The sequence below is a fragment of the Tamandua tetradactyla genome, chromosome 10 (assembly GCF_023851605.1).
Source record: "Tamandua tetradactyla isolate mTamTet1 chromosome 10, mTamTet1.pri, whole genome shotgun sequence".
Classification (NCBI taxonomy): Eukaryota; Metazoa; Chordata; class Mammalia; order Pilosa; family Myrmecophagidae; genus Tamandua; species Tamandua tetradactyla.
Window position 1 is genome coordinate 9,282,345 of NC_135336.1, and position 288,358 is coordinate 9,570,702.

The 288,358-nt window shown below is 38.2% G+C and overlaps 1 protein-coding gene across 1 annotated transcript; it reads right to left on the minus strand.

Annotated features, from left to right (window-relative positions):
• Positions 1 to 25,045: 25,045 nt before the first annotated feature.
• Positions 25,046 to 208,805, minus strand: P3H2 (prolyl 3-hydroxylase 2). The gene is made up of 15 exons (XM_077117874.1): positions 208,178 to 208,805; positions 74,880 to 75,032; positions 73,860 to 74,049; positions 69,151 to 69,282; positions 66,914 to 67,056; positions 66,487 to 66,576; positions 64,757 to 64,797; positions 64,022 to 64,116; positions 43,057 to 43,184; positions 42,392 to 42,487; positions 41,696 to 41,846; positions 40,732 to 40,849; positions 38,936 to 39,011; positions 34,674 to 34,814; positions 25,046 to 26,021 (listed from the first exon to the last, which is right to left on the minus strand). The coding sequence occupies exons 1-15, from the start codon at positions 208,655 to 208,657 to the stop codon at positions 25,929 to 25,931; spliced, it is 2,127 nt and encodes a 708-aa protein (XP_076973989.1). The 5' UTR covers positions 208,658 to 208,805; the 3' UTR covers positions 25,046 to 25,928.
• Positions 208,806 to 288,358: the final 79,553 nt, after the last annotated feature.

Here is a 288,358-nt window from a genome sequence, read left to right on the forward strand (position 1 = left end):
TCTTTGATTTTAGCTTACTATTCTTTCTTGTTGTAAGCATTTTTGGCTGTGAATTTCCTCCTCAGGGCTACCTTTACTGTGTCCCATAAGTTTTGATACCTTGTGCTCTCATTTTTATCTGTCTCAATACATTTACTGATTTCCCTTGCAATTTCTTCTTTTACACAATGATTGTCTGGAAGTGTGTTATTTAACTTTCATGTATTTGTGGATTTTCCAGCTCTCCATCTATTATTGATTTGCAGCTTTATTCTTTTATGATCAGAGAGGATCCTTTGTATGTTTTCATTCCTTTAAAATTCTTTGAAAATCTGATTGGACTTGTTTTATGACCCAACATATTCCAGGAGAATGATCCATGGGCACTTGAGAAGAATGTTTGTCCTTCTGTTTTGCACCACAATGTTCTATGTATGTCTGTTAGGTCTAGTTAATTTATCACATTATGCAAGTTCTTTGTTTCCTTATTGACCTTCCATCTAGAGGTTCTATCTGTTGATGGTGTTTTTTTGTTTTGTTTTTTTTAATTTTATTACATGGGCAGGCACCGGGAATCGAACCCTCCTCTGGCATGGCAGGCGAGCATTCTTGCCTGCTGAGCCACCATGGCCCACGCTATTGATGGTGTTTTGAAGCCTCCTACTATTATTGTACAGGTGTCCATTTCACTCTTCAGTTTTAGCAGTGTCTGCTTCATGTATTTTGTGGCACTATGGTTAAGTGCATAAATATTTATGATTATAATTTCTTCTTGGTGGATTGCCTCTTTTTATTCATATGTAATGTCCTTCTTTGGCTCTTATAACAACTTTTGACTTAAAGTCTATTTTGTCTAATATTAGCATAGCTACTCTGTTTGTTTGGTTTTTTTTGGTTAATATTTGCATGGCATATCTTTTTCCAGCCTTTAATTTTCAACATATTTGCATCTTTGGGTCTAAGATGAATCTCTTATAAACAGTATATAGTTGGATATTACTTTTTTTAACATCTATTTTGCCAATCTGTATCTTTTGCTTGGGGAATTTAATTCATTAACATTCAATGTTATTATTGTAAAAGCAGTATTTATTTCAGGCACTTTATTCTTTGGTTTTGTGTCATCTTTTTTTTTTGGTCTCTCTTTTCCTTTACTGCAACCTCTTTTTCTGTTTAGTTGACCTCTTGTGATGTATCTGTCTGTATTAGTTAGGGTTCTTTAGAGAAACAGAATCAACAGGGAACACTCACAAATACAAAATTTATAAAAATGTCTCACGTGATCGTGGGAATGCAGAGTCCAAAATCCGCAGGGCAGGCTGTGAAGCCAGTGATTCTGATGGAGGGTCTGGATGAACTCCACAGGAGAGACTCACTGGCTGAAGCAGGAAGAGAACCTGTCTCTTCTGAATCCTCCTTAAAAGGCTTCCTGTGATTAGATTAACCATCACTCATTACAGAAGACACTCCCCTTGGCTGATTACAAATAGAATCAGCTGTGGATGTAGCTGACGTGATCATGATTTAATTCTATGAAATGTCCTCATTGCAACAGACAGGCCAGCATCTGCCCAGCCAAACAGGCACCACCACTTGGCCAAGTTTACACATGAACCTGACCATGACACTGTCTGATCCCTTTCATTTCTCCTGTTTCTCTATATTTTTAATCTACTTTCTTTATGGTTACTCCAGGGTAACAATACCCTGCAATAACCATATAACCATATTATATTGCACAACCTACTTCTGTGACTTACTAATTTGAAAACATACCATCTTAGCTATAGTCAAATACATATTCTATGATTCTTCATTTCTTCACACCACTCCAAGTCACTATCTCCTGTCTTTTCCTTTCAATTTTCAGAGCTTCCTTTAGTAATTCTTGTAAGGCATACCTATTGTTGACAAACTCAGTTTCTGTTTATTTGTGAATATTTTAAACTCTCCCTCATTTTGAAGGACAGTTTTTCCAGATAATGAATTAATGGCTGGCAGTTTTTCTCTTTCAGTAGTTTAAATATGTCAAGTCTCTGCCTTCTCACTTCCATGTTTTCTTATGAAAAACTGACCCTTATCCTTATTGAGGATCCATTGTATATGATGGATCACTTTTCTCAGAATTCTCTTTATCCTTGGCATTTGACCTTATGATTTATTCTGTTTGGAATATATTGTGCTTTATATATATATGTGTGTGTCTTTCACAAGAGTTGGGAAATTTTCATCCATTAATTCCTCAAATATTCTTTCTGCCCCTTTTTCCTGCTTCTTCTGGAACACTGATGACATGCACAACTGTGTGATTCATGCTGTTACTCAAACCCCGAGACACTCCTCAATTTCTTCTGTTCTTTTCTCTATCTGTTCTTCTGACTGTACAATTTTGAGTGCCTGTCTTCTAGGTCACTGATTCTTTCTACTGCCTATTCAAATCTGCTGCTGTATGCCTTTAGTGTATTTTCAATCTTTACTATTGTGTCTTTCATCCTCATACTTTCTACTATGCTTCTTTTTGTATTTTCAAATTCTGCTTTATATTCCCACATTGGCCTCTTAGTGTCTTTTTTTTTTCTTTATGCATATTTACCTTCATCTCCTTGAATTGATTTTGGAAATTTGCTTAAACTTCTTTGACTGGTTGTTCCAAATTCTGTGTCTTCTCTGCATTTTGAATCTGTTCCCTTGACTAAGTCATATCTTCCTTTTTCTTAGTACTGTTTTAATTTTTTGCAGATATTTAGGCATCTGATTATCTTGATAAGTTAATTCTGAAGTTCAGTTTCTCTTTTCTAGGATTTTATTGTTGATTGGCTTTGTGTTAAAGCTCTTCTTTGATACTTGATACAACTTATTTTGGATCTTTAGAATAGCCTGTCTTTAATTGATCAGATTTTCTCAGCTCTTCATTTGATTCTTGTCCTGGATCTGCAGTACAAATTTTTTAAATTGCTAGTTTTTGTAATTCTTTCACCTCTAGGAGGAATATTCTTTTTCTCTGTTCCTCCTCTGGGATTCTTGATCTGTTCAGCTTGTTTTGGGTAGCATTATCTCCCTAGTTCCTATGATTTGTTTAAATTCTCTGTCTTTCTCTCTCTCTCTCTCTGTATCCCATTTTCCTTACACTTTTCAGCCCTGGAACCCTCCCATCTTACAGCAGTTCAGTTTACCTTCCTCCTTTTTTTGCCTCTCTTTGAGGCTTTTCTACCTCCAATTTATTTCTAGTTAGGGTATCCTGCTCCAAGGAGCCAGATGGGTATCAATTCAGAAAGGTGGGTCACTCCAGAAAAATTCATTTTGCATTTATGGAATCAAGTTAACAGTAATTGGATTAAGTGAGTGCATGATATGATCCCTACAATTTTGTTGTTGCTTCTCTTGCCTCCCCCACCTCCGGGGGGCACTTATGTATGCAGCACTCCTCAGTGGCTTGTGTTCTGCCCTGGATCTCTGCGAACTTGAGTCCCTGTGGATTGTGGAGTTCTAACTCACTGCGTGTTCCACTATAGTTTGTGCCTGTATTGGGAGAAACCAGGGCCTCTGCCTCTGGAGAAATCCCAAGCTATGCAAGACCTAGTGAGGGAGGGAGGATGACTGGATGGTCGTGGAAGGGAATTTCCTGCCTGATATTTTTCTCTTTCTTTCACTCAGCATTTGTGGAGTCCTTTTCCAGTCTCTGCCACCCTCCAGAATTCTGAGTAAGTGGAATTTTCAAATTTAATTTTATTGTTGTCTCCACAATCACCCACTTCATGGCTAACACTTGACCTTCATAGTAAACAATGAAATGGACACCTAGAGTATGAGTAAAGAACTAGTATAAAGTGCAGTAACAAAGGTGAGAAGGATGGTGTTATTTGCTTTCCTATTCAAGGCCAACACAGAATTTTGTCACAAAAATATGAATAGGGATAGAAAGTAATTATGTAAGAATTGAAAGGAAGTAGGGTGGGGTTTGTTGCCTATAAAAATATCCTTTCATTCATTATGTCATTCATTCAACAAATGTTTACCTAGTTCTTATTAGGTACAGAGCCCTATGCTAATTTTTTTCATAGATGCATACCATGCATGGTCTCTGAGCCTTCAAAGTACAAACTGTCAACAGAAAATACTATGCACATAGATAATTCTAGCACAGTAGCTAACATATTTAAATGCTCAATAAATACTCATTAAAATTTAGAATAATTAATTAATTCAATGATTATTTATAAAGCATCCAAGCCCTTGCCAGGCATTGATCTATCTATTTTGGATAAAGCATTGGATCAATCATTTAGGAGTATGATTTCAAGATCCCTAGCATGGCAAGTGCCCATGCTTAGAATAGTGCTTTAATAAGAAGACTCAGGCTTTCAACTCATGTCTCTGTCCAGGAAAAGAGGAAGGCATTCTGGCCCTGCAATTGTTTAGCTCCTTATCATCTCAGAAGTTGTTCCTGTACCTTTCTCCTTGCTTTTGACTAAAACATTAAGAATGAAGTAGAGAGGAGGAACAGAAGATACTGGAACTCGCGTAGGGTGGTTATTCTTAAAAGAGAGAGAGAAATTGTGAACGTCACAATGTGAACATCAGAGGAATGGAGGCAGTCCAGACAAGGTAGTGACAAACACATAACTGTCTCCCAAAGATGTTAAACAGGAAAGTTTAGTCTTAAAACACCCAAGGCCAGAGGAGATTAGGAAATAAGAAAATAAAAAAAAAAAAACAATGAAAGATAAAACATCAGAAAATAACATTTAAAAATCCATACACACAGATGGCTTAGGGGTGGTTCCCAGCCATCCGAGTATAAAAGCATATCAAATAATTAAGTTTGCAGTTGGAGTGGAAGAATCACACAGTCAGTGTGGGTTGGGCCTCTGACTGCTTCTACAACAGAGCAGTCAAGAATCTGAGAGTGAAAAGATGTGGGCTTTAATCGAGATGGCTTTACTTTATACCAACTCCTACATTTCCCCCATTCTTTCTTTTTTAATTTGCCAGCCTACTTTGTAGGCTTGAAACTTTGTAGAGCATTGAAACTTTCATGATAACGTTAAGGAATGATATGATCAAGAGCTATTGAAGACTAGGAAACAAAAGTAACTTTCAGAAGCTACATTTTTTACTCTGCCTTGTGTTCCTATTTACTTACGTATATAAATGCTATCTTTCTAGCTGGTATGCTTTTCACCGGCTGGAAAACTCCTACTCATTCTTTAAGACCCAACGCAGATTTAACTCCCCTGTGACATCCTCACTGACCCTCTCAGTCTAAGTTACTCTTGAATTTGTAATTCCATGATTTTTTGTGTAGACTTCATATACAATTATTTTTATAATGCATTGAATTTTTTAAGGTCTGTCTTTCTCACTAGACCTAGGGTCTAGGCTATCTGATTCATCTTTGTTTTCCCCATAACAAATAACATAACCCTTTACACATTAGGGGCAGATGATATATAGAGAGGCAGATGATATATACTAATAAAATGGACAAATGAATAAATGGATTTGTCGGCCTCTTCCCTTATCTTCTTGACACCATGGGTGTAACTGGTACTTTCTTAAGCACTCTGGGGATCTGCCATACCCACGCCCTATCCTTGTGACTGGCTCCGTGGGAATCTGCCTGGCCTTTACCATGTAGGTCATATCTTTTCTTGACTGGAGAGTGATCAGGACTGGGTGTTGGGAGTCAGCTCCACCACTGAGTCACAGTGCCTTAGGGCACCGTGGTTCCACTCTGTGTGAAAGGTCTCTCTGCAGCATTCCTGCATGGTGAGTTTTCTAATGAGCTTTCCTTTATCAGTTGCCAGAGGGGATGGTTGGTCAGCATTGGGACCCACGGATGGGGAAATAGAGGGCAAGACACTTTGCCTAAGGCTATAAGGGTGGGCTGGAGGCTTACAGTTAACATCTGGAAAGGATTTAACGACTCAGTGTTCTATTCTCTACCCTGGTTTTCCTCACCCATCAGCTTCTTCATTCTGCCAGGCCTGGAACTCAAGTGCATGAAATAGAGGGAAGTGACTCTGTGTTACTGGCCATATTTTGCAAAGGAAAGCACAGGCTGAAGTGACTTTGCCTTTAAATGGCTAGAAAAACACAGGACACTTCTCCAAGTACCCGTTGAAGGTTGGAGTCTTTGTTTGGGACTACTACTTAGGCAAAAGGTTTGGCAAAACCTAAGAATTTACCAAGTGGTGGAGACATTGAATAATAACTGAAAAACAATGTAGTTTATTTGTGTGGTTATGCCTTATGCCTTTTCAACGATCTAAAGCACTTTTACATATCACTGCAGAAAGTTTTATGATATATACTTTTTAAAAATATTTCTCTTTAGAATAAAATTAATAAATTGTTCAGCGTTAAAACGGAAATTATAGAAGTAAAAACAACAAAAAAAGTTTATTCATAATCTCACCATCTAGAAATAACCACTCTTGACATTTAGTTATTTCTTTTTTTATATTTTAACATAGTTCCTCATACCATGAGAAAGGGATAATTATGATCTCAATTTTATGGGTGAGAAACCAAGACTCCAAAGATGAGTGCAAGAATAGTTCAGGAATTGTGATATTTAGTAGTTCTGTTCACTTACTCTGTGATCTTGGCTAAATCTTAATATTTCTCCTGGTTCTTAATGTCCCTACCCAAAGAACATAAGAGAATTCTGAGCCAATGTAAATACAAGCCAAAGACCTGAGCTGAAAGTTGATCTTTCAAGTCCAAGCATTAGTGTGATGACTAGTTCATGCACAGTTAATGGGCAAAGGCACAAGCTAAATTAACCTTTAACCTCAGACATGCTGCCAAGATTCCTATGAATTAAGGCCTTTCTTACGAATTAATTTTTTACCTGACCTATATCATTTTTCATTTTGCCCATCTTTTCAGGTTGCTAAGGTCAACAAAGGAAAAAGAATGAGGTAGCTTAGAAGAGAATGAATCCAGGAGATCTGCTGTCATTTTGATTCAGGAAAGAGTCAATGAGTGACTCATAGCATAACATCAACAAGCTCTGTACTAGAAGCTAGCTGTAGTTTAAAGGGTAGTTTTCTGCATTCAAAACATCTCATGTCTTATGAATTGAACATATATATTCTGTGGGCCTCATACTTTTTCCTTGGATATGCAGACATCATTAAAAGGGGACTCTGCCTAAAATAGGAAAAGATTGGAAGAGATGGAAAACTGCCCCTCCAGAGAAAATAGCACCTGCCTTCAGTACATACATCTTTTATTACAACATAGGAGGGCTATGTGGTAATAAAAGAAAGTGATGTCTGGGTTTGTTTTTTGCTTGCTTTTTGTTTGTTTGTTTGTTTGTTTGCATTGCTGACCGGTGGCCTCTTGAGATCTTCTTATTCTCTCTTTATTTTGCCTGGAATTTTCCTTATACTTAGAAGAGAACTTTGATGAAGACCAGGGTAGGGTTTTGGAAAAGGGAGCAAGAGCATAAAATATTGGCTTAGTCCTGGGCTCAGGGAGATAGATGATCTTTCTATACACTTCTCGGTTGTATAAACCCAGTATAGAGTGGAAAGGAAGATGCTCTCAGTATAGAAGGCCCATATAGGAACAAAGACCAGTCAATGGCTGACCATCCCTTGTATTGTATCATATTGCAGAATTGCATTAGAAGTGAAAGAGCACCTCAGGTATTTATTTAGCTTACCAAAATGACCAAATATTGTTATTTAAACCAAACTCTGTTCAGTAATTATGATGATGATGATGAAGATAATCATAATAACCCCTATTCATTAATTGATTATGTTCTATGTAACAGGCACATGGGACATAGCATCCATCATTCTATGACCTATTGAGTTAGGCATTATTTATTCCATTGTAGAGATGAGGAAGATATTGTTCATGAAGAAGGTAGATGACTCTTCCAAGAACATTCAACTTGTTAGTAATTGGGCCAGAAATTGGGGTTTCCACAGCCTGTGTTATTACTTTCATATTGACTGTCTCTAGTTTTGTGTAGAGCCTTGGACTTGGTCCGTTCCCACTGATGCAGTCCCTCAGCAGAGAATGCAGATCGCAGAGAATGGACACTCCTACCCCTGAAGTGTCTGGGCTACTGATCTGAGAAGTCTGCTCAAGCAGCTCTAACCTCATTGGGTTTTTGAGCTAGAAGGCATTTTGCGGCAAGTGCTGTAGGCCTAAAAGGAACAATCAGCAGCCATTACTTGCATATTATTTCCTATGTTACTTACTAAGAGAAGAAAGTCAGTGCTGGGTCTCAGGCTGATGGGGAGAAAGGGCTGCAGTAGGGCATAGGGTAAAAGCAGACGGTCTAGCTATTTCCTGGGTCTGTCCGGGCAGGTCACAGCTCACAGATCTTCCCTTAACCCCAAACAAGTATTTTTTTTAAAGAGATTATCTGTAGACAAAAGTGGCACCACTTCATCCTGATTGAAAGCAAGATGAAGATAAAATGATTTTTCTATCCCTCATGGGCTGCTAAGCCGACACCTCCTAGGGAAATGGCCCACTCCCAGCGGCTGCCCAGCTCTCTACCTTTGAAGCTGACTCTAAACCTGTTTGCTTTCAGACCTCCAGTAGGATTTGTGCTTGCTGCCACAGGCTAACCCAGCGAGGCTGCTCATGCTGACACCATGGCTGGCTTCCCAGGTGAACAACCGGGACAGTTAATTACATCAACCCAATTAGCAGCAGCACCCACCTTGTGCAAGCACGGCTCACCTGCAGTCTTACCCATGTCTGGAAAGGGGCCCCCAGGCCCTGGTGGGGAGCTGGTAAATTGGGAGGCTAAACTGGGAGGCATTGACCTCTTCTCAGTACCCTCTTGTCTTGGAGATAAGTGAAGGAACTGGAAAAAGGCCAATCTCTTATGGCATAGTCTGGTAAACAGCCTGCAGATGATAATGGTTTTCAGATTATTCCATTGGGTAGGAACAGAGTCTTCCCTCAGCACTTACTGAGTGATCAGAGGTGGAGTTTTATCAGATTTTGAATGCATTAATGAGGCTGTGTTTGCCCTGGCTCTGTACGGACTAAAGACAGAACCCTCTTTTTGGAAGGCAGGAGGTAGGTAAGAGAATGTGGAAACTGTTTTTCTTGGCTCCAGACACCTTTCCACCTTCACAGGGAATCAGAAGTGCTAGGTTCAAAGGAAAAAATCTAACCACCTATTAGCTGCTTGTTTTAGACAATTTGCTTGAATTGGTTGAGCTCTCATTTCTTTATTTGTAAAAAATGTTTTAAAATTTTGTTAAAATTATGCAAAATTACATAAGGAATGAAAACAAATCAGTGACTACCAGATTGTCGGATGTGAAGGAACCGTTCTGTATCATGTGGCCACAAGTCTATGCATTTGCCAAAACTTATAGACTTGTACACTGACAAGAGTGAATTTCATTGCACTTAAGCTAAAAGAAAAACATTTTAAAAGTGTGACTGTAATGTAAGTTTTCAAAGCTCAGTTATAAGCATAAAAGTGATGAGATATTTGATACTATCCAGCACAGTGAATGCTCCATTACATATCCTAAATATATATCAGCTTTTTCTGCTGTTTCTCTCCAAGCTTGTTTCATACATAAAATGGAAATTAGAATATTACTTGTAATAAGTATAAAAAATAGTATCTTCTTCACAAGCATGGTGTAAGGATTACAGAATATTATGAATGTAAATACTTTATAAGTAGCCAAAGCAGTAATTCATCCATTCCTTCCTGCATTCACAGTTTTTAATGTCCTTGTGGAGTAAGGCACTGGGTTAGGTGCAGGGAAAGCATGACAGTCAGTCCCTCCTCTCACGTAGTTCATAGACTAATGAGGGAGACAGAGTTGAAAACACTGGCGTAATAAATACTACATGTATGAAGGTTCTAAGGGCTGTAGAAGCATTTCGAAGAGGTGTCACATGCAAAGTTGGAGGATCAGAGAAGACTCGTGGAAAGGAATATTATCTAAAATGAGAACTAGAAGACAAACAGGTAATAGGGTCAAAGGAGAAGCAAGGAAGAGGTAGGGAACTGCAGGCAAAGGAAATAACAAATAGACCTAGAAGTGAAAGGAGACCAAGGCTTAGCTGGGAATGGAGCATCTTTCAGTCTGGCTGGGGTTCTGGGTGATGGATTTTGAAGGTTCAAGTCTCAGAGGGGGACTGAACCATGTGACCACCAAGGGAGCCTTCCGTGATGATTCTTGGCTTCCTCTTTTTATCCACTTGTGGTTGACTAGGGCCTCAGCTGTGCACTGCCCCTTTCACTATCTGAATCAGAGAGTAGGAGAAGTTACCTCCCTTGAGGAGTATGACCTTTCAGTTCTCTTGGATTGGCTTTTGGATAATCACCCAGCTCCCAACCTGGGATTCTCACTGCCAGATGAGAGATGACAGGAGTGATGGAAGGGATTCAAACCCTTTAAGGTTGCTAGATGATGTCAACCCAATTACCAGAGACAGCACTGCCTGTGCCGCGATTCCTCTCAGGAGCAGTCTGTACCCCGCGTGGAACTGGGTAAAATTCCTTGATGAGATGCGTGGCTGGCAGAAATTCTGATCTTCCCAGTCTCTTCTTTCTCCTCTTGAAAAGGAAGCAGCATCAGCAGTGGGGTGAGCCCCAGTGACCTTAAAAGAGGCTCAGCAATGACAAGGAGTCCCTGGTACAGCCTGGCTATTCCAGCTATTAAGTAACTCCAGGCCAACGTACCCAGCCCCGTACCTGGCTGACTCCATTCCCCCAGCCCAGGCCATCTCATTCCCTCCTCCAGAGGTAACTGAAGGGGTAAGACCTGACAGGACAGGGCCGCACTGCTTTATTGTTCTGACCGGCTGGGATTTATTGGTTGTTGCATACTGTAAATATCATCTCTTTGCACGACAGAGGATAACTGATGGAGTGGAAGATGGTTGATTAGCTGACTTCCCTGAGCAAAACATGTCTTTTCTTAGGTCCTTCATCACTCAGTACAAATGAAAAAGATCGTCATTTATTAGGCACGTGGAGTTATTGTACTAGTTTATCTCTAAGGTCTCTTTCACCCTCAACATTCTACAATGCTGTGAACTATGAAGAAGTTAAGATGCCCATATCTGAGGTCTGATCAGTTTCAGAGCTGGTCCGGAGGAAGGAATGGATAGTATGCATCTGGATATGACTAGGGATTTCTCAGAATCATAGATCCAAGGCATTTTAGAGTGGGGGAGCAACTTAGAGCTCAGCCAGCAGGCCATTTTGAATGTGTTCCCCAGAGTTCTACAAAAACAACAGTGGAAAATGGAAAGGGACAAGTGAACAGGGCTCCAATTCTTGTCTTCTGCTTCAACCCAAGCAACCCCTGATTTTCCCTGTTTTATACAGTAGTATTCTGCAGAAGATTTTGTCTGAATAAATGTTCCTGTGCCTGGAGAAAATGATTCTAGCTCTATGCTTCTTTAACAGATAAAGAAACTGAGAAGCAGAAAGGTAAATCTCCAAGAACACTCAGCTATGCAGTTGCAGAAAGATATAGGGCTAGAGCTCAGTTTCCAGTCTTGTCATCTATCTTTCTTTCACTTCAAGATGAGGCAGCAGTAAAATAGGAACAGCACTGGACTCAGAGCCAGACATGGCCTTAAATCCTGACTTGGAAGCTCGCTCTTAGGAGGGCCCTGAGTCATGTTATTTAACCTCTGTGAGACTCAGCTTTCTTATTAGTAAAATGGAAGCAAAGATTCTAGATCAGAAGGTTGGACAGCAGCACAAAGCATACAATAGAATATCTGGCAAGAGCTAGGAGTCTGATATATTTTAGTTGACTATATATCCAATCCATGGCTACTTCCTTGAGGTGGAAACCAAGTTCCCAGACCTGCTCTGTAAAGACTGGCACGCACACACACATACACACACACAGACATCAGACGCTGCCAAGAGGATATTTCAATGGCAACAATGACACTTGCAACACTTGCCATTGCTGTGTTACCAAACAAGGTCACAACAGCAAAATCCTATTCAGCCACAACAGCACAGGGAGATCAGCCTGATAATCACCGCAACACCACGGCTTTAGTTACTACTGCAGAGTAGCTCACTGACCTCGCTGGGCTCAAGTTCGCATCCACACAGTAGCTATGCAGGTCAAGTGGAATAACCGGTCTGGTCCCTCATGCTCAGGGTGTGGCAGCTGGGGCACTTGATGTGTGCCTTTGAATGGACTCATCCAGCCCCCTCCACCTTTTCTCCACGGACCCTCTCTGAGATGGCGGCTGGCTGGTTCTTCCCAAGTGAGCCAGCATAGCGGTGGGCACAAAGCTGTGTGTGTGGAGAATGACTTTCTTTTCCTGAAGGTAGGATACTTCTTCAAATGGAACAGCCTGGAACTTACATCACTTTTTGGTTAAATCCTCTGTTCTCATATGACTAATTTGAGGATCCACCCTCTTTGGGGCCAGTAGACAGTGTGAAGAAAGGTTTCCAGGTAGCATTCTAATCACGAAATGTATCAGTACAGGGTTCTGTTATCAGATGGAGATTGGCCCTCCCATGATATCACCGTCCAGGCTGCTAGGGCCATTTATCCCTGGGTTGAGATTCAATCCTAAACCTGCCTTCTTTGTATTTCCTCATATATGGAATTCTCAGGTCTCTTGTTCATACTTTTTTTTCCCCTCAATTTGGACTTGCACAATGATTCTCTTTCCTTTGTTAATGCTTTCTTGCATTTGAACCCTGTTAATTGAAAAATCTGGATTCTGGTTCTTATCTGTCATTGACTCTTGTACTTTCAGAAGACCAGGACTAAAAGCATCCCTAAAGAATATTTAGTCCAACCTTTTCATTTTTCACTTCGAGAAAATAAGAAGTAGGGAAAGGAAGCAATTTTCTTTAAATAAACCAAAGCCTCAATAGCTGAGCTAAAACTTATAACTCAGTTAAACACCGTTTCCACTGTGTTTGTTCACTCCCTCTTTTAATCATGTTTTACATGCATTCATTTACTCATTCAATAACTATTTCTGTGCCAGATGCTATTTTTGACTCTAGAACTATAGCAGTGAGTACAAGAGATAACATTCCTGCCCTAGGGACTATCTTCTAGGTGAAAGTAGACATTCAAAAAGCAAAACAAAGTAAAGCATAGGTAGTATGTTGGGTGGTGATAAAAGTTGTGAAAAAATAACGCTGCGTTGGGACACTGAGTGTGACGGCTGCAGAGTTCAATTGTAATGGAGATGTCAGGGAAAGCACCCTAGGTGAGCTTTCACCCTGACTTGATAGAGATGAGAGATGAGCCATGCGAACATCCAGTGTGGAGGATGATTCAGGCAGAAACAACAGTAAGTGTAAAAACCCTGAGGCAGGAGCACGTACAGTGTGTTCTAGCAACAGGAAGGAGACGAGTGAGACTGGAGCAGACAGAGAAAGAGGGTGGAAAATAGGAGAAAGGAGTGGAGAGGCAACTGGCTCAGATCTTGTGAGCCATCGTCATGACTTGGGAAGTAAGATGGAAGACTGTTGAAAGAGTTTGAGCAGAGGAATCACGTGATCTGTCAGGATACTCTGACTTTTTTTTGTTGCGAACACACTGAAAGGGATGAAATCGCAAGTAAAGAGAGAAGTTTGGAGACTGCTGCAAAAACTCAGCAGGGAGATGATGGTGGCTTGGGCCAGGGATGTTGGAAGAAAGTGATATAAGTGCAGCTACTATGGATAGCAGGAAAGAAGGACATTAACATACTGATTATGAGTGTGGGAGAAGAGTCAGGAAAAAGGGATGAAGGACGTGGCCAGACTCCTAGCAAATATCTAAATTGGTCCAGGGCTCCAGGGGATCAGGAAAGGCTTCCTGGAGGAAGAAATATTCAAGCCTAAAGCTGTGCACATGATATAGCAGTGAACAACTGTCCCGGTTTTAACACCTGTAAGTCCCAGAGAAACTGGCATGGTTAGCCATCCTGCTGGTGAGAAAGAGTTGCGCTCCCGTGAAGCTGCAGTGGTGGTGGGAAGATACGAATGTTCTATGCAGACAGAATTTATCACAAACATCTGAGAGGTGACAGAAGCACTGCTAGGGGGTAGATGGTAGAGGGAAGGAAAGTAGCAAGAAGTGGGTAAAAGGGCTCAAATGTTTAAGTCATAAGAATGCTGGGATTTATTTTGATATCAGTGGAAGGTTTTTAAACATGGAATGGTAAGACTAAAAACTTAGAAGTTATGTTCCTTACTTCTGTTTCTTTACTTGTAAAAGAGCTATTAAAAAGTAAGTTTATTAGCTTCAGGCAAAGAGAAGAGTGAACAGCGACACATCAACCAAGTAGGAAAAACCTTTGCATCCATACAGATGACAATTCTGTTGTTACCTGGAAGTCCTTTTGTTCAATAAGGTCATTTCCCTATGAAAATGGTTTATTTTTCCCCCTCATTTCCCTATTTGCATCAATGGCATTATTTTCCTAGACTCAAAACCTCACTCACTGTTGCCTATTTTTTTCATTTATTTTCCCTTCTTCGGTGATTCTGTCAGTTACCAAGTTTTTAGTTCTTTTTCTTTAAAATGTTTGTCCATCATAATCCCCAGGGGTGTAAACCCTCCCTGGCAACATAGGACAGAAATCCTAGAATGAGCTGGGACCCAGCATCAAGGGGTTGAGAAAAGGAGGAAGAGAGAAATGAGACAAAATAAAGAGTCAGTGGTTGAGAGATTTCAAATGGAGTCAAGTGGTTATCCTGGAGGTTATTCTTATGCATTATATAGATATCCCCTTTTTAATTTAAGGTATATTAGAGAGGCTAGAGGGATGTGCCTGAAACTGTAGAGCTGTGTTCCAGTAGCCATGTTTCTTGAAGGTGATTGTATAATAATATAGCTTTCACAATGTGACTGTGTGATTGTGAAAATCTTGTGTCTGATGCTCCTTTTATTTATGGCATGGACAGATGAGTAAAGCATATGGATTAAAAATAAACAAATAATAGGGGAAACAAAGGTTAAAACAAATTGAGTAGATTGAAATACTAGAGATCAATGAAAGGAAGTGGTAAGGGGTATAGAAAAGAAAATGGGGGAATAAAGGATAAAATATATTAGGTAGATGGAAATACTAGCAGTCAATGAGGGTGGGGGTGGCGGGCATGGAATGTATGAGATGTATAAGTTTCTCCTTTTTTCTTTTTATTTCTTTCTCTGGAGTGATGCAAATGTTCTAAAAAATGATCATGGTGATGAATATACTATTTTGTAATGATATTGTGAGACATTGATTGTAATCTTGCATGGAATGTTTGCATGTTAAGAATGTTTGGGTGCAAGGGTAGTTTACTGGTTAGAATGCTCGCCTTTCATGTGGGAGACCCGGGTTTGGTTTCTGGACCATGCACCCCCCCTCGAAAAAAAAAAAAAAAAGAAAAAGAATGTTCGTGTTTGTATGCTGTTTTGGTTTGTCAATTAAAAAAATTATAATTACAAAAAATTTTTGGGCATAGTCTTTGATGATCAAGAGTGACCCAGTCTGATCGAGGCCATCTTCATTTTGTGCCTTGACATCTTGACCGGTGTTAGAGTAGGGGGCCCACCCCCAACCTCCACTGCTGTAACACTTCCATTACTGGCCTCCAGGACCCCTGTCCTTTTCCCTCCAGCCCTTTATATACCCACTTTGCTAATATACCAGCTCCAGCATATAATCACCCCCTCTCTAGATTTCCCAGAGCTCCATATACCCCCTGAGATTTACAGATCAAGCCCCCATATCTCAGTCTAGCGGTCAAGCCCTCAGTAACCTGAAGCCATACCTAACAGGTGGAACAGACTCTATTCCTCTTCCTGGCAAACTCCCTCTTCTGTGAGAGGCTGTGTCCCAACGTACAGGGTTTCCTGCTGCATTAGCGAGGAAGAAAAGTGATTTAGAATCCCAGCGCTACTTGAGACTGTTTGAGTGACCTTCAGCAAGTCACTTTTCCTCTAAGGGCTTCCTTCAATTTTCTCATTAGTCAAATTGGAATAATAACACCTGTAGAGCTGAAGTCACAAGATTGCAATAAGGGCCAAATGAGATCATGGTTATGAAAGCGTCCACCTACGTGAGGGATGATGATGATTACGAGCCATGGAGGGTGATACTTGTCATAGTGGTTGTCACGGGGTTGTGTTCATGTTCATGGGAATGCATGACTGTGCTTTTACTGCTGTTGTCCTTTTTACCCTTTCATCTTCGCCACTCCGTATCCTACCCATCATTTAAGGAACAGTCCTGGAACAACTCCGTCAGGAATTCCTCTTGTGCTACTTAAGCCTGCTTTTCAAAAACCTCCCCAACACACGGCCTTCTGCATTTAGGCAGGTATCACACATAAGTCCAGTCTCTATCATGCATAGTCTTCCCAGCTGGACTATAAGTGCCACAATTTATGTTTCTTCAACATCCATCTAAATGCTGAACACAATAATGCTAGCTCAAGCCTTGCAAAAGTGAATGAATGAATCAATGAATGCGCAGAGGCACTTTTTTTTTTTTAACCCCTCAAAGCAAAACATGCTAAGAGTGCCCTCTGCTGCTGAGCAGAGATTTTATGTCTCCCACAAAGTGGAAAATCAAGTGAGAGAATGCTTAGTAAAAAGAATAGATTAAAAGTGTTGTGCCTTTCTATGACAGCACTAAAGCGTTATGGTGCAGATGAGGCTAGAAAATCAGAAGGGCCAGATGTAGTGGTGACAGGAAAGCCGGGGTCTTCCCCTAAAAAGGCTGCGGACTGACAAACAGCATGGACTTTAAATATTCTCTCAATTTTTACAACAAATTGCTCTTTGCCTGTGCTGCTGTCCCAGCCATGTGTTATTTATAGCCAGAGACTATTTTTAAATGTAATTGTACAAAAATTAACTTTGAACATTTCAAGACACTTCGCGGGGTAACATTAAAAAAAAAAACAACTCATGAGACTAGGAAAGGCATTGCCACAGGAATCTTAGTTCTAGTTACCGTTCTTCTTCTTAGGTGTTCTGATAAAACAAAAATAATAATTGCTGTATAATTATTGCCTACTACATGCTCTGTACTTTCCTTACATTACTGCAATTAAATCTTAAATCTCATGTACTCGTGAGATAGTTATTACTAGCTCTTTCTTTACAAATGAAGACATTGAAAATGAGATAGTAAGAAATGCGCTTATTATTGGAAATCTCCAAAAGGCATCAAGGGGTTTCAAGTCTGTGTGACATAAAGCCTGGACTTTTCCCAGCTGTTCTGCGCTGATTTCAGTGACAGGGTCTAGACTACAAGTGAGGCAACCTGGGTTTGAGTCTATATTCTACCATAACTTCTGTAGGAAAGTGCACTTCCTCCTCTGAGTCTCAGTTTCCCCAACTCTAAAATAAAGGCTGTAGGTTTGTGCTTTCTAAGTCCCCTTACAACTAGGAGTCTATTAATTAGAGTGGTCTTTTTTTTTTTTTCTGATCTATAAATACAAAGCCTTTTTGTGACTATGATTCTCCGTTGGAATCTCTGCCATGGTTTACTCAGTCTAACCAGCTCTAGGAAGTTAAATGTCAAGCTCAGATAAACCATGACCAAAGTCCTCTGCGCTGAGCTTGGATGTCCATGCAAATATCTTCAGCTTCATTTGCAAATCCCTTTGTGTGTGAATAATATATTTTTTCCATAGTGTCCAAAGCATGATGATATATTCTACACTGATTCTGAAGGCTGCATGGTTTTCAGTTTTCAGGATGCCAATTCATTGTATCTGACATATTTTGCAACCAAGTCTTTAGCTGGGAGATGCCTTGGCAGGCAACGTGTCCCGCCCAGGTTGACAGGCACACCTTGATGGAGCGGAGCCCCCCAGGAATGGCATCTCTGTCTGGTGCTGAGCCTTTGACATGGCTTCACTGGTGCTTCAAAGCAAGTTCATGGTATAAGGAGCAACATCTGATGTACTTTTATTACTCTTAGAGGCAAAAAAAGCATTACTCAGAAGCCAAATGTCTGGAAGAAAAATCTGTTCCCTTTGCTCAGCCCTGCAGCCTCGAAGTTCAGAGAAGGCTCAGAGTTCTCCTCATGAGGAAACCAGGGCATGTTTGAACAGAGCTTTAATCATAACTGGCAGACTCAGGGAAGTGGTGGCAACCGTCTTGTTGGAAACAGTTGTCTCCTTCTGGATTTCCAAGAGAGCGTGGGGTTGTGGATGAGACCTGGAGTCCGGTAAGCTCACAACAGCTCCTCCTGCCTCCTAGCTCTTTAAAGAATAGAAAATGGTTTAGAAGTGCAAAATCTCCTTAGATGCTGCAGCCACTATTTTTGACTTGGAGAAACCAGCATCACAGTGACTTTGTCCTGAAGGAAATTATTCCCTTAAGATGGTTTCCTTCTCCCTGCACATGAATGATGAGCCAGTCTGCTGGGATGTCGTGAAAAGCTCAGCGACCATTATGTTAAATGATGAAGGAGAAAACCGGAACATTTGCTCCAGAGTCCTCACTCTGTCCAGTCAAGAAGGGTTCCAGCAGTGCCTACTAAGTAGCTTAACGTAGAATAAGCTGCAAATTAAGATTACTCAGACTGAAAACAATAAAAAATATAAAATAAAATAAAAAAGATGACTCAGACTGATGATGGTACAGTAGTCCAGGACAAACTCTGGGATCTGTCCTGTTAAGTACTTGTTGAAGAGTGCTTTGAAAACCACTGCTTTTTTCTTTCTTTGCTTTGTATGTATGTTATATTATACAACTAAAAAAATTAGACTCATTTGTGCCAAAACAGTGCTTTTATACCTTTATCTTGGATATGGAGGGGGGAAAACTCTAACTTGTCTTTATTTAATTATCAACAGTAACTTCAGTGAAGTACAATTCCAGCTCATATTACCTTATGAGAAATGCATGCTCTGAAACGATGAACTTCAAATATAATAAAAATGCCGGTGTGCTCAGTAAATGATACTGAACACTAGACTATCATGAAGGATCAGCATATCACTCTGGTGACCTGAAGCCCCGAAACTTGCTGCTAAGCATTAGGGACTTGATACTTTATTCTAAATCTAGGCAGTCCTGATGGGCAAAGTCTGACAAACCAAAAACGGCTACAGAGAATAAACATAAGTGTGATTTGATCCTTATTTCATGACATGCCGCTGGGCACTTTGATTGTAAAGGAGGCTTATTCGCCCCATTCGCTCCAGTTAGAGATGGTTTATTTTCAGGGCTTTTCAAGGTTTCTGAAGCCCTATTCCGTTTGACGTTGGAAGATTGGAATTAACATTCCGACTAAAGCATGTACCTGGATTTCTGGTTTCACTGAAAAGGTTGACTGGTTTTGCACCTTGCTTTAGGCTTTCTAGACAACAGACCTGTGGAATGGCCCATCCTCATTATTCCCATTTCTCAGATAAGCGTGTAAGAATTTGAGCTACGAAACTCACTGCAGGGCACGTAGGGTAACAAGGCTGCTAGCCTTGGGGAGGGGAAATGCTGCTGGGTAGAGGTCACTGACTTTAGTCTGAAAGGTGGGTTCAGCTTTCCCTACACTAGTTGCTCTTTTGATTTTCAGCAAGAAATGTGTTCCTTGAGGACTTTGCCCCACCTGTTTAAATAATACTTCCCTCGGAGGGAATAAAATAAATCTTCTACTTTACTGGTGTTTATTTGGGCTTTCATAGCAATCAGTGAAGTGCTTTCCCAGGGCAACGTGAAATAAAGATCTCAGGCTGCACCACCCTCAATGCCAACTTTGAAATGAACTCTCCCAAGTTCTCTGAAGGCTAGATATTCTAGAACCCCAAATTCATCCAGTTCAAATTCAATACTTTTTCAGTTGAGGGCACTACAGCTCCTTTTATGTGGCTCACTTCAGTTTATTGGTAGCAGGATGGGCAATCGATACCCAGCTAAATTGTCATGTTTTCTGGAAAGCTTTCCCTATCCCCATCCTGTCCCTTCTCTGAACTCACATAAGCTTTTTACAAGCCTTTAAGGTAACCTTTATACCATCGTACTTACCTGATTTTATATTTTTCATTTGTTTACATCTATTTTTTTTCTGCTTTATTTTGAGTTCTTCAAAGAAAGGATGGATTCTTATTCATCTTTGAATACTTCCTTAACCCACCACCAAGGAGGCACTCAAAAACTCTCTGTGGAACAAATTCTCGAATGACCGGAGCTTTACTAAACCAATTTCCCCACAACTGTTCATTTTCCCCACTGACAAAGTGAAGATTGGACCGATGTGTCTCTTAAGATAATTATGACGTTACATGATCTCCAAGTGCTTCGAGAGCATGAAAAAGCTTTATAAATGTCAACATTTACATTCCCTTGCAACAATGCAATTTACGATTTATAAGTGGAAAAAGGTAAGACACCCAGGTAATGCACCTTACTCAATTCCCATTTCCATCTCCCATCTACGACCAGACAGTAACTCAGAGGTAATAAATTCAGGAGGAGAGAGGATTTGGGCCTCTGTCAGATTTCCTGGGCCTGTGTCACCACACTGCCATCATGAGGGAAGGCACCCAAAACTGACAAGAGGGGCCCAGGGCAAGAGTTCCCAGACAGAGAGGTGACACCCAGTTCCCTCTTGAAATGGAGACAGATGAAGAAGTTTCTTGACTTTATCCATACAGTGTTGGTAGACTTTTTTAGAGAAGACTATGCGAGAACATGAGGGAGGCTGTTAAGGCAAGAAGACTGTCAAACTCTAGCCTCAACCTTCTCTGTGGCTGGCTTACCAAAGAAAGGGAGGGCGGGGTGTGTCTTGTTCACCTCTGTTTTTCCCTTACCCCAAGGCAGGTGACATAAAGTGGCCAGAAAAGGTGAGCTATGTGTTGAATAAACAGAGAGTTCAGACTTTCCTTCCTAGCAATGTGTCAGGAAAAGAGAGGGCAGGAACATCGTGTTTAGTTATTTTGATTCAGGGACAGTTAAGTTTTGAAGGTAGAAGTGACTCACTAGCACAACTTTTCACATGGCTGAAAGCAAGGACGGTGATCAGATTGTTCCAGGCTGGACGTCATACGACCTTAGAGGTCAGTAGCGGACACCGATGACATGGTGATTTACTGGGAGGAAGAGGTAAGGGAGGAGCTCTGATAGAATGAGTCTGCAGCTTTTTCCTAGCAGCGAGTTCAAAGAATGGTTGTTGTTCCTTCTCCAGATGTGTCTGAAGAAATTAACCATGACCAAAACAGAATGGGCCCTTACGGCTCACGTTGGAAACATCAAATTATCTGGGGGTGGAGGATTTGCAGGTGGGGGGGCTGCTGGGACTGTGTGGGGAGGTCACTTCCCATCACAGGTTCTTTGGCAGGAAGAAAAGATGGCGCATAGCTCGGTGCCCAATCTAGATTGCGGTTTGGAGTTTTTGCCAGATGGCTCCCGTTGCACTGAAGAGCTCTGGATGTGGGAACAGTTCAGCTTTTCACCACTTCTCAGCCATAAGCATTGTCAGTCCCTTCAGAATGTTAAACGCTTTGGCATAAATAAGTGGTGAGGTGGACCCCACCACCTCCTCTCTTGACGTCAGTGAGGGAGTTGTCCCTTGTGGCTCTCTTCTGTGAAGTAATTCAAATTTGTACTTCAATTAAAATTCACAGGTATATATTATTCAATGGTACTGACTCATCCCATGGCTTCGCCTCAGCTGAATAAGTGCCAGAAAATGTTATGTACGCCTTAACGTGAAGAGTGCATTAGACTTAAGATTTTTCCTTGTCAAACATTTGCATTCAGGGCTCTTGTCTACCTTTAAGAAAGTACCTCATACATCCAGGAATACCACTTCAGCCCGTGTCACTCTTTTCTAAAGAAGAAATGTAATTTCAAGATTCTTTCTCTTTTGAAGGAGAGAAAACTCACACCTGAAGAACCCTTCCCACTCTGTGAGCCCTGTAAAAGCAATTCCTGGCACACTGTGTCAAAAATGGTACTGAAACAAACTGACTTATGGAGCCCATGGTCAGTATATCTCAGAAGAGAAAAGGGGAAGATGCCTGCACCCATCACGCAGCGGGAAAATAAAAGAGAAAATAATGTTTGTGATTTTATAAAAAAAATACGAATTTATTATTTTGTATTTAGTAAGTCTGGAAGCATAGAAGAGAGAGCACGAACCCTGATGGCTTTTACCGTCTGTGGTTGAAAAGATTGTGTTTCAAGTTCAGAAATGGACACTGAACTGGGTAATCTCTTCACCTTACTGCTCTCCATTTCCTTGTCCACAAAAGGGCATTGCCTCAGTTGCCTTCTGGGCTTCCCAATGTGTGATCATGCTTCATAAACTGCAGTGGGAGAGAGACTCTTGTAACTGCTCCCTCCACTTCTCCTGTGGTCAGGGAGGGGAAGAAGCCTTTGGGTTCTGAGGGCATTTCAATGAATGAATCTCATCGTGTCAGGGAGGACCACCTCACCTGCTTTGCCTCTCTCTTTTCCAGTCCCTACCATCCCTGAAGTGGTTGTGAGAACATGAGGGAAAGTCTCTAGATTTATTTCAGAGTGGTGGATTGTTAAAGCTACGGCATTCTTTGGTGCAACCTCCCCACATCTCATCTCCCCAGCTCCCTTCTACAACTGAGGAAACAGAAGAGTAGGTTTTCCAATTCAGCACACAGTTATGGCAAGAAGGGAACGGCACACAATCCAGGGAGAACTAACAGCAGAGAGCACTATCATAAGGTAGGAAAATGCTAGAGAGAAACAAAGTTCCTGGGCTGGTTCTTTCTGTGTGATCTGTGGCAAGTTACTTCACATTTGGAGTCTCAGTTTCCCAGTGTGTAATGTGGCACTAAATACGAGGCCAAAAGGAGTGGGGAGGATATACAGATATGGAAAAGTATGGGGGATTGTGATATGCTTTCCGGATATGAAAGAATATAGTCATATTTTATGGTCATTGAAGACCTGAACACTTCCTCTCCCTGGTCTATAGCTCCCTTATAAATAAAATGGAATCAAGAAAACTTTCGAAGCAGGGTTTACACGTAACCAAAAGAAAAAATTTTAAAATCAAGAAGTGTCGTTTGAAGACAGAATACAGTCCATATGTATATCTAGAAAGAGCTGCACATATATGTAAAGTTTTGTTTCATCTAAGTTCCTGACATGAGCCAGCCCCTAAATAAGTGTGTAGGGATTCAAGGTATTGAGCAGGTAGGTAAAGCTGCCAGCTGGTGGCTTTGGAGAAATCATGTAGCCACAATGAGCCTCTGTTTCCTCTTCTGTGTATCAGCAATAATACCAATCTCAAAAAAATAATAATAATAATAAAGTGTTATAGGCATTTAAAAATAAAAGCTTTGTGACCTGTAGGCTTTTTTTTTTGCACAAGGGAAGGATAGTCATCAAGAAAATATGGCAGTCCCCCAGGTAATATAGATGAGCTAGAGTTGAAGGAAGTCATAAAAATGGCCTTTAGCCTGGGCTGCCTCAACCTCATATAGCATCTCCGTGTGAATCAGAAAAAGGCGCCCCTTCGGGACAGACGTGGCCTCGCAGGTGCACAGACCCGTGGGCAAGTGGCAACCTTGCCTAGATAAAGAAGGCGCTTCCTTCTCCGCGGGATTCCAGCCACCCCAACCCGCTCCAACACATACACAACACATTGCGAGTGGTAACTTCTGAACAACCAAATGTAGCACCCTGGACTTTTGAGCCCTGACTGTGCTCAGATTCTGTAACCATGGGGTAAGCGTTTCCCAACTCTGAGCCTCAATTTCCATTCATCTAGAAAGGTGGAATTTGTGATTCCCATGGCTTCCTTCAGCTCAGAAAACCACCAAAATGCTAATGGGCTTTTCAATCCTCCTGCCCAAGGGACACTATGGTATATGGGCTGCAATTTCTGAGCTTGACTATTTTTTTTTAAATCATGTGATGGCAATCTATAAATACATGAATGAAATTATGCATGTTTGATGTGGAGCAGATTAAAAAATAAATGCTTTAGCATATACATGATGCTGCAGATGTAAATCAACATGGTTAACCTGCAAAACAGGAATGACTACCCGATGTTGTCACAAATGGTACAAGACGTGAACCTAACACAGCTGCCTCTGTTGAGGCTTTCCCTACCTTCTATGGAGCTAAACAGCAGAATCGGGGCTGAAGCTCCTCCCCTCTCAGAGCGCCCATCGCACCCAGGAAGCAAGACTGCAAAGAGTCAAGGACTGTTTTCTTTGTTGATTCCTTGTTGTCAGAAAACAGAAATTAGATCCTTCCTCAGATAGCAGATCTGAGAGCCAGCAAAAACTTCACAGGGGAAAGGAAACAAATAGCACTCTACCTTTTCAAAGCTCAGGAACTTTTGCCCTAAATTTGGGTTTGAGATTTTAAAATCACATACACACAAGACACACCCATACACAATTCACAAAACATTGGCAGAAAAAAAAATCTGGTTGTATTCATGAATATTTCTGAGATCAACCTTATTTTCTGTTTGTTTTGTTTTGTATTTAGAGCAAGAGGGAAGGCTTTTGGAAAGAATTACACTCAATTAAGTCACCTTCAGAGAAGGAAACCAAAGCCCAGAGAGGGAAAGAGATCAGCCCCATGTCACACAGCAGGCCATATTTGGCAGGGCTGGAATTGTAATCTAATGCTCATTCCACTGTTCTATGATGAAAATGCAACCAGAAGATTGGGTGGAAAACGGATGGCCCACATATCACCATAACACAGTTTTTTGGCCTCAAATGATGGAAGATCTTATCACTAATCAAAATCTTAAATATATCTGAGTTTTAGAAAATGTTTTCATTCTTAGTTCCCTTTAGGGTTATCCCTGCCACTGCTCATCAAGAAATCCAGGCTGTCGCACTAGTTGGTATTGACGGGCTCCCCGTGCCGGCACAAACTCCCTTTGCAGCACTCTTTTGGACGTGGAGCCAAGGACCAAACATTCTCAGGATTAGCAGTTGGATTCGCCAACTATCTCTGCGTCTTCAGAGACAGCACCCCTCACCTTCCTTCAGTCCCCACACCAGAAAAACCAGTGAGGGCCCAACACTGGGCCCGAAAGCTCCTGTGGGGCCACAAAACCAGTATCTAAAGATGAATCACATCTTCGGGAGGATAAAGACAAATTCCAGATATTAAAATAAAAAGGCTCCATTTATTAAATGAATCAGACACAAGCAGGAATCCATGTGTTGGATAACAGCAAAGAGGAGGGACTGCCAAAATATATACAGACGAAGGCCGAAATCAATCAGGAAAAGCGCAACCAGCACCCTTTTTCATCCGTGCACCCCACCCTCCGCCAACCTGGCAACGGCACACTGATCGAGGTGGGGCTACAGATTTCTTTTCAAAGTCAACAGGGTGAGGAGCCCTTGTATTACAGCCTCTATCTGACTTTTGACCTTCTTAAAAGCAACAACTCAGAGGGCAGGCCTTCCCATAGCACTGCGGTGGGTAAATTGAAGCTTCCAGTGTAAGTCTGTGCTCTGGTGAAAATACCAGAGCCCTAAACTCCACCACGGCCCTGGAAAGGCTTTCTCTCATGGGGTACTGATCAGAGCAGTTCCTTCTCAGAGATGGATGACACTTATGCCAGTGATTCCTGAGGCCCTGTGGACGCTCCCAGAGGCTCCTCAGATTCGAGGCGAGCAGAAGTCTGGCCCATCAGCATTGAGATGTGGCTTAAGGGCTCAGAGCCAGAAAGGTCTTCTGAGACCAAGTTCCACTCTGCTTTTGGAATCGGAGCACACGAGAATGAACTTACTCTTCCTGTTTGAGCTTTGATATCCACAGCAAATGAACTGGGGACTGAAGAAGGGGATGACTGGGCTTTGAGAGATGAAGGGTGAAAAATCAAGAAAGATGAGTGAGGCAAAGCAAGCATCCTTAGGAACAGAAGGGAGATCTGATGACTCGTATTAACCTGTTCATTTATACCACGGCTCTGTACAAAAATAAAAAGGTTCTGATAAGATTAACAATTTAAATAAATATTTGATAGAACATTCCTTCTCTCTATAGCTCATCTCTGGGGTTGATATTCAGTTTATGTTTTCCTTGCTGTTCTTGATCCAGGATTGCTATCACTTCATCAGCCTGTATTCGCTCCTGCAAAAAAAGACATTTACACATTTCTGTTACATGCATAATAATCAGCCCTGGGGACAGCTGCTTCCCAAACACTTCGAGGCATCCATCTGTACATGGGTTGGTACTGAATCCAGTTAAGGATTAAACCTCCTCTTCATATCTAGACTGACGCCTTCTCCTGACTTCCATGTGTTTGTCCTAAGCAGTTACTTTCCAAAATTCCTTTCTTTGGAGAAGTTTTGTATATTCAGCTGCTTACTGGCCTTTTCACAGACACCTCCAACTCAATTCAATGTTCAAAACTAAATTAGCCATTTTCCTCCCAGACCTTTTCTGTTCTTCATATATTCCCTTTTTCAGTAAAACCACCCCTGTCCACCCATCTGCTCTGTCTAAAAGCTGGTCCATGGTTTCTTGCATCTAATAAGTCACCTACTTCTCTCTATTTCTGTTCCTTTCTCTTCAGTGCACATCACTGTGGCCTTAGTTCACCTCAGGTCTCCTCACTACTGACATTTTGGAACAGATAATTTCTTGTTGTTTACTGTGCAATAATTGTAGGACGTTTAGCAACAGCTCTGACCTCTACCCACAAGATACAAGTAGCTCCTCCTACCTCCAAACCAAAATGTCACCAGACATTGTCAAAGGTCCCCGAGGGCAAAATTACTTCTGCTTGAGAACTATTGATTTAGGCCCTCATCATCTCTCTCTCTTTTTAAATGTTTTAAAATTTTTTTTGTGGTTACATACATACAACTCAAAATTTCCCATTTTAATTTCTTTCAAGTGTACAATTTAGCAGTATTAATTACAGTCACAATTTTGTGCCACCACCACCAACAACCATTACTGAAACTTTTTTTCATCACCCCATACAGAAACTCTGTACGCACTCAGCTATAACTTCCCATTTCCATCCCTTGCAACCTGTAATCTCCTTTATGCCTATGAATTTACATATTCTAGGTATTTCATATAAGTGGAATCATATAAACTTTATCCTTTTGTATCAGGCTTATTTCATCCAATGTGATGTTTTCAAGGTTCGTCCATGTCGTAGCATGTGTCAGAACTGTATTCCTTTTTATAGGTGAACAATATCCCATTGTATGTATATACCACGCTTTGTTTAGCCATTTATCTGTTGGTGGACACTTGGGTTGCTTCCACCTTTTGGCAATTGTGAATAATGTTGTTACGGACATTGATGTACAAATATCTGAGTCCCTTTTTTCAATTCATTAGGTTATATACCTAGAGGAGGAACTGCTGAGTTGTATGGTAATTCTATGTTAAACCTTCTGGGGAACTGCCAAACTGTTTTTCACAGTGGCTGCACCATTTAAAATTCCCGCTACCAATAAATACACAAGGGTTCTTATTTCTCTGCATCTGAGCCAACATTTGTTATTTCCCTCCCTCCCTCCCTCCCTCCCTCCCTCCCTCCCTTCCTCTCTCTTCTCCCTCCCCCCTCTCTCCCTCTTTCTTTTTTTTTTTTTTTTTTTAATATAATAGCCATTCCATTCGGTGAGATGCAGTATCTCATTTGTGGTTTTGATTTGCATTGTCCTCATGGCTAATAATGTTGAGCATCTTTTCATGTGCTTGTTGGTCAATTGTTTAACCACTTGGCAAAATGTCTATTTAAGTCCCTTGCTCATTTTTTAATTGGGTTGTTTGTCTTTTTTTTTGTTGGCCTGTAGCAGTTCCACATATATTCTGGATATCAAACCCGTATCATATATATGCTGTGTTACATATTTTCTTCCATTCTGTAGGCTGTCTTTTCAATTTCTTGATAATGTCTTTTGGTGTACAAAAGCTTTTAATTTTGATGAAGTTTATTTTATACATATTTTTCTTTGTGTTTGTGCTTTTGACAAATACAGGGCCATGAAGGTTTTACCCTATGTCTTCTGCTAAGAGTTTTATGGCTTTAGCTCTTGTGTTTAGGTTCTTGATCCATTTTCAGTTAATTTTTGTAAACAGTGTGAAGTATGAGTCTAATTTCATTATTTTGCATGTGGGTATCCAGTATTCCTATGTTGAAGAGACTATACCTTCCCCATTAAATACACTTGGGACTTTAATGGAAAATAGGTTGGCCATAGATGTGCGGGTTCATTTCTGGACTCTCAATTCTATCCCATTGGTTTATACATCTATTTTTCACTCCAGTAACATGCTGTTTTGATTACTGCAGCTTTGGAGTAAGTGTGGAAACCAAGTAGTGCCTCCTCATCTCTTAACACAAACTGATCTATTTCATGCCGCACCCCACATGCTTCTAAAGTGTCCTCACTTAAAACTAACCATATCACTTCCTTGCTCACTGCTCATAGCTCATTAATGGGCCCCCATCGCTTAAAGCTCTTCTTGGCATGTTTATTAGGAGTTGCTTTGTTCAGACCTTTCTCTCTTCCTCAGCCTTATCTTGCTTTTCACTCTCCCCTCACTTTGCACTTCATTTTCCTAATTTATGCTAAAATCTCTGAATAGATCACTCTCAGAAGACTTAATTCTAGTCTGGGTTAAATGTCCCTCTGCATGCTCCCATTACACCAGATGCATTTTCTTACCCTCACATCATTTCATCATCAAGTCTGGTCAGTCTCAAACCTTCTGTCTTTTCATTTTCCCTATTATGACCGTAGAATAAGCCCACATGTTAGTTCAGGTAGTCTTTCACATCCCGGAATTCCCTGGGGATAAAGGAGAGGCTGCCACAGTGATTTTCTACCATAGTTAAAATATAATTCACATTTCTCTCTAGTGGGTCTAGAAGTAATATTACCATATTAAAGATGAACAAGATTAAAAGGGTTGTATAGAACTACATGTCAAACTGATTCACACTAGAAATATGAATGAGTTCTCATAGGAATTACTTCAAAGATATGATTCTTGTATAAAGAGTGTTTAAGTCCAGGATACAGGGGGAAAACTGCTATCGCATGCTATGAGCTATGTTCAAAAGGAAACCATCAGCACTACCACAGCAACAGCAGAAGTAAATAATGGGGTGAGGGACAAGAGTTAAGAGGTTTAGATTTCCTATTTGGTGAGGGTATGTTTATTGGTTTTCTGTCTCTTGGGAACAAATGAAATTATCTAAAATTGAGAATGTTGATAGACTGTGGACTTGGGCCCTCTCCATGATGCCCGATGAATGCAGGTGGCTGAAGGATGCACTGATGGAGAAGAAGAAGTAGATTAGTGAACGATGGTGTATACTTATGAATGAAGGTTGTGCTGCTACAAAAAGGAACAATGTTGTGAGGCATGTAATGATGAGAATGAACATGTGGGACATTTGGTGACACACAAAAAAGCCAGAAACAAAAAAACAACAATGGTGAGGTCACCTTTAGAAAATGCTTATAAAAAAACAGGGGCCTAGATTGTAGGCTTTTAGAGAAGACACATTGAGTCTGGAGTGGTGATTATTATTTCTGGATTTTGAGAGGCTGTTTTATATAAATAACCTGATACTTAGAGATAAGAACGAAGCCAAACAGGTTGGGGTTAAAGTAATTCAGAACACAGGGGTAAGGAAGACAGTGTGTATATTTTAGAACCACATATACTCTTTGAGACCAATGGAAGAAAGGTTTATTTGATCTGGAACTGAAATTTTCTGTAGTGTATAATCTAATACAACCTATCTGTATAGCTCATTTGAACAACTGAAACACAGAGAGCACAGAATAAGAAAGAGGTTCTTTAATCCTGAATAGATTATTGTAATGCCTGGAAACATCCTAGAGTATATTAAGCAGATAATCAGAAAATATTGGCAAAGTCGCCTGACGGAGGGGAGAAAGACTATGGAACTATTAAACCTTACCATTAGGGAATCCCCTGATACTGTGTCAAACTTTAGGGATACCCAAATCAACAGGCCATGCCAACGATCGTGAGACTTACTCTTGTGAAGCTTATGTAGGTAGCAGAGAAGCTTAGACTACCTACAGGCATGCCTAAGAGTTACTTCTGGAGGATGTCTGCTGTTGCTCAGATGTGGCCTTAGACTCTCTAAGCTCAATTTTGCAAGTGTATCACTGCACTCCCCCCAACATGGGACAGACATGACATCCAGGGGTGAAAGTCTCCCTGGTGACGTGGGAGAGGACTCCTAGGGATGAATCCAGACCTGGCACCGTGGGATCAACAAATACATCCGAACAAAAGGGGGAGAAGAAGTGTAACAAAGTATCAGTGGCAGAGACAGTTCAAATAGAGTTGAGAGGCTACTTTGGAGGTTGCTCTTACGCAAGCTTCAGGTAGACATTGCTACCTATCATAACCTGCCAAACCCCAACCAGGACCATTCCAGCCAATCCTAAAGAACACCTACGGCAATATGTAAGAATTCACAAGGGTTCCAGGCACTAGAGCAACTTTCCAGAAACCTACAACCCCTAGATAGGTCCCTGGTCCAGATAAGTCCTGAAACTTAGCCCAGCCTCTTCAGAACATCAGATAGTTCCATCTACCTACCCCATATTAGTAACAGACCCTTCCAATATAAAAAATTTACAACTGCCATGGCCTAAACACCCCTAAAGAGAAGTATGGAATGATTAAAGGTGATGGTGGAATTATACATAGAAGATAGGCCTTAACAAACGAATATGAATGCTGAATCATTAAATTGATATCTCTTTTAGTTTCCACTATTTTAGAGCAGCTAGAAGTAAAAACCTAAAATTGTGTAATTGTAACCCATGTTGAAGTCTGAAATATGTTCTACAACCAACTGTGGTGCTGTGCTTTGAAATTTATAGCTTTTTTGCATATATGTTATTGTTCACAAAAAAAGAAGGAAAAAAAGTCGATTGTGATGATAAAAAAGCATTTAAACCCTCTAGCCTCTTATATTCTGGAGCAGCTAGGAGGAAAAATATGAGAGGATCATATGGTAGCTCATGACAAACTCTGGGATCTGTCCTGTAATCATTTTGTGAAGAGTATTTTGAAACTATTGCTTTTTTATTTCTTTGTATATATGTTATACTATACAATAAAAAAAGTTAAAAAAAATGTTATTCACATTTCTTAACTGGCCTGTAAAATCTGGCCATTGCCTAGTGTGTCCTCTTTAAATACCACGCTCCCTCTTACATGCCGCTTTCTAGCCACTTCAGCCTTCATTCTGTTTTTGAACACGCCAAGCTTCCATCTGTCTCTGGGCCTCTACAACTTGCTCTTTTCCTAGAATTTGCCTTCCTGACAAGAGGGCTTCTTGTCACAAAAGTTGCATCTCACATGTTACTTCTTTGGAGAGCCCTCACAGTTTGCCACTCCCCCTCCTCCCAAGCAGTTATCTTGTTCCATTTTTCTCACAGCATTTCTTAATATCTGAAAATCAGTCAATTACTTATTGTTATGTTTTGCTGTTAAGTAAGCTTCAGGATAGCTGGGAACCTTGTCTTTTCAGTCACTGCAATATTTCCAGTGGTTAGAAGAGCTAATGACATTTGGTACACACTATATACATGTAATGATTAATTCCATGTGTTAGCTTGGCTAGATTATGGTATGCAGTTGTTGGTCAAGCGGGTCTGATTGTTACTGTGAAGGTATTTTGTAGATGGATTTGTATCTATAGCTAGCTGATTGCATCTACAGCCAACAAAGGAGATTGCCCTCAAAATGAGGGGAGTCTCCTCATCCTAGCAGCTGGAGGTCTTCAAGCCAGAAATGAGGATTTCAGAAGTCAGACGGAGTTTCTGCTTCTACTTCAGTCATCCATCTAGGGAAAATTCAACTTCACCTTCACTGGAGTTTCCAAGTTGCTGCCTACCCTAAAGAATTCCAACTCGCCAATCTTCATGGTCATGTTAGCTACTCCCTATAATTAATTTTTTAATGAAACCACATATATATATATTTAAAATCTCCTGTCAGTTCTATTTCTCTGGAGAACACTGACTATTAACACAATATGTTAACGGATGAAGGGCTCTGTCTGTCTTCAGGAAATGCCTCTGATAAAGGAACCATTACTCATCTTTTAAGGCTAATTTCAAATGCCATCTCCTCAATGAAGGCTTTCCTTATTGCTTCTTTATAGTGCATAAATACCACATATATGCCTCTAATGAAGCTCATCAAATGTTGCCTTGTATTTTAATTATTCAGGCTACTGTATTATCTTTTCAATTCAACCTTAAACTCCTTGAATATCAGAGCTATGTCTTACCTAATTTGAAACCCATATTAGTAGTTCCAGGTACAATGCCTTGCACATTGAGTAAGGTATAAAAATAACTAATTTATGGCTTGAAAGCAGAGTTCCTTTCATTCAAGCACTTGTAACTGAAAAGGATGTTGATATAAAGCAATTAAAAGGATCAAAGGTACTAAATAACAGAAACTACACTGCTTTCATGATGTCTAAATAAAATGCCTAAGTAATATTTTATGAATATATGAGAAGAACAATTTTGATGCTTAAACTGACACACAAATAAAACTATCAGATCCGATGGTCACAAAAACTTGCAATTAGGTCTCATATACAAAGAACTGAAGTTTCTAACATCCTTGCATCCATAAGAGCATCTTGGGAGAAGAATTGCTTTTATAGCAGTCTGCTACAAGCACGGAAATCTGCCAGCTCTAATGACTTGTTTGTCGGCAAACTTTTCTTGCTCAGGTATTAAATCCAGGACAAAGCACCCAGACAAGCAAATTCCAAACTTTGCTGCACATTAGAATCAGCTGGAGAGCTTTAAAAACTCTCACGCCCAGGCCACACCCCACGCCAATTAAACCAGAATTTCTGAGGGCGGGTGTCAGATGACAGTATTTTTTTAAAGGACCCCAGGTGATTCCAGTGCTTAGCAAAGTATGGGAACCACTGCAAAGGCTACATTTTCTGTTAATTGCTGATTAGGGTCTGGTCATTCCCCACTGCAGCCACTAGATGCCGCTACTGCCTGAAGACTGGAGAAAGCATCTTAGTACTTTTCCATCCAGGAGAGGCCATTATGTTTTCTCATCAGGAAGGTGGAAAGAGAATTTGTGTTATCTTATTTTGATACAATAGTACCTTGGAAGAGAGGTTTAGGATAGTGAATAAATAAATGGATTAAATGTCTGTTGAACTGAATATTAATGAAGGATGAGAGTAAAGCAGTTTCCCAATATTTCATCATCTTCAGCGTCAATTCATTTGCCTAGGTTTCATAGTAGTGAAGGGCTCTGTTAGGGAAACCCTGGCATTTTGAGGCTAAGAAGCACAAAGGAAAAAGGAACGCTAGGTGAAGGAGATTGTTCAGAGCCACCTGAAATTTCCAGAACTCAGTGTGTTCTGTTTCCCCTGCTGGGATCGTTCTTTCCTCTGGCAATTACAGTCTCCTCTTCTAGGTCTGAGCTGATAGATGTCTTCCTTGATGGCCTTCCTACAAAACACATATTGATATTCTGGCATTGTCTATTTACTTGCCAATCTCTCCAGGCGCTTTGTGGTCAGGGGCTATGTTCTGTTCACTCTTGTATCCCTAAGGCCTACCAGGCAGAGGTTCCCAGACACACAGTAGGGCATCGGTAATATTTCTTAGATGTATGACAGAATACTTTCTGGGAATGTGGACTAAAAGCCATGTGCATCAGGCCTGATAGAGAAATGTATATAACAAAGGAGGATTTATTTTTAAAGTTTCTGGCCCAGCTGGATTTAAATATCTGTAGGAATCTAAAGAGAAAATTGGATAGGATGCCATTTTGAAGACTAGAATTTCATGGCTTCATCAATACTCAGGGCTGAGAGAGACTCTGAAGTCATCCAGTCCAATCTCTGCTCCGGCGTTTCAGTTTCAGCTTCAGCATTCCAGGCCAAGTGGTTTTCTAGTCTTTGGAGCCATCAGATGACAATGAACTCACCACCTTCAAAGCAATTACATCCAACAGTGGTGACTATTTGACAAGTAATTATCTGTGAGCTGTGAGTATTTGAAAGTTATTCCTTATGTTGAGTCCAAATTTTCCTCCCAGGGGCTTCTAAGATCCCACTGATCTTAATTCATGGCTCTGCAACTTCACGGTCAGAGATTATAACTTCTGCTGAAGGACAACTTTTCAGATAAGAAGGATGAGATCATGGTCCCCTCATCCAGGCTCAGTGTCATCAGTGAATTCAAATATCCTTCATATAATGATAAACTTTCTGGTTCTCTCATCCTCTTCCACATATGTTTCATAAAAACCAGACAGTGTACCTTTTAATGGTTTGTCAAGATAAAATAGCAGTCTTCTAGTGACGAGTAGACAGAGATTCCTCTCTCCCGATGCTGCAGTTTGTTAATACAGCTCAAGACTGATTAGCAATTGGCAGACGTCACTGTCATATCCACTTCTCCAAACACATTCACTCTTTAGAACCTGTCTGATTAACAATGGCCTCCAGAAGCCTTCTTCTCTCCCGCAAACTCACACTACAAAAGTTAGATGTGCAATGGCTAGGTCATGGATCTGAGCAGGGAAACTTACTCTTCGTTAGAAAACAGTGGCAGTGTCAGATATCCAAACAGAAGGGATTCTATCAAAGTTTTTTTCATTATTTCCAAGGTCCTGTGATGGGTCATGGAACAGCTTAGAGGTCTTTCAGACAAACCAGTGCTTGAGGCCCAAGTGGCTTTCTATGTGGGCCAGAGAACTCACCAATTCTCTATAAAGGGGATCCAAGGTAAACCACAGAGCCACGGCACAACGCTGCCCCTTGGTGACTGCCTTCACTCCGTGCGGATTCTCTCCTCCAGAGGAGAAGCTGATCATACGGCCACACTTCGGCTTTATAGAGGCCTGTGAAAGAAATCAGCAATCAGACTTCTGATTCTTACATGGCGAACAATTTCATAGCCACCTATCTCTAACCTCCTGTAAGATATTTGCATTTGACTCTGAATCAAAGAATAATGGAATTCTGAGGCTCAAGAAGATGTAAAAAAGTCTCAATTTCCCCATCTTATCTACCTCATAAAATATAACTCAGTAAAAATAATTGGCACAGCCCATGACGCACAGCAATTGCTCAAAGCACTATTTTGATCGCCTGTAAACCCCACAAAGGCAAAGGCTCCCTCTCTGAATTCACTTCACTAGCTTCAGCACTAGTACGGCATCTAGCATACAATAGATGTGCATTTAATATCTGTTGAATGAAAAACAAATCCAAGAGACATACAGAGTGCTAGAAAGTTCTATCATTGACCCAGGCAGGTAACACACTTTCAAATTCCTCAATTGTACAACTACGGTTTATGTACTTTTTGTAATATAAATATTTTTAAAAATCAAGTCTAATCCCATATAATACTTTAATTCCCTTAACACTATTTCTGACCAGTGGGCACTCAGTCAATGCTTTTATACCTCAAGAGATGAGAACACACTATTCCTTGGGGAGATCTATTCCATGGCCTCCAGGGGACTCTGAGATGATTGACACAATTTCCAGGCTTGTGCACTGCTGAGGTGGAGTAATCTGCTAATGTTTAGGTAGAAAAGTATGATGAGGGGAAAAGAGATACTGCTGAGGGCACCAAGCCAGGGTATTAGATTGAATAAGCAGACTCTTCCTAGTAATGAGCTTAAGCAACTGAACAGTAGGGGCCATGCTTCTGTGTTTAAAGAAAACATTTTAGTGTCTGATATGAGTAGACTTCAATTTTCTTCCTTGGGAAACGGAGAAAATTTACTCATTCCCTATTAGGTCTTGGAAAAGAAATGTGGAAAAAAAAAAGTCATTCTATTTGATAAGATGAGCCTTCCTAAATTGGTATTTTTTGAATTGACTTGAGTTGATATATGCCCATGAGAAGAACCTTTGGTTTCCTTCTACACAAAATGGGAGAACTATGTTCTTTCACCACTTGCTTTCAGGAGGAATATTTGGGAAATGTCCTTATATCTTTCGCTGCTATATACAACACAGGAACTCCTAGACTGTGTGACTACAGGAGCCAAACAGTATGAGATCCAGGGCTGTGTGTGTGTGTGTGTGTGTGTGTGTGTGTGTGTGAGAGAGAGAGAGAGAGAGAGAGAGAGAGAGAGAGAGGGAAGGAGGAGGAGTGAGGGTGGAAGAAGAGAATTACAGGGAAGAAGAAAAAAATGCAATCATTTCTGATTACTCTCCTATACACAATAATCAAAGAGTGAATTGCCTTTGCCAGACAGAGCTGCTTTTCTCAAGCAGCTTTACCAAGGTGACTTTCCTGATGTAAGCCTAAAAAAGTTCACTAGTAACTGATATTCCCAGAATCAATCTGATTTCTTTCTATCTGGAAAAGGAGCTTACGTTCCATTTCTATGCAGAAATAACAGAATAAATAGGGGATGGATTTGATAAAGGATAAGAAATCTTTCCTAGTATGTGGCCTCAGGATCAGGAGTTTTGCATTTTCTGGGCTGCTAGTTCCCTGTTGCTGGTTACGATTCATTTCACCGTAGAGGGTCGCCATGGCTTTTACATGATAACTGAGTCTCCGTGACAATATCATATGACGCATCAGGTTCTGAAGAAAGGGTTTATGGAGATTTTAAAGTTTTCTCTGATGGGACAGAAAGAATTGAGAGTATTTTAAAGCATCGCCTTCGGAAAAGTTTAGAAGCAGCAGCTACCAACTGCCTGAGGCACATTAGATTAGGAATGGGCTATGGGCGTCAGGGTTCTCATTGTCTCTAGGAACAATCTAATCAGATGAGCAGCATCACCTGTTACTTACCAGGCACATGGAGGAATAAACAAGCTGAGCTGCTCCCATTTATGATGCGTTTTTATAGGAAAATGGGTTCTGAAATTTGGATAAATTATTGTAAGCACCCTTTTGGAACACAGCCCCATTAATGCAGGGTTTAATTTTTCATGAAGCAAATAGAACTCATTAAAAACCTTTGCATTGAGAAACCGAAATCTCTAAATTCCCACATCTCGCAAAGAAGAGCTGCTGTTGAAAAGAATTCAAGTATTAGTCCTCATGATTTAAAAATCCATCTAATGATGACTGTCAGAGAAGTCTTTTCTATTCTGTACTTGTAAATAAATGTAAATCTCCAACCAAGATTCAATCAACTATAATTTCTAGATTTTTCCAAAAGCAAAAACTTAGAAGACTTTACTTCCTCATATGGCCCCAGAGCTGGATAAGGGAAATCTATGAAATATAAAACCTTCCATTTCTCTTTGTTATTGGGACTGGCATAAATTGCCTGTGAGATGGAGGTAAGAATTAGCTCATCTGAGATTTAAATTATTTAGAATGCCCTAAAAAAAACCCATTATGTGCATTTACCTGAAGTAAAATTGATTTGAAAAATAAATATACTGTCAAGTTGTAGCTTTAGAAATAAAAAAAAGTTGAAATCCATTTTTCTTTCACTTTTTTTTTTTTTTTTTTAGGATGGGGAGAAATTTCATGATTGTGGTTTTTTTAAAATAGACATTTTATTAAAGTTTTAAGTGACCAAAAGGGGAATGTTATCTGCTTTGAAATATTAAAAAAAACTGAATTCCAGTTAACTTACAGTCAACAATTAATGAATTACCAATTCGTACAAAGCATTCTAGGTATTATTTTCCTTCAAATAGTCGCCATTTCCAAATCTGGCCACTAGAGGGAGTAGAAGCAAAGAAATCTTTCAACCATACCTAATTTTCTTTCCAACTATGAGAGATACAAGCATATTTGTACCTCATTTTCAGGGCTAGCAGAGCTCAGAAATCAAATGTTCTCTGCACATCCCCCCTTCAAAAAGTGAAAATCTTATATAATGTAGTTTTAAACTACAACCTAGTTCAGAAAACTTGATTTAGTTTCCCAGATCATGAAGCATCCCAAAGTTCCATATTAATATTTAACTATTCACCAAAAATATGGTATAGCAGCACACTTTTAGCATGTCATTCTATTAAGCTACATGAATTAACTTTTAATCATCACAATGTTTCTGAACAATTTTAGTCAGAATCTCCCTTGTGTTCATCTTGAAACTCAGCAATATATAGGTTCTGCTATCACCTTTTAGAGACAGTAGTATGTCATGGATGATATATGAGTGTTCCACTATTGAGAAAACAGTGCAAAATATGAGGTGAAATTATAAAACTCAGAGAAAGTTATGGAAATAGTTTACATAATGTCAAAGCCTTAAAGTCTATCACATATATGCCCCAACTATTTATATTTTTAATAGAGGAAAGATATTTCATAATCTACGAAATACATATAGTTAATACACAATTAAATTGTATTCTCAGTTGGAAAACTGTCTTTCTACAATGGTATGTGCTTTTTGGCTTAGAGACTAAAGGATGCTAGCTGTATAGTCAATAAATGCTAAGCAGACTGGCTTCCCAAAGGCATCGATTTGCTGAGGAAGATGGTGGTTGAATTTAATATCTGATTTTTCCTGTGAAGTTGTGTTTAGAATCTCATCAGAACCTATACATGTAAATACACACACACACACACACACACACACACACATGTAAAATATTGGTAACTAGGGGTTAGGATGTCAATGCTCAATACAAATCTGCAGGACACCAGGTTACTTGAGAGCCATTCTGTTAAGTCATTTGACTTGGTGCCTTAGGAACTGGTACTTTTATGTTTCCATCAGGCCATTCACCAAAGCATCAGAAGACTACTTCTAACTCTAATATTAACAGGTGATATGATCATGAGAAGTTCCTTAACATCTCTATTCTTTAATTTACCCATCTGTATAATGGATTAGAACATTTTTTACGGCAGTTTCCATTTCTAATGTTTAATGGCCTGTAAATTCATTGTGACTTTCTCTACCTTTGGAATTCTTGAACTGAGAAGCATTTGAAATTTGGACGTCAGGGAGTCCTAGGGAAATGACAAGACTGAGATTTTTTAAGTGCCAAATACATGTACAGGAATAGGGTTACTTACAGTCACAGTCTTAGCATCCATCTCAGTGAATATAAATTCTCCTCCTTCAAAGTCGTCATTCATATAGAGAAGGGCACTAGAAGCAGAGAGGGAAAGTGGTCAGTGAGGTCACTTGCCATGACCATGACAATGAACACTAAATTCCAAGGGCACTTCCCATTACATTTGTCTAATTAGCTACGCACTAGAATCGATAGCGCTGCTGAGCTCAAGAGTCAACAGTGAAACCTGAATTACGATACATACACCTTCCTACATCCATGAGGCACAATCTTGCTGGAAGAGGGGAAGTCAGCAATACCCTCAGCAACATCCGTGTGTCTTTATTTATACCAGAAGGCCTAAATAAGCGCCTAGTTTATGCCAGGTACTGGTAACGGCTGAGAGTTGGGTTGTGGTGGAAAGGAAAATAATACAGAGGTAAGTAAAATGTCAGACTGGTTATCTGGAGGTGGTACAGGGTGAAGGAAATTAATAACAGCTAACATTTATCGAACACTTTAAAGGCAGCAGGAACTTTTCATAACGAAGGACATAAATGGTCACTAACTTGCCTAGATTTGAGCGAGGATTCAAACCTAGACTCCAAAACCTACTAGGGTTCAAAGCCCAGTTTATTACTTACTAGCTATACAGACCTGGTCAAATTATTTCTTCACTAAGCCTCAATTTCTTCACCTGCAATATGAGGACAAAAGTCCCTTCTTTATAAGGGTGCTTGAGGATGAAATCACATGATGCCCATAAGTCATATAATTTTATGCCAGAGTTGAATAACTGACAGTCATTTTATTATTATTTGCTTACCTCAACAATAGCATCATAGAATACTGAAGATTGGAGAGGAATAGACCGGCCTGATTACTAGGTTTCTTTTGAACTTGACACTGAAATAACTGACTTCCTTACCCTCCAAGATAAGAGCAGATCTAGCTTGGATCCTGAAGCAATTATTTAATCCACTTCTGCTTACATATTAATCATATTTCAAAGCTCATGTCATATTTCACCTCCTCTAAAGAAAACCTAACCGGATTTAATCCAGGCCTCTGAACCTGCCCATACTACTTACAATTCTCTTCGCTTAAATGATTGTATCTCTAAAGGATGAATTATTTTCCTAACTTACTCAAGAGCTCCATGTGGGCTAGCTTAGCCCTGCTTTTGTATAGAGCACAGGGTAGTGATACACTATTATGCACATGGCAATAACAAGTCCTGAGTTTTTACACACTAAAATATATCTTTCATTAAGAGAAAACATCTTTTCTTCTGGGTTTCCATTTTCCTATTTATAAAACATGGACACAGTTCTTTGCGTACGTAAAAGATGTGTAATGTGATGAGATGTGTGTCAAGACACCATGCCCTTGTGATCTCAGACACCAAAGCATGTTTCAGTGAAAGCCATTTTATTACAAAAAGCAGAAATTTTACTTTAATATTAAAGCAAAAATGGACATTTTATGAAATAGGATGCAAAATGCACACAGATTTTTAAGAGAAAGATATGAGGTGATAAGTCATTTCTCAATTTTGGCAGCTGCTTCGGGAGATGATTTGGAAATGCCTGCTTCACAGAAATGAATATGACTCAAAATAAACAGAGCTGCCTTCTAGTTTCTAGGGGATTTTTTTTTGGGGGGGGGGGGCGGGTTGCACGGTCTGGGAATTGAACCTGGTCTCCCGCATGGAAGGCGAGCATTCTACTACTGAACCACCCGTGCACCCAGGTTCTATGGGATTTTGAAAGCCACTGGGCAAAGGCATGGTTTCAAAGCAAGCGCCAGCTGTACCTGTAGTCCCGGAATGTGTAAGCAGGGGGCTCCTTCCAGCACTCGTTGGCCTCTGGATCCAGCAGACAGTTGTCAGCATGGATGGGATGACTGAGGTCATTTCTTCTGTCTTGTTGACCTGCCAGGAAAAGGAACAGGGAAGAATGAGAGATGGAGTGCAGTCACTGCCAACAGCCAAGCTGACAACCTGTCTGTCTTCTTCAATTCCCGTTGTCCCTTGAAATCTGGGAAGACAGAAGGGGGGGCACGAAAAGATGAAAGAACACAGATGAGCAGTCAAGGGACTCCGATCCAGCTTTGACCTTAGCTTGATGTGAAGCCTTGGGCAAGTCACACCTGTCGCTTCCATTATAAAAGTACTCGCCTGTAAAAATAAATATATAAATGCTATGCATTTCATGGGTTTTACTTCATGTGGGAGCGCAAAAGGATAAAAGCGAAAAAAAAAAAAAAGATTTCAATGCAGTTGAAACTTCACAAGTATTACAGCCTATCTCTCACTTTCTATGCAGGGAGAGGCAGAAGAGACAGAGGAAATAATGAGGAGCAGGGAGTGAGAATTGTGTCTACTGGGTAATATTTCTCTCAAAAATCTGTTTGCCTTATATGCTTTCACTCAGTGTTTTTGAACAAAATAAGCTTGTAATTTCCAGGTTCCTGGCTTCCTAAAAAGTGAAACCTAGAGCATAAAGAAATTTTTTTTTTTCTGAATGACTAAGGTAAGTGGGAGGAATGGACTTGAAAGGAGTAATAGGCAGGCATGAGGGTCTTCTGAAATTTTACATGAGCACGAGGGAGAAAAAGAAGGAAAGGAAACTATAAGAGTTAGAAAGTTTCTTTGTTTTAGAACTTTAGACCTCCTCTAAACTAATACTCTCCAGTGTAATAGAGCTTTGTTTTGCATTGTTTTCTTTCCCATTGCATTGTGAGCAGAAAAGAACACGTTCAGATTCTGAAGTCTCACCAGTCAGGGCTGTTCGGCAGACCATGTGGGTATAGGAAAAATACAGGGTTGAGTTCAGCATGAAATAGGATTCTACGATCTTCCGCGCCTTCTCACTGATGTCATAGAACAGACGAGCACTCTTCAGTGGGACTCGACCTTCATAACCAAACTGAAGAAAAATAAGAACATTAGAAACCACCGGGTTGGTTGGAAAGCTGGAGAAAAACAGACACGAGGAGTCCATAAGCCAATTTAGCATTGTCATCTCGGTGCCGTCTAATGGGAATATCACTATATGCTCAAAGGTTTAGGTTAGGACAATGAGCCACTGAAATAAGCTCTTACCAATCACACAGAGAAAGTTAATCATCCCCACCTCACTTCTCTCAATACTTTCTTCATTCTCCTCTAACAATACTTCTTGTAACAGAGTATAATCACTTGTTTGTGTATGTGTTTACTAACACAACATAAGCTTCTTGAGGACACAGGTTGTATCTTACTTTTCAGGTACAGATTTCAGAAATGTAAAGTCTGATTGATGGATAACTGGATGAATGAATGATTAAATCAGTGAAGATACCATGCCATACTTGTTCCCCTCATCTGTTCTGATAACTGTGTATTCTAAACTCTTTTCTTCCCTGCATCTATCATTCATATAAGGTCTTACATTGATATGTGGGAATGCAAACCAAGAAGTTAAGACTTTACCTTGAGTGCTTTCAGGACAGTTGCACCTTCAAACTTTTCATTGGGAGTATGAGGTGAAGTTTTTCCTCTGTATCCATCACCAACAAGCATGATTTCCTGGAAGTAAAATACAAAGAGATGTTTGTCCATGACAGCTGTGAATTCGTCAGGTCTCCCTTTTTGTGACTGTCAAGCAGCTGAGAACCAAAGCCAGTACTCAGAGCCATGCCCATTTTACTCTAGGCTCCTGGTATCAATTCCTTCTTCTAATATTCTACAAAAGAAATCTTTATGTAGCCTTCACTCCATATTTTTGTTAAAAGATATAGCCACTTTTTGTTTAAATGGGTGAATGCAAATGATTAATATACTGGTCAAATTATTGATTAAAATTAAGGAACACTGTTACATTTACACAGCTCTTTCTATTTTTCCAAGCATTTGTGTTTTCATTGGGTTTTCCCGAGCCTTTAGATGATGGGTAGGGCACATCCTGGATGGCTGCTGTCCTAGGGATTAAGCCACCAGCTATTTCAGATCCCACCCAGAAACAATGAAATCATCCCACCCCAAAGGCTGCAAAAGTGCCTCCTCAATCAGTGTCTCCCTCCTAAAAAAACGGAAATTCTCTGGCTCCAAAGGAGGCCAGGTGAAAGAATGATTCCCAGTCACTGCCCTGTTCTTACACTGGCTACGCTGTGCAGCTCCCGGCACTGTTCTTCCGACAGGACATTATCCAAGAGAACCCGCTGAGTACCGTTCAGCTGCTCTGAATTATAGACGAACGTGATGTTTTTATAGAGCAGGGGGCCACCTGGAGAGACAAAGCACATACCCTTTCCAGTCACCTCTCCCCATGGAGGCACGCATAGGACACCCATCAGTTTCCAATGTGGACTTTGAGGACGGTCAGTTTGGTCAGTATGGAAATAAAAACACAAATGACAAATTTGGAAGGCTCATAAACCCGATACAGATCCAGGCAAAAAGGCAGATGTTTGACTCCCAGACTTCCCCATATATCATAATAAAATATTTCATTTTCAAAGTATTCTGGGTTTAATGAAGCATTTTATTTTCCATTTGATTCCAATGATGATCAATAGAGTGGGTATCTCGTATTACTCACCTCTGGGGAGACTTTCCAGAATGGCTAAGCAGTTGAGTCCGCCCTCCTCCACAGCCCTTGGTTCTGTTCCAGCAGTAGGTGCAATTACCTGGCTACAGGTTTGTGTCCCTCAGGGATGACATATCCATCTCAGGTGTACTGGGTTCTAGAGCAATACCTTCACCAGGTAAGGTATTTGATGTCCCACCAGGAGAGTCACACCCAAGCCTCTGGACTCTTTCTCCAGACTTCTTCCTAACACCTAGGTGGCTTTATCATCTTGTTCTGGGAGTATCTATTATTCCATGCTCTTTAAGGAAATTATTTACATTGTCTTTAGGCACAGGAGGATTTTTCTGTAGGCACCTGCTATCTTCCCAGACAGAACCCAAACTTCATAAAATTAGCCCCATGTTGGCCCTTCAGAAGGTGATGCTAATGGGCCATGTTTAGATGGAGAGATTACAAAATCCAAACCTAATAAGGTCCTTTCTCCTCATGGAGAAGGGACTCAAGGCCAAAGACCCTGATTTTATGATGAAGAAATCTTAAAATGCAACAGAGTACCATCATACTGGAACCAAACTGAACAAAATGGAAAACAGTGTTTCTCAATGCTTTATAATTTTCCTAAGGGATCTGACAAATACTCGTCAGGAATAGCCACTTGCCATGGACACAGTGAGGGTGGGGAGATCACAATGCCTTCCTTTCCCCCCTCAGTCTAGCAATGATCACCAATACATTCATCGAAAATGCATCGGGTGGAGGAGGAAGAGTCCACTGAAACTGACGCCTACTTTGTCTCTATAAAAGGAATTAATGGCTTAATCAAACCAGGGAACAGCACAATCTAGATGTTCATTAGCACAGCTAGAATAAAAGATTCACTACGTGCCATGATTAATTGGCTATTAAAATAATGAGGCATCATCTGGATTACTGTTTCTCAAACTTGAGTAATGAATGGATGGTTATCTGTTAAAGCAAAAATTTCCCAAGGAACTCTAGTGCTGATAAATTATATTTTTACTATAATGGTATTTCCATATTTGCAGTCATAGAATTTTCTATACATTACTCATTTTTATAGTGCAATATAACTTAAACCAAAGCCAAATTACAAGATTAAATAAAAACAAAATCATAAAATCAACTAAATACAAATGAATAGGAGTAATAGAATGTTGATATTATGTCACTGAAACTAAAAAGCCACTTTCAACATGAATATTGTATTAATTGCTCTGGCTTGGGTTCTTTTGAGTCAGCTCTCCAGATGGTACTTTTGTTATGTGGTGACCTTCTTCTATCACAACATTTTTTCTATTTAAACTAATATAAACTAATATGAAATCTATATTCATACAGTGTGCCCTGATGCCGTTTGGCCTTTGTGTGGTGCTAATGCATCATTTATGGTACAAGTATTACTTATTGCTGCCGATGTGACTGTCAGCACACCCACTCCTACAGAGGCAGGAACTCTCATGGCGGTCCTGGGCTATAAAGTGGTCTTTAAGTTATGTCTCTTAATTTTAAGAATTATCCTTAAACTTATAAATAAAGAACTACTGGATTCCAAGAATACATCTATTAGACTAAAGTTTAAGGTGCACATTTGGTCCTTTGGAAGAACAGGAAAAAAATAGTTTTCTCCAATTTAATGTTTCTCAAATTTTGTTCTGCAGAAAAAAAATGGTGAAAAAAAAGTTTTTGATGATAGATGTTTGGAAAGTGCTGAGTTAAACACAAGGTTAGAAGCCTTCTCAGAGCTTTTAACATGTAAACTGGGGTTATGAACCTCCAAAAAAGAGAGATAACATGCAGCATTTCCCACGAGTCTTACATGACTTTCCTGTAAAGCTACAACCTCTCTAATTAAAAGACAAAAACAAAGAAAATATTTTTTTTAAAAAGTCATAGCCACTGTTATATATATATAACCTGATATTTAGAGATAAGAACGAAGCCAAACAGGTTGGGGTTAAAGTAATTCAGAACATAGGGGTAAGGAAGACAGTGTCTATATTTTAGAACCACACATATTCTTTGAGACCAGTGGAAGAAAGGTTTATCTGATCTAGAACTGAAATTTTCTGTAGTGCATAATCTAATTCAACCTATCTGTATAGCTCATTTGAACTGAAACACAGAGAGCACAGATGAGAATGAGATCCTTTAACCCAGATATCCTTTAATCCTATATAGATTATTGTAATGCCTGGAAACATCCTAGAGTATATTAACCAGATAATCAAAAAGCATTGACAAAGTCCCCTGAAGGAGAGGAGAAAGACTATGGAACTATTAAACCTTACCATTAGGGAATCCCCTGATACTGTGTCAAATTTTAGGGATACCCAAATCATTGGGCCATGCCCTCAATTATGAGGCTTACACTTGTGAAATTTATGCAGGCAGCATAGAAGCTTAGACTACTATAGGTATGCCTAAGAGTTACTTCTGGAGGACCTCTGTTGTTGCTCAGATATGTCCTCAGTCTCTCTAAGCCCAACTCTGCAAGTGAAATCATTCCCCTACATCGACATGATATCAAGGGGTGAAAGTCTCTCTGGCGACGTGGGAGAGGACTCACAGGGATGAATCCAGACCTGGTACCGTGGAATCAACAATCTGATCCTGACCAAATAGGGGAGAAGAAGTGTAATTAATATAGTATCAGTGGCAGAGAGAGTTCAAATAGAGTCAAAAGGCTAGTCTGGGAGGTTGCTCTTAAGCAAGCTTCAGGTAGACCTTGCTACTTATCATAGCTTGCTAACCCCCAACCAGGACCATTCCAGACAATCCTAAAGAACACCTAGGGCAATTTATAAGAATCCACAAGGGTTTCAGGTACTAAAGCAACTTGCTAGAAACCTACAACCTCCAGATGGGTCCCTGGTTCAGGCAAGTCCTGAAACCTAGCCCAGCCTCTCCAGAACATCAGATAGTTCCATCTCCCTAGTGACAGACCCTTTCAATATAAAAGATCTAGAATTGCCATAGCCCAAACACCCCAAAGAGAGGTATGGAAAGATCAAAGGTGATAGTAGAGTTATACAGAGAAGATAGGATTTAACAAATGAATATGAATGGTAAATATTAAATTGATATCTCTTTTAGTCTCCAGTATCTTAAAGCAGCTAGAAGTAAAAATCTAAAATTGTGGAATTGTAACCCATGTCAAAGTCTGAAATATGTTCTACAACTAATTGTGGTGCTGTGCTTGGAAAGTTATAGCTTTTTTGTATATATGTTATTGTTCACCAAAAAAGAAGGAAAAAAAAGTTGATTGTGATGATAACAAAGTATTTAATCCCTGTATTCTGGAGCAGCTAGAAAGAAAAATATGAGAGGATCGTATGGTAGCTCATGACAAACTCTGGAATCTACCCTGTAACCACTTTTTGAAGAGTGCTTTGAGAACTATTGCCTTTTTATTTCTTTGCTTTGTATATATGTTATACCATACAATAAAAAAGTTAAAAAAAAAAGTCATAGTGAGGGGATGCATGGATAGTTCAGTGGTTAGAATGCCTGCCTTTCATGCAGGAGAACCAGGTTTGGTTTCCGGACCATGCACCCAAAAAAAAAAAAAAAAAGTCATAGCCACATGTCATCAACATGGCAATGTAAACTACTGCTGAAAATACCTCATCGGAGATTGAGTGTTAGAAAAGAACAACTCTGAATTGTTCAGAAATCTGGAGGAGCATATGGGCTGGAGGGGAACTCTGCAAATTCCAAACTGAAGAAGATGCAGAATATCCATTAGGAATTTTCCATTTCAGATTGGCAGGTCCCTCTCTCTTTGTCTCACAGCGTGGGACAGACCCTCACCTTTTGGAGACATGGGGGACAGGAGAGAGTATTTCAAGGCCCAGGTTATTGAGAGACAGAGTCTGAGAAAACGTGGACAGCAGTTGTGTTTCCAGCCCTAGGTCTGGAAGTCCTCCCTTGACCCCTATTGGAAATGGCAGCAAGAGTCCTGATCCAAGCTAAAGGCTAGGACAGCTGGGGATGTACTCTGCCACAAATAGAATGGGGGACACAGACCCATATTGAGTCAGACTTTGGCCAGCAAGAGAGGGAGCAGGAACCCTGCTGTCAGCCTGAGCTGGGAGGTGCAGATATGCTCCCTAAGCACAGCTTTGAGGATAATTACCTTATTAAACAGTGCCATCTTCTAGGCAGAGAAGAAAATGCAAGAGAATCGAAAGGCTTTTTCATAGACTACCCAGAAAATTATTTTAGGCCAACTGAAGCAGGTCTAGACCCCTGCATGGGAATCCACCCCTGTTCTGGCTGATAAGCATGGAAGACCCAACTGTTAAAGTAGTGCCCTAAAACAAATCCAGGTCTTGCAAGATGGTGAAAAACAGAACACTAGTGGGAGACAGCTGACTTGTTTTACCTACAAATACAGACACTGCTATGGCGCCCAGTACCTACTCCACCTGACCTTGTAGGTAGCTAGTTTTGGGGAAAATGTGTATGGCTGAACAAGTCTGACAACTAGCCAGAGAGAGAGATGAACAGATAGGGAACAAATCCAACCAACAGGAAAACCCTAGGCAAAAGAGATAAAACGACCTCTAGAATAAACTAAGCAAGAAAATCAGATGCCTTAACACCAGCAAAATAATCATGACTCATATCAGGAAGAATGAAGATATGGCCCAACCAAAAGAACAAACTAACGTCTCAACTGAGATGCAGGAATTGAAGCACCTAATTAATGATGTTAGAGCTTCCAAATCAATTCAAGGAGTTGAAGGAAAATATGGCAAAATACATGAAAGATAAAAAGAAGACACAGGGTGTCCATACAGAAGAACCTGAAAGCTTGAAAAGACAAATGGCAGAACCTATGGGAATGAAAAGCACAATAAAAGAGATGAAACACAAAATGGAGACATACAACAGATTTGAAGAGGCAGAAGAAAGGATGAGTGTAGAGGACAGGACATCTGAAATTTTATACACAAAAGGATGGGGAAAAAATGGAAAAAAATGTGAGCAGGGTCTCAGGGAACTGAATGACAACATGAAACACATGAATATACATGTTATGGGTGTCCCAGAAGGAGAACAGAAGGGAAAAGGGGCAGAAAGAATAATGGAGGAAATAATCAATGAAAATTTCCCAAGTCTTCTGAAAGACTTAAGTTTACAGTTCTAAGAAACACAGCATAAAGCAAACAAAATATATCCAAATAAACCTATACCAAAAAATTTACTAATCAGATTGTCAAACATCAAAGAAAAAGAGAGAATTCTGAAAGCAAGCAAGAGAAAAGCAATCCATTACATACAAGGGAAGCTTGATGAGACTAAGTGTGGATGTCTCTGTCAAACAATGGAGGCAAAAAGGCAGTGAGATTATATATTTAAGATACTGAAAGAGAAAAAACTGCCAACTAAGAATTCTATATCCAGCAAAACTATCCATCAAAAAATCAGGGAGAGTTTAAAATATTTACAGATAGACACTGAGACAGTTCATGAATGAGACCTGCTCTATAAGAAGTACTAAAGGGAGCACTACAGACAGATAGGAAAAGACAGGAGAGAAAGATTTGGAGAAGACTGTAGAAATGAAGTTTAGCTCATTGTAGAAAGGAAGGGTAACTAATAGGGTTAAGAGACAGAAAAAAAGACAATTAAAATCTAAGAGAAAAATGTTTGAAGAAAACCCAGCCTTTATGTTATTAATTTTAACATTAAATGTTAATGGATTAAAGTCCCCAATCAAATGAAATATATTGGCAAAATGGATTAAAAAAAAAAAACAGGATCCAACTAAATGCTGTCTACAAGAGACTCATGTAAGACCCAAGGACAAAAACAGGTTGAAAGGCTGGGAAAAGACATTCCATACAAATAACAATCAGAAAGGGGCAAGGGTAGCTATACTGATATTAGACAAATTAGACTTCAAATGTAAAACAACCAAAAGAGACAAAGAAGGACAGCATGTATTAATAAAAAGGACAATTCATCAGAAAGACATACTAATCATAATGATCTATACACTGAGCCACAGTGCCCCAAAATACATGAGGCAAACACTGACAATACTCAAGGGAGAAGTAGATACTTCTACAATAGTAGTCAGAGACTTCGATATACCACTCTCAATAATGGACAGAACATCTAGACAGAGATCAATAAGGAAACAGAGATCTTGAATAATACAATAAATGAGCTAGACTTAATAGGCATTCACAGAACACTGCACCCAACAACAGCAGGATACACATTCTTCTCAAGTGCTCATAGATCATTCACAAGACAGATTATATGTTGGAACACGAAGCGGGTCTCAGTAAATTTAAGAATATCAAAATTATACAAAGCACATTCTCAGATCATAATGGAATGAAGATGTAAATCAATAACAGGTGAAGCCTAGAAAATTCACAAATTTATGGAGGCTAAACAATGCACTCTTAAACAACCAGTGGGTCAAGGAAGAAATTACAAGAGAAATCAGTAAATATCTCAAGGCAAATGAAAATGAGAACACAACAAATCAAGACTTATGGGATGTAGCAAAGGCACTGCTGACAGGGAAATTTATTGCCTAAGCACCTGTATTTAAAAAGAAGAATGAAAATCAAGGAATTAACTGTTCACTTACATGAAGTTGAGTAGGAACAGCAAACAAACACCAAAGTAAAGAGAATGAAAGAAGTAACAGAGAGTAGAGCAGAAAAAAATGAAATTGAGAACATGAGAACAATAGAGAATCAATAAAAACAGAAGTTGGTTCTTTGAGAAAGTCAATAAAATAGATGGACCCTTAGCCTGGCTGACAAAAAAATAAAGAGGGAAGATGCAAATAAATAAAATTAGAAATGGGAGGGGGCATAAATCTGACCCCACAGAAATAAAGGAAATAAAGAGAGGGTACTATGAACAACGATATGCTAACAAACTCAGACAATCTAGATGAAATTGACAACTTCCTAGAAAAGCATGAGCTGCTAACATTGACTAAAGGAGAAACAGAAGCCCTCAACAAACCAATCACAAGTAAAGAGATTGAATCAGTCATCAAAAAGTCCCCCCAAAGAAAACTCTAGGACCAGATGGCTTCACATGTGAATTCTACCAAACATTCAAGAAATAATTAGTACGAATTCCGCTCAAACTCTTCAAGAAAATTGAAGAGGAGGGAAAACTACCTAACTCATTCTATGAAGCCAACATCATCCTAATACTAAAGCCAGGCAAAGATACTAGAAAAGAAAATTACAGACTGATCTCTTTAATGAATATAGATACAAAAACCCTCACCAAAATACTTGCAAATCAAATCCAGGAGCACTTTAAAAGAATTATACAACATGACTAAGAGGGATTTATTCCAGGTATGCAAGGATGGCTCAGCATAAGAAAAATCAATGAATGTAATAAACCATATCAACAAATCAAAGCAGAAAAACATGATCATCTCGATTGATGCAGAAAAGGCATTTGAAAAAATTCAATATCCTTTCTTGATGAAAACACTTCAAAGGACAGGAACAGAAGCAAACTTGCTCAACATGTTGAAGGGAATATATGAAAAACCCACAGGTATCATCATCCTCAGTGGGGAAAGACTGAAAGCTTTACCCCTAAGATCAGAAACAAGACAAGGATTTCCACCATCACTGTTGTTATTCAACATTGTGTTGGAAGTTCTAGCCAGAGCAATTAGGCAAGAAAAAGAAATACAAGGCATCAGAATTGGAAAGGAAGAAGTAAAGCTCTGTTTGCAGATGATATGTTACTCTATGTTGAAAACCCTGAAAATTCCACAGCAAAACAGCTTGAGCTAATAAATGAGTAAAGTGGGAGGTTACAAGATTGACACTCAAAAATCTGTATTTTTTCTATACACTAGTAATGAGCAATCTGAAGGGGGAATCAAGAAAAAAAGTCCATTTACAATTGCAAACAAAAGAATAAAATATTTAGGAACAAATTTAACTAAGGATACAAAAGGCTAATACAAAGAAAACTACAATAAATTGCTAAAAGAAATCACAGAAGACCTAAATAAATGGAAGGAATACCATGTTGATGGATTGGAAGACTAAATATAGTTGAGATGTCAATTTCACCTAAATCGATTTATAGATTCAATGCAATACCAATTAAAATCCCCAAAACTTACTTTTCAGAAATAGCAAAACCAATAGCCAAATTTATTTGGAAGGGCAGGATGCCCCAAATAGCTAAAAATATCTTGAGAAAGAAAAATGAAGTGGGAGGTCTCCCACTACCTGAGTTTGAGGCACATTACAAAACTACAGTGGTCAAAACAGCATGGTACTGGCATAAAGATATTCTGATTGATGGAATCAGAGTGTTCAGAAACAGACCCTCTCATCTATGGACAACTGATCTTTGATAGGGCAGTCAAGCTAACTCACCTGGGTCAGAACCATCCCTTCAATAAATGGTGCTTGGAGAACTGGATAGCCACATGCAAAAGAAAGAAAGAGGATCCATATCACAAACGTTATATAAAAATTAACTCAAAATGGATCAAAGACCTAAACATTGGAGCTAAGACCATAAAACTTTTAAAAGAAAATGTAGGTAAGTATCTTGTAAAACTTGCAATAGGAGGCAGTTTTCTAGATTTTATACCCAAAGTGTGAGCATTGAGGAAAGAAATAGATAAATGGGAACACCTCAGAATTAAACACTTTTGTGCATCAAAGAATTTTGTCAAGAAAGTAAAAAGGCAGCCTATGCAGTGGGAAACAATATTTGGAAACCACATATCAGATAAGGGTCTAGTATCCAGAATATATCAAGAGATTCTTCAACTCAACAACAAAAAGACAAACAACCCAGTTAAAAAATGGGCAAAAGACATGAATAGACACTTCTCAGAAGAGGAACTACAAATGGTTAAAAGGCACATGAAAAGATGCTCAAGTTAACTGGCTATTAGGGAAATGCAAATCAAAAACACAATGAGATATCATCTGACACCCACTAGAATGGCCATCATCAAAAAAAAAAAAACAAAACAAAACAGAAAATGGCAAATGCTGGAGAGGATGTGGAGAAAGAGGAACACTTACTCACTGTTGGTGGGACTCTAAAATGATACAACTGCTGTGGAAGGCAGTTTGGCAGTTCCTCAGGAAGCTAAATAAAGAATTGCCATATGATCCAGCAATACCACTGCTAGGTATTTATTCAGAGGACATGAGGGAAAGAACACAAACGAACATTTGCACGCCAATGTTTATAGCAGCATTATTTAAAATTGCCAAGAGATGGAAACAGCCCAAATATTCATCGGCAGATGAGTGGCTAAAGAAGCTGTGGTATATACCATACAATATCACACAGCTGTAAGACAGAATAAATTCACGAAGTATGTAACAATGTGGATGGACCTTGAGGGCATTATGCTGCATGAAATTAGCCAGAAACATGAGGACAAATGCTGTATGGTCTCACTGATATGAACTAACATTAATGAGGGAACTTGGAGAATTTCAATTAAGAACATAGGTTATTAGGAGATAGAAATGGAATAGAGATTGGGTAATTGGTGCTGAAGGGATACAGACTGTGCAACAGGACTGATTGTAAAAATTCAGAAATGGAGAGCATAATACTACCCAATTGCAGCACGATAATGTAAGTACGCTGAATGAAGCTGAATGTGAGAATGTTAGAGGGAGAAGGGCTGGGGCACATATGAAACCAGAAGGAAAAAGACAATAAAGACAATGAGATTATATAATTTAGGAATGCCTAGAGTGTACAATGATAGTGACTAAATGTACAAGTAAATGTCTTTGCTTGAGGAAGAACAAAGGAACGTCAATATTACAGGGTGCTGAAAATAGATGGTCATTCATATTTTAAAACTAACATCTGTGCGAGACTAATGCAAGACATGTTTACTTGGTGGAACATTTATATTTTGACTAGTGCATTTCCTACTTTAACTTATATGAAAAGTTTAATTGAACATCATAAGTACATGGAACCTTGAATAGGGCATGAGATTTTGTTGGTTCGTCCAAGTTAATGTGATGCCTTGATAAATCTCAGATTGATTTGAACAGTGAATAAGGAAGTATTTGCAAAGTCCCCTTTAAGGAATGGGGAGAAAGGGGGAAAAATTCAACTTCCCCACTTGGAGAATTCCTGATATTCTCGCAAGCAGGGGGAACAACCAAATCAACAAGCTGAGCCCTCAATCTTGGTGTTTGCCCCTATGAAACTTATCCCTGCAAAGGATAGTCTAAGCCTACTTAAAATTATGCCTAAGAGTTACCCCAGAGATAAGGGATATGGCAAAAGTTTTTTCCTTTTTCTTTTTTATTTCTTTTGCTGGAGAGATGCAAATGTTCAAACAAATGATTGTGGTGATGAACACACAACTATGTGATAATATTGTGAGCCACTGATTGTAACCATGCCAAGAATGTTTGTATGTCAAGAATGTTCACGTTTGCTTGTTGTTTACAATAAAAATATTTTACAAAACCAACAAACTCTTCAAAGGACAGGAATAGAAAGCACCTTTCTCAACATGATAAAAGGAATATATGAAAAGCCCACACCTAATATCATACTCAATGGGAAAAGACAGTAAGTTTTTCCTCTAAGATCAGCAACAAGACAAGGAATGATGCTCATTGTCACCACTGTTATTCAACATTGTGCTGATAGTTCTAGCTAGAGCAATTAGAAAAGAAAAAGAAATAAAAGGCATCCAAAATGGAAAGCAGGAAGTAAACCTTTCACTGTTTGTAGATGACATAATCCTGTATGTAGAGAATCCTGTAGTAAAACTACTATAACTAATAAACTAGTACAGAAAGTGGCAGGATACTATCAGTTGTGTTTCCTAACACCAGCAATGAGCAATCTGAAGAGGAAATGAAGAAAAAAACTTTCATTTGCAGTAGCAACCAAAAGAATCAGATATTCAGGAATAAATTTAACCAAGGGCATAAAAGACCTATATATAGAAAACTACAAAACTTTGCTAAAAGAAATCAAGGAAGACCATATCTTATTGAGATAAATGGATATCTTATTGAGATAAATGGAAGGACATACTATGTTCATGGATTGGAAAACTAAATATGGTTAAGATATCAATTCTGTCCTAATTGATTTATAGAGTCAATGCAATATCAATTAAAATCCAATAACTTACCTTACAGAAATAGAAAAACCAATAGTCAAATTTATTTGGAAAAGTAGAGATTCCCAAATAGCTAAAAATATTTTGAGAAAGAAAAATGACATAGGAGGTCTTGCACTACCTGACTTTAAAGCATATTACAAAGGTACAGTGGTCAAAACAGTGTGGTACTTGCACATAAGTAGGTGCACTGACCAACAGAATCAAGTTGAGTGTTCAGAGGTGGATCCTCACATCTATGGCCTATTGATCTTTAAAAAGGTGGTCAAATCAACTCAACTGGGACAGAGTAGCCTCTTCAACAAATGATGCTTGAAAAACTGGATATTCTTTTTGGAGCCAAAAGAATGAAAGGGGATCCCTATCTCACACACACCTTACAAAATTAACTAAAAATGGATCAAAGAGCTAAACATTAGAGATAAGACCATAAAATGTTTAGAAGAAAGTGTCAGAAAAAATATTAACTATTTTGTGATAGGTACTGGTTTCCTAAACCTTATACTCAAAGCACAGCAAATGAAAGAGTTAGATAAATAGAGTCTCTTCAAAATTGAACACTTGTGTGAATCAAAGAACTTTGTCAGGAAAGTAAAAAGGCAGCCTTTGCAAAGGGAGACAATATTTGGAAACCACATATCAGATAAGAGTTTAATATGCAGAATATATAAAGAGATCCTACAATTCAACTACAAAATGACAAGCACTCAATTAAAAAATGGGCAAAAGACATGGATAGACACTTTTCCGAAGAGAAAATACAAATGGCTTAAAAACATATGAAAAGATACTCAACGTCATTAGCTATAAGGGAAATGCAAATCACAATTCCAATGAGATAACATTTCACATTTAACTAAAATGACCATCATAAAAAAGAAGTGTTGGAGAGTATGTGGTGAAAGAGACACACTTATTCACTGTTGGAGGCAACGTAGAATGCTGCAGCCACTCTTGAAACCCATGTGGTGATTCATCAGGAAGCTAAGCATACACTTGCCATATGATCCAGCAATCTAATTATTAGGTATATATTCAGAGGAAATGAAGACAAGGACATAAACAGACATTTGCACATCAATGTTGGTCCTATTCACGATTGTTAAGAGATGGAAACAGCCCAAATGTCCATCAATGGACAAGTGGCTAAACAAACTGTGGAACACACACACACACACAATAGAATTCTCTGCAGCTATAAGACAGAATAAAGTCATGCAACAACATAGACGAAACTTTCATTATGCTGAGTGAAATTAGCCAGAAACAAAAGGACAAATACTGTGTGGTCTCACTAATATGAGCTAACATTAATAAGTGAACTTTGAGAGTCAAAGTTGAGAACACAGGTTATCAGGAGATAGAAAGAGGGTAGAGATTGGGCATCTGATACTAAAGGAGTACAGAATGTTCAAAAGAACCCTTTGTAAAGATCCAAAAATGGATAGCACAGTACTATCTGATGGTAGCACAATACTGTAAATACACTGTAAATACTGTAAATACTTGAGTAAGGTAAGGGAGGAGGGCTGGGGGCATGTGCGATACCAAAAGGGAAGATAGAGGATAAAGACTGGGATGGTATAACTGAGTGATGCCTACAGTGAACAACGTTGGTGATTAAATGTACAAATATAATACTTATTAAAAATTATTTATATACTAATTTTTTTATTGTATAGTATAACATATATACAAAGCAAAGAATTAAAAAAGCAATAGTTTTCAAAGCACTCTTCAGCAAGTGGTTACAGGACAGATCGAAGAGTTTGTCATGGGCTACCATACGATCCTCTCATATTTTTTCTTCTAGCTGCTCCAGAATATAGAAGGTTATCACAAGCAACTTTTTTCCTTCTTTTTTTGTGAACATATATACAAAAAAGCTATAAATTTCCAAGCACAGCACCATAATTAGTTGTTGAACATATTTCAGACTTTAACATGGGTTACATCAATTTTCTTTTTAAATGCTAGGTAAAACATCTCCTAAAGCTGAAGCAATAACTTCAAAGATTCTTGGTTACTTTATATTTTTTAATGCTTTACATTTGATACAACTATTAAAGATCAATTTCAAAAATAGCTTTCTAGTATTATATATATATTTCAATCTACTAAGTTTATTTTAACATTTGTCCCCCTACTGTTTATTTATTTTTAATCCATATGTTTTACTTATCTGTCAATAAGGAAGATAAAAGGAGCATCAGACACAAGGTTTTTCACAATCACACAATCACATTGCGAAGGCTATATCACTATACAATCATCTTCAAGAAACATGGCTACTGGAACACAGCTCTTCATTTTCAGGCAGTTCCCTCCAGCCTCTCCATGACACCTTAACTAAACAGGTGATATCTATTTAATGCGTAAGAATAACCTCCAGGATAACCTCTCAACTATGTTTGGAATCTCTCAGCCATTGACACTTTATTTTGCCTCATTTCATTCTTCCCCCTTTTGGTCAAGAAGGGTTTCTCATTCCTTGATGCCGAGTCCCAGCTCATTCTAGGATTTCTGTCACACGTTGCCAGGAAGGTCCACACCCCTGGGAGTCATGTCCCACATAGAGAGGAGGAGGACAGTGAGTTTGCTTGTCATGTTGGCTGAGAGAGAGAGGCCACATCTGAGCAACAGAAGAGGTTCTCTTGGGGGTGACTCTTTGGCCTAATTTCAAGTAGGCTTAGCCTAACCTTTGCAGGGTTAAGTTTCATATGAACAAACCCCAAGACTGGGGGCTCAGCCTATAGCTTTGGTTGTGCACATTACTTGTGAAATATCAAGAATTCAACTTGGGGAATTTGAATTTTCCCCCTTTCTCACCATTCCCCCAAGGGGACTTTGCAAATGCTTTTTTATTCACTGTTCAAATCACTCTTGTATTTATTGGGGCATCACTCAGGACAAACCTACAAAGTATCATGCCCTACTCAAGGTTCCAAGTACTATGGTATTCGATTAAGCTGTCCACATAAGTTATATCGGCAAATGCACTAGTCAAAATATAAATTTTGTACTAAATAAACATTTTTGCTTTAGTCTCACACATAAGTTAAAGTTTTAAAATATTAATTAGCATCGATTTTCAACACCCTGCATTATTGACATTTCTTTGTTCTTCCTCATGAAAAACATTTTAAAATTTGCATATTTAGTCACTATCATTATACCATTTCAGTCTTTATCATCTATTTTTGCATGAGGGAGAACAAATGCAACATTTCAAGGTGTTAAAAATGGATGGTATATGGGAACAAATATAATCAATGCAATACTAGGGTCTATAATTAACAGTAACATTGTAATATGCTTCCAATGAATGTAAAAAAGGCAATTTGATCAGTGGGTGGAAAAGTATTTGCGAAGTCCCCTTCCGGGAATGGTGAGGAAGGGGGAAAATTCAACTTCCCCAAGTTGAATTCTTAATATTCTCACAAGCAGTGTGGAAAACCAAAGCTATGGCTGAACCCCCAGTCTTGGGGTTTGTTCATATGAAACTTAACCCCACAAAGGATAGGTCAAGCCTACTTTAAATTAGGCCTAAGAGTCACCCCCAAGAGAGCCTCTTTTGTTGCTCAGGTGTGGCCTCTCTCTCCAGTCAACACAACAAGCAAACTCACCACCCTCCCCCTGTCTACATGGGACACAACTCCCAGGGGTGCAGACTTTCCTGGCAACGTGGGACAGAAATCCTAGAATGAGCTGAGACTCAGCATCAAGGGATTGAGAAAACCCCTAGAATGAGCTGAGACTTAGCATCAAGGGATTGAGAAAACCTTCTCAACCAAAAGGGGGAAGAGTGAAATGAGACAAAGTGTCAATGGCTGAGAGATTCCAGAGTTGAGAGATTATCCTGGAGGTTATTCTTATGCATTAAGTAGATATCACCTTGTTATTCAAGATGTAATGGAGAGGCTGGACGGAACTGCCTGAAAATGTAGAGCTGTTTCCAGTAGCCATGTTTCTTGATGATGATTGAATAATGATATAGCTTTCACAATGTGACTGTGTGATTGCGCAAACCTTGTGTCTGATGTTCCTTTTATCTATCTTATCAACAGACGAGTAGAACATATGGAATAAAAACAAATGTTAAAATAAATTTAGTTTGAAATGTTAGTGATCAATAAAAGGGAGGGGAAAGGGGTATGGTATGTATAAAAAAAAAAAGACAATACGCCAAAGCTAAATGCCAATAAGTGGGGCATATGGGGGAGGGGTATGGGATTCTTTGCAGAAGAAATGGAAATGTCCTCATATAGATTGTGGTGGTGAAGACATGACTATGTGGTTTATACCAGGAACCACTGTCATTTTACTTAGGTTGGATTGTATGATGTGTAATAAAGTGTTTAAAAATGAACAGAAAGACACAAGTTCTGGAGAAAATATGAAGAGAGAGAAGTACCTATTCACTGTGGGTAGGGAAGCTGAGAGGTGCAACCCCTCTGGGGTGCAGTGTGGTGGCTCCACAGGAGGCTAGGATGGGGTTACCTGTAGTTAATGTGCATTGGAGGTTCCAAGAGCAGGGACACAAATGGACATTTGCACACTGGTGTTTATGGTAGCACTGTGTGCGATTTGCAATGGGTGGAGGTGAACTAAGGGTATATCGACTCAAGAGTGGAAGGGGGAACTGTGGTGTATACATAAAATAGACTATTGAAAAAAATAGATGTTGAGCTGCTGCAAGTAGGAATGAAGTCGTGAGGCATGCAACTAGGTGAATGAACCTTGAGGACAGTATGTTCAATGAAATCAACCAGAAATGGAAAGACAAATATTACTATCCCTCACTAATACGGAGTCCAACTACCATGTGCAAACTCTGAAAACTGAATTTGAGAGCCTAGATTATCAGTTGAAGGCCTATTGTAAAGGTTTCTAGATTGTTAGCTCTTACAGCAGTCATATTATTCCAGAGTTGTGACCGTTATTTCTAAATTCTGAGATGCTGAGCTCTTTGTGTATAACCTGGCTGTTCCCTGGAACTTTGGTATTTGTGTGACACTGGAGAAACAGAGCTAGAGATCTGCAGCTATGAACATCAGCATTATGCCATATAGCAACTGTTAAAAACACTGAGAAAGTGATCAGACTTCCACTAGAGATATGAATGAAGCTGATCTCTAGATGAAGAGGTAAAGGATGATATTGACTTTATTTTAAAATTTCAACTTCTGTTTGAGACCAAAGGAAGAGATGTTTATGTGGTACAAAATTTATATTTTTTTGGTAGCACAATATCTAATATCTAACTTGTATGGTCAGTTTATTTGAATACCATGATTATATGGAATCTTGAATAAGGAGTGGGATCTTGTTGGTTTGTAGAGGTTGATGGAATGTGTACATACATCCCAGAGTAATCTGGGCAGAAGATTAAAAAGTATTTGCAAAGTACCCATGAGGGACTGGGGGAAAAGGTGGAAATATTAAACTTCCCCATCTGATATTCTTGCAATCACTGGGGACTGTGAATGTGATAGGTCAGTCTCTTGACCTTGGGGATTGTCCTTATGAAGATTATTCCTGCTTACGAGAAGCTAAGCTTACTGATAATTATGTTTAAGAGCTACTCCCAGAAAACCTCTTTTGTTGCTCAGATGTGGTCTCTCTCTCTAAGCCCATCTGGCAGGTAAGCTCACTGCCCTACATGGGACATGACTTCCAGGGGTGTAAATCTCCCTGGAAATGTGGGACAGGACTCCAGGAGATGAGACTGGCCCTGGCATCCTGGGAATAAGAAAGGCTTATTGACCAAAAGGGATAAGAGAAATGAAACAAAATAAAGTTTCAGTGTTTGAGAGATTTCAAATAGAACCAATAGGTCATTCTTTATGCAGTATATAAAAACCTTTCAGTTTTTGGTATATTGGAGTAGCTAGAGGGAAATACCTGAAACTGTTGCACTGTAATCCAATAGCCTTGATACCTGAAGATTTTATATATATATAGCTTTTATGGTGTGACTGTGTGATTGTGAAAACCTTGTGGCCAACACTACCTTTATCCAGTGTATGGAATGATGAGTAAGAAAAGAAAAAAAAAGACAATCAATCAATTGATCAATAATAGGGAGAGGGGGTATAGGATGTTTTGGGTGGTGGTTTTCACTTTTATTATTAATTTTATTCTTAATTTTATTTTTGGAGTAACAAATATGTTAAAAAATTGATTGTGATCACGAATGCAAAGCTGTATGATGATACTGTGAACAATTTGGATGATTATATGGTATATGAATGTATAACATATCTCAATAAAATCACATTTAAAAAAAACTGATAGCCAAAACTGAGACCTTCAAACAACTGGTAAACTGATTGCATGTTCTACTCTCATTTAGAAATATAAAAAGAGATATTCTTCCAACAAGAAAGCTGAGATTCTTTCAGGTTCACTGCAGAAGCACCGACTGATGCTTCTATTTCGCAAATAGAAATAAAGACAGCTGAGGGGCTTAATGAATTGGGTTGTACTTTGCTATACTTTCCTAGTTTTCTATATTAAGGGCATTTTGCTTTAAATATAATTAGTTTATTTCAAAGTCCAACTTTTAAAGCATTTAGAACAGTGCCTAACACTTTTAAGCTCTGTTTAAGTGTTTACTGCTATTATTATTATCATTAAATTAATAAACTATGCCTCGTAAACTGTGGTCAACTCCGACCAACACATCTTAATAAGCACATGGCGTGACAAAGTATATTTAGATCAGCTACCAAGATTTTGAGAATTCCTCCAAACGTGCCATAAGAAACATATAAAGATCAGATGAAGGGACCGAGGGCAAATGAGGTCTTCAAAGCGTAAACCCTAACAGATTCAAGGAGAATCTGTATTAGTAATCTTTCTTCCACTCAGGTAACACAATTCTTACCAAACATAGAGATGTTCCATATCCTCATTAGAGGAAAAACACAAATAAAATAAAATGAGCTATCTTCTCAAAACCCAAAGGGGGAAACATAAAAGGAAAAATAAACCCTACCCTTTAAAAAGTGAGTTTAACAGCCTACAAATAACTAGTAGCACACCAGACAGAGAAAAACATTAAAATAAAAATAAAAACGTAGTCCAATAAGTTGTGGTTCCTGGGGCCAGGTTTGATGGCTTTAGCCAATTCTTAACCACAGCCCAAGGAGATTTAGTTAAGCAACTCAATTCTTTTCTCATTCATAAAGTATGTGCTTGGCTCTAATCCTCTGGTTGCAATAAGGAGGGATTATCTAGGAAAATACTTCTTTGTGAGGAAGGTGGCCCTGTGCTCGCTGCCTGTGGCTCATACAAGAAAGAACACTTCACTGTAATACCAGTGTCAGGTCATCCCAGGAGGTAACCAGCCTAGCAAGCCCTGATGCGAGTACAGCTATTTACAGTTCACAAAAGACTTTCCACATTCATCATCTCACAAATGCTACCATCCTTCTTTGGAAGGTGAGTCCCAGAGTGATTGAGTCACTTACTCTCTCTCAAAGATCACACCAGATAAAACAGGCCTCCTGACTCCAGCCCCAGTGTTATTTCTAATGTGCCCTCACATACTCTGAGATTATTATCTACAGAACTTTTGGATAATAGGTGGTTGAAAGAAGATGAATGAGTGGAGAATGATCTTAATAAGTTGATATCCGTGTGCCATGGGCCTTAAGTCACTCTCTGGGGATGTGGCCCCAGATCACTCTCTTCTTGATGCTTATGAGTTATCCAATATGAATGACACAAAACAATGTTAGGAAACCAGAGTAGGTGCCAATCTCTTTTTGAGGAAGATGAGAAATTTTGAAAAATTCTCTAGTCTATGAATCATAAGTCCTTTCTGGCCTCCCAACATCTGCTTTCAGCCAGACTGAGATTTGAAAGTGTTTTCTGGTTGGGACCTTTGCCTCCACCTACCACTGTTCTTAATTTAGATCCAATTTGGATTTCTGGTGATTGGACAGAAGGATCTGTAGTGGGTTCACAGAGAAAATCTTCAGGTCCATTAGCCAATTCAAACGAAAAACATCTCCAGAAAGGGTAGAATTTGGTGACTGAGCCAAACATGGACTTTCTCCACCAAATGTAGTCTTCTGTTCAACTCTTCCCATTAGTCTTCCTGGGCAGTTGCTAGTAGCCAGGAAAAAAAAATGCCTTGAAACCTGGCAACTAGCCTGGAATTTCCCAAACCTTTACAGAAAAATGCTGAGTTATTGGCATGTACTTCCTGGGTGATTCTTGGTTTGAACAGCCGCATGAACTCTGGCTGACCATGATCTCTCTGGCAGTTGTTAAGCTTTGTGGTTGCAAACTGAGGTCTAGGTCAGATTTGACGAGCATCTTATCCTGTTTACTGCCTCATACCGACTTGGAAACTAAGGAAGGAAATGGCTGAGAAATATGAGAGCTGTAGAGAGCCAGACATTTTCAAATCAGCTAGAGGAACGTGCTGACAAGATCTCCTGTGTTAGGGAAGGGAGTACTATACTCCTTAGGTTTTTAAAAACTCCTTCTTGCAATTATTAAATCAATATTGTGGTACATTTTTGATATCTGGACACTTTTTTGTTCCATGCAGCAGGTGAAGAAGAGAAAATGGGATTTGGATTCAAATGCTTGGGTTCAATTACTTGCTCAACCTGTTACGAACTATGAAATGTTGGATGAGCCACTTAATCTCACTGAACTTCAGTTTTATTACTTGTAAAATGGGGCATATAACTCATATAAGATGCTGCTATAATTAGAATAAGTTGCTTGGACATTTTCTTGAAAAATTATAAAACATTAGAAATAATATTTTTAAAGAATTTTTACAGCTGTTAGTACTACTATTGCTAAATTTGTTATCATAATAATGTTGAGCTTCACTTAAAAACTATTATTGGCAACACTCAATCTCTTCCCTACTTAAATGGCTCCCTGCCCATCTCTGTCAATTCGATCTAAATTCCACTTGACTCAAAGGCCTGCTCAAATTCTGTGCTTCAAGCATCTTATGTTAACTGATTTGATAGCCCAGGTGACCATTCTCTTCTCCTCAAAGTTCCCCTTTTACATGGTCTATTCCACATTATCTGGCACTCACGGTGACACAGGTCAGTCATACAACATCTCTAATTCTCAGGTACTCAACTGACGATGGAGATTTCAAAACTGCTTAGCTCACAGGCTTTTTGTGGGAAATAGATGATAGGGTGAATTTTTTTTTTTTTTAACATTCTTTTCAGAGTATACTGAATGGTAATAGCTTAGTACTTCTCAATATTTTGCAGAGAACGTGGGTTCCGCCTTGAACTGGATACAGACTGGTCAAGCCCCATGCCATCCTTTCCTTCTTTCTAAGAGTGAACAGTAAACAGGTACTTACCCTCTCTTAGATCTCGTTCTGTCTTGGGTGGTGACTTCTTTCCCATTGACAATCCATGCACTTCTGCCCCCTCCACATTCACTCCTGAAGGGACCCTGCCCATTCAAAAAAGTTGAAATGGCAATTTTCCATTGAATAATGAAGTTCAAAGGCAAAAGATATTTTACCCAGGTAGTCTATGATTCCCATATTGAGTTTTTGCTGTTGTACAAAAATCTAGCTATCTTTCAAGATCAAATCATATATCACTGCCTCCATGAAGCTCTCTGTTTCCTCAATGAGTGTGCTCTATCTCAAAACTCCTCTAAATCTCCTTAGCAACCTTTATCACAATTAGTTGTATCCACAAATTAATTCCCTTTAGATTAGACTTTGAGTCTTAACAGAGCAGGACCAAAAAATATCTTGTGCATCTTTATAATGCTCATTGTGTCTTAGTACTACTGTGCCTTGATTTGAAATCATAGGCTATCAGTCCTTAGGAATCACCTTATTCAATCCCATCATCTGAGGAAAAAGCATGAGACCCAGAGAGGTAGATGAATTATTCAAAGTCACACAGAAATGACAGGAAGAGTTGGGACCGGATGCAGAGCTCCTAATTCCTAGCTCAGATATCTTTTAACTGTATCTTTTTACCTGTTTCATAGAGCTAATTTCCTCATCATAGGTGATGAATCTTAGCATTTCTTCTCATTAAACGTAAAGAGATTGGGTTCTGAATGGATGACTCACCGATTCTCATGTTGTCGTCCTCCGTATCTGATCCAATAATTCTGTTTTAAATTTAAAAAGTCTCTGTAATTTTGTCACAATAACATCATTTATAGAAATAAGTAAAATAAAATATACACTCAAAAATTCAAAATACCCCAAATATTGGGAAACTTGAACATCATATGAAGATACAAAGTAATTTTTTTACTTTAATTTTTTATAAAAAGGAAGACTAAGTTTGATCCAACTTGGGCAAAGACAAAAGAGAGTACTAATGGATAAAATGTCATGGTATTAGTCTAGGCAACCATCCTTTTGTCCAAGAAAGTGATCTGGAATTTTGTGGCATTCAGTCCAACTCCAGGTTTTATAAAACAAAATAAAACAAAGTTCCTGCTTGGTTAATCATTCGTACAGGTCATAAAGTTGGGTAAGTGACATTATCTGGGGCTTCTAGGGGTAATGCGATTCTTTTAAAAATAATAAGTAGATCATCAGGACATAAATACATTAAAAATATTATATTAGAAATATTATATTAGAAACATACATTAGAATTACCTAAGTAGTAGTGCATTAAAATAGCCTAATTTTTAAAATGTGCCAATGAAAAAGTGACAAAACTAAGACAGATATGAAAAAAAAGTTTCAAATAGGACATATTACAATGTTTTTAATGTACATATTAATATGCACATTATCTGAAGAACTTATATAGTAACGAATAGATAAATGAACAAAGGCCATGGCCAGATAATTCAAATAAGAGGAGAAATAATTAAAAATATGGGAAAATGTTTATTTCTGCAGGTGAGCAAAAGGAATGCAAATTAAAATAATGATTAAAACAATTATTTTGTACATAATACACAAGTGATATAAGACATTTTAAAATGGTATGTCTCATTTCAGAGACGTTTGTCATAAGCTGGTACTTTTATAGATTAGGAGCAGTGAAGGGATAAGAAAATTATCATAGAAAAGCAATTTAGTTCTAAGGACTTGAAAAGTTCTCATATCCTTTGATGAAAGAGTAATCCCACTCCTGGGAGTTTATTCTAAGGATGTAGTTCAATAGAGGAAAAAAATGATGAATGCCTTAGGTATGGTAGAAAAAAAATCAAAATTAACTCTAATATCTAGCAGCATGAGAATAATTTAATTGATTTAGATCAAGCTACTATACGTGTAGCCAAAAATTAATTTTGGAAGCCATACAAATATAGCAGTTGCTTATGTTAACTTCTAAAATAAAAGTCAAACACATATCTATTTATAGCCTAATAGTAGTTTTGCAAAACTTGTATCTTCACATGAAGAATGAGTAGAAGACCACATGCAAAAGTAAAGAAGAATCAGCATGACAGTAGACTCCTGATTGATTTTGTTCTTTGTGAAGTCCCTTTAATGTTTAGATGATGAACAAATTTAAAATATAAAATGTTGCATTCTTTGTAAAAATAAAGCAATTCTAAGGCAAATGCATATAACATACACAATAAAGATTTCTCCTTTTTTCCCCAAATACATGTGTTTTTTATTTCAGACCTCAATGATATAGAAACCTATTAAAATCTTTTAACATGTTTCACATGCATAGAGCAGGCCTTTCTTCCCCTCCCAATCTATCTTGACACAGGACAGGGGACTGAAGTTTTCAAGCAATGGGGGTGGAAAATGAAAACATAATAAAAAGCCCACTCAATAATTCTTTTAATAGACATTTCTTCTCGCGTCTTTGCACTTACCGGTTCATTGTATGAAAATCCCAGACCCTCTGCGGCTGATTTTATCAGTTCAGATTCTAGTTGATGACGCTTTACAAACACTGCCAAATCCTTGAGGAAAATAAAGAAGGAAAGAAATTTTATATTTAAATAGTAGGTAAGAGAGATGAAAAATGTTCAAGTGAAAATATTTTTCATTGCCCAGCTGACAAACAGGCTTAAAGAAATGTCCTGAGCTGCAAAAATGCACCCTTCTTAACAGATTTTCACAAAGTAGCACTTAGGAGAAAACTTTCCTATGGGTATTAAAAATAAAAGTTCGAAGGGATTGAACGCTAGAACGTGCATTACATGGTTAGAGTCTTTAAGAGCATTGTTGCATTTTTAGCATCTCTCTCCAAGAGCACACAGCGGAATGAAGGGCTTCTTCTGAGAACATTGGTCTCACCTCTCTAGCCTCGATGGATTCTGGGTCGAGGCTACTGTCCAGCAAACTTTCATAGTAATCCACGTTGTCCAGCACATCCTCATCATCCGGATGCAGCAGAAGATAAGCCTTGGCACACTCCAAGGCTTTCACGTACTCTCCCACTGCAAGACCAAGGAGTTGCTGCGTTAGAGGTTTTGCTCAAAGGACTTTTAAGAGATGCTTCAGCCTGTCTGTGAGTGGTCAGCAGTAATCACCACTAAGAGGGAAGATAAGAGCAGACCAGACCGAGGAAGCAGAAACAGTCAGGTAAAAGGAAGGACTTTTCAGTTATTCGAAAGGTACTGCCTTCCGTAGGCTTGAGTGCTAGGTGTTTTGCATAAATTATCAAAAACTTTCACTGAAAGATGTTTGTTGACAACTTATATTATTTAATACAGGAAAACAGAGCAGAATTTTAAGAGATAATTCTGATGTTCTGATGTTGAGTTTGAATTAAGCAAACTTCTTGGGGATGACCTTTTACATAATCCTTCGGAGGGCCCCAAATCCTGGGGGTGACTCACCCGTGCTTATAACTGCATCTCTCACTTACAACTACAGTGACTCCAGCAGTAACACAATATTAAAAGGAATTAACATTAAGATGTTTAAATTCTGAACTCTCTGCCACAGAAATATTTTGCTACTGCAAGAAGATATTTGGAATGCTGTATGTCTTGTTTTCAAATAGGAGACTACACTGGATTTCTTTTAAACCCATGTGCTCCTTCAGCTATATACATTATAAGGGGACTTTGATTTTAAATAAGAATGGTAAGAATTAAGCAACTCTCTCAACTCCTTTGCATTCACTGCCCATGACTTAAACACATGATTTATTGTTTGCCATCAGTGCCAGGACGATGAGTAATGTTTTGCTTTTAGAAAGGAAAGGATGTGCCAAAGTAGCTTTAAAATGTTGGCTTGGGATTTTTTCTTGTTATTTTAAAAGGGAAATACTTTCTTTACTACTGACGTGTATGCAGGGCAGCTTGATGTCGGAACTAATGGGGAACAGTGTGAAGAGGAATTACCGAAAGAGGAATTACAACCTCTCACTACCCAAAGTGACCTTGAACAAGTCACTTCTCTGCAAAATGAGGGCATTAGACTGTACAATACCCAGATCAGTTTCAGCAGTCTGAATTCAATGAATTACTCTTACACATAAGATGCTCAATCTCTCTCAATAAGATAGATGCAAATTAAAACTATACTGAGATAGCAATTTTCACCTAATGCACTGGGAAAAATCTAAAAATCTGATAATATATTTTGTCTATGAGCAACGGCAGGCAAATTTGGCAGCGTCTCTCAAAATTACAAATCAGGAAACCATTTGGCCCAGCAACTGTAGTTCTGGCAATTTATCCTATAGACAGCTATGTGCAGATGTGAAATGACATATGTAAAATGCTATTCATTAAACATATGTAAAATGTTATTCATTATAATGTTGGTTGCAGTAGTGAAGATTACAGACAGCACACATGCCCTTTAATAAGGAGACATGCTAAATAAATTGTAGTATAATGATAGGCAAATGCAAATAAAACTTAACAAGGAAATTCACTATGTACTGATACAATTAGCTTGCACTGTAAAAAATTGCCAAATCTGACCATTTCTTATCTAAACAAATGGCAATGTCATAGGTCCACCTTACTATGAAGATATCTCACATGTCTTGTTAGATGACGAAAGCAATATAGAGAACAGAACAGATAATATACTACCTTCTATGTAAAAAAGGGGATAATCAAACAGGCTGCGTGTGTGTGTGTGTGTGTGTGTGTGTTTGTATTTGTCGTATAAAGAAAAGATTTTAGAAGGGTAAATAGGAAATCATGAATTTTAGGGAATGGGACCAAGTTGATAGAGACCAGGGAGGAAGGGCGGCTTTTATGATTTTTGATCTTTGAACCATACGAATAAATTAACTATTAAAAATTAAATTAAAAAAATTAAATCACATGAAGTATCAGGCTAGTGTAACTTGCAGGAAATGATCAGTGCTTTAAGTCTGCTCTTTGCCCACACATAATTTCACCTTCTGCTTCTCTTATCCTGAGCTGTTGCGTCAGATAAGAGAGAATGCACAAACTCCCATTGCTTCAATGATAAATTGCAGAACACAGAAGACTAAGCTACAAAAATGTAATGACTTTAGTGATGAATATGTCCCCAAAGGTCTTCACAGATGACCCACACTTTACCTTGATAGTAGGCAAACTGTAGGTAGTCATAATGCAGGGGAAGAAAATTCTCAATTGGCGAGAGCCGGCCCGGGCGAGTGGCAAGTTCCCTCACGCATTCATGCTGACAAACCAGCACCTGCATGTAGTGATCTGGAAGAAAAGGCCAGAAAAGTGTGTTCCTCCTGTGTGCTGAAACCCAAACTGCGAAGTACCACCTAACAGTGATGCAGGGCATTTATCGTCTTGCTGTACTCTCAGAGATATCATTATTATCTTCACTTCACAACTGGAAAACTTTTCCACTAAGAAAGTGAGTGACTTGACAGGGTCTCTTTCTTAGTAGTGATCAGCTGAGCAAGTGTAAAGCCCAAGTCTTCTGGCTCTAAAACTCTGGTCTTTTCTCTGCACTGCACTGTCACCTTCCTTGTTTGCCCTTTTCTCTACCCTTCCTGAAAGTGATAAAGGTTATTTCACCCCACCACATCCAGCTGGGTAGCTGGCCTTCTCATTTAATAACACGGGACCTCTCTCTGGATACTTCAGATGGCTGCAGTATACTGGAATCAGAATCCGAAGTTTAGACCCTGGTTACGCTCAGACCCAGTTCAGAGAAAGGGACAATCATGTAGGTCAAGAGTTCAGGAAGAGAAGTAAAGGTAGAATGCTCTTTCTCCTTAATAAATTTTAGAGCTAAATTTTCCTAAAGGAGAAATAAAAACTAAAATTGATCACCTAGAAATTTTGCATTCTAAAACTGGTACCAGTACTCCAATTCTCTCACCAGTAGAAGTGGTAAAGTAGGGAAAAGGATGAAAGCTAGAGAATATGATTAAGCACTTCACCTGTTTCCCTTTGCTCCTTTTTCTATTGCTTCCATCCTTTTCAGCTTGCCAACAGGGCAAGGATTTTGACGCATAGGGGTCAAATCCTTCACAGCCCTTGAGCTCTGGATTTTACCTCATCAAAGCATCAGCTTAGGAAACACAAGTGCTAATGCTCCAGGGAAGAAAACATGGCTTACATTTTGCCCCACTTTGATTTTTATGATGAAGATGGAGGTAGACTTTTCTAGAAAGAATTGGTTCATTCAGGCTTGTACCAAGTGGGTTCCCTTGAGAGGGATGATAAAATCACCTGACCTCATGGCTATACAATTTCATTTACCACACTGCCTTCTTTCAAAAGATCCTTTGTTTAGTGGGATTTCATCTTGGATCTTGATGATATTGCATAGGGACCCCCAAAACATAGCAGGAAAGAAATGCACATTTTCCGGTGTACAGGAAAATGTGCCAGTTTTCCACATAACTTGGCTAATTCAACCATATATATAGCACAACTAATAGAATCTCAAAAGTCCAGTGGTTCTTAATTCCAGTTGGCAGGGCGGGAGGGAAGGGGAAGAATGAGCTCTGCAGTTCAGTTTATTTGATTAGCATCTTAGACATAAATAACTAGCTGTTTTATTTCTTAAGAAAAACAAAATAAAAAAAATTTCAACTGTTTTATTCTATTTAGCTGGCTATTTGCATCCTCCTTCAATTCTATTACGTATTTCTCCTACTTCCAAATGACAAGCAAAAGAAAAAGGTGGGAAATACACAAATCAAGGACTCAAAATCCGAAAGAAAATCTTTTTCAGAGCATGATATAAATGACAGCAAAGAACCAATGATAAAATGATATTCCTCAGGGCTTCACAGAGCATATATAATTCACAGAGTAATATATTCAGAAGTGATCTGCATTTTTCTCTAATACTTAATGTTTCTTCTAACTCTAAAATTTGAAGATTCTGGGTTTCTAAATAAATTATGTGTTCTAAAAGCCAATTTCACTCCTAATTTAGGACAATTTATAATGAAATACGAATTTGCCCAAGTTGCCATATCATTTTTTATTAGTTCTATTTCTTGCTTCCTTTCTATGCCAAATGTCATTGTAAAATTCACATGTTTTTAATAAGTTTGAGTTCCAAGACACTTGTACAGGAATACTTAAAAAAATTCCTTCTCATAATAAATTGGATATGCTTCAAATTCCTGAGAAGACAACATATCGCTGGAATAGATAATATTTGGTTTGGACTCCAGGGACTGTGACTCCTCCCCCTCACTTTTCTTTAGTGGAAGCTGGGGTAGTTATGTTAAGAATTAGAGAACCTAAGTTAGGAGACCGCTGTTCTTTCCACTGTTCTTTTCCAGCAGCATGTTGTTGTAAACTCTAGAAAATCACTAAAAGCTGTAGGAAATTATCAGCCAGATTTCCTAAAACAGATCTAGGATATTTGCCAAAACTATTAAGCAGCCACGGATATAGACAGGTGCAGAATAAATGTGGGGGTGGAGATAGGACACATAAGCCCCAGAAAAGATAAGTTAGCAAACTATAATAAAGGAGAAGCTTATTCATTGCCAAATAAAAGATTAAGCATTAGAGAAATACTCAGGAATTGAAATGTGAAACACTCATAAAATTGACATTCCAATGGGCAATGCTCACAGAAATGCAGGCAAATGGCACAGGCCCAGGAAACAAAACCTTTGGAAAAAATGTCCAATAATTCAGACATTTGCATTGATTCTAAGTGAATTAAGTTTATTTTGGATAATTAGGTAGGTTGCAAAGTGGTCATAGGAAAATTTTTCAGTGAACTGGTTTACTTCATAGTGTGAACTTTGAATGCTCCTCTAAAACACCTTACCAACTTAAGGTCTACATTCTGACAAACATGGGGTATTATCAACGCTTTAATCTCCATAAATATGATTGGTAAAGATGTCATTTCCATCATTCATTCATGAACCCACTGATTGAAAAAATATAACATAGTCCTCACTATTTTCCAGGCATTACATATACTTAGGCAGCAGGGGTTGAGCACTGAACAAGACAGGAATTCAGCCAAGTAATGGAGGAAAACAACACCGTGAAGGGCTGGAAGTGAAAATGAGTGTGGCATATGCAAGGAACTGAAAGAAACTCAACAGGAATAGATCAAAGAGGAAAAAACAAAGAGAGGATGAAAACATATACAGGGACCAGACCATGAGGGTCCTTGTTAAAGATTCTGGGTTTTACTACAAAGTCACTGGAGGGGTTTATGCAGGACAAGGTTCATATTTTAGCATTCTACCTGTGCGCAGAGTAAAAACAGGATAGGACAAGAGGGTCAGCAAAGAGGCTATCACTAAGATTTAGTTAAAATATCCTGTCGATCTGAACGAAGGCGGTGGCAAAAGGGGTGAAGAGAACAAGGAAATGTTAAGTACTATTAGGAGGTAGCGTCTAAATTGAGGGAGTTGATTATTACAAGATAAGTTTCTATGATTTAACTTGAACTAATAGCGAGGGGTATTCTTTATGGGTCAGTACATTGGCAATTGGGGAGAAGAAACTGAGCATGTTAGTTTGCTTTTCTTTGAGTACATGTGAAATTGAACATTAGTTTTCATATGTTTGTATCTTGCAACACAATATATGCTCAACATATATTTGCTAAGCATTTTTTATTGAATAAATTATCCTATGCCCATTTTTCAACAGTGCAGACCTTAAAAGTATGGGCTCTAGAATCAGGCAAGGCTAGATTTGATTCCCAGCTTCATTTTAGTCACATTAGTTCATCTTTCAGAGATAAAATGTCCTTATTTACAAAAGGGAGGGTAAAGAGGATAACGTTAAATCTACCTACAGCATGTGGCTTAAGGGACTACTATTACAATCCGTACTAATAATTAAGAAACAAATTACTACTGCTAATAATAATTTAGGAGCTCCCTTTATATATTAAGGATATTCATTCACTCACTGCCTGTAGAAGAATTTGCACTTTTTTTGTTGGTCATTTACAGAGCATCTCGATTTACTGTATCTTTTGCATTAATAAACCTTTGTAAACTTTAACTTTTTCTTCATTTTCCTTATCTCTTGTAATGGTAAAAGGAAGGAGCTTTACTTTTTCTAATATTATACAAAAATTCTTCTGCATTTTCTTCTGGCAGCTTTATATTTTTACACTTACATTTTTAGTAGAAACAGGACTCCTTTTTGTGTCTGGTATGAAGCCAAGGACTTATACTCCCCACCCCCACAAATGGTTACCTAGCCAATACCACAATTACTCTACAATGCACATTACCTACTTATTTTAAATGCCACTTTGTAATATACTAAATTCCCATGTATAATAAAATATTCTTTCACGTAACTGAAGAAGAGTATCCAAAAGTGTCCACTAATACATTATTTATAATGCAAACTTACATCATTAATATTCATCAATAAAGGACAAGTGAAATAAATTATGATGCAGCCACATAGTGGAATACCACCAAGCATTAAGTACAATAAAGTGGATCTACTTGTACTTACATCGGAAGAAATCCACAATGCATTGGTAAGCACAAAATAAAACAAAAGCAAAAAATATGCTGAAAAGCAGTATTTATACTATTGCCTATATTTATAGAAATATGAAATAATTATAAATTAAAAAATATTTCCATTGTGCACATGGAAACATTTTGGAGATATGTACCAACATTTTAACAATATAAATTTATCTAAGGGTGATAAGATGGGATGGACATGTGAGTCTTTCACTTTTTACAATACATATTTCTACAGTGTTGCAACATTGTTTACAAATTAAATGCAATATTTTAATAATCTTAAAATGAATAAATATTAATAAATAAATAAAGAGACAGACAGACAAACTTTACCTGCAATGGCTTCATAGAGGCCAGCTTTATACCCTAAATACTCATACTCTTCAAATCTCTGAGGCCCCTCACACAGAGCTCGGCACTCCAAATCTTCACTGAAATATTCTCTTAAAGCTCGTTCAAAGTACTTGATGGCCAGCTCAAAGTCATCAGCCTCATAGTGTTTAACTCCTGAACTGTAACTCTCCTACAAAGAAACAGAATTTTTTTTTTTTCCCAAGAGCACCCAAGGGGACCTTGAATAGTAGGACACAGACAGACTCAGGGCCTATTAGTTCGGTGGGGCATTGGGCTCTTGCCTCATGCGGGGAAGTGGATTAAGTGAATTTCCCTGGCTGCAAAACATTGTAAATGAAGGCGGGGGGGCGCTTACTGAGCAAGTTTACCACTCTGGCAAGTTATTTCATTTTCTTCCTGAGCACCCCAAACCTGCATTTTCTAAACCCTTTGAATCTAGAGGGGTCATGTAACAAGGTCTCGACGATGGATGTGTGTAGAAATGACAAGGGACATCTACTTCCACGCCTTGCCCAAGGGGGTGGTGGTTGGGGGGAAGCGTCTATGTAATATCTTCCTTTCTTATCCTTTTCGGTAATGATCTTAGGGGCCACACATTAAGATTGGTGATGTCCCAAGGTGAAAAGGAAGGCCAGGTCCTATGTGGCCCTACACAATTCACATTAGTCTCAACTCTTGTGTGTAAAATTAAAATCGGAGTGAGAAAGTGGGGTAAGGCGAGGGAGGGCTGAGACTCAGAGAGGTTTAGAAACAGTAATATCATGCTCTACTTGTCACCACATTATACTGCTTTTCTTAGCTATTTCATATTTTCTCTCAAATCTTTTTCAACCCTGATAATTAGAATGTTTCTTCAGAGGATTCTGAAAATATAAAATGTTACTTGTTGGAAATTGGGAATCAATTTGAGATATTCATTCATGCAAATTTACTCCAAACCAAATGAAACTCAGAAGCATTTAGCCCAATTCAGTGGGCGCAAGATACCCCAGGGCTCACCAGGTGTGGTTTGGCTTCTCGATCAACTAACTGGGAAGTTTCCACGCCGGCCATTGTTCTGTGGTTCTCAATGTCCTGTTGCATTTCCATGTGCTCCGGGTTGGCCATGAAAAAGGTGTGGGCTGCTTCCACTGCTTTTTCCAGTTGGTTAAGCTAGGGGGACAAAATGGACCAAATGAAGGCAAATATTTCTAAACCGGGTTCAGAGAAATAAAGTAATTAGCCTGAGGTCTTACAGCTTGGAAGTGGCCAGGCCGGATCCCCAGTTCATAGACATGGTATTTAACCTATACACAAGTGTTCAGAGGTTTATAAACCATTCCTAAAGTTATATGTGTGTAGTCTGGCTCTAGTGAAAGTGAATAAAGGAACTTTGTTCCGAGTTCATTCTCTTCTCCCTCTTTTCTGAGCCATCTGTGTTTTCTGGGAAATTGAATCTAGATGCCTCTGTTTTATTATGAATCAAAAGAAAGAACTGCCAGAGCCAAAAACAAACTATTCTATAAGACCAAACTGAAATGCTGCCTTCTCTAAGAGATCTCTCCCTAACCCTCTAACTACAGTCAAGCACTCTGATATCTTAGCCCTTATTTATTTATTGGCACTTATTATACTCTGCCTTATACTATATTCATTTGTATATATTTCTTTCTCCCAGTACAGTCCTCAGAGGATAGGGACTATATGTCTTATCTTTATAGCTTTCATCTACTTTACCTATAGACGATGTCTATGATATTTTTAAGAAAATAGGAAAAAAACCCTCCAACAAGTCAATCTTTTACACACAAATAAAAAGTATATTACATGTGAGTGGGCTTCGTAAGTTATAAAGTATTCAAGTATCTAGGTTTTCCATAAACATTTCTGCTATCTAGTCACATACATTGATAATTTCCCGTTTCGGTTATTACAAATGAATGTGATTCCATGGTTTTTGAGAACTGTTAGTCAATGTTGATTCATTGATTCCTTTTCTTAAATTTGACAACATTGGCTTTTTGCTTTACTTGATGCTTTCCCTCTTTATAACTCAGAATTGAACGTGATACCATCTTCCTCAATATAAATGTAAAGAAGAGCCTCTGACTTACAACTGGACCATAAAAGTTGCTCATGATCTGGTCACGACTTTTGCATTATTGTGAACCAATTTAGGAAACTAAAATCAGCTGCCAGAGTCTATAAAATCGGCCACTGCTTTAACTGACAGTTTGGCATCTTTGTGCTTCATTTTAGAAATTAGTTATACATCTGAAGTGGAAGGCGAATTACAGGTGCTACACTAAGGTCTTGTAAGTACTAGGTTTCAGCTACTCCACTGAAACAAACAAAAAACAAACTGCATTTCAAGGCTCCAAACTTCCTTTCAGAACTAAAATTACAAATCACACGAGAGGTAACTAGTGAAGGGTAACTATGCATTAGAAATATACAATGTGAAATACAGAATAATTGAAGAAGGGGGAATTACTGGACAACAAGATGCCACTGTACTTTTGAGGGAGGCCACTGTCCCTCTGAGAAGTGAGAAAAATTGGTAGAAAAAGTCTTCCAGAAGTCCCAGGTCATTTCATCTCAGGTTGTGAAGAACTAAGGCAAACATTTTCTTCTGCCAGCCCAGAAGCACGACTGTACGTGGCAGTCACGCTGCATGGAAAAAGAAATGAACACTGACTAAATCAACACCCTGCTAACATTCAGAGGTTACTCTGTCCTTGAATTGGTCAGTGAATGGGACTCCTCTGACACACAAACCCTTTTCCATAGCCAGCAACAAAGAAGGCACTGCTAAAGCGCACACTGACTGCTCAAAACTTTCAGTAGCTGCCCAATGCCCACAAACATGTTTTAGACACTCTGCATCACGCAGTTCAAGAAGCCCAAGGATTTGGTCCCAGCCTCTTTGTACCATAACTTCTTCCTATCTGCCATCATGCAAACTTTTCCCTGTCAAACTGGGAAAGCTTTTTAGGTCTCCCAATTATTATCCTATTTTAGAAAACACACAAAGGCCTATTATTTCAGTTGTACCCAACTTCTTTATTTCATTCATTCGCTTATTCAGCAAATGTCTATTTTGCCAAATTCTGCGCCAGGCACTATGCTAGTGAAGGATGATCCCTAAGAGGCCAAGATAGACAAAGTCCCGCTTTCTAGGCACAGACAAATCTCACACGAGAAAATAAAGACGGTAATTCAGATTATGATAAGTACTATGAAGATATAAATGAGCCAACATCATCAACACTGGCTGGGGATGGGGTGGGAAGAGATCGTCCGACTTCAAGTACAATGTTCTTTGTCTCAAACTTTTGGATTTTATGAACCAGTACATTTTTTTTTTTTTGAAAGCTCATCTGTGTAGGGGGAACTAACACCAAGTTGCCTAATTTTATTTTGCAAAGTAAAACATTCACAAAAGAAGGACCGCAGGAAAAAAGTATCCTCAGATTTTAAAGCGTGAATTAATTTAGTTTTATTCAAAATCATTGCATTGTCTTTATCTTACTCACTTTTCCATTGACCTCTGAAAACTGCAACTGCATCAGTCTTTGAATCAGGGGGTGGGAGTTACTGCCTTATAACCAACTGAAAATGATTTCAAAATCTGCTATAGGATTAGAATTTAGTCCATGAATCTTAAAAACACAAGTATATTCATAAATTTTCTTTGTCAGCAGACTAAGAGCTAATTGAAAACAGGTTTCAGTAGTCATCATCCAAAGCCTTGTACACAGAATCTGCTCAAAATCACCTGTTATCACCTTTTCAAAATAAATAAAGGCTCTTAGAATGCTTAATAGTTAAGTTAAACACAAATTTTTCCCTCTCTTCTCCATTCCCCCCGTTCCTTTCTCTTCTTCTCCATTTTGCCCACCCTTACCACAGCAGTATTTCTCAATTCAGAAGACAGACACATAGCACAGAACGGGGGAAAAAACCCTAAATTTTCCAAGTGTAATGAAAACATACAAATTCTTCTCCACTGAATTAGGAGAAATATAATGCTCCAATAATTTGAATGTGAAATCAAGAACAGCTGTGAGACACTGTGTAACAAAAAGAGTTAATTCTAAAGAACATTAAAACAAGTAAAGACCTCTATGTACTCTTGTAATAGAACATTTCTGAATATATCTTCTGCAGGCTTTCTATACAAGCATCAAGTCCAAAATAAGTAATTTCCATTCTTCTACTGAAACATCATCATTTTCAACAAAAAAGGGAATTTGTTCTGTACTTTCACCACCTTAACTTTGGGAATTCATTCAATAGCATGCATTACATTTTGATGAAGTGCTATATTTTTTGCCTTGGCTCTTCGTTAAGTTGCCTAAAAATTTTAGGAAATTTTGACCCCACATCATGCTTCTTACCAACTGCCAAGCATGTAAGTAGACACTGAAGACATCCTGTTTCTAAGCCACAGCAGAATGCTTAAATGTTACCTAGTACTATACATACGCAGGCTAGAGTAACCAAGTTACCAGATCACAGAATGCACACCACGCTAAACACTGAAATGTCATGGGCTAAGTAAAGCCCTAATCTTCCTTTTATGGAGCTTATAACATTTCGCTATAACAGTGACTCCATACATTTTTATAGATGGTTCAGCAGTTGTTAAAGTCTTCAAATTTACCTCAAATTTTTGTCACCCTAATAGTAACTTTCCTTCACAAAACCCAGTAAGTAAAAAATAAATAATAATAATATAAATAAATCAAACATATTAAAAGAATATTCTTTAAAAACTATGAAAATCTGAAACAAGATTTGGAAGCAATTCGTTTGACCTACTGAATTAGACTAAATTTTTTTCAAATGTAAAGACCAGACTATGTAATGAGAATTCATTCTTATTTTAGGAAATTCCTAAACATTGCCATACAATGCAGTAAGATTTTTAGAGAGCCAATAAAAATAGTCATATGCAAAGCAACTTAGCATTCTTTTTTCACAATTGTGGGTGATGAGATCATTCTTTATGTTGTCAATATAACTTGCAGAAAAGACTCATCTATTAAATTATTTTCATAACTCAGAGGAAAACATAGGTTGTTCCTCCTGGCAAATTCATAAAAGTGATTTTTCCAGGTATTAAGAACTACATAATAAATTGTTTTATCCATTTTGCCTTGACTACTAGGGTTAGGCCTAAACGTTTATTCTCATTTATGAAAACTGTATTTTCCTGGGATGCTAGTGTATCAAATGAAAGTTGGCATATTTCCATTTTTTTGAGCTTTTTGTTTGTTGCCATTAAAAAATCTAAATACACATAAATGTTGCTTTAACAAGGTAATTCAGTCCTTTTGTACACAGCCACGGTTTAATTTATTAAAAAGATATACCCCAAAAGTAAGGGAAATTTCTAATAATTGTACATATTTCTTTCTTATGTTCCTATTTTTAAAATTTAGAAATTTCCTGTTTTAAAGAACACATTAGTTCATAAGTTAAGTGTTCATGCTAACATAGAAGACAAAATTAACTTTGCATTTGTGGAATGTTGGTTCTAAAATGTAGTCATGGTTATAAGTAAATATTTATAGCTTCCAAAATGCTATTTGGTAAGGATTAGATGGGCAACAACATTTCTAAAGAGTAACATTGCCTCTATGGAGTAACTTGGAAAGGAAGAATACGTCTTTTTGAAAGAACTTTCTTTTGCCAAATTGCTTATGCTCTTGCTTGCAGGTGTTCATGGTCCCAAGCTTGATGAATAAAGTCTTGCTCCTTCTAAACTCTCTAGTGAACTTTTAATCTGATGTTTACATTTTAATGCTAATGGAGAACAGCAATTGTTAAAGGAGGCTACCCTTTTGAGCTCAGGGGAAAAAGGAATTCCATTAGCTAAATTCACTAGAAAGTTTCTTATCTAAATACAAACCGTCTTTCTGCGTAAGGAAAACCCTAAAGTAAAGAAGCAAAAGTTTCAAAGGTGCTATTTCAGATTAGAAACTATTTAAGATAAGAAGTCCTTGATGTTTTTGGAAAAAAAAAATTCAATGTATTAGCCAAAAATAAGTGCATGCTTAGTTGGAAAAATTTCTCAAGCTGTCTGTGTATTATTTAACTTCTCAGCAAGAGAACAGACAAGACACACGGTAGGGAGGAAAATGTACTAGTTTAGCAATGCAGTGTGGGCAAGTCACATCAGACATGGATGGAATGAAATTAACATGCATGGTTTGTTGGTAAATTACTGTTGATTTGTTTGCAAATTGTTAGGACAAGGCAAGACTGAATGACTGGGAAGGGATCTTAACCTCAGCAGCACTGGGCCAGAAATCTCCACTGAGGTGTCGGAGGATGACAAATGTTTACTGAAAAGAAGGTTTGAGCCAAGACCTTTCTGACATTTGCTTCCTGCTACTGTTTGGAAACATGGCGTTAAGCCCTCCGTTTAATTTGAAGGTAGACATCACTCTTTGCATAGCCCAGTTTTGCCAATGTCCCATGGCTGTTGTGGCAAGCATCGTTCTAACACGTAAAGAACATTATGACAGATGTTAAATAAATAAATAGAAATACAATGTCCCTTTAGGTGGACTCAGAACCATACTTCTGCAAATGACTCCCATATCATGGGCATGAGCTTGTCCAAGAGGCTGCTAATAATAATAATAATTTACACTTCTCCATTGTGGCATAGAGCAAAACACTTTGCAATTCTACTAACAAAATTGAAAGTAATAAAATAATCATTAATTGAGTGTCAGCTAAGCACGAATGTTTGCTGGGCATTTGTACCCTCCTTTATTTGTTATCGTTTCTCACTTGAAGCAATGGAGGATCAGAGGGGAGCAGGTAAGTAACTTCTTCCAAAGCCCCATAGCTACCACATAGTAAAGCCTGGGTTTGAAGACACATATGACTCCAAAGCTATAATTTTCTAGTTCTCTTTAGGCAGAGTCAGCACCTAAACACAGAGGCCAAAATCAGTGTCTTTATTGATTCAGCAGTCTTTTAGGGACACTAGATTTTTTTAATGAAAAAAAAGTTTTTTTTCCTAATGGAAAAAAAGTACTGTCATGCACTGAATAAGCAGGCATTTTTATCCACACTGAAATATAAGACAATGAAGCCAACAGTTAGGATTAAGTCACCTGCTCTGAGTTCCCTGCTCAGAAGAGACAGAGGTGGAGAATCCAGGTCACAAACTCAGACAGACATGCACTCCTGTAGCTTGAATGACCTTTTGTCTGCTGCTAAGGAAACCAAATTTTCAAGAGAATAAGAAACTTGCCCAACATCACCTCAAAAGTAACTAAGGTTGGATCTGTAAGTCCTTTGGTTCAGATTTTCTGTCCAGGACTAAAATGTTAGAGACTTTTCTCCATTTTGGAAAGCAAGTCATTACTATTTATGAAAAATAAATATTCTCCGTAACTGATTCAAATCCCAGGTAGGTTGCCAAGACACGAGGAATGTAAAGCTCTTCAGAAACATGGGGGATGAACTCCTATCTCTACCTATGGCCCAGGGCAGAGCTAGCTGTGCATTACTTACACATTATGATACAATGATTTATAGCACCAAATAGAAACTTGTGCTGGGAGAGACTGAGTTGCCCTTAATGAACTTCATGGTATAAAAATAAATTTTGTTGTACTAACCACTGACTCCTGCTTTGCTTCTGCCTGGTTTTCATTATGATGAATGGAGATGAATGTTGTCTTTCCCCAGTGACCCATTAATAAAGTTTTAGCTGGCCATCACTTTGCTGGAGCTAACAGCCGGCTCCCTCATTGCTGACTACCAGAGTTGTGTGTCTGCCACCACTGGAAGCCAGATCACATTTTTCCTCCCAACTGTACAATGCTACAATCATTTAAATATATGTGTCAAATAAGATAGCAAAATGGTAATTAACTATAGATTGTGGCTTTCTACTTATAAGATGCTATTTAAAAATCAGCAGTGATATAGTTTAATATAGACCTGGATCTGATTTTTTTTCTGCTCTTGACAATACGAGAAGATATTTTGAAAGTGTTTTTCTCCTTAGTGCATCTGCAATAGTGCTTTGTGAAATAACAAACCCACAGGCACAAAATGTTTGTCATAGGTGAGGAGTGGGTGGTTTGTTTTCTTTTTCTCCCTGTAAGCAACCATGCTTCTGGAATGGGTTACAGATGGAGACATGTGTGCCAGGGAAGAGAGCAATAAATGACTCCCTGCCTGATTAAAAATGATAACAGTGCTAGGATAACATTGGAGATAGTCTGAAGAATTGATGACTTGGGCAGTGCTTTGGGGTTTAAGGAGCATACAGAGAAATTACGTCATTTCAATTTATAAAGTACTTGGCCACCTTTCCATACTGTGTTTACAAAACAAATTTAACATTTCACCCAAATCACTCCACTGTGAGAAAAGCAAGAAAAACAAACAAGTAAATCAAATGATTGTCCATGTGTACTTTTTGGTATAAATATGTTGCATTCCTTTGTGAAATATGAACTCTTTTTTTGCTCTTACAGAGGTGGGGAAATTTAATTCAAAAAGTATTTCAAAACTCTCTAGCTCCTATAGAGGATTGCAATGTGGCTGCCAGCTAAAGGGAGTTTCACTCCAAAAACCCTTCCTGGAGGGAACTTAAAAAGAAATGAAGGTACCTTCAGGTATTTTACCTATCAACGTGCTCCTAACTACAAGGCCACATGGTGGTTTTGGTGATAGGGTTCTTTTAGAACTTCAGTTCCTATGGCATCACACTTGTATTTTACTTAAAAGCCTAAAGACACAACTTTAAGCTGTATAGTAAATGCAATAATCTTGCCATACATAAAGGATAAATAAAAATCCAAATATTTTTTCTGTACCTCAGTCAACAGACTGTACTAAAAATAAGGTCCCAGTCTATCTGAATTTCTAAAAAGTTCAAGTTTGGATGAAAATTACTTACTGACTGAACATATCAGATAGCATCAATTCTTCTGTTACTCTGTGACACTAGCACAAGCTAGGGTATAAACATTAGCTCCCATTAGCCATAAGGAACTGGGGCTAAAAGGCCCTTTAAGTCATATTTCCCACTGCTTCACTTTCCAGATAGAGAAAGGATTTGCCCAGAAAAATTAATGGCTGAATTATGGTTAGAATCTTCATCTTTTATTAAAACAAATATTCACAACAGATAGTTCAGATTTCAGTCACTGCTATCTAAAAGTAGGTATGCGTGCTTGTTTGGGTGCATGTGTGCTTACCTGGTCCATGAGTTTGCTAATCACCTCTGCCTTAGAAAGAACTGTGACAGATGCCAGATATTTATAGATACAAAATAAACGTGATGTGATCCCTTACATTTTATTAAGTATAGTCCAGTTAGGCAAGAAGGCTTATGCAGACTACTAATATCAAGACCAAAAATTCTATGAGATTAGAGCTCAGAGTGAGTGAGTAGCAGGTAACATGGTACTGTCAAAATTGGGAGAAATTTGGAATCGTAGCAACCTAGAAGGTTCAGGTAAGTCCTCACAAGAAAGTGGGACTGAGGCTGGGTCTTGAAAAGGACTTATAAAAACTGCTTTTATAGTTAATTAAGTGTAAGTTAAACTGTACTGAGTTAACATTTTTTTAGCATAGGACTTTCAGACTCTTTAATATATTGCTATAATAGTTGATCTCCATGAATAGGATATTGTATTTCACATTTCCCAAACTCTTTTAACCAAAGAAACTTCCTGCCTGCTTCAGAGTGGCTCAAAAGACTAATCAGCTTTCTGAGATTCAAAGGCTGTTGTCTATAACAAACTGCACTTTAGGTAAACTTTACTAACTCTGATGAGAGAGTGGCATTATTTGTAAAAAAAAAAAAAAAAAAAAAAATCACCTAAGTGACCCCAGAATCCCAAAATGCAAATGCCACAGTGGCCCTTGCAGATCATTATTGTAATACTTCTGCCTCACAATATTAACAATGATAAAGTATAGAGTGAGAACGTATTCTCAGGGCCACAGATCCTGATAAAGCTGGAACCTAACTCCTGGTCTTCTAAGTCCAAAATAATGATTTTTCTACTGAACTCCATTGCTTCTAAGACTAAGTGGCTGATCCTCCTTACTTAGAAGGAAAACGAAGAGTATACCATTTTGAAAAAGGGCAAAAACAAAGGTTATAACCAAAATATATCTCTCCAAAAGTTAGTGGCAGAAATATCTTTGTCCATGCAGCCTAGAATAAGCCTAAGTAAAGTTGCAAAGTGACAGTAATGAGTATAGAACTATAGCATTGTCTTCAAATGAAGAGAAGAGTTTGAATTGAACCACAGCCTAGAAAAATCATATCAAATAGACTGTGAAATTACATTCAGTGGTTAAAAAAAGTCAGGGTTTCTGATTTCTATTTTGCACACCCTGTGGGTTTACATTGGCTTCCTTCCCTCTTGAAATGTTATACTGTGACTGAGTTTAGCAGCTGCATGTTTGGCCTATGCTAAGAAAAGATTGCCACAATGAACTTCCCACATATTGAGTCCCACATTCTCATTTTAGTCTACATAGGGTACCACAAGCTGTGTATTTCTAGGGTTTCCAAGTTTCAGGTATTTTAATTCTTCATTCAATTAACCAACACATAATAAGGGTCCTGTGCTGGTCACTGGGTGGGTGGGGAAGGTGAGAGGGTGGGATAGAGCTAATTCTTACTTTTTTGTAGCTAATCTGTGAGATGAGGTGAGAAATAGGACAAGTACCTATAATTTAGGGTTGAGATAGGAATCACAGGAGAAGTAAAAGCAAATACTACAAGGATTCAGAATAGGAGAAAACACTTCTCCTGAATAGATGAATTTGGATTTGGAAGAATTTATGGAGATCTTTTTATGAATGTGACATTTGTAATGAATCTTGAAGGATGGGTGGGATTTCAACAGGCAGAAGTATTGAGAAGGACATTTCACCAGGAGAAAGAAAGACAGAGAGGGACAGTGTGTCCATGTGTGGGGATGGGTTTATTGGGAGAACAGTGGTTGGGAATGGAATCTGGAGTAGCAGAGAACACTGAAAAAAGTATGTAGAAAAAGGTCAAATTGGGGTGATATTTGAAAGCTAATCACATATTGTGTGGCATTTGAGGAAGCAATGCAGATTTCAGAACAATGGAATGAATTGAATATTGTGAGTCTCCTTTTTAGAAACATCTCTGACTGGAGAAGCGAAAGCCTAGGTTACTAGATTGTACCAGTATCGGAGGATGGTCTGTAGTGAGACGAGATAAGATCAACCTGACTGAACTCCAGGTATCAGTAACCCCCCACTCTTTCCAACCAAGTCTTAACTCTGCCTTCAATCCTGAGAGCTATGGAGCCAGACGACATTCTCCTGCTCCCAAAGTATACTTGGTAAGGCATGCCAATAAGGTGCTACATTATCATATTTCTCATTTCTGGAAAACCTATTTTCTGTTCATCTAAGGACTTCTATATTTTTCAAGACTCCATATCAAGCCCAATTTTAACTCAGAGAGAAATCCCAACCAAGTCATTAAAATAAACACAGTCTTACATCTGGGAGTTGCCACCTCTGCTTTTCCTACCCAGAAGAACACATAGTCCCATTATAAAACAATATGAGCAAAGTTTGCTGTTTTCATTTTAAAGCATTCCCATGAGGCATTAAAGGAATTCTAACTTGCCTCTACTTGAAGATGGTGAAACAGAGAGATTCTGTTACACTTTCATTAACTGTTGTCTCAAGCTCGCAGAGGAACTTACTATGGGAAAGGGTATATAAACTGGCAATTATTAATATTGTGCTTTCCCCTTTTGGGAACTGAGAATGCTGAAAACATATAAGAATAAAGGGAAAATGAAGTGGGAAAGAGGTTGCAATTCCTACTTTTCCTACTCCCAATTTAACGTAATGGAACTAATAGCAACAGCTAATGTCTAGATGCAGTATGCATATTTTTTAATGGAAGAAGGTAAGTATATATGTGTATCCCTAAAATAAACAAGTCTCTTACCATTTATTTTGCAAAGAACTTTCACATAAATTATCTCAAGTTATCAACATATGTAAGTTAGGTAGATATTAATATTCCAATTTCATAAACCAGAAAAATGAAGCTCACAGAGGTAAAAACGGTAGCTACAGCTACTTACTGAGTGCTTAAATAAATATACCAGAGATCTGAAATAAAGCTCTTACATCTATTACCTTGTTCTAAAACTTAAAATAAGAATGAGTTGTAATTACCTGAATTTTACAGTTGAGAAAACAAAGAAAAACAATAAATAATTGAAATTGACTCTTATACCAGAACCTGTACTCTTAATCTCTCTGCTACAGTTTCGCGAGTAATATAGCTGATCAGTAACTAAATTGAAGGATTGCAAGTTCTAATTCAGTGTTCCTTCCACTAAAACATCATGATATGCATTGGTGACATTAAAACGTGATAGGGAAAAGACTGGGGGGAAAAGTTCCATGTAAAAATTAAAATACTTTGATTTCCTGTATTAATTCTTAGGATAAGACTAAAAAATTCACGGTAAAAGAATATTTTCTTATAGACAGGCTGGGTGATACATGTTTTTATTTATGATACTTAAACACCCCATTTTGGCTTATTCTGAAAAAAAGTTTGACCAAGATCCCTTTCCTCTAAGCATCTCATTTCATTTCAGTGCAAACAAAAGGTTTCCTAATGCAGAAAAAAACCCCAAAGGAAATATACTTTCCTGGTATTATTTTGATTAGTTGGTAAAGTTCCTGAAGATGTCAAAACCCAGAATACCAGAGAACCAGACAAAGAAGGCTGCCTGGGAAATGTCATCTTAGTTTTGTGAACAGAATCCCTAAGACTCCCTATAGAACTTTTTGAAGCAGAATCTCTTAAGACTCTTGTCAGATCAAACTAAAAGATAAGTTCTGAAACACAGAGGATGGTCTAAATTATGGCACAAACATAGGGTAGAATATTATACATCAACTGAGAATAATGAGGCATACAGAGATGCTCATGACATACTCTTGAATGAAAAAGCTGTATTGTATGCATACAACAATATGTATAGAATGATTCCATTAATGTAATATCAATTCAAAAGAAAAATGTCATACATCAAATCTTAGGTGTGGTTATTATGGGGGAGGTGTGTGTGAATGTGTGTGAAAAGGGCATCATATTTAAATGCACAGACGTAAATAGCTGTGGGGGACATTTTTGTAAACTCTGTTCCCCTTTAACTACATACCACACTGCAGTCAGAGTGATCTTCCTGAATGCAAAGCTAATCTGATCCCTTCAAGATTTAAAGCTTTCAACAAGTTCCCTACTGATGTGAGAGTAAAGTTCAAATTCCTTAATGTGACTCACAAGACTCTTCCTGCCCAATATACTGGCACATCTGCCCAGACTTACTTCTCACTATTCTCTCTTGCTTTCTAACAGAAACTGAATTGCATTTTCAATTCAGGTCTATTGAATTTTCCTCAGTTCCATTCACTCTCTTCCCTCTGATTTTCTTGCGGACCTCTTCTTAAAAAACTCTCTCAAATCTTTGCCTGATTATTCATCAATCATCCTTTAGTGGTTAGCGCAGGCATCAATTCTCTGAACAACCAAATCCCACAGGCTCACATAGAACCCTGAACCTCTCCTTCGTGGTGTTACAATCACCCACTGCCTTGTCTGAGTGGTCCATTGGTTTTCTGGGGACAGGTTCAAAAGATCCTGCTTGCCAATAAACAGCAGAAGATTAAGAAGGTTTTGCAATTTAAATAATAATAATAATTCATTTGTAGAAAAACAAAACTATCTTCTGTTTTTTAATTGGAAGATCTGCCCAGCTCCCCCCAACTGTTTCCTTATATGTCTCTGATTCACTGTGATTCACCTTCCATGGCACATCGTGGACTCGTCTTTCATGGCACATCATGGAATCTCAATAAGAATGTGATGAAAAGCTATTTATCTAAGTGCCCATTCACGAAACGTTTCTTGAGAGTCCTCAATGTGCTGCTGTGGGTTATTCACTGATTATACATGATAGTCACACTGGACATTGTTGCTACTTCAAGAGATGATAGCATCGTGTAGGCTACAGCAAGAAAAAGAAGATAATTATCAGATAATGAGTAAGTACAAAGAGGGGTTATATGGGAGCACGCAGGAGAAGCACCTAACTAAAAATGGGGTGGCATAAATCACATCACCAAAGTTTTTTAAAGTTATAGAAGCTTTTAAAAAGTATAACTTTCTCCAAAAAAAAGTATAACTTTCTCCCAATAGCTTAAGTCATTCTGAAGAATAAAAGAAATAGGAATAAGCCAATAATAATAATACTGAAGTTCTAAAAGCAAACTCTGATTAACTGAAAGGCATTGATTTGAATAAGCACAGGCTTCAGTCTGGATGATGGAAATCTGTGGAAAGACAAGAGGAACTTTCTTGCCACGTAGGATGGAGGCAAGAGTAAGACATGTAAGAAGAGAAAAGAGACAAATAAAATCTGTAAATTCCAAGGAGAAAACAGATTTTCCTTATAAATATTTCCCCTGAGGATTTCTGACATCCTTTAGGGAAATGATGATTTTAACAACCCTGCTTTGCCTGCTGCTGGGTTTTCAAATATCTTTTCCAGGACCCGAGGATAAGTGGAATGGTCTTACCTGCCAAATGCTGATGGCTTGAAAGTACTCCACAAAGGAAAAACACAATTAAGATTCAATTAAATCATTACCTCATTGCTTCTGCATATGAAACAGTGCATCGAAATCAAGAATTCAGTGTGAACAGGATGTCAGTAAATCTCCACTTTGATCCTGCGTTTTTAGCAGGAAAAAATGATGTTTTCTCTCCTTGGTCAGCCCTCACTCCTCTCCCCAAGGAAAATATGTCTCTTGGAATTTATTATTAGGGGGAAAAAACCCAAACTTCTGATGGCAAAATATAGACAACAAATAGTTGCTTTATGAAAATCATTTAATAATTGCAGGTGAGGAAATAGGGAGACATTCATGAAGAATATAATATTTCCACTGGTGTCTGAGGAAAAGATGTGACTTGGATATGAGTACTTAGGAAAGGTATGCTAAACTAACAGACTGAATGAATGAATACCTATTTCTAGCCTTCATGGGTTGGATTAATGTACTTCTGTTTCTTTTTTTTTCATCAAAATAGCTTTTTATTTTTATCCAAATAAGTTTCATTCTTTCTGAGAGAAAGGCAGAAAGGGGACCATCAGGTTATTGCTAAATGAAAGAGCATATCATTGGAGATAGAGAAGAAAGACTCCCTAAAGAAGGAGACACTGGGATTTACCTTCAACAGTGGAGAGGGTCCAAGAACTTAAGATGACCTTAGAAAAGGGAAGTCTAGCTGAACTGAAGTTGGGTAAAAAAGACTATTCAAAGTGAAGTAACTGCAACTGACAAAAGCAAATATGGTGTCCTGAGAGTGCAGGCTATTTGCTGAAGACAGGAGCTCCCCTGTCTACTCCAGCTGAGGGTGAGAACAGGTGAGATGTGGGGGATTAGACTGGAGGGGAGGAGATGTATATTGTGAATGGACTTGAATGAATGTAGAGACCAATTCTGAGCTCAAAGCATCTTCTCCATTTGAGCCAAAATGAGGGGCCCACTGTCCTCTTTGCCAATCCTGGTGGCCTTGTAGCTTCTCCAGTGACTTGGTCTTAGCACAGGAGCCCTCTTTATCTACCATTCTGCTCTAGAGCCCTCTTCCCAACAGAAGGCATCATACTCATGTCTTCTACACAGCAGAAACGTCCTTACAAGACCGAGGAAGGAGGCAGTCTTAGGTAATGAGAAGTCTGAGACCAGAAGTCAAGACTCAAGAATACGAGTTCTGGCTCTGCTAGAGACTGCTGGGGACCTTCAGCAAGCCTGTCACTACCTCTGAACCTGCTTCAGTTAATGTACAAAGAACATGGATTCTTTTGCCCGACACACTCAATTCCTGAGACACCAGGGTTTCAAAGAGAGAAAGAGTTTACTAGGCGCGTAGTAGGAGAGCAGAAGTTCTAGTGGCCTGAAATCTGTGTCCCTGAGTTTAGGGGTTCAGGGTTTTCAAGGATTTTAGCAAGGGGAGATGAGGTCATTTTGAATAGTACATTCAAAGGAGAAAAGGAGACAGTGTTATTATCATCAATAGAATAACATAAGCTGAAAGGAGGGGAGGCAGAGCTATCACTTCAATAGTAAAGGTGTAAACCAAAAGGAAGGAAGGCAAGTCATCTTCCAATAGCAGAGTCTAGCTGATATGATTTACAAATGTCCTGGGCTGAGGTTAGTTAAAGGCTGACTTCATTAGCATTAGGACCTTTGCTCTACCAGAAAATGACCAGATAAAGGGCGTAACAGCTCTTAACAGCCACAAAGGCACAAGATAAGGGCTTTTACACTCATTTTCAGGTATCAGGGCAGCTGAATTATAGTCAAGGGACTTCGGGTATTCCCCTGTCTACTCCAATATCCCAGAAAGCAAAAAGGAATATGATTCAGTAATCAAAATCATGCCTTAAATCCTAATTTCTTGGTTATATTTCTTCATCTGTTAAAATGAAGGAGTTAGGCCAGATGATCTTTAAGATGATTTCTAGTTTGCTACTTTTGCATATCTAGACCATGCAAATTCAAGAATGAAAAGCACAGATAGTATAATCAGCTTAATCCATTTTAGAAGGTAAATTGAGAAAAATTTTAAAAGGTACTTTATTATATAACAAGCCTGACTTCGAGCTTCAGCCTTTCCTTCTCTGCTCTCCACTCACTGAAGAATGAATCACTCTCATCCCAGGGCCTTCCTTCCCAGACTGTGTTATATAGTAGAAATAGCATGGATGTGGGAATTTGACAGGAACTTTCCTCATTTGTCCTATTCATCCCCTTTTTGACCAGCCTCAAGATCTCCTTGAGAATGGGCCCAGCATTTCTCATCTTTTCCAAGCTGTTATTGCTAGGACCTGGTTAGAGTAGCATCACGGCATTCACCTTGAGATCATCCTACAGAGGACAGAGTTTGGGGCCCTCATTACTTGAATCTTTGGTAAACTCCCCAAATAAGCTAGGGTTCATCCAGTACCTTTGGAGAATTGCTTTGGAAAAGATCAGAACTGCTCCACTCTTGCATAGCCTGAAATCCTGCCCCAGTGATAGGGCTGGAGATAAATGGTCCACTGGAAGTAAGCAGTTCTTGGTAGTTTTGATGCAGAAGTTCTACATATATATGGGTAGGGGTAGGGGGCTGAAGGAGGAGAGGCAGGGGTGTTTGCATTCTTCTTCACTGAATGATATTTTCCGTTAGAGTTTAAGCATGATGTTAGGTCTCTATTAAATGCTGATGATTTCAAACCCTTTTTAAATATTTTTGTTCTTTAGTTTGTTCTGTATCTCAATCCTCTCTCTCAATCATTGGTCACTAACCCTGTGACTCCTTTCTCCTAGAGGGAAAAGAAATTCAAAACAGAGACCATTGGTGAGAGTTTCTAGTCTTCTGCTGGTTTGGGTACATGATAAATCCTAATTTATCTTAATTGACTCATATGAATAATCCCTCCCCCCCCCCTTTTTTTACTCTGGAATGTGATTTACAAAAAGAATCCCAAGTTTCTAAATTACAAATTTAGCATAAGTTTAATATCTCCCCATGGTTTTTTCTGTTGAATCTCAAAAGGTTGAAGAGAACTTAATAGTCACTGGTCATACCTCACCCTCCCATCTGGATCTGAATCTGCTGCAAATTTCTTTCAATAGTCATTCAATCTCTTCTCGAATACCCCCAGTGACAGGAAATTCACCACTCTTCCAAAAGAGCCCAGTCTACTTTAGGACAGCTTTGGCCAATCCGAGGTACTTGGTTAAGCTAATTAAATCTGTCTTAGAATTTCTACCACCTGGTCTTCAATGTACGAGTAACAGCCATTCCAAATAGACATAAAAGTAGATTTTCAGTTTGGAGATACTGAATCACTGAGTCCTTTTTTTAGACAATGTTGCTCTTATAACAATATTTGGATCACCAGTTACCAATGATCTCAGCTCTGAAGCGAGGTGGGTGGCAGCACTCTCTCTATCACAGAACCTACCATATCTTCTCTCTCTGTGTTCCCTTGCATTTGTTCCTTAGTCTCCATCCAGCTGTCCATCAGTCAAGAATGGTCTCCCCATATTCTAAAAAAACTTGTTCAATTAAGCAACGTATCATATGGCAATGTCATTTCTTTTTCCTTTATAAATCAGGCAGCCATCACTGAAGCATGGGAAGTCTATTTAATAGTATAAATTTAAGCCACCTCAGCTGCTCTCTCAGGATAAAAAAAATCCATTTTACTGTTGGTTCTCCAGTTATGAAAGTTTGGGAACCATCCCAAGAAATATTTCAAAAGAAGAGATTATTTCCAGAGGCTAAATAGCACACACATGGGCTGCAAAAGATTTGTTGACTATACGGAGCCAGCAGTTGCATATATCTGATTCCTAACAATAACCAAAATAAGTCCCAAAGACAGCTTTGCTAATGGGAAATGGATTTTAAAAGGAATTCTCCTCTGGACTTCTCCTTAGCATATTCACTGCCAGTGGTAAACAGTTATGTGTTTGCCATTAAGCCACACCCCTAAGCCACAATGCATTATGAATGTGGCATGAGATGTTGACGGTGGCATGAGATGTTGACTGTGGCTGATGCTACAGCCCTTGCTAATCTTGGAACAGAAAGACAAGCTTTGTCTGTGGATCCATAGGCAAATACATGAATATTACATCTCCCGAAAGTCTATCTCCTGGAAGGTTTCTCAATTGACTTGAAAGATTTTATCTTTGTGATTAAAACAAAATTACTCAGGATATTGGAATGATGCAAATTGGCCCCAAGAAGGGAAAATGGTACTTCAATGCCAGAAAAAACTTGCTAATGCCATAGACATATAACCCCCCCCCACACACACACACATACTATACTCATGTATAACAGATTTGATCAAGTCAGGGAAAACAAAAGCATTTAGTTCATTTTTTCAGGATTTGTCAGGTGGATAAAATCACCGTGCTTGATTCTGCATTTCTTTATGGGTTCATCTTCTTATTTTGAAAGTATCTACATACAGCTGCCCAAGAATTACATGAGAGTTTTTAAGGAAGTGTTGTTCTACTCACAAAGATACTTTCTAAAGAGAAGACATCTACTCTGCCACTGCTTTCTATTTTGCTGAACTAATTATTCACATTCTCACCCTGGTTCAATCTCTCTTGCATCCAGATGCACGTTTCTGCAAAGTAATAATAATGATGATCTATTAAAAATAACAGCGGTTACCATGAATTGTATTCCTGTGCTAATCACCTTAAATGCATTATCATATTCAGTCTTTTTAACCATGCTGTAATTCAGGTGTTAGTAGTACAATTTTAAAGGTGAGGAAACCAAAGCTTAGATAAGTATTTCAAGTCTAGCTCTACTACTCCATGCTAGTTTATTTTTACACAGATATAAAGAAGGAATGAACTATAAATAGTGTGGATATATTTCTGTATGCATCATTTGGGACTGCTGTATTCTCTTTACATTGTTTGCTATTTTCTAGAAGTGCAAATATTTCTATCTTTCCTTCTAATATAGATAACTGCAGACCCTTTACATGGTAAAAGATCAAACTACTATGGAAATACCCAAGAGGTTCGTAGGATCACTGATGGGTGTGTGGGAAGAAACCGCTGAATTCTATACCACTCATCCTTCTCCCAAATACACAAGGAACACTTGGGACACAATTAGACCAAGGCTTCCCTTGAGAAATCAAGAAAATTGCCATTTACTTTAATAACGGGGAAGAGTCAATGCGTCACTTCACTGAAGAGAGGAAAACCCAAGGGGGACTGGTTCTCCCAGTGTCTATGAACACACTCTTTTCTCAGGCAACAGACATTAATGATGCTGATGTTATTTTTAACTTTTTCCTCTGGAATAAATGCCTGCTTTTATGCCAAAGTTAAAAGTATTTTTTTCCAATCCAGAAGTACAATGTGAGAACTTCATATTCCAAGTACCTAAGAGAGGTTAAGCTTAGTCTGCAGAACTGAGAAATGGTCAAAATACTCAAAGGTATTGTTTTGATTGACTTATTTATTAATTTTTACATGAGAATGTCCCTTTCTCAGTGCATCCATGCATACCAAGGCGCCCATGACTATTTCCAATACCATTAATTTGGCACTTTGTGATAGAAAGAAGACGGATGTCCTGAGTTATCGAATCATTTATGGAACCCTTTATGGAATCTCAACCAAGTCACTTCACTGCCCTCCTAGTTTCAATAACCTCATTAATAAAATAGCAATGACAATACCTGCTCAGTCTACCTTAAAGAGTTGATCCTCATCAAATGGGAAAATCTATGTGACTTTTTAAAAAACAAACAATTGCATACACACACAAACCCACAACTTATGCAGCTGTAATTATTTGTACCTAAGTAGATCTTCTCTCCATCCTGGGGAAAAGGGCTTGTTATCTTTCTTATTCTTTCCAGTGCTTAGAAAAGATTGTGGATGTCAACGAGGAGGAGGATGAAATTTCACATGCCTTGTTGATTGGGCACAATTCTGCCGGTAGTCATGATTACTGGAAGGAGGAAAGGGCATAAGTCTGACGACTCTGATTAGAGAGGTTCCCAGCTGGTCTACTTCTGAATTAAGGAGGGGAGGTATCAAATTGGTTCAAGTCTTCTTACCTTAGCTATAGTAGCTCTCAATTTCAAGAAGGCAAAAGAATCCAATACCACTTTTTTAATGAGAACTAAGGCAATGATTCAAGAAACCTGCATCAGTTACTTTAATAGCAATTAGATGTGAAATCAGAAAATGGTTTAGCATACAAATGCACCATCTTGATAATGTGAAAGTCAAAAAAATATTTAGAAAAAAATCAATTATGCAAAATAAACTATGTAAAATATTCCATGTGGAGTTGAGTGAGAGAAGCTTCCTAACAGCCAAAGCTTCCTCTTCTTTTTCACCTTAATCAAAGCATTTTTTTTTCCTTCAAAGCAATTATTAGATTACCAAGTTCAGTATCAGTAGCAACTCCAAAGAAACTACAACGAATCCTTCAAGGACATTTTCTTATAAGCATGTTTTTTTTTATGGCTGAACAAGTCTGACCTCCAGATTTCATTTTACAAGTCAAACCTTTATCATTTCATGAAAGCTTCCTTATGTCTGAAAGTCCCGCATGCCCAGCAAAGTGAAATATGATCCCAGTTAAGTGTAGGTCTCCAGTATGAAGCCCATCCAGGGGTGGGGTGATTTTTTCCTTTATGTGGTCTGGCTTGGTGGCTGCTCCTAAACACATGTGGATTACTTCAAGCCTGCTGAAGTCCCTGAAGAGTAATTGGCCTTTAGAAAGGGCTTCCCAAGAAGTTCTTTTCCAAGGAGGAATGGACTCTGTCAAAAATGTAAAACAATTCTACGTGATTCCAATTAAAATGCTATGGGGGAGAGTGGCTGGTTATAGAACTGCAAGGAGCTTTTAAGCAGACGTTAATCCAAACTCCTTAATTTTATAAATGGGGAAACTAAGGCCCACAGAGGGGAAATCATTTTGCCAAATCCTCTTTCAATCCCCAGGATTCTACATAGGCATCTTTGCCTTTTACCATACTACACTCTTCCAGATATTTAGTTAAATAAGCTAAACTTAAAGAAATCTGGAAACCTTACACAACACCCTACATGAAATGTTTCCAAATAATCAGAAATTGGGATTGAAGAATTAGTATAACAACAAAAACATTTGGGTGACTGCAGAGATTTCACACCATTTATGTAGATGCTTTACTCTGGTTGAGAAATAAACACAATCAAACAATACGAAAGTGATTCCATTTCTTCTGCATCTATGCAGCTCATTAAAATAGTAACAAAAATTTGCATCTGTCTCTCTTTACTTTTTGGCACTTTCTTAAGCCTGGAAGAGTGAAGTTCAATTGGCCTGTTTCATTTTGTTTTTTAAAGTCTTCCTTTTTGAATGTTTGGATTTATAACAATTATATTTTCAACACAGTGACAATGTATAAATCCAAACTGAGCATATTTTTCTTTTTAAAATAAGAAATTTTCTTGTTTCTGCAAATAATTTATTCCTAGATTGTGTAAACTTCCATCTAATTTTTTAAAATAAAATCCAAACTTCAAGTTTAAATGGCCCACACTTGTAATATTCACACCAACAGATGTCTATTCACTGAGCCATCATTTTCCCACCCAACTACTCATCTGTTCATCCACCTATCCATACAATCAACTACCCAAGTATTCACTTTTTCAATAAATCTTTAACAAGTGCCTTTTATGTGCTAGACATAGTTCTTGGTGCTTGTGATCCAAAGGTATAAGGACAAACAATTCCCTTAACCTAATTGACCTTCTAGTCTATTGGTATTAAATTAGAAAATGCTGGATTCTGCTAAACAAATAACTATGTATAATATTATATGATAGTTTATGTTTCTATAATGTAAATGGCATTGTAGAACATTTCTTAAAATCATCAATGATATTTTATTACCTAGCCATTCATCAAATATTTATTGAGTATTTGTCATGTGCCAGGCACTGTTTTAAGGACACATTAATGAACAAAAAGACAAAAATCGTTGCTCTCTTAGCAATTCTGAATGACAGAAGCATCTGAGAGTTTTCAGAGTACCCTGATTCAGAATAATTGTTTAATCAGACTTCTCCTGATATCTGAAAAGCACATTTTACCATAGATTCATTTTTCTCATAATGCATACCTAAGAACATACCCTAATATTTCACGTAATAAACACTTATAAATATTAAACTACCCTTAACATTTGCAGATGCAACATTTGCGACTTCAGCTGCCTGGAAATGACACCAAAGGCTTTACAGAAGTAGTAGATCTGTCATTTAACTAAGGCACAGCTATGCCGTGCAGGTTGGGGTCCGTATCTGAGGAGGTGGATTCAGGCAGCGGGCCAGCATCTTCAGCCCAAAATGGCTTTGCTTTCTTTTCTTAACTCATAAGAACTAATGCAGTTACTTTCAAGATTTGATAAGATCTTTATTTCTTTAAGAAATAAAATGTAATGATGTGAAAGTTTCCCTGAGGCGTTTTTCTACAAAATAAAATTGTATTCAGTTATTTAACATATGAACCTCAAAGAAACATGATTTGGAAAAAGAGTCATAAGCCTGTCCCCAAACATCTCTCTTTGCAAAGTTGGAGATACAGAGGGTCTCAACTAGGTAAAAGCTCAAACGCTTTCAATGACCAGGTGAGTAATGTCAATAATCAAGTGGTCACTTTATAAAGCCAACAGTTGTCCTGGAGTGCATCAGAATCACCCAGAGGTTATGTTAGGACAGATTGTTGCTTTCCACTCCCAGGTACTGATTCAGTATATCTGAGATGGGGCCAGGAAAATTGAGTTTCTAACAAATTTCCAGGTAGAGAGGATACTGCTGGTCAAAGAACACACAGAGAACTTGCTATAGATAATGGTGGGATTCAGGAGATGTTAAAGAGCACTAGACAATTGCTGCCTTGGAAATGGAGGTAAAATACTGGCAGACATTTCCAGTTTTAGAGGGATGATGGAAAGCTAGTTTTCTATATAAAATTTGCTAGTGGGTAATCAAAATCCTTTAAAAGGATTGTGCAAAAAGTACAGACTTTGGGGACAAAGAGGTGAGATCCATATATTGAGTCTGTTCTGAAGAGTATTAGTACCTTTTGTATTACTGCATTTTGTTATTTTAGGTTTAATGGGTCAACATTTTATGTACTATTTCAAAGCCACCATGCTGTCTAGAAGTCTGTCACCGAACCCATTTGTTTTATAAATCTACCACGTGCTAGTGGGGAAATCTCGAGCAAGTTAACTCAGATGTCCCATCACCTGTAAATAAAGTTTATAAATATACTAGCTTCACAAATCAGACTGACAATTAAACGAGATAGGGGTACAATGCACATGCCCCTAGAACTATACAATACAGAGGCCCTGGGCTGGTGTAAAATAAAATAGCTTATCCAGAATATTTTCTTTAACTTTAAAGTATACATCATAGTACTTGGTGCAAATAGCTGATCTCCAATATTTATATATTGGACAATATTATTAAAAAAAGAAAAAATATGTAGCAACTCTGTTTTTTAAAATGGAAGGATTTCAAAGTCTGAGTTAGTTTCCCTTTCAAATACATGGCAGAACTCTTGTAAAAGTATCTGATGTCTTGTGTCTATTTGGAGGCTTCTAATGATTATTGTACCTCAAATACTGAAAAATAACTATGCGGTTATCAGTACAATAATTGTATTATAATGCCAGTAGTGGAGAAATCTTTTTTTCTACATATACAAAGAAACTCTGTTTGGGAAGATAAAAGAGAATCACAAACAAATGACATAAAAACACATGGGATTTTATTTTCTCAGTGCTATTTATAGTCATTTCAATACACTCAAACATGGTAATTCATGGAAACCCCTCCCTACCCCCAAACTCACTATCCTAAATGTCACAAGTATTTTAGTCCTTGATATTCAGAGAAAGAGAAGGTCAATAAACAGATTGACTATCAAAAGACAGACAACTTAAAAAAAAAAAACTTTAGAAAAACTGTAAAATAGGCATTTTGTCATGCCATTGATATATGCTATCTTATTTAGTACTTACAGTAGACTCACAAATACAGAAAGCACACAAAAATATAGGTGACCTGCTTAATCATTTCCTTACCTTACTTTTGAAACTGCAATTACCAATAAAATGACTCTTTTTCTTTTTTGTCTTTAACTTAATGCCTTTCTAAGAATATTTTTTTTTCCCCAGAGACAATTATTTGTCAGGAAAAAGCAAATAAACTAACCACAACAACAAATCACCTTATCCTCAAAAAACTTTTAGCCACTTTGGGCAGCATGGTGTGATAGTTAAGACTACATACTTTGGAACTGACCTGGCTGAGTTTAAATCCTAGCTTCATCACTCACCAGCTCTGTTTCCTGGAGCACACCACTTAACCTCTCTGCCTCAATTTCCTCATCTGTAAAACAGAGATTAAAAATAGTCCCCACTCCCTAAGGTAGTTATGAGAAATAGGTAAGCAAACATTTGTTAAGCACTTTGAGCTGTTCTTGGCACATATTATTTACTATATCAATCAACTGATGTCTCATCTAACTCTTACTTCTTTATTTGTAGTCCCCCAAACGGACAAAATTCAGGAATAAGATGAAAGAATAACAAAAATGGAATTCAAGCCAGCTTAATCATTTACAAATGAATGAACCCATAAAAAGACTCGATGGGGTTGTTTAGTTGTATCTACGGATGATTCCAAGAAGAATCAAGATTATAAAATCAAGAGCAAAATCCTGTGTAAGAGAAAAATGTTATTCAAGATTTTTTTAAAGCCTTATTTTAGAAATGCCGTACTGAATTTACAGTACATTTTTAAATATTAAGATAGAATAAAAATTTAACTTTTCAGTAAGTGAAGGTGCCTATTAGGGTTGGTAACTTTTTTTAAAATTTTATTAACTATTATTTCTTAGGCTCTGGAACAAGTTTTTCCTTTCATTTGGGGAGGTTCTGTCGGTCAGTTTACAAATTTGTGGCATTATCTTTTTTTTTCAGATGTTCTACTATCCAGGCCTTGTTTCTCAATTACTGAAATATCTGGTACTTACCAGGAGCTCAGTGAATATTTGTCAGCTATACAAATCTATAAAATGAGAGGGTTAGGCTAGGAGAGAATTTCTAAATTTTCTTTCAACAGCAAGGCTTTCTGCATGCTATTTTATGAGTTCTGTATATTAACTCACTTAATCTGTGCAACAATCTTATAAGCTAGGTACTATTTTTATGCTCATTTACACATGGGGAAACTGAGGTGCTGAAAATTTACACAAAAATAACTTATCCAAAGTAACACAATTAGAAATAGCAAAGAATGGAATTCAGACCCATGTTACTGGCTGAGGCCTGTGATTTGAAGCTAACAGGGCTAACTAAATGCCTGGCATTTAGCTCTGGAGAGATAAGCAACTAAACCACTAAGACCCAAGCATGAAGTAAGGATAACATTAAGGTATTTTATGAGATTATACTTCTGTGTTCAATCTATAGGAGCAACAAGAAAATGTTGTTGCTAATGCTACCCCTATGAAAAATACAATATTCCTTCCTTAACTATTGTGAAGGAGGGTGGCTGGGTACCTAAAAGACTTGGAATAAAGAATTCACTCTGAGAAATTCTGACCTTATAATGAAACATAAGGTTATGGAGATGGAGTTGAGTAGTTAACCTGAAATAACTGCTTGTAAATTTTTGTTTTATTTTCATTAAAATAAAATAAAACATCTTTCCCTAAATACTATTAATATTTAGTGATTCTCAAATGAATACTTAATTCAAATACTATGAATCTCCATACATCATTCTTCATCAGGACTTCACTCCATTGCTGCTTCCACCTGCTGCTGGTACGTGTATTTTGCAAAGAGAAGGCTCTGCACTGACTCTGAGCATCTGACTCTTCCCTCCACCATCCCTGGAATATACTTCTAAGACCTAGGCTTCTCCTGTCTTCCCTGTGCATACTGTTTTCTGTGCTACTCAGCACTCTATTCTTTGGACTTTCATTTGAAGTAGTCTCTTATCCTTGTCAACAAGTTCCCTCTACTTCCATTCAGTTCCAGGGGAGTGACAGATAAAACAAATAAATGTTACCCCACCTCCAAAGGGATAATTACTAGATTTGCAAGAAGAAAATGAAAGATACTTTTAATTGGGTAATGACCCATAGGCTTCCTTTTTATCCAGGATACTCAAAAGGAAGTACAGGTGATTTATATTCGCCTTGACAAAGAGTACAAAGTCAGATTCAGAGGCCTAAAGCAAGGTCAGGGTTAGAGGAAGAGGGCAACGTGTTTGCAGAGCTGCCCCATTTGCCTGCTCTGGAGACCAGAAATCCTCCATTTCTTCTTCTTGACTGATAAACTCGGAGGCAGATGTTTATTGTCAAAATTTCCATGCTGAAATGCACTCACTGTGGTGTGCTCAGATCAGAGCCCACAGTTTAAGCTCAGAACAATGTTTCTTTTTGACCACAGGTGCCATGGCACAATCTTCTTATAGCACCTGGCAAAGAGTGTGGCACTAAATGAATGTGGTGAAAATTAATTGAAACTGTGGTTCTTAGAATGGAGACCTATAATCTATTGCACTTCTTACCACATTTATTTTTGCTTGGGTTTTCCCTTAGTTTCCTCACAAAGGTTTTTTTTCTTGAAGCCCAAACATACTTCTGCAGATAAGAGAAGAAAAGGAAAATGTGTCTGGGCCAGACCAAAGCCCATCTAGGGAGAGGGGAGGGAGGGCAACAATGGAGAAATTTCCAGGAATCCAAGATGGCGTTAGAAAACCAGAAATTATGAGTGACTCACAAGGACTTTTATAGCCCTTTTTAAATTCTTTTAGGCCGCTGCCAATTTCTAGAGTGCCAGCCTGAGCTGAAGTAAACATTTGATCATCTGTTCAGGGCTTGAGTGGAGATGGCTAATATTTACTGTCTATTGTGAGTTCGGCACCTCGCCAGCACCTCAAGTGCAATGCCTGATATAATGGAAAGCTCTCTCTCTAAGTGGAAGCTGGCAATCCAGGAAGCCGAGACCACTGATTCAATTCACGTGAAGTCCTCACACCAGCGACAGACCTCTTATTCAATCTTAGTCCCCTGCTGATAATTACAAAGAAGTTCTTCAGAAACCAGGGCAATTCAATATTTTTTTTTAAAAAAATGCATACTGTTATCCACATCTACTCTTAAATATCTCCAACTTGACAATTTTATTTGACGAGAACTGTATACTCACATGTTAAGTTGTGGTCACTCCCTCACAAATTGATTCCTCTGGAAACGCAAATAGGCCATAGGAAACTAATGACTTTCCTGTTTTCCGTTTTTGTCATTCAACCATCTGACCTACACTTTGCATTTTATGTAATTTGTGTGTGGTAAAAAGACAACAGTAAAAATATAAAGATTAAAATACATAATTCACCCATTAAAATTATACTTAGTGAGCAATGTCAGACACGGATTGGCTCCTGAAATGAAGAAAGGAGATTGATGGAAAAACAGATGAAATCTGAATCAGGCCTTCAGTTTTAGTTAATAGCAGTTTACCAATGTTAATTTCCTGCTTTTCATCATTATACCATGGTTGTGTTAAGTTGATAACACTGGGGAAACTGGATGAAGGGTATATATGTACTCTCAACCCTATTTTTGCAGGATTTCTGTTAAGTCTAACATTTTTTCAAGATAAAAAAGTTAAAAAAATAAATTACCACATGACCAAAAACAGAAAAAATACAATAAAATTTGTGTATGTTTATCAATATAAATGCAAAGATTTTCATGAAAAAAAACAACACAGTAGCTCAATGACACTAAGAATTAAATTACAGACTTAAACTATATATGAATGCTTCAGAAACAGGGATGAAAGTGTTCTACCACAAAAAATATGAATAGTGATTTTCTGATGGTATGGGCTGCTTTTTGTCTCACATTTTTTTAACAAAGGCCCAATAGTATTTATATAACAAAAAAACGCCAATAATATTTTTTTAAGAGGAGGAGAAAGGAGGTATTGGAAAATGTTGGGAGAGGCACTTTACGATAGTTCAAGGTATAAGGATAAATATTAATTTTTAAAACCAAAAAAGTACTAAAGCAAACAGTTTCCTAGAAAATCCAACAACAGCATCAATCTCCTTGGGAATCAAGAAGCGCACATCAAGTGGAATACATTTAATTGAACAGATCAAAAATATTAATTGATGTCCCAGTAAGTGTGTCCAAAGTGATGGGGGATGTTCTCCTTCCCACAGGCTATTCTGAAGAGTTATTTTTATAAATGTCCGTTGTCACTACAATTCCGGAAATGTTTAAAGTAGCAAGACCTCGTCTACCTGATTCATTTTCAAGGATAAAATGATTCTTTCAATTCAACGTATTCCTGCAGGTGTGGTAACCAAATGCTGATTCATCTGCTCAAGACCCTAATTTACTATGTGGACTGCCTTAAGATTCTGAGGAGATTTAAATTCTTTGTCCTAAACCAAAATATGAAGATTTCAACTCCACAATATCTGTGACTTAGTTTGCAGAAATTCAGAGTAAAAAATAGATATTAATGTTTTGGTAACACCACTAAGAAAGAAGACAGAGAAAGGGAGAATTTTAGGAGGAAAGAGGTGGCAGAAGGAAGGAGGAAGGAAGTGAAAGGAGGGAACGAGGGAGGCAGGCTAACTCCTACTCTGGACACTGACTCGGAAGCCATGAGCAAATATTACTGTAACATTTACATCTACATGGTATATTTGGGGCTTTGAATTTGCAAAATTAACTTAAATTGTCATCAGGTGACAGAGGGCGCCTTCGTTATAAGGATATTAACTTTTGCTTTCTTCGCATGTTTGATTTAACTGAACTAAAAATATTGAGATGCTTTCCTTTTATTAATCAAAACTACCAGGGTACGAATCTTTATTAAAAAGGAACATTACGAATTAGAAAAGCATACAAGGAAATTTGCTAAAGAAAATAAATACCTAGAGCAATTTGGTACTTTTCTCATAATCCTTGACAGTAAATTGTTTTTTAAAAACATTTTTGCCATTTATGACTGAAAAGAGAAAACCTTAAATTCTTTGTTTCACTAGTTGATATGGGGCTTTTAGTCTATTGCATTATCTACCTTACAGCCTTTCTGTCTTGTTTTGATATAGATATTCCAATTTTCATCTCCAAACCGTTCCTCCTCCTCTTCTAGACTGTGCCATTTGGATGCAGCTCATCCTCTACATTTGGCTCTAAAAGTTCCTAAGGAAGAAAAGACTATGCTTAAGTTCCTGCACCTGCTTTTTAATCCACATGGTTTAAACTGTTAGCAAGAGACTATAATTGTAGACAGTTCAACTAGCCTGAAACCCCATGTTGTTTTTTTCCAACCAGAAGGGAAGAATTTTCATTTTCTATATTCTACTGTTCGAGAAGAGGAGGATGCTGGTTTGTAACTGCTGTGTACCGCAGAAAAGCCATGTTCTTTCATCTTGATTCAATATTGCTAGGTGGGATCTTTTTGATTAAGTTGCTTCCATGGAGATGTGACCACCCAATTGTGGATGGGGCCTTTTGATTAGGTGGTGTCCATGGAGATGTGTCTCTACTCATTCAGGGTGGGTCACTTACTGGAGTCCTTTAAGAGGAAGCCATTTTGGGAAAAGTTTCAGAGCTGACATAGGTCTCCTTCTTTCAACAGATTTTATCTTTCATAAACTCAATAAGCAGAAATTTGCACAGAATGGCCCCTTTGGGAACTACTGAAGATCTATTTTCTCGTTTTGGATATATATATATATATATATATATATATATATATGTTTTTTTCCCCCTAATTTTGTTCTTCTACACATGCAAGCTCACTTTACAAAATTCTTGATAAAGCAAATATTCAAACTGAACACAGTGTTCTAGAAAGGTTTAATGGTGTTCCCTATTAAGTGTCAAATAAAGCTTAGTATGACATAAAGGCATCTAAAATTTTTGCATTGATTCAATTTCATAAACAGTGTTGCCCAGAAGGCTGGATAGAGGGGTAGTTGAAATCCCTAATCACATATGAATAATTGTTAAACATAAATTCAACCAAAAGTCACTCAAAGAAAGTGACACTGACCTTACATTTTTAATAGGAGTATTAGGCTACATCCTTTAATTGTAACAATAATTCACCTCACTGGAATTCAAGCATTAGGTTTCACAATAAACATGCCAATTCAGCAGTTTCTACAGGATTACACAATTCCAGATGCAAAGGACAAATATAGAGAAATCACCCCATATAACATATTTGAAAACTGAAGGATGCTATTCTAGCTTCCTAGACTGCCAGAACCAAATACAGCAAAATGCATTGACTTTTAATAATGAGGATTTATTTGTTTAAAACATACAATTCTAGAGGCTGTAAAAATGTCCAAATCAAGGTGTTGTCAAGGCAACACTTTCTACCTGAAGACCAAGTGCCAGTGATTTTGGCTCCTTAGTCACATGGCAAGGTACATGGCACTGCCTACTGGGTCTCCCCCTTCTCTTCTGGGTTTCGTTGCTTTCAGCTTTTTGGGTTTGTGGCTTCTTCCCCTCTGTCTGAATTTCATTTCTTATAAAGTTCTCCAGTAAAAGGATTGAGACCAGGCCTGAATGAGGAGGTTCACATCTTAAGTTAAGATCCTATTCATCTGCCCCCAAAAATACCAGAGTAATCTGAACCGTGAGTAAAAAAGTATTTGCAAAGTCCCCTTGCGGGAATGGCGAGAAAGGGGGAAAATTCAACTTTCCTAAGTGGAGAATTCTTGATATTCTCACAAGCAGTGAGGACAGCCAAAACAATAGGCTGAGCCCTCAATCTTGGGGTTTGTTCATATGAAACTTAACCCCACAAAGGATAGGTCAAGCCTCCTTAAAATTAGGCCTAATTTTAGGCCAGTTAGTCACCCCCAAGAGAACCTCTTTTGTTGCTCAGATGTGGCCTCTCTCTCCAGCCAACACAACAAGCAAACTCACCACCCTCCCCCAGTCTACGTGGGAAATGACTCCCAGGGGTGTGAACCTTTCTGGCAACGTAGAACAGAAATCCTAGAATAAGCTGGGACTCAGCATGAACAGATTGAGAAAACCTTCTCGACCAAAAGGGGGAAGAGTGAAATGAGACAAAATAAAGTGTCAGTGGCTGAGAGATTCTAAACAGAGTCGAGAGGTTATACTGGAGGTTATTCTTACACATTAAACACATATCATCATGTTAGTCAAGATGTAATGGAGAGGCTGAAGGGAACTGCCCAAAAATGTAGACCTGTGTTCCAGTAGCATGTTTCTTGAAGATGATTGTATAATGATATAGCTTTCACAATGTGACTGTGTGATTGTGAAAACCTTGCGTGTGATACTCCTTTTATCTACCTTATCAACAGACCAGTAAAACATATGGAATAAAAATAAATAATAGTGGGAACAAATGTTAAAATAAATTTAGTAGATTGAAATGCCAGTGATCAATGAAAAGGAGAGGTAAGGGGTATGGTACGTATGAATTTTTTTCTGTTGTGTTTTCTGAATTGATGCAAATGTTCTAAGAAATGATCATGATGACGAATATGCAAGTATGTGATGACATTGTGAATTACTGATTATATATGTAGAACGGAGATGATCATATGTTACGAGTGTTTGCGTTTGTTCGCTGTTATATTTTTTAAAAAATTAAAAATATATATATATTTGGAGAGAGAAAAAAAGATCCTACTCACCAAAAGAAACTACTCACACTGGTTCCACACTTGCAGGAATCAACTTTAAGAATACACATTTCTGGGGTACATACAGCTTCAAACTATTGAAGAAGCCAAACTCAAAAGGTTATATTCCTTTTTCTCATTGTTATTTTTATTGCCGCAGTAGTAGGTTTACAGACAAATCATGCAGAAAGTACAGTCCCTCCCCCACATATACTTAGCTTTCCCTAATACTAATATTTTGCATTAGTGCGTAACTTTGTTTCCACTGATGAAACAGCATTATTCTTATTATTTTATTAACTATAATCCATAATTTACATGCGGTTACACTCTTTCTGTTGTACAGTTCTATTTTTTTATTCTGCTAGCATATATATAACCTAAACTTTACCATTTTAACCACATTCAAATATACAATTCAGTATTGTTAATTACATTCACCATGTTGTGCTACCATCACTGCCATCTCTTACCAAAACATTTCCATCACCCCAAACAAAAACTCGGTACCAATCAAGTATTAACTCTCCATTCCCCACCCCCACTCTGGCCACTGATAACTTGTTTTCTAGCATCTGACTCGACAAATTTGCCTATTCTAATTATTTCATCTAAGTGAGAGCAAACCAAATTTTTCCTTTTGTGTCAGGCTTATTTCACCCAACATGATGTCTTTACACTCATCCCCGCTGTCACACACATCAGAACGTCATTTTTTAAAAATTTTTTAAACTCTTTTACTGTATAGTATAATATATATATACAAAGCATAGAAAGAAAAAACAATAGTTTTTAAAGCACTCTTCAACAAGTAGTTACAGGACAGATCCCAGAGTTTGTCATGGGCTACCATATAATCTTCTCAGATTTTTCCTTCAAGCTGCTCCAGAATATAAGAGGTTAGAAGGCTTAAATACTTTTTATCATCACAATCAACTTTTTTCCTTTTTTTTGTTAAAAATAGCATATATACAAAAAAGCAATAAATTTCAAAGCACAGTACCACAATTAGTTGTAGAACATATTTCAGAGTTTGACATGGGCTACATTTCTATAATTCTAGGTTTTTACTTCTAGCTGCTCTAAGATACTGGAGAATAAAAGAGATCAATTTAATTATCCAGCATTCATAGTTGTTAAATCCTATCTTCACTGTTAAATCCTAACTCCACCATCAACTTTGATCTTTCTATCTCTCTCTTTAGGGGTGTTTGGGCTATGGCCATTCTAAATTTTCTATATTGGAAGTGTCTGTCAATAATATGAAGTAGGGAGATGGAACTATCTGATGTTCTGGAGAGGCTGGGCTCTTTAAATTTCAGGACTTATCTGGACCAGGGACCCAGCTGGAGGTTGTAAGTTTCTGGAAAGTTACTCTAGTGCATGGAACCCTTGCAGAATCTAATATGTTGCCCTAGGTGTTCTTTAAGATTGGCTGGAATGGTCATGGTTGGGATTTGGCAGGTTAAGATAGGTAGCAAGGTCTAACTGAAGTTTGCATAACAGCAACCTCCAGAGTAGCCTCTTGACTCTATTTGAACTCTCTCTGCCACTCATATTTTATTAGTTATACTTATTTTCCCCCTTTTGGTCAGGATGGAAGTATTGATCCCACGGTGCTAGTGCTGGATTCATCCCTGGGAGTCGTCTCCCACGTTGTCAGGGAGAGTTTCACCCCTGGATATTTTGCCCCATGTAGTGGGGAGGGCAATGATCTTACTTGCAGAGTAGGGCTTAGAGAGAGCGAGGCCATATCTGAGCAACAACAGAGGTCCTCCAGAAGTAACTCTCAGGCATGCCTATAGGTAATCTAACCTTCTCTGCTACCTCCATAAGCTTCACCCGAGTAAGCCTCAGGATCGAGGGCATGGCCTATTGATTTGGGTATCCCTAAGGTTGGACACAGTATCAGGGGATTCCCTGATGGTAAGGTTTAATAGTTTCATATTCTTTCTCCCATCCCTCAAGGGACTTTGCCAATACTTTTTGATTATCTGCTTAATATACTCTAGGATGTATCCAGGCATTACAATAATCTATATAATATTAAAGGTCCTCTCTCTTATTCTGTGCTCCCTTTCAACTGTTCAAATGAGCTATACAGATAGGTTGAGTTAGAGTATGCTCTACAGAACATTTCAGTTCCAGACCAAATAAACCTTTCTTCCTTTGGTCTCAGAGTATGTGTGGTTTTAAATATAAACACTGTCTTCCTTACCACTGTGTTCTGAATTACTTTAACCTCAACCTGATCGGTTTCATTCTTATTGCTAAATATTAGGTTATATATTTATAAAACAGATTCTCAAAATCCAGAAATAATAATCACCACTCTGGATTTAATGTGTCTGCTCTAAAAGCTTACAATCTAGGCCCCTGTTTTCTTATAAGCATTTTCTAAAGGTGACCATACCATTGTTGTTCTTTTGTTTCTGGTTTATTTTGCCTCACCAATTGTCCCATAATTTCATTCACAACATTGCATGCCTCATGACTTTATTCCTTTTTGTAGCCGCACAACCTTTGTTCATAAGTATACACCATCATTTGCCAATCTACTTTTCAGTCAGTGCATCCTTCAGCCACCTGCATTCATCAGGCATCATGTAAAGTGCCCAAAGTCCACAGTCCATCAACATTCTCAGTTTCAGTTAATTTCATTGTTCCCAAGAGAAAGAAAACCAATAAACACACCCTCACCAAACAGGAAATCTAAACCTCCTCTTAACTCCTGTCTCTCCCCCCATTATTTGGCTCTGTTGTAGCTGAGGTAGTGCTGATACCTTCCTTTCGAACACAGCCCATAGCATGCAATAGCAGTTTCCCCCTATACCTTGGACTTAAACACGCTCTGTACATGAATCATATCTTTGAAGTACTTCTTCCAAGAACTCATTCATATTTCTAGTGTTAATCAGTGGGACACATAGGCCTATACAACCCCTTTCAATCTTGTTCATCTCAATATGGTAATATTACTTACAAATCCACTAGAGAACCACCTTCACTTCTATCTATTCCCTTACACTGGAAGAACTTCATTATTTTCTACAACTGAATAACACTCCATAGTTAGGTATATACCACATTTTACTTATCCATTCATCTGCTGATGGACACTTCAGTTACTTCTGCTTTTTGGCAATTATGACTAATGCCACTGTGAACATCAGGGTGCAAATACTTGTCAGAGTTCCTGCTTTCAATTCCTAGAAGTGGATTTGCCAGGTCATATGGTAATTCTACACTTAACTTTCTGGGGAACTGCCAAACTATTTTCCAGAGTGCTGCACTATTCCCACCAACAATGTATGAGTTTTCCTGTTTCTCCACATCCTCTCCAATACTTGTCTCCATTTTTTAATAGTAGCTATTTTATAGGTATGAATATTATCTTATTGTAGTTTTGATTTGCATACCCCTAATGGCTAATGATGTTGGACACCTTTTCCTGTACTCATTGACTGTTTGCATAGTTTCTTTCTCCATTTAGATCCTCTACCCACTTTTTAATTAGGTCGTCTTTTTCTTGGGGATGTTATTTCCTTTAGACCCACCAGCTATAGTGTATGTAGTAATTCCCTCTTACTCATCCATGATCCTATGGATTTCTCTTTTCCCTTTTTTGTTGACACATTTATCATTTTACATGCCATTTTCTTTAATTTACACTAAAAGACAGTAGAATTAGAAGATAGCACTATTGATAACTGAAAATTATTACCATTTTAACCAAAGGCAAAAGACCAATAACCAAGCACTGAATGCAGGGCAAATCAGGGTATTTGAAGCAAATTCAGATCTCACACTGGAATGTGTTATTGGACTTTACTTTCTTTCCTTAACATATTCTGCTAATTGGCCGGCGGATTTGGAGGGGTGGGCAGAGAGCAAGAGATACAAACGAGATATGTGCTCAAATTTTAAAGAGTTTAGTTTAAACTGTACACAGTAAACTGCAGTGAAGAATCCCTGGAAAAACTGCCAGTTGGATAAGTACTTCCTATCAACTATTTAGATTATTCCTATTGCAACTATCTATTGCAACACTGTCCCCACTGTCTTGAACTCCCCATTATTTGGCTTCCCAGTTTTTCACACCTGGAATGAAACTTTCTTCTGAAAGGTCTTGTTACTACTGTCAAGTCTTTCCCACTTATGTCATTTTTTAAAATTTTAAGCAGAAGTTTTTGTCTTTTATACTACATGACTTTTCTTTTTCTCTCAAACTTTCTGAATTGCTATTTAGCCTCATTTCTTATTTGAGAAATGTGTTCTTAAGTAATGTTCCATTTCACATATATCTTGCAACTATATACATATAGTAAATTATATATATACAAGTTACATACATGTTTAAATAAATAAAATATTATAAAACAAAAACCCATTATAAGGAAATCAAGGAAGTGACCAAATTACTTTGCTCTTTGGAATTCGGATGAACCAATTATTCCTTATTAAGTAATTACATTTGAACTGTTATATCATTTCTGCATCTCACAGATATAATTATTTCATGTTTAATATAATCTCTTAAGTATATTCTTTTTATTTCCATTTTAAGAACAGTAACACTGAGTCTTAGATTATAACTTGCTAAGATTGCATGGTAGCAAGGCAGGAAACTCAAGCCATATTTAATGTCAAAACATACTCATTCCCATTCTTTCTATTTCTTTCCAATATCACTTAACCTAACTTTGACCTTTAAAAAATACGAATTTATCCACGTTCCCTCTGTAGGTTCCGATGCAGGCCAGGGACACCCCCTACCCTTCCCCAGAGTAGTGATCCTCCCTATCCCACTACGATATAGATCAAGCAGCAGCAATGATGCATCGGACACTTAAAATGATTCACTTTTTAAAAGGTCCCCAATGCTTGGTGCTTTCTAAAAATGGTGGTGCCTGTGGGTTCTCTACTGGGTGCCTGTTCTGACATCACAATTTCTGTCTAATCATCAGCCCTGATCTGGGCATTTCATAGGGAGAGGGAAACACAGGGGTTGTTACAACTTGGGTTTAGAAAAACACAGATTACCTTCTTCATTGTCTCCTAGAATTCAAGTCACTGAACTACCCTTTCTCTTCGTGTTTGCTAGCATGTTGGAGAGTCTGAAATGATGAACATAGAAGAGTTTCATCCTTGCATATCAAGGCTTCCAAATTCCCAAAAATGATACAAGAGTTGGTTAGGATGGAGAAAAACGGCAACAGTTTGCCAAAGAATGCGATGTTTACAGCAGAAAAGATCTCAATTGTATTTGCAGGAAACTGGTAGCTACGTTGGGCTTGGACATGAACAAGATATTTCGAGAGAGCATAAGAGTCCTTGCCCTGTTAAGCCATGATTGCTGCATGAATTGTATTTGCAGGGACAGACTGCCAGGGCAATGAAGATTTGTCTGTCCAGAACAGCGTTGGTAAGTAAAAAACTTGAAACAGTTAGGATTGCTGGGACATTCTTGTTCTTGTTGTAGTAGCCATACATGCAATTGATGGTTGCTGCCTAGCTAAAATAATATTCTGGGGGTACTTAATCTTATGGACTAGCAACAGAAACAGTCTTTGCTTTAGTTTCCTAGGCTGCTTAAAGCAGATACCATACAATGTGTTGGTTAAACAATGGGACTTTATTAGCTTATAGTTTAAAGCCATGAAAATGTCCAAACGAAGGTATCCTCAAGGCAATGCTTTCCTCCAAAAGACTGATTATTGGCAATTCTCGGCTCCTCTGTCACATGGTCATGGTGATGTCTACTGGTCTCTCCCTTCTATTCCAGGTTTCATTGCTTCTTGCTTCTATAGCTCTCTTCTCTCCCTCTTCCCTTCTTCCTCTCTCTCTCTCTCTCTCTCTCTCTCTCTCTCTCTCTCTCTCTCTCTCTCTCTCTCTCTCTCTCTCTCTCTCCATTCTCTTTATAAAGAAGTCCAGCAAGAGGATTAAGACCATCCTAAATGAGGCAGGTCACACCTTAAGATCTTACTTAAATGGGTCCACACTCAAAGAAATGAATTAGATTTAAGAACATGTTTTTCTGGGGTACACACAGCTTCAAATCACCAGTCTAAATACATACATATATATATATATATATTTTTTTTTTAACCTAAAAAGAGGTTATTACTCTTGGTTTAGATAAAGCAGTAGTGGGCAAGAGAGTTCCAAGCTCAAACAACCTTTGTATCGGAGATAATCTGAGAGGCTCTCTCACCTCTTTATTACCTGAGTCCAAGAGTAAATGCTCCCAGGACAGAGACCTTCTGATTTGTCTCCATCAGTTTTACTCATTCCATGGCTGAGCCAGCCATTTCTAGTAGCCACCCAAAAGTCAAATCTAGGTTGAGTTTTCTCTGTGGAACAAGGTGGCAAAGCTCCTGCTCTGCACCCCTCAGTTTTATTCCTGCTTCCCATAACTAACTCTTAAACTTACAAAGCCTAAGAAATCTTACTATATGACTAACTAGTCTTAGAAACATTTTATCAAATGAAGTTCTCCTGGCAGGGCTCTTTTAAAATAGCTTCTGCCTGTAAAAGAAAACATTTGGTAGTTTTTATGACTATTATATTTAATTAATGAATGATTCTTAGGTTGAGACTTTGTTGAACTATCAGGATTAGATACAATGGTTCTAGTGACATTTGTACAACAAAATTTGATTTACCAGGTGAGGGTGTAAGGACTTACTGGGCTGTGAAGAAACAGTTCTGAGTAAAAATTAGTCAATGTTTAAATATAATAGAAGCCACAAATATAAGACACGGTAGTGACCCTGGGATTTATTATTGCACCAGTCCCTATTATGATAACATCATTTTCCTAAACACAGTATGCTGAGTACATCAACAATCCGAGAGTTTATTACAAAAACAAAAAAACTGGCACTTTTCCAAGCTGCTTCCACTTTTACTGGATACAAGGATATAGGACACAGGATGTAATCTTAATTAAGCATATCAATGAAAATAAAATTTTTTAAAAAATCAGCAGATTCAAGATCTGGCCCTGACATTAACTCATTGTGTGCTTCTGGTTAGAATCCAACTGAATAATGTAAGATCAAATTAAGGGCTTTTCTGATGACTGTTTTTTTCCAGGTTTTCTTTCCACGCCTCAGCTCTAGGCCATAATGGCATCTGTTTGGCTCACACCAGAAAGAGAGGAGGAACAGAAACAGAAAAAAGGAAGTGGCTCAGATCTGACAATGAGATTATAGCTAGCACTCTGGTTTACAGGCCTAAACTGTCTTAAATCCAGTACACAGAGTTCTAGACCAGGGGTCCCAAATCCAGTACACAAGAGTTCTATACCAGTTCTATACCAGATTGAACCATCTAGCCTGAGGGTTCAATCTAGCCATAAATTGCTCTTGTAAGGCCACCGACTTAAGAATTTTTTTTCCAGTTTTAAATGGTTGGAACAAATGAAAGAAGAATAATATCTCACAGCTTATGAAAATCGTATGAAATTCAAATTTCCATGTCCATAAAGAAAGTTTTATTAAAACACAGCCACATTCATTCAGTTACTTACTGTCAAAGGCTGTTTTCATGCTACAAGTGCAGAGCTGAGTAGTTGTAACTGAGACCATACATAGTAAAATATTTCCTATCTGCCCTTTCCAGAAAAAGTTTGCCTATCTCAGGTCTAAACAAATAACTTCCTTATAAAATGGCTTCGCAATCTAAACATCTGGTCAAACACGAAGGGGCTTGAGAAGTAAGAAACATTTTTGGTTGGAGGGAATGGCCAGGAGTAGAGGTAGATCTATAATCAGCATTTCTTCTAGCCATATTAAGGACAGCTGATAATTAAGAGGAGGAAAGTCAAATATGTTTGTTAAGTAGGGTGAACTAGGTTCTGCTGTTCCTAAATCATCCAAGCTCTGGCCTCCATCTCCCTTTCCTCTTTCCAGGATCTATCCTATATACAAGCAACAGAATTTAATTTCCAGTCATAAATTTGCTTTAAATTTTTCCACTTCCATGTCATTTCTTTGTCTTCCTTTTAGAATGCTTTCCTCCTCATTTCTATTTCTCCAAATCTTATGCATTGATGAGGCTATTCTATTTCAATTCTCTTTATTATTGCTACAACGCATTGACCAAATCACTATATATCAGCGAGAGCTTCATGACTTTTCTCAATTACCAAGTCTTCCATAAACACTTCTGTATTCTCTACCAACTGCTCTCTGTGGCAGAAATTTCTGTGTATCCACTGTTCTAGTTTGCTAGCTGCCAGAATGCAATATACCAGAATGCAATGGAATGCCTTCTAAAAAGAGGAATTTAATTAGTTGCTAGTTTAAAGTTCTAAGGCTGAGAAAATGTCCCAATTAAAACAAGTCTATAGAAATGTCCAATTAAAGACATCCAGGAAAAGATACCTTGGTTCAAGAAGGCCGATGAAGTTCAGAGTTTCTCTCTCATCCAGGAAGGCACATAGTGAACACAGTCATGGTTTCTCCCTTGGCTGGAAGGGCACATGGCGAGCACAGTGCCATCTGCTAGCTCTCTCTCCTAGCTTCCTGTTTCATAAAGCTCCCTGGGAGGTATTTTCTTCTTCATCTCCAAAGTGCTGGCTAATAGACTCTCTGCTTCATGGTGCTGCAGCATTCCCTGCTCTCTCTGAATCTCCTTCATTTTACAAAATGTTTCTTCTTTTATAGGACTCCAGAAACTTATCAAGACCCAACAAAATGGGTGGAGAAATGTCGTCACCTAATCCAGTTTAACAACCACTCTTGATTAAATCACATCTCCAGGGAGATGATCTGATTACAGTTTCAAACATACAGCATTGAACAGGGATTATTCTGCCTTTATGAAATGGAATTTTGATTAAAACATGGCTATTGTAGGGTCCATGCATCCTTTCAAACCAGCACATCCACTAAGACCCATTTTCTTTTCCTCCTGGGAACACAATCAGACTAAATTTTCCAATATTCCTTGCAGTAACCTGGAGCATATGCCTGTTTTCTGGCCAATGGAATGAAGTCAGGGCAAAATTTAACCCCTCTAGGCCTAGCCTAGTCCATAAAATTCTCCTTCATTGGCACTCAACATTGAGAGTCATTGGTTGAGAACTGGTATGCTAGTAACAACCCCCAGTGCTATTACTTTTTCTCTCTTTACTTTTGGTGGCTGGAAGCAAAGAACTAAGACCTTGCCAATGACTCATCAACAAGGCTGAAGAAGCCTCATTCCAAGATTTATCTTTTATTAACCAGTGAAGTTAGGGGTTATTTTATTATTTTTTTATTAATTAAAAAAATTAACAAATCATTTAGAAATCATTCCATTCTACATGTACAATCAGTAATTCTTAATATCATCGCTTAGTTGCATATTCATCATTTCTTAGTACATTTGCATCGATTTAGAAAAAGAAATAAAAAGACAACAGAACAAGAATTAAAATGATAATAGAGAGAAAAAAAAACCTATACCTCACATGCAGCTTCATTCAATGTTTTAACATAATTGCATTACAATTAGGTAGTATTTTGCTGTCCATTTCTGAGTTTTTATATCCAGTCCTGTTGCACAGTCTGTATCCCTTCAGCTCCAATTACCCCTTCTCTTTTTTTTTTTTTTAATTAACGGAAAAAAAGAAATTAACCCAACATTTAGAAATCATATCATTCTACATATGCAATCAGTAATTCTTAACATCATCACATAGATGCATGATCATCATTTCTTAGTACATTTGCATCGGTTTAGAAGAACTAGCAACACAACTGAAAAAGATATAGAATGTTAATATAGAGAAAAAAATAAAAGTAATAATAGTAAAAACAAAACAAAACAAAACAAAAACCTATAGCTCAGATGCAGCTTCATTCAGTGTTTTAACATGATTACTTTACAATTAGGTATTATTGTGCTGTCCATTTTTGAGTTTTTGTATCTAGTCCTGTTGCATTATTTTATTTTTTATGGGTTTTTTTTAATAGAATTTGTGTTACTTTAACTAATACATTCACCATGTAATTTACACCTCCCTAAGTTCCCAGAGTCCTTGCTTTGCACCACTATCATAGAATTCAATATCTACCTTGCAGTATAGTATCTTTTAGAATTTTAAGCACATTTCCCCATCCATTCCTCAACATACCAGTAACATAATAATGAGCTTTTTGAGGTTTGGGTTCTCACTTTTGTTCCTGCAACAGAAACTATTTCTCAGTAGATACTCAATAAATTCTTACTGAATGAGTGAGTGTTCATTTTTAGTCCACACGGATGAGAAAGCTGTTCAAATTCCTTATTTCATAAGCCTTTATAAACCCTTGAGTAAGCAAGCTTCACAGCTTCCAATGTCAACAAGCAGGAGAAAAGATTAAGATCCACTGGAATTTTCAGCTAGAATAAATACAAAGTTGAATTAAAAGAGAACTTAGCTTTCTCATCTTTTCATCTTCATTGCTTTATATAATGGCTATATACATATAGTAAAAATACTAAGTTGAGATCTGAACATCTTTATATTCCTTATTCTTCTTATCTGTTTATTTCTTGCTCTTCCAGGCAGTGCACTGAGGTTGTAAATTAATAAAGAATCCCTTCATAATGAAATAGCTGAAGCAACTCACAGTACTGCCTGATATACTCTCAGAGATTTAATTTAGGAACATCGAGTTCAGTCCACAGTTCTGAGAGTAAAATTTACTCTCTCCTTCCCCTGAAATTGCTCTGGCTCAAAGCTAATCAGGAGTGAGTATCCATAGGCTGGTGTAATAAATGTCAAGGGTAATCTATAAACTGAATAATTATTCTTTGAGACACTAAATTTGCTACATTGGTAAGATAGGAAGCATATGTTTTCTTGGTGTTGAAATAAAGTCTTCAACTAACAAAGGTATTATGGATTGGCAGAGGCAGAATACAAAATAAAACAATGTAAAACAATAGTAAAGATCTCTATGTTTGTGTGTCTCTAATGGTTTATGCTGGACAGTTACATAGTTCATCTTATTTGACTCTCAGGAAGGCAGGGAATATCAGCCAGCTTTAGAGACAAGACATTGTGGTTGATTAATTTCCCTGAGGTCCACAGTTAGAAAGGGGGGGAATCAAGGACTATCATCCATGCCTGTCTAATTCTAGATCTTCCCATTAAACACACTATCTTCCCTAAAAGGAGAAGCAAATTCTAAGTCAACATTTACATTAATCATTCTTAAGAATACTGGGTTATGGACTACTTTTAGTATCAACTGTTGGCTTTGGATGCCTTCCCAGAACGATGCTCATATACACACAATTTTGCATATAATTTTAAGGGCTTCATAGATCCACCATCCTCCCTCCCCTCCCTAAGACTTCTACATTAAAATAGAACATAAAAAGTAAAAACCTAAAACTGTGGAATTATAACCCATACCAAACTCTGAAATCTGCTCTAGAACTAACTGTTGTGATACGCCTTGAAATTTATTGCTTTTTTGTATACATGTTATTGTCATGGTTAGGTTCATGTGTCAACTTGGCCAAGTGGTGGTACCTGTTTGTCTGGTTGGGCAAGTGCTGGCCTGTCTGTTGCAATGAGGACATTTCATAGAATTAAATCATGATCATGTCAGCTACATCTGCAATGAGTAATGCTTAATCTGATCACTGGAAGCCTTTTAAGGAAGATTCTTGTTTGAAGCCTTAACCCATTCCTTTCACTCCTTAATTCGGCTGGTGAGCCTCTCCTGTAGAGTTCATCCAGACCCGCCTGACCTGCAGATTTCAGACTCTGCATTCCCACGATCACGTGAGACACTTTTATAAAAATTTATATTTGCGAGTGTTCCCTGTTGATTCTGTTTTTCCAGAGAACCCTAATTAATGCATCTTGGTACCAGGAGTGGTTCTTAGGAAACAGAATCTTAAAAATGGAATTTTATGAATGGTTTTCTACTCTAACTGGACTCAAACGACACTCCCAATCCATGGAGTGAGTTGGTAAAAGAGATGATCAAAATATCAACATTCAATTCTCCTAATGCTTTGCTTGTATGAAGCCAGGCTCTGGGGGATAATGTTTTTGACACATTTACGGAGTTTTGTAGAAATAAGAGGTATAGAGATGTTGGTTGGTTGTTGTTAGATACACTGGCTACATTAAGGAGTGAAAGGGATGGGCTTAAGGCTTCAAATGAGAAGGTTAAGCACCATCTGACAGATGTAGATGCTTCTATGAGTATTCTGAAGGAAAATCTTATTTCCTGTAGCCGTAGACTTGACATCTCTGAAAATCAGACTCAGAATCTTATTGTTAGAGTAGCAACTTAACAATATAAACTAAAATCTCAACCTTGCATGGTGTCTGCCGTTAAAGTGAGGACACTGATTGGAAAGGAGTGGGACCCTGAAAAATGGGATGGTGACATATGGATTGATAATGACATCCGGGGTGAGGCTGAAACCCTAGGTCCTGCTGAGTCTTTTCTAGATAACCCTGTAATAGCTTGCCCTGAGGACATAACCGCCCCACCTCCAGCCTGCCTTGAGGAGTTGGCCACCCAACCTCCTCCTGAAGGGATTAGCCCTGGAGTGATTAATCCTGTTTCATCAGATGAAACTGCAAATGAATGCCCTGAAGCAAATGGCTTGGAAGATATTTCTAATTCTATCATGACCTACCCCCACCACCCCTCACTTCTTCCAGACCTATAACTAGACTAAAGTCCCAACAGGCCCCTAAAGGTGAGGTACAAAGTATCACACATGAGTAGGTATGTTATACTCCAAAAGAACTGTGTGAGTTTTCTAACTTATATAGACAGAAATGAGGGGAATATGTGTGGCAATGGATTTTAAGGGTGTGGGATAATGGTGGGAGAAACATAAGGCTGGATCAGGCTGAATTTATTGATATGGGCCCACTAAGCAGAGATTCTGCATTCGATGTTATAGCTTGAGGGGTTAGAAGTATCAACAGTTTGTTTGTATGACTGGTTGAAACATGGATCAAAAGGTAGCCAACATTACCTGAGGTTGAAATGCCAGAACTGCCCTGGTATAAGGTAAATGAGGGGATCCAGAGGCTTAGAGAGATTGGAATGTTAGAGTGGATTTATCAAGTAAAGCCTCCTCTTACACCCCAGGAATGTCTGGAGGATGCACCTTTTACCAGAACAGTGAGAAATAAATTTGTGAGACTAGCACCATCATCCCTGAAGAGCTCTGTGGTTACATTTCTCTGTAGGTCAGACATTACTGTAGGAACTGCTGTCACTGAGCTGGAATTCTTAAACACAGGTCAGATATTACTGTAGGAACTTCTGTCACTGAGCTGGAATCCTTAAACATAGTGGGGATGATGGGATCCCGAGTTGGCAGAAGCCAGGTGGCAGCACTTAATCACCAAAGACAGGGTAGACATGGCTATTATAATAGACAGCAAACTCAAAGCAAGCATCAAAATTATATGACTCTCAGAGATTTGTGGCACTGGCTAGTAAATCATGGGGTACCTAGAAATACAACAGAAGGGCAGTCTACTAAATTCTTGTTCAAGCTGTAAAAACAAAAGGGTTCTAGGTCAAGTGGACAGAAGTCTAACCTGAATTACTAAAACACAGAGTCATGGCCCCTTAATCAATTTCCAGACTTGAAACAGTTTACAGACCCAGAGCCCCTTGAATGAAGGGGAGGCCAGGTCCCTTTGGAGGAGAACCCTGTTACACTGCCACAAATTTATACTGTTAATCTTCCTCCAAGCCTTCCCCAAGAAGACCGACGGCCTTTTACCAGAGTAACTGTGCACTGGGGAAAAGGAATAATTATTTATTTTGAGGATTATTAGATACTGGTTCAGAAGTGACATTAATTCCAGGGGACCCGAAATGTCACTGTGGTCCACCAATGAGAGTAGGGGTTTATGGAGGCCAGGTGATCAATGGAGTTTTAGCTCAGGTCTATCTCACAGTGAGTCCAGTGGGTCCCCGGACACATTCTGTAGTTATTTCCCCAGTTCTGGAATGTATAATTGGCATAGACATACTGAGCAACTGGCAGAATCCCCATGTTGGCTCTCTAACTCATGCAGTGAGGGCTATTATGGTGGGAAAGGCCAAGCGGAAGCCACTAGAACTGCCCCTACCGAGCAAAATAGTAAATCAGAAGCAATACCAGATTCCTGGAGGGATTGTAGAGATTACTGCCACTCTTAAGGACTTGAAGGATGCAGGGGTGGTGATTCCCACCACATCCCCGTTCAACTCTCCTATTTGGTCTGTGCAGAAAGCAAATGGGTCTTGGAGGATGACAGTGGATTATCATAAACTCAACCAGGTGGTAACTCCAATTGCAGCTGCTGTTCCAGATGTGGTATCATTGTTTGAGCAAATCAATACATCCCCTGGTACCTGGTATACAGCTATTGATCTAGCAAATGATTTTTTCTCAATAGCTATTAGTAAGGACCACCAGAAACAGTTTGCTTTCAGCTGGCAAGGTGAGCAATATACTTTCACTGTCCTGTCTCAGGGATATATCAACTCTCCAGCCCTATGTCATAATCTTGTCCACAGGGAACTTGATTATTTCTCCCTCCCACAAGACATCACACTGGTCCATTATATTGATGATATCATGTTGATTGGACCTAGTGAGCAAGCAGTAGCATCTACTCTAGACTTACTGGTAAGGCATTTTCATGTCAGGAGATGAGAGAGAATTCCAACAAAAATACAGGGGCCTTCCACCTCAGTGAAATTTCTAGGTGTCCAGTGGTGTGGGGCATGTCGAGATATCCCTTCTAAGGTGAAGGATAAGTTGCTGCATTTGGCCCCTCCTATGACCACAAAAGAGGCACAACACCTAGTTGGTCTTTTTGGATTTTGGCGACAACATATTCTTCATTTGGGTGTGCTACTCCGGCCCATTTAGTGAGTGACCAGAAAAGCTGCTAAGTTTGCATGCAGACCTCAAGAGGAGGCTCTGTGACAAGTCCAGGCTGCTGTACAGCTCTGCCACTTGGGTCACATGATCCAATGGTACAGGAAGTGTCAGTGGCAAATAGAGATGCTGTCTGGAGCCTTTGGCAAGCCCCTATAGGAAAATCACAATGCAGACCCTTAGGACTTTGGAGCAAAGCCTTACCATCTGCTGCAGATAAGTACTATCCCTTTTTTTAAAAAAAATTTTTCTATTAATTTTTAAATTAAAAAAAAATTACAGGAAAGAAACATATTCTTAATATGTGATCATTCCATTCTACATATATAATCAGTAATTCACAATATCATCACATAGTTGCATATCATCATCATGATCATTTCTTAGAATATTTGCATCAGTTCAGAAAAAGAAATAAAAAGACAACAGAAAAATAAAACGAAAACAGAAAAAAATAATTATACATACCATACTCCTTACCCCTACCCTTCATTATAAAAAAGAAAGATAGACACATTTCAAACTAAATTTATTTTAACATTTGTCCCCCCTATTATTTATTTTTATTCCATATGTTCTACTCATCTGTTGACAAGGTAGATAAAAGGAGCATCAGACACAAGGTTTTCACAATCGCACAGTCACATTGTGAAAGCTATTATTGTTATACAATCATCTTCAAGAAACATGGCTACTGGAACACAGCTCTACATTTTCAGGCAGTTCCCTCCAGCCTCTGCATTACATCCTGGATAACAAGATGGTATCTAACTTAATGTGTAAGAATAACCTCCAGGATAACCTCTGGACTCTGTTTGGAATCTCTCAGCCATTGACACTTTGTCTCATTTCACTCTTCCTCCTTTTGGTTGAGAAGGTTTTCTCAATCCCTTGATGCTGAGTTTCAACTCATTCTAGGGTTTTTCTCAATCCCTTGATGTTGAGTCTCAGCTCATTCTAGGATTTCTGTCTCACATTGCCAGGAAGGTCCACACCCCCAGGAGTCATGTCCCACATAGACAGGGAGAGGGTGGTGAGTTTGCTTGTTGTGTTAGCTGCAGAGAGAGGCCACATCTGAGCAACAAAAGAGGTTCTCTTGGGGGTGACTATTAGGCCTAATTTTAAGTAGGCTTAACCTATCCTTTGTGGGGTTGTTTCATATGAACAAACCCCAAAACAGGGGGTTCAGACTATAGCTTTGGTTGTCCACACTGCTTGTGAGAATATCAAGAATTCAACTTTGGGAAGTTGAATTTTCCCTTGTTCTCACCATTCCCCAAAGGGGACTTTGCAAATATTTTTCCACTCACTGATCAAATCACTCTGGGATTCATCGGGGCATCACTCTGGACAAACCAACAAAATCTCATGTCCTACCCAAGGTTCTATGTACTTATGTTGTTTAACCAAGCTATCTACATAAGTTATATTAGGAAATACACTAGTCAAAATATAAATTTTGTACCAAATAAGCATGTTTTGCTTTAGTCTCACACCAAGTTAAAGTTTTAAAATATTAATTACCATCTATTTTCAGCACCCTGCAGTAATGACATTCCTTTGTTCTTCCTCATGCAAAAACATTTTTAAAATTTGTACATTTAGTTACTATCATTATACACTCTAGGCAATCCCAGATTATACCATCTCAATTTTTATCGTCTTTCTTTTTTATTTCATTTGTGCCCCCAGCCCTCCTCCCTCTATCATTCTCACATTCAGCCTCATTCAGACTACTATCTTTTTAAGAAACAGCTTTTGCCTGCTACTGGGCCTTAGTAGAGACTGAACGCTTAACCACGGGCCACCAAGTTACCATGAGATCCAAGTTGTCTATCATGAGCTGGGTGTTGTCTGACCCACCAAGCCATAAAGTCAGGTGTGCGCAGCAGCACTCTATTGTAAAATGGAAATGGTATATATGAGATAGGGCCAGAGCAGATCCTGACGGCACAAGTAAGTTACATGAAGAAGTGGCTCAAATGCCCATGGTCTCCACTCCTGCCATATTACTTTCTCTTTCCCAGACCAGAGCTATAGCCTCTTGGGGAGTTCCTTACAGTGAATTGACTGAGGAAGATAAAACTCGGGCCTGGTTTACAGATGGTTCAGCACGATATGCAGGTACCACCTGAAAGTGGAGAGCTGCAGCACTACAACCCCTTTCTGGGGTGTCCTTGAAGGACAGTGGTGAGGAGAAATCCTCCCAGTGGGCAGAACTTCAAGCAGTGCACCTGACTGTTCATTTTGCTTGGAAGGAAAACTGGCCAGAGGTGCATTTGTATACTGACTCATGGGCTGTTGCTAATGATTTGGCTGGATGGTCAGTATGCTGGTTTGAGAGGATGTATGGATCCTAGAAAAGCCATTTTTTAAATCAAAATCCCATTTCATGAAGGTAGAATAATCCCTATTCAATACTGTATGTTTGAAACTGCAATCAGATCATCTCCTGTTGTGACGATCTGAGATGTGATTTAACCAAGAGTGGTTGCTAAACTGGATTAGGTGATGGCATTTCTCCACCCATTTGGGTGGGTCCTGATAAGTTTGCTGGAGTCCTATAGAAGAAGAAACATTTTGGAGAATGAGAGATTCAGAAGAGTAGAGAATGCTGCAGTACCACAAAGCAGAGAGTCCTTGAGCCAGCAACCTTTGGAGATGAAGAAGGAAAATGCCTCCCAGGGAGCTACATGAAACAGGAAGCCAGGAGAAGAAGCTAGCAGATGATGCCGTGTTCACCATGTGCCCTTCCAGATGAGAAAGAAAACCTGAACTTCATCGGCCTTCTTGAACCAAGGTATCTTTCTCTGGATACCTTATATTGCACATTTCTATAGACTTACTTTAATTGGGACATTTTCTCAGCCTTAGAACTGTAAACTAGCAACTTATTAAATTTCCTCTTTTAAAAGCCATTCTGTTCCTGGTATATTGCATTCTGCAGCTAACAGACTAGAACAGTCAGGGACTTGGAAAGACCATAATCGGAAAATTGGTGACAAAGAGGTCTGGGGAAGAAGTATGTGGACAGACCTTTCTGAGTGGGCTAAAAACATGAACATATTTGTGTTCCATGTGAATATGCACCAGAGGGTGACTTCAGCAGAGGAAGGTTTTAATAATCAAGTGGATAAGATGACCCGTTCTGTGGATACCAGTCAGCATCTTTCCCCAGTAACTCCTGTCATTGCCCAATGGGCTCATGAGCAAAGTGGTCATGGTGGTAGGGATGGAGGCTATGCATGGGCTCAGTAACATGGACTTCCACTCACCAAGGCTGACCTGGCTACAGCCACTGCTGAGTGCCCAATCTGCCAGCAGCAGAGACCCACACTCAGCCCCCGATATGGTACCATTCCCTGAGGTGATCAGTCAGCTATATGGTGGCAGGTTGATTACATTGGACCACTCCCTTCATGGAAGGGGCAGTGATTTTTTCTAACTGGAATAGAAAAACATACTCTGGATATGGGTTTGCTTTCCTTGCATGCAATGCTTCTGCCAAAACTACCATCCGTGGGTTTACAGAATGCCTTATCCATCATCATGGTATTCCACATAGTATTGCTTCTGATAAAGGAACACACTTCACAGCAAATGAAGTGCAGGAATGGGCACATGCTCATGGAATTCTCTGATCTTACCATGTTCCCCATCATCCAGAAGTATCTGGATTGATAGAGCGGTGGAATGGTCTTTTGAAAACTCAATTACGGTGTCAACTAGGTGGCAATACCTTGAAAGGCTGGGGTAATGTTCTCCAGGATGCTGTACATACTCTGAATCTGCATCCGCTGTATGGTGCTGTTTCTCCCATAGTCAGGATCCATGGGTCCAGGAACCAAGGGGTGGAAACGGAAGTGGTACCATTCACTATTACCCCTAGTGATCCACTAGGAAAACTTTTGCTTCCTGTTCCTGAGCTCTGCTGGTCTACAGGTTTTAGTTCCAAAATGGGGAGTGCTTCCTCCTGGAGAAACAATGATTCCATTGAACTGGAAGTTAAGTGACAGTCACTTTGGGCTACTTATGCCACTGGATCAACAAACCAAGAAGGGGATTACATTGCATGTTGGAGTGAATGACCCTGACTATCAGGGGTAAGTAGGACTGCAACTACATAATGGGGGTAAAGAGGAGTTTTCTTGGAGTATAGGAGATCCCCTAGGGCATCTTTTAGTACTACCATGCCCTGTGACTAAAATCAATGGAAAACTGCAACAACCCAATCCAGGCAGGACTATCAACAACTGTGAAACTTCAGGAATGAAGGTTTGGGTCAGCCCACCAGGCAAAGAAGCCAGCTGAAGTGCTTGCTGAGGGTAAAGGGAAAATGGAATGTGTAGTGGAAGAACGCAGTGATAAATATGAACTTCGACCACGTGATCAGTTACAGAAATGAGGACTGTAACGCGTTTTGTTCATGTTATACTATTTAAGTTGCAAGATATCAAGTTTAAGAATGAATATTACCCAAAGACTTGCACCCTATTCTGGAGAGATTTAATGTGTTTTCAGTTACATGCAGGACAGTTGAGTATTGTTAGGTGAAAGAAAAAAATGTGTGATTTATTGCTTTTTTATTTAGAAATTTGGTATGGTTTAAGGTGGTATGTAAAGCTGCCAAGCTGAAGAGGGGTGGACTGTCATGATTAGGTTCATGTGTCAACTTGGTCAAGTGGTGGTACCTGTTTGTCTGGTTGGGCAAGTGCTGGCCTGTCTGTTGCAACAAGGACACTTCATAGAATTAAATCATGATCATGTCAGCTACATCCACAGCTGATTCCATTCGTAATCAACCAAAGGGGAGTGTCTTCTGCAATGAGTAATGCTTACTCTGATCACTGGAAGCCTCTTAAGGAGGATTCAGAAGAGACAGGTTCTTCCTGTCTGGGCTGGTGAGCCTCTCCTGTGGAGTTCGTCCAGACCCTCCAATTGGAATCGTCGGCTTCACATTCTGCCCTGTGGATTTTGGACTCTGTGTTCCCACGGTCACATGAGACACTTTTATAAATTTTATATTTGCAAGTGTCCCCTGTTGATTCTGTTTCTCTAGAGAACCCTAACTAATACAGTTATTTTTCAAAAAAAAAAAAAAAAAGTTGATTGTGATGATACTTTTTTAATTAATGCAATCAGGAACTGCATTAAAAAATAAATAACTTAAAATCTTAAAAAAAAAACAAAAAAAAACATAGACTCCAAGGAAGAACTGATGTTCTGCACAAAGTAGACAAAGAGAAAAAAAAAGACACTGTGGTAGATTTTAGCAAATGAATTAACTTAATTACTTTCCATCAATCCTCTTCCCTCAATCTCAATACCTCTATGTCCCACATCTACACATCCTATTTGCATATTACTGCTTTATTCATATAGTTATCCTATTTGCATAATACTGCTTTATTCATACAGTTAATAATCAACATGTTTTAAAGGTTATTTTAAATTACTGACATTAAAATTCAAAATATGAATGTTGATGATTCTATGATAAGACATTTTCATTAAGTTAATTTGTACATTTATTTAACTGTAGATGGTATAACTAATTCTTTTTGCATCTTCTTTATTGCCATATATTGCAAGATCTCAATTTTTCTGAGTGAACGCATGATTTTATTTTTAAACAATGGCTCATTTTTGAAGCAGTGTAAGTATCAGCATGGGGGTTCAAATAATATTAGCTATAAACCATTAAAGACATTTATTTTTATAACAAAGCCACTGTCCAGACTACACTAAATTTGTACTTCTTCACTGACCTCAAAGATCTCCAAGATTTAATAACAAGTCTGAGAATAGCTAACTCACACTTGTGATGGGAAACTATTAGAAGCCAAAATTGAAATAGTCTAAATCCACGAGCAAAAGAGAGCAAACCTTAGTTGATTCCGCACTCAAACTGTTCTATCACATGCTCATCCACTGTGTCTAATGACTCAACAAGCCAAGACCTAGTGAAAACATGGACTCCTGATGGATTCCAAGCTTCTTGGAAACTGTGAGGGAGTAACAGGGTGAGATGTACAGAACCTTTTCACACTAGGGCTGCCCAGGGCCCTCCTGGACACCTGAGAACTCACTTCACCTCCAAATACCAGACGCAAACCTGCATGATCTCAATCACTTCTGGTGCTCTCTTGGATAAAAACTAGATGTGAAACCTTGAATAAGGCATGAGATTTTGTAGGTTTGTCCAGAGTGATGCCCCGATAAATACCAGAGTGATTTGAACAGTGAATAAACAAGTATTTGCAAAGTCCCCTTGGGGGAATGGTGAGAAAGGGGGAAAATTCAACTTTCCCAAGTGGAGAATTCTTGATATTCTCACAAGCAGTGGGGCCAGAGCAATAGGTTGAGCCCTCAATCTTGGGGTTTGTTCATATGAAACTTAACCCCACAAAAGATAGGCTAAGCCTACTTAAAATTAGGCCTAAGAGTCACCCCCAAGAGAACCTCTTCTGTTGCTCAGATGTGGCCTCTCTCTCTCAACCGACATGACAAGCAAACTCACTGCCTTCCTCCTGTCTATGTGGGACATGACTCCCAGGGGTGTGGACCTTCCTGGCAATGTGGGACAGAAATCCTAAAATGGGCTGGGACTCAGCACCAAGGGATTGAGAAAACTTTCTGGACCAAAAGGAGGAAGAATGAAATGAGAAAAAATAAAGTGTCAATGGCTGAGAGATTCCAAACAGAGTTGAGAGGTTATCCTGGAGGTTATTCTTATGTATTGTATAGATATCACCTTTTTAGTTAAGGTGTAATGGAGAGGCTGGAGGGAACGGCCCGAAAATGTAGAGCTGCATTACAGTAGCCATGTTTCTTGAAGGTGACTGTAAAATGATAAAGCTTTTGCAATGTGACTGTGTGATTGTGAATATCTTGTGTCTGATGCTCCTTTTATCTACCTCATTGACAGATGAGTAAAGCATATGGATTAAAAATAAATAAATAATAGGGGGAACAAATGTTAAAATAAATTTAGTAGATTGAAAGGCTGGTGATCAGTGAGGGGGAAGGGGGTGGGGGTATGGTATGTTTTTATTTCTTTTTCTGGATTGATACAAATATTCTGAGAGGTGATCATGGTGATGAACATACAACTATGTGATGATATTGTGAGTTACTGTTTATATACCAAAAATGGAATGATCATACGGTAAAAATGTGTTTGTATGTTGTTATGTTTAAAAAAATTAAAAAACAAATAAATAAAAAATAAAGAAATAGTAAAGCAAACAAAACTATATGTCAACAAGAAAAAGAACTAACTCCATAATGAAAAAGAATGTGAAAAATACAAATGGGACTTGTTCATTCTTATTTCTCTACACAGCCGAGTGCACCCTATTGGAGTTCAGTAAAGGTTAGCTGGAAGGAATAAATAAATGAATACATGAAATTGTTTGTTCCCTGTGTTTCCTTTGTAAGGCAGGGCTAGAATGATTAGTTTACACTCTAGGAATAAAGAACAAAACAAAACCTCATTGGATCATGGAGAAAGGAGAACTGAAACTATGGTTGCATTAGATATCTGTTAAAAGTGGATATTCAACCTTTCCATATTTTTCCATGTAACAATTCAGCATGTCTGTCATAGTGTCCATATAACAGGTACCACAGAAATCTGTCATATACTTTATAAAATGGCATGTGGGAGACCACCTAAACAGACCTTCAGTTACAGCATGGCTGCGCATTTGGCAGCACAGATTCCAGGGGATTTCTGAAGGATTTGGGATGGACACGCTTGCAAAGCACTGCCAGAACACTCAAATAGTTTTCACTAGGTCTATAAACTATTACGTTGCTCATTTAGTCCCCAAACCTGGTGTGCAGATAGGGGTTACTTCGGGCTTGTAAGACAGATCGCCAACTAATGGTCACTGGATCTGCCACCTGGAGAACAGCTTTGGAAAATCAGTCTGTGCCATCAAAGTCAAGCACAATGTGAACTGTTTTTTAATAGCTTTTTTTTTTTTTAACATGGGCAGGCACCGGGAATCAAACCCAGGTCCTCTGGCATGACAGGCAAGCATTCTTACCTGCTGAGCCACCGTGGACCACCCGTGAACTGTTTTTCATAAGACATGGAATCTGATCTGACTGGACACTTAAGGATAGCAAAGACATGGACAAAAAAAAAAAAAAAATCACACTCTTTGCCCTATGAAGGCAATACTTTCACCTTTATGATCAAGAATACACAGTTTTCCAGAAGTGGTGATGGTTTTGCTGTGAGTCATCCAGAGCCTTTGGCTGTATTGGCTTCACAGAAAATGGTACTAATTTAGTACAAACTGAATTATTGTCTGTGGAAAGCTACTGGACTTGCAGCTAGATTGGATACAGATCTGTTATACTATGTGCAAAAGTGAGCTGATCTGCATGCTATCTATTCAGCAAATATTAATTGAGCACCTACTACTTATGTGATAGTCATAAACCAAAGATCCATGGTGGGGCATGTGACCTTTATGTAAGCACTAAAATCTGTTTTCAGCACAAGTTCTTCATTTGTTATTTTCATACCCGGTTTCCTTTAAACTTATTAAGAGTGCAATTCTGCAAAGAGGGTGGGAGTAAAGAGAAGAAAACTTTGTTACCTACTCAGCACAATTTTTAAAATAAGGGCTTCTAAGAGCTCACAGCTGGCTTCTGCTTAGTACAATTACAGAATTCAAACTAGTTCTTTAGTCTGCTTAAAAGTTTCCATGCTTGACTTGCAGAGGCTTAAATGGAGAAATAGCTATTCTGTATCCTGAAAGCTCCCCCCCACCCCCACCCCAGACTTAGGTCAGTAACTCAACATCTGGTGTGGTCATTGTTTGCCCTCAGTTGGAATGTAAAAATCTAAATAATGTCTTCCAATTGCATTTATATGGCTTTAAATGTCCCCAGGGACAGGGAGACACTCTGCCTTTCTTAGCCTCAAGGACAATTTTTAATTGCTAAGTGGAAAGCAAAACTGTTAAAGCTTGCAATAGTTAAATTAAATTCTCATATGAAGCTTATTATATGCCTTCATGGAAATGAGGCAGTTTCCATTCTTTAAGAACCAAAGTAACAGATTAAAATTAAAGATCCAGAAACTCTAACCTCTAAAAAACCATGTGGATCCCAATTATGAATAGACATGATGAGGCCACAGAATGATGAGCAGAAAGATTATTGATTTACTACAGATAATGAGCAGCAGTTAGCATCTTCTTATTCTCCTCGAACTAACACTTTTTGCTGGTAGATGGAAGGATGGCAGAATGCAGGTAGCCTGTGAGAGGTTAGACCAATTTTATTATACATTCCTGTATAAGATCTATTGATCTTTATTAGGGAAATACCATACCTCTATCAAGTCCTTTACTTTTCTTGATACCAACCAAGCGTATATGTGTCACGATTAGGGGGACAATAGTAGTAATAATGAACCTTTAGCCAATGCAATTCACAAATCCCCAGCCACATCTCCCAGACTTAGGTGGAAGAGCCTGGAGTTGCAGAGTGTCAGATTCTGAGCTGAAAGGCAGCACAGATGTCACCCAGTGTGAACTTCTCATGTGGACATGGCAGCTCAGGGATGGACTAGGGGTGGGAGAAGATTGTTCAAATGTTCTAAGGGTCTGTACTAAAAGTGAAGCTGAAACCCAGGTTTCCTGACCCTCAGTAAAACATTGCTTCTACTACATTCACAGTCTCCCTTTTATTTTCCTAGCAACTGTAGGAAGAGGAAGAACACAATCTAATTCATTAGATTGCTTAAGTCAGCAAGTTCATTTTGACAAAACAGGAATACATAACAACAAAACTAACAAAATGAGTTCTGAAGTCAACAAATCTTTGTTTTCATGCTTTAAATTTCAATTTTATCAGCTAATGGGCAATATCAAAGTCTCTATGATCCTTAATTGATTATCTAAAGCTTAAGTAGGGTATAATATATGCTTATGTTCTGTTCCTAGTTTCTGGAAACATATTTTCTGTTTAGTAAATATTCAGTAAATGGCAGTAGCTGAGGGAGATGCAAAGTCTCAAAACAAATGTGATGCTTTATAAATACTGCAATCACTTTCTTCACATAATTTTGCTTCATGTGAATTCCTTGGGATTGGGAGTTTACTACCTACTGGATTAAATTTGACTGTATTAAGCTATAATTCTATAAAATCCTCTCATTTATACTGGTTCTGACTTCTAGAGTCATTTCTAAGAAGTCCCATTTCATTTCTACCTTTTGACCTTTTCAGAATTTGATGACAACTCTCACTTTTCATCTCTTCTTCAGGTTAAACTTTCCCATTTCTTAGAGTTGAATTAATTCTTTGTCTTTTTCACATTGGCAATTATAACTTGTGTTTAGGGTCATTATAGGGCCAGGTCAGGCCACTGATGAACAAAGGCAATTCAGGGTCACATCTAACCACTAAGTTAGGATGCTCAGATGGTCGTTTGATGACATTTTTTCATGCTGTCCAAAACTAGTGATCCAGAAATTTGTATAAATAACCTGTTGCAATCTGGACCTCCATTTGCAACAATTCTCTCATTAACTCTTTTAGGTTTACAGTTACTAAATCAACTTCAGCTAAAGAAGATAATTCAGTTGTAATTCATGAGTTAGCAAAGCTATTGTCTAAGGTCAATCACTTAAACACTACAAAAGTATCTGCAACGAATACGAGTTGCAGGCTGTGCGTAAAACTGCTACACACCCCAGAAAAGTCATGCTCCTTTTTGTTAAATATTTTTGTTGAGAAATCTTCACAGATATACAGTCCATACATGGTATACAATCAGTGGTTCACAATGTCATCACATAGTTGTGTATCCATCACCATGATCATTTTTAGAACATTTGCATCACTCCCGAAAAAGAAATAAAAAGATAAAAGGAAAAACTCATACATCCTATCTCCCTTATCGCTCCTTTTCATGGACTGATAGTTTTGAAATATACCCAATTTTTTACTCTTCATCTCCTCTATTATTTATTTAATTTTTATCCCTATTTTTTACTCATCTTTCCATACCCTGGATAAAAGGAGCATCAGACACAAGATTTTCACAATCACACAGTAACACTGTAAAAGCTATAGCATTACACAATCATCTTCAAGAATCAAGGCTACTGGAACACAACTCAATAGTTTCAGGTACTTCTCTACAGCCACTCCAATACACCATAAAAAAAAATGGATACCTATTTAATGCATAAGAATAACCTCTAGGACAACCTCTTGGCTCTGTTTGAAATCTCTCAGCTATGGAAACTTTATTTTGTCTCATTTCTCTCTTCCCCCTTTTGATTAAAAAGGCTTTCTCAATCCCATGATACCAGTCCCAGCTCATCCTGGAAGTTCTGTCCCCCATTGCCTGGGAGATGTATACCCCTGGAAGCCATGTCCCACGTAGTAGGGAGGGCAATGAGTTCACCTGCTGAGTTAAGCCATGCTCTTTTAATCCTAATCTAATTTTATGGGGACAGACCCATTGTAGAGTGGGACCTCTTGATTAGATTGTTTCCATAGAGATGTGGTACATTCAATTTTGGGTGTGACCTATAGAGCTATGTCCCCATCCAACTGTCGGTGAAACCTTTTGATTAGATGAAGATGTGACTCTGCCCATTCAAGGTGGGTCTTAATTAGTTTACTAGATTCTTTAAGAGAGTTCACAGGGAAGGAAAGAATTCAGGGCTGACACAGACACAGACATTTGGAGATGCCAGCCATGTACTTTCCTAGCTGACAGAGAAATCCTGAACAACATCCGGCCCTTTCACTGGAGTCAAGATAACTTTCTCTGGATGCCTTAGTTGGGACATCTTTATGGCTTTAGAATGGCAAACTTGTAATTAATAAATTCCCTTTATAAAAGCCAATCCATTTCTGGTACGCTGCATTTCAAAAGCACCAGCGAACTAAGGCCAGGTCTTTACCTACGTCCAGTGGAAATGTTCCAGAAAGAAAAAACAAGATCCAGCCAACCAAATTACCTGTAAGTCAAATAATACAATATGGTCTGCATCAAGATACAGATAGAAAGTTGCATTCTTGCAAGAATGACTTCAAAAAAGCAAAGGATATTTGGGGAAACTTTCTCCTTTTGAAACTAGAAAACTCACACTTGCAGAAGAATAATTATAAATCACAAATACTACTTTTTGATAATCATTGAAAACATCATCTCTTTAGAATTCAATTCTGCCTGCCATCTATTGCTTGCCTTGCCAAACTTTCTTTTTGAATATCAGAGTATGAGTTGGTGTAGTCCTATGCAGCACATTCTCATTTCAGAAAATCCTAGAGAGAACATAATTATTGAATCATTAACAAAAAAATGTCCTGATATCCTGATAATCTGCATAAATTCGTGTTTCTCCTACCACACAATTTAGTCAATAGAGAAAATAGACTGCAGCTTTTTTCATAAAATATCAACTAGCTAAAACTTTTAAATTGTAATCTGCCCATAAAATGATGCTATATTTTAACACACACATATTTTTAAAATAACAGAATATAGGAGATTAAAACAAAAACTTTTTAAACCTTTTGTAGCAAATCTGTCTTAAGTTTTTTCTACTAAACTAGAGATTTTTGGAATATTATCTGGATGAATTCCAAGTAGAAATCAAATCCTAAAAGAAACAAAAGATTTATCTTGCTCTTCTGTACTTTCCCAGGTAATAATAAACATTTTCGCAAATAAGTCTAAAATGAAAGAGAAAAATGTTCAGATTTTACTCTATTTTAATTAATATGTTTGTTAAAAGATATGCAATATCAAAAAAGTGTTTTTTAAATATAAACAAAACAATGGCACAACAAGGAAATGAATAGATGCCCAATTCCACTTCCAAAACATTCCACTACTAAAACATTCTTTAAGTTGACAGCCAGCACTTCTTCAATCCAAGTTAGAAGTTCTTCCCAAGATACACACCACCTTTTCACCACACTTCATAATCCTAACACATGACACAGTTTCAGCTGAAAAAGATGCCAAATGGGAGAAATTCTACAGGACAGAGAAATTAAGCATAGTGGAATGAAACAGGAACTTTCAGCCAAGGCACATTCCCTCAGCTCCCAATTCTCTTTCAGCTGCCACATCTCTTCCTAGATTGCTTCTCACACAGAATGCAGTTCTGACATTTACCTCCCTTGTGATCTCTGTAAGAATTCTAAAACATTGATATATATTATATTCCACTCAAGACTGGAGCATGAGACTCCTCATGAGGGATACTTGATTAATTCTAGAAAAGCACACGTTTATTAACAGAGTATACACTAACAACTTCCAAAAATAAAAGGGAATGGGAATTTAAAATAAAAAAAGGAAGTAAAAAAAAAAATCCTATAGGAAGGAGTGATTGCACCTGGAAAGTGGATTGGGATTCAATCATTTACTCCATTAGTGTTGCCTAAGCCCCTATTAAATGTCAGTTGAGACTCTTGTCATTGTGATTCAGTGGTGAACAAAAGAGAGCCCCTCTATTCAAAGACATAAAGTATAAATATACAATCACTAAGTAAACAGTTAAATCGCTAAGATTATCTTAGGCATAACTTTTCACTTTAAAAATTTAAATTGGATAATATGATAGAGTAATTTGGAGAGAAGGAAAGCCTTTAGATTGGGTAGCCAGGAACGACTCTTTGAGGAGGTAACAATTGAGCTAAGCTCTTAATCACAAGAGGGAGCCCAGAGTGAGAAGACTTGGAGAACAGTATTCAAGGCAAAGAGGAGAATAAATGCAAAGGCTCTGGGGAGTAACCCCCAGAGTTTTCTTTGAGGAAAAGAAAGTAATAAACCAATTTGTCTAGAATCTAATCATTTGAAGTAAAGTGGAGAAGCAGGCAGGGCCCAGATCACATAAAGCATTGTAGGTCAACGTAAGGAGTATAGATTTATTTCTAAATGATGAGAAAATTAATGCATTTGAGCTTTACCCTTTGGTAGTAAAATCTGGGCCACTAAGATCTCCAAACTTGATTCTAAATAAGGCTATCATTGTAGGAAAGAGCATTGGGGAAAAAAACCTCAAATTTTCTTCTTACCATTAACCTGCTTTCTTGTTCACTGGATTTTATTCCTGCCCCAAAACAAAATTCCTTCATGAATCCTGATACTCATTATGACAGAGGGACTGGGGTGGGAGGAAAAGAAAGAGAGCTACAGAGTTGAGATGGTCACTTTTACGTGTCAGTTTGGGTAAACATAGTCCCAGTTATTCTATCAAAATGCTAATCTGGATGTTGCCATGACCAGTTGATTTAAGAGAGACTATCCTAGATAATCTGGATGGCCCGATTTAATCAGTTGAAAGACCTTGAAAGCAGAGCTGAGGCTTCCTTAAAAAAAAAAAAAAAAGAAGAAATTCCTTCTGTGGAGAGCAATTAAAACTCCTACCCAAGAGTTCCATCTGCTCTCTCTGACCACGTGCCCTGTGGATTTCGGACTTGCTTAGCCGGCCTCCACAGCTACGATTCCTCTGCAATAATCTTTTTGTTTTTGTTTTTTACATGGGCAGGCACCGGGAATCGAACCCGGGTCCTCTGGCATGGCAGGCGAGCATTCTTGCCTGCTGAGCCACCGTGGCCCCCCCCCCTGCGATAATCTTTTAATATACATCTCCTGCGGGTTCTGTTTCTCTGGGTGAACGCTGACTGTTACAAGATGTCACACTCATTCTGCAGTGATGTCTTAAAGCTAACCTGTGCCAATCTCCAAAGGGGTAAAGATCAACGTTGAATTCCTTAACCTTTATGACTCTCACCATATGGGTTCAATCGTGTATAAAAGACTGGGAAAGGAAGAACAGTCTATTCAGACACAATGCTGCCAAATTCCATTGTTCTGGCCAAATGTATTCACCACAGATAATAATGCAGAGAAGATCAGAGCTCGGGATCTCCCATCCATTCTGGATAAGGGGGCCACTGCAGTCCTGGGTGCCAATGCTGGGACAGCATGTCATAGTGAACGGTAGCAGCGATTAACTAAAAATAAATGTTTGAACACAATAATCCCACAGATGAGAGTTTTCCTTAAAGAAATAATCAGATGTTAACATGAAAACTGATATAAGAGGATTTTCCTCAATGAGACTTAATAAAATGAGGATTAAACTACCCAAATGTTCAGGATTAGTGGGAATTAAAGACATGCTGACTAATTTATATCACGAAACCATGTTAAGACATTCTAACTGGTGTGGTAGAAGATTAAAAATTTTGAAAAACTTCATGATATATTGAAACATGAAAAATGGGGGTTACAAACAGTTAAGCAATGTGATACCAGTTTTAAAACAAATATTCATAAGCTTGGAAAAAAGAGATTGGAAAGCTATATCTCATAATATTACCAACGATTATCCTTGTGTATTGAGATTATCTAACAATTGCCATTCTTTTCTTCTTATCTCTATCTTCCATTTTTTTCTTTTGCAATGAGTGCACACTATTCCTAAGAAAGATAAAAGTTCTTCTAATTATTTAAAAACAGGAACAGTCAAAAAGTATGTCTTTCTTTTTAAAACAAATATCCTTTGTTTGAAGTTAAAAAGCATTGTGACTGAGAGTGAACTGTATTTATATTCCATCACATCACCATGTCATGTTCTGATGATCTGAACCATCAGGCTGAGTTCGTTTCTACCTTGACTCCCTCACACCCTTCATATCTTCAGTCTTCCCAGATTGTGACAGCTTCATAAACTCAAGGTCAATTAAGTATCCTCCCAATGCATCTTTCCCAGACTCCTTCAGCATGAATACAAATGCTCTTCCCATGATGTCTAAACTGGCCATATCCACTTATATTTCTTGCTTATCAATATACTTTGATTCCCAAAAACCCACTTTCTCCGTAATGGTGTTTCTGCTTGAGACCTTCAAAAGAAACCCAAACCTGACATAGTCACTATGAAGATCTTCCCTGCTTCTCTGATGGGTTGCTCCATCGATCTACTCACCTGTGTTTTAAAAATGCTCCAAATGATCCTGAGGCATAGCCTTGCTTGGGAAATCTGACCTCATGCATATAGTTTTATGTTTTATTAGTTTGGGACACAATGACAATGAGAAAAACAAACAAGAAAATATTCTATGTTATTCAAAAACAAGAGGTAATTTTGTTAGTTTTTATCGATATTTGACTCTCACTTCAGCACAAATAGTCTCACTGATTTAAGCAGGTCTTCTAATTTCCCATATTCTGGAGCAGAGTTTGTCACAGTGAGTATCTGAAAATACCTTCAAGATGCCTCAACAGGCTTCTATGGCAGGATGCAAAAGAGGCACAGCTTCACCCACAATTCTCTTCATTTAGCAATATGGTTTTTCTGTTTTTAGAAAAATCACAATTGCTGAATAGATTTCATTTAAACAATGGCTTTTGCTGACTTAAATTTAAAAAGTCCAAAAACAGTTACACTAGATTTTCCTCCATTTTAATAAAGATTATTTTCACTCAGTAGGTTTCGATGAATTATGACATTATTAGCTAAGTATATTTTTAAAAGAAAAAAGAAAAAAGCTGAAATGTCAGCTTGATATCATTTCTTTGGCCTATTTCAAAGCTATTACTTTCGAGCCCTTTGACTAAATGTATGTGTGTAATATTTACATAAAATCTTAACAAAATTACTTTCTCCTATTGAAGTACATATCAGAATTGAACACTCTAATGTCTGGCTGGACTACAGGGACAACAGCTGGACAGCAGCTGCAACATATTCTGAGCAATGTTTCTTCTAAGCGTATCTCATATCACTCACAAGTTTAAAAAAGTTCTGTAAGAGACAGAAAAGGGATTCTCCTTGCTGCCTACTCTCCACATGTCCTTTCAGTCCCAGAACCTTCCAAAGGAGCGAGAAAAATAGCTGTGCAGGTGTGTGCAAATATGTATGGATAGTATTTCATGAGTGAAGTGGCTGTTTCTCAACAGATGTAGTGGAATTTGCTTTGGATTTTGGCTTCAAAATACAGAAGACATGAGTAAAGGCACTTCCACGACTCAGTCCTCAACTCTTGCCAAAGTAGTAGTTTTCTAGAAAGAAAACTACAGGGAAAAAAAAAATAGAAAAGTCAGAAAGAGAAGAACAAAAGACACTGCTGTACATGTTCATAAGTCCTGTTCATAACTGAAACCTGAAGATGTGATGAGGAAAGCAGGATCATAGAGTGATCAGGAAAGAAAAATATGCATGCATGAGGTGCTACCTAACATTTCACTAGACACACGGCTATTTTCAGTCACGTTAAGTTCTGTACACAGTGCTTACACATAAACAAAGCCAGATGTGGTTCAACCATTAGCCAGTATTCCCTCACATCCCCTCCTTCCCTCACAAATGACTTTCAAGAAACTGGCTTTTTGCCCAAATGGCAGGGGAGTGAAGGAGAGAAGGAAAAAAATATATTACTGGGCCCGGAGACTTACTGCTGTTGATGACTGGTTGACGTGTGGTGACTACATTTAGCTTTCATGACCTCTCTGAAGGAAAATTAAGAATTGCAGGTTTTCTGAGGCAGCTGGGAATTTTAAAAGGATTTGTTGTGCTATCAATATATGAACCCTCATGAAAGCTGTTTCAAAATTGTCAACTATATATAAACATGCCTTAAAACCCAGCTTCATAAAACACATACATGTTAATACATAAGTAGAGAATGATTTTATGGAATCAAATTCATCTGTCCACCTCCATTGAATGAATTTCCCATTGTGTGTTCTGAAGCATACTTGTTCCACAATATGTGGAAAATTTGAGGCTTTAAATAAATTTAGGAAATACTGGACTGTACGATGTTAAACAGGATTCTTCACTGCGGATTTCCAGAGCCTCTAATATATTACGAATATTCAAGTGGAAAATCAGCTATATGATAACTCTCAAAGCGAGATGACTCAGTCTTGCAGAATATGTTACAAGGGTAGTAATCTGCAGAGCATGCAGTGAAAAATGCTAATCTAAATTAACCCAAAGTTTTTGTTCTTCCTCTGGTTAAATTTTCCCTGTGCGAGGAAAATTACTACTTACCCCCATAGAGTCCATTCTGTTCTTCAAAAGCTCTAAAGTCAAAACGTAATTTTTATTATACTAAACTATAATCTACTTTTCAGAGCTCCTGGTTTTGCACTTTGGAAGAACAAAAACAAGAGTAATGCAATCACTTTTTCCTGTGATAACTCTTCAGATATTTGAAGGCAGCAATTATATTTCCACACAAGTGTTCTATTTTGCAGGGAAAACATTTCCAGTTCTTAAACGAGTGCGTCAAATGATATACTCTAATCCTCTCCATTTCTCAGTGTCTTCTTTAAGATAATGGCAACCAGGAATGAACACAGAAATCCAGGTATGTTTCTATAGGTTCAGTCCTAAATCACATTAGTTTTTTCCTGGCAGATAAACCTTATTATTGATTCCCATTAATTTACTAAAGCTTTTGGATCATAAATCTTGTGGCTGAGTTAATTCTCTATAGTTCTATACCTCTAGTATTTGTGCATGTGTGCGTATGAGATTTTTGAGGGGTATTACAGAAATACCCATCTATTAGATTTAATTTACCCTCCATCATATCTTTCTCAGTTTCATGGCATCTGCAAATGTTATTTTAAGAAAATGGAAAGTAGTATCCTGAAGGCTGCCAATAGAGCCCTCCTTCCAGGTTAATATTAATTCATTGACACCACTGAAGTAAATCCTGTCAGGCAGTTACAAACCCACCTAACCCCAATCAGAAAACATATCTCGGATCATGAATATCAGAATATAATAAAAGAAACTATCAAATGCCTTCTGAAATTAACATATTAATCTGTAGCAATTTCTTGATCTGCAAACCCAAGCAGCCCAGTCTCACAGCTGTAGATAATGCAGTTCTTGTTACTTTATCGTCTATGGCATCAATAAATAGTTTCATCATGTAATGTGGTATTTCATAAATGTTTTGGGTATAGAAAATGCTCATGCTGACTGATGAAGGCTTGGGGTAGGAGCTGAAGGAAACAAGATCTGAAGGAAGGCCACTTTGGAGTGACAGAAGAGTAAGGAGGCAATTGTAGAAAAAGTCATGGCAGTCAAGACGATAGACAACCAGAACACAACAAGGATTTATTTTTATTTATTGTTTCCCCTATAGAAAAAAGTGAATGGGGAAGAAATTACATAGAATTTTTGGTATCAGAATAAATAATGTCATTTGCAGTCTTTGCTGCCAAACAATGCAAGGTAATGTGAGAAGGGTTAAATAATTGCCTCAATATTCTGTACAACAAGACAATCTGATGAAAAAACAAATGGAAACAAATCCTGGGCATTTAATAGCTGCAATAATAATAATAACAATAATAATACGTTTTTACTTGAAGAAGAGTTGATTTTTTAAAATTATAATTTAGTCTACTTTCTTTAAAAAAAAAGCAAAAGAAATCTGTCATTTAGTAATTCAAGTGCATTACTGTCATTGATCTGCAAAATCCCAACAGTGTAATCAAAACACAGAAAATAATAGAAAGCAGCAATACTTGTTTGTCATATTAAAAACAAATATTGACAGCGGCTCAGTGGCAGACACCTGGATTCGATTCCCGGTGCCTGCCCATTCAAAAACAAACAAACAAACAAAAACAACAAACATTACTGCCAAATCACTTTCTCCTAAAATGTAATCTGCCAGGTTTCAGCCCACAGTGGATTATTTGCAGCTGGGTTAGGATCCCCAAAGGAAGGGCATTCAAATCAGAAATGCTGAAGGAGGCATTTCAGCCAGAGGCATCTCAGTTCTGGAGGAGGATGGAAAGTTTCTGAACACAAGGACCTTCCCTCTCAGGCCTAGGAATGCCAATTTGAATGGCTTCTTCATCCATTTGTTTTGTTTATGCTTCTGGAGGAGTCAGCTCTTACAAGGAAAAAAAAAACCTTAAAAAATAGTTCTTGAGTGAACCCAATTTCTTTCCTGGTAACAGACACCATCAAAAATAAAGAAAAAGCAAATAAATAACACTTAAAAAGAAGCGAACTGTTGCCACAGGGTAGTAATTATTCCCAACATTCATTGAGATCTTGCTATGCACTTAGCACTGTTGTTTTCCTCAAGACAAGTAATATTATCTTTTTTTACACAACTGGAAATTGAGGACAGAGAGGTTATTAACTTGCCTAAGGACATATAGCTCTGTCTGTGTGTGTGTGTGTGTGTGTACAGATACATAATGCATACTACACTGTTTATATTAAAGAATGCAATTTAATGAGCTTTGACATATGTATTAATCCATGGAACTTTACCAATATATTATAATTAATGTCTCCATTATCTCCCAAAGTTTCCCCGTGCCCCTTTGTAAACCATCTCTCTCCTGCTCATTTCGAGGCAACCTGCTTTTTGTCCTATAGGTTAGTCAGCGTTTTCTGGAATTTTATATAAAAGACATCATATAGTGTGTAAAATTTATCAATGTGGCTTCTTTCACTCAGCAAAATTAGGTTGAGATTCAACCACGGTGTTGCACATATCAGTAGTTTTTCCTTTTGACTGTTGAGTAACATCTTAGTTCTGTCTGAGCTGCTATGACAAACACCACAGGACGGGATGGCTTAAACAGAGGGAATTTACTGGCTCACAGCTTTGAGACTAGGAGATATTCCAGTCGGGGCATCAGCAAGGTGATGACTCCCCCCGAAGGTCTGTAACATTCTGGTGCTGCTGCCCGTGATCCATGGGGATCCCTGGCCTGCCTCTCTGCCGGTGTCACAGGGTGACATCCTCTCTTTTCTCTTCTGGATTCCCTTGACTTCCACTTCCAGCTGCCCCCTGTGACTTACTCTGAATATCTCTGAATTTCTTCTGTTTATAAAGGATTCCAGTAAGATCAAAGTCCACCCTTATTCAGTTGGGCCCTTCATTAACGAAAACCATCTTCGTGAGGTCTTATTTACAACGGTTTCACAGCCACAGAAATATGGATTTCGATTAAGAACATGTCTAAATTGGGAGATATAATTCAATCTACCACAAACAGTATTTCATTGTACGGCAATATCATAATCTGTTCAGTCATGTACTTGCTGGTGGACATTTGTTTCCAGCTTTTAGCAATTACAAACAAAGCTGCTAACCATCCATGTATAAGTCTTTGTGCATACATATGCTTTCATTTTTCTAACGATGTTGAGCATCCTTTCATGTACTTATCTGTCATCCATATATTGTCTTTGGTGAAGTGCCTATTCAAATCTTTTGTCCACTTTTATATGACTCATTATTGAGTTGTAAGAGTTCTAGATTTCTTTATCAGATTAGTTTTGTAAATATTTTCTCCCCATCTATGATCTGTTTTTATTTTTATGATAGTGTTGTTTGATGAGCAAATATTCTTAATTATGATTGGGTCCAGCTTAATGACTTTTTTCTTTTATAATTAATGCATTTCATGTCCTATATAAGAAATAATTATCAAATCCATTGTCACTAAATTCCCTCAATGTTTTTATATAGAAATTGTATGCCTGTAGATCTTACATTTAGATCTATAATCTTTCTGAGTTAATTTTTGTACATTGTGCAATCCCTGGAATTTCCCAAGTGATAGATGTGTCTTTGGTATTTGTGGTTAATGCTCCCCCACATTACCACACCAGATAGTTTATACTAATAACATGATTCAGGGTGGGGCCAAAGACACTGGGAGTCTGAGGGTGGGAACTGGCCATATCAGAAGGACCAATCATGCCAATAGAGAATTGAGGCTTTGACCTACATAATATTAGCCCCAGCTGGAGCCCCAGGAAGGGAAAGGGGCTGGAGATTGAGTTCAGTCCTGTGGGCATTGATTTAACCAATCACGTCTACATGATGAAAATCCAACAAAAACTCAGGACACTGAAGCTTGGGTGAGTGTCTCTGTTTGTTAATACACACAACGTGCTGAGAGGGTGGCTCACATCCTGACTCCATGGGAAGAAGACTCAGACGCTTTGCATTTGAGTCACCACTACCACCCTCATCTTGTCCTATGTGTCTCTTCTTTTGATTCATTCATATTTGTATCCTCTATGCTATAATAAAAATGTAATTGTAAGTCTAGCACTTTCCTAAGTTCTGTGAGTCTTCCTAGTGAATTATCAAACCTGAGAAGGTGGTAGGAATCTCAAATTTGGAGCCAGCTGGTCAGATGTGCAAGCAGCCTGAAAATGTCTGACCTTGCGGTTGGAGTCTGAAGTGTGTGCAGTGCTGTGGAGGATGGTGCCCTTACCCTGTGAAGTCTAATCTACCTCCGGGTAGTGAGTGTCACAACTGTATTATATCACTACCCTACACCGTGCTCTGAGGCCACTATTGCAGCAATAATGTCTCAGAAATAATGCCTAATCAGAGCCCCACCCCTAATCCCTGCCCATAGTTCAGTTTCTAAATGCCTCATTTATCATCAATAAAGCAATTTAGATGATGAAAGCATCTGGCATAATGATGCAATTATGGTGTTCAAAAGTAGATCATAAAATCTCAGGACTCAGAGAGATACTACTGGATTTGTAGTTCAACAGTATGATGCTAAGATTCCCTTCTTCTTATAAAATCCCTTCAGTCTGTCATCAAGCTATGGCAGGACCACTGCAGAAAGGCCTGGGTCACTTTCTCCCTTATCCAAGGCAACCCATTCATCTATGGACAACCCTAAATGCTTACAGCTCTTTCTCCCGTTAGGCTAAATTCCACGATCCTGAGACTTATACCTATGAGTGCAAACTCTGTAGCCCTACATGGATTCTTCATCAGGCTTATCACGATTCTCCCAAGGAACTGTCCCATCTCCCCAAACACCTAATATTCTTCCCAAACTTAACACCTTTTGTTGGCATGATAAATTTGTATGCTCTCTCGCCGTCAACACAGTTCTCCCTCTTGAACAGCTCTCTCTTTTCAATATCCCTCATAAATGCTTAGCCCAAGACTGAACACAATTCTCTAAGAATGGCTGCACAAGGAGTATCCTGAAAAGTCAACTTCCATGCTTATTAGGTCTCCCCAAGCCTTTCCCTTTTTTTGCATCATCAGAATGTGATGCGCACCTTTCTTGTCATCTGAGGGAAGGGCCTCAGCCAATCAGGGGGCTTCTCAGATAGTAACACAAGCATCACACTTTTAAGAACACTGACCTCTGTGCTCATAAAAAAAGCTGTAATACTGCATTTTAAAGTTAGGAATAATAAGGCATACATAATATACGGTTTCATATTCAGTAGTCTCCTCCTTACATATTCAAGTGTGTTTGGGTATGGATTAAAAACTTCTAAAATTTTTTCAAGTTGACTTTTCTTCTGCCAAAGAATTAAGTAGTGTTCAATGTATAAAACTAAGTTTGGTGGGTTCATTTCCTAGCACCTACCCATGTGAAAAAGAAAGCCAAAAATTAAGTTTGGTAAATTAGAATTCACAAAAACATATTCTTCATTTTCCTTCTTTTACTTTAACAAAACAACAGAATAACAAACAACAAGGTTTACACATCACATAAAAAGGACCTTTAGATTCTAAACAAAATGTGAGCAAAATTCTGGGATAGGAACTCTTGCCAGATGAGAAGTGTCATTGTTTTTTCTTTTCTCTAGTTTCACTGAATCCCAAAAGACCTAGTACTTAGATATGTAAGGCATCTAGTAATTACATTTCAAGAGTCAGGCAATGGTCATAGTTATATTTCACAAACAATCATAATTCCCTTTGAGAAAGTCAAAGATCATTATGTGGGTGTTGAAGCAAGTATGAATAAAATGGACTCTTGGTTCCAAAAAAAGAATACAAAATATAAAATTTTTCTTGGGCAGAGGAATAATTTGGCATCATCTATCTGCTGACTCTCTGAATTTACAATTTTTAGTGGCTAATAAAAATAATCTTTATAAAACCATTCCATGGAACATAGCTCTACAAAGAGCATTTATTCTTTTCCTTCTTGATGTATATCATATCTTGTAATCAGGTAAATTGTGAGTTTACCTGCTAAATGGCTGTCACAACAGCTGAAAGCAGGTAATCCCATGAGGGCAACTACTGTCTCCATTTGGTTCACATCTGTATTCCAAAGTACTCAGCACATGGATGCTACACAGCAGGTGCTCAATAAATATCCATGCAAGCGCAGGTAGTTTAAAACTAGATCCTTTTCAAATAAATTTTAAGAAACCTTTAAATATTCTGATTGTATTCAGAATATTCGATATTGGGACTTTCTCTGAAAAGCCCAGTCAATAGAGAACATAATTTGAAGGACGTGTGGATGATCATCTGGGTAAATCCATCTCTTCCCTAAGAGCAGTACATTGTGATCTGGGTACGGACAGAGACGATGGAGACTCTTCCCAGCTGCAGGCCACTGGGACACCTTGAACATGCCAGCACAGAGTCTATTTCCATAAACCCAGTAAGCCTGGGTTAGAAAAGCACATGCAGCTGCTCAGGCCTCCCTGCTTCCTCTGCCTGAGGAATGTCCTCAAATACACGCTCTGCCCAGACTCAGGTCTGTCTTACAGAGGATACAGTTCCCAGGCCTCAACTGTTCAAACAGACTCTCCCCCTTAACCACAGACGAGAAACACGTCTTTGGAAAATGTGACATCATCCCAGGCTAACTTGGGTTCATTTACAGCAGGGAACACTGATGAAACTGCTGCCAACTGTTCAGACAAGGAAGGAAGGGGAAGGGGAACTTGGAGCAGAAAGAGATGGAATTTTAAAAGAGATGACAGCACAAACCATAAATCAGCTGTTTAAAATTTGGAGGGTTTACTTTTAATTACCTTCTATCCTGCTTCCTTCTATATAATGATAGAAAGTTCAGAGTCTTATTAGTCAGAGCTTGATCCTGAGATCAGTAGAAAAGCATCACCTGGGAGTTTGCAGAATTTCAAGCCTCACCGCAGACCTGGTGAACTGAATCTGTATTTTAACAAGATCCCCAGGTGAACTGCATGCATATTAAAGTTTGAGAAGCACTGGTTGCAGGGTTAGAATTAGGATTTGTCAGAAGCTGAGTTCCCTGAACTCTACTGGTTCCAGAGCCCCCATTCAGGCCCTGGGATGAACTTCTTTGCACCTTCTCACAACTATCTCCTGTGGCCTACCTTCAACCAGAGCTTGGTCCATTCTCTGGTCCCCTGTGTACAGAATTTTGCATCACTCCTCCATCTGATGCAAGCACTTGGTTCTTTGGGGGTTTTCTATGGCTATCTATTCAGAGTATGATGTGGACACTGAGAGGGAAGCAAGAAGCTGCCACATTTTACCCTGATTGGATCCTCCTGTAAAGGGAGACAAAACTCAAGCAAACTTTCTGAAGAAATGGGCAGGGTGTGGGGTCTCTGTTTTAGGCAGAATTATAAATTCATCCACATTTCAGTAAAAACCCAAATTTTGGGTAGTAAGAGCAGTTTCCATAAAACATGGGAATGATGAGAAAGATGAAGGAATAGGAAAGGTTTTCAGTGATATAAACCTACTTTCAGAGTGTCGGGAAAAAGGGGGAGGATCACCATTAGGGGCTTCTCTCCCCTCTTCCTTTCTCCTCTCAGTCACTCCCAGTACTAATGCATAATGACCAGAAATGAGAAAACAAGTTGGGATCTGATAGTGAAAAATGGGGTTATTGGAGATGGAGAGGTAGCTTACACAGATCAAAAACAGAATGAAAGGCCTTTACTCCCCAAAACAGAAGTAAAAAGGAGAGCACAGAAATTTCCAAGATCATCTCAGCCATTTCTGACTTAATATGATTGAGCAAAGTGCATATTCTTCTATGTATATTTTTAAAGGATCAGCACAATGCCTGGGTTTCAGTCAGTTACCTGGCTTATTGAATGATAATCTAATTCCTTCTCAACATGATGGTGGTGAAGCTAACCTGTCCTGTGGACAGACAAGCAGCATTTATCAAATTTCTTAAGGGTCAGTTTCTTAGCCTCAGAGTGGAGATAATGGGTACTAGCGACCTTTCAGGAGATAAATGTATACCCTCAACCAAAGCAAAAACCGCTGGGATCTTCACGGATTGCAAGAGCCAAACTCTTGGAGTCTCAAACATGAGTCAAAGTTCTGAGATGGAATGGGGAGTAGATTGTCCCAGGAATGCGACAGAAAAGTTAGTAATTGAGTGAGAGTGAGAGGAAGGAGGAGGGGTGACCGGGAATGGAAGGGGAGAAATATTTATGTTAACTTAGAAGGTCAAAGACACTTAGTTGCTTTGACAAGTTCAACAACATGCTGGAAACTGGGGGTAGAAGGGGCCTCCTGTTTTGCTGATGCAGATACCAAGTTACAGGGCAGACGAAAAACCATCAGCAGATTTCAACCTTTATTTGAGCCACTGTTGTTATTTTAACCCTGTGACAAGGGTCCCAGGGCTCTGTTTCTCACAATAAAAAGATGCTGGGGAAAGACCAGAGAAGGCACAAACAACAGAAGCTCACTGAACAAAGGTCAGATTTAGTTCAGGGAGAAATCAACTGACTTTTGCTGGAGAGACTTTGTAATGACATACTGTGGCTTCTTTCTTACCCTGTTGTCCTTTCAGCTCAATGGGCTAGATAAGGAGGGCATTCTTATTAGCTACCAACGTTGCAACCCAGCTGTGGAAATTCTACTTCGATAATAACCTTCAGAATCACCTCTTAGAACCTAGGACTTCCCTTAGTCAAAGGCTGGGCCAGAGAGAGGCAGCAAGCTCATACAGGCAGCACCTCCTTTGTGGCAGATGGAGAAGCTGCAGTGGCTCCTTACCTTGTGCTTCTGCAGTTCCAGGGATATACGTCTATTGCCCCTAAACAGTGCCATAATAGCATAATCATCTGCCTTTAGGTGTGCCTTCCTCACTGATTGTGAGTCCCTCGAGTGACAGGAATGTCTATGTATTCTGCACTTTTATACAGTTTGGCAGATGTACTACAGAAAGACAGTCTCAAGGAGTAAGGGATTTCCAGCCCAGCCACACCAGGCAGTGGCACTCTGAGTACAGCTGCACAGGGCAGCATCAAAAGCATACAATTGTCATCCAATGCTGGAGGATGGAAAATTGGAAAGGTCACCAGTTTCAGTCACTGAGGCGTTTTTCCTTCCATGCATCTCCAGCCACAGTGTCATGCTGAAAGAAGCAGAGATTGTGTGAATGAAAGGGCTACAGATTGCCAGGTTTGGAAAAGATGATATTTTCTTATTCATCATTATATCCTTATTTCACTGCTCTCCTCTGCCTCCAGGACTTTTCATCTCTGTGCCTCCCACAGCTCCTTCAACACCTGCCACCAATTTCCACTAATGTTGTCCTCCTCATTGTGCTTGGGTTTTTAGGACTTGAAAGAAAAACGGAATGCCAACTAAAGGACCAGAACAAATAAGTTCTTGAATTACCTTTAATATCCTGCAAAACCCTAACCACGCTTTCTTCACAGTGTGCTTCTGCTCACAAGTCTAAGAGATTTCTTGCTTTTCACACTGTGGATGTTAGGGTTTCTGTTCATAATCCGAGGTTCTGCAAGGTCCAAGGGTACCTTCATAGTTCTAAACAAATTACACTGGGAAACTTGAACAGGGATGGCTCCATTTTAAAGGAAAACAGTAAGGAATTTTTACCAAATATGAGAAGGCTAATTAGGAAGAATTACAGAGGAATCTTAGACTGCAGAAATATTAAGACTTTGGCCAAAGTCAAGAAGTTTTAAAAAGTGGCTGTAACTAAGCTATTTAACCTAAGGTTTCCAAAAATGATGATGAAAACATTTTGCTACTTCAGCGCCTGAGAAACATGCAAGTTTTTAATAACAAACGATTCAAAATATTTGCCCTGAGGCAGGTTTTGGAAGCACCAAAGTTAACCGAAAACCATTACTTTAGAGATACCTAAAATGCCTGGATATGAAGGGAAAGTAGCGACCATCAGAGAAACATGACATCTACCACAACTAAGGAAGTGCATGGCTAAATTCTCATCAGCTATGCACGGCATCTACTTTCAAATTAGGTTTGAGAAGAGTAAAGAAACTCATATCTAACTTGGAGTCAAAGCTGCCAAAATTCTGAAAGTTACAAGTGAACACAAAATCTGTTCAAGCTCACACATTAATTCTGTGGGAATAAAAGTTCATGAATGCCAAATTAGATTTAGGAGAAAAAAATTTCCTGGATATTTTGAATAGTTAGTGACTCAAAGAAGTATTACTTTCCTAGTGGCCCTAATTTGAACATTTTATTTTTAGATTAGGTGTCAGTTCTACTGTTCAAGTCATTCTTTCTCTGCTTTTAAGTGATTGGATCATGTACTATATCTTAGTCACAATGGCCTAATTTAAGCTGTAATTTCTGCTTCCTGAGTGAAATTTATCCCCAAGGGACAAAACAAAGGATTCACATCAAACTCTAATTTGGTAAAGTTTGTTCCACTGTCTCATAAGTGTGTGAATCTGCTTTTTAAACCTTCAGGGTAAAAAGCACTGAATGTAAGTGAAAATCCATCTAACATGCTAGGAATGTAGTAGAGGGGAGAGGAGGAAGGCAAGAACATGATTTGTTTTATTTTGATTACTCTTCCAAAACATTAACAGCCAGCTTCATTCTCACCTGAAGGCTGCTTAGGACAGCCAATGCCACTGTTTCTGACTTAGGACATTTGCAGAATGAAATTTTTTGTGCTGGAGTTAAAAACAAAATTAAACACCTTTCACTACTCTCTTTTCTTCCGTCTTCCTCCAAGGTTGGTAGAGAATCAATCCCTCCTCCAGACTCTTTTCCCTGGGCCTCAGGACAGCATTTATATAATACGCTGTATCTAGGAATTTATTGTGTACTAAAATCAACAGTAGGGAGGGCTGTTATCCCGTAAGAACATACATTCCATGGAAAGGTTGCCAGGAGCTTAAGGGTAGATTTTATCCAGTGAAAAACCTTAGTGATAAAGTAGAAATACAGATGCCATTGACAATGGCTCAAGGAAAGATGGAGAATTGCAAAGACCAGAGGCAGAAAGATGTGATACAGCCACAAAATTCAGAGGTAGATTTAGGGCTTCCAATGTGTGTTTTCCAATGCCTCCTACCACATTGCTGAAAAATCTCAACAATACTAAGCCTTACACGGTCTAATTCCACAATGTCTTCAAGACTATGCCTTGTTCTCTGTTCCCCTTCCAATGTGCTGCTTGAGGCTGCAAGTGTCTTTCAGTCTTGCCTCCTTCCAATTCATTAGGAAAACAGTTTCCAGTTATTATGTACTCTCTTTCTCAGAAATCTTCAATGGTTTCCCGGATTTTATCCAGAAAAGTGTGTGTTAGAATGGAAAGAACATATGTTAGTGATTCCAGAACACTGGGTTCAAGACCTAGCATATTAATAATTAACACTGAGCAAGTCCCATAGTCTGTCTGAGACTAATTCTTTTTCTTGGTAGAAGATGGCTTCTCTTTGTGGTTGTGAGAATTATCTGAGATAAAGCATGTGTGCCAGTTTGAAACTATTATGCACCCCAGAAAAGCCATGCTTTAATCTTGATCCAATTTTGTGGGGCCAGACCTACTGTTCAGGGTGGGAAACTGTCAATGGATTGTTTCTGTGGAGATACAACACACCCAGTTGGTGTGACCTTCTGTTTAGATTACTTCCGTGGAGATGTGACATACCCAGTTGTGAGTGTGGCCTTTTGATTAGATGGAGATGTGACTCCTCCCATTCAAGGTGGATCTTGATTAGTTTACTAGAGTCCCTTAAAAGAGGAAACATTTAGGAGAAACCTCAGATGTAGATGCTGGGACAACAGTTGCTTCAGAGCTGACAGAGGTGCTTGGAGATGCTTGGAGATGCTTGGAATGCCGACAGAGAGAGCATAGGCCTAAACAGGGACGTTTGGAGCCCAGCAGATGTCACCACATGACTTCATATAAGATGCTAAGCAAGCCAGAACCCAGAGTTTGTCCTGGAGGAGCTAAGTGAAGGCCCACAGGTGCTTAGAGAGGAAACCACTGGCATCAGAGGCTGGAAGCAACAGAACGAGGAACAAGAACCAGCAGACACCAGCCACACGCCTCCCCATGGGAGATATCAGCCTTTCTTTGTTGTTGGATACCTTAGTCTGGACATTTCTATGGCCTTAGAACTGTAAACTTGTAACATAATAAATTCACTTTATAAGAGCCATTCGATTTCTGGTATTTTGCATTCTGGTAGTTTTAGCAAAGTAATACAGCACGTAAAATGTCTGGCATGTTTTCAGATACTCAATAAATGGTAGATAATCTTTTATTTCTTGTCAAGAACCTTCATAATATGCCAACGTACTTTTCCAACCTCAATTTACTCCCTTCCTACACCCCCTGCCCCCCCCCCCCCATATTCTCACTCAGTTGCCAGGGAAGTCCTTCTCAGACCCTCATCACAGCCTTCCCTATTCCGATTGTATTCAAATGTGACCCATCCTTGAAAATTCAACTGGAACACCATTTCTTTGCTCTCAAATCCTTTCCTGTTCCCTCCATCCTAATATTTTCCTCTGAACCCCACAGCTCCTGATGTTTACCTCTGTTTTGAATTTATTAATTCTGTGCCTTATCCCATCAACAGATACATAGGACATATCCATGTCTGCCACAATTCTTGAGGGGCAACATCCTTTTCCCCAAAGTGCCTGGCACGGAATAGCCCCATTTAAAAAACACAAACTGAAAAATATATAAATAATTTCTCACTCTCAACAATTAACTCAAATAACTGAAATCCCATGGCCCATGTATTATCCATTACTCTATCATTAAATGTAGAATATCTGTTCTTGTAAGCCATGGGCTTAGCAGGCATCCAATGAATCAATTAATAACTCTGACATTATTATCATACGTGTGCATTACATTTTGAAATCAAAGCACCTAAACTGGAATCTTAGCTTTTCTACCCCCCTAGTTAAGTGACTTTAGGCAAATTACTTAGTAACTCTGTACCTTGTTTTTAGCATCTGTAAAATGGGGCTAATAATAGTATGTTCCTTCAAGATGAGTGCATTCCCGTCCTCCCGAAGTCTATACAAATATCTCTCTTATCTGTATATCCCCATCCCCATGGTACAAATATTTCAATAGGGAATAAGGGTAATGAACTGGTGGGAAGAGAATACCAGAGTGGAAACAGTGCGTGGAGACAGGAGGTAGATGAGAGTCATGTGAAATCCTATTACATAATTACATTTATGTCTAATTATGAGTTCCCATCACCAAAATCTTTGCTGGCTTAAAAAAGTTATGCCAAGCTCTTCTTCTATTAAGCTAGCGTATTGGGCTCAAACCATATTCCCTAATAAAATGGCTTCTGAGATGTTTTGCCTTAAGTTAAGGGTTCTACCTTTATAAACTGTTTTGTAATCTATGAAAGAAAAATGTGTCATGGGTAGAATGCAGCTACTGGTAAAAGATAGGCTGTTGCTAGTTTGTCAGTGATGGATAATCTACTGATAGCATGAGCTGTGAATTATTAAAATGTAAACAGTAAGTCTAACATGGAAAGGCTTAAAATTAATCACTTCCTTGTCTGAGCACAGAATCCTATTTTCCAGAATGCCAAAGGCAAAAGTAAACATTCTAAGGACTAACGAATTTTGCTAAACTTGGGCTCTGCTCGGTGAAATCTGGTTACTATACTAGGGACAAATTGAAGTACTAATGGTTTGGTCAATCAACACCAGACACTGCTTGGTACAAATGTTATTTTTATAAGTCATATCTGCAGTTACTTCCAGTCTCCTATTTTGCTTTTTAAAGTTTTGATAGTCTACATTTGCATATTTAATGTGCTATTAAATATCAGGTATAATCTTCGTCAGAGATTCAAATAAAGGTGCTCCAATAAGGTTTCCTTCCCTTGCTGTTCTCTCACATATGTGTCCATATGTCCCCTTACCCACTCTTGGGGTTGTTGTTACCGTAATTAATATTATTCCAAGAGCAAGTGAAGCTGTGTTGTGACAAGCAGAGATCTTCTGAACTGCTGCTGGAATTCAGTCTGCCATCCCAGGGTCTGCAGGAAAGGGATTAGTTGGAAAGAGGCAGACCTCTTAGAGGGAATAGCAAACTTAACTCATTTTCTGCAAGGAAGAAAACTAGGGAGCCTCCATTCTCTTTTGGTGATAGGTTACCTGTGAAATTGTTTATATTTAGCCGTTATATATTCAAATCAACCCTAAATAAAGATTAAGACATGCTTTTAGAATAAGCATTCTCAATAACTAAACCGTTGAATAAATTAGGTAATTTTGTTTCTGATACTCTTTGTGGAATGAGCAGGCAGATAGGGCAGGGGTGAAGAGACAAGGCGAAGGAGATACTCTATAACTCTTGATATAGTTACAATTAGCATTCCATATACACTTCCAGCCTTCTCCCTGTGCATTCACTTGCATTTTTATTTATTTAGCCTATTTTTATTGAGACTAATAGTATGTCCAGCACACTGACAGGCACTGGGGATAGGTGATGAGTACCTGACAGCCCCAGGCTTCATTGAGGTTAGTCTAATGTCTGTATTTTAAAACCAAAGATGTCCATGTTTTTAAAAATTAATTTTTTTTATAAATCCTTTGCCCCAAATTAACATGGTATCATGAACATGTGCCTTCCAGGAAGGAATAACAAGGTGACATATAAGAGAACACAAGGCAAGTGCCCTTGTTTTCTGCCAGCCAATGTTCAGATACAGAGAAAATTCAAAATGTAATGCAGACTCATTAGGCACATGCAGGAGATGGCAGGCGCTGTACAGCTGATTCCATTTCTAAAGTAAAGCCTATTTATGCCTAAAAAGCCTGGACCCTTTGTTTCTGGTAGGCTATCTCCTCTTGATTGAAGGAATCTCTGCCTTGCACCATAATGCAGGAGGTTCAGGGCCTCCAGTAGAGCCTGGTCTCTATTAAGGAATCATGTCTCTCCTAGGATCAGTGCAGACAATGTCAGTTTGACAGAGACAGGCTGGTTGTTTGCTAAACCTGCTTCTGTTTCATCCTGGGCACACAAAACTAGAGCATATTTTCCAGCATTAATTGTGCAACAAGATTGAATTATAGCAATGCAATATGGTGCAGGTGATATATACCATCTCTAGTCCTGACACAGGAGAAACTCCCCTGGAATCCTTCACTCTCTCTCCTCTTGTCTATCAGTTGAATGTCCACACTCAGGATAACCTTGGAAGCTATTTTCTGAAGATGGGAGAGGAATAGTACTCCCCACTCGCCCCCACTTGACTTTACATGGTAAAATAAAAAACAAAAAACAAAAAACCTCTATTGTCTTAAGCCATTGAGATTCAGGAGTTTCTCTTTTACAATAGCCAGAGTTATATTAATTGAGACACAGAGGCATTTTTTGGTGTGTTTTGCTTTCCTGTGCCAATTTCCTATGGAATTAGGTTCTGACTAAAGGCTCTCTCTCTCTAACCAAAGCTTTGGTCAATATGGGCTTCAAAAAAGAAATACTAACTTCGGATTATGTTGCTGTTTCCTTAATTTTGTATGAAATGTCCCATCAATATATGGTTCTTCATATCTCCCTTCATCATCATGATATGAGAATGCCTTTCTGGGCTACTGCAACTGCCTCCTCTTTGTTCTTTCATCAACTCTCCTCCTTTAATCTATCATCTAATCAACTTTATGAAGCAAACCTGATAGAGAAATTCCTCTACTGATAATCATTTAAGACTTACCATCTAAAGTTCAAATTTCATAAGTAATCTGGTCTCAACCACATCTAGCTTTGTCTATTCGTAACTCCCTAAAAAAAGACAGCCCCTCATAAGTGCTTTTGCTCATGCTGTTCCCCTTGCCTAGAATGTCTTCCTGGCTGCCTTCCCCTCCCACCTGTCAAGACCCAGCTCAAATGTCACCTTCTGGGTAATGTCTTCTCATAAAGTCATTGGCTGAACAACAATTCCATGCACTATAAACCCAAGTACTTTATCTTAACATTTAAATACAGCCTATATATTTTTGTGGATGTCTCCACTGATTTTTAACTCTTCGTGGACATTGTTTCAGTCTGATCCATCTTTTTGCCTAGGACAATGCCTGACTCATGGCACTCAAGAAATATTTATCAGATAATAACTAAAGGAAGAGGAGAAGAAAGGGATTGAGGGGCAACCAAGTAAAAAGAGAGCTACTCTAGGAACCTGAGTGCCTGTTTCTTCCATAGAGGCAAGGAGACAAATTCTTGTGTGATTTCCATGTCCCTCTCACAAACAGAACAAAATAAAACAAAATTATTAGTGACACAAAAATTCCATGACAAATCCTCAGCATTCTTTCTACCACTCTATGCCTTCTCAATTTCTCTAGAGTTTATCTTTTGGATGAGTAGAGATTCTATGTTACTTATAAGTATTTGTTTAATAGGAGAATATTACTTAGGTTTAATGTGATGAAATATTTATCTATTAGGCATGTGCTTATGATTCTTCCCTCCCAACAAAAAGCTGTCTATTAAAAAGATTTTTTTAATTATTCCTAAAATCTTTGTAAAAGAGATTTTATAAAACTCTTTCTCAGACATTTTAAGAGAATACACTGTCACAAGACATTTTGGAAGGACTTTTAGAAGAAAATTAGCCTGGTTGAATTTCAACAAACAATACACACAACAGGTAAATGACAAGGCTTGATGAGAAGGCTGACAATGTTAACCTTCAACTGCCCTGTGAAACATTAGTAGATTCTAGATACCTCAACCCAACAGTCACTCTATAGGTTTCCCAGTACTCTGGCCACACAGAAGTGATCTCAGCCTGCTGGACCCATAGCGATACTGGTGCCCCACCCTCTTTTTCTTCTACAAATTTGGTGGATCTTAAAAAAGCCAGCTTGGCAAACTGGGCTTACTCTAAACTCTACATGATGACAAATCTGAATAATTTCCCATTTTTCAACATTCTTAAGGACCTGTACAAGATAAATGGAGTAATAAGATATAGGAGATTAATCTTCCTTGGAAAACTACCATTGGCAGAAATCACCAAGGTAATAATCTTAAATGAAGGTGCAGAAATAGACAAGGCAGACAAAAGCCAAAGTTGCAATTTCCTGAGTAATAAAAGGGTCAGCTATTTTTCTTAATGAAAAGACTAAAATTTGCTGATCTACATAATGTATGTATTTTTCTTTGGCAATAATTTTCACCTCTCCTATATATCGATGCTTTTGAAACCAAGAGGTTAAAACCAAAGTAAAATTTTGAATCATTTTACAAAAATTTTGAAATATATATAAAAAAAGATTTAATCCCCTATTATGGACAACTCAACTCTTTCTAGATCCATTTTATGCCCAGTACTATACAGAGAAACCCTGGGAAAAAATACTTCATATTAATCAGGTCAGTATTTTCGTAGGTGGCAACTTAATTTGTTCCAACAAAAATTATATTCTCTGGTACATTTATCTCAGACAATCTCACCCAAAGTATCTTATATATAATGGAAGCTCAATAACTATTTTGCAAATAAAGAAATGAATGCCAGCATTCATGTGATCTGGTCATATATCCTAGGGTAACTTTTAGAAAACACATACCAAGAAGGACAAGAAAGCCTCTCAATTTTGGAGTTCTCCTAGCTTCAAAACCCTAAGCTGATTAATTTTTACTGCTTAAGCCAACCATTGTATTTTATTTGTTTTAGCAGCTGGGAAACTAAGGTTGAAGGATTGGTTATGAGAGCCAAATGCTGCTTAGAGTTAAAGATAAAGGCAGAAAACCAACTATGGGCTCCAGCAAGATGTAGACCACTGGAGATTTTAATGGGAGATATTTCAGTTTAGTGATGTGGAAGAAAACCCAACTGACATGGATTGTGGACAGAATTGGGGGAAAGAAGGTGGAGGCAGCAAATACAGACAAGTGTTTCGTGCGTAATAAGCGAGAAGTGTGGTCAAAGGACTTCAGCTTTAAGTTGAGTATATTAAGGCAAGTTTTTTGTGCTGATGGCAATGATCCAGTGTCTATGATGATCCAGGAGATAAAACAGGAAACAGACTAGATTCAGGGTACTTGCAAAAAAATTGGAAACATTTTTGAAAAAACTAGGATCAGAGGGATCTTATTATCGTTATTTATTGTTTATAATCATTATTATGACAGGAGGAAAAGCATCAGTATCTGGCTACCTACAGAAACTGGTAATTTAGTGGAATTGGTAGCAAGAGGATGAGGTCATACTGAAATGATGACAACCATTTTCTTTATGAAGCAATGATTAAAGGATTTAGAAGGTCTAAGGTCAATAGAAAAGTTGAGAAATAGTCATCTGGGGATGAGGAAAAAGAGAATTTACTTTTTTATTCTATAAGATTACTTGACTGTGTCAATATATATCTGTTGAATCAGGAGTGTACTTAAGGGTCAAATAATTCCTAAGAATGAAGGAAGAAGGCCAAAGGGAGATAATGAGAAAAATCGTCAACTCAGCACTTAAAATAAAGGACTAAATTTATCCCACCACTTTTTAGCAATGAGATGTTTCCACAATACAGCATCCTGACCCACTTCTTGTCATCTTAGATGGCACAGAATATTAAAAGAGGTACAGGAGTTGTAGAAAGCATATAGTTCACTTTCATTTCTTGCATTTTGGGCAACTGAATCCTAGGGAGTTCAAAAGTGAGTTCTTAAAGTCATAGTAAATTGAGTCTGTTCTCTGAGAAGGAGTATCAGAGACTCTCCCTTTAGTCATGCTGCTCATCTACTAGACTCCAAGCAACGTGTCATAATGGAGTGGCAATCAAGAACACCCCATTCAAGGAATGACCACAGGTAAGAGTTTACAGACAATAATTCTTACCTATCTATATAACTGCTTTCCTATCCCACGTTAGACACTCTTTTTATTAACAAATTGAGTCTGTTCTCTGAGAAGGAGTATCAGAGACTCTCCCTTTAGTCATGCTGCTCATCTACTAGACTCCAAGCAACGTGTCATAATGGAGTGGCAATCAAGAACACCCCATTCAAGGAATGACCACAGGTAAGAGTTTACAGACAATAATTCTTACCTATCTATATAACTGCTTTCCTATCCCACGTTAGACACTCTTTTTATTAACAGGCCATACTAACAGCCAAGGCCCCTCAAAAAGCTATCTTTAGTAAGAGCACATTGTTTGCTGAAGTGGGAATTTCCATTACTTCAAACTTGCCTTGAATTTCAGTCTCTTGCCATAGCGTCAGTTTTCATGCTTATGGTTTGCCCTCACCTCATCAGCTACTCTGAATTGAGACCAGAATGTTTGCCTTTAAGCTGACTAGAATAGAACATTATAATCATATTACTGAGTGGAAACTGTACAAAGTCTTTCAAAATGATTTAAAACCAGAATAAATCAAAACAAGGGAAATAATTTATTAGAGAAATTTTAGAAAGCATGACAATTTTGGCTCTAATTCTGGATTCCAGAACATTTCACCACTAGCTTCTGAGAAATCCATCAACTCTGAAGTACCTAATTTCCTCAAAGAAAAAAAAAATCTAGGATGATATAATTGCACTGAAATTGGTGAACTAAGGAAACTCCCCAACATTGGCTTTAGCTAACATGGTTTGTTTTAGGCATTCAGGCAATATTCAAATGTTTACTGGGTAAATGCTGAAATAAATATTCTCTAAAGGGTTTGCATTAATTTTAGAATTACCTATTACAACCACCCAATAAATAGGTTGTTCAGTACTGGTCTCTAAAAGAATTCAGTCACCTATATTAAACAACAAATTAAATTTAAAATATTCAAAAGTTCTTTCTTTAGAAAAGCATGGCAAATCAGTTAAATCTGCTTGGAATTGTAAGTTATATGTAAATCTTCTCAACACCTTAACCAACCCTACATTACACTATGTGTTTTTATAAGAAAAGTTAAAAATGGGATAATTACATTCATTCCAAATTATTCCAGTGGGAATTTTAAAAGCACCACTGGTCTATTTTACAACTTTCCATCCCAGGAAAGACCATAGTCACCATATTCCTGTAGTATTTGTGGGTTTTCTAGGCAAACTCATGTTGAAATAAAAAATGAAAAAAAATGTAAATATGAAAGAGTCACTAAAAAGCAAGTAAATAGGGAATTTAGTTCTCTGGCATCTACGATTTACTTAAACTTAATTCAGTATCAATCTGCTGATTGCAAGTTTGAACTTGGGTAATAATTCAAGGGACAATGACAAATTAAGAAAAGTATGTGTAAGATTAATATTCTTATTCATAAAAGAAATCTTATACAGCAATAAGAAAAATAATACATACCTCAATAAATAGCCAAAAAACATTATCAATACCAACAAACAAAGCTAAAAAGATATTTCATATTGATAGACAAAAATGCATGTTGGGGGTATAAGGGTCATTCAGTGGTAGAATTCTCACCTGCCATGCAGGGGACCTGGGTTCGATTCCCAGCTGATGGACTTCCCAAACAAACAAACAAGCAAACAAACAAACAAAAAACCAGACAAAAATTCGACAAATGGTGCTGCAATAAGGTGATATTCACATGGAAAAAGAATGAAATGTGACCCCCACCATCCAGCATAAAAAAAAATGCAGGTTAATTAAGGTGAGATTGCTTTGTCATCCATAAAATTGCCAGAGTTTCATTTATTTAAAATACAATCCACAGAGTTGACCAAGATTCCAGAAAATAGATTCTCATCCACTCTTGCTTTAAAGTATTAAGTGGCATCAATTCTATAAAGGTTATTTGGGCAAGATAAATCAAATGCCCAAAAGTACACAATTTGTTGATCCAGTAATTGTACCTCTAGGAAGATCTCCCAAGGAAATGATGAGAAATGAATATTTAAATACAATCACGAGCTTTAAGCAATATCTATGAGAACAAAGCTGCAGATAAGAAATGCCCATCATTCTGGGCAGTTCTGGCTGATAAACCTCTACTCCTCATAATGAAACATAAACAAACTGTTTCTTCTCAACTTCTAGGCAAGCCAGAGCTAATCAGCTACAGAAAAGCTTGACTGTAGATGATGTGATGGTTAGAATCATGTGTCTACTTGGACAGGTGATGGTGCCCAGTTATCTAGTCAAGCAAGTACTGGCCTAATCATTACTGACAAGACATTTCACGGCTGGTTAATAAACCAGAAGGTTGGTTTATTAAATCATCAGTCCATTCATTGCATCTGTAGCTGATTATATCTATGATCAATTAAGGAAATGTCTTCCTCATGAGAGAACCCAATCAGTTGAAGACTTCTAAGAAAGAAGAACTTTCACTTCTTCTTCAGCCAGCCAGCCAGCCTCTCGTGGTGAGTTCACGGATGACTTTCATCAGGTTTGCAAGCCCATGGCTTGCAAATGGAGTTTAGACTCATGCATCCTGACAGTTGCATGGAGACACTTTTGTAGAATCTCATATTTACAGATGCCTCCTGTTGGTTCTGTCTATCTAGAGAACTCTGACTAATACAGATGGTATAAGGATCATCAACTACCAAGGCCTAGAATGTATCCCAATGTCATTTGGCCTGGAAACTGTGGCTGCACTAGCAGCTCTTATGGGCCTGATTAAGGACAATAACAACAATATGCCCAGAAACTGCAGTGCAAGCAACTAAAGTAGGACAAATGCAAAAAGCAGAACCAGAAAATCAAAGGCACAGTGGATGGCAAACAATTACATCTTCAAAACCATGGTGTAAGAAACTTTGGATATTTATGTGACATCTGAGACTCAGAATTAGAGTTTTGAAGCGATGAATGTCAAAACTATCCCATAGAGGAACTGTTTAAAAAGCTGAAAAAGTGATCAGACATTGACTAGAGATATGAATGAAGCTGATCTGGATAGGACTAAGGCATATCAGAACACAGTAAATCAGACATATTTTAAAACTTCAGCTTCTGTGTGAGATCAAAGGGAGAAATGCTTATTTGTTGCAAAATTTGCATTCTGGGTAGTTCATTTCCTAATTTAACTTGTATGGTCAGTTTAGTTGAATACCATAAGTACATGGAATCTTGAATAGGGCATGAAACTTTGTTGGTTTGTCCAAGTTAGTACGATGCCTTGATATATCCCAGAGTAATTTGGGCAGTGAATAAAGAAATATTTGCAAGGTCCCCTTGAGGCACTAGGGAGAAAGGAGGAAATAGTTAACTTCCCCATTTGGAGAATTTCTGATATTCTCACAAGCAGTTGAGATAACCAAATCAATAGGCTAAGTCCTCAATCTTGCAGTCTTGCAATCTAGCAATTTTGCCCCTATGAAACATATTCCTGCAAAGGACAGGCTAAGCCTACTTAAAATTAGGCCTAAGAGTCACCCCCAGAGAACCTTTTTTGTTGCTCAGATGTGGACACTCTAAGTCAATGTGGCAGGTGAACAAACTGCCCTCCCCCACTACATGGGACATGACTCCCAGGCGTGCAAATCTCCCTGGCAACATGGGGCAGAAATCCCGGGATGATCCGGGACCTGGCTGGCATCAAGGGACTGAGAAAGCCTTTGTGACCAAAAGTGAGAAATGAGACAAAATAAAGTTTCAGTGGCTGAGAGATCTCAAACAGTCAAGAGGTTACGGCGGAAGTTATTCTTATGCATTATACAGATATCCCTTTTTAGTGTATGGTGTACTGGAGTGACTGAAAGGAAGTACCTGAAACTGTTGAGCTGTGTTCCAGTAGCCTTGATTCTTGAAGATGATTGTGTAATGCTATAGCTTTTACAATGTGACTGTGTGACTGTGAAAACCTTGTATCTGATGGCTCCTTTTATCTAGGTTATAGACAGATGATTAAAAAATATGGATAAAAATAAACAAATAATAGAGGGGACAAAGGTTAAAATAAATTGGATATATGGAAATACTAGTGGTCAATGAGAGGGAGGGGTAAAGGGTATGGTATGTATGAATTTTTTCTTTTTATTTTTTTTTCTGGAGTGATGCAAATGTTCCCCCAAAATGCTCATGGTGATGAATACACAATAGGTGATGATACTGTGAGCCACTGATTGTACATCATGTATGGAATGTTTGTGTGTTAAGATTCATCAGTAAAAAATAAAAAAATTTGAAAAACCACAGGTTGTATGTGGGTGCCCAGTAAATGCATGTGGAAGGGACACTTGCAAAAATGAAAACAGTTCAAGTGCAAGCAAAGACTTTAGACATTTTAAAACAAGGCCATACCTCAAATGCACAACAAATAAGACTGGTAAATTGTGCCAGCAGCTGAACTTTGTCCAAATTTTTTAAATGATAAATAAGACTCAGAAAGTCTACTATTTTTAGAAGGGATCAGTTTTTGAAGCATATCATGCAATGAATGATTTGTCATTGGATTAAGAAATATTCCTACAGAAGTAAAAGACAGGGCACAATCTATAAATCAGGACACTTGGATTTCACTATTGATTCTTCATTGAAAAAGCTATGTGACTTCAACTAAATCATTCAGTCATGTCCTGTTTCAGTGTTTTATTAGTTAAGTGTAATTAGAACAGTCAATATTACAATCTCATTTATTCCAATGCCTATGAGTCTAAATCTAAAACACTTTGATTCAAAATGTATAATCTCACACTGAAAGCATCATCGAAAAGAGAGATCTTCTAATCTTCCAAAACATAACATAATTCCCACATTTACAAAAGCTGTACCTGTATGAATAGGATAGAACCAATCCCATCTCATTTCAATCACAACAGAAAAAAAAAAGAGAAAATTAGCACAAGTAAATGCAAGCCTATTGTTTCCTTAGCAAGTTCTGTTCAACTTTCAGCTATGTGTTTCAGGGGTCCTCTCACTTCCTCATGTATTCTCTTTGTTTCCTTTAATAAATTATAAAAATGAAATTAAGAAAGGAAAAGTATAATAGAGAGAGGAAAATACACACGTCAAATCCTCAGACACTTACTACAGGTCTATCTACAATCATTCCTTTTTAAACCTCTTCTCTTGGATGAGAATTTGCCCTCCAACTTTGCATAATGCTCTCCACTTCCCTGTATGAAAACACCCAATGAACAGCACTTCCTTCCAGTATCATTCACCTCCTCTCCCACCTCCCCAAAATGACTTATGAGTACCTAAAGTATATGAGGCACTGTGGGTGATGCTTTGAGCAAACACAGGTAAATCAGCTGGGAACCCTGTCCTTAAGCAGTCCATAGCTAGTAGTGAAGACCAAGAATTGAAAACAAGTAACTGCCATGCAAGATAGAAAGGAATTCATTACTCTATGAGGGATACAGATAAAATCATATGGTATTTCTGAAAGTGGAAAGCATTATTCCAAACTGCAGAGGCCAGGGAAAGCTTCCTGGAAGATACAGCATTAGAGAGGGGCCTTTAAAAATGGTAGGATTTTGACATACAGAGATGAAGGGAAAAAGCAGCAAGGAAGAGAGAAGAGAATGAAGGAAGAGAGCTATTTGGTTGGTACTTAGGGTACATGAAAAGAACTAGCGGAAGATCAGGCTAAAAGACAGACTGGGTCAGATTCTAGAAGCTTTGGTGTCCAGGAGAAGGCAGTCAGATTATTTATTTCATATATGAACCATTACAGATTTTATACTGGAGGAATTATATGATGAAATCTATGCTTTAGGATGATTCATAGTTAAATTTCCTAAAATAAAAGCAGTTCGTCTTAAGATTTATCAACTACCATTCAGGGAAATTCGCTCAGAGAAAGTTGAACAGCTTTTACTTGTACTGATTTTGGTAGCACAAACTGTTATTCTGCAAGGTAGGAGACGTGACTTGAGCCAGACTCTATTTCATCTATTCAGTTCACATTTCTTGGCAACGTAGGCATAATTTCCTTCTGGGATCAACCTTCACTGTCAGCAGGGGTGGTGGCTTCCAGTCACGTTAATATGTGAAAAATAATTCTATTAAGACTGAAATGATTAAGGATGGACAAGTGTTCTTACTTTTGAGATATTTATGTGCTTTGGCAAGAACATACTCTAGTGCTTGAGAGCCAAGGGGTCCCTGCTTCTTGCAGTCTTCACAAGAAAGAGGATGTATCTGATCACAAGCTATCAAAAGCCAGAACATTCCCTGAAGTTCTTCCCTGACCCATGAAACAGAATGCTGGGCAATCCTTAAATACAGTGAATTGTTCCCCTAATGATGCAGAGATAAGGCAGTTAGCTCAATATCTTCAAAGATGCAACAAAGTGGGAGTGTCTGCTTACTGATCCATGTGTTCTCTCTCCAAGTCTACCTTGTGACTCAAGCATCCATTTGCTTGAGGATAAATATACACCGATCTTGGTAGGTGACAGTTGTCCGTCTGTCTGCGTGTGGACCTGGAACTGAATGTTCTAAAGGTATAGTAATCCACAACTCAGGCCTAATTCATTTAAATGAAAGAAAACCCACAGAGGGAAGATGATACGCCCACAGCTGCTTGACAGAAGCACAGAGATTATTATTTAGTTCCAGATCAGGAATACCACACTGCCTTTTCTTGAAAATAATGCAAATAGTCTAGATCCTAATTCAGTAATGATGATTCGTTTGATCAATAATTTTAATTACCTCAAAGGAACTCTGAAAACAAGTTAAAACTCCCCTTGGGCTTACTATTTGGGGAAAAATGGTTTCTTACTCTGAATGGTGGTTTAAAACACAGTATGATACACCTCCTGTTGGTACTAAACATTCTAAGTATACCATAGCCACTGGTAAATCTTTAATTAGGAGTTCTTATCTGAAAATAAAATAAAGTAAGAGAAAAACAAAATAAGGGGAGGTAGGAAAAGGTTCCTCAGTTTTTAGCCATGGTTGATTCTGACTCAGTCTGCTGGCATGTGTGATTCAACAATTTATGTCAAACACAAATTCTTGCCCAGTGCCCTCCATGGGACATGTTCTCATTCCTGAGCCTGAGAGCAGACCTGGTCTCTTAGCAACGCTTAACATTTTCTCTGCCTAGTCATCTGTAGCAATTGGCTCTTTTTCAAGTTTGTCCTTTTCTCATCCTCTGTTCAGACAAACCAAAAACCTTCCACGTCATCAAAGGGATCTGATGTCTGGATTCAGGTCTGGTAAAGCAGTTGAGAATGAATTTCTTCCCTTCCCTCCTAAATCACTGCCTTCCCTCTTCTCTCTCTCTCTCTCTCTCTCTCTCACTCACATCTACAAATACACATGCGTGCGTGCACACACACACACACAAGCAAACAGAACGGCCCTGAAATCTGCCCTGGTTGATGGGCATACTGTCTAGTAAGAATGCATGGAGTAACTCTCACTAGTGGTAAATGCAGAAATGCCTTCTCACCTCTTTTTGGTTGCATCCTCATGCAAAATAAGGATGATAAATATCCATCTCACAATGTTGTTATGAGACACAAAAATACAATGAATTGTAAATGGTTTTGAAACAATAAAGTCTGCATAAGTGTTAGTTATTACACTATCTATATTAACTTATAGTTAGCTTTAACAACAGAAAGGAAATATTTCCTTTAGAAATTATCCATGTATTTATAAACAGACACAAAAGAGCAAGTCTGTGAAAGCCAGTCATTACTCACTTAAGATCAAACTCCTGATTATTAACCAAATTTAACATTTAACCAGAGTACCCCTTACCCCCTGGAAGCAATGGAAAGTAAAAATTGCAATTGCTAGGGCATATGAGAGACCAAGCAAGGCAAAATGTCATTAAATCTTATAATTTCTTAGTAGAAAAAAAAAAACTGCTCCTTTCGATTCTACAAAAGGACATGCGATTAGAGAAAATTATGTACAAGCAGTTTTATAATCTAACAAAGGACACTGACAAGCAACAACACCCCTGTGAAACAAGTGATTTTAACACCAAATGGCATATACGTTCACAAACTGGGAAGTACGCTACCATTTTCAAGGGACACCATCCTTACTCAGTTTCACAGATGAGAAAGAAGAGGCTCAGTTCCCTCAACTCTGACTTTACAACCAAACTTTATACTGTAATTATTTTCTTCCCACAAACTCGTAAGACGTTGCTTTTCCAGGGAAGAAGCAAAGAAACCGCCGCTCATGCATTAATGTTCTTAATCAAAGAGTGTAAGACCAATCAATCAATCAGCTCTCTCAGACCCTTATCTGTGAGGTGAAGGAGAGTGAGAGGGCCTTTGTTGGGAGGCACAGCGGCTGGGGTGTGAGTTCTGAAATTTAAATGCCCACAATAAGCCAATCCCACCTCAAGCACTTACTCGTTATGTTATTCTGCTTTCTTTGTGTCTCAACATCCATATTTGTAAAAAACCTAATAATACCTACCACAAAGACTATCATGAGAATTGAACTGATACTTGTAAACACACATAAGCAATAAGTAAACTTAATTTTTGTTTTTAATAGCATATGATTTGCCAGCATCCTCTGAGGATATATGCCAGCAGCCCATAATACCTCCTTTCCTCATTAACTGACATTCCTGGGATTGAGAGCCCACTAATGTCTCTTATTTCTTAAAGACAACGCAGTGCAGGCAGGCCACAGTGGCTCAGGAGGCAGAGTTCTCGGCCTGCCATGCCGGAGACCCAGGTTTGATTCCTGATGTCTGCCCATGCAGTTAAAAAAAAAAAAAAAAAAAAAGACAACGCAGCATGTGTCATACTTTCCATCTTCTTAACTAAGTACCCACTAATATTAATGCGGGGCTAGGAACGGGAGTACACAAGTGAATAAGACATTGACCTGCCTCTCTGAATCCACTGAATTGAGACAGTAAATTGCAGTTGTGTGCTGGTTTGAAAGGATTTATGTACCCTAGAAAAGCCATGTGTTAAACCTAATCGATTGTGGGAGCAATCATTTCTCTTAATTCCTATTCAATAATATAGGTTGGAAACTTGATTAGGTTATCGCCACAGAGATGTGACTCACCCAGTTGTGAGTGTGAAGTTTTGAATAGAGGGAGATGTGACTCTACCCTTCCACGTGGGTCTTGAGTAGTTTACTGAATCCTTTAAAAGAGGAAGCATTTTGGAGAGTGTCCCTTTTTAGAATGATGAGAATGCCGTAAAGCAGAAAGTCCATGCCACCAGAGACCTTTGGAGATGAAGAAGGAATATGTCCCCAGGGGAGCCTCATGAAACAAGAAGCCTGGAGAGAAAGCTTGCAGATGTCGCCATGTTTGCCATGTGCCTTTCCAGTCAAGAGAGAAACCCTGAACTTCACTAACCTTTCTTGAGTAAAAGTAACCTCTTGTTGGTGCCTTAATTTGGACATTTGTATAGACTTGTTTTAATCGGGAAATTTTCGTGGTCTTAGAGCTGTAAACTTGCAACTTATTAAATTCCCCCTTTTAAAAGCCATTCCATTTCTGTATACCACATTCTAGCAGCTAGCAAACTAGAACACAGTGGTAAAGAGCCTCCGCTTAAGAGGCAGACAGACCCACATTTAGGTGCTTGCTGTCATTAAGTAACTATGTGCCCTCGGCAGTCAAACTCTTAGTGTCTCAGTTTTCTCATCTATAAAGGGAAGGAGAGGGGAAAGGATATTAATAGCAATCCCCAATATTTTTGATACGCCAATTAAGTTGTGTACATAGAGTGATAAGCACAGTGCTTGGCCTATAAAACGGCTCAATAAATAACTTCACTGCTATTATGGTGGAGGAAAGCCGGTTATAAAGTACATTTATAGTAGAGGCAGAAAAAATAAACAAGTAGTATGAGAATTCACAGACAGGAACAGATTAAGGAGGCTTCACAGAGGAAGTAGATAGTACAGTCTCAAAAGTCTCTTCAGAGTGTGTCTCTTTTACCTAAACTTGTGCCCACACAGACACAGGTACCATTTTCCCCAACTTCACCACCAGTTTCTGAAGGCTGAGAACCAACCATCCAGACTTCAAAGGAAAATACGTACTCTTGAAAGATGGAAATGTGCCATCTCTGCCAGAAAAAGAAAAAAGCTGAAGTATGCATGATTTTTAACTGTATTAGGAATGTGTGAAACAGTTAAATATGACATTTTATTTACTCTCAAATGTAAGTAAGAACCAATGATCCCTTACGTAATTTGATCAAATGTGGTCAACTTAATTAAAACCAGTTCATTCATCCCTTAATTTTTTTTATGACTATTGGTATTGTTATTTTCATTGTTATTATTTAGGGTTCCTTGTGTTTCTGTTTTCCTTTCCAACTCTCCACACTAAAAGTCACAATTTTGCAGGGGGTGGGGGGGGGAGCCATGATAAATTCTATGTGTGATGAGATGCAACAGGAAATCAGCTCTCATCACTGCAGCTGGGACGGCAACTTGCAATAATCACTATTGATCTAAAGCATTATTTAGCTTTTATTCATATCTTTGTAGTTGATAAGATCTTGTCACATTTTATTAGTGAGGTTGAAAAATACATTATTTGTTTGTCATTCTTCCCCCTTCCCCAATATTAAACTGGAAAATTTGTGATTTGTTTTAAAATCTGAGTGAATTCTAGCTTAGTTTCTATATCTAACTTGTTTCTATACATTGTTTGTTTGAGTCTCTTTTTCCTTCCCTCAGTGCTTTTAGATATAAACATATACATATATGTAGGATATATATATACATCTTCTGAAAAGTTTTCTGAGGTACACACTTTTCTTTTTTGCCTCTTTGCTTAATGAGCATAATGCTGAGATTCAATTACATAAACTTGACTGTGAAAAGCAGAACAAAAGGTGCCTGAATGGTTGTTTTCCAAACAGCACTGGGAAAGCCATGAAGCAGTTAGAAGCCAGTTTAAGAACTGGAGACAGCCATTGAAACCACAACCAGGAGAGAAGGACCAGCAGACATCTCCACATGCCTTCCCATGTTACAAAGGAACCCTGGGTGCCAGCAGCCTTTCCTCAGAAAAGCCATCTTCTTGATGTTTTAATTTGGAAATTTTCATGGCCTTAGAACTTTAAATTTGTAACCTAATAAAACCTCATTGAAAAAGCCAGCCCATTTCTGGTACATTGCATTCTGGCAGCTTTAGCAAACCAAAACAGATTCTGGTACCAGAAGTGGGGTGCTGCAAACACCAAAAATGCTGGACGATTTTTATACATGGATGGGGAAGATTCTGGAAGAATTGTGACAAACTTGATAAAAAAAATTCTATCAAGAACTTTGCTCTGAAGAGACTGTTGGTAGAAATATGGATGCTAAGGTACTTCTGATGAGGCCTTAGACATAAATGATGAATGTGTCACTGCAAACTGGAAGGAAGTGACCCTTGTATTTAAATGGCAGAGAATTTGGCAAAATTGAGTCCAAGTATTTGATGGAAGATAGAACTTAACAGTGACAACCTAGGTTATCTAACAGAAAATTCCCAAACTAAACGTGGAAAATGCATCATGGCTTTTCTTTGTAGCTTTGAGTAAAATGTGAGAGGAAAGGGATAAGCTGAGAACTGAACTCTTGGATACAAAGAAACCAGAAACTTACAGTTTGCAAAAAATTGAGCTTCTAGAGAATGAGTCTCCAGAAAACAGTGTCCCACAAAGGATTTAATGAAATATAGAACCAGTCCATCATTATAGGACAAGCCAGAATTGGAAATGGAGTTATCTAGAAAGGATCTATGGAAAGTCCTTTTGTCTGATGGTTGGGACCCCTGTGAGCTGCAAGCCAAACCAACCAGTTTTTTCTGAGGTTAATATGAACAGAGCCACTGCTAGCTTCGACTAACAGGGACAGAAGAGGGACAAACTGAAGGAAAAATGACTTCAAAGACGGAACAATGGAAGCAAAGGCCTGGAGCCAAGAAACCTCAAGCTAGGAGAGCCTACCCACCCATGAATGTGGAAAAAGGGAGTTTACACTGGAGTCTGAAGAGGGTGGACCTTTTTCCCCATTGTTCAGGAAAAGTGTTACCACCCCAGGGTTCCAGATGCTCGGGGAATTGAGAGAAGCTTGGCTGTCCACTGTTCAGGAAAAATTCGTTCACTCCAGGCCTCAGAGAGGGTGGAATACGTTCCCTAAGAACTGGGGAAAGCCTGGCCACCACCCCACTGTTCTAAGTGGACTGAGAGTGTACCTGGAATATGGCAGACAGTCCAGCTGTCATCCAGATCCTTGAGGAGATTGGCGCCAAGAAAAAGGTGGTCTCTCCAATGCTTGGGGATGCTGGAAATGTTTCCTAATGTTTGGAGAAAGCAGGCTGCTGGGTAAGCCATTGGAGAGGGTGGGACTGCCACTCTCTCAAGCTCTGAGGGTAAAACATCATTCTATAAATGACCCTTAGACTTTAAAATCTAATGGAGTTTGCCATGCAGGTTCTCAGAACTGTTTGGGACCTTTGACTGCTACTTCCTTTCAATTTCTCACTATGGTAATGGGATGGGTTATCCCATGACTGTTTCCTCCTTTGTATATTGGAAGCAAATAACATATTTTAAGTTTCACAAGTCCACAACAGGAGGGGAATTTTGCCTTAGGACAAACCGTGCCTGCAAATGATTTTAATAAGACTTTGTACTTAATATTGTTTCCAAAATGATTTAAGGCTTTTGTGATATTGTGATGGAATGAATGTATTTTGCATATGGAAAAAACATGTCTTTTTAGGATCTAGAAGGTGGAGTGTGCTGGTTTGAAGCTGTTATGTACCCCATAAAAGGTCATGGTCTCTTAATCTATCCCTCTGGGGGCAGGGGGCAGACCTATTGTTGGGTGGGTAACTGTTTTAAGTTGTTTCCTATTCAAGGTTTGTCTTAAACCCCTTACTGGACTCCTTTATGCGAGGACAAAAGAACAGTCTGGAGAGAATTCAGAGATGTTTAGAGGGAGATGAAACCAAGAGAATGTGAGATACACCCAGAGACATTTGATGACAGCCACTGAAACCCAGAACCAGGAGAAAAACCAGCAGACATTGCTATATGATTCTCATGTGACAGAGGAACCCCCGATGCCAGCAGTCTTTCCTCAGAAAAGGTATTCTCTTGATGCCTTAATTTGGGAATTTTGAAAGCCTTAGAACTGTAAATTTGTAACCTAATAAAACCTCATTGAAAAAGCAACCCATTTGTGGTATATTGCATTCCAGCAGCTTTAGCAAACCAAAACAAATATTTTGCATATTTTATTTCACAATTGAGTCACTGTAAATGGCTTTAACAGAAGGGCATTCTACATTGAGTTATATGCTATATCTTTACAAAATTAAAACTGAACATGAATGGAAAGAAGAATGATTTGGAAAAGGGGGAAAGAATTTGCAAATTTCTTTTCAGTTCCTAAAAGCCAATTACCATCCAGTTTGACACTTTTTCCTCTTTAGACCTGAGAGGACAAGTAAGTCTTTCTAAGCTGGAGAAAGTACGTTATGAAACAATCAGCAATATTTCTCTCCCTCCCCTAGGCACTGTTGCGCTGCATTACATAATCTCCCTTAAAATCTTCAAATGACCTATTTATTTGAAATCAATTCTATTTTAGAACATGTACTAATTACAACATGAAATACAGAAAAGTTGAAAGGACATAAAGAATCGACGATAACTGCGGACACTGTGAGGAACAACAGAACTATATCCACACACTCATACTAAGAAAATTACAGTTCTTGTGGTTCAAAAAAAATTTCTGAATTCCTTCATCTCTTCTGCAACATTAGACTCAACGCATTCAGCAGAAGAATCTAAATGGATCAATGGTTAAAACATTGGCCTTGTTTTGAGAGGAACCTGGATGCAAATTCCAAATCGTGTCGGTATGCATAAGGCAGTCTTGGTTTCCTTATCTACAAAAGAGGAATAATAGTACCTACCTCAGGTTTTTTACAAAGAATAAATTATTTTAAGAAGGGGATGTGCTTAGCACAGTACCCTGTATAGAGTAATGCTTAAGATGGTTTAATTATTATGAATATATTAATATTAAGGGAAATCACTTTCAGAAGGATATTCACATACAATTTTAGGAGGATATACACACATACACAGTTTTAACTGAAAACTATAATTTTATTGTAATTAACATTATAATAACTGGGAGAACTAAATACTCCCAGTTTAGGTGAATGAATAGGTATATAACACAAGTTCATGATGCAAAGAATCATGGAAAATAACCACCTAAATTCATCAAACTTCCAAAGGTAAGCACACTTTTGGCAATAGCTAATAAACATATACCCAGGTCTTTCTCTCATGATAACATCGATTTTCTAAAGTTCTGAAAATACAATTATGAAATAATTGGCTATCTTACTTCTCCAGCATAAGTCACCCAAGAACACATTTAGACTCAATCGCACAGCATCATACTGAGAAATGCCAAAATTCCTGTGTATTTTAAGGGAAAGAGGAGGAGAAGGGATGGATGGGATGCTCCTGGGAAATCCTAACTACAGGATGCACTAAAGCCACCAGAAGTGTTAGGGAAGAGGTGTGCTCCAGCCACATCAAAGGAGGGAAATCCACGCCCTTTCTGTTTTGGATAAGGAAATGGATTCAACTCCCTGCTGGGCTTCTTTCTGTGAAAAAACTATAGCCTCTATATTATTCTCAAGACTGGAAAAAATCTTCATGTGCAAAATGGATCAAACTATTTTCAAAAGGATTTTTTAATGGTGATCTTTTTTATTATTACTGTTGACAAACCAAAACAACATACCAGTATGAACATTCTTAACATACAAACATTCCATATATGGTGTACAATCAATGCCTCACAACATCATCACACAGTAGTATATTCATCACCAGGATCATTTTTTAGAACATTTGCAACACTCCAGAAAAACAAATAAAAAGGAGAAACTCGTACATAATGGTGATCTTTTAACTGGGGAAAAATTAGGGAGTAGAAACAACATCTGTCATCAAAGGATCCTCCCTTTTAAAAAATGTGTAATTGTGGTGTGGCCTGCCCTTCCCATGCATAAAGACATCCCTAAATAAAAGTTCTTCAAACTGAGTATAAGAACTCCCCAGGCATGCCATTGAGATCTAACTCATTCTCGCATCATATATAGCTGTTCACAGACATTCAGAATTAAAAATTCAACCTTTTCCCCTTTGCCAACTGTACCCAGAGCAACTCTGGCCTCAAACAACAGAAGTCAGACTTGTTGCTTCCACTGGGCCTGTAGCTATGCTCAAACAACGTGGCTGTTTAAAAATGAAGAAAAATAAATAAATAACCACAAACTTGGCTGGATTTTAAAATGGAAATTGAAATGTTTTCATGTGCTCTATGCTCATCATTTTGGGAAAAAAAAAAAGTCAAATCCTAAAGGTATTTATTTGTGAAAGCAACTTGGGCTTTCAATGAGAAGGCAATGTGAAGGGTGCTGTAGTAGCTCCAAGACTTAGCCAAGGTCAAAGAGCCAGTAAAAGCAGAGTCAGGATTTGAATCAGAACTGTAAGAAGGTTAGAACTGTATAAATTGTACATATTACTGTGCATAGAGCCAGAATTCCCTCAGTAAGTCTTCATTCTTCACTTCTTTTGTCTTGCACCAAACCCCCTCACAGCTAACAACATTCAGAATATGGAAAATGACATAACCAAGGCACTAGGGATGTTGCATTTTTTTTTTAACCAACCATTGCCTTCATTTAAAATATAGTACTAAAAGCATTCTTTGGGGTCTAAATTATTCAGAAGGTTGTCTTAATTTTCTCCAACTGAGCCAGAAGACTTGTCTTTGGTCTTAGTTCATATTATTTACAAGTCCTAAAAGCATATTGGAAATGGAGGGAGGCCCAACCATGAAGATTCTATAAGTCAGTACACTGCAATGCCAATAATATTGAATAATTACTGATTACTAGAGCTAAAAGTATTCTTTTTTTCATTTCTTAAACTCTTATTGATATTAAATATCTAGAATATTAATAAATACAAATATCAAATTTATGAAATGCCTTTATTGTCTCCATTTTTCCTCTAAAGAGGCAATAAAAACAATGCAAATAGACCTCCATTCTAATATCTTGTGAATTGAGTTTTTCTAGCCATAGTGTTCTCAAACTACGGAGCAAGCTTAATAATATCTCCCTCAGTAGGTACCTGTGGGTATAAGACAATGCAGATAAAGCTCATAGCACTCTAGCTAATATTAATCCTTTTTTCCAGCTTGTATTGAGGGACAACTAAATCTGAAGCTTTGGGAGAATAATTTAAGATTACTTTAACCTCAATTACCTAAAGAGTGTATGCAGCCGTGGCTTAAAGTTTCTGTTTGAGGCATAGATACTGCATTCTGTCTGTCGCTACAGGTAAAACTGCTTCATTTCACAAATGTAACAACTGAAAGTCCAGAAGAAGTGAAATTTGCCTAAGGTCACAGTAAATCAGGGAAAGGAGGAGGTAGACCCTTTGCTCTTTCTGCTACACAACTGTGCCTCTAATGATGAAGTCATTTGTGATGTTGGCTCCTTTTACTGGGGGTTTTTAGTGTAAGTGTGATGCTAACTAAAAAGGCCAAAATGATGACATATCTGTGTTCGCCAGTAAAAGTGTACTTAAATGTAAATAACACCCTGAAATGCTACAAGCCTTTGAATATGTGTGATTAAATATGCAGGCTTCTAGAGAACAGTGGTTCACACACCAGGACAATGATCAGTTTCCCAAGTGCCTGACTGCTGCCTGCACAAATTATCTAATCATTTGCAGCTCCACATAATCAGAAAGATTACATGTGGTCTATGTTAATAAATGACTCTTAAGAATTTTTGCTCTTATTGGAGCTGAATATATTTTTCCCTCCTGTTGTTTAATAACTTTTAACCCTTTGTTTGAAACAGATTAGAAAATCTAGAGTTAGAAAATACTAATGTTTATCTAAAATTGACTTCCAAAATATTGGTTTTTTTAAATATATTCATAAATGTCGCCCTTTGTCCATTGACATAGGGTATAAAAATGTGGCATAGTTTTACTTTCCTGGGACCTTCTCCTTACTTGAAAAAGTTTTAAATTTTAAATCCACACTTTTGGATAACCCAAGTAATTTTATAAAATTAATAATAGGCAATGGTCTGATTCATTTATTTTTAAATTAAAAAAAATTTAATTTTAGTAGCATGTATAAAACCTAAAATTTCCCTCTAATTCTGATAAATAATTCAGTGATGTCAATTATATTCACAATGTTATGCTCCTATCACAATCATTCATTATCACATCTTTTCCATCACCCCCAACAAATATTCTGCATCAATTAGGCGTTAACTCTCCCTTCCCAAACCCTTCCCAGACCCTGGTAATCTGTATTCTAGTTTCTGATTGTACAAACTCGTTTCTTCTAATTGTTTCATATCCATGAGATTGTATAATATTTGTCCTTTTGTGTCTGGCTTATTTCACTCAGCATGATGTCTTCAAGGTTCAGCTATGCTAAAGCATGTATCAGAACTTTGTTCCTTTTCATTACAGCATAATATTCCATCGCAGGATATACTGCATTTTGTTTATCCATTCATCTGTTGATGGACACTTGGGTAGTGTTCCATAGAAAAGTCATGTTTTAATACTGATCCATCTTGTGGAGGCAGCTGTTTCATTTAATCCCTATTCAGTACTTGATTAGAGAATCAAGTTGGAAACTTGATTAGATTATTTCCATAGAGATGTGAATCATCCAATTGTGGGTATTAACCTTTGATTACCTTTGGAGATGAAGAAAGAATATGGCCCTGGGGGAACTTCATGAAAGAATAAGCCTGGAGAGAAAGCTAGCAGATGTCATCATGTTCGCCATGTGCCTTTCCATCTGAGAGAGAAACTCTGAATGTCACTGGCCTTCTTGAACCAAGGTATCTTTTCCTAGATGCCTTAGATTGGACATTTCTATAGCCTTGCTTTAATTTGGACATTTTTCACAGCCTTAGAAATGGTCTGATTCTTACATTTCTAAAGTAACACTTTTCACTAGACAAAGAGAAATGAGAATGTGCTATTGAGTAGAGCAAAGTTTACTGAAAATATCTAATTAAAATGCATTCTTCATTACCAAAACTGGAGCCACTAGCTTCCCCCCAAACTCATTTCTCTTGAGCTGTTTATTTTGACTGATGACATCACTAACAACCCCAATACCCAAACAAGGTCTGTTAATTTCATCCTTCATAAAGCATCTTGGATACATTTTCTCTTCTCATTTCCCAAAACCACTTTCCTATTTTAGCACCTCATTATCTCTCACATGCGGTTTCACAAGTGGCGCCACTGAATAGTTTCAATATGTATCAGCAAAGAAGATATACGTCTCAGGGTGGAATCTCTGGAGAAAGAAGAAGGCATCTATGGAAGAATCTAAGCATTCCAGTAGGGGTTATCTGCTTCCCTGAGTGCCACCTGGGGAGGGTGCTGATATCCAGAGAGGCTTTTCAAATTCATAACCTGCAGCAGTCTTCCTGGTTTTCTTGGTCTACATTTAGCTTTGAAGAGGATCCAGAACTTCTGCTTGCACAGGAGAACATTTAGACTTGATAAGATTGTGGATCTGTCTAAGATCATGCAAAGAGACTGCAATGTATGAAGATTTCACAACTTCATAGATAGTTAGGACTATGAAAATCATGAATCCCAAATCTTCTTCCTGAGAGGTCAAGTGGGACCAACTGTACCTCGGTGACTGCCAGCCCAAAGGCCACATCAGGCCAAGATTCAGAGGAATCCATGCAGAGCTAATGAATCTTCTCCCCTGCTACCAAAGGGTTACATAAAAACATAAAACCTCCCAAATACCTAGATATTATCTCATAAAGGGGCAAGGGGAAGAGGGAGAAAATTGGAAAGACTGAGCATCTTCCCCAAAAGATTTGAAACAGACAAAACCAGAAGAGTGGGCGGGCCACAGTGGCCCAGCAGGCAGAGTTCTCAACTGCCATGCCGGAGACCTGGGTTCAATTCCTGGTGCCCGCCCATGCAAAAAACAAACAAAACTAGAAGAGGGTAAGACGTCATTAATTGGCAAGTTAAAGTCCCTCTCCACAGCCCCAGCTCTGCCTCATGAGGATGGGAGCTTCTGAGGAAGACTAGATCTGTTGTACAGCATAAACTGTTTTCTTTGCACATCTGAGTAGCAGTAAGTAAATTTTCAACCATTGTTTGACAACCAATGTTTTTACTCTACCTTGAATAGCCAGCAAATGCCTGCTCATCTGTTCAGATAAAGTCACACCTTTGTGAAGACTTACACATCACCAGGTAGAACAAATATCTTACTATGCATTATTCCATGACACAACAGATTTACCTTTATAAAAATACTTCCCAAATCTATCACAGCTGTTTCTTCATTCATATCACATGCTTTAATAAAAATCCTTTAGGGAAAGGTCAATGTCTTCTCAATCTGTGTGTTTCTTGAATATGAACTAAAGATCCTGTGCTGGTTTGAAATGATGTATGTACTCTAGAAAAGCCATGTTTTAATCCTAATCCCATTTGTAAAGGCAGCCATTTCTTCTAATCCTTATTCAGTATTGTATGTTTAAAATTGTAATTAGATCACCTCCCTGGAGATGTGATTTACTCAAGAGTGGTTATTAAACTGGATTGGGTAGAGGCGTGTCTCCATCCATTTGGGTGGGTCTTGATTAGTTTCTGAAGTCCTATAAAAGAGGAAACATTTTGGGGAATGAGAGATTCAGAGAGAGCAGAGAATGCTGTAGCAGCATGAAGTAGAATCCACTAGCCGGTGATCTCTGGAGATGAAGAAGGAAAATGCCTCCCAGGGAACTTCATGAAACAGGAAGCCAGGAGAGAAAGCTAGCAGATGACGCCGTGTTCGCCATGTGTCCTTCCAGCCGAGAGAGAAACCCTGACTGTGTTCACCATGTGCCTTCTCACTTGAGAGAGAGAGACTCTGAACTTCATCAGCCTTCTTGAACCAAGGTATCTTTCCCTGGATGCCTTAGATTGGACATTTCTATAGACCTGCTTTAACTGGGACATTTTCTCGGCCTTAGAGCTGTAAACTAGCAACTTATTAAATTCTCCTTTTTAAAAGCCATTCTGTTTCTGGTATATTGCATTCCAGCAGCTAGCAAACTAGAACTGATCTTAATGCATTATAGAAATTCAATCAATATATGATGAAGGACAAATAAGTAATTCCAAATCAGACTCATACAGTTCCACAATGATCACAATTTTTGTGGGGTTTTGTTAGCTTTGTTTTTGATAATCTTGGGTAAGAGATGAGTGGGAAGAAAGGGCAATGAATTGGAAAACAGAAGACAAAAATTGTCAGAATTACTATAAATTAAAGGTCTTTATATAACTGATATGAAAGATGCAATGTTTTAGTTCACTCATCAATATTAGAAATAAATATTAGAAATAAAGGCATTGGCCCAAGTTTTTGACAAGTTCTTAAAAGTGATTATCTCCTGACTTCTCAATAAATGAATCATATTGTGAGAATTATTCTTATAAAAATATGTTGGCCAGAATTTCATTTTTACTTTATCCAAGTGCAGTTTAACAGAGACCAGACATAAAATTCCACTTGGCATACAGGGAAATAATCTCCATTTCACAGATCGACAGCCTAAATTAAGGATAAACATAAAAACTGAGGGAGTTATTTCTTAGGTTCTTTAAATGAGCACACCCTTTTAAAAAATTTTGAAACACCAAAATGTTATTTCCTCAGAATATTAATATGCCTAATATTGTATCTGGATAAGCACATTGTGGAATAAATTTCTTGGCAATATTGAGTGAAATAACTGAACTAGATCACATTAGAAACTTCTGAGACGTCTTAGGAAGAAGGGAGAGGTGATTATTCATTAAGCTCAAAAGTTCCATATTTCTTTGTTGATGAGGAAAGTGGTAAGTGCAAACAAGGTAAGCCTGTGTTCCTTTCTTCACTGCTGATGTGTAAAAAAAACATGTGGGTCTCTCTTGAGACTGGATTGAGTGTCACCAAAATGAGTCACAGTTGGAGGTAGAAGGATAAAAATGGACTCTAATGCCACATTCTGCTCTTGGCTCATACTTGATAGCTGGAATTTTGGGGTGAAAATTAAAGAACCTGTGAGACCAGAGTAAACAGCAGGGTTAATGAGAATTGGTTTTGCTTCCCAGATTAACAGCTATGAATTTAATGAGAGCTTCAGTTAAGATTGAAAAGAGGATCCTTGCACTGGAAATTTTCTCACTTAAAAAAAAATAAGAAACTTTATTAATGAGGGTCATTTTTTTATGTTACATCGGAAAGTTTAGATAGCATTTTTATACCTACAGCTGCCAAAGACACAGTCACTGCAATACTTAGGGAGGTTCATGAATGAACTTCCCTCTACCTATGACTTCCCCCTCTGCACATCTTTGCATTGTACTCAGTGTGTGTGAAGATCTACGGCAAGAGGAAATCAGGCTAGTTTGGTTGGCAGGCTTTGCTGAGCTCCTCCCAGTGTCCAGCAGGCACATGTGAGGCGCTTCATACTCATATCACACACTGCGGAACTTTATTTTCTGTCCTAGGGTTCCTGTCACCACCACTGATGCAGAATAACTACGTCAGCTTCCAATTGAGAGAATAAGACGTTGAAATTAATTAAAATTCCAAAGTAGTCCTTTGAAATAAGAGCCGCACTTGTTAACACTGCTTAATCTCTCTTTCCTTGTGACCTTCTGCTCCTTCTCTCTAAGCCAGAGGCAAGACCCAGTGGATGGTCAGTTTTCTTTCTCTCAAGAGCAGTCACCAATGCCACCTTATGCCCCATCTCTACGTAGAGTTGACAGGAGTCAGTCATGGAGGTATTAGGGACATGGAGGCAAAGCACATGCTAAACTGGGAGGTAGGCGCTGGTTGTCACCCTGGGGCTTCCCGGTCCCATGGAGACATAATAATATGGACAGAACAAGGTGGGTGTCCAATTTGTGTGGTCAGTTAAAAAAGACTTGGATACCACAAAGCTAACACCCTAGTACAATTTTGGTTTTCGATCCTATATTTAGCAAGTATTGCCTGATACCACATCACATTTCAATGACAGAGCAAAGAAGTGATGAATTCAGGCCTTTGCTGGGGAAGCTTTCCAGGCCTGGCCAGTGTGAGTCTCAGTGGTTGGTGAGGTAAAGGATTTGTGGTCTGGTGTCTACCATAATGTGGAAAAAAGTATGACGTCAATGAATCTTCTCTGTAGGCAGATTTATCTAGGGCCTTGTGGAGAGTCTTCAAAACTGTTCCCTCCTCTGCATCTTTTCATCTCTCATTACACATCAGGTCAAACATGCTTCTCATAAAAATGAACATGTCTATGTTCCCTAATAGACTAGAGGTTTCTTTAGAAGATAATATTAGTTTTCTTTATTTATTTTTCTTTTTACTTCTAGTGTGCCTATTAAGTCATAGGCATGCCATAAATATGTCAGGTAAAATATTGTCTGACAAAAAAATTAGATTAATCTGTATAGAAAGGTGAATACACACATTTTATAACCATATTTTGCAGTTCTCACTTTTCAAACTCTTAAAATGTCTTTGTTACCTATTACCTCAGAAAATGGCCTTGTAAGCACCTCCGTTAATGCTGAAGAATCCCTCATCAAGCACCTGAACATTTTCAAGATACCTGTTATTCCTCTTCTCTGGAGAGTTCTGCCCTATTTTCTCCTCCTGGAAACTTCTTATTCAGTTGCCAAGACACAACTTCAATGCCAGCTTTTCAGAAGTTTTCTCTGACTCACCCAGTATCTTCTTCCTCATCAGGTCTCTCATAGTCACTCCTTCTCACACTATACTTTTAATACTGAGATATGTGTCTGCCTGCCCCCTCCCAAGTCATGAACCCTAAGGGTACCGCCTTGCTTAGCATGTGACACTTGTACTATAAAGGAATTAAATATTGAAGCTAGTTTTTTATTGTGCATGTGAAAAAGGAGGATCAGCTATGAATAAATCAAAGAACAGCCCATTCAAAATGATGTGAGTTGGCTTCCATATTAATTCTGATTCGAGAAGACAAATTTACCTTCCAGATTATCTACCAAGGAATAGCACTAATTTCAAATTTGCCAGACACCTTCTGGTCTGAAATAGAGGTTCATTGATACTAAACCATTCAGATTGTTGGAAGTGGTGCTAAGAGCCACATTTGCCAGGCAGAAACACAAGTGAATACATTCCATTATCTTATAGTAACTTACTTTAATGAACACAGACTTTCCATTTTATGCTTCTCTCAAATTCATAGTTAATGCGATAATATGCAGGCTTCCCCAGCTATTTCCAAGGCTAACCAAGAAAATTAAGAAAGTGCTATTATAATATAGATGCAGCAGTGGCAGCAATTTAGTTGGGGGAAAAGATGCATTTCAATGTCTTCAAATGAATATTCGACACTATTATATATGTACACATAGTTCACACAGGAAGTTCTGTTGTTTTTTTTAAGACAATCTATAAAAGCTTCAAAGGAAACATGGCAGAAGCCAGAATCTCAACAAACAGACTACTTGGATAACTTCAAAAAGAAAGATGACGAATGCAATTTTAAAGACTTGCTAGACTGGCAGAGGAAAACTGCATCTGACAGTAGGAGAGTAAAAAGATGCTAGAAACTCGATATCTGTTTCTCATGACTTGACAGTCTCTGTCAAGAGAGATGGGATACAAAGAGGTTGGGATATTTTAAAAATGCTATAGAAAAGAAAGGAGACCCTAACCTGAGCTGTTTTATATGTAAAATCATTCTGAATCCCATGTACTACAATGTGCTATTAAGGATGTAGGGACACTATTGGGACTAAAAATATTTTCCAGTAGATATTAGGCACACTGTATTTTTATCAAAGAAGAACTATTTCAGCTGAAACAGTAGATAAGGGTCATGCAGTTATTCTGGGAATTTGCTATTAAAATAGCCCTCATGTCATTTGTCACTTTATCCCAACTCTGTCAATCTTTGACTTGCTAAAAAGGAAAATCCGCCCAAGAGACAGTCTGCTTAGCAACATAGCTGGTTCTTAAGGCAAGATACAAAATCCAGAAAATGTCCTCATTAAAAACTGCATCTCACTAATATGGCTATTTTTAAACGAAAGAAGAATGGCAAGGGACCTAACGGCATTTTTCTAAAGGCAGAACATTGTTCGAGCTATCTAACATCAGAGCACTTAAAACTGACATATTAAGAGGATTGTCTTTTTGGAAGTTAGAACCTCAACTCTTTTTAGTCCTTCTGGTATGTGTCCTTTTATTTTGAAGGCTCATTCATCTTAAGCAATGAAATGTCTGTTTTATTTAAGGCAATTTAGATAAATAGAGTTTCTGAAAGGGCAAAGAGGAACAGAATTGGCAAAAGAATAATATCCTTCTTCCTTCTACATCCTCTCCTGTATTTCTTAATTTTATGCATGGAATTACAATCCATCAGTCACACAAGCTTCAAATCTCTGAGTCAATTCTGATCTCCGTCCTTTAACCTTAACTTCATATTCATAAACAAGATACAAATTCCTATTAATTTCATCTTCTTAGTGTCTCTCACATAATACTATTAATTTATCCTGCATAATATCTCTCACACGGGCCCTCTTTTCTCTTTTCTCAACACATACCCTAAAAGCTAACCTTAGTCAGGTGGAACAGAGTGTCATGGAGAGAATGAAGGATTGCAAATATGGGAAGTATAAATGATTCTGAATATCAACTCTGAGAAAAAAAGATTGAGCAAAAACAGAGAAAACTGTTGAAGGACACTAAAACTCAAGCTATGATCATTCAACGAAAACACATGGTATTCTACACCAGCATGGCTTTGTCTGCAGTGTTCAGCAATGGAAGACACAGTTTGTGCACCACAGCATTTGCCAAGACACAAAATTAAGGAAAAAAGTGATAATCATCATTGCAATGTACATAGCAATATTCTTCTATGCAAATGAATACTTAAAGAGGGAGGTCATGATATTAGTCTGGACAGAGAGATGTGAAGATAGGAAGGAAATACATTGAGGAAGTTATGTGATACTGGACAGCCAATAAAGGCAAAACTAGATTAAGCAGTGATGTGGACATGTAAGAACAGAGCAAGAAAAGACGTTATAAGCAAGGGAATTTCAGGTTCTTAAGAAAAGACTAATTCCAAAAGATCAGGAAGCCCTGCCTCTAGGGCAATAGAGTAAAAATAAAGGTTACTAGATCTAGTAAAATTGAGAAAATTAAAGGAAAGGTATTGAGCAGCGTCCTCATGGATGTTGAAGTCATGGTGGCGGACAGCTAGGGAGTGGACAAAAAAGTAAGCCTGAGGAACCATGAACCAGAAGTTGATGGTGTCCTGGAGAAGGGGTCAGTAGACAGTGAGGCTGTGACAGGACACAGGAATCAAAATAAGTGACCATTACAGTCTGGATTGTTTGTCTGCTCTTGTGTGTCTGTTTAGGTTTAAAACTGTTGTCACTAGGGCAGGCCATGGTGGCTCAGAAGGCAGAGTTCTCGCCTGATGCCAGAGATCCAGGTTTGATTCCCAGTGCCTGGCCATGCAAAAAAAAAAGAAAGAAATTGTTAATAGAATTAGCAACACACACATTGGAAATAATTGAAAAGCCAATGGATTTTCTTCTTAAGTTTTAATCTTTAATGAGAATTTCATGAAAAATAAAGATTAAATGCTATAAGTTTGTATGGTTCGATGAAAGATTCTGGTAAAATCATCCAGGTTTCCTTTCACATGATGAAAATTCACATCCTTTCCCCATTACGAGCTCTGCGTCCAAGAAGAAAAATGGTACCATGTATCATAAATCAAGGTAATTTAGATTAATTTTGAGATTTTCACAACTATTGTTACAAAAGGATGGCTAGCAATCTGTTTATACAGTATAACTAAAGTTGAGAGAGTTGCTAGAAAATGAATCTCTATGTTATAGCCTACAACATGGAGCTTCATACTAAAACTATTTCAATAAAATTGGTTCTATTCCTTCTACCAAGAAAGTAGAATCTTGGACCACATACTCATGTCTATATCCACATCCGCTTCGAGTTACAAGCAGGAAATCCGAAGCCTCATGCTATTTAGCTTTCCTCAGCACTGCAAGTAGCCTTGAGATTTTTGCAGAAGCATTACTTTAGGAAGTTATTTTCCATTTCTCTTGCATATCTGATAGCCTTCAGTTCTATGACCCTGGTTGCTGGTGGCAACAAGAGCCATTCTAGACAGATTTGTGCTGATTTATGAAACAATGAACTAAATTTAGCTAGCAAGTGAAACAGTCCAACTGAACTGCATTTTCCTAGGAATTTACACTGAACCCAGAGCCAGTTCCATAGGCAATGAGACAATGGTAGCCTTGGAAAGGCTATTGCAAGGCCAAAGCCTTTATGTAACAGTTTGGTTGTACCTGTAAACAATGTACCAACAAGAGCGGATGCTGGGTCCCTTTGGCATTCTGCCAAATTTCAAATGGGAAGTGATATAGTTGCAATAATAAGAGTCCATATGTATGTAGCACTTTGCAATTTCCAGAACATGAAGACAATGTAAAGAAATACTCTCTCAACAATCCTGTAAAGTAATGGAAACAAATATAACCGTGTCACTTTTCTCCACTCAGAAGAAGAATATGAGACATAAATACGTAAAATGACTTGCTCAAGAAAAATGACCAGGACAATTACCCAGAGTGCCTGAATGAACATCTACAATTCTCTTTGGTTACACCAGCACAATTCTGCTACAGCCAGGTCAAACCTAATCAATTGCACAAATTTGAAAAATTACTAAAAATTAGAATCAGCATTTCCCAAAGTGAGATCCATTTGTTTTAACAGAAAAGTTAATGCTTACCACTTCCAGGCATATCTAAGCACTTTATACACATTAGCCCATTTAATTCTCAGAACACTCCCTAAGAGTTGCTTATTTTATACACAGAAAAACTGAGACACTGCTATATTTATTTTAAAGATGAAAAAACTGAATCTCAGACACACTAAAGTATCGTGCCCAATGTCAAACAGGAGTACACAGAAGCTTAAAGTCGAGCAATGTTTCAAAGCCAAACTGTCTCAAAGCCTATGAAACTCTTCAGAAGCTAAGCAATGGATTAAAATCTACACCAAAAAGGGGGATTCAGTGTTCAACATTTGGCTTATAATTCCACAAAGTGGAAGAAGAACAAATCCCATGCAAAAGTTTAAGGGTAAAGATTTCAGTTAAAATTTCTATTGGGTCATAAATGGAGTAACAGAAAGAGAGAGGCAAGTCCATGAAATTACAACTTAGAGGGACCTAAAAAACAAAAATAAGTCATATTTCTAACTCAGTACAGTTTCAGAGAAATATATACAAATATAGCATAATAGGAAAGGCAAAGACATGGAATTGAAATCCATCTCTCTCAAGGCACCTTCTTAGATTCTGAAAACCATGTGGTCCTTTACCTGATAGAGAATAAAATCCAGCCCTGTACATAGGTACTTACACACAGCACAAACAGGATGTTTACAAACAGAATACATAAGCTAAAAACTGGATAAATAGATCTAGAGTCATAATAAGTGAAAGGGACAACTGGAAGCTTTATCCCAAGGGCTTAAGAAATGAAAATAGCAATGGAGGAGGGATTCCAATATAGACGGAAAGAACTTTTGGGTGTTGCCACATTCAGCTGTGCTACTGGGTTAGCTTCTGGCTGGAAACAGTATTCTCACATGGGGTCCCTTCCATAATTGGCACAGATCAGTGAGCACAGGCACCCAAGATGGAGGACAAAAGCTCCCCTTACATAAAGGAGTAGGGGAAATGGCTGAGTTGCAATCTCTTTAGTTTGAAAATACCACATATGAGAAAAGATAACGGCAGCTAAGAGCAGCAGCATAAGGTCCTTGGGTGGAAATAGTTTGTTTGTGGCTTAGTGGGCTACAAAGAACTTGAAATCTGAACAAACAGTTGTGACAGGAAAAAGAAAATTTCCCTTACTGTCACAGCTCTGCCATTTTCTCAGTGCCCAATCTGATAAGCTATTGAACTTCAGCTTTCTCGTTGGGCTGTCATGATAGAGTAAAGCTAGCATCCTTCACAAATTTGAAAATGTGTTAGCTATTTCACAAACTTCAGAGCATAATGCAAACCTGAGAGGTGACTATCTCTTCATTCTCTTTGTAATCCTTGCAGCTCAAAAACAAAGAGAACAAGTTCAAGAGTGCTAGAACATATCATGCTGCATCCCTTAGAGGAAGGAACTGTTCTGATTTTTCCAACAGATTCTTTCCATACATTTGAAAATCAGAAATAAGGGTTCTCATGTACAGTTTCATGTACAAGTCAATAAGAAACTATTGTCACATCTGCAAACAAACAGGCTATTGACCAAAAAACAAAAAACCAAAAAACCCCAGAAATCCACTACCCTATGAAGGCACAGCATTCACATAACTTCAGGCCCACGATCAGTCTGTTATGACTTAAAAAGTAATGAGACCCCAACCTACTATTTTATTTGCCAACTCAGACCTTTTTCACATGCTCACAAGTCCCTCATTTCTTTCTACCACACATACCATATTTAGAAAATCTTATTTGAAAGCCCAATTGTCATTGCTCCTAGATTTCCCACAAACTGTCAGATAATCTTTGAGAGGTGACATTACACAGTAATTACAAACAAGAAATTACAAATATTCAAACCATTGGCCTTATCAAAAGATTCCTGTTCCAAGTGTTGTTTTAAGCAACAGCTTCTACACCTAACCCCAAGGAATGACGGCGTGTGTGGGTCTGGAATATATTAAAGGAAGTCAGAGCCCTTAAAAATTTTGAGGACTAAAAGAAACCCCTCCATATGTTCCTTTACATTTGTGCTACCCATATTTGATTTATGTAGCTCAAAAGTTTTGGAAAAGTACTTTAGGTCATAATATTGAGTTTTATTGCCTGTATGGGTATTGTCATTATTAAAGTAAAATTAAGCAATTTAATGTGGCAAAAATATTTCACTAATGTAATAACATTAAGTTTATGAAGTAAAATAATTTTATAAACTATACAAATTCTTATATGAATTTTTATATAACATTCTTACATGAACTTTACTTTTAGATTATATTTGCATAGGACTCAAACATTTTCAAAATACTTTCCACAATCCTTTTACCAAATCTGTGCCATAGATAGACTAAGTATTAATAGTATACCAATTTTATAGAAAGGTATACTGAGTTTCAAAGAAGTCAAAGAATTTTTCAGGGACCTGTGAGATCAGTCTTATACTTTTATAATCAAATTGTGTACAAATTAGATTCTAAATGAAAACAGAGTAGGGTTACTTTCATGCTATGAAAGCAAAAAATGAGAGATGAACTCTGAAAATGAAAATTTGCACAATGCTCCTTAGTTCATATAAGTGAAATGAGATAGATGATAGATAGCTCATTAGAAAAAAATAATAATAATGATTGCATCAGGAACAACTGCTGTTCACTGAATGCTTACTTAGTGCTAGGTGCCCTTCTAAGTGTTTGGCATGTATTCTCTCCTGGAATCCTCACAAGACCCCTCTGACTTACCACTGTTTTATAGATGAGGAAAAAGGCATGGCAAAACTTAAAATATCTCATTTATTTCTCTAGATCAGTGTTTCTCAAAATATGTCAATTGCATATGGCATAGTGCATGGACCGCCAACAGTTTCTGACATAAAAATGATGTGGTTCAGGTACACTTCATAAATTTGAAATACGAGTTTAATGATGATTGTCATAGTAATCCCATCATGGTCTTAACGACCATAGAATTCTTATGGTTACACAAGTCTTCACCAGACTTCTGCACTGGGTGGTTCCTGTCAACTACCACTCAGTCTTATTAAGGTGAATTAAATTTTGCTTACATCATTTATACAATGTCATTTACCTTTGCTGAGCTGGAAATTTTATTATTGCTATGTTTTGATATAGTCCAATTTCCCAAAGGAAAGATGGATGATTTCATAGTGATTCACTGAAGCCCAATAGTAGAGACAAGAATAGTAAAAAATACTAAAACTAAAAATAATCCAACTAGTAAAAAAAAATGTAACTAGTAAATAGGATGACAGCAGACATTTAAAACTGAATCTCCATATGCTGGAATAAACGGGTCTGGGAATATCATGATTTTGTACAAGAAGCCAAAAAAAGAAGAATAGAAGAATAACAGTGTAACTAAATATGATAAAAGTCAAGTGAGCCATCAATTTACTCATCCCTGAAAACTGTGATGATACATTATATAAAACATTATATAAAACTTGGCCAAAGATTGGACATTGACATTGACACTTCAAGTCAAATTCAAACAAAACTCAGTGGCCCCTACTGTAAAGCAATTAAATATCCCCCTCCATAAGAAACCAAATATAATGCTTTCTAGTTATAAAATTGAGGGAAAAGGACCAAAACTACAAAAGCATTTTGCAAATTCACCCCATGCAGCAAATAGGTATATTAAGTACTATTAGCTAAAAGTTTATAAAAAGAGTCTCAACATCAATAACATATTATGATTGGAAAGAGAGAAGAATTAGCACCTGGAAAAATTCTATTTTCAAATGATTCTGAATAATATATTACATTATATAATGTAATTTATATATATATACATATAAATGTATAGAAAGGTGAAGGGAAATTACTGTCACATGTTCAAACACAACAGATATTCTGCTATATAGATGGACAGATCATTTGCGAAAAATAATACCTGGATAATTGACAAATATGCAAAGTAGAAGTGTTGAATAACTTCTTGTTTATTTACCACTGAAACTCCATGCCTCACAGAAAGGATTTTGTTGTTCTGCTTTAATTAATATGTGTAAATGAGAATATATGTGTATTGAAACAAGGTGCGTTAGAATTAAACAGGTGTCAGAGCAATGATTCCTTGGTAAGCAAAAAATAAACACATTTCGAATAAGAAGTTCACAAATTCCAATCCATAAACTGCCTTATTCATAGAGAACAGCCTGTAATAACAATTTATATCCTGATCTTAATTTAACATTGTAGAAATTCCTGTAGTTCAGAAATTGCAGTGCAAATTTTGAATAAAATGGAATCTTAACCATTCGCTTACATCATTTCAGGGTCTGTAGAAAAAATACAGCACTTTTTCTAATACTGAGGTAAGAGAGAAAAGATGCCAACACCAGCTTTTGAATTGAGTGTTGAGATCAAAATATTTCTTCAGGACCAGGATACTACTATAAAAGGCCATTTCTATGACTACAAATATCTTGCCCAAGTGGCTTAACTCTCCACTGTATTTTGTATTGCCTAAGGCTATCATTTTAGTGTCTGAATATCACAACTTTTAATGTGAGGAATAAGATAAGAGGGGTTAGGAAAACCAAACTGAGGGGCAAACAACTCAACTGCTTACAGTTTCACAGTGTAGTAACCTTTAATAACTTTGATCATCAGAAGATATATTCTGCCATACAATAAAATATAAATCTGGTAGAGACTTTCAAGATTATATATGCTAATCACTTCATTTTATGAATGAAAACACCAAGGCCAAGAAAATGGAGATTATCATAGAGCCATACAGAAAATTAGTGGCATAATTATAGTAAGAGCCATGGTTTCCTTATTTTTACTCTAATACTGCTTATAACTTCATGTCGTTAATCTTAAATTGGCCTAAGACGTTGATACCTACGGGAAGACGCTATCTTAAAAAATCTGGATCAGGTGCACAGAATGGCTTTTTTAAATACCTAGGAGAATCAACTATTCAAATCCAACAAATTTATACTCAGTTCCCACCAAGTGCCAAGGCACAAACGGAGATGTTAGCTATGTGTAAATGTTTAGGTCAAACACTCACCCAAGACAATCTAAGGGGAACTGTGGAACTGGAAGGCATCCATTATAAGAATGCCACATTTATGATGGAACAATGAGAAACAAAAAAAAAACAAAAAGGATCATTACTTAGGAGAAAATTTATTTTTCTTATTCTAAATCCAAGTAAATTGATTTCCCATATATAAAATAGTAGGTAAGCCTTTCCCAACTTTATCCCGTTGGGAAAACAGACTAGGGTCATCAAAAATTTGTTTACATTTATGAAGAGTTAAATCAGCGGTCCAGAGGGGGCTCCTCTGTGGACCTATAAATAAGTGAAAGGGCAGACTGGTGGCAATTCAGCAGGAGTGCTCTGACTTTTTCACACCTATTAAGCAGGAATAGGAAAGTACACTCTTAGCAACTTGAAATGAATCACAACACAGTCCAGTTGGTCTACTTTGGTGTGATTTAGTGGTGGTGACAGAAAATTGACTGAAGGTTTTTATTAGAGATCAGAAGGTTTTCTGTAGCTTTCCAGGTAAAGCACTGGGAACAAAGCTCTGCTGGAGTTTTGAAATCAGGTTGACTCCAAACTATTTCTCATGGTCAGTGTCACCACCACCACCATCACCATCATCTTTTAAAGAGTCTGCATGAAGTCTTTTGGTTCTGAACAAGGTGAAGTAAACTCATTTCTCCCTAAACCTTCCCTTAAGTGCAACTAAAACCACTGGCCATAATGTACTGTGTAACAGGCAAACACGGGAAGGCACGGAAAGGTGGAAAGTAAAAGGCGGACTGTCTAGGGATCTTGGTGCTTGAAGAACTATACGGTGGTGAATTCCCCGGATTTTCTTTTCGTCTCTCATATATCTCAGACTGGGCACTGCAGAAGCCTGCAATCTAGAAACTTCAATGGAGAAGACCAAAAACAGTTCCTGAAATAGCCTTCCCTCTCTAGTCAAAGGACTAGGAAAAATTAGGTATAGCAGAATAGAAACATTTGCGACAATACCCATGGTACTCCAGCCAAACACTATGGTGGAGGGTAGGGGGGACATGCCCCTTCACAGAACTGGGTGTCAGCATGATGGGGATGAGTGAGCAGGGAGGCTGGACTTCTCTCTCGCCAGTGGTGGCACGCAGGGCTCCTCCTCTTTCCAACTGGATAATGAAGGGAAGATTTCAGAGCAGAGGGAGCTGGATAAAGGGATTCTTTAAATGCATATGAAGGCCTGGGCAGATCCCCTAGCAACCCAGATGTGAAACCAACCTGGCAAAAGGTTTGTCTTATGAACTCTGTTGTGGAATACTGCCCAAGTTTTTCAGATTGGCCTCTGGGTAGCACACAAATGAAGTAAATTAGAAATGCACTGCAAAGTCTCCAGAGTTTTCCTTAGTATTTCGTGAGATATTTGCTAAGAGAAGTATACCAGTTTTAATTCCTAAGCATGGATGTTCCAATCACTTGTAATAAATTTAAACTAAAACTCTCTAACTAAATCCATTTCAGATGTTATCTTAGAGAGACCTGAGCCAGAAGTCAGAAAACTGATGCCAATCATACATATGGATATTGTTACTGCTAAACATTCCCTAAGTGTATTCCTGTGTTTTAAGGCCTCTGTAATGCTTTTACTATCTCCTTCTTTGCCTTATGCAAGTTATTCACAGCAAGTCTGCTGATGACACTGGTCTGAGATTACATTAACCAGAATTAAGAAACAGGATAGATAAAATGAAACAGTCTTTAATCCCATTTTTGGGAACAAGACAAATTTTCATATCACAAAATCATGAAAATATGTCTCTAATTGGAAAGTACGTTAAATCTCATCTATTTCAACATTAACTTGGTATTTTTGTGCTTAAACCTGAAATACAACATCCCTGTTAAACAATTGTCCAATTCATGCTTGAACACCTCCAGCCAACAGGGTACTTGTTACCTTCTGAAACACCCTATTTATTTAAATTGTGGTAATATATATATATATAACATAAAAGCCATTTTAACTAGACAATTCTTTGACATTAAGTACATTGACAACACTGTGTAACTTTCACCACTACCTCTTTCCACACTATTTTCATCATCCTAAACCAATACTCAGAATCATTGAGCAGTAATTTCCCATTACCCCTGGTAACTAATATTCTGCTTCCACTCTTTGAATTTGCTCATTCTAAATATTTCATGCAAGAGAAATCATACAGTCTTTGATTGTTGGTGTCTGGCTTATTTCACTCAACATGATGCCTTCAAGTTTCAACCGTGTTGCCAGATGTACCAGCACTTTACTTCTTTTTGCAGCTGAATAATACTGCATATTTCATTGTGTGTATATATATATACACACAATACAATATATGTGTATATATTGTATATAATATATATGTATATATATATATATATATATACCACATTCTGCTTATCCATTCACCTGTTGATGGACACTTGTGTTGCTTCCACTGTTTGGCTATTATGAATAATGTCACGATGAACTATTTTAAGCCAAGATCTTCTTCCATGTAACTTGCTATTTGGTCCTAATACTTCAATTCCTTAGTGCCATATAAAAGTCAAGTATAATTGTTTCAAATGATGATCTTTTTAAAACCCCAGAGAAGAGGTTTCTTGTCACTAGTCTTTTCTTCTTTAATCTATTCATGTTTTTCATACAGCAAGTTTTCAGTCTTTTCTCCATCTTGTTTTTCTTTCCGTATGTGTCCTAGTTTATCTGGGTATCTATTAAAAATACTACCAAATTAAATATTAGTGTGACCTCCATTCAAGTTTTACTTTAAAGAGATTCTGTCCAAAGATTAGGACTAGCATCACATACTAGAAGAACTTACTTTTCAGTAAACTTTTTTTTCTTTGTATGTCGTTTGGTGGCAGGGTCACATTTCATTATTTTTCCATGTATGTGAGTATCCCTTTATTGAAGCATCATTTGTTGAATTTGTTTTTTTGTTTTATTTTTGGGAAGTACATGGACTGGGAGTCAAACCCGGGTCTCCAACATGGCATGTGAGAATTCTACCACTGAGCTACCCTTGTACCCCGCTCTTTTCAGTAAACTTTTAAACTCTGTTTTACTCTCCATTGTATTTTTGCATTCCATTATATTATCTAATCACTTTCCTCTTTCTAGCTGTACCAGTTGACTAAATTATTTTAGAATTCCAGGCTGACAAATGTAGAAGGATCCTGTTAGAACATCTGGTCCAATGCCTCCCTTGTCCAAGGCCTAGAGATAAACACTAACTAGTGGCAGTACTGGTGCCAGAGCCTAAATCGCTTGACTCCTTGACTAATGACCAATGGAACTTACTCTCCCACTTTTTTTGGTTATTATACAAGAAACACCTCATTAAAAAAATTTTTTTTTATTGATAACATGTTATATATTCACCTACCATGCAATCATCTAAAGTATACAATCAGTTTCATAATATCATTGTATAGTTGTGCATTTATCATCACAATACACTTTTTTCTTTTTTTATTAAAAATAACATATACAAAAAAGCAATAACTTTCAAAGCACAGCACAATAATTAGTTGTAGAACAAATTTCAGCATTTGGTATGGGTTACAATCCCACAATTTTAGGTTTTTACTAATACTATTCCAAGACACAGGAGACTAAAAGAAATATCAATTTAATGACTCAGCAATCATACTCTTTTTATAAACCCTACCTTCTCTGTATAACCCCACCATCACCTTTGATCTTTCTCCCATTCTTTAGGGGTATTTGGGCTATGCCCAGTCTAAAGTTTTTCACATTGGAAGGGGTGGTCAGTAATATGGGATAGGGATGGAACTAGTTGATGTTCTGGAGATGCTGGCCCCTCTGCATTTCAAGACTTATTTGGTCAAGGAACCCATCTAGAGGTTGTAGGTTTCTGGAAAGTTACCGTAGTGCATGGAACCTTTGTAGCATCTCATATAACTTCCTAGGTTTTCTTTAGGGCTGGCAGAAATGGTTTTGGTTGGGGTTTGGCAAGCTATGATAGGCAGCAATGTCTAACTGAAGCTTGCATAAGAATGGTCTCCAGAGTAGCCTTTTGACTCTATTTGAATTCTCCTAGCCACTGATACCTTATTTGTTATACTTCTTTCCCCTCTTTAGGTCAGAATGACATTGTTGATCCCAGGGTGGCAGGGCCAGGCTCATCCCTGGGAGTCATATCTCATGTCACCAGGGAGACTTTCACCTTAGATACCATGTCCCACATAGGGAGGAGGGCAACGATATCACTTGCAGAACTGGGCTTAGAGAGAGAGAGAGAGGCCACATCTGAGCAACAAAAGAGGTACTCTGGAAGTAACTCTTAGGCACACCTATAGGTAGGCTAAGCTTCTTTACTACATAAGTAAGCTTCATAAAAGCAAGCCTCAAGATCAAGGGCTTGGCCTATTCATTTGGGTGTTCTTAATGTGTGACACAGTATGCAAACATATTTTTGATTCCTTGCTTTTAATTCTCTTAGGTATATACCTAAAAGTGAGATTGCTGGATCATATGATAATTGTAAACTTAATTTTCTGAGGACCCCCAAGGAAACCACCTCATTTTTAGTGTCTGTGAGGAAGAGAGATTTGTTAATCCCTAAACCTAGGCCATCTCCCATCTCATCACAATCAGGACGGGGAAGATGCCTAAAGGGGTTTAAAATTCCCAAAATGCGTTGATCTGTGAGAAGAGATTTTATCTATTAAAATGAAACAGAAAGGGTCTGGAATGTGTTTGAACAGTGTCTATTTTCTGAAAAAGACAAGAGGACTCAATTTCAAGGAAACTGTGAAATCAGAGGATGGGAAAAGGTAGGGTAGCAGGGAGCAAAAAGACTCTTCTCAACGTAGCAAACAAATGATCCTAAGTTTCCATAAGAGGAGGATTTTTGTTATTAGCCCAAAGGTGAAAAGAGGCTCCAACCTGTGCTCCAGTGTATACAGTAGTAAAACTAAGGCCAGTAGCTCAAACTAACCATGTCAAATTTTTGTTCGGTGCGTCCTTTAATTTTCTGTGTGCACTGCGTGATGTAGATGCCTAAGTATTCTTACGCCCCTCACTTTCCCTCACAAATTTACTCACTACCTAGAATTTATGAGGGAAGGAATCTAAAAAGCTGTGTCAGAGTTGACCTAGGTAAGTCCACAATCTTTTTTTGTGGAAGCTTCTCACAAGAACCCTGTGAAATAGGTATTATTATACTCATTTTCAAAATAGAAAACTGACATTCATATAGCTTTGACTTGCCCAATGTCATACAATTAGTAAAAGTTAGGAAGCTTGTTTTTTTTTTTGGGGGGGGGGAGTTCTTTTTCTATTTTCATTTAGATCTGTTTGATGGCAAAGCCCAAGCTGTGAGAAGTGGATAAGAATCCAAGTTTTGCCACCAGGATTCAAAGCCTGCCTTTGTTGCTTACTAGCTGTGTGATCTCAGGTTTATTTTTTAACTTATAAGTTTCAGTGCCTCTATTGCAAAACAAAGAATATACTAGGATTTGCATCTTAGGGTTGCTTTGAGAACTTATTGGAGAACTTCATGTAAAGCTTTTAGCACAATAGTTGAATCAGTAATAGTCAATAAGCAATATCCATCATTATTAATCATTATAATTATAAAATATACTGTCCCAAAGCTAAGTCCAAGTGAATTTTGGCTTCAGTAACTTAATGTCGTTTTGCCACTCTGGTTTCTTTTTAAGCTGTTTTGTAAACAAAATATACCAAGAAGACATTATGATGGGGACTTTCAAAGTTTAAATGACAATTGCCCTATATGTGCTCATGCACAAACACAAGAGATTCTTTTTATGCATTTCATGATCTTCTTGTTTGGTTTTACTTTCTTTTGGTTTAAATTGATCCTATAATTTATTGTAATAAAGTAGGAAAATTCTTTGACATGTTTCAGCTGTGTAAAGGGATGGGAGATTGTCACAAACTTGCTGCTTTTCCATGGCATTGTGGTTTATATGATTCAGCCTTCTAACAGAGAGTTTAATTCCTCCCCTTTCTCATTTTTCATCTTCTATGCATGCTTTCACTCAAAAAATGACATTCACAAACATTTTCTCATCTTATCCTTACATCAACCCTGTGAGTTAGGTCATTTTTATTGTCAATTTTTCACAGATATAGAAACTAAGACACAAAAAGGGTGAGTCACTTGGCAAAAGCTAAAAGGAAGGCTGATCTAAACTTAGGATTTCAACGAAAGCTGCAGTTGCAAAATGGTATTTCCTTTAAGCTTTACAAGACAGTGAAACCACAAGTGACTTGGACTCAATTTCCAAGCAGTATATCTTCATTGTAATTATTAGTAAAATTTCCTAAAATGTGTCAACATTTCATATATTACCATATATAGATTTTTCAAGCCTCAATACACATTCCTTAAAAATACATAATCAATCAAATTTACTCTCAAAACATTGTTGTCTTGATTAAATAAATTCTCCAAATTAAATTGGTTTCTATTATCTCTGCTTCCCATAGCTTTCCTCTTTTAATTCCTTTTTCTTATCTAAAAGTTAAAAGTTACCAGTATTTTTAAAATAGCATTTCTCATATAACACAAATCTTGAAGTCCAGTCCTTTCCATATCTAATTTAATTGTTTTGACACAAAACAGCCCTGTACGTCCACTGCCTTTATGTAAGCACACAGGAGTATCTCTGTTTCTCATCAAAGAATAAATACCATAGCTACATATTCACTTATTTCTCTAAATGGCCTGTGACTTACTTGAAGGCAGGGGAAATGTTTTATGCATCTTCATATCTCTGAAACCGAGACTGCTGAATCATAAAAGGGCTCAGTAGATTCTATAATTGGAAAGCAATTATAACATTGCAAATTAATAGTGAACCATTCTTATTAGAAATCGTTCTCTGGTGCTTTTTTGCTTCTTTTGTTTTTCTTAGTTTTGTGAGGCTTTTCTTTTCTTTCTTGAAGGGGGATCCGATTATTTGGTAAATACTGAGTTCGGTGCTGTGTGTGTATGGATCTCTCCTCAAAGGGACTGCTTCCTTCTTTCCTTCACTGAAGAAACTGAGTGGCTCTACCACCCTGGATTTTATCAAAGTGGGAATGTCCCAACGAAGTATGGGCCTACGGTACATAAATACTGGAGAGAAAACATTTGCTTATGAATTATTTGCTTTATTACAGAGACACAAATTGGAGCACGTTACATCCACGTTTTGTTTTGTTCAGCTTCCTTCCATGCTTGAGACTGTGCTGAGACTTTGATTTGATTTCTTTTGCTTTCCTTTATTTCTGTTTTTATTCTATCTTTCTATCCTTCTTTCTCTAGTTCTGTTTCTTACTCTAACTCTCTCAATCTCTATCTCTGTATCATTTATTCTTTCCTCTGGCCCCTTCTTATTTTTCTACTTTCCAGCCCTGTATAAATTGGCATTATTTTTTTCAATGAAACTGCTTTCTAAGAAGAGGTGTGATACAGTCGAGAGAAAATGAGGACCTAAACCAGTGGTTCTCAAGACAGAGAGAGTTTGCCCTTCAGGGGACATTTCACAGCGTTTGGAGATATTATTGGTTGTTACAGTTCGGAGGGGTGCAGAGTTACTGGCACCAAGAGGGCAAAGGCCAGGGATACTGCAAACCATCCTAAAATACACAAGACAGCCCCCCAAACAGAGAATAATTCAGCCCAAAGTATCAATAGCCTGAGGCTGAGAAACACTGGCTTAAATGCTTTCTAACCTGCATACTGTTTAATTGAGCCCTTGGTAATCCTATAGAAACATTGATTGGTGATAAAACTCTGTCCCTAGTGGCCTTATAACTGCTATGGGCTAGAATCAAATGATTACTGCTGATCCTGATTTCTGTCTGAAAAATATCAGTAAGAAACAGCCGTTGCCCCAGTGGGAAAATAATTACTATGGTCTACTACATCAGTCTTTGATACAATAATCTGAGGTCATTTTTAAAAACAGCCAAATCTGGTTTTAAGGTAATCCACTGTGTCTGGAGACTTAATTGTGTGTTGATTTTTCCATGCAAACCTTTTGATCTTGGCACAGTCAAAGCTAAAATTTTAGCATTCAAGTAAGAAGAATACATCAACATTGGCTCAATTTGTTTTCCTGAAGGGTTTCTTAACAGTCTGTTTTGTATTTATTTATTATATTTCTCTTTTCTCCATTCCTTTCTGAGGTCCCAGTCAAATTACACTGCAATCTTGAGCAGTGTTCAATTACTTTCACAAAAACTGAGTCTTATCATTTGCAGATAATGAATTCCAGCAGGACCATTCTGACAGCCCTGAACTCCTTGAAATTCTGACATCTTGGTCCACCCACTTTCTGGCTTTTATTCCCTCATTTCCTTTCCAAATAACATACTCATTAGGCTAATTGGAGAACAGCACTGACCCAGGTCCCCCTTTCTGAGTTGTTCCCAGAAGTAGAGAGAACAGAAGAGTGAGGAATAATATTGTAAAAGGAGAAAGTGACTTTCATTTTCAGGGTTCTTCCATTCAGCAGATAATGTGGGTGGCATGAATGTGTTTCATTTTAAATCTGCTGGGTTTGTGTTTTCAGTGTGGGGCTGGCAGATAGTGGTCAATGGCAATGTCAAATCATTGGGAGTCAAGATTCTTGGATTCTGATCCTGGTCCTTCCATTAAACTGCTGAGTAAATTTGGGCAGCTCAGGGATTCATTTTCCCATCTGTAAAATGGGACGACTGGAATACTAATGTTCCATGAATATGGCAAGGGGCAGCTGCAAAGAGATGGGGAGCTGAGCAGGGGGAAATTTCCTTATCAGTTCAGCCAGAAGGGTTCTGCCTTTAACATATTTTGTATAGGTCAAAACAAAGCTTTATTTGAAAAGAAAGGGAAGGGTAGCTGACTTACTTTTTCAATTGGATCTTTCTAATAACTTCTCCAGACTTTTATTCTAAATCTGTGATGTCATTTCACAGAATTCAGGCAAGGTTCTACATCACACAATATCTTACATAAGATACAACTCCATTATTAGAAATTCATTAATTTTATTTTTATGAAAGCTTTTTTACTTAAAGTATACCTAGAAGAGAAACAAATTCAACTATCCATCTGTTTGTCTGCTAGGGAAATTTCAAGAAGGGGAGGAATTTTCATGTCTGTGGACAAGATGCTCAGGGATGGAGGGAAAGAGTAGGAAGTAGATATGAGATTGAAGAAAGTCTTTTTTTCTCCATTTTAAGTAAAGATGGAGAACATATGCATGTGGTGGTTACCTGTGGAGAAGACAGGGGAGAGACTGAATATATAAGTAAAAGGAAAGGTGGGAAGGTGACTGGAAGGTGGTCCTTGAGGTGGTGGGGTGATATAAGATCTAGAACTTAGGGGGACTCTTTTCTGAGCCATTGTTTTCTAATATGGAAAAAAGGGAAGAAATCAGAATTGTGAACACCTCTTCCATTTCACTTTTAGGAGCCTTAATTACCTTCTTTAGGTCTCTCCTCTTACTACTTCCCCTTGTCTTAGTTTGCCAGGGATGCCATGACAACTACGACACAACGGGTTGTTCGAAACAACAAAAATTTATTGTCTCATGATTTTGGAGGCTACAAGTTCAACATCAAGATGCAGGGGGTGCACGGGTGGTTCAGGGGTAGACTGTTCGCCTTTCATGAGGGAGACCTGGGTTCGATTCCCAGACCATGCACCCCACCGGAAAAAAAAAAAAAAAGATAATGGCAGCGCCTGCTCTTCTCCTGCACTCTGTAGCATCCCAGCAATCCTCTGTCACATGGCAATGTCTTCTCTCCCTGAATCTGCTCCTCTGACTTCTGGCTTTGCTGACTCACTGCATCCAAATTTCCTCTGCTTATAAAAACTGCAGTCATATGGATTAAGACCTATGTTGATTCATTTTTGCCTCATCTAAGCACGATCTTCGACAATCCTATCCATAAATCAGTCTATGCCTTAACTAACACTAACATTTTCAAAGGTCCTATTTACAAATAAGTTCACACCACAGGACTGAGGGTTAGGACTTGAACGGGTCTTTTGTGGAGGGCATGACTCAATCCCCAACACACCTTTTAAAATCTGTTAGGTATTTCCAGAACTGGCTGTCCAGTTACCTTCTCAGCTCGGTGATTTCTAGAGCCTTCCTTCTACAATAAAATATTTCTATTTGGTTGTGGTTCTTTAAAAACATATATTCTTAACTAGAAAGGCATAGCGTTTAAAGTGTCAAACTGGGACACGGTGAAAAAACACGTTAAAAAATTCTGCAACTGAGTCTGTCTTCATGAAGTCAACAAAGTAGAGAAGTAAAATTTCCAATACATTGAATCAATCAAGATGTAAATGGTGGATAATTCACCCCAGGCCCCTTGTCCTTTCAAGGCACATTTAGTGTTATTCTGCCTAAATGACAGATAATTGACACAAAAAATAACTTCAGCGTATTCATGCAGGCTCTATGTGTTTTAAGAATGTTCATAATCACTGATGAAAGCCATTTTATGATGGCTGCTTTAAAATCCTTGACTGATAATTCCAGCATCTGAGTCATCTCAACATTGGCACCTGATCATTGTCTTTTCTCATTCAAGTTGTGATTTTACAGGTGCTTAGTGTGGTAAATGACTGTCTATTACACCATGGCATTTTGTGCATTGTATTATAAGACCCTGGATGCCAGTCAATTTTTTTTAGCAGGTAGTTTTAGTGAACAGGTCCTGGCCTACTTTCATGGGCTGTGATGTCAATGAAAATTTAGTTTTCGGTACCTCTGCAGTGCTATTGTGCTATTATTCAGGAGATACAGGATACCTGAACCAATAGAAGAAGCACCTGAGAGGTCTTCACTTCCAACTCCTGTTGGAAGCACTGGTGGTCCACTGTAGTTTCCATTTCCATGCCCAAAGCCCCCTACCTCTGTAAACCAGCAATGGCACCTCTAGAGCAGGCCCATTTAAGCACTATTTCCTTCATTCAACCTATTCCTAATTGCTCCCATCCCTCACATGGATGTGACTTTTCTTTTCTTATGAACTTACTAAGCAGGACAGAATTTTAGGAAGAACCTCAAGCTCATCAAATCTGACTATTTACTGATGCATGAATTCTCTGTATAAACAATATCCTTGACAGGTTGAGAGTCATGAGGGGCAGGACCCTGAATCATTACGTTGGTTCAGCACCTTCATTTATACAAAGTCATGAAAGAAGCACAGGGAGAGAAAAAGAAACTTGTTGACATGATTAATATCCTTAGGACTGAGTTACTTCCTTATAATAAACAGCATAGCTGGTAGCACAATATGAATAGTCCCTGTTTGTATCTGTGATTGACACTTTCCCCATGGGACTTATAATAATTTGTGATCTTAATCCTCTGTATTAGCTGTAAGCTCATTGAGAGTACAGGCTCTACTTTTAGTTTTCTTCAAACCCCCCAAAACGATGCCCAAACCTTAACTAAGACATATGGGAGAAAGGGACATAAAAGGGTTTCAAAGAATCAGATGGCTATGACTTCATCAGATTAAGTATGAGGCTCTACAACTTTCATTCTGTCAGAGCCAAAAATCTGACATTGCCTCTATTACTACCTGCTTTTCTCTTTCCCTACTTGATCCCCTCAGTCCTTTCCTTTCAGATTTACTTTCACTGTGTAGATTGCCAATAGTGCAAGAAGTGGGGGCAAGGGGAGAAATAACATAGAGAATAAAGTACAGCAGAAAGGAAATCAAGTAAATCAGCCTCTTCTAACAATAGTCTGCTGTTCTCTTCAATACCAAAAACAGAAAATCATACACACAACAGTAGGCTTATCCCTCAGAAAGCTGACTGAAAATCACTTTTTTTAAAGATGTCTCTGGGCTATTTGGCAAATAAGGACCAACTCTGGTGGAATTACACCAGAAGTCAAGACAGCAGGAAAGCACGAAAGAATAAAAGGACAGAAAATAATTATAGAAGAAAAGCCAAATGGAAAAAAAAGACAGGAGTTCTTTTTCCCTGATGAGAAATGCAAAATTTTCCACCAGACAACTGTGACTTTTGGCTGAATGGCAGGATGTATCATGTGAATGAAAATGTGGGTGGGTGGGGCAGATTAAGAAGCTCAGTGCTGTGTCTGCTGTCTCTGAGGTTAACAGGTCCACTGCTGATCTCAACCGTACAACTGATTCACCAGACTGCCCATGAGGAATTAGCTATGCCCATCACAGAGAGTGTGGAAAGAGCACTGGACTCTAAATTAGCATTCCCACATTCTGGAATCAGCTCCATTGGCTGACCCTCCTTGGATAAATCACGGAAGCTTGAAAGCCAAGGTCACTATCATCTATTAAGTGACAGGAATAGACCCCTTCACGGTCTCTGAGGGTCTTGCAACCTATAGCATTTTTATTGTTTCAATAATTACCACTACCATCTTTGCGTGAACATATTTCCATGATCTTGAGCAAAATATTTACCCCTCCTTCTGTCACCACTATTTCACTGCCCGAAAGCAGTTATTTTCCTTGAAGACAGAGACTGAATAAGGTGCTGTCTTGGAGTCCCCATGTTTTATGAGCTGTGATTCTAAGACATCGACAGTTGACTCAATTTCTCAGCAATACAAAAGAACCATTGTTGTACCAAGCCTATTGAGTTTTCATTTTAGGTGACCCACCCACCTTTTAGAATTTATCAAGCCCCACCCATGAAGCAAGTTGATATTTTATCTAACACTGCCAAAAAAATTCCACACAGATATCCCTTTGGGCTTCATTAGTGGGCAAATGATATTAATGACAGAATATATTTGATTTCTCAGAGATGGGATTGGTAAAGAAACAAAGACAAGTGGCTTATTACTTTGTTTTAACAAAACCTATAAAAAGAATTCCTGATTTACCAGACTTAAATAGGAGAAAACTTCTAAGCAGTTGCTACCCTCCTCTAACTGAGTTTTATAACTAGTATGATTACTATTTATGATCATAATGGATGATTGATAAAAAGCTGGCTGGGCCCTTCAAGTGGACAACCCCCAGAAGGAAGCAACTGAGATGCCAACTTCTTGGCACCCAGGAACTAAGAGCTAGCTAGACAAAGAATATCCCAGGTTTCCTCCCAAAAAAGGGGGACATAAAGATGAGGCTAATGGATTTTGACGATTCCAGCCAAAAAGGCTCAATTGTGAAGGAAAAAAGCCTCATCCCCTGATAAATCACCATTAGAACAATTTCAGAAAGACATAATACAAACTTCCTATTTGAAATCATATGGGAAGAAATTGTACACACTCTACATATAGGTAAAAAAGTATTAAATTGGGTTTTGGGAAAAGTTTTTACTATGAATGAAGAGAATCTATATGATGCAATTTTGGTCTAGGTTTACAATTTCTTCTCTAAGGCATTCCTTCTAGAAAGGGAAAGCAGTCAGCAAGCCAGAATAAGAGGGCATTCCTGGAGCTTACTTTTTTCTCCTCTCGAAGTACAAATTAAACCAATCTCCAGAAACCACGAATAAAATAGATTATGGTCAAGATAAGGGGAGTTTAGGGAAGGAGATGGAATTGCCTAACTTAATTGTATTTCCTTTTTTAAATCTCAGAAGGAAAAAAAGGTCAAATAGCATAAAGCACCAAATAAGAAACAAAACATGCAGGGGCAAGCTGATTTTAAGTAAAACAGTAAAAATAAAAATAAACAGTACTACTTTTTTTTTCTTTCCTTAAATAGCTGGGAACAGGAGAAAAAAACAGATACTGTCAAAGCTTTCCTGATTAGAAAGGACACAGATAAAAAAGGGAAGCATCTCTCTCACATTTGTTTGAATTAAAAAATATATAATAAAGCAAGTGCAATGTGTTAAGGATATTCTGACATGCAGTTTTTAAATAATATGAATTATGTTAGGAGTAGAAAAACAAAACAAAACAAATAAAACTGTGTCCAGGGGACAGAAAAGTTGACATTAGCCCAGTACTTGAAAGTACAAAATAGTGAGAAGTCACGCAGTCCACAGTTCTTCAAATTTCTCCCCCAAGTAACCAGCCAGGCCACCAGCCAATCAATGTGATAAAACCTGCCAACATGCAGAAATTTTTCTCAGCAATGTTTCACCACACATGAAACTAAGTCATTATTCATTCAACAAACATTTACTGAACAACTACTGTTACCACTCCCCATTTTAGGTATTTGAGGGAAAAGTTATACAGAGAATCCAACTCAGACCTACTGAATCTAAACTTCTAATTTAAATGCATATATTTAAATGCTTCAAATGATTAATAATAGTCATCCATTTAATAGTCATCCATAACTGCAGACCTCAAATTTAGCAGATGCAAAAATGACTAACACAGTTCTTGATCTCAAGGAGCTCTCATAGGTAATAAGCAAGAACACCCATTTTTCCAAAACAAGGTTGAAAATAAAAATGTTCCAAGGGGAATAAATTCTTTTATAGGCATATTCAGAAGAGAAAGAAATGATGGACTGCTGGAGACATAAAGGGAGTGAAGGAGGGCCTCACAAAATTAATTGTAATTTGTATTACAATTTGAACACGTAGAAAAGGAGAAAAAATTACAATATTATAACTAATAGGAAGAAACATGTCTGGAGTGCTTATTGAGAATCAGTCCCTGTTCAGGCACTTTACATGAATCATCTCTTAAACTTCACCTAATCGGATTGGGTAAATCCTATAATTTCCCCATTTTGAAGATGGGGAAACTAAAGCTCAGAAAGGTTATATAATTTTCCTATAATCACACAGCTAGAGATTGGGAGAAGCTAAGATTCAATCTCAGATTCTTCCTGCTCCAAAGTCCACATGCCTTTCCAAGAAGAAACAAGGCCCAGAGGTGCAAATGAGTCAGACAAAAGTCTAAGAGTTGATGGTTTCCTCTGGCTGGAGTGTGGCTGAGTGAGGGGAGCTAGGGCTGGGAAGGTTAAGGCTGTGGATGCTGGATTAAAGTATTGGGGCTTTTTTAGGTGGCAAGTAGAAGCGACTGAAAATTTCTGAGCAGAGAATGAAATGCTAAAGACTATATATTAGGTTTTAGGCTATGATTCATGAGTTTTATCTTACAACTTGAAATGATAAGTTTGAATAGTCTTGCTCTGCCTTCAAACAAAAAAGTGTGGATAAGTGCCAGATGGAACTACCAACTCGTAGCTGTCCAGACAAATTCTTAACACGTCAGGCCTTGAGAATTCTACCAAGCAATCCTTAGGATAAATGCAGTCAGTGCCTGCTATCCCACAGAACAAGGACCTATTCACCTCTGGAGCTGTCCAAATCTGGGCAGAAGGACAGCTCTGGGGGCTACAGACTTCGCTGGGACTTAAAGCGAATGAGATAGTGGGCACATAAAACACATATGGCCAAAGTTATTGACAGAGCCCAGATTTCCAACTCCCAGTTTTGTGCTCACATCACATTGTCTCTACCACTAAATATGTGACCCTGGGCAAGCCACTTTCCCTTTCTTAGCCTCCTTTCCTTCATCTGTGAAATGAGAAACTCAACAGGTCTCAACAGGCTTCAATAAGTCTCAGATTTCACAATTCTCAACTCTGCTCCCCAACCCAGTATGCCAGCGGAGAGGATGCACTTTCATCACTGGGTCCCTAACCAGGGTTTGAGGGAGGCGCAACATCTCCCAAGGGCGTCTGCAGTTTACATACCTCTTAGCGGAGAGTTACTGTACCTGATCATTTCCGCAAAGCCTTCCAGTTCTGCCCATACTACAGGATTCACATTTCTCAAAACCTGGCTGCAAAGTCCTCAGTGAATTCAATTCTTTTTTTCATGTGCAAGTTGGATCAGTGATGTCAAAAGTAATTCAACAATGCAGGGCACCATGATACAATATAGGCATGGGTAGGAGAGCTCCAGTATTTTGTGGGTGAACACCCCAGGATCCAACCTGTCAGAGCCTGAGGCTGGTCTTTTATCATTCGACAATTTTGTTTTAGCCCCAAAGAATGGGGTGTGCTTGTGTGTGTGTGTGTGTTTATAAGTGAAATTCCTGGAAAGCCAAGCAAAGTCTAAACCTGTGAAGTTCTTAAAGGGGAGAGAAGGAGAGCCTATTATGACCAAGCTATTAGATGTTCACAAAGATACTACTGCAAACTTCAACCATCAAAAATGAATTTCCGGGTGGGCCACTGCGGCTCAGCAGGCAGAGTTCTCGCCTGCCATACCAGAGGCCTGGGTTCAATTCCCGGTGCCTGTCCATGCAAAAAAAAAAAAAAGAATTTCCAAAATGGTAAAAATATTTTCTACCTGAAAGCTTATCAATTCCAGAGATCTAAGAAACTGCCTGTGGGGATTGAGGTGAATCCAGGAAAACTCAAGACGAGTTTTCTGTTCTTGGACACACTGCTGTCAGAACAGAAATTGGCACACATAGTCATATTTTTTTAAGAGCTTATTGAACTTCATGGGCTCATCAGACTACAACTAGAGTAGAGCTTCCACAGACGGGCACATATGTTTCTTGTTCCTGTAATCAATACACTGCAAAAATCTGAGGCATGTGAAACCTATGACCTTCACCCAGTGGATATGAGCAGGGGAATGACTGCTAAGTGTTAATGTTAACAGTGAAACAAGCTTGCTTACAGAGCCAAAGGAATCCATATATTAAGAGTTACCTCATGTTTAGTTTTAGGATGAAACATGAATATGCATTCCTTCTCCAGAATTAAGAAAGGAAAGTCTGTCCATGATTTGTGACAGAACTGATAGTTCTGTCAGCAGGATTATAAGCCTCAAATCCGAGACTGTCAGGGACTAAATTCTACAGCCTCTGTTCTGTTCTGGGAACTGGCTCCTAAACTAATTCAGCTGTCAGGTTCTCAAGATCCCTTCTCTGCCTAGTATTGACTGATTTCTGTAAAACCAAGAAAAACTGTGACACTCATTTAAAAGAAATCAGACATATTTAATACAGGCCGTAGCAAATCCATCAGTAGGCACAAGCCACTGAAGACAAGTTCTAGAAAGGATTCGGGTTTTATTCTTATTTTCTGCTGAAGATATTGTTTTAGTGAATAGCACCTTAGCCACAAACCAAATTGAGTTAGTCTCTGCTGTGATTTCATGAACTGCACAGATAGCTGCAAATTCCAAGACTGCCCAATCACCTGTGGGGACAAAGAATCTACTGAATGAGCAGCACAAGTTACCTGGATGTCCTCATATGGTATATATTTAAAGCATCTCAGAAACACAGCACGGTCTATTGACTAAGCAACCAATCAATCCCCAGAGCTGCCACTTTTGCAAGAGCTGTAGAAGAAATACTGCCATGGAAAGCCAGAAAAAAGGAGTGTAAATTCCAAGCTTGTAATCTTTAATTCTAGCAACACGGAAGGAGAGGGGAAAATTTCTCGACCCAGGCATCCAGATGGATTTTCAAAAACGTGGATGTGGGGCAATATGACAATATACTCTGTATACCTCCTGACACTAACTTCAAGCAAGTTCAACACACAAAAATAAAAACTGAAGGAGAGTCCTGGGTATGTGATGTGGAAGAACTCAGCGCAATGCTTACCTGCAGAAACTGGAAGCCCTCTACCACAGGAGGAAACGTCAACGCTTCAGGGGGAAGGAGGATACTTTCAGTGAGATTGCCTCACCCAGGTTCACCTCCTCCAAGCATTCCCTTTTCTTTAACTTTTACTTTTTTTGTGGGTTCGGGGGAGAAGAGAAACAAATTTGTTTCAAACCAGATCTACTTTCAGAAGTTTACTTTCAAACTTCAGAAGAAAGGTGTAGACTAGACTGTAGGAAGGATGAGGGAGTCGGAACACAAGAGAAATGGTGGTGAAGCTAGACCAAGAAATGGGCTGAGTAGACCTGTTCGAGACCCAGCTTTGCCTTAGACTGAGAAATTAATGCTGAATGGGTACCTGAAGCACCTTTCAATACAGTCCTCTTCTTAAGAAAGAAGCTGATGCTGACAGAAAGCAAATGACTTGCCCAAGATCATCTAGTGTTGATCACAGAGCTCAGTCCACCAGATATCTAGATTTACAAACATGAGGCAGAAACGTTTAAGAAGAGCACATCTTAAAAGGTCTGGAAAGACTGGAAGACAACCCGATAAGTGAGGGGAGCCAGGAGCAGTGGGAAGGGTTCGAGAGAGCATTTTAAAACCACCGTGTGGAAAAGCGCTCGCTTCTGGGGTACCTTGATGTAGGCCCGTTGCAGGTAGTTGTAGGGCACTCTGCGTTGGAAATCGCTGCGCACATCCTCGCTGGCGCGGTGGCGAGACCCGGGTCCCCCGAGGCGCTGGGTCTCGCAACTGAGGTAGCAGCGCGCCCGCTCCAGCACGGCGCGGAAGAAGGGCAGCTCGGCCCCGGGGCCCGCGCCAGGAGGGGCGAGCGGGCGGCGGGCGGCGCAGCGGCGGGCGCAGGACGCGCGGATCTCCCGCAGGCGCCGGTGGCTGTGCAGCGCCGCCTCCAAGTCGCGCACAGCTCGCGCGTAGTCCCGGCTGTAGTAGGCGGCCACGCCGCTGGCGTAGAGCAGGTCGAACGGCTGCAGAGGCCCGGATTCCGTTTCCAGCTCCCCGCGCGGGCTGTCCCGGGAGCCGCCGCACAGAAGCGGCGGTAGCAGCAGTGGCAGCAGCAGTAGCAGCGGCGGCGGCGGCGCCCAGATGCGCTCCCGCATCCTCTGCCGCTGAGAGGCGCGAGACGGCCACTCACCGAGACGGCTTCCGGGCACCTCGTATCCGGGGTCCCGGCTCCCACCTCCGAGGGCGAGCTCGCCTCCCCGCAGCGTTCAGACTGTCCCGCGAGCCCCAGGTGACCACTGGCGCTCAGCGGACTGAGAGGCGGAGGCCCTGCCGGGCTGGCCGCTCTTAAAGGGACGCCCACAGCTCACACGCCCCTCCTGCTGCCCCAGCCTGCGCGAGCCGCTCGCCCGACCTCAGCTCGCGCCCTGCAAGCTTTCCCCGCGGCAGCCGCGGGGCTACTACGGGCTGCGGAGCCAAGTGCCAGCCAGTGAGCAAGCGCTGCTGGAAGCCAACCTTGGGCTGAGAGCTTTACACCTGGGATCCCTTCGAGGTTGCTGAAGTGGATAAATATCATTACCCCCTTTTGAAACATGAGAAAAAAACCCGGCTTCATAAGATTAGGGCACTAAACATTTAATGGAATTTGTACACGACCTTGCAGTTCTCAGGGTACTCTCACCTTCACTGATTCTTTGAAGCTTCATCTCAGTAAGAAAAACCCCAAAGGGCCTATTGATCCACTTAGGGGGTGTGTGAGAAGAAAAATAATTTGCTTTCATTTGTAGGGCTGAAAAGTGACGGTCCCTGGACATTTGAAATCAAAACTTACTGCTTTTTAACTTGGAGAGATCCTTCCCTTATACCTTCCCACCTCACTTTTGTGGGTGTGCGTGTTGACTTTTGGAACAGGGGCCAGGGGAGAAGCAGTAAATAGCCCACCCCATCTGCAGAAGGCAGTATTACCCGACCCAGGGAACTGTTTGAGGGAAGAGTGGCTGTGTAGCAAGTGCTTTTACCAACTGTGTGATTTTGCGCAACTGACCTCAGTTTCCTTACCTACTAGGACTGGCGAATGTTTCAGTAAGTCAAAAGGTATTCAGATTTAAATTCTTATTGTAAAAGTTGAGCAAAGAGGCAATTTAATAAATCCAATACCCCAGGACTTAAATAATGAGGATCAATCTAGGAATGGAAAAGCTGACAGAAATCGCTGCCAAATTCCAAGGGACTGGCTGAAGGCTGTACTATTCCTCAGCTTCTCCTCTCTAATAAATACCTTTTCTGAACCAGGGTGTTCTCCTCTTCCTGTTTCTTGGCTATGCACTCTCCCAGGGATGCCTGTGAGTTAGACCCTTGACTCCAGATTGCTTCCTTGAGACATTCCTATGGTCTCCCAGTGCCTGTAGGAATTTCACTAGTCTCCATGGCACTGAGATGGTAACAGGGTGGAAGGGTAATGAGGAAGAAATGCATGTGCCAGCTTGTTGATATGAATTTCCCAAATAAGGCTTTTGTGTGGAATCACCACTATGCTGAGGAGATTGTCAGAGTTTCATGCTCATTCCTTCATTCATTTTGTTGGGTATGACCACTTTGGCTATGAACATGCCTGGCTGTGTAACTCCAAGGAACACTGAAGAATTATGCTCTTACTAGTTTTCTCCAACAAATCTCACTCATTTGGCTCATCCTACTGATGGAAAAGCTCCAGTCTGGAAGGTTTTGAAGCACATTTAGGATAGGAAGTCCTGCTGTGGGCTTGAGGACAAAGTGCCAGGATGCTTTGCTATGGTCTGTCTCTAAAATTTTGTGACATATCCACATAATTTAATGTATGTTGATTAAATTAATATCTTTGGATGCCTTCTCTCAATGTAGGTATTCTTGCTGAAAGAGGGTTGAATAAACCAGGGTCCTTGTCCCTGGAAACTCAGAAGATTGTAAGAGACAACTTGATGTACAGGTCTATAATGCAAATTAGAATGTGGTAAATGTTAGATTAGATTCAAAGTGCTATGGGAACCCAAAGTCTGCAAAAGAGGCTTCTGACCGGAAGCAACTAGGAAAACTTAGGAGAAGAATGAACATTGGCACAGAGTCAAGAGCCTACAAGCTGAAACCACACAAAACTACAAGATGAAACCACACAAAACCTCCTGCTGATCCTTAAACTAACCATATCCTTTCAAAGCTTCTGCATGTCCTACTACCTTGTCTTTCTCAGTACAATCCTTAACCAACTTTAGAGAAACCATTCAATTGACACCTCAAGTTTGCCTTAACATTGAAATCACCTAACGAGCTAAAAATAACAATATCTGGCTAGTACTTTGAGAGATTCTGATTTAATTGGTCTGGGGTATGGCCTGAGCATTGGGATTTTCAAAGCTCCTCATTGATTATAATATCTATTAACCAATACTGAAAAACACTAATCTAAAGTCTCCAAGCTTGCTGGGTGTACCAAAAATGAAAGGTTCTGACTGCTCTTTACAGGGGCTCTTTCTTAGACAACTGAGTCCCTTTTCAAAGTGTCTGATTTAGTAAGTCTGGGTGGAGCCTGAGCATTAGCATTTCTAATAAGCCCCTTGGTGATACTGAGTCTGTTGGTGTCGAAAACATACTTTGAGAATCACTTCATTAACCCAATTCCATACAGTTCTCAAACTTCAGTGTATATAAAAAAGTTAATACTAAACACAGAGGCTCTGGCTTGCTAAAGTAGAATCAAGCCTAGACCTTACTGTTCTAAAGAAGTGCCCCAGGAGATTCTGATACTCACCAAAGTTTAACAACCAAATGCTTTAGAGCAATGGCTTTCAAGGGTGAGGGGTGAATTCTTTCCACCACCATTCAGGAGACATTTGACAAATTCTGGAGTCGTATTTGGAGGTGTCAAACTATGGCATCCGGTGAGCAGAGGCACTGGAGGCTGCCATCCTATAGTACATAGGACAGCCTCCCACAATAAAGAATGATCCAGCCCAAAACGTCAGTAGTGCTGAGGTTGAGGAACCCTGGGCTAGAACAGAGTTTGCGCACTGCAAGTCTGGTCCAATTTCATTATTTTACAAATGAAGGAACTTTGGTCCATGGACCACCTAGGTAGTTCCAGGACTAAAATTCTTAATTTTATATACTGACATAAAAAATATATATGCTAAATGGTATGTAGCACTGGGAGATGACAGTCTTATGAACTTTTTTTTTTTCATTTAAAGAGAAAGCAAAAATCATGAAAACAAAAATAAAAGAAACTATGATTTAAGAAAAGGAAGCATTGGAAGCCTAAAATGTTGAATTTTTTTCTGAAATAGGCAAAACTGGGACTTTACAATTTTCCTTTTGTTCCCTGTTACTTAACAATTCAAATAAATTACAGCCTTTATTCATGCAGAAAAGAATAATAATAAAGCAAGTCATTTTTCTCATCCCTTTATTGGGTAAATTATCAAAAATAACCTGCTAAATGTAGTTTGTAAGCCCTATTAAATTTGTGTGATTCCTTGTCCACTTTAGATTAAGATTATTTCCAGTTATCACTTCATATTTAAATTCTGCAATATTATAGTACAATTATGAGTATGTCTCTTAATAGCTTTGATATAACCATATTAACACTATTCTACATGACAGTTTTCACTATCACTGAAGTGGTATCATAAATGCATTTAATTCTAAAGACCTAAGCATTGCATCATTTCAACCAAGCAAATAGAGGTATAAGGGTACAGTTTGATGGTCATATCATTATGTACTCCTCATAATCTTTCTTAATATACTGTGTCATCCAGGCAAAACAGAAAATTATCATTGGATAACTGCGCAATTGCCCCGTTTTAAATCTTTTTGTCAAGACCTTATTTTTCAGAAAATTTCTGTATCAACTTCATCCATTTTCTAAACTGTCAACACAATCTCCAACCCATTCCTTTCCTCTTCAAAAAGAAAAAACTGGAAATTATTGAAGTATACGCTGAATCTCTTATTATCAATACAAAAATAGAGAAAAATGGATTTTGCATTCTTATCTGCAATAATACAAGAGGAAGGTCGGGTTTAACAAATGAGTATGAGTGTTGAATCAGTAGGTTGACATTTCTTTTAGTCTCCAGTACCTTAGAGCAGCTAGAAATTAAAACCTAAAATTGTGAAATTGTAACCCCTACCAAACTCTGAAATGTGTTCTACAACTAATTGTTGCAATGCACTTTGAAATTTATTGCTTTTTTGTATAAATGTTATTTTTCACAAAAAAAAGAGAAGGAAGAGTATAATAGAGAAGATAGGATTTAACAAATGAATATGACTGCTGAATCAATATACTAATACTTCTTTAGGTCTCCAGTGTCTTGAAGCAGCTAGAAGAAAAAATGAAGAATCGTGGGATTGTAACCCACACCAAACTTTAAAATCTGTTGTATAACTACTTGGTAAAGTGTACTTGGAAACATGTTACTTTTTTTTTTTTTTATATATGTCATTTTTCACAATAAAAAAAGTTAAAAAATAATAATACAAGAGGTAGAATACATTTCTGTATATGAGAAAAGCAGAAAAAAGGCTAGGATCCAAAGTGTGCAATGTAGTACAAATCTAAGATGATTCTAAAAATTAACTTAAATTTTCAACATAATGAATGGAAAAATGAGTCAAAAACTGCCATAAATATTTTTATACATTTTAAAAATTACAATGATCATTGGTCAAATTCTTTATAGTGACCTGTTTTCAGTTCCTCAACTGAAAAGAAACATGTATAATTGGAAAAAGAGTCAATATGATTAAGAACTCAGAAAAATGAAAGGTTGAAGTACTTGGGATTATTCCACCTTTACAAAATAAGGCTGGTAGACTCCTTAGAAATAGTTTGTAAGCTTGTAAATAATTCTTACACTGGCAATGTTGACCAGCTACATCTAGCTCAAATAACAATGTGATTATTGAAATAATTAGACATTAGACTTAAGCTAAAATATAAGCAAATTATATGGAATGAAGCAAACTATTGTAACCCTAGGAAACAAACCGCTGGCTAATAAGGATGATAAAATTGTTTTCTCCTGAGTGGCCCCAGTAGATATCTTGGCTTCCCCGCTTTGGTGGCTTGGCAGAGGCTCTCAAGGTCTTTTAGTGATGCCTGCAATGTCGGAATGGAACCTTCTCCAAATGCTCTCTTTTTCCAACCAGCCCATCTCTCCCTGATAGAAAGTTTCTTAGCTCCAGAATCATCTGTTTATTCCCTGCCCCTTCCAAAAAATTTTTTTCTAATTCAAAGAACAGCCAAAGCACAAGAGAATCCGTCCAAAAACATTAAAAGGGATTCACTCATTTCCCTTTTCGTTATATTTGGAATGAATCTTGACAGAAGCTTGAATTTCTTTTTGACTTCTGTTTACTAGTCAATAGCATCATTGAGCCCACGGCTTTAGGGAACCATCAGCAGGAAGGAATTCAGAGAACAAAAAGGATCTTCAAGGGCTCCTGATTTTCTCCAAATCAGCTTAGTTTTCATAGCTGACTTTTCGCATTCCTGTCTTTATGGAACAATAAAAAGAGTACTCAGACTTCAGCACTGGACTTAACATTTTCCCTCAGCAAATCTGATATTAGTTTATTTTGATCATGTGTAACCAAGCTTTTCCTTTACCCAAACATCTTTAATTCCTTTGAAATGAAAGGAATAATTCTCACTGTGAGACAACCCAACCCGCGTTCAGCTGCTGTTGATGCTGGCGACAAAGGATTTGTTTTGAGGGCTTTTGTTTCTCTTACGCAAATAGGATTATCTGAAGACTAAACACCACCACCCCAACCCACCCCCAAATAATTTAGTGCGAAAGGCAAGCCACCAACAATCTGTCAACGTAAGAGAGAGAGAAATAAGGGCCTCCCTGGAGGAAGAGGGTTTTTTAGTAAAATTAATATTTAACGAACATTTAAAATCAAACGGGACCTGCCACATTCCAGGACTGCCTGTTCCTTCCTAGTTTCCTTAATAGCTCAGCTCAATTCCTGATTGAGGTTTAAAATTCTAAATCAAACAAAAGATGCAAAGACTTTCTCCCCAGACTCATGTCATAGAGGCATTCTAACTTCCTGGGGAGAGACTTAGATTTGGTCGAACATAAAGAGAAATAAACGGAACAATGTTAATAATTTCCAAATATCTTGGGCTAAAGACACAATTCATAGCTTATCCTATGCCAGTTCTTTTCACAAACATTGACTCCTTTAACTTTTAAGGGTTTACGGTAATTTTACCAGTGAGAAAACTGAGGCTTGTGAAAGAAAAATGACTTGCCTAAGGCTACATTTCAAGTGACAGGACCAGCAGCAAAGTCTATATAGTGCTTTTCCCTCTTCATTATACTACCCTCTTCTAGGCCTAAATTGTCTTGAAAGCTCCTGTCAAAATTCTGCAGGTCATATTTTTTTCTTTAATTGTCAACTTTTTAAAAAAACATTCCTCATTCAGCTAGAGTCACAGACTCATAACATCAATTTGCAAAATAAATATAGAAATGCTTGTGTGGCATAAGTGTGTGTGTGTGTGTGTGTGTGTGTGTGTGAAAACAGAGGTTTTGGACAGAGGCTGCATGTGACTGTGAATTCAACTTGAGGCACTCAAGATAGCTGATGTAGTCATGTAGGAACAGGCATGACCATACGAGTAAATAGACCTTAATTCATTCTTCCTTAAGAGATGCCAGACTATTATGCATGGATGCAAAGCAAAAAATCTTAACTATCGTAACTGCTGGGAGAGGATACCTCGTGTGTGTGGGGCGACTCATCCTTCTGAGACAAGTGAGCACTCTGTCATGCCCTGCCTGTGTTTGTTAAGCTCCTCCCGTCTGGATTCCATCCCTACACATTTCATAGCAGGGTCCCTCTGACCCCACATTTCAGGCTCAGAACTGCTGCAGGCTCTGGGGACTAAGTCTGGTCCTAACCACCCCGTAGTTCAGGAATACTTTGTTCTCTGTCAAAGAAAGGTCCACTGTCATCCTACTGCTCTACCCTTAAATCTTGGTTTGGGAACTGAGTCCTTGTCTTCTCCCGTTTTGGGATACTACCTTTGATAACTAAGCACTTTTCATTTCCCAATTCCAGTTTTGGAACCATTCGAGTAGACACGAATGTGGAAGAGAGAAATATCCAAATAAACATTCAAATATTATCTTTATTGCTTAGAAGGTAAGGTTGGAGAACATGATTTTAATCTGCAATGAATGGTCTTCCTGTTAGTTCTTCTACTCCACCCTTGTGTTAAATTTACCTGCCTAATCACAGGCCAAACTGGAAAGCATTTTTAAAGTGTCGCTCTTGAAGTTCCTAACAGACTAGGGGCACCCCTCCAACATTGTACTTATCAAAATAAAATAATATACCCCACGTCCTCTGAAATGGAGCCCCTACCTTGCTCCTGCTGGCTCTGAGGCTGTTCCTTAATCCAAGTCCCTGTTCTCAGCTGTCAGACAGCACTAATGGCAATAACCCACCTAGACCAGCACTTAGTTCTGGGAATAGGCCTCTTTTCTGTGCTACTACAGCACCTTCCTATGTCCTCTTACATCCACCCTGAAATTTCTGCTTTGCCACTGGACATTTCATTCTGTTGCTTATTGTTGCTGTGTCTCTAAATCTGGCCCACCCAAGTGTTTCTAACCAGTTGTTGGGACCTTCTCTCTGGATCTGATCTGTCCTGCTTTGCACTGGTTGCCCAACCTGACACTCTTCACTGGGGCAGAGAAGTCAGGGTTCTCACTTCTTTGACCTCAGTTTCCTGGGGAAAGGCTGCAGAAGGTCACTTCAGAATGAATAATATCTTGCACCTATTGCCTGCAAAAACCAAAACAAGACCATAGGTTACTACAGTTCTCATATTGTGTTGGGAACCCATGTGAAAGACCAAATACAGAAAGCACAGAAAGAACTATAAGGATATTATTTGGCTGGTAAACAATTCGCATTTAATTCCTTCGCAGCATTAAACTTTTCTCTTTGGTTCAACTAATATTAATTGAGCACTCTGAGCCAGAAATATTGTGTGATTATATTTGATGCTTGGGATAGAGGGATGGGGAAGAATTAAGGACATGTTATTATGCAAACTTTACAAATGAAGATACTTGGGTAGAAAAAGTTTAAAAAAAAATTCTACAGAGCAAAAAAGTTGAGTGTCAGGACTTGAATCTAAATCCAGAGCCCATGTAACTGAAAATCTCTTCTCTGAGGATCCAGACAGGGCAGCCTTACAAGCACTTGCCAAGAGAATGCTTTTTTCGAACCAACTTTGCCAGCCTTCTGGTAGTCTCCAGACTTAACGCTCTGCTGGGATTACAAAGAAATAAAAAGAACAAAAAAACTATTAAAGCCTCAGCTGCTTAGACCCATCGGATTCCAGTTTTACATGTCTGCCTCTTGCATTATTCTAGTCTTCTTTCCCCACACTTATCACTATTTCCCTCTTTTTGGACCCTTCACCAACAATATCCACATCACGAACGGTCCACCCTGTGGCACGCTGCTTGCACTCCTGCATGAGTCCCCCTACTCACTCTGTATTCCTACTTGTCTGGAGAGCAGTGAAGTTTGCCTTTACCAGGACTGTTGAGCTTGCTCTGTTCTCTAGTGCCTAAAAGGAACTAGTAGCCCACCCCAACCAGCTGGAGGATGCAGAACTAAGTTTCAGGAAATGTATAGTCCTTCCCTACTACTCTCAGAAACCTCAGCACCCCATTAATTAAAGCCTCATTTGTCTGTAGCAAATCTAGGGAAAAATCGCCTTCTAGGTAATAAAACGATACATTATTTAATTTTTATACTTTTAAATATATATAAAACTTCAGTGCATCATCTTCTACCAAAACCTAATGTGCAGTCACAATGTTTAGCAACTCGAATGAATCACTATCCACTATAGATAATAAAAAGTAATTAGGTAAAGAGACAATGTCATATATATATATATATATATATATATATATATATATTTTAATAAAAGTATTGGGAGGGTAAAGAAAGAGTTTTTCTTTGTTTTGGATAAAGAAAAACATCCCTGAATTCACTCTGCAGAAATTTTCAAACTGTTTCATAACCCTAGTGATCAAAGAAAAACTGTTAAAACTAAAATACCAAAAAGAGAGATCTTTAAAATTGATTATTTTGCTTATCACAGTGATTTTAAAGAAGTCATTCAAACAGAAACATTGGCAGAACCAATGTGGTTCTGCTGGAGAGCATCTTACTCATATCACATGAATACTTAAGTTTCTGACCTCACACGTCCTTCTGGTTTCCTGAATATAGTTTCCAGCTTCCTGAATTCCTGACCACCTGCCCCTCACCGGCTGGCAGGGTGCCTGCCTGTGGTTTCTTTAACTAAGCTGTTCCACATACCATCTGCTCTTGCTGTGTTCACTCCCAAAGGGTCTCTCTTTACAGGATCTGATGATGTGCAGATGACTCAAATGGGAACTTATTCAAAGAGATAAACTGATGATCACCATCCTCAACTTCTTAGGAAGAGACTTTCCTAGACCTCAGCACTATGTCTGTGATATAGCAAGTGTTATTTGGATGGGAGAACAAAATGAATTTGCTTTCAAAAAGGACATGTACACCAAATAACCCTTGAGAGGAAATGAGAATACCGGGGATCTTGTCCTAGCTATGCCTTAAGCTAGTTAGTTGTGTTGTTTTAAGTCACTTCTGTCTGGGCCTCTTCTATCTCCATCAGTAAAGGAGAGGGTGGGGCATACTAACAGAGATCCCTTCAAACTCTAAGTAGTCTCTGATTATTTCATTAAAAAAAATAATGTTATCACATTCTGAGAGGTCCCCAAAGCATGCTCCCCTTCTCCCTCTATCTATCTCTGGGATCAAGTTAAAGTCTGGTTCCCAAGCAAATTTCCAGCATCCCTATGGGATTTTTAAAAGTCTCAGTTTACTCAGAGCTTGTTGGTTTTGCCTAGAAATATCAACCAGCCTCAGCCAGTAGAACAGGGGACTGCTGTTATTGTTTTGAGCCAATCCATATCATGGTAACAATTCCACGCACTGCAGAGTGGATCCATATGTCTGAGTTCCCTGGGGAACCTTCCTCTTCAGTCTGCCTAGCATGTGTGTTCTCTTCCTTCTGCCTTCACCCACATAAGAGTAGAGTTATAAGGGGGACCCAGGACTGAGAGAAAATAATGAGTACAGTTACAGCTACCACTTTAGACAAATGGAGCAGCTAATGTCCAAATGCAGGGATGAAGTGGTTCACCACTTCAATAATAAATAAATTGTGCATAATAAATATATTAACAAATAAATAATTGGCAAACCAATATCTGATCTCCTCTCTTCCATGGAGTCTGATTCTCCACCATCTTCTCCATTGAAGAAGTTCAGAATGTAATAATAAACTGCCCTGGGGCAATTTATATATATATATATATATATATAAAATAAGCTCAAATTACCTACAAGCAACTTTGTAACTTTGTAACTCCTACTTTCAGTGTACTGTACAATATACAGATGTATACTTAAAACCTTTCTAGATGACTCCACCTTATTTTGAATGATGCAAGTTGTATAAATAAAATCTCTATTTTTTTCCCACTTCAACCCTAACACACCCAAAACAAAAGACGAGTCACTAATTTGACACTCTGTATCTTAAAGACTGCCAGACTTTGGGTTCTGTCACACAAACTGTAATCATAATTTGTTTTGTTAAAATAAACACAGAAGAAATTGCAGTGTCAAAAGAGTTTTCCTTCAAAATAGATGCCTCAAGATGCCCTATGTTAACCCTACCGATGATCCCACTGCTTTGAGAAGGACTTGAAGAGAAGTTGTACATATTTTAAAACCAAAACTGAATTTTTACCAAAATAGGGTTTTTGTTAACTTACTTGCCAGAATCAGTTTCTAGTGACATTTAAAGAATCACCTTCATTAAAAATATTGCAGGGATGGAAACCAACCTTCTAAGGAGCAGGAAGCTTTCCGTTTGATTCTTGAATAATAATTTCAGATCCAATATCACTGTGGTAAAAATCATATGAAATTAATTTTTGTAGCTCTTGATTTTTTTGAAGTCCTTCCACGTAACAGAATAACAGTGATCCAATTGTTATTTCTCCACTTGGTTTAGTCTCCTGGCCATTCTCATACACCTCCTTTGGGCCATGTTGCAAAGCAGGGGAAAACCTCTTTCTCTCAGGAAGACAGTAAAAGTCTTGCTCACTCTCTAGTGTTGTGTTTATCAAACCAAAAGCAATCCAATAAACCAACACCGCAGGTGAACTCACTGCACTCCCACCCTATGTAGCTGACTCCCAGGGGTGTAAATCTCTCTGGCAACAGGGGACCTGGCATCGTGGGAGTGACAGAACCTTCTTGACCAAAGGGGGGAAGAGAGAAATGAGACAAAATAAAGTGGCTGAGAGATTTCAAATAGGGCTGAGAGGTCTTTCTGGAGGCTATTCTTATGCAGTATAGAGGCATCCTTTTCCAGTTTTTGCTGTATTGGAATAGCTAGAGGGAAATGTCTGAAACTGTTGAACTGTAATCCAATAGCCTTGATTCTTGAAGATGATTGAATAACTAAAGAGCTATAAAGGTATGAACGTGTGAGTGTGAAAACCTTTTGGCACACTCCCTTTATCTAGAGAGTATGGACAAATGAGTAAGAACAAAAAGAAAGACACAAAATAAATAAATAAATAATAGGGGGTATGGGAGGTATGGGATGCTTTGGATTCTTTTTTACTTTTATTTTATTCTTATTGTTTTTGGAGTAATGAAAATTTTAAAAAATCGATTGTAATGATGAATGAACAGCTTTATGATGATACTGTGAACCACTGGTTGTAACTTTGAGTGACTATTTCTCAATAAAAAAAATCATTGAGAAAAAAATACATTCTGTTAGCCTATACCTAGGGACCTGATACTCCCCAATAACCTGCCCTTCCTTTTTTTCCCCATCAACCCAGCAAATCTCCAAACCCAGCAAATCTCCCTCATTATGAAAACTTTAGCTATAAGGAAAACTGTTTTATTAAAGCAATAGACTTAATTTTCTAGAGATACTGCTGCACTTTGAGAGGAAAACCTAACCAAAATGAATCTCAATTTTGGGATCTATGAATGAAATAGGAATGAACTATTGTTGAATGATTCTTTTCCCTATTTTTTCCACTTCAACATTAATACATCCACAGGAAAATAAGGGTAGCTAACTTGATTCTCTGCATCTAGAAGATTGTCAGACCTTGGGTTCTATTATACAAAATTTGAAATTCTCTAAGAATCAGCTGCTAAGTTATTGCAAGATAACAGGAAAGAACTGATGAAAACAGGAGCTTATTCTTGTATTACATGCTGTAATTCATTTTAATCAACAAAATTTATAACTCTTTCCTTTGGAAGCCATTGAATAAGGCTTTCAGATAAGGACATTAAAAGCCAAGGATAAAATTTTTCATTTACTCGTTTTTCTTCAGTGACATTCCTTTTAAAAGGACTTCTCATTTGACATTTTAAGAACAGAAAAGTGAAGCCAAATTGTGTATTTATTCACAGTCTCAGTATTTCCTAAGAGAATAGACAAAAATTTTCTCCACTTTTTAAAGAAACAGATCATGACTGGGGAGTTGCCTTTTCCCAAATTCCACAGTGAGTCTAAGCCAGTGAGTAAGATTTAATAACCAGCTTTCTGGTGTGCTTATCCAAATCATACAGCCTCCTCTTATGGTATGTGTCCAAATCTTCTTTCCTGTCCTCCACAACCATACATCAACCTACCATTCAAAGGGAAAGTGAAAGAGGTTATCGTGGTCATAAAGCTCCTCAACAAAATTAAGCTTTGATAATAAGATCACAGAATGTTTGGGCTGAGAGAACCCTTTGAGGTCCTCTAATACAGATCCTTGATTCAGCTACTGAAGGGACCCAAAATCTAGAATGAAACATGACTTGTTCATAATCATACAATGATCAGGTGGCTGAGCTTGCATGGAAATCACACTTTTGTGGACAAGACTTTTGTCTTAGGAGAATGACATTACCAACATTGGGTTCTGAATTTCTCTTTGATTACCTAAAATAGTCTTTTCATTTTATTTTCTAAAATAGTCTTTTAAACTGCAGTCTCTGGGGTCTTTAGAAGTACCTTTGATTCTCTGAGGCCTTTTGGATTACTGCTTGCTTCCAGCTTAGTCAGAGTTCTTGGCTTATATGTAGGATACATTAGGAAAAAAAAAAAAGATACTACTGCTTTGAAACTTGGAAAACTCCTTATTTCAAACATTTCATACTACCAGCCAACATATCCTCAAAAAATTTGAGGCATGATCAATGGAGAGGACACCTCTAAGGAACAGAGTGAACACAGACAAAATTTCCTGAAGATGAGAAGTCAAAACTTTCAATTTTATTCAATTGCACAAGATTTTAGAAGGTACTTTACTTTTGCTTTTCATTGCATTTGTGGGATGCTTATTGTGCTGGTTTGAAAGGATTATGTGCCCTAGAAAAGTCATATTTTAAAACTTGATCCAATTTTGTAGGGCAAATGCTCTTTTAATCCCTTGATTAGATTATCTCCATGGAGATTTGACTCTCTCAGTTGTGGCTATTAACCTTGATTAGATGGAGATGTGACTCCACCCATTCCACAGGGGTCTTGATTGGTTTGCTGGAATCCTTTAAAAGAGACAGTCCCTTTTAGAGCCACAAAAGAATGATGAGAATCACAGAGCGCATTCAGCCAAAGACCTTTGGAGATGAAGAAGGAAAATATCCCTGGGGGAACTTTTTGAAACAAGAAGCCTGGAGAGAAAGCTAGCAGATGCTGCCATGTTTGTCGTGTGACATTCCAGTTGGAAGAGAAAACCTGAACTTCATCAGCCTTTCTTGAGTGAAGGTAACCTCTTTTTGGTGCCTTAACTTGGACATTTTTATAGGCTTGCTTTAATTGGGACATTTTCATGGCCTTGGAACTGTAAACTTGCAAGTTAATAAATTCCCCCTTTAAAAGTCATTCCATTTCTGGTGTATCATGTTCTAGCAGCTAGCAAACTAGAACATTCATATTCCCATGAAAGAGGATATTCTTATTTGCTTTAAGGCTACAGGTTAAGATAACTAAGTAAATCAGCTGAGTTACAATGATTTAACAGTAGAGTATAAAGACGAATCTAAAAAGAATGGATATTCAACGCGGGCTCATGGATGAACTCCGAACAATATTTTTTTCCACATATCAATTTTTAATTCTATTGTAAGTGGTATTATTTCTTTTAATTTTTTCTCAGCTTTTTTTTTTTTTTTTACTTCTTTTATACACAAAGCAAAGAAATAAAACAGCAAAGTTTTCAAAGCACTCTTCAAAAACTGGTTACAGGATAGATCCAAGAGTTTGTCATGAGCTACCATGTGATCCTCTCATATTTTTCCTTCTAGCTGCTCCAGAATATAGGGGGCCAGAGGGCTTAAGTACTTTTTTATCATCACAATCAAGTTTTTTGGGGGAACAATAACATATATACAAAAAAGCTATAAATTTCCAAGCACAGCACCACAATTAGTTGTGGAACATATTTCAGACTTTGACATGGGTTACAATTTCACGATTTTAGATTTTTGCTTCTAGCTGCTCTAAGATTCTGGCGACTAAAACAGATATCAACTTGATGATTCAGCATTCATATTCATTTGTTAAGTTCTATCTTCTATATATAATTCCACCATCACCTTTGATCTTTCCATTCCTCTCTTTGGGGTTGTTTGGACTTAGCTAATCATCATCCACCCCTCACCATCGTTCAAGTATCAATCTAAATTTCACTTTCTCAGAGAGACCTTCCTTGCTTTCTTAATACTAAGTTCCTCTCATAATCTGTTGTACAGTACACTGTCATTTTCCTTCATGGCACTGACCACAAGTGTTTATTTATTTGTGCTTGATTTTTCCTATCTCATTTAGTAAAATGTAAGCACCATGATGGCAGGAATTGTTTGCCACTCTGTACTTAGCAACTAGAACAGTGCTTAATGTATATAAATAAAGTCAATTAACTAATTTATTAAAAGAATCAATGAATGAATACATTAAATAGAAAGTAAATATTGAGCTGAAGATCTCAGAGCAAGTATCTATTATAATCTATGTGGTTCCTATAGCATCCATCAATTGTTTTAATCATTCCCTATGAGAGCAATAGAAAAAAGTTGTGTCCATTCCTTTGACATTTCCTTGGATATTTGAAAATAACTTGTCTTGCTGAATCTGAATTCTTTCCTGGTTAGTAAGATTCTTGTTTTGAGGAGGGTGTGGGAGAGGTGCATAGTCTGGGAAGCTTTTGCATGGAAGGCGAGCATTCTACCACTGAACCACCTGTGCACCCTGGTTAGGAAGATTCTTTTTTTTTTTAATTAATTAAAAATATTTTTTAATACCAATAAACACCAAACAAATGCAAACATTCTTAACTTTTGATCATTCCTTTCATATACATAATCAGTAATTCACAATATCATCACATAGTTGCATATTCATCATCATGATCATTTCTTGGAACATTTGCATCTATTCAGAAAAAGAAAACGAAAAAAATCCATATATACCATACCCTTTACCCCTCCCCTTCATTGATCACTAGCATTTCAATATAAATTTATTTTAACATTTGTTCCCCCTATTATTTATTTTTATTCCATATGTTTTACTCATCTGTTGATAAGGTAGATAAAAGGAGCATCAGGCACAAGCTTTTCACAATCACACAGTCACATTGTGAAAGCTGCATCATTATATAATCATCTTTAAGAAACATGGCTACTGTAACACAGCTCTACATTTTCAGACAGTTCCTCCAGCCTCTCCATTACACCTTAACTAAACAAGTGATATCTTTTTAATGCATAAGAATAACCTCCAGGATAACCTCTCGACTCTGTTTGGAATCTCTCAGCCATTGACACTTAATTTTGTCTCATTTCATTCTTCCCCCCGTTGGTCCAGAAGGTTTTCTCAATCCCTTGATGCTGAATCTCAGTTCATACCAGTATTTCTGTCCCACGTTGCCAGGAAGGTCCACACCCCTGGGAGTCATGTCCCATGTAGATGGGGGAGGGTGGTGAGTTTGTTTATTGTGTTGGCTGGAGACAGAGGCCACATCTGAGCACCAAAAGAGGTTCTCTTGGGGGTGATTCTTAGGCCTAATTTTAAGTAGGCTTGACCTATCCTTTGTGGGGTTAAGTTTCATATGAACAAACCCCAAGATTCGGGGCTCAGCCTGTAGCTTTGGTTGTCCCTATTGCTTGCAAGAATATGAAGAATTCAACTTGGGGAAGTTGAATTTTCCCCCTTTCTCACCATTCCCTGAAGGGGACTTTGTAAATATTTTGTATTCACTGTTCAAATCACACTGGGATTTATCGGGGCATCACTCTGGACAACCAACAAAATCTCATGTACTACTCAAGGTTCCATGTACTTATGGTGTTCAATTAAGCTGTCTAAATAAGCTATATTAGGAAATGCACTAGTCAAAATATAAATTTTGTACCAAATAAACATTACCACTGAACCACCTGTGCACCCTGGTTAGTAAGATTCTTAATAATTTTTTTATTCTGTATGTATTTCTTATGTGTTTGTTATGTGCAAGGGACTCAATTCAATAGAGAACACAAGAATAAACAAAAGAATCCATCCTTTAAGAGCTTTCAATCTAGAAGATACACAATTCAAGGTGAAAAAAAAAAAGATTAATATCATAAGAGACTTTCAAAGAACACATTACTTCTGGCTGGTAGGGGACCAGAGAACTTCATGGAGGAAGCAGTATTTGAACTGAACTTTGAGGTTCAGATACAATTTCAATCAGGTGATATGAGGGAGAGAATATGGCATTCCAGGGAGAGAAAAGAGCATGAAAAGGTGCACACGTTTGGAATATATGGGGCATGTTTAGGAAATAGAAAGAAGCCCTATATTATGAGAAGCAGTTACCAGTTACAGCAGGAAGGAGAAAGGATGAGAGCATTTTGGGAAGGCCATTTATTCCCAGGCAAAGGGGTTCAGATTCTATTTATGAAGAATGGTACGCTAAGGAAGCTGTTTTGCAAATGACAAATATACATTTAAAAGTTTAAACTGGGGCATGTAAAACAATGTTATTAAGTAGAAAGATCCTAGATGAGGACGTATCTGCGATCTGGTTGCTGCAGTTGTCCATGGAAAAGATGCTACAGGCCGGAATGAGGATGTGGTAGAGGGAATGGACAGAAGGGCAAGGCTAGATGTGACCTGCCAAGGAAGAGGCAGGCTAGGCTCCGTCCATGAGGCCAGAATGAGGTCCAGGGGTAGCATTGATGCGTCAGGGACTAGAGGCCTTTGCAGTAAAAGCAAAGTGGAATTTCCAAGATTTCTGGGACAGTTTAGCTCAGGAGGGGAAGGAGAATTCTTTCTTTTTTATATTTTTAATTATTTTTTTAGTCATAATCAATCTTTATTGATTTCACATAAATAGCTTATAGGATACCTTTACAGACCACGTTTTTTCCAATATATTTATGTTAGAACACACAACATCCCTTTATGAAAGCATTTGCTGAATCATTTGCAGAGGAAGTAGGAAAAAGAGCAGGAGAAGAGGGAGAAAAAGATTTAAAACCAATCTTCATTGATTGGCCTAAATATTTGGCAATTATTTTTTTATGGAAAATTATAGGCTCATAACTTTAAAACATTTTAAAAGTACAGTGTGTAGATTTAATTTTAAAAACCAGCAATTCAATTTAAAAAATAAGTAGTGTCAAATCTAGTATTCAGGTATCAAATTCCCCTTCCTAATTATATTCAGATTTATATTTTTTATACCACTGATGGTTTTAGCCACTAAAATCTAAATAGTCCCATAACTGGATTAAATCATGGTAGAATTGATTTTTTAATATCCAATTTATTTATTCATCAGTAAAATGTGTTATATGATGATGTCCCCAGAGAATGAGCTTCCTATACATAGGAATGTGATAATCTCATTAAGCTTACTATTAATTAGGCCATTTATATAGGCACTAATATATCAGATTTTTTTTCAAATTGGTGTTTCCATTTGGTAGATCACTATTATCCCAACACTAAAGAATTAACTCTTCCTGAAATAAGGAACTATTTTATATTAGTATTTCTTTGTTATGGTGCTTGGTTGTGGTATGATTAAGCACAATGACTTTTTCTTAATAAATATGGGTGTATTGAGGCAAAAGAATATGACCTGGCCCCCTCAATAATTTCTTCTCTCTCTGTCTTTTTAAAAATGTTATTGAGCATAGATGAACTACAAATCTGCTGACAGGAAAAACATATCTTGTCCCTTTTCTCAACACTTGAGATTTTAAGCATGAGGTTAAAATCAGTGTTCACAGACTCTTATCTTGACTCACCAAGAGCTGTTATAATCAGGAGACTAATAGTTTATCAGAAGATTTCATCCTCTGGCCATGTGGCTGGATATACATAGGATGTAAAAAAATGATAATCTGCAGCATTGAGAACAATATCTATCTTTTTTTATTAAAAAAATTTTTTTTAACATAACCACTTATATAAAAGCTAACATTCTTACCATATGATCCTTCCATTCTTGGTATATAAACAATAACTCACATTATCATTACATAGTTGTATATTCATCACCACGATCACCTCTCAGAACATTTGCATCAATTTAGAAAAAGAAATACAAAGAAAAAAGAAAAAAATTCATACTTACCGTACCCCATCGAGAACAATATCTGTTTTAACACCGAGTGAGGGCCCCCTGCCATTCTTGCTACTGCAGTTTCCAGGCTGCCAGGCCCGTCTGTAGCCTCGGTAGTGAGTGGGCACAGCCAAACAGCTTTCACTTTTATTTTTATTATGAGTTTATCATTTTTTAATAAAAGTGATTTTTCATTAAAAATATTGCTGTTAAAAATAGGAGAAAAATACGCCAAATTCTTTCTCTCAGAAACAATGTTTGTGAGTTATACATACATGCAGAAAGATCAGAAGCATAGATACATATGAATATGCATAAATGCTTCTGCACATACCTGGACAAAATGCACCCCTAAATTTAGTTTTTTATCAAAGGACGGTTCTATCTACATTTCAGGACTGTGAAAGTTACCTTAAGGAATGTTTGTTTGTGTCCAAAGTCAGAGAGTCAGTCTTCTAGTCATTGTGCAGCAAAATTTGCAGTATTTTGAGAGGCATATTTTATTGCAAATTGGAAGATGACTCTTTCTTTCTTTTGTTGGCAATGGAGTATTTTTCTGTAATCTTTCTTTTGTTTTGGTTGTTTTAAAAGTAGAATAAATATCCTTACTCTGACATTTCCCCCCTTTGGATTTCATATTGAAAGGAGCCTGACACATTCAAATCCTTAGGGGTAGACAATGAAGGGATTCAGAGACCAGTTAGTAAGATCACCTGAAGGGAAGGAGAATGGGGTGAGGTGCTAGAATTAGGTTGAAGTGAATAGCTTGTTGACACTGATGAAAAAGGCACACGTGCCCTTATCTGCATGGAGCTCAGCCTGAGGTTCATAAACATATACTGACATCCTCAGATCTTGGTTAAGATCAAATTCTAAGGCATGTTGTACAATTTGCCAGATTTCCCCAGAGGAATTGAGCGCAATTGCCCACAGCAGTAATATGCTCCAAAATATGCCCTTTACTGGCTTCTTTCCCTTCTCTCTCTCACTTCCCCACCTCTCTAACAGGGAAAACAAGAAAATAAAAATCCTCATTTGTATGAAACATAAACCAAGTTAATCCCAACAGAATCAATGAAAAGTCTGTAGTCATGGGAGGACAAAAAACAAATCAAAGTGACTATTTGATCTAGAGGAGGGGAAAGAATTTCCGAAATTAAAGCAAATAAATCACAAAGTAAGGGATTAATAGATAATATTGTATGGTTTTTTTAATTTTGAAATTAAATATAAATAATTAACTTGAAAAGGGGCAGGAAGAATACTTCAGGAAATACTTCCCTAATTCTTATGAAAGACATAAATGTACATGTCCAAGAAGTACAATATTTTCCAAACAGAATAAATCCTGATAGATCTATACTGAGACACAAACTAATCAAAATGCCAAATAACAAAGTTAAAAAGACAATTCTGAAAGCAGCAAGAAAAAAATGATTTGTCACATACAACTGCTCCTGATCCAATTTCTCAACAGAAACTATAGAGGAGGAAGACAGCGAAATGATATATTAAAGATGCGGAGACAGAAAAACTACCAACCCCAAATTCTTTATTTGGAAAAGCTGCCCTTCAAAACTGAAGGAGAGTTTAAAATATTCACAGATAAACAGAAACGGAGAGAGTTCAGCATATAGGAGATAATTTTATGTCTCCATAAGAAGACATTTTCAAGGTGCCAGCACAGCTTCCACAACTGTTAAAGTTGTTATATGGAGAGGAATCCATGGAGAATTATGAGGAGTAAGGTAACTATTTCTATGGACCAAAAAGTTTCCAAAGTCTTTATACCTGATAGAACAAAATAAATGGAACATTATAACCTAAAAAGGAAATAAACAAGCAAAAAAATTTCACTGTTTGCTCTTAATGATTAGTATTTTTAGTAGTCGCCTTTTACAATTACAGTAAGTATTCATTTGAAAAATAACCAAGTCATTCTTAACTGGCAAGGAAATCAATTTACTTTCTGTCTGGGTGCCTCTCAGTTCCAACAAGCATCATACCATTTTTTTAAACATAAATTCAATACTGAAACCTCATTATGTATCAAAAGAAAAATATAATTCTACTATATTCAATTCCATACTTATTAAACAATTTTATCCGTATTCACACAACTATAAGGTAATTATAATCATAGATTATTTTTAATTTTATGCTACATTTCGGATAGTTCTACCATCTAGCTAATTTGATCAATTATGACTATTTCCTTTCTTTGAAGACTACAGCATAATGATCAGATAGAATTATCCAAAAGCTGTGAGGACACCGTATTTAAATGATATGCTTTCTATAAATTATCCACATGGAATTATTATAAAGATATTTACTTCTCTGAGCATATCCCCATATCATTAAGGCTTTAGAAGAATTCAATGCTTCTTCAGTCTGTTTTTGTTACAAATTCTTATGGCTTTAATAGGAAAATATTGCCACAGTCATGTGTAAACTATGCATATTTCTGTGCTCTTTGAAAGCTGTCAGAGACTTGTTTGCTATTCGGCTTTATTCATACATTCATCTACCTCAGCAGAGCTGAGCATCTACTGACACTATTAAGTAAATTAATCCAACTGTTTTTATGGATGTTAAATGGATGCCTAACTAACCCATCTCTTCTGCTCACTTGTTCATCCGTCAAACACGATAAATGCTGGGGGAGAAAAAAAGGTCGAAGTCCCCGCCTTGAAGGGTTAAAGTTGAAGACAGACATGTAAACAGCTGCTCCTAGGAATATGATACCTGAATTTGAACACAAAATGAGGTCTACCTCCAGTGAGTGCTTTGGGAAAACCAAGCAAAGCGTGCTTAATGCTGACTGAATAAATTCAGAACAGCTTGCTTTGGAAATGTCATTTGAGTTGAATTTGAAAGATAAGTAATAACAACTAGTGCTAAGTTCTTACAACAAACTAAGCATGTTTTAAATCCTTACATGTAACAACTCATTTAATCGTCAAATAACTTTATGAATTAAGCACTATTATTATCTCCTCCCCTCCTTTCATTCCCCTTTTAAATGTGAGGAACTTGAAAATGGTGAAATAATCTGTCCTGTGTCACTTGGTAAGGTAACACAGGAAATTAGAATGGGATTTTTCCGGCCTCAGTTTTGATCAGGAGACCAAGAAGATAAATATCAGCTACTGAAGCATAAAACAGACCCTTTCCTGTCAATGCAGTTTTAATCGTAAAATGATACATGGCCTGTGAAATCTCTAACCCAGATCAAGGATAACAAGGGGGAGACTGGAAGAGAAGGTGTGCTCAGGGGATTTGTGGAGAATTTTCTTTGGAAACATGCTTTGCTATAAATCTTCACCCCACTCATTTGGGGGAGAGAGACTGTTAACTTCTTTACCCCAAACGTAAGGAGAAGAGTATCAAGGCAGTAACTCAAAGAGCTTTGAAATGTGTTTCCAGAAATTGGGAGATACAAAGAACTGGGCTGCCTGTCTTACGCCTGAGCAAGCACTACTGGGCTATAAACCAGGAAGTGTATAGGGTAAAGGCAGACATGACTTTGGTGGCAGAGCCTGGAGAGGGATTCTGCAGTGGGATCCATCATCCCTCACTAGGTAAGGGGTGCTTGAGCCTTTCCAAGGGTCAAGTGAGGGTCACATGAGAGAAAGCCAGCAGAGGCTCCTTCCTCCTGTCTGATAGGGTTGTCTGGTGGGCAAGGAGACCTCAGTGAAAGAGGCAGAATTTGCAACCCTGGAGAACCAGGTACTCAAGGAGTTACAAACAGTTATTTGGAATAGAAGTGGCAGAGAATTTAAGAGAGATCCCGGCAAGGAAGCTCCACAGAGCCCACAAAGCTTCACCAAGAGAAAGATCTTTCTTTTCTCATCTGCCAGGCCCTCTCAGCAGCTTTCTCCTCTATCAGGCAGGTAGAGCAGAAAGTCATCCTACCAAATGAGATATGTCCTCTTCCTTTATCTTTCCTTCTTTTCCAGCTTAGATTTGGGCAGAGAATGAAATCTGAAAACAGCTAGAGAGTAGGCAAGAAAGCAAGCATGGAGGAAGCAGAAGAAGCTTGCTTTTCTCCAGCCTGAAGGAGACCCAGACATCACCAGGGGAGGAATTTAATGGTATGTCAGGTTCAGGATTTTGGCTATTATCTGAATGTTATGGCTTCTAAATTCAACTATATTCATACTTAATCATAAGACTTAAGAATTGAAGACAGGGGGCTTGTGGGAATTGAATCCAGGTCCTACAAAAACTGCCACCACTCATTAAACTACCACATACAGTTATATCTTGGTTATGCCATGAGTTATGATTGTTCAATGTATGCGTTGATACAGTAAAAATTGAAGCCATTGTTTCCACCACCACACTTTGCATTGGTATGGGACATTGTTACAATCGATGATAGCACTTTTGTTTTTCATAATTGCACTTTTTTCTGTTTTTAAAATGTTTTTTAATTGTAAAATATAATATATATACAAAGCAAAGAAATTTTAAAAAGCAGTAATTTTCAAAGCACATTTCAGCAAGTAGTTACAGAACAGAGACCAGAGTTTGTCATGGGCTATAATTCCATCATCTCAGATTTTTACTTCTAGCTGCCCCCAAACACTGGAGGCTAGAAGGAATATTACTATAGTGATTCAGCAGCCATACTCATTTGTTAAATTCTATTTTCTCTGTTATTCCTTCTCATCCTCCTTTAATCCTTCTCCCAATCTATAGGGATCATTGGGCGATGCCTGTTCTGACTTTTCCATGTTGAGAAGGGGTGTCCACGCTAAAGGACAGGGAAATAAAATTAATTGATAATCCTAGAGAGGCTGGTCCCTCTGAGTTTCAGGATTAACTGACCCAGAAACCCTCTGGGAATTATATGTTCCAGGAAGGCAAACCGATGTGCAACTTTTTAACAGTAGTTACCTCTGTTGCGACTGATGAAAGATCATTAAAATAATTGTATCATCCATATTTGCATCAGTGTATTTTTTCCTATATACCACCCTATTAGTAACAACTTGGCTAGCTTCCTACATTTGTTATAATTCATGAAAGAACCTTCCTGTACTTGTAATATCAACTATAGCCCATTAACTACAAGAGGGCTCACTGTGCTGCACAATCCTATGTGTTATCTTGTAATTTTTATTCTATTAGCAGACAATCTAAAGTTTTCCCCTTTTACCAGTATTCTCTTACATATTTCAGTGCTGTTGATTATACTCACGTAATGTGCTACTGTCACCACCGTCCACTTCCAAATCTTTATCATTAGCCTAAATAGAAAATCGGTACAAGTTAATCACCAACTCCCTATTCTCTAGCCTTAATCTACCTCCTGGTAACCTATATTCATGTTCTGACTCTATGAGTTTCCTTATTATGATTAATTCATAACAAGGGGATCATGCAATGTTTGTCCTTTTTTGTCTGGTTTATTTCGTCCGACATAATGTCCTCAAGGTACATCCATGTTGTCACCTGCAGCAGGACTTCATTCCTTTTTTGACTTAATAATATTCCACTGTATGTATATAGAACATTTTGCTTATCCATTCATCAATTGATGGACACTTGGGTTATTTCCCTCTTTTGGCAATTGTGAACAATGCCACCTTGAGCATTCATGCGCAAATATATGTTTGAATCCCTGTGCAGGAGCTTTCCCTAGCTCCCGCCTGGGGTCTTCCTCACAGCGAGAGGGGGGAACTCGGTAGCCGACCGGTCCCGGGGGCTTGAAGGTCTGGAGGGCGCGGGAGACAAAGAACGACTCACGGGAACTGATGGGGCTGGCAAGGCGTCACGCACCAGAACGTTTATTAGCGGAAGTACAGAGCTTTATATAGTGGCGAGGTGGAAATAGGGAGGGGCCAGGGGAGGCGCGCTGCGTGATTGGTGAGGAGGCTAAGGGGTGGCAGCGAGGGATTGGGTGAACTGAGAGCAGAAAGGTCCAATGGAATAGCTCGAATATGTTGCTAGGCAGAGAGCTAGAGGAACGGGCCGAAATTACATCCGGCACCCTGATTTCAGTTCTTCTCGGTATATACCTAGGAGTGGGATTGCCAGATCATATGGGAATTCTATGCTTAGCTTCCTGAGGAAACTCGAGCCTATCTCCCATAGTGGCTGCCCCATTTAACATTACTACCTGCAATGAATGAGTATTCCTATTTTCCAAATCCCCTCCAACACCTGTAGTTTTATGTTTTATTAAGGGCACCATTCTAGTAGGTGCAAGGTGATATTTCATTGTGGTTTTAGTAGCATTTCCCCAGTTGCTAGTAATGTTGAGCATCTTTTCATGTGCTTATTAGTCATTAGTATTTCTTCTTTGGAGAAATGTCTACTAGCAACTGGGGAAATGCAAATTAAAACCACAATGAAATATCATCTTGCACCTACCAGAATGGTGCCCTTAATAAAACATAAAACTACAGGTGCTGGAGGGGATTTGGAAAATAGGAATACTCATTCATTGCGGGTAGTAATGTTAAATGGTGCAGCCACTATGGGAGATAGGCTCGAGTTTCCTCAGGAAGCTAAGTATAGAATTCCCATATGATCTGGCAATCCCACTCCTAGGTATATACCCAGAAGAACTGAAATCAGGGATTCAAACAGATATTTGCGCATGAATGCTCAAGGTGGCATTATTCACAATTGCCAAAAGAGGGAAATGACCCAAGTGTCCATCAATTGATGAATGGATAAGCAAAATGTTCTATATACATACAGTGGAATATTATTAAGTCAAAAAAGGAATGAAGTCCTGCTGCAGGTGACAACATGGATGTACCTTGAGGACATTATGTCGGACGAAATAAACCAGACAAAAAAGGACAAACATTGCATGATCCCCTTGTTATGAATTAATCATAATAAGGAAACTCATAGAGTCAGAACATGAATATAGGTTACCAGGAGGTAGATTAAGGCTAGAGAATAGGGAGTTGGTGATTAACTTGTACTGATTTTCTATTTAGGCTAATGATAAAGATTTGGAAGTGGACGGTGGTGACAGTAGCACATTATGTGAGTATAATCAACAGCACTGAAATATGTAAGAGAATACTGGTAAAAGGGGAAAACTTTAGATTGTCTGCTAATAGAATAAAAATTACAAGATAACACATAGGACTGTGCAGCACAGTGAGCCCTCTTGTAGTTAATGGGCTATAGTTGATATTACAAGTACAGGAAGGTTCTTTCATGAATTATAACAAATGTAGGAAGCTAGCCAAGTTGTTACTAATAGGGTGGTATATAGGAAAAAATACACTGATGCAAATATGGATGATACAATTATTTTAATGATCTTTCATCAGTCGCAACAGAGGTAACTACTGTTAAAAAGTTGCACATCGGTTTGCCTTCCTGGAACATATAATTCCCAGAGGGTTTCTGGGTCAGTTAATCCTGAAACTCAGAGGGACCAGCCTCTCTAGGATTATCAATTAATTTTATTTCCCTGTCCTTTAGCGTGGACACCCCTTCTCAACATGGAAAAGTCAGAACAGGCATCGCCCAATGATCCCTATAGATTGGGAGAAGGATTAAAGGAGGATGAGAAGGAATAACAGAGAAAATAGAATTTAACAAATGAGTATGGCTGCTGAATCACTATAGTAATATTCCTTCTAGCCTCCAGTGTTTGGGGGCAGCTAGAAGTAAAAATCTGAGATGATGGAATTATAGCCCATGACAAACTCTGGTCTCTGTTCTGTAACTACTTGCTGAAATGTGCTTTGAAAATTACTGCTTTTTAAAATTTCTTTGCTTTGTATATATATTATATTTTACAATTAAAAAACATTTTAAAAACAGAAAAAAGTGCAATTATGAAAAACAAAAGTGCTATCATCGATTGTAACAATGTCCCATACCAATGCAAAGTGTGGTGGTGGAAACAATGGCTTCAATTTTTACTGTATCAACGCATACATTGAACAATCATAACTCATGGCATAACCAAGATATAACTGTATGTGGTAGTTTAATGAGTGGTGGTAGTTTTTGTAGGACCTGGATTCAATTCCCACAAGCCCCCTGTCTTCAATTCTTAAGTCTTATGATTAAGTATGAACATAGTTGAATTTAGAAGCCATAACATTCAGATAATAGCCAAAATCCTGAACCTGACATACCATTAAATTCCTCCCCTGGTGATGTCTGGGTCTCCTTCAGGCTGGAGAAAAGCAAGCTTCTTCTGCTTCCTCCATGCTTGCTTTCTTGCCTACTCTCTAGCTGTTTTCAGATTTCATTCTCTGCCCAAATCTAAGCTGGAAAAGAAGGAAAGATAAAGGAAGAGGACATATCTCATTTGGCAGGATGACTTTCTGCTCTACCTGCCTGATAGAGGAGAAAGCTGCTGAGAGGGCCTGGCAGATGAGAAAAGAAAGATCTTTCTCTTGGTGAAGCTTTGTGGGCTCTGTGGAGCTTCCTTGCCGGGATCTCTCTTAAATTCTCTGCCACTTCTATTCCAAATAACTGTTTGTAACTCCTTGAGTACCTGGTTCTCCAGTGTTGCAAATTCTGCCTCTTTCACTGAGGTCTCCTTGCCCACCAGACAACCCTATCGGACAGGAGGAAGGAGCCTCTGCTGGCTTTCTCTCATGTGACCCTCACTTGACCCTTGGAAAGGCTCAAGCACCCCTTACGTAGTGAGGGATGATGGATCCCATTGCAGAATCCCTCTCCAGGCTCTGCCACCAAAGTCATGTCTGCCTTTACCCTTTACGCTTCCTGGTTTATAGCCCAGTAGTGCTTGCCCAGGCGTAAGACAGGCAGCCCAGTTCTTTGTATCTCCCAATTTCTGGAAACACATTTCAGAGCTCTTTGAGTTCTTGCCTTGATACTCCTCTCCTTACGTTTGGGGTAAAGAAGTTAACAGTCTCTCTCCCCCAAATGAGTGGGGTGAAGATTTATAGCATAGCATGTTTCCAAAGAAAATTCTCCACAAATCCCCTGAGCACACCTTCTCTTCCAGTCTCCCCCTTGTTATCCTTGATCTGGGTTAGAGATTTCACAGGCCATGTATCATTTTACGATTAAAACTGCATTGACAGGAAAGGGTCTGTTTTATGCTTCAGTAACTGATATTTGTCTTCTTGGTCTCCCGATCAAAACTGAGGCCGGAAAAATCCCATTCTAATTTCCTGTGTTACCTTACCAAGTGACACAGGACAGATTATTTCACCATTTTCAAGTTCCTCACATTTAAAAGGGGAATGAAAGGAGGGGAGGAGATAATAATAGTGCTTAATTCATAAAGTTATTTGACGATTAAATGAGTTGTTACATGTAAGGATTTAAAACATGCTTAGTTTGTTGTAAGAACTTAGCACTAGTTGTTATTACTTATCTTTCAAATTCAACTCAAATGACATTTCCAAAGCAAGCTGTTCTGAATTTATTCAGTCAGCATTAAGCACGCTTTGCTTGGTTTTCCCAAAGCACTCACTGGAGGTAGACCTCATTTTGTGTTCAAATTCAGGTATCATATTCCTAGCAGCAGCTGTTTACATGTCTGTCTCCACCTTTAACCCTTCAAGGCAGGGACTTCGACCTTTTTTTCTCCCCTAGCATTTATCGTGTTTGACGGATGAACAAGTGAGCAGAAGAGATGGGTTAGTTAGGCATCCATTTAACATCCATAAAAACAGTTGGATTAATTTACTTAACAGTGTCAGTAGATGTTCAGCTCTGCTGAGGTAGATGAATGTATGAATAAAGCCGAATAGCAAACAAGTCTCTGACAGCTTTCAAAGAGCACAGAAATATGCATAGTTTACACATGACTGTGGCAATATTTTCCTATTAAAGCCATAAGAATTTGTAACAAAAACAGACTGAAGAAGCATTGAATTCTTCCAAAGCCTTAATGATACGGGGATATGCTCAGAAAAGTAAATATCTTTATAATAATTCCATGTGGATAATTTATAGAAAGAATATCGTTTAAATACGGTGTCCTCACAGCTTTTGGATAATTCTATCTGATCATTATGCTGTAGTCTTCAAAGAAAGGAAATAGTCATAATTGATCAAATTAGCTAGATGGTAGAACTATCTGAAATGTAGCATAAAATTAAAAATAATCTATGATTATAATTACCTTATAGTTGTATGAATACGGATAAAATTGTTTAATAAGTATGGAATTGAATATAGTAGAATTATATTTTTCTTTTGGTACATAATGAGGTTTCAGTATTGAATTTATGTTTAAAAAAATGGTATGATGCTTGTCGGAACTGAGAGGCACCCAGCAGAAAGTAAATTGATTTCCTTGCCAGTTAAGAATGACTTGGTTATTTTTCAAATGAATACTTACTGTAATTGTAAAAGGCGACTACTAAAAATACTAATCATTAAGAGCAAACAGTGAAATTTTTTTGCTTGTTTATTTCCTTTTTAGGTTATAATGTTCCATTTATTTTGTTCTATCAGGTATAAAGACTTTGGAAACTTTTTGGTCCATAAAAATAGTTACCTTACCCCTCATAATTCTCTATGGATTCCTCTCCATACAACAACTTTAAGAACAGTTGTGGAAGCTGTGCTGGAACCTTGAAACTGTCTTCTTATGGAGATATAAATTTATCCTGGCCACTTCACCCCTAGTAAGCTAGGAAACCTTAAAAATCTTTGGTTGGTCACATGGGGAATGAAGACCTGAGTTTGACTTGCTCTGCCTTCAGCTTCCTATATCACCTTGGGAAATCACACTCAATCTCAGCTTTAATTCTAAAATGAGACATCCGTTTAATTATTAACAAATTGGAGATGAGTACATTATTTCCCAGGACTATTTTAATGCTCAACATAGTCAATCTTTATTAAGTGCCTTAGAAATTTCTAAGTGCTATATAAAAATAGAAATGATTTAAGATAAAGGAACAAGTGGGTAATACTCTGCGTGGATGGGGGTGGGGGTAGGAGTCCACTCTCCCCTGTCCTGAACTTGGCAGACATGAATAGACTTAGGTCAGTTCAACGGAACTCACTCCTGGCTCATTGGTTACCCAGTAATCTCCTTGGGAAGTGTAAAGGGCATTTTCTGAAGGTGTAGTTTTTGTTTTTTTTTTTCATTTTCCTTGACTGTTTAAGCAAATACCAATGGTTCAGCTTAAGTGATGGTTATTTATTAGCTCACAGTTTTGAAGGTTAGAGAAAGTCCAAATCAAGGTCTCATCAGAGTCATGCTTTCTTCTCCAAGACTGGAGTTCTGGGGCTGGCCACCAGTGATCCTTGGTCCTGGGCTTCTTTGTCACATGGCAATGCACATAACAGCCTCTCTCTTCTCTTTTGCTTTCCTTTAACGGTTTAACTTCTGGTTACTCTCTCTGGCTTTCTCTCTTCTGTCTGAATTCCATTCTGCTTGTAAAGGAATCTAATAATAGGATCAAGGCCCATTTGATTGACACTTTAATTGAATTAACCTTATCCAAAGTTCCTACTTACCAAGAGTTCACATGCACAGGAATGGGTTTAATTGAAGCACACATTTTTCTGGGATTCATACATCTCCAAACCACCATGATAGGCATATTTATTTGTTATATGGAAACTTGAAGTGCAGACTGGGTATTTAATTCAGTCACACTTTGGTCATTTGATCCTGAAGAACCTGAGTATAAGCAGGACAATATTGCTCTTTTTACAAAGGCTACTTTTCCTGAGCCTTCAGCAGATGGCCAAAGTGCTAGGTCACTTCAGTGAAACACAGTCTAGGCATTTGAATGAAACTTCTCCAGTTCCTCAGGCCCTGCCAGTTTATAAACTACAGACCGACTGTGGTCTACTCTAAGGCACCACTCTAAGGAATGGAGCCAAGAATTTTTCTTAGGCAGCTTTTTTGCTTTCATGACCTATCCATCTTCTTTAGGCCTCCTCTTTCAGAAACTCTTACTCGGTTTCTTGTCTGCCCTCAAATGTATTGGGGTCAGATCCTTAGAAACAACTATAGCACTTCACTGTATGGAAAAGAGGAAAATGACATTTCTTTTCTGATTACATGAAGGGTTGACAACCAGGACTTTTGGGTAAAGTCATGAAAATGAACTAAATAAAACCCCAAACATGTGCAGAGTTTCTCTGTCCTGTCAAGACAACACAGGCACTCTCACAGATTTCCAAATGAGAATTCAGAGTGGTATAGCCAGGCCTCCCTGGGAGAAGAGCTGCAGGGCTAGGCACTGAGGCATTCCTCTGAGGCCACCCTACTTTTTCCAGGGCTCCTTCTCACTGCCTATTTTTGCTCCATTCCCATCTGTTATTCAACTTTCTCTGCATATCCAATGTGCACATAACCCAGCATGAAAATGATTCCCAGCTTCATATCATGATTTTTGTTCTTTATTTTTAACTTTTTTTATTGTATAATATAACATGTATGCAAAACAAAGAATAAAAAAGCAATAGTTTTCAAAGAACTCTTCAACAAGTATTTACAGAACAGAACCTGTAGTTTGTCATGGGCTACCATGTGATCCTCTCAGATTTTTCCTTCTAGCTGTTCCAGAATATAGGAGGCTAGAGGGCTTACATATGTTTTTATCATCACAATCGACTTTTTTTCCTTCTTTTTTTGTGAACAATAACATATATACAAAAAAAGCTATAAATTCAAAGCACAGCACCACAATTAGTTGTAGAACATATTTCAGAGTTTGACACAGCTTACAATGTCACAATTTTAGGTTTTTACTTCTAGCTGCTCTAAAATAATAGAGAATGAAAAAGATATCAATTCACCGTTCATATTCATTTGTTAAATCCTATCTTCTGTATAACTCCACCATCATCTTTGATCTTTCCATCCTTCTCTCTAGGAGTGTTTGGGCTATGGCCATTTTAAATTTTTCATATTGGAAGGGTCTGTCACTAATATGAGGTAGAGAGATGGAACTATCTGATGTTCTGGAGAGGCTTCAGAACTTATCTAGGTTTCAGGACTTCTCTGGACCAAGGACCCATCTGGAGGTTGTAGGTTTCTGGAAACTTACTCTAGTGCATGGAACCCTTGTTGAATCTTATATATTGCCCTAGGTGTTCTTTAGGATTGGCTGGAATGGTCCTGGTTGGGGTTGGCAAGTTATGATAGGTAGCAAGGTCTACCTGAAGCTTGCATAAGAGCAACCTCCAGAATAGCCTCTCGACTCTATTTGAACTCTCTCTGCTACTGATACTTTATTAATTACACTTCTTTTCCCCCTTTTGGTCAGGATGTAATTGTTGATCCCACAGTACCAGGTCTGGATTCATCCCTGGGAGTCATCTCCCATGTCGCCAGGGAGACTTGCACTCCTGGATATCATGTCTCATGTAGCAGGGAGGGCAATGATTTCACTTGCAGAGTTGGGCTTAGAGAGACTGAGGCCACATCTGAGCAACAAAAGAGATCCTCCAGAAATAACTCTTCGGCATGCCTATAGGTAGTGTAAGCTTTTCTGCTACCTATATAAGTTTCACAAGAGGAAGCCTCATGATCAAGGGCCTATTGATTTGGGTGTCCCTAAAGTTTGATACAGTTTCAGGGGATTCCCTGACGGCAAGGCTTACTAGTTCCATATTCTTTCTCCCATCCCTCAAGGGACTTTGCCAATACTTTTTGATTATCTGCTTAATATACTTTAAAATGTATACAGGCATTGCAATAATCTATGCGGGATTAAAGGATCTCTTTTCTTAGTCTGTGCTCCCTGTGTTTCAGTCGTTCAAATGAGCTATACAGATAGGTTTAATTAGACTCACATCATGATTTCTTGATCCAGCACCTACATTCAGCTGGCAGGAGATCTCTTACATCTGAGAAAAAAATCAGGTTGGTCAAGATGAGTGATTCTGTCCAACTGCTGACTCCCTGAGAAGACCATGAACATAACCTATTGACCGCTAAAATAACCTGCTGATAAAGCAGAGCTGCTTATTGCTTGCCATAGTAAAAAAGATCAATATTTTGATCTTAGTGGCATCTCAAAAGGGTGGGAGGGGAAAATAAGATATATATATGAGGATTTCAGGGATTTAGTTTAAGGTAAAACTTTCTATACTGGGGCCAGTTTGGGATTGGAGAAGTTCGTGACAAAATAATTTAGGGATGGTGAACAGAGTGAGGTGAGAGTTTCTAAGAGTCTTAAAGAATAAGCAAGAGTACTCTCTTGTTCAGATAAATAAATTTGGGGGTAGTTTAACATCAGTAAAGCCTTTGGGAACTTCACCTTCCTAGGTTAGCGTTATGTGAAATAGTAAAGTCATGTTAATTTAGAGTGTGGGTGCAGATGGTTTTCTGTTCTCAAGTCTCAGTGCTAGCTCTCATTAGAATCACCTGGAGGGAGGGAGCGTATTGCAAAAATATACCTCATTGCACTCCAGGATATTAAACCTTTGTATCTGGGGAAGGTGCTTAGGTAGTGTTACATTTTGATTCCCTGTTCAGTCAGGATAGCAAACTTAATGGCCTAGATCATCTCTTGATGCCAGGCCTAATAAAAATGGGTATCTGGCCACCCAATGATTTTTCCTTGTTTGGGTCAGATATTCACTGGAGGGGTAGGAGGAGGTAGAGCAGATGGGTCATGATAAATAAGATTGCCAGTTCTGGGTACTAAGGGTGCGGCAGATAACTAGAAATTTGTCTACAAGAGGTGTTCATATCCCCAGGAAATGCCTAATCTAGGATGAATCACAATATGTGCACTCCACCCACATTTTTCATCCAGGTGTTAAAAGGGAACGCCCCTGGAAGTCATAAAGTCATAAACTGCCAATGCATGGGCCAGATTAGAACGTGTGCAGGCTGGACTCATCAGGTGCTGTGGTTACTGCTGATGACTAGAAGTGGGTGGAGGCAGCTGAAGAGATCTTCTTGTTTCTGGGCCATGGCCAGAAACAGACACCAAAAAAATGATGAATCAGCAAATCAGTGTGGGAGGACCAGATTATGGTCAGAAAAAGGCTGTGGGAAGTATCAGGGACACAGAGATGTGGGTAAAATGGCTTGTCTACTTGGTATGTTAGGTGGGGGAGGTTAAGCCTGAGGGGAATCTGAGTTGAAGCACTGAGGAGAGTGGCAGAAGGAATCTGGCCACATATTAGCAGAGAAGAAAAAGGCTTAGTATAGGCATTTTGAGCTAAGTGTTTAAGATCTACGACTTAAGAATTAAAGTTTGATATACAGTGACCAACCATAGCCAGCTGAGATGGAAGATTAGTAACAGTAAATGGGAAGGAGCAGCCCTTCAGTGTTGCCCCTTTGCCACAGAGCCAAAACAAGAAACAACAATTGCTGAGACTGAAAGAGAAAAGAAATATCTCAAAGAGCCATTCTCAGGGAGGGATCTGATGGCAGGAAAATCAGAAAAGGGAACAACAGTAACAAAGCATCATCCCCAATAACATTCTTTTTAGACCAGTGTTAACTTTGCCTCATTGCTACTTAAAGGCCCAATTTCCTGAGGGAGCCCCTAAGAGCGGGATCTTACGATGCAAATAGTCTTTTAAATATGGCCACCTGGGGATTTCAGGCTGCTTCCACGCTAAGAGATGACTGGAAAGTTCCACAAACCATAATTGTTTGTTTAATCCTTAGTGGTAATGGAGGGTCTGAGGAAAGATATGAGTGAGATTGGGGTGGGGGTTATGAGGGAAATAACATGAGACCCCTGGATACCTGAATTTGGTAAGGAAAGAACCCCTGGAGAAGAAGCAGGTATTTAGAGGAGGTAGGAGGCTCCAAGCAAACAATAATTTCCTATCTGTTTGGGACTACTTCATTCATTCATTGTCATTGTTCATTTAATTATTGGACTACAACTATTTATGGAGCTGGTGTTATTTACTTGCTTGTTCTAAACACCATGTGTAAATGTTGGTTCATGATCCCTGTACCTAAGGATTTCAGAGGAGAGGATGGGGTATGTAAAAGGATATTTGGACAAATTATTCTTTTTTTTTTTTCCCCTGGAAGGCACTGGGAATTGAACCCGGATCTTTGGCATGGCAGGCAAGAACTCTGCCTGCTGAGCCACCGAGCCTGCCCAAATTATTCTTTTAAAAAAATGCAAAACCCAGGATTGAAAAATAAAATAAATATACAAAATTATCCTGGGTTATTTTCCTAAATAATCCTGGGTTATTTTCAGTCATGGATAAGTCAGAATAAGAATTTTAAAATACTAGGATTGAATGGTAATGAAAGCAAGAAGCACAGAGGAAATGTATAATCTTTTAATTTAATTTATTTATTTAGCAGAAATATTGAAAACAGATGAGATAAAGTACATCTTGAGAAGCTAGAAAAAGGTCAATAAAGTAATCCAAAAGAAAGCAAGAGGAAGACATCATAACATGAATACAGAGTGATAAAATAGAAGGCAAACCAAAAATAAAAATCAGTAAAACTTAAAGTTGAATTATTCAAACTATTAATGTCACAGGCAAAATTCTAATAACTTAATTTAATAAAAAAGAGGGAGGACCTAAATAAGCAATATTCAGGATCAATAAGGAGTCAATCATGGACAGAAAAAATATTTTTAAAAATCATAAAAGAAGTTTATGGATAATTTTATGACAATAAGTTTCACATTTTTATGGCATTATTTTTATGGGAAAATGCAAATTTACCAAAATCAACTTAAAGAAAATTGAAAACCTGAAAAACCCAAAACTTAAAAAAATTAGATCATTTATGAAAATATCCACTTTTCTCTTCAAAAAGAGAAAATTGGCTTACCTAGATTCACGGTAGGTAATCCAGGTAGCCTAGATTCATGGGGGAATATCACCATTTTTCAAGGAAACACGTAATCCCTAGCTTATAGTAACTCTTTCAGAAGATAGGAAAAGAGAAAACTTACCTAACTCATTTTATGAGGTCAGTTATAAATTTTTTCCTAAAGCACTAAAGGACATCTTTCTTTAGAAACAACTTTATTTATAAACATAGAACTTCATTTGTAAACATAACAAAAATATGAAGTTAAACACTAACAAATTGAATTCAACGGTGTATTGAAAATATGTGTCATGGCCCATTGTTGGGTTCTATTCCAGGAGTTTTAGGATGATCCAATATTAGAGAATATGCCAATACAATTCACTAAGTTTATGGATTAAAGAAGAAAAATTGTAGAATTATTTATTTTAATTAAAGTAGAAAGAGCAATTGATGATTTAACATCCCTTTATTATAAAGCCCTTGGAAAACTAAAAATGGAAGGGAGCTATGTAGCAAATTTCATGTATGCTGGAGAGGTTTTAGAAGCATCCCCACTGAAGTCAGGAATAAGCTGTGCCTGCATATCACAGGCATCATAGGAGGTCCTGGCCAGTGTGATCAAACACGAGGAAGCTTTGTTTGTAAGGAAAGAAAAAGTTATTATTTCCAGATATGTTTGTCCATGCAGAAATTCTGCAACCTATTAGATTTAAGAGGAATTTTGAGCAAGTTTGTGGGTAAAACATCAATCTATAACAATCTGTAAATTCAAAACAATTCTAATTAAAATTTTCATGGGGTTAATTATAGAACTTGGCAAAACCGATTTTAAAACCATGTAGAAGAGTAAAAATCTAAAATATCTAAAAAAAAATTGGTAAAAATATGATGTATAAAATTTATAAGGTATAGGAATTAAAGTAGTGTTGGATTAGCATGAGAATAGACAAATTAATAGATAGTTTACAAGTCTAGGTATAAACTTAAGCATATATAGAACTGATAGCAGAAGCAAGAATAATATGGACTATTCAATAAAAGGCTTTCTGGCAAGTAGTTTTCCATATTAAAAAATAAGATTCACACTTCACACTTTATAGAAAATAAACTCCAGATTGAATGCCTGAAAATGAAAAACTAAATCTGAAAATTAAGGATAAGGAAAGACTGTTTGAACAAGACTTTGCCAATATAAATTATAAAGGCAAAGATTGATTAATTTAGCTACATCTACATTTAACAATTTCAACTAACACAAGATAAATATAACAGACAGGTGCAGACTATATAACATAAAAAGCAGAAAATGGGTAAATACTCAGAATTTATAAAGAACTTCTACAAATCACCATGAAAAATCGTAAGCCAAATAGGAAAATAAATGAAGAAGAGAATCTCAGAAATCCATTGATTAGGAAATCCATATCACTAATACATATTTTTTAAATGCACAATCCTCTCAATATAATGCAATTTATCCCAGTTATAAATTGTCACAGCCATAAGACAAATGTTTGTGTGGGTGTGTTATAGAAATCTCTCTATATCATATTCTGCTGGCTTTTAAAATTGTCTCGAAGAGAAATTTGGCCTCATTTATTAAATCAGAAAATGTCCCAAACATTTCGCTTCTCAGTATAATCCTAGTAATATACGTTATATATGCACCAAATCCTTGAGAACAATTACCTTTTGAGAGAGCACCAAAATTTGGGATGGTATCTCAGGATTATGCATGACATTATATTTTTAAAAATCTGAAGTATGTGGGTTTAATGATCATTTTTTATTAATTCAGGTTAGTAAAGTTCAATTGTCTTGTTTGCCTGTTCCCTTTGTTATATGGATCTTAAATCAAGCAAAGGAGTACCAACTATACAAACAAAAAATCAGCCCAATCACATGGGCTGATTTGATAAATTGAATTAATTCAATTTGTCAAAACACTATAAAGTATTGAGAGCAAGGTTTAATCCATGTTCTCAAGGAGCTCACAACATCTAAAGAACACACACACACAATTATAAGGGTAAGTATAAACTTTTACAATAACACATATGGAGATATTAATTTTTGTTAGGGAAGGGAAGTCTAGAAAAACTACAAAGAAGATAGGATATTTTAGACTGGCTACTAAGAAAAAGTCATTTTCATAGCAGGCAAGGGGAAAAAAATGTCTTTGGGAGGGGGGAAATAGCATGAATTATGGCATGGAGCTGTAAAACAAGGAGAAAGTTTTAACACTTGGTATTGTGTGAATGGATTATAATTATCGCAGAAGTAAGTGCCAAAAAATAGATCTAGAAATCCAGGCTAGTGTACAGGACCTAGAATGCCCTATTAAGGAATTTGGAGTACAAGGGTGCACTTCAGTCGAACGATGCTGTTGGTGATTTATGAGGATGGATTAAATTAATGTGAGTCTGGAGAAAGAATTGCAGGAATCCCAGTAAGAGATGTCCATAATGCATCACTAGGTGACGGGCAATATTTAGACATAGTCATTTCTGCATCAACCACTACAAATACAGCCTTCAAACTTTGGAGGTGAACAAAAGGTCAGAACAGAAAGGATCAGTCTGTGTGTGGCAACCCAAGAGAGAAGCCAATATTGAGGCTCAAAATAGCCAGAAAAGTAGAGCACAAAATTGCTCTAACCAAGTGGAGTAAATCATCCGTTGATCAATGGATTCCGTTGACCATCCATTACTCATTATAAACAATAAATAAATAAATAATCAATGCTCTCTAGGCAAAGAGGGTTTTATTTGTTTGAGAAGTAAAAACCAGCTTTCTTGAATGGTTGTACTGTGAACAGGAGCCCTTTGTAAACGGCACCCTTAAGAGTCTGGTGAAACTGCCAAAGGGTGGGTCATCTTGGCTGGAGGAGTAACACAGACTGGCACCTCCACAGGAAAATTGAGGATTTGCAATAAACCACCACGGACCATGAAAGCACTCGTTTGAGTGGCATGGGTAGAGGTGAAATTATTTTGAGAGAATTTTTCTATGCCTTCACCCCAACCTCACTCATCCCCTACTGTAGAGAGAAAACTGCTCTGAGTGTGAAAGGCCTTTGAGCTTGCCTTAGTTATGCTCCGATCATTCCATGGGTTCTTTAGGAAGTTGGTGCACATCTCTGGTTTCCAGCACCCTCATCTGAAAGTAAATTTTATTTCTCTCAACTTACTGCATTTTGGAATGGGTACATGGAATTTGATAATCATGTTACTCAGTAATTTAGCTCAATTTGAGGATTCAATGGCCTTCTTTCAAATTCTGTCAGCTAATTGACAAGGGAAGGGAGTGCAATTCTGGAAGTATCTCAAAAGCATGCCTCCATCCTTGCTACCTCTGAGGGCATTGATGATCCAAATGTAACTATAAGCCTTTAGAATATTGGTCCCAGAGCAGTAAGGCTGAAGATAGGTATGGCCCAACCAGCTAAAGATTAGCATAGCCCAGCTGATCCAAAGGTAGCTAAGTGCTTGGCATCTGGGAGACACTCCCATCACTGCGTGCTTGGACTCGCAAGGCCCTTTTCAGCGCTGCCTAGAACAGAGACCCGACTTCCTGGGGTCCTCCCTCAGGGACAAGTTAGGTGCTTGGCTGCTACCTTCAACTATTTTTATAGTTCCTGTCTCAGTTTCTAACAACTGGCTCAATCATAGAGTCTCCCTCTCTCAGATAAAGAGGGTGACTGCTTTATCTATCTCACACCTAATGTTTAATTCGTGAATTCAATGTCAGGTTTCTGCTTCCTTTTTAAAGAAGGAACTTGGAACAAGAAATCTAAAAGCCCTTTCAAAACCAATATTCATAGACTTGCCAAGAGCTTTCAGCTCTGTGTTTGGGGTTCAGTGGAAGTATGGAAAAAGCTTTGATAAGAGACTTTTACTTTGGGGAAATTACTTACCTTCTGGGATCTTCAACATTTTTTATTAAAATCAGAGTCATAATACCTTCTTATTAAAATTGTTATAATGGTCACTTGAAGGAGAAGGTTTTTGTAAAAGATCTTGGAGAAAAGGAGTGTTCAATACACATTAGTTCAAGTTACTATAATATTCTGTATAGTTGGCCAAGAAAAGTAAATTGATTTTGCATTCTAGTAGCAATTTCCAATTTCAAAATTGCATTTTTATAAATTTTTTCAGCATCACTTTTAAGACAAAGAATAATAATAGTATGAGAAGGTTATAGTAGGTGAGAACGTGGTAGAAATGAAAGGTGGTATGTCGATTTTACTTTCCCATTGTGTATGAAAGAATTTGATCCTGCCCAAAGAGAGGTCTTGTTTTTGCCCTCAGCTTCTGGAAGGTTATCTGTGTCATACCTAATAGAGTAAGTACTATCTTTGATTAGGGTGGGTGCTGGTCACACCGGCTCTTAGAATGGAGCTGGCCACACCTGATAGTCTTAGGGTGGAGGCTGGCCATGCCAGAAAGAACAAGCATGTGATTTAGTGTGAAGATTTTGAGTCACAAATATCAGTCAACTTGCAAGCTGAGATTCACCATGTAGACAACCAAGTAATCAGTTATGAGTACATAATGGAGCCCCAGTAAAAACTCTGAGCACTGAGGGATCTGGAGAACTTCCCTGGTGGTAATACTCCATGCATATTGTCACACATTAATTCCAGGTGGGTAACCACATCCTGGCTCCACAGGAGAGGATGAGAGAAACTTCATGTTCAGAACCTTCTCAGATCCTGCCCTATGAAGCTCTCTCTTTGGCTGCTTTAAATCTGTATCCTTTCCCTATAAAAAAACATAATTGTTGAGCATATTAGCTTTCAGTGAGTTCTGTAAGCCCTTCCAGTGAATTATCGAAGCTGAGGGTGGTTTGGGGAACCAGCCCCTCTCCCCCAAACTTACAATTGGTGTCAGAAGAGAGGGAAATCTTGAAGAGGACTATGTGCCCTCTAAACTTGATAGCTTGATCTAAACTTTGCAGTTTAGCTAACTTCAGTTACCTTTTCAGTGATTTTTTGCTTCTGTTGCAGCACTGCAGACACCCTAACCCTTAGTAAAGCCAAATCTCTACTCACCCTGTGTTCACATTTGAGTAACCAAACATCTATGCTGCAAACTTACTTGAGATTTACAGCAAGAACCATCAGTGGGCCCTCAGGGCTACTGAGCAATCTGATTATAGTTAATGAGTGAACACACCCTCCCCTTCTCTTTAGACACCTATTTCACTCCTTTTTCCATATCTGAAATTCTCTCTCACATTTTCATGATAGCATGCGGCATGGCTTTGCCTATTTAACTGAAAACAAAGTTATCAAAATTGAGCTTCCTTATCCTCCCTCTAGGAAGAAAGTGAAACGAAATTACATCAGAACCCATATTCTGTGTCTTCCTGTTAAATTTATGAGGTATTCCTAGTCTTATTAAGGTAACAATTTTCACTTGTGCATGAAATCCGCTTTCCTCTGTGCTTCTCAAGGACCTTACTCCTACGTTAAATTGGAATTTACTATCAAATCCCTGTCAGCATAAACCAGTTGTATTATCTTTTATTTTTAAAAACAAAACACCCTCATAGGTCCCTCTAAACATCGTGTCATGTTTTCTGCTACTCAGAAAGCAGTCTTTACATACTATCCTCATCTCTTTCCTTATGTTCTCACCAAAACATACTCTAATCAGGAACTCATTCTACCCTCCACTGGAGCCACTTATCAAGAACACCAATGATATTCACAAAGCAAATCCAATCCACCAGTTCTCAATCCTTAATTATTTAATTTAAAAGCAGCATTACCGTAGTTGATTGTTCCCTTTTTTGATATACTTTCCTCTTCTGGTTTTCTGTACCCTCTAAGTTAGAGAAAAATGCTTCTAAAACTAAGGGAATTGTTCCACATCAGCTTCACAAGTAACTTGAAATAGAGAGAAAGCTTTATCAAAAATAAAATATGGATGTAGCTTTTTGGATAGGTAGTGACCTTCAGTTTCATGGGAAATGCACAAAGAGTTCTACTAATTAAACTGCTGCCTGCTTTGATTAAGAGAGATTGAGAGGATTCCGAAGGTAAAAATAATGCTTCTAGTTCCCAAAATTTCTTTGGGCCAGAAGTAGGCTGAACAAAATGACTCAGCTGCAAACACAGAACATTTCTTGTAAAGGAAAGATCAAAGGGCAGAGCTGAGACAGAGGAGAATATTGGATTAAGGAACTACTGCATCAAATGCTGGCCTAATTTCAGAATTGCACTGGACTAGTGACTACTCTGTGGCTCCTATATATCCCCCCCCATCCCACTGTGAATGGGCGTATCTATAGGGCTGTTATCCTACCCTTGTGATTATATATATTTTGGATAACTTGTCTTTTTTTTTTTATAATAACCTCCTGGGGTCAAGAGGAACTTTCATTTATATCCAGAATTGATCAGATCACATCAGATTATATCCAGAATTGATGCTGATCAGATCACTTTGTGCCTGATATGATTGGATGATATTTGGGGCTCTTTGTAGGGTTGAGTGTAGTTTGCATGTGGAAGGCATGAATTTTTAGGATCAGAGATTATTATAGTAACATACTCCCAGGTGTCTTGCTTCCTGGTATCTATCCCCTTGTTTTGTCCCTTCTCACTTTAACTATGGGCTCCAAGTCATTTGCCTGGGTGGTTGGGGATATAGCCAGTATAACAAGCAGAGACTTGGAGACTTGAAAAGGGCTTGTGCGTTGGGGCTTGCCTTTTTGTAGCCCTTCCCCATACTGCAAAGAAATATGGGAAGAATAACCATGTGAAGAGAGAGTCTCAGTTAATCCAGATGTCCTAGCCAAGTCTATCCTTCAACCATCCTGCCAGATGCATGTAGCTGCTTAATTGAGCCTAAGTGAGAGTGACAGAAGTATCCATCCAACCTACAAAATCATGAGAAGTCATACATCATTGTTGTTTTAAGCTGATAAATTTTGGTATAATTTCTTAGGCAGCAATAGATAACTCCTACAATTTGTTCTTGGTTTTTAGATAGTAAAGTACCAGTTATATTTAGATTAGTTAAGACATAACGTCCAATGTATTCAAATACTTGACTGAAGATGCACAGCAAGGTCTATCAGGTAATGGAAAATGGCAAGATAGTCTTAAGAGAGTTGAAAGCAGTTAAGAAAAAATAATACCATAACAATACTATCTAATACTACTACAGTATTATTACTGTAGTAATGATACAAATTTTATCATTATTTGTAACTTACTTGGCTGCCGTTTTAATACATTGTTATTTATTTGTCTGATGCAAAGTATGCACATTTTTAGTTTCCTGAATGCTAATGCATGCAAGCATGTTGGTCTATTATATTTAGCCAGGAGTATCTTTCCACTATTTCTGCATTAAACACTAATGATTAGATTTTTTTTTGAAATTTGGCATTGCTTCCTGAACTAGAATTAAAGAAAGCCTTGTGTTGAAACAACTGGAAACACAACACATTTTCTCTTTATTGTTTCATACCAAAGCCAGCCTCATAATTTCATGGACAAGTCCAAACTAGCTACTACATGACTATCCCAGACAGTCTTTCATAATCAAAATTGGTTGGTGAACAGCATGAGCTTTGGCTAAAGCTGCATCATCTTGTGTTCTTGCAAACTGCCTAGTTTGGAAAGAAGTGAGAGTTAGACATTAGCTACTTTTCCAATGAATCTTCTTAGAATCATAAAGTAGTAATACCATAAAAAGATGTATTTTACTTTAAGGGGATTGATGTAGAATAATTTCAAATCAGCTGTCTTCTCTCTGTAATTTTGACCACATAATAATCAATAAAAGCTAGGATGAAAAATGACCCATTGGGAAAAGTCAACAGAGTGGACAGTAAAAAGCTGATGAAGAGCTTAAAGTAGTCCATAAATATGGAATGAAAAACTTTTACAAGTTTTCAGATGATTAACTTCTTTTGTGATGTTACAAATGTTTGTTGTTATTGACAACCCCCTGTATAGTAAGGAAACTACAGAATGAAATAAACATTTCAGCAGACAAAAGTAGGTTTTCCAAGGAGCTAATAAATATAAAGTTTCTACAGACCCCTTCTAAACCCTTGAAGGAGACCTTGCAATGTAATTGCATGGTCTTCTGTTATGATAAAGTTTGCAGAATTTTCTTTTCACTCCAATTTACCCTCTTTTACACTTCAATAATGAAAGGTTGCTTTGGAGTGGACACAGGGAAGTTGAGTTGGGGATATATTTAATTTGGATTCAGTGGAATATATTTATGGAGCTTGCAAATGCTTAACAGTATTTATGTGTTACAAACTGGTAGCAATGTAGCAATGAATAAACCAAGCACACAGATCTCAGCCTGTAATGCCATTCTCCAATACAAGAAAATCAGGGGTGGTTCCAGAATTGGGGCAGTGTAGACCCAAGTTGAATTTGGTAAACATCTTGTTAGTCTAGAAATGAAAGTGCTCAAAAATGATAGAAGCATGTTACAGGGACACCGATTGAAAGGACACCCAATGGCCAAATATGGAACAATGTAATGACCAAAATAATTAAATACAGGGATGAATTACAAACCACTGGGAAAAAATAGTCTATATAATAATAGACTATTATTTATTATTATTATTTATAATTATTTATAATAATAAATAGATAAATAACTGAAGGAAAAGAGAAGGCAAATAGGGTGAAATATTAGCAATACGTAGAGCTGGTTAAAGGGTATACAGATGTTCTTTCACCATCTTTATTTTTGAAGTTTTTCTGTAAGTTTGAAGTTATTTCCAAATAAAAATCTTTCTTAAAAAATAGGTCAATGCCAACCTTTCCAATGTACAAATAATTTTCAGGAAAACTCCTGTTGCCACTGTGTCCACACACACAGCAATGAAAGACAAAGGTACAGAGCTATAGGTCATACTGTGACACTGTTTTACCCCCAGAACAGGAAATACAGGGTAGTGGACCAAAAATAAAAAAGGAAGGCCTGAAATGGATTGATCAGAGGATAGTCTGTTGGAAAGTCTTTCAAACATCAGATGTGAAAATTATAAACAGACATCTAGGTTCTCATCAATACCTGATCAAAAGGAAATCATCTTGACAGAAATGTACTTGATATTGTGGGATATGCAATTATAAACACCATACTTAAAAAAAATGGTTTAGGAGCGATGCAAAACAAAATATTAGAATATCTGTTCTGGATGGCACACATTTGTAGCAATACTATAATAGTGAACATTTCTGTGAGTGAATATTCATGTCTTAAATATCCCTACCTATGGGATCATGTCTTCGCATACTTACCTGGCCTTGTCCTGACAAGCCTGCAGCTTCCAGATAAAACAACAGGAAAAATTTGCATTGACACAGTGAAATGGCCTGAAGAAAAAAGTGTTCCAGCGACAAATCTCCTACACATTTCCATCAGTAATTCAGTATATAGTAATTATTTGACTATACAACTATGTAATTTAATAAAACATATCAGGCAATTTTCAGAAGAATTTGAAATGCTCTTGTGTATGACATTTTCAATACCAAGTATGAACTTGTAAGAAACTTTTATAAATACAATAATGAAAAGCAAACTTTGATCAATCATGCTAAAACAGATTGAACTAGCTTTCTATTGCTTATAGGAAAGGATATTATAAAATTATTGTCTTATAATGAGAGATCAAATTTTATGTGGCCAAAAGTGTAGGAAAAATTACATTTTATAGAGATGTGTTGTACAGTTAAGTTCAAACAATACTGTTATTTTTCCTGGACTTTTGTGACATTTGTGATACTTAGCAGCCAGTTAAAATTTGTATCTAGTAAAGATTTGTCTTCTCATTCTAATAGTCATTCACTTTTATACCTGTGCTGGTTTGAAAGGACTATGTACCCTAGAAAAGCTATGCTTTAATCCTGATCCAATCTTGTGGGAGCAACCATTCCTTTTAAACCTATTCAGTACTGTAGGTGGGAAACTTGATTAGATTATTTCCAAGGAGATGTGACTCATCCAATTGTGGGTATTAACCTTTGACTGGAGGGAGATGTGACTCCACCCATTTCAGGTGGGTCTTAGTTTACTGGAATCCTTTAAAAGAGGGAGCACTTTGGAAAAAGCTTGAGAATGACAAGAGCAGCAGAACCACAGAAGCAGAGAGCCCACGAAGCCAGAAGCCTTTGGAGATGAAGAAGGAATATGCCCCTGGGGGAGCTTCAGGAAACAAGAGGCCCAGAGAGAAATCTAGCAGATGTCACCACATTTCTAGTTGAAGGAGAAGACCTGAACTTCACTGGCCTTCTGGAAGCAAGGTATTTTTCCCTGGATGCCTTAGATTGGACATTTCTATAGCCTTGCTTTAATATGGACATTTTTCATGGCCTTAGAACTCTAAATTAGAAACTTATTAAATTCCCTTTTTAAAAAGTCATTCCATTTCTGGTATATTGCATTCCGGCAGCTGGAAAACTAGAACAATACCTCACTTCATTTTCATTAGTTTGATATTTTCCTAAACTACTTTTATTTTAAAACATTGCTGGATTCAGAAACATGCACGAAAGAAATGTATGGATTAGAGAAATGTGATCACTCTTGTAAATATCATGCTGGTCAGAAATAGAACTTAGGCAGCCACCTCAGAAGCCCTCCGCCTGCCCTCTTCCAATCAGATTTCCTTCCTCCCTCCCTTATAAAAGCAATTTCTATCCTGATTTTAATCATAATCACTCCCTTGCTTTTGTTTATGGTTTTATAAAAAAGTGTGCATCCCTAAACACTAGTTTTTGCCCTTTTAAAAAAATTGAATATGTCTATTAAATCTTAAGCTTGTAGGTTCCCACTCCATTTTTATTTTTTGCAATTTATTTGTTGAATAAATGGCATTGTTGATCCTACAGAATTTCCAAAAGTATACATTTTGCTGATTGCATCACTCTGGTGTGTTTTGAAATGTTTTTCTGACATTGCTATTTTCTATAAATTGGTAGTTAGATTCAAAGGCTTTATGAGATTTGGGTGTTTTTTCTTGGCAAGACTTAAGATTTTTTTCCACCAGTTAAGTACACTGCCTCATGATCTCTCTTTATGATGTAAGAAGTTATTAATGATCAATGCCTAGACCCATTAATTCGTTAGAAGGCACCAAATTGTGATATTCTAATCCTACTGGATTTTCATTTATTAGCACAAATACTTCCATTAAGAGAAAATTCTCTTTAACTTTTAAGAGAAAATTCCCTTCAGCTTTGGTTGTGTAGTAGTACACATCATTCTTTCCCTTAACTATCAATTTTCTAAATAATGAATCGGCACTTTAGCATTCTGTAAGGATCATGAATTAGTTTTTTTAATTGAAAATTTTTTATTAGAGAAGTTGTGAGTTCACAGAATAATCATGCATAACGTATAGTATTTCCATATACCTCCCCACTACCAAAACTTGCATTGGTGAGGAGAATTAGCTATAACTGATGATAGCACTTTTTGATAATTCTATTTTTTTAATATTAGTTACGTTTGATAAAAGATTATTAAAGTAGTACTATTAACTATTATTCATGGTTTATGTAGGAGTATTTTTCTTCATACTCCCAACTTAATTTTTTTCATTCATGTCTTTATTTTATTGTGCATCTGCCCATATACTGGATAAAGGGGGAGAGTCAGTCACAAAGTTTTTACAATCACATGGTCACAAGATGAAAGCTATATATTTATACAAGCACTATCAAAGATCAAGGCTACTGGGTTAACAGCTCAACAACTTCAGGTATTTCCTTCTGGCTATTCTAATACACTAGAAACTAAAAAAGAAATATCTGTACAATGAGTAAGTAGTCTTAATCAGTTGTTAAATCCTAACTTCTCAGTTACAAGTCCTCCCTTTCATTCAATCATTCTCTCAGCTTTCTGAGATATCTGAGCAATGAACATTCTACTTATTCAGGCTGAAAAGGGGTATCAACATTCTGGGGTACAGGAATGAACCTGGTTGATATTCTAGGAGAGACTGGTAACTCAGTGCTTATCTGGCATGAGAGCCATCTTGACACTTTAAGTTTCTGGAGTCTTAGAGCCCAGAATATTCTTTAAGGTTTTCAGGAATACTGTTGGTTGGGACTTGGCATACTGTGGCAATTTGCAATATCTGGCTGATGCTTGTCTAAGAATAACCTCCAGAATAACCACCCTACTTGAAATCTCTTAACCACTGAAACTGAAACTTTATTTTGTTTCATTTCTCTTCCCCTTTTTGTTCAAGAAGGTATCGTTATTCATATGATGCCAGGCCCACGCTCATTCCTGGGAGTCATGTCCCATGTTGCCAGGGAGACGTAATGACCTGGGAGTCATATCCCATGTAGGGGGAAGGGTCATGAACTTATTTGCAGAGTTGGCTTAGAGAGAGAGGCCACATTTTATCAACGAAAGAGGTTCTCTGGGGGTGACTCTTAGGCATAACTATAAATAGGCTTAGCTTCACCATTGCTGAAATAAGTCTCATAAGTGCAAATCAGAAGATTGAGGGCTTGGCTTATTAAATTAAAAGTCCTCAATGCCTGACAGAATATTAGGAATTCCCCAGGTGGGGAAGTTTAATAGTTTCATATTTTTTTTCCAGTTCCTCAAGAGACTTTGCAAATACTTTTTAAAATTTTCTGCCCCCAGATACTCTGGACTGTATCAGGATATTAAAATAAGCTGTACAGAAAAGAAAAATCTCATTCCCTATTCTAGGTTCTATGCAATTAGGTTTTTTAAATAAATTAACGAGCCAGGTGAAATTAGATAGTGTATTACAGAAATTTTGAATTTTGGACAAAATAAACATCTCTTCCTTTCTTCTCCCACAGAGGTTGAAGTTTTAAGATACAGACAATATCATCTTTTTACCCTGTATTCTTATTTACCTTAGTCCTAACCAGGTCCATTTCATTCGTATCTCTAATTGGCTTCTGATTGCTTATTCACCTTCTTTAAGGGTTGCGGTATGGAGTGATGCCAACTTTCAGAACTACAGAACTGTAACTCTGAGTCTCAGGTGTCACACGATACCTAAAGTTTCAGGGAACTATCAAGTTATACACAATGGACATGAAATCTCTGAATTTAGAAATAACAGTTAAATCTTGGGAATAAATGTGACTGCTGTAAAAGCTTATCATCTAGGAACCTTTACAATGTGCCTTATTAAACATTCTGGACTCCTAAATCATCAATTGCCCAATCTCTGCCAACTTTCTATCTCCTGATGAGCTATGCTCTCAAATTTAATTCCCAGAATTTGCTCATTATAGTCAGTTTATATTAGTGAGACCATACAATATTTTTCCTTTTGTTTCTGGCTTATTTTACTCAGCGTAATGTCCTCAAGTTTCATTCACCTTGCTGCATGCCTCATGACTCGATTCTTTTCTGTAGCCACACAATATTCCATCATATGTTTACATCACAGTCCACACTGCTCAGGTGATGTACCCTCAGGCCACCTCCATCCATTGGCAAACATGATTAATGCTGCCATAAACATCAGTGTGCAAATGTCTCTTCATGTGCCTCTTTTAAGTTCTTCTGAGTACATACCTAGTAACTGGATTGCAGGAGCATATGGCAACCCTATACTTAGCCTCCTGTGAGACTGCCATCCTGTCCTCCAGAGGGGTGAACCATTCTACTTCCCTACCAACAGTGACTAGGTATATCATTGTCTCTACATCTTCTTCACCACTTCTTTCTGTATATTTTTAGAATAGTTTATTCACATACTATAAAGTCCACTCTAAGTTTAAAATCAGTGACTCCTGGTATAGTTAAATAGTTATGCATTTACCACCACAATCTATATGAGAACATGTCCATTTCTTCTGCAAGGAAAGAAGAAAAAAATGAAAGAGAAAAAGAGAAATAAAAAGGAAAAATATCCCATATCCCTCCCATATATCTCCCTCTTATTGATATTTAGCTTTGGTATTGCCTTTGTTTCAATTAATGAAAGAATATTATAGTGTGAAAAAACTGTTAACTATAGACCCGAGTTAGCATGAATTATGTTTTTTTTCATATACCATCCCAGTTTTAGTACATTGCAATGGTGGCATTCATTTGTTCTCAGGCTTGCAAAAATCTTATATTTGTGCATTTAATCACCATCATTGTCCATCTAGGTTTTGCTAAGTTATACAGTCCCAGTTTTTATCCTCTATCTTTCCTTCTGGTGACATGCATGACCATACCCTTCCTCTTTTAATGATACTCATAATCAGCTTTGTTCATTATACTTACAGTATTGTGATAGCATAAAACAGTATCGTGTTATCCATTTCTGAATCTTTGCAATCAATCTTGTTAAACATTCTGTACTCCTTACTATCAAATGCCCAATCTCTACCCTCTTTCTCTCTCCTGATAACCTGTTGTGTTCCCAGGGTTCTCTAGAGAAACAGAACCAAAAGGAGAGATCTGTAAATATTAGATTTTTAAAGGTATCTCACACAACCATGGGAATGGAAGAGTCCAAAATCCACAGGGCAGGCTGTGACGCTGGCAGCTCTGAGGAAAGCCTAGAGAAGATCACAAGGAGAGGCTCATTGGCTAAAGCAAATATTGAAAGTGTCTCTCTTCTTTCTTAAAAGCCTTCAACTGATTGGATTATCTCTTTATGGGAGGCACTCCTTAGATGATCATAGATGTAATCAGCCACAGATGCAATCAACTGACCAATGATTTAATACATCAGCCTTCTGGTTTATCAATAAGCCAATATCCTTATAGCAAAGGTCAAGCCAGTATTTTTCTGTTCAGACAACTGGATATAATCACTTGGCCAAGCTGATACTAGAGCCTAACCATCACAGTCTACTTCTTGTCAACTTGGCAGCTGTACACATCACCTTGAAACATGCTTAATTTCCAAATAAAACATGATAACAGATATACATTTCACTTAATAATATTCAACTGTCCTGTGTACAATCACAAAGGCACTAAATCTTTTCAGAATGGTGTGCAAGTCCTTAGGTAAAATTCACTCTTAAACTTCATATCCTACGACTTAAATGCTATAACATCAACAATGCAACTTACATCATATGATAAGAGGAAAACAAGGTATTTGCTTATGTACAAATGCAAAAATACCCATAACAAAACAGGGAGGAAAGATTCATACAATCACAGTCCTCATTTCTGTAAATGGTCACATGGTCATAGTTCATATTTATCAGTACCTTCTTCTAATACCCATTCCTTTCCCTTTCCTGTCAGTGAGCCCATCAGCTGGCCATGGTTCATTGCCAGGTGGGGTGACCCAGACCTTCATTCCTGAAGTTTCTGGGCCACTGGTAGTTCTGCCTAGACTGAGTCGTTGCAGTTTTCCATTGACTTTAATCATAGAACATGGCAGTACTAAGAAATGCCTAGGGGATCTCCTGTATTACAGGAAAGCACTTCTTTACCTCCATTCTGTATTTGCAGTCTGATTTCACCTTGATAGTCATGATCAATCACCCTAGACAGAACAGTAATCCCCTTTCAGGCCTCTCAATTCAGTAGATGAGAAGCCTAAAGTGGCCAGGTGGCAGTCTTAATTTCCAGTAAGTGGAATCATTGTTGTGATTCCTGAAAGGAGCACTCTTCCTTTTGGAACTAAGACCTGTAAACTAGCAGAGCTTAAGGTTTCAGGGACAGGAAGCAAAAATTATCCTAGTGGTTCACTAGGGGTGATAATGAGTCAGGCCACCCCTAATTCCACCCCTTGATTCCTGGACCAGTGAATCCTGGCTAAGGGAGAAACAGCACCATAGAGTAGATGATGATTCAGAGCATATACTGCCCCCTGGATAATATTTCCCCAGCCCTCCAAGGTGTCGCCACTTAGTTGGCACTGTAATTAGGTCTTCAAAAGGTCTTCCACCATTCTATCAATCCAGATGCATCTGGATGATGGGGTACATGGTAAGACCAGAGAATTCCATGAGCATGTGCCCATTCCTTCACTTCATTTGCTGTGAAGTGGGTTCCTTGATCAGAAGCAATGTTTTGTGGGATACTATGACAGTGGATAAGGCATTCCATAAGTCCATCTATGGTAGTTTTTGCAGAAGCATTGCATACAGGGAATGCAAACCCATATCCAGAGTATGTATCTATTCCAGTTAGACCAAACTGCTGCCCCTTCCATGATGGAAGTGGCCAATGTATTCAACCCGCCACCTGGTAACAGGCTGATCACCTTGGGGAATGGTGCCATATCAGGTACTGAGTGTGGGTCTCTGCTTCTGGCAGATTGGACACTGAGCAGTGACTGTAGTCAGGTTGGCTTTGATAAATGTAAGTCAATGTTGCTGAGTGATGCATAACCTCCACCCCTACCACCATGCCCACTTTGTTTATGAGCCCATTGGACGCTGACAGGAGTGGCTGAGGAAAGAGGATGACTTGTATCCGCAGGACGGGTCATCTTATCCATTTGATTATTAAAACCTTTCTCTGCTAAAGTCACCCTCTGGTGAGCATTCACATGGGACACAAGTATCTTCAAGCTCTTTGCCCATTCAGAAAACTATATCCACATACCTCTTCCCCAGACCTCTTTGTCACCAATTTTCCAATCAGACTACTTCCAAGACCCTGACCTTCTATCCAAACCATTAACAACAGCCCATGAATTAGTATGCAAATGTACCTCTGGCCAGTTCTCATTCTGAGCAAAATGAACAACCAGGTGCACTGTTGAAGTTCCACCCATGGGAGGATTTCCTCTCACTGCTATCCTTTAGGGACATCCCAGAATGGGGTTGTAGTGCTGCAGCTGTCCACCCAGGTGGTCCCTGAATATTGTGCAGAACCACCTGTAAATCTGGCCCAAATTTCCTCTTTCTCAGACAGTTGACTGTGAGGAACACCCTAGGAGGCCATAGCTCTGGTCTGGGAAAGAGAAGGTAATGAGGCAGGAGCAAGGGCCATGGGCATTTGGACCACTTGCTCATGAAACTTATTTGTGCCTTCAGGACCTTCTCAAGCCCTATCGCTGATATACCACTTTTATTTTATGATGGAGTGCTGCTGTGGATGCCCAACTTTATGGCTTGGTGGGTCAGACAACACCCAGCTCATGATAGGCAACTCAAGTCTCATGGTAACTTGGTGGCCCAAGGTTAAGCATTCAGTCCTTACTATGGCTCAGTAGCAGGCCAAAAGCTGTTTCTCAAAAGGAGAGTGGTTATCTGCAGCAGATGATAAGGCTTTGCTCCAAAATCCTAAGGACCTCTATTATGATTTTCCTATAGGGGCCTGCCAAAGGCTCCAGACAGCATCTCTATTTGCCACTGACACTTCCAGTACCATTGGATCTGCTGGATCATATGGCCCAAGAGGCAGAGAAGCTTGCATGGCAGCCTGGACCTGTCGCAGAGCCTCCTCTTGTTCCTGTCTCCATTCAAGATTAGCAGCTTTTCTGGTCACTCATATATGGGCCTGAGTAGCACACTCAAATTAAGAATATGTTGTGTCCAAAATCTAAAGAGGCTAGCTAGGCATTGTGCCTCTTTTTTTTTTTTTTTTTTTTTTTTTGGTTGTAGGAGGGGTCAGATGCAACAGCTAATCCTTCACTTTAGAAGAGATATCTTGACATGCCCCACACCACTGGACACCTAGAAATTTCACTGAGGTGGAAATCCCCTGCATTTTTGCTGGATTTATCTCCCATCCCCTGACCCACTGATCCCTTACCAGTAAGTCTAAAGTAGTTGCTACTTCTTGCTCACTAGGGCCAATCAGTATGATATCCTCAATATAATGAGCCAGTGTGATGTCTTGTGGGAGGGAGAAACGATCAAGATCTCTGTGGAAAAGATTGTGATATAGGGCTGGAGAGTTGATATACCCTGAGGCAAGACAGTGAAGGTATACTGATGGCCTTGCCAGCTGGATGCAAATAGTTTCTGGGGGTCCTTACTAACAGCTATGGAGAAAAAGGCATTTGCCAGATCAATAGCCACATACAGAGTACCAGGTGATGGGTTGATTTTCTCAAGTAATGGGAATCACCACCCCTACATCCTTCAAGTCCTTAAGAATGGCACTAATCTTTGTAATCCCTCCAGAAATATGGTACTACTTCTGATTCACTATTTTGCTAAGTAGGGGCAGTTCTAGTGGCTTCCACTTGGCCTTTCCTACCAAAATAGCCCAGACTCCAAGAGTCAGAGAACCAATGTGGGGATTCTGCTAGTTGCTGAGTATGTCAATTCCAATTATTCATTCTGGAACTGGGGAACTGACCACAGAATGTGTCTGGGGACCCACTGGACCCACCATGAGATGGACCTGGGCTAAAACTCCATTGATGACCTGACCTCCCTAAGCCCCTACTCTGACTAGTGGACCAGAGTGATGTTTTGGGTCTCCTGGAATTAGTATCACTTCAGAGTCAGCATCTAATAATCCCTGGAATATCTGATCATTTCCTTTTCCCCAGTGCATAGTCACCCTGGTAAAAGGCTGTAGGTCTTCTTGGGGGAGGTTGGGAGAAAGGTTAATAGTTCAAATTTTGGGCAGTGTAAAATGGTCTTTCTACAAGGATACCTGGCCCTCCCTTCATTCAAGGGGCCCTGGGCCTGTAAACTGTCTCAGGTATGGGAATTGATTAAGGGGCCAGCACTCTCTGTTTTTGAAATTCAAGTTAGACTTCTGTTCACTCGAACAAAAATCAAGTAGACTGCCCAACTATTTTGCTTCTAGGTACCCCATGATCTACTAGCCAATGCAACAAGTCTCTGTGAGTTAGATTATTTTGACTGCTGCTTTGAGTCTGCTGTCCATTAAAGTGGGCATGCCCACTTTGTCTATATTGATTAACCATCACTACCTGGCTTCTGCCAATTCGGAATCTGATCATCCCCATTGTGTTTAAGGATTGTAGCTCAGTGACAGCAGTTCCCACAGTAATATCTGACCTATCAGAAAGGTGACTACAGAGCTATTAGGAGATGATGGAGCTAGACTCACAAATTTATTTCTAAGGTTATGGTGAAAGATATGTCCTCTGGACATTCCTGAGGAGTGTGAGCATGTCTTCCATGATAAAGCCACTTGAACATTCCCATCTCTCTATGCCTCTGGGTCCCCTCATCTACATTATACCAGGGTAGTTCTGGCATTTCGACCTCAGGTAATGTCTGCCACCTTTTGATCCATGTTTCAGCCAACCATCCAAACAAACTGTTAATGCTCTTTCTGACTCCTTGAGCTACAACACTGAATGCAGAGTAGGTCCATATCTCTGCTCAGTGGGCCCATATCAATAAATTCAGCTTGATCCAAGTTTATATTCCTTCCACAAATGTCCCACACCCTTAGTATCCATACCCAGATATATTCCCCTGATTTCTTTCTGTATAGATTGGAAAACTCATGCAGTTCTTTTCTAGTATAGCATACCTCCTCATGGGTCACACTTTGTACCTCTTTGGGGGCCTATTAGGACTTTAGTCTAGTTATAGGTCTTGAGGAAAAGAGGGGTGGTGGGGGTGGGTCATGAAAAGAAATAGAAGTGGCTTTCAAAGTAATTACCACAGGGCATTCCATTGCAGTTTCATCTGCTAAAACAGGATTATTCACTCCAGACAGAGGAGTGAGGGTTGTTTCCCTAGGGGAGATTGTTACAGGGTTAGCAGGCAGTGAACGGTTAATTTAGTTAGGTGGATGTTGGATGGCAGGCTCCTCTGAGGAGACTGGAGGCTAGGAAGCTGTTTCCTCAAGACAGACTGGAAGCTGGAAAGCTCTTTCCTCAGGGCAGTCCATTGCAGGTCTATCTAGCAAAGATTCAAATATTCCAGGGATCCCATCTTCCCATCACCATCATTACCAAGCCATATATCACCATCCCTCATTTCAGGATCCCATTCTTTCTTAATCAAAGCCCTTATTTTAATAGCAGACACCTTGCAAGGTGAGATTTTAATTTACATTGTAAACAATGAGGCTTTGTGTCTAGTTTTCAGAGATCTCAAGTCTGTGACCACAGGATAATCAGGGCACACATGGAAACTTTTATATCATTCATATGGCACTTTAGGTGCAAATCTGAAGCAAATCTGAAGCCTGCAGCTCATCCTTTTCCCTCATCATTGTATCTAGTGAATCTAACAACAACCAGCCAACATCTTTATGTCTCTTAATTCTACAAAACTCCATAAAGGTGTCAAAAACATTATCACCCAGAGCTTGCCTCAAATAAACATACAATTGGCAGAATCTAATGGTGATATTTTGAGTATATCTGTCAGCCCACCCCACTCCTTATACCAAAATCTGTGTTAGTTTGCAAGCTTCCAGAATCTGAATCAATTTATAAACTTATAACTTATTAAATTTTCCCTTTTTAAAAGCTGTTACAGTTCTGTCATTTCTCATTCCCATAGCTTGCAAACTAACACACCTGTATTCTCAACTCTATGAGTTTTCTCATTACAGTTAGTTCATATTAATGAGAACATACAGTATTTGCTGTCCTGTTTCTGGTCACTTCACCCAACATAATATCCTCAAGGCCTATCCACTTTTTTGCATACATCATGATTTTATTCCATCTTACAGCTGAATGATATTCCATAGTACATATATACCACAGTCTGTTCATCTACTCATCAGTTGATTGACATTTGTACTGTTTCCACTTGTGAATATCATGAACAATGCTACTATAAACATCTGTGTGCAAATGTCTGTTCATACCCCTGCTTTCAGTTCTTCCAAGTATATACCCAGTGTGCTGGTTTGAAACTGTTAAGTACCCCAGAAAAATCCATGTTCTTTTAATACTAATCCAATCTTGTAGGAGCAGATCTAGTGTAGGGTGGGAACTCTTGATTAGATTGCTTCCATGGAGATGTGACCCACCCATTGTGGTTGGGAGTTTTTCATTAGATTATTTCCATGGAGATGTAATCCCACCCTTTCAAGGTGGGTCTTCATTAGTTTACTGGAGTGCTTAAAAAAGCTCATAGAGAGAGAAAGAGCTCAGAGCTGATACAGAGAGCAGACACCTGGACACAGATGTTTGGAGATGTTTGAAGAGCTGACATAGAAAGCCACTGGAATCAGCTGCTGAAAGCAATGCAACTCAGGAAGCAATGACCAGGAAATGCCAGCCACATGCCTTCCCAGCTGACAGAGAAATCCCTGATATGATTGGCCTTTCTTGAGTGAAGATATCCTCTTTTGATGCCTTAGTTTAGACATTTTCATGGCCTTAGACCTGTAAATTTATAATCTAGTAAATCCCTTTTGTAAAAGCCATTCCAGTATGTTACATTCTAGCAGCATTGATAAACCAAAACACCTAGTAATAGGATTGCTAGATCACATGGCAATTCTGTACTTAGCTCTCTGAGGAACCACCATACTGGCTTTCAGAGAAGCTGCACCTTTCTATATTCTATATACATATATACAGTGAATTAAGTGTACCTCTTTTTCCACTTCCTTTCCAATACTTGTAATTTTCTGTTTTGTTTTGTTTTGTTTTTTAATAGTGGCCATTCTAGTAGGTGTTAAGTGGTATCTCATTGTGGTTTGGATTTGTTTTTCCCTAACAGTTAATGAAGTTGAGCATCTTTTCATATATTTTAAAACCATTTGTGTTTCCTCTATAGAAGAGTCTATCTGTGTTTTTGCCCATTTTTTCAATTGGGTTGTCTTTTTGTTGTTGAGTTGTAGGATATCTTTATATATTTTGGATATTAAACCCTTATCTGATAGCTATGTGATTATACCATAGGGATAACTATGTGATTATATCATTGGAAGATAGAATGGTGCAGCCCCTCTGGAGGGCAGTGTGGTGGTTTCACAGGAGGCTAAGTATAAAGTTGCCATATGATCCCACAACCCCATTATTAGTCAAAGACTTGGAAGAACTGAAAGCAAGGACATGAATGGACATTTGCACACTGGTCTTTATGGTGACATTATTCATGATTTGCCATGGATGAAGGTGGCCTAAGGGTACACTGACTGATGAACAAATGGTTGAAATGTGATATATATACAGTGGAATAAGGAACAGCTGCAGGAAGGAATGAGGTCATGTGGCAATGAACTAAGAGAAATAAAGCTTGAGGACATTAAGTTGAGTGAAATAAACCAGAAAAATGGACAAATAATGCATGGTCTCACTAATATAAACTATAATGAGCAAACTCTGAGAATTGAATTCAAGCACATAGAATTCAGGGAATAGAAACTGTGGTAGTTAGGTTCAGGTGTCAACTTGGCCAGGTGATGGTTCCTAGTTCTTTTGTTGTGGACGTGAATCATTAGCATATGAAACTCATTTATAGCTGATTACATCTGCAGTTGGCTAAGGGGAGTGTCTTCCGCAATGAGTGATGTTTAATTTCATTAGCTGGAGGTTTAAAAGAGAGAGGTCAGAAGAGAGCTTAATACAGCACAGTCCAAGCAGCTCAGCATACATCATCTTAGCACTCATAGCTTAGCCCAGATGTTTGAAGATGAAGAAAGGAATCCCCCCAGGGAAGGCCATTGCAACCCAGAAGCCAGGAGAGAAGGCCAGTATTTATCACCATGTGCCTTCCCATGTTAGTGATCCTCATATGAAAGTTAGCTGTCTTTCCTCTGAAAACTACAAATTTACAATTAAATAAATCCCCTTTTATTAAAAGATGATCACTCTCTGATGTGTTACATGCTGGCAGCTTTGGCAGACTAGACTAGAAAGTAAGCAAATATTGGGCAATTGAAGATTATGAAATACAGAATGTTTATTGTAAATGTTCCTAGATAGTAAGCTCTTACAATGGTCATGTCTATTCCTGAGTTTTAACTGCTATTTCTAAATTCTGAGATGGCTGTGCTGTTTGTGTATAACCTGGTAGCTCTCTGGAGCGTTGGATATCTTTAGGACACCTGAGACTCAGAATTCCACAGCAACTGTTAAAGAAGGTGAAAAAGATATCAGATGCAAATTACAGGTATGAATGAAATGAACCTGGGTAGGACTAAGGTAAATACGAATATTGGGTAAAGGATGATACTTTTTGTATCTTAAAACTTCAACCTCTGTGGGAGACCAAAAGAAGAGATGTTTATTTTAACCAAAATTTAAATTTTTTGTAGGATACTTTTAAATTTCAGTTTATTTAAACAACCTTATTACATGGAACCTAGAATAGGGAATAAGATCTTATTATTCTGTACAGGTTAATGTAATACCCAGACACATTCCAGATTATCTGGGGCAGAAAATAAAAAAGTATTTGTAAGTCACCTTGAGGACTTGGAAAAATGTGGAACTATTAAACTTCCCCAGGTGGGGAATTCCTGATATTCTCTCAGGCATCAGGGGTTCTTAATTTATAAGCTAAGCCCTAGATCTTCTGGCTTATCCTTTATGAAACTCATTTCTGAAATGGCAAAGCTAGGCCTGCATGCAATTATACCAAAAGTCACCCCAAGACAGCCTCTTTTGTTGCTCTTATGTAACCTCTCTCTGCAAGCCAACTCTGTAAATAAACTCACTACACTCCTCACTACATGGGACATGACTCTCTGGTTGTTGTCTCCCTGGCATCATAGAACGTGACTCTCAGGAATAAGCCTGACCCTGACATCATGGCATTTAGAATGAACAAAAGGGTAGAAAGAAATGGAAAAAAAAATTTAATGGTTAAGAAATTGCAAAAATGTTGAGAGGCTCATTCTGAGATTATTCTTAAACAATCTTCAGCCAGATATTTCAACCCAACACAATATACTGTGGCCAAACCAGTGGTATTTCTGAAACCCATAGGGAGTCCCCTGGGTTCTGTCTAGACACTATAAGAGTTTTGCTTATTAAGGTTATTTTTTCAGAAACTTAAGCCCTCCTAATTAATTCTTGGCTAGATAAGTCCTGAAACCCAGATGCACTAGTTTCTGAAGGAACAACAACTAGGTTAATTCCTCTGCCCCAGCAGTTCAAAACCCCTTTCCAGCATGAAGAAGTTAAAATAGTCATTGCCCAGATATCCTTGAAGATTGAAGGAAAGATCAAATGAGAGGGAGGAGGTATAACTGAGAAATTAGGATTTAACAAATGTCTGTAACTACTAACTCATTACATAGATATTTCTTTTTAGAGTCTAGTGTTTTAGAATAGTCAGACAGAAATACCTGAAGTTGTTGAACTGTAATCCAGTAGCCCTGGTATTTGATAATGATCATATAAAGATATTACAAAAAATATAAAATGAAAAGTCAGTTGCCTGTGTTTGCATGAATCTACTTCTGGATGTTTTTGTTTTGTTTTGTTCCACTGATATACATGTTAATACTACACTGTCTTAGTTAACCTTCTTCTACTGTAAGTCTTAAAATTTGGTAGATTGCAATACTAGTAATTAGTAAGAGGGAGGGGGGAGAGATATGGGATATATGGGTTTTTCTTTTTATTTCTTTTTCTGGAGTGTTCTAGTTTGCAAGCTGCCAGAATGCAATATACCAGAAACAGAATGACTTTTATAAGGGGGAATTTATTTTAAAAATTATAAATTTATAAAAATAAATCTGTTTTTAAAAGTTTACAGTTCTAGGTCCATGAAAATGTCCAAATAAAAGCAAGACTATAGAAATTTCCAATTCAAGGCATCCAGGAAAAGATGCCACTGTATAGGCTCTTGGAAAGGGTGAGACTTTTGCTTTCTAAATCCCCAAAGATAAATGACTCTCAAACTTTGAAATCTAATGGACTTTGCCCTGCAGGTTTTCAAAACTGCTTGGGTCCTGTGACCCCTGTGTTCTTTCCTCCGTATGGAAATGGATATATGTGTCCTAGGACTGTTCCTCCTTTGTATGTTGGCAGCAAATACCTTGTTTTGAGTTTTCACAGGTCCAAAACCAGAGGAGAATTTTACCTTAGGACAGATCATGCCCGCAACTGACTTTCATGAGATTTTATTCTGTTTCTGACTTTGTATTATATTTGTATTCTTACTGAAATGGTTTAAGGCTTTCTGATATTGTAATGGAATGAATGTATTTTGCATTTGGAAGAAACATGACTTTGGGGGGTTCAAAGGGTTTAATGTGCCAGTTTGAATCTTTGCTGGATCCCAGAAAAGCCATGTCCTTTAATCCTCATTCAATATTGCTGGCTAGGAGCATTTTGATTGTTCCCCTGGAGATGTGATGCACCCAATTGTGGGTGGTAACTTTTGATGAGATGGCTTCCATGGAGTTGTCACCCATTAATCCTTTAAAAGAGGAAATGTTTTGGAGAGAGTCCCTTTTTAGAGCCATGAGAAAGCCACAGCAGAGCCACCCAGAGCCACGAGGCCACGAGAACCACAGACTCCACCAGCCAGTGACCTTTGGAGATGAAGAAGGAGAACGCCCCCCACGGGAGCTCCATGAATCAAGAAGCTGGGAGAGAAAGCTGAGAGACTTCACCATGTGCCCTTCCAGCTGAGGGCAAAAACCTGAACTTCGATCCAACCTGAGGGGACTTCCTGGAAGATGGCGGCTTAGTAAGACGCGCGGATCTTAGTTTCTTCTCCAGGACAGCTACTAGGGGAGTAGAAACGATACAGAAAGTGCCCAAAGCCACAACAGAGATAAAAAAGACAGCGTACCCCATCCTGGAACGGCTGGCTGGCTGAGAGAAGCAGCTCGGGTGAGATCGCCGAGGCGCACGGGCCTCACCGGGCGGGGCAGAAAGCGGCCGGAGTTACTCCCTTCCCCCTTCCCGGGCCGGCTGGGAGAATTGGAGAGGCGGTCCCCTGAAACCAAGGCAGCTGGCGCCCACACCACGCGCAGCCCCCCGGACCAACTGAGAGAATTGGATTGGAAATCCCCAGGCCGCGGAGAACGGTGACGGGTGGGGGAGGCCCCTTCCAAACCCGTGACTCCCGGGAAACGTGCACTCTCTCGGGCGGGCTGCTGCCGCTGGCGCCCTCCCGCCACGCTTGTCGCCCAGGGCCGACTAGGAAATTCGGACGGGCTCTTTCCCAGGCTGCGGCGACCAGCAACCCTCCCTGCGTTCGGACCCCGGGCCGGCTCAAGCCGCTTCAGCTAGCGAACCCCCCGGACAGCGAGAGTTTTCCAAAGTTTAAGGTCCCACAGCACCTTTTACTGGTGGGACCCGCAGACAAACGTGTGCCACGAGCGCCACCTACTGGGCAAGATAAGAAAAACAGAACCAAGAGATTTCACAGAAAAATCTTCCAAACTTTTGGATCCAATACCCAGGGAAATCTGTCTAAATGCGCAGACGCCAACAGAAGATAACGGATCACGCTCAAATAATTGAAAATATGGCCCAGTCAAAGGAACAAACCAATAGTTCAAATGAGATACAGGAGCTGAGACAACTAATGCTAAATATACGAACAGAAATGGAAAACCTCTTCAAAAACGAAATCGATAAATTGAGGGAGGACATGAAGAAGACATGGGCTGAACATAAAGAAGAAATAGAAAAACTGAAAAAACAAATCGCAGAACTTATGGAAGTGAAGGACAAAGTAGAAAAGATAGAAAAAACAATGGATGCCTACAATGATAGATTCAAAGAGACAGAAGATAGAATTAGTGATTTGGAGGATGGAACATCTGAATTCCAAAAACAAACAGAAACTATCGGGAAAAGAATGGAAAAATTTGAACAGGGTATCAGGGAACTCAAGGACAATATGAACCGCACAAATATATGTGTTGTGGGTGTCCCAGAAGGAGAAGAGAAGGGAAAAGGAGGAGAAAAACTAATGGAAGAAATTTTCACTGAAAATTTCCCAACTCTTATGAAAGACCTAAAATTACAGATCCAAGAAGTGCAGCGCACCCCAAAGAGATTAGACCCAAATAGGCGTTCTCCAAGACACTTACTAGTTAGAATGTCAGAGGTCAAAGAGAAAGAGAGGATCTTGAAAGCAGCAAGAGAAAAACAATCCATCACATACAAGGGAAACCCAATAAGACGATGTGTAGATTTCTCAGCAGAAACCATGGAAGCTAGAAGACAGTGGGATGACATATTTAAATTACTAAAAGAGAAAAACTGCCAACCAAGACTCCTATGTCCAGCAAAATTGTCCTTCAAAAATGAGGGAGATATCAAAACATTCTCAGACAAAAAGTCACTGAGAGAATTTGTGACCAAGAGACCAGCTCTGCAAGAAATACTAAAGGGAGCACTAGAGTCAGAACCGAAAAGACAGAAGAGAGAGGTATGGAGAAGAGTGTAGAAAGAAGGAAAGTCAGATATGATATATATAATACAAAAGGCAAAATGGCAGAGGAAAATATTATCCAAACAGTAATAACACTAAATGTTAATGGACTGAATTCCCCAATCAAAAGACATAGATTGGCAGAATGGATTAAAAAACAGGATCCTTCTATATGCTGTCTACAGGAAACACATCTTAGACACAAAGATAAACATAGGTTGAAAGTGAAAGGTTGGGAAAACATATTTCATGCAAATAACAACCAGAAAATAGCAGGAGTGGCTATACTAATATCCAACAAGTTAGACTTCAAATGTAAAACAGTTAAAAGAGACAAAGAAGGTCACTATATACTAATAAAAGGAACAATTAAACAAGAAGACATAACAATCATAAATATTTATGCACCGAACCAGAATGCCCCAAAATATGTGAGGAATACACTGCAAACACTGAAAAGGGAAATAGACACAAATACCATAATAGTTGGAGACTTCAATTCCCCACTCTCATCAATGGACAAAACATCTAGACAGAGGATCAATAAAGAAATAGAGAATCTGAATATTACTATAAATGAGCTAGACTTAACAGACATTTATAGGACATTACATCCCACAACAGCAGGATACACCTTTTTTTCAAGTGCTCATGGATCATTCTCAAAGATAGACCATATGCTGGGTCACAAAGCAAGTCTTAACAAATTTAAAAAGATTGAAATCATACACAACACTTTCTCAGATCATAAAGGAATCAAGTTGGAAATCAATAATAGGCGGAGTGCCAGAAAATTCACAAATACCTGGAGGCTCAACAACACACTCTTAAACAACGAGTGGGTCAAGAAGAAATTGCAAGAGAAATTAGTGAATACCTCGAGGCAAATGAAAATGAAAACACAACATATCAAAACTTATGGGATGCAGCAAAGGCAGTGCTAAGAGGGAAATTTATTGCCCTAAATGCCTATATCAGAAAAGAAGAAAAGGCAAAAATGCAGGAATTAACTGTTCAATTGGAAGAACTGGAGAAAGAACAGCAAACTAATCCCAAAGCAAGCAAAAGGAAAGAAATAACAAAGATCAGAGCAGAAATAAATGAAATTGAAAATATGAAAACAGTAGAGAAAATCAATAAGACCAGAAGTTGGTTCTATGAGAAAATCAATAAGATTGATGGGCCCCTATCAAGATTGACAAAAAGAAGAAGAGAGAGGATGCAAATAAATAAGATCAGAAATGGAAGAGGAGACATAACTACTGACCTCACAGAAATAAAGGAGGTAATAACAGGATACTATGAACAACTTTACGCTAATAAATACAGCAATTTAGATGAAATGGACGGGTTCCTGGAAAGACATGAACAACCAACTTTGACTCAAGAAGACATAGATGACCTCAACAAACCAATCACAAGTAAAGAAATTGAATTAGTCATTCAAAAGCTTCCTAAAAAGAAAAGTCCAGGACCAGATGGCTTCACATGTGAATTCTACCAAACTTTCCAGAAAGAATTAGTACCAATTCTCCTCAAACTCTTCAAAAAAATCGAAGTGGAGGGAAAACTGCCTAATTCATTCTATGAAGCCAACATCACCCTCATACCAAAACCAGGCAAAGATATTACAAAAAAAGAAAACTACAGACCAATCTCTCTAATGAATACAGATGCAAAAATCCTCAATAAAATTCTAGCAAATCGTATCCAACAACACATTAAAAGAATTATACATCATGACCAAGTAGGATTCATCCCAGGTATGCAAGGATGGTTCAACATAAGAAAATCAATTAATGTAATACACCATATCAACAAATCAAAGCAGAAAAATCACATGATCATCTCAATTGATGCAGAGAAGGCATTCGACAAGATTCAACATCCTTTCCTGTTGAAAACACTTCAAAAGATAGGAATACAAGGGAACTTCCTTAAAATGATAGAGGGAATATATGAAAAACCCACAGCTAATATCATCCTCAATGGGGAAAAATTGAAAACTTTCCCCCTAAGATCAGGAACAAGAGAAGGATGTCCACTATCACCACTATTATTCAACATTGTGTTGGAGGTTCTAGCCAGAGCAATTAGACAAGAAAAAGAAATACAAGGCATCAAAATTGGAAAGGAAGAAGTAAAACTATCACTGTTTGCAGACGATATGATCGTATACGTCGAAAACCCAGAAAAATCCACAACAAAACTACTAGAGCTAATAAATGAGTACAGCAAAGTAGCAGGTTACAAGATCAACATTCAAAAATCTGTAGCATTTCTATACACTAGCAATGAACAAGCAGAGGGGGAAATCAAGAAACGAATCCCATTTATAATTGCAACTAAAAGAATAAAATACCTAGGAATAAATCTAACTAAAGAGACAAAAAACCTATATAAAGAAAACTACAAAAAACTGCTAAAAGAAATCACAGAAGACCTAAATAGATGGAAGGGCATACCGTGTTCATGGATTGGAAGACTAAATATAGTTAAGATGTCAATCCTACCTAAATTGATCTACAGATTCAATGCAATACCAATCAAAATCCCAACAACTCATTTTTCAGAAATAGAAAAACCAATAAGCAAATTTATCTGGAAGGGCAGGGTGCCCCAAATTGCTAAAAACATTGAGGGAAAAAAACGAAGCTGGAGGTCTCGCGCTGCCTGACTTTAAGGCATATTATGAAGCCACAGTGGTCAAAACAGCATGGTATTGGCATAAAGATAGATATATCGACCAATGGAATCGAATAGAGTGCTCAGATATAGACCCTCTCATCTATGGACATTTGATCTTTGATAAGGCAGTCAAGCCAACTCACCTGGGACAGAGCAGTCTCTTCAATAAATGGTGCCTAGAGAACTGGATATCCATATGCAAAAGAATGAAAGAAGACCCATCTCTCACACCCTATACAAAAGTTAACTCAAAATGGATCAAAGATCTAAACATTAGGTCTAAGACCATAAAACAGTTAGAGGAAAATGTTGGGAGATATCTTATGGATCTTGCAATTGGAGGCGGTTTTATGGACCTTAAACCTAAAGCAAGAGCACTGAAGAAGGAAATAAATAAATGGGAACTCCTCAAAATTAAACACTTTTGTGCATCAAAGAACTTCATCAAGAAAGTAGAAAGACAGCCTTCACAATGGGAGACAATATTTGGAAATGATATATCAGATAAAGGTCTAGTATCCAGAATTTATAAAGAGATTGTTCATCTCAACAACAAAAAGACAGCCAACCCAATTACAAAATGGGAAAAAGACTTGAGCAGACACCTATCAGAAGAGGAAATACAAATGGCCAAAAGGCACATGAAGAGATGCTCAATGTCCCTGGCCATTAGAGAAATGCAAATCAAAACCACAATGAGATATCATCTCACACCCACCAGAATGGCCATTATCAACAAAACAGAAAATGACAAGTGCTGGAGAGGATGCGGAGAAAGAGGCACACTTATCCACTGTTGGTGGGAATGTCAAATGGTGCAACCACTGTGGAAGGCAGTTTGGTGGTTCCTCAAAAAGCTGAATATAGAATTGCCATACGACCCAGCAATACCATTGCTGGGAATCTACTCAAAGGACTTAAGGGCAAAGACACAAACGGACATTTGCACACCAATGTTTATAGCAGTGTTATTTACAATTGCAAAGAGATGGAAACAGCCGAAATCTCCATCAACAGAAGAGTGGCTAAACAAACTGTGGTATATACATACGATGGAATACTATGCAGCTTTAAGACAGGATAAACTTATGAAGCATGTAATAACATGGATGGACCTAGAGAACATTATGCTGAGTGAGTCTAGCCAAAAACTAAAGGACAAATACTGTATGGTCCCACTGATGTGAACAGACATTCGAGAATAAATTTGGAATATGTCCTTGATAACAGAGTCCAGCAGGAGGTAGAAACAGGGTAAGATAATGGCCAATTGGAGTTGAAGGGATACAGACGGTGTAACAGGACTAGATACAAAAACTCAAAAATGGACAGCACAATAATACCTAATTGTAAAGTAATCATGTTAAAACACTGAATGAAGCTGCATCTGAGCTATAGGTTTTTGTTTTGTTTTGTTTTGATTTTACTATTATTACTTTTATTTTTTTCTCTATATTAACATTCTATATCTTTTTCGGTTATGTTGCTAGTTCTTCTAAACCAATGCATATGTACTAAGAAATGATGATCATGCATCTATGTGATGATGTTAAGAATTAATGATTGCATATGTAGAATGGTATGATCTCTAAATGTTGGGTTAATTTCTTTTTTTCCGTTAATTAAAAAAAAAAAAAAAGAGAAGGGATAATTGGAGCTGAAGGGATACAGACTGTACAACGGGACTGGATATAAAAACTCAGAAATGGACAGCACAATACTACCCAATTGTAATGCAATTATGTTAAAACACTGAATGAAGCTGCATGTGAGGTATAGGTTTTTTGTTTTTGCTTTTTTTTTTCTTTCTATTATTGTTTTAATTCTTATTCTGTTGTCTTTTTATTTCTTTTTCTAAATCGATGCAAATGTACTAAGGAATGATGAATATGCAACTATGTGATGTTATTAAGAATTACTGATTGTACATGTAGATTGGAATGATTTCTAATTGTTTTGTTAATTCTTTTTTTAATTAATAATTAAAAAAAACTGAACTTCATCAGCTTTTCTTGAATGAAGGTAACTTCTTCTTGGTGCCTTAATTTGGACATTTTTATAGACTTGATTTAATTGGGACATTTCCTCAGTCTTAGAAATGTAAACTACAACTTATTAAATTCCCCCTTTTAAAAAGCCATTCCATTTCTGGTGTATTGCATTGCAGGAGCTAGCAAACTAGAACAAATTGCATTGTTGATACCATGGTACCAGGGCCAGACTCATTCCTGGGAGTCATCTCCTATGCCACCAGGGAGACTTTCACCCCTGGATGTCATGCCCCACATTTGGGGGAAGGCAATGGCTTCACTTGCAGAGTTGGGCTTAGAGAGGGTGAGGCCACATCTGAGCAACAAAAGAGGTCCTTTAGGAGTGACTCTTAGGCACACCTGTAGATAGGCTAAGGTTTTCCACCACATACATAAGTTTCACAAGAGCAAGCCTCAAGATCAAGGGTTTGGCCTATTGATTTGGGTGTCCCTAATATTTGACACAGTTTCAGGGGTTTCCCTAGTTGCAGTTTAATAGTTCCATAGTTTTTTCTCCATCCCTCAAGGAACTTTGCCAATACTTTTTGATTATCTGCTTAATATATTCTGGGATATAACCAGGCATTACATTAAGCTATACAGGATTAAAGGTTCTCATTTTAATTCTAAGCTCCCTGTGTTTCAATTGTTTAAATGAGCTATCTGGACAGGTTGAGTTAGATTATGTGCTACAGAAAATTTAGGTTCTAGGCAAAATAAACTTTTCTTCCTTTGATCTCAAAGAGTAGGTGAGGTTCTAAAATATAGACAATGTCTTCCTTACCCCTGTGACCTGAGTTACCTTAATCCTGACCTGATCACCTTTGTATTATCTCTGAATACCAGTCTCTAAATAAAACAGCCTCTAAAAATCCGGAAATAATAATTACAAAATATAACTGCTTCAAGAGCTTACAACCAAGGCCCCTGTTTTCTTATGAGCATTTTCTAAATGAGACCATTCAATAGCTGCTCTTTTCTTTCTGGCTTATTTTGCTTCACCAAATGTCCCAGAGGTTCATTGACAATATTGCGTGTCTCACAATTTTTTTCCTTTTGTAGTAGCACAATATTTAATCATATGTGTACACCATCATTTGCCAATCTACTTCTGAGTTAGTGCATCCTTCAGCCACCTGCATTCATTAGGCATCATGTATAATGTCTAAAGCCCACAGTCCATCAACACTCTCAATTTTATAATTTCATTGTTCCCCAAAGAAAAATAACCAATAAACATATTCTCACAAAATATAAAATCTAAACCTTCCCTTAACTCTTGTTCTTCCCCCCATTATTTACCCCTAGTGTTGCTGTACTCCTACTGATGTTTTCCTGTTAAACATATCCCATAGTGTACAAAAGCTATGTATATATTTTTGTACTCTTGTACAAGAATCATATCTTTGAAGGAGTTCATGCAAGAACTTATTTATATTTGTAGTGTGTGCTGGTTTGAAAGGATGTATGTCCCCTAGAAAAGTCATATTTTAATCTGAATCCCATTTCATAAAGGCAGAATGCTTTCTATTCAATACTGTATGTTTGAAACTATAATTAGATCATCTCCCTGGAGGTGTGATTTAATCAAGAGTGGTTGCAAAGCTGGATTAGGTGATGACATGTCTCCACCTATTTGGGTGGGTCTTGATAAGTTTCTGGAGTCCTATAAAAGAGGAAACATTTTGGAGAATGAAAGATTCAGAGAGACAGAATAGATTTTGGTACCAGAGAGTAGGGTGCTGCTGCTGAGGTTTGCAAATACCAAACATGTTGGACTGGCTTTTTAAATGGCTAAGGGGAAGATTCTGGAAGAGTTGTGAGAAGCTTGATAGAGAAGGCCTAAAATGCTTTGGAGAAACTGTTTGTAGAAATGTAGACTCTAAAGATACCTCTGACGAGTCCTTAGACAGAAATGAGGCACATGTTATTGAAAACCGAAAGGAAGGCAATCCTTGTTTTAAAATGGCAGATAATCTAGCAAAATTGACTAGTGGCTTTGGCTGAAAGGCTGATTTTAAAAGCCATGAACTTGGATATTTAGCAGAAGAGATCTCCAAATTAAATGTGGAAAGTGCAGCTTGGTTTCTCCTTGCAGCTTATAGTGAAATGTGACAGGAAAGAGATAAGCTGAGTCTGAACTCTTGGGTACAAAGAAACCGTAATTTGATGTTCTGGAAAATTATGGGCTTCCAGGAAGGGAGACCCCAGAGAATACTGCCCCACATGAGGTCTTGGCTAAATGTGAAATCAGTCAGCCATTTCATAGAAAGCCAGGATTGGACATGGAGTTATCCAGGAGGGATTTGTGGAAACTCCTTATGTCTGATGTGCATGATCCAAGTCTACTGCATGGAAAGCCAACGAGAGTCCTTTGGGACCTGTATAAACACAGCCACTGCCAGTCTGGACTCAGGGATTCAGAGAAGGGACACAATGGAGGAGAAATAATTTCAGAGGCAAAACCATGGAGGCAGAGGTCTGAAGTCAAGAATCCTCAGGCTGGGAGAGCGGACCCACCCAAGCCTGTGGAGTGGGTGAGTTTGCCTCAAAGGCAGAGGATGGGCGTTCCATCTTGTGGCAGTAGAAGAGTTATGCCACCTCAGGCTTTGGAGAGGGTGAAGCACATTCCTTGGGGCTTGGGGAGTGACTGGCTGCCACCATATGGAGGGGTTGAGCATGTGCCCCAGAGATGGCAGAGAGTCCAGGTGCAGTCCTAATGCTTGGAGAAGGTGGAGCCAAGAAAAAGGTGGCCTCCCCAATGTCCCCCAAGGTTGTGTTTGGAGAGAGGCGGGCCTCTGCATAAGTCCTTGGAAAGAGTGGGACTGTCACTTTCTAAAGCCCAGAAGATTAATGATTCTTAGACTTTGAAATCTAATGGACCCTGCAGGTTTTCGAAACTGTATGGTTCTCGTGACCCTTGTGTTTCTTCCTTTCTATGGAAATGTGTATATGTATCCTATGACTGTTCGTCCTTTGTATGTTGGCAGCAAATAACTTGTTATGAGTTTTCAAAGGTTCAAAGCCAGAGAATAATTTTGTCTTAGAACAGACCATGCCTGTAACTAACTTTGATAGGAGTTTGTATGTTTCTAACTTTGTATTTCATGTATATTGCTACTGAAATAGTTTAAGGATTTGCGATATTGTTATGAAATGAATGTATTTTGTATATGGGGAAAATATGTTTTTTTTTGGGTCCAGAGGGTGGAATGTCCTGGTTTGAAAGGATGTATGTCCCCTAGAAAAGCCATGTTTCAATCTAAATTCCATTTCATAAAGGCAGAATGCTTTCTATTCAATACTGTATGTTTGAAACTGTAATCAGATCATCTCCCTGGAGATGTGATTTAATCAAGAGTGGTAGTTAAGCTGGATTAGGTGACTACATGTCTCCACCCATTTGGGTGGGTCTTGATAAGTTTCTGGAGTCCTATAAAAGAGGAAACATTTTGGAGAATGAAAGAGATTCAGAGAGAGCAGAGCAGAATGACATAGCCATGAGCAGCAGAGTTTATCAGTCAGCGACCTATGGCGATGAAGAAGGAAAATGCCTCCTGGGGAGCTTCCTGAAGCAGGAAGCCAGGAGAAGAAGCTAGCAGATGATGCCATGTTTGCCATATGCCCTTCCAGATGGGAGAGGAACTCTGACCATGTTCATCATGTGCCTTTCCAAATGAGAGAGAAACTCTGACTGTTTGCCATGTACCCTTTCACTTGAGGGAGAAGCCCTGAACTTCATCAACCTTCTTGAACCAAGGTATCTTTTCCTGGATGCCTTAGATTGGACATTTCTATAGACTTGTTTTAATTGGGACATTCTCTCGGTCTTAGAAGTATAAACTAGCAATTTATTAAATTCCCCTTTTTAAAAGCCATTCCATTTCTGCTATATCGCATTCTAGCAGCTAGCAAACTGGAACAGATATCAGTGGGACCCATAGATAAAAATTTATGATTGTCATTTCTTCTTGGTGAATTGTCCCTGTTATTAATATTAGAGCTCCATGTCTCATATGATGTCTTTACACTTAAAGTCTATTTTGTCTGATATTAGAAAAGCTACTCCTGCTTTCTTTTGGTTATAACTTGCATGGAACATCTTTTACCATCCTTTCACTTTCAATCTATTTGTATCCTTGGTCTAAGATGAGTCTCTTGTAAGAATCATATATTTAATCCATTCTGCCAATATGTGTCTTTTAATTGGTAAGCGTTCTAGTTTTCTAGCTGTCAGAATGCAATATACCAGAAATGGATGACTTTTAAAAAGGGGAATTTAATAAGTTTCAAGTTTACAGTTCTAAGGCTGAGGAAATGTCCCAATTAAAGCAAGTCTATAAAAATGTCCAAATTAAGGCACCAACAGGATGTCACCTTCAGTCAAGAAAGGGCAATGAAGTTCAGGGCTTCTTTTGCAACTGGGAATGCATATGGTGAACATGGTGACGTCTGCTAGCTTTCTCTTCAGGCTTCTTGTTTCATGAAGCTCCCCCAGGGACATATTCCTTCTTCATCTCCAAAGGTCTCTGGTGGTGCGGCCTCTCTGCTTCATGGCTGTCATCATTCTGTCATCATTCTATAGTTTCTCAGAATCTCAAACCTTTTCCAAATGCTTCCTCTTTCAAAGGATTCCAGCAAAGTAATCAAGACCCACCTAGAATGGGTGGGTCCTATCTCCCTCTATTAAAAATTCATACCCACAATTGGGTGGGTCTCATCTCTGTGGAGATAATCTAATCAATTTCCCAACCTATAGTACTGAATAGGAATTAAAAGAAATGGTTATCTCACAAGATTGGATTAGGATTAAGTGGTGACTTTTCTAGGGTGCATAAATCCTTTCAAACCAGCACAATAAGTTTAGTCCATTAACATTCAAAGTTATTACTGAGAAGGCATTTCTTTAATCCATCCTATCCTTTGGATTTTATTTTTTAACATGGGCCGGCACCGGGAATTGAACCTGGGTCTCCAACATGGCAGATGAGAACTCTGCCACTGAGCCACCATGGCTCGCCTTATCCTTTGGATTTTGTTTGTCAGATTTGCATATTATTTTCCCTCTATCTCTTTTTATCCTTTAAGTTACCCTTACTGGTACTCTTCAATTCTGCACCCTTCTCCAGACCACCCTCTTCTGTCTTTATTTCTGACTGGCAGAACTCCCTTTAGTATTTCTTGTAGGACTGGTCTCTTGTTGACAAATTCTTTCAGGATTTGTTTGTCTGTGAAAATTTTGATCTCTCCCTCACTTTTGAAAGAATTCGTCTTGGCTGGAAATCTTTCTCTTTCAGGATCTTAAATATATTATACAATTACCTTCTCACCTCCATGGTGATAGCTGAGTAGCCTGAATTAAGTCTTATGGGGTTTCCCTTGTATGTAGTAGATTGTTTTCTCTTGCAGCTTTCAGGATCTTCTGCTTATCTTCAACATTTGACAGGCTGATTGTGTCTTGAGGCAGGCTTATTTGTATTTATTCTGTTTGGAATTCATTGGGCTTCTTTGATTTGTGTATTCATGTCCTTTAAAAGGGTTGGGAAGTTTTCCCCCATTAGATCCTAAACCAATCCTCTTAGCTCTTTACTCTTCTCTTCTTCTTGTGGGACACCAATGACTCTTATATTTGTGTGCTTTGTTTTGTCCATCATTTCCCTGGTGTACAATTCAAAGTTTTCCATGTTTTTTGTCATTTACTGTTTTGAGTGTTTGAAATCAGTTGTCTTGTCCTCTACTTCACTTGTTCTTTCTTCTGCCTCTTCAAATCTACTGTTGTGTGCCTTGAGTATGTGTTTTTTATGTGGTCTACAGTATTTTTAATCTCTGTGTTAGCAACTTTTTTTCTATTTATTCTTTCAAATTCCTCTTTATGCTCTTCTAATATCTTCTTGGTCTCCTTTATGTCATTAGCCATCCCATTCATTTTATTCAATAGAGTTATATGAACATCTTTGATTAGTTTTTCCAAATCTGTGTCTCCTCTGATTTCTTAATTTGTTTAGGCTGGGCTATATCTGTCTGCATCTTGTTATGCTTAGTGATATTCTGCTGTCTTCATGACTTGTAAATGTCTTGATCAGTTTTCTTAGTAAGTTGAATTCCTTCAGTAGTCTAAAGCTTTGTATTTGTGGGATGAATGTGGAGTACGATGTGAGGAGGGGGACAGTGCACAATAACATGGTGATGTGTTACAGCACTGGTATAAGCACAAATCGGGGATGCTACACTGGTGCCTTTGAGTGTGGGGTGCATGTTGTGGGGATATAGAGGTGTGATGTGGGGGCAATAGGTATGTGGTGCAGCTCAGGCAGACCTTGGAGTGCAGGAGAAGGTTCCAGCAAATAGGACACAAAGGTAGAGCATTCCTAGTCCTGGTGTCCCTGTCCATGCACTCCTGAGAGCTCCTGGCTTACATTTGGAAGGGGATGCGTTAGGCCGTTTGCACCAGCTGGATGGTTTGTGGTTCTCTATGTCTCAGTTCCTCAGCTTTTGTAACCAGGTCCTCCCTATGTGTTGTAGAAGACCCTCCTAGACCACTTACACTCTGGAATTGCCATCTCAGTTACCTTCCTTTCCCATCACTAGCTGTTCCTTGGAGCAGGGGTGAACTTGACATATCCTATTCCGCCATCTTCCCAGAACCCTCTATTCTGCCATCTTCCTGGAACCCTGGGTTCAGCCATTTTACAGGATTTTGTGCTGTCTGACTCAAAAAGCTTTTTTTTTTTTTATCAGCCCCATTCCCTCTCTACTGGGGCAAAAATTCTTAGTACCTTTAATGCTGATTCCAGGTTTTTATGTGCTGGGGGCCTATTTTCAGTATTCTGAATTTGTTAATTAATTCCACAAGTGGAGCTTGGTTGAGCTAAGCCCTTGCTGCTAGTAAAGTCTGTTTCCTTTCCCCTCGGTGAGCCAGCCTGTCATACCCATGGGGGAGTGGCACAGCCTCCAGGCTTGGGGGACTTACAGTTCTGTATAGGGTTTCAGCTGGTCTGGCTTGTCCAGACTGGTATATGCTGTGTGTTTGGTTGCTGATGTAGTCCTAGCAGTTGTTCTGTACTGTTCCTGGCTATTTACTAGCTGCCTCCTGCTATCTTATAAGGTAAAGTATCCCAGGTTCATTGTGGATATTTCAGTCCAGGTTTTGGAATTGGCCATTTATCCAAAAAGTTCTGGTTCCATTTAGAAGAAAATGTATCCAAAGAGTACAATCTGTGCACAAGTCATACTCATTAATAATATTGTTTTCATCATTGTTTCTAGGTGTTTTAAAGAATAGGAGTATACATGGATAGGAATACAGTAATTTAACATACATCAAATAAGACTTCTGCTTCTGGCCAATGGAGTGAGAGGAGCTGGAGTTTCCCTCTCTCCTTCCCCTCCCCACACACCTTAAATAACTAAGTATCTAGATAAAATATGTAAAAAAAAAAGAATTTTTGACATACTGGACATCAGGCAACAAAGAATAATGATCTTTGTCTGACAATGGGAAAAAACTGAGCATGACAATTGCTCTGTTCTTTCTTTTCTTTTTTGTTTTTTTTTTTGGTGGTGCTTGGTCCCAGAAACAAACCTGGATCTCCTGCATGACAGTCAAGAATTCTTCCACTGAGCTACCCTTGCACTGCCTGCACTGTTCTTTCTTTAAAAAACTTAAAAGCAAGACCCAAAAGGCTTAAGCTACTTGCAAATAATTTAATTGCATCCCAGAAAAAACTCAAGAATATTATAAGAATACAAGAATATCCAGTAATCATGGATGTAAAATTCACAATATCTGGCATATAATAAAAATATTGCCTGGCATGAAAACAAACAGGAAAATATGAAACAATAAAGAGAAAATTTGATCAGTTGAACCTGATCCAGAACTGACACAGATTTTGATATTATTAGGCAAGGTTACTAAAAGATTATTATAAGTATATCTAATATGGTCAAAAAAGCTAGAGAAAATATTGGTCATATTAAGTAAAGACATGGAAGACAAGGAAGACAGTTATATTGAAATTTTAAAAATGAAAATTACATCTGATATAATAAATATACTGCATGGGATTAGCAACAGATTAACTATGGAAAAAAGAAAGATTAGTAAATTGAGGACACAAGCATAGAGAGCATAAAAAATGAAACTCATAGAGAGTATAAAAAATGAAACTCAAAGAGAGAAAAAAAGACTAAAAGCAGGAAAAAATAACACAATATTAGTGAACTGTATCAGGTTACAGAATGTGCATATTACTAGAGTCCCTAAAGGAGTGAAAAGACAGGACAAAACAAATATTTTTGGAAATAATTGCCAAAATGTCTCCAAATTAGATGAAAACTACAAACTCAAATTCAATGGTCTCAATAAACTCCAAGCAAAAGAATCATACAGACAGCTACATCAAGGCACATAATAATCAAATTGCTCAAAACCAGTGCTTAAGAGAAAACCCTAAAAACAGGCAAAGAATAAAGATAGGTTATATAGAGAGGGAAAAAAGAAGGATAACAGAAACTTTCTTGTAGGGAATAATGTAAGAGAGAAGACAATGATGTAACTCATTAAAAATACTGAGAAGAAAAATTAGTCAACCTAGAATTCTATAACCTGTGAAAATATCTTTCAAAAATGAAGGCAAAATGCTTTAAGAAATGTAGAAAAACGAAAATAACTCAGCAAATAAGTACTCAAGAAATATTATAGGAAGTCCTTCAGGAAGAAGGAAACTTCATATTAGGTGGAAACATCATAATAGATGGAAATATCATATTAGATGGAAAAAATGAATAAAGAAGACAGGAAATGCTAACTATGCAAGTAAATAAGTAAGATTTTGTGATATATCATTTAAATAAATCTAACTGATAATTAACTATTTAATCAAAAGCAATAACAATATAATTTAGTGTTTATAATATATGTAGCAGTTTAACAACAATAACATGAAGGCCAATAGAGGACAAATGGAAATATATTCCTGTAAGTTTCTTATATTATATGTGAAGTGAAATAATATCACTTAGAAGATATAATGTGATATGATAAAGATGTATACCATAAACCCTAAAGGAACAACTAGAAAAACAAAACAAAGTATAGTAAATAAGCCAAAAAATGAGGTAAAATGGAATCATAATAGATATTCAACAAAGGCTTAAAAGGAAGAGGGAAAGGAGCAAGTAAAAAACAAGAAGCAAAATGGAAGATTTAAAGCTACTCATATGAATAATCACATTAAATGTAAATGGTCTAAACATCCACATTAAAAAAAACAGTGACTGTCAGGTTGGATAAAAAAGTAAGAGCTAACTAAAGGCTGCCTAAAACAAACCCAGTTTAAATATAAGGACACAGATTAAAGGTAAAGTAATGGAAAAAAGAAATGACTAATACTGATACAAAAAAAAAGATGTAATGGATATGTTAATATCAGACAAAGAAGATTTCAGGGCAAAGAATACCACCAGGCATAAAAAGGTCATTTCACAACTGATAGAACAAGTGGACGTAAAATCATTAACTCTTGGAAAACACCATTAAACAACATGATCTAATTGACATTTATAAAATGCTCTACCTAACAAAGCCAGAATGCACATTTTTTAAAAAAAAGAATTTACCAAGATAGACTGTATTCTGGGGCATAAAACAATCCTTTAAAAGGATTCAAGTATTATAGTGTGTATATTCTCTGATCACAATGGAGTGAAATTATATATTAATCAACAAAAGATTTCTGGAAAAGTGTCTAATATTTGGACGCTAAATAACACCTTTAGAAAACCTATGGGTCAAAGAAGATTTCAAAGGAAGATTAAAAACAATTTTGAGTCAATAAAATTTGAATATCCTCAAAATTTGGAGGGTGCTGCTAAAGCAGTAAAGAGAATTTTATAGCACTAAATACTTCTATAATAAAAGGGGAGTATCTTAAATCAATTACTTCAGCTTCTAGCCTAAGAAAATAAAAAAAGAAGAGCAAATCTAACCCAAATTAAGCAGTAGAAATGTAAAAATAAAGATCCCAGAAGAATCCATGAAATACAAACAGATAAACAATAGAGAAATTAGTGAAACTAAAGGCAGGTTTTTGAGAATTTCAATAAAATTTACAAGGATATAGTAAGACTTATCAGGGCAAAAAAGAGAAGAAGCAAATTGCAAATATAAGAATGGAAAGAGGTAACAGCCCTATAGATTCAATAGATTATTAAAAGACTAAAAAGGGAATGAACAACTCTAGGCAAATATATTGTGCAACTTAGATGAAAGAGACCATTCCTTGAAAGACACCAACTAGAAAAGTTTATACAAAGATAAATAAACAGAATAGCTCTATAGTTATTAAAAAATTGAAATTACAGTTAAAATCCTTCCCACAAAGGACACCCTGTCCAGATTGCGTCACTACTGAATTCTACTAAACATTCAAGGAAGGAAAAATATGAATCCTACACAAAATCTTCAAGAAAATTGAAAAAGAGAGATATTTCCTGTCTTATTCTCTGAGGCCAGCATTACTCTCACACTTTCCAAAAACAAGGGCATTATAAGAAAAGAAACTTGCAGTCAAACAATATTTATAAATGCCTGTTTTTATCTATTATGGATGCATATATATTTATTTATTTTAAGGTTAAATACCTCATGGGTTCTTATTGATACTTCCAACTAATATAAAGAAATGTGGGATTTTTACTTAATCCCTTCTATTTTACATCTTTATCTTCTATATGTAACATATCAAAAATCATGGTTTTCAAGAACATCAAAGATGATAGAACTGAATCACATAATTATGCATTTTTATTCATATTACACACTCTATTATGTTAGAAAAGCTATACCATCACTATCATTATTATTAAAACATTCAGACATTTAAAATATATCATCTTTTTCTCTCATTCATATAACTCAGTGAATTGGTTTCATTCTTTGAAAAATTAGAATACCCAAATTTGTCCTATTTTAAATGAAAATAAATTCTAAACTGTCACCCATGTGGTATAAGAAAGATAAAGGACTTCATAATTAAAAACCCTTGGGGTCGAATTCTTGTATTATCACTTCTAACTTTTTGCCTTTGAGCAATGTAACTAACCCTTGGAACTTTGCTTTCTGCATTTATGAAATGGAGATAATCTCTCATTCCATCATTGTTATATTAACATCCATACACCTAGCATAATCAATAAATAAAAGTTATTACTATATTTGAAGGAAATATAAACAGGAGCTGGTAGCAGTAGAAAGCTTTGGAACTATCATATGGTATAAAAGCATATAGAAAAGATACAGGTAGACATTGCTTTCTTTTTAGTAATTGTTTAAACACATGGCTGTATCAAAATTTCCCAAACGTTTTCATATACATTTTCTCCCTAAATGCACTTAGCAAATCAGTAAGGTGTTACTGCTTCCTTTAACAAAGTATTAAAGTGGCTTTGAGGCCATACGCCCTGTGAGAGGTATCTAATATTTAAAAATTTGAAATTATAACCCAGTGTTCTTTCCTCTCTCAGGCATTATGTACACACACACACACACACACACACACAACACACACACACAACACACACACACACACACACACACATAACTGGGGCATTTCACAGATGGAGAAGTGCATGTACTGGAAACCTGGCCAATTTCACTTGGAGAGTTCTAGTATTCTTACTCCCTTCCTCCTTATTTTCTCCAGAGCACACATTCTGAGGCCAAGACAATGCATACATTGAAAAGCTTTTTGGGAACATGACAGGAACATTCACAGCAGAGACATCTTACAGGGTTTGGTCAAGAGAGCCTGGTGTATTTTCTCTGTGATACATATTTCAACTGGAGGTACGGTTTGAGGATTTAAATCTCACTCAGCAGATACTGCTTGTTAAATCATTCTATTTTCTCCATTTGAAGGGCTTGTGGAATTAATTTGCAAGCAACTTGTAGTTGAATACAGGCTAGAAAAAACAAACAAACCACTTTCAGTAGAATACAAACTAGAGAAAAACACATTTTATTGCCTTAATTAAGGTTGTCATTGGCTGGAAGAATACGACTTAAATGAGTTACAGTCTGCCAGACCAAACCATGTGGCAGACAAACAGAAAACAATGAGATCATGTTGAAGCAGAAGTGGCTCATTACCTCGGACACAGTATCAGTCTTAATGGAACCTGACCACCGAGCTTGGTGTGATGTTAAAAAGCATTAGACTGTAAATCAAGACCAATGTGTTCTAGTCCCAGTTTCACCAATAACTACATGTATGATTTTAGTCAATTCCTCTTTTCTGGACTTTGCTTGTTTTTTTTAAGAATTAAATGATTTTTATGGCCTTTTTTAGCTTGACAATCCCTATGTACCACTTACTAAAAGTCAAGAACTTTATTATGTGCTGGGAATACATTGGTGGACAAAACAGACTTGATTCTTG

Excerpts from the sequence above, each read along its gene's own strand:
- P3H2 (XM_077117874.1), bottom strand. The coding sequence starts at position 208,657 with ATGCGGGAGCGCATCTGGGCGCCGCCGCCGCCGCTGCTACTGCTGCTG. Across the intron at positions 75,033-208,177 it reads TGCAACGGGCCTACATCAAG|CTTAACCAACTGGAAAAAGC; the intron begins GTACCCCAGAAG and ends TTGTCCCCCTAG. Across the intron at positions 64,117-64,756 it reads GGACGACAACATGAGAATCG|GGTCCCTTCAGGAGTGAATG; the intron begins GTGAGTCATCCA and ends TTGAATGGGCAG.